Below are 266,620 nucleotides of genomic sequence, written 5' to 3'. Positions count from 1 at the left end.
GAGGGACAGTCCCTTTTTTTTCCTTTTTTTTTTTTTTTTTTAATATTTACTATATTTCTCTCTGTCCCTCCCCGGCACTGCCAGGAAGAGATTTAGTGGATGGGATTTAGTGGAGTCCCTGCCCTTTCTCCCCAAAGCCCTGCTTGTAGCCGTCTCCGCAAGCAGGTAGGGCACCAGCTCAGCCTGTTCGGTGGTCAGGACCTCGCGGCGGCCCCACCACGTCTGGTCCCCTTTCAGTCAGCCACAAAACCTCTCCAAGCATCCCTGGGAAGAGGATGTGAGCTGAGGCCTGCGGGGCTTGACTAAGTGTCCAAACATTGTCTGTGTGGTCTCATCTCCGAGTCCTGCCCATTTTCATCCCCACCACCACTCGCCACTTCAGTGGGCCCTGTGTAATTCTCTCTGTACTTTTTTCTCCCTTCATGCAAACCAGATTCCCAAGGAATATGGAGAGCTGGAGAATCCGGTAGTCGAGACCTCGAAATGTACCCAAGCATATGTTCCCCAAGGGCACGAAGCACTTCTGTACGTTTGAGGCAACCAGCCCTGGGGCTGGTGGAGGCGAGTGCCACAACCCCTGTGCCACCCAGCATCTTGATAGAGCAACCCTGGGAAAAAGCTTTAGCTCGTAACTTCTCACAGCATCGCCCTACCAAGCCCCCGCTGCCAGTATCGCAGGTAACAACCAAGGGCTGAGGAGTTCCCACACACTCGCACGAGCACCTCGGTGCAGTTTCTGGCCCCTCCAAGCAAAACATTTATCCAGAACGTGCAGCCACGGCTGGGCAACGTCAGCAGCAAATGTCAGTGGGTGTCAGGAGGAGAGAAACTCATGAGACAAAACAAGCTGAATTTCTCCCAGGAGGGGCTCCCCTGCAATCGCAGGAAGGATGAACGTGGGCTGATGCTTGAACACATTATTTTATGCTCCCTTGTTGCCTCTGTGCCGGTTTTGCCACTAATTGTGGCCGGAGTCAGCCCACCCAGGGGCTCACCAGGCTGCAGCAATGCATCCAGGCACGGCGGGGCAGGCGCAGAGCCCCCGGCAGCCCACGCTGACAGCTCGGATGAAGTCACCTCTGGTACTAAAGCTGCTGTTCTCCAAACACACCTTGGCAGGCTTCCACTTTTCTTCTCCAAAGCTGTCCGGGCGAAACGCGTGCAGCTGGAGGGATGCCCCCGCCAGCGTGCAGAGGGATAACACCGCAGCTGGGCGAGAGCCAGAGGGACAAGCACAATCGGTCCTGAGCGGGCCGGGCACCGTCTCTGCTGGGGTCAGACGTCCGCAGAGCCCGGCACTAGGCGAAGGTGCATCTGGAAGCGCCGCGGCTGCGGTGAGTCACTGTGCTCGAGGAAGTGGTGTCACCGCCGGCCCTGCTCCACGGCAGCCCCCAGCTCCAGCAGTTTTTGCCTTCTACTACCAGAAGTTTTGGGCCAACCCCCCCCCAGCTGAAGCCAGAGTGAGACTCGGGTCCTGCTCACAGGCCTGTTGGCGTCAAGAGCTGGGCGAGCCCATCCCCACGTCAAGCCTGGGGTGTCACTGGGGTTGCTGCGAGAGTGGAGCATGGGGCAGGCGAGGATGACAGTGCAGTACCTGGGCAGGGAGCTGCCAGCCCGTGTTCCTATTTCTGTTCCCCTGGAGCTCCCAGACAGCAGCACCCTGGCGCATTGAGGTAATTCATTAACCCGCGAGAACAATGAGACCTAAACTTTCCCCCAGTCGCTGCGGTGCAGCTGGCAGCTGGGCCGGTGTGCTGGGGACGGGCTGAGGGAACGGTGCCAGCAGTGTGGGAAATGTGCAAACAGCCCAGGAATGCACCCCAGCAGGGCTCGGGGAAGGACAGGGGGAAGCCACCGAGTCCAGGAGAGCCCAGGGGGCTGCCGCAGGGCATGGCAAGGGAAAGCAAAGCACCGTTCGCCCCGCTAGCACCCGCTGGCTTTCCCCAGCGGGGCCAGTGTCAGCCTGGTAAAACAAGGCACCACCAGCTCGCGGCCTAAAAACCAGCGGAGGTTGTGCGAAGAGCATCGCCCTGGTTGAAATGTATGCGTGAGGCTGGATATTAGCAGGGTAGGATGGGGTTAGCAGAGTCATGGCACCGGGCTTGGGATTCCAGACCAGACATGGCCTCTGGGAAGGAAAATGCTGCTGTGGTGAGAGCAGGGGGGCTGCGTGCGATGGGGATGCTTGAGGCAGGGCTGATCACTGCAGGGTCATCGGCCCTTGTGCAAGGCCAGGGGCAGCAGCAGGGCTGGAGCTGCAAGGAGAGGAGCCCTGAGCTCCACATCGCCCACAGGGCTACACAATCCCCGGGGGGCTGCAGGGAGCCTGGTCCCTCTCCTCTCCTTGCTTTGGCCATCAGAAGGCAGCAGAAATGAATCCCAACCAGGGCTGCGCACAGACGTCGGGATTTCTCCCTCACTCTGAGCGCACAAATGTCACCCAAGGGCCCCAGCGGAGGGGAGCAGGAATTCTCCGTGTCAAGCAGAGATGCTGGGACCACCAAGCAGCGAAGGGCCCCCTTCCCCCGGCTTGGTGAGCGCGCAGGAGGCTGTGCCAGCCCTGCAGGCAGCGGGCAGCCGGTGGCTGCTTTACGCAGAAACCTCCACCCCGCGCAGCAGCCCCCGAGCTGCCGCCTGCCTGGCGCCAGCCCAGAGGGTCGGTGCTGCGAGCACGAGCAAGCAGCTGAGCAAAGGCGGCGCGGCTGGGCTCCCAGCGGGAGCGATAACATCTCGATCTGCCGGCTGGTAGCAGAGAAATCAAGCCCTCGGAGCAGGACATCGTCACGTGCCCGCTTCCTCCCGCATCACAAGCGAACGCTTCGGTCTGGGAGCGCACCTCGTTTTCCATAAACAGAGCAGGTTTTGCATCCTGGATTTGCAGCAGATCGCTGCTGCAGCAGTGCTTTGGGCTCAAGTTATCCGAGCTTATGTCCGAGCTTTACTGACGCCAGCCCCGGGCTACCCAACTTGGTTACATATAAGCGAAAAAATTAGTAGGATTGGTATTCAGGTGTCCCACAATGAGCTAAATTCCTTGTCTGTTACTTCTTCTAATTCCCCTTTTTCTTCTTGGCTTCATTTTGATTTTGATTTATTTTTCTGCTCTCACAGAAGCAGCTCTGAGCGTGATTGTGCCATACCCTGGGTTAATTCAGCAGAAAGCTGCTTTGTGAAGGAAACATTTGCCATCTTGCTCCCAGCTTTGATTTGCCAGTCCCCACTTGCTTGCCAGGGCTTATTCGGAGATGTTAATGGGAAAGTTTCTTTGCACGGAGCCAAAGAGCTATTGTGCCCAAGTGATTTTATTGAAGAAGTAGAAAGCGCACTCACTTTGTGTTCGAGGAGATGACATTTGTTTGATTGGTGTGTTTGAAAGCTCGGTGGGGAATACGGCCGAGAAAACACATTCTTGTGAGGAGCTGTTTCAAAAGAAAAGAAACAAGAATCCAGGAGAGATAAGAAAATTAATGTCTGCAGAATCTGGGAAAGCCTTGTGCAGAGGGACAGAGACAAAGTACGAGAATGCACTTTATTTGTGACAAGCTTTCCATCCTGGGCAGCCAAACAGGACATCCTGCTTCAGTTCTCCTTCCTCTCTTTAATTAGAGCTGCGTTCGGGACACTGCCATTAATGTTGTCTCAGCATTTCCATGACAAAGCCCTGTTTTTGCGGGACTTTAGGAACTTGGCCCTAGAAGGTCTGTTATTAGCGCAGAACTGCTCGGCCCAGGGGTGGCAGTGACATCCCCATCGCACGGAGCCTGGGTGTGTGGACCCCGTCCGGGCAGGGGGAACAGCAGAGGAGATCGAGCCCCCACGCTCTGTGCACTTTATCCCCTGCCCGAGCAAGTGTCTCAGGTTTGGATCCAAAATGTTTCACCCTCTGGAGTCCCTAAATGTCACAGAAAACACAACGCCCCCATTTCCGAGTCTCCAAGTCATTGTGGAACCCGTTGTTTTCAGCTAATTTGGCTTGGGCAGCCTGGAAAGGAAACCTGGTTCCCTAGCAATGCTGTTTTCACTACCTGACGGCAAAGCTTGGCTACGGTCCCTCTGGCCGAACCTGCCACAGAAGTGGAGACCCCCAGAAATCCCCCTCCCAGTGGGCAGAGCAGCTCCCCAGCCCCGGCCACGGGGCTGTGCGGTGCTCCCTGACCTCTGCGGCTGGAGTAATTTCACCCGGAGCTGGTCCGGGAGCCCCAGTGTCAGAAAAAAAAATTGTTTTCCCGCTGGTTTCTTAATTGCTGCTCTTCCCCTCCGTCCAGGTTAGCAGCTCCGCTCTCACAGGGCCGAGGCCGTGGCTTTTTCTCCACCCCACGTGCTGGAGAAGCGGCTGCAGCGTTGCAAACGAATTGTTTGCAACTGCAAGGCAAATGAGGCCAAACGGGTTGTAAAAGTCACCGGGGGGGCTGAAACCCTGCACGGGCCCTGTGGGAACTGGGGGCTAGTGGCAGCGCTGGCAAGGAAAAATGAGCTCCTAAAAACAACCTTGAAAGGTACCAAAAAACAATTTAAACCCCAGGACAGCCTGGGTGAGTGCTGAAAGCTGCCCTAGTGGTAAACCTGATTCCCATCACACATAACCACCTTCCTTCGGGTCTCTGCTGCAGGACCTGGGGTTTGTGCGCTGGCTCTGAGCGCACGGGCAGGAGAAATCCTCGTTCCCATCCCTTTGTGGTACCAAGGGCCCCGTGTGCCCGCTGGGACGCCGTCCTCGCAGGGCAGAGAAGTGCCAGGTCGTTCCTTGCTAACACCTTTGGAGCCGGGCTTGGCCTGAGAAGCGCTAAATATTACTAGGAAAAAATAAAACTTTTTTTTTTTTTTAGGTGGAAAAAAACAGGCCCTCCAACTGAAAATATTATTGCAATTCTTCCACCCCCGAAGAGAGAGAAAACAGATCCCTTTGTTGCTGTTAAAGTCCCAGGTGCATCGCTGGCAGCCGGAGCGGAGCAGGCGCTGGGAGAAGCTGCAAAGCAACATTTCAGCACAGGATACTCCAAAGCAGACAGGGTTAAGCTAAACATCCTTTTACTGCTACCCTTTCACTTCCCATTTCAGGGGGGGATGATACAAAGATCCTGCACCCTGCGCTGACGCTGCGCCAGGGGGACCCCATCCCTGCGCAGCCGATCCCGTGTCTCTCCGAGCTCCGGCCCTGGAGCACTTTGCAGCCACAGGTCCTTGGGGCCAGCTGGGCTGCGGGACGGGGTTTCGTGTCCCAAACACTCTGTCCCTTCAGCACTTTGTGCCCCGTTCCTGGCTAACACGCTGGGGCACCCCGCACACTGCCCTGCGTCTCCATCACCACCCAGGCTTAGGAATGAGAAGCCCACCCTGGCGTCTGGATGCTTCAGCCTCGGAGATTTAGGGACTCAAATCCTGCACGCTCAAAGGGCGGGAGGGGCAGGTTGTCCCCCCGAGGTGCCCACTGCCATGGGGCACGGCCGGGAGAAGCGCCCGGGCTGTGTCCCCTGCCCGGTCCCGGCGAGCCGCAGCGCGGGGCGAGGCAGGGCAGGAAGGGAGCCGGCGGAGATGAGTGTTTCCTGCCTCTCGGGAGCGAAACAGAAAAGGGCTGTCACTCAGCGGCCCCCGCAAGTGCAGCGGCAAGATAACTCCAGACACAGCCGCCATCACTTCCCCCCTTTGTCCCTGGCTTTTTTCAGGCCTTCCTGAGCAGAAACGTCCCATCTCCGAAGGAATGTCGTTGCCGCCGGCTGCCCACAAAACCCCCTCAGCGGCCGCGCTGCCCGCGCCTGGCTGCTGGCTCAGCCGGGGTGTGGGTGCCACGGGCACCCCGGGGTGCAGGGTGGCTGCAGCCCTGTGCTGGGTGCTGGTGTGAGAGCCCGAGGGCGACGTGCAGGGCGGCTCAGCACAATGGAAATGGGCGGCCACATCCCCCAGTTTCCTGGCCAGAGTCACTCCTGAGTGCAGAAAAGGCACCAAGGAGAAAGCACCTCTGGGGAAATCGGGGCAGTCCCAGAGCCCCAGCAAGTGGCCCCGGCACCGAGCACTGCCCTGCACGTGCCTTAGGCTCCTGGGACAGCACCAGACCCTGCCACCCTCTCCAAGGGCTGGAGGGGGCTTGCAGAGCATCTCACGGCTGCGGCTGTCCCCGCTGCTCCCCTGGCCCTGGCCCCGACTGAGCCAGCCCCGGGGACACACATCCCCCACATAAAACCCAGAGGCACCCCAGTGATGTGAAAGAAGGGAACGTTTCCACCCTTTAAGTTAGGCTTTATTTCCCCCCTGGCTCCTTCTCAAAAGCAGGTCCTGTGCTCGGCCCCCTCTGGGCACAGCTCACCCCGTGACCACCTCTTGTTTTTAGTAGGGACCCGAGTCCGTGCCCCGTCCTCTCTGGTGCGGGATGACAACGACCCCGCGGTCACTCAGCCCTGCTCGGGGCTGTCACAGCCTGCAGAGCTGCTGCTGGGTTTGCTGCGAGCCAAGGACCGGGCTGGGGGGGATGACCCGGCCGGGGCCGCTGCCTGGGGGGGGGACAAGGTGGGAGCCCCGGGCCCAAAGCCAGGAGCAGGAGGAGCAGCCGTGCAGAAGGAGCCTCTCCTCCCGCAGCAGCACGGGGCAAGGAGAGGCTGGAAGGGAACAGGGGGGCGATGGGGCACCCTCGGGCCCCCGGAGAGCACGGCGGCAGCGTCCCCAAAGACAAGGCTGGAATGCAGCAAGGCTGCTCTATTATCTCGCTCCCTGGCTTTTCAAGGACACGATAATCTAACGGTCACAGAAACACATTTTTTTCGCCAGGGGATTCTTCATTAGCGCTCGTTTCCTCTCCCAGCCCGTTTCCTGGAAGCGGGTTGTGCTGGCAGAGGTGGGCAGGAGCCGCGGGATGCCCGGCCGCACACGCGGCCCCAGCTCGCGGCAGCGCCGGGGGGAACGAGCTGCGTTGCCGCCTGCCTCCAGCTCTCCACGCCCAGAAACCCCGGGTGATGGATTGGTGCTGGAAAAAGCCCCCTTTAAAATGTTTATCATAAAGTGGAGGCCCAAGCACCTCGCAGAGAGGTCCTGGCGTGCACAGGGCAGAGCCCACCGGCGTGCGCCCGCGCGGTGCAGCCCCTTTACCAACGCCGTCCTCGCTGGCGTTTACAGTGCAGCCATAAATATTTGCTCCCGGCTGCCGTTTTCCCAAGCAAGGTTTTAGCCCGAGAGCAATTGCTCACGGAGCTCGATTCTCCCTGGCTGTTTACCTTTAGTGCTCCCTGGAGTTAAAAGCAGCTTTGTTGCTAAAGCAAACAGAGTGGCAATAGCTGTTATCACCAATTAGTGCAACAAGCCAATCGTCCGTCTTGTGGCAACAAATGCCCCAAAATTACGCGGTAACTGGTGCCACAGATCAGACACCGAGTCAAGAGAGCACAGGTCCTGCCCTCCCCGTTATGGACTGGGGCCATACACTCGCACAAAGGCTTCAGGGAGCATTTAGTGCCATGTGCATCCCTTGTGCACAGTCTGGGTTTTGAGGGTTTGGGCTTTTTGTTCAAGTTTCTGTGTTTTTTCACACATTTGGAAGCAGCAAACACCGTACAGTTTGGCTTTGACCGGCTTTGGGACGTCAGCACAAATGCGTGCAAGCCCAAAGCAGATGCAGGCTGCACAAGACACCGTAAATTAACTTTTTCTCTGAAACGGACCCGTCCTTCCCTGGGCAGCTCCCATCACACGGTTCTGCCCCTCTGGGCTCGGTGGGGGCGTCCCTGACCCCCCACAGGCAGCAACCCTCTGCCCACAGCGGTGGCAGCCAGGCAGCCCCAGGACCGGGCAGCGAGGGGAAAAGGATATGGTGGTGCCGGGAGCCGCGGCCGTTTGAAGGCTGCGAGGGAAACAGGCCAGGGGGTTATCCAATCTCCCCGAGCAGACATTTCCGCCTGGCACGCCCCAGCGGCACAGGCGCTCCTCTTCATTAATAAATCACTAATCCCGCCCGCTGCGGCCGCTGCGGGGAGGAAACCGGAGTCGGTGCGAGCGGGGCTGGAGTGGGGCGCGTGTGCGTGTGCCCGCGCTGGGGCGCACGGGGAGGTGCCCTCGTGGGCAGGCACGGCCCGTCCGTGGCTTGCCCAGGTCCAGCCGCATGCTGGAGGGGTGCTGAGCCGGCACCTCGGTACGGCTGCCCGTGGTCTGGATGAGCCAGGACTGCGAGCACACATGGCACAACCTGGAGACGGGCAGAGACCTTCCCTCTACCAACAGTCGCGAGCTCCTTTCCCCCTTCCCAGCTGCCTCCCGTGTTTGCAGCAAGCCAGAGCTTTCCCAGGGCTCTGAGCCTCTCCAGGACACCATTTTAGCCCTAAGCGATGCGAGCAGCGCTGTTTCCCTGGGAGCACAGACAGGGCTTGTGCAAGGGCACTTGGCAGCCGGGTGATTGTCAGCGTGGATCAGGGGGTGAAGGCAGGGCCCTTGGGACAGTGGCTGTGGGTCCACCCCAGTGAGGCTGCGGCTGCCCCCCCTCAAGCCAGATCCTTCCCCGCACAGGCTCCACTCCCCAGCTGCACCTTGCTGGGAGCCCAGCAGCCACGGGAGATGCTGACGCATCCCCAGGTGGAAATTCGGAGGCGCGAACCAGAAATCCAGCCGGGGCACCTCCCTCTGCTGCAGCCCGGCAGCAGCGGGGATTTCACGCGCCCGCCCGTGCAGGGAGGCATCCCCGAGCAAACCCTGCGCCTGCCGCCGCGCGTCCCTGCAGAGCAAACACCGGTGTAACGGCACGGCGGGGCCGCCCGCAGATGTTTGAGCCCAGATAACCCGAGGCATCCCCCCCCCCCCGGACCGAGCCATGCGCTGCTCCCCGTCGTGGCACCGCAGCCACCAGCCACGGGAATGACCCCTGGCCATTTCTGCAGGGGGCTGCTCTGTGCTGCACGAGGGGCTGAGCTAGCAAAGGTGAATTGCAGCCCCCCCCCATCCCCACGGCAAGCTGGGGCACCCGGGGCCGAGTGCTGCTGTGCACGGCAAGGGGCAAAGGGCATCCTGCACCCACCCCGTGGTACCGGCACCAGCAGGACACATCTGGCCTGGAGCTGCTGGAGCAGCACGTGCAATGTGCACTGCTCCCTGTTCGGATCCATCTCCCTGGGGGCACCCATGGTTCCCCAAGCCCAGCGGAGCAGGATGGGTGCCGGGAGTGACGGCAGAGGCGCCAAGCCCTTCACAGAGCCTCCCTAGCTAGTGAAGGATGGGCTGCGGGGTGCCCGGCGGCTCGTGTCCCAGCCTCCAGCGGCATGATGCGACGCACCTCGGCCCCGGCCCACCTCGGGATGTGAAGTGCTAAACGAAACAAACCCCCGCCACCAGCGCCGCTTCCTGTTTTCCTGTTACAGCGGCTCACGCTTCCCCGCAGTCCTTGACCCCGGGGACCGGCGCTAAGAAAGGATGCGACCCAGCGGCCCCCGGCCAGGCGCGCAGGGCTGGGCTGGGCAGCTGCCCCTGCCCCGAGCCTGCCCCGGTTTCTTTGTCCCTCTGTGCGGACACAAAGCCGCACGGTGCCTCCAGAGCAGGCCTGGCTGCCGGCTTCCTCTGGGGACAGGATCTGGTGGCCGAGGGGGGGAGAGGCAGAGCTGCAGAACAAAGCAAGCTGCAGCGGAGCAAAGCAAAGCTGAGCCTTTGATACGGATCTTTTTTTTTTTTTTTTTTCCCCTCCCTGAGCGAAACAACAGTGTGGGCTTCTCACTTGCACTTCCCCGCAGCTGCAGCTCGATGCCCTGCCCGGCGGGACGTCTGCGACCGGCGACCGAAGCAGCCCTGCCCAGCCTCCTGCCCCGGGACGTGCAGACCTTCGCGAGCACGCGGTGCTCAAGGAAACGTCCCAGCGGGGCAGGTCGCGGCTTTTCACCCCCATCAGGGAGGACCCACCCCCCCGCCTCTGCTAGGAAATGATGCCGGTTTGATTTTTCACGTTTTCAAAGTGTGAAGTAAACGTCGATCAACCCCTGACGATGCTTTTTTTTCACTCTCGTGGGTTGACGTGAAATTTCAGCACGGCTTTCGTTTCATTTTCTGTCCATTAAGGGAGTGTCAAAAGCCAGAAATCCCTTCCAGGCAGCTCCAACCCAGTTCTCCCCAGCCGGCCTGGGAGCAGAAAGCTCGCCCCACACATCACTGCAATGAAGACGAGCCAGAGAGCAAGAGACGCGAGCAGTGCCCTGCGGAGGGGCAATACGAGGGCAGCTGGGATCAGCGTTCAGCCAGGACTAAGCAACCCAGCATTTTTGCAAGGGGAGCTGTGACCAGCTTCACCCCGGGGGCTGAAGGCCAGCTTTGCAAGCTCAGATCTCCTTCTCACCCAGCAGAGCTCGGCCAGAGCACCCGGCAGCACCGTCCTACGGGGCCAGCACAGAAAGCTCTGCAGAAGGGCTCAGCCCCAATGGAGCAGACGCGGGGACATCGCTGCGGGATGCTTTATGACCACCCGCGGCCCAGCTCGCCCCTGCGCCCGCTTTGCAGCGAGATAAAAGCCTCCAGCCCCGCGCCAGGCGCTCGTCTCTGGTTACAACACACTTAATCCTTGAGCCGGGTTGACGTCGCAGCTCGGGGCTGATTGCATGACCCAGTTATGAGACAGCAAGGCCCCAGTGAGCTTGGAAATATTAAATACGTTGTAATTGGACCCCTGGTGCCTCCACTTTCTGCAGAAGAGGAGGCCCAGCTAAGTGAATTTCCCCGTGCCGGGGCCAGCCCCGGCGTGCGGCTGTTTCACAAAGCAGCCCGACAGAAGACGCGTGGGCTCTTCCCCCTCTGCCCATAGTGCCAGCGCTGCCAGGAGCCCTGGTGCCACATCCACTGCAAAGTGAAGGAAACCAAGTCCCACTGCTCCTGGTTTATCCCAGAAGGAAACAGGAGTGGGGCTCGATAAGGAGTGATGTCCCCGGGGAAGGGAGGAGAGAGCTTTCCATTTCCTGCTCCTACTTTTCTTTTTACTTTGCCCAACCTTTAATATCAAATCTCCTACAAAACGCTGCCTGCGTGCAGCCCCCCAAGCAGACGGATGCCACACAGCAGCTCAGGGAGCCTGCATCGATAACTTTACTGCCTTGAAAAGCTTAGAGCGAGCTGCCAGCACACACTGCCCGCCGCTGGATGGCACAGGCAGCCCGTGCCCAGTCACAGGGCACCCAGGGAGGGCAGCGAGGTGGTGACACTGCCTGGCTCTGAAGCTGGCTGCGATGTGCAGGAGATGCAGCCACCTCCAGGGGCGACTCTGGCTCCCAGCGCCGATGCCCTCAGGCCGGGAGCATCCCGTGGCTCGCGGACACGTGCCCAGGCTCTCCAGTTGTGGCCTTGGGACATGCCCCCAGGTGTTGTTTTGATATCAGGAGTAGCACTTCCCTCGCCCTGAAGCTCTCCTGCTCTTTGGCAATGTGGGTCACTGCTCCCCTCGCAGCTGCAGTCCTCTCCGGACGGGCTCTGAAGGCCATCGTAACAAAACCGGCACGCACGGGCAAGCAGGCTCAGCACACAGGCACAGGAAACAGATGCAAGGGGAGCCCACGGCAGCCTTGTTTTCCTACCAGCACTCCAAAACGTTGCAGGACAAACCCAGCAGGACGGCGAAACATCTCCTCAGCCTTCTGGGGGCTTTAAGAAAAGCCAGGCTGTTCTCCTGAAGTTTCCAGCAGGCTGAGCTGGCAGGGGCAGGGCTGGGGGCTCGGGGACAGTGGGCGAGGGGTGCGCGGGGCTCAGGGGCAGCCCTGGCTCTGCAGGGTGAATCTGGCACCGCTTGGCTTTGCCCATCCAAGCCCCACGCTCCTGTCTGTAGGGCACGAAGGAGCTGTTTGAGCTCGGGAGCTGTGGGCTGGAGACCAGGCCTGCCTGCTGGCCTCAGGTCAGGACAGATTTGCTTGCCAGGATCAGGATGATGCCTGGGTTTTCTGCACAAACTCTACTTCAGGCTCTTCTCACTGCCTCCTCCACGGATGGGACGTTTCCTCTGCCTGCCCAGGGCCAAGGCAGCGCTGCAGCACCCTGTCCTGCCCCGTGGTCCCCGTGCATTCCTCCTCCAGCCCCAGCAGAGCCACAAACCTGCCCCGTCCTGCTGGCAGGAGCCACACGTGCCTCCCTGCATCCCGGAGCTTCTGCCTCCAGCACACGGAAAAGAGACGGGATTGCAAAGCAGCTCGTGTGGAAATGACCCTCCAGGTAACTACAGAAGCTGCGGCCTAAAACAGCCGCTGGTGTGAACCTGCACTCTGCACAGTGCTCCAGGAGGGGTCCCCAACGTGCTCTCTAGCAGGACACCATCACGCTGGCGTGCAAGGGGAATCGGAGAAGCTCCAGGCACGTTTCTGGCACGGCTGTTGTGGACCAGAGCTCGGGTTTGGTAGGCACCTGCATAGGAACATTTCCGATGCTCCTGAAAATCCCAGAGCACCCTCCCCGGGCAGGATGGGGCCCGAGGCAGCACCCGCACGCCAACGGGGAGCTTCTGGTGCTCTGCGGCCATTCGGCTCAGGTGGTGTCAGGGAAGGATGTGTCCCGGGCTGGGGTCGGCAGGGACGGGCTGCCCCGCCGTGCTAGGCTGAGGCACTTCAGGGAGGGATGCTCTCCTTGTTTGCCTTCCTTTGAAGTGAAAACCCTTGAAAGGGGAGGAATGCCGGAGCCTTCTCCGACTGCACTTAATTAATTCAGCTTGTCACATTAACGACATCAAAACAGGGCAACTGCAGCTCAGCCTGGGCCTCATCTCACACCCACGGAGCCAAGAGGGCTCCACAGGGCTTCCCCGGGGCTGGGCTGATCGGCTGCAATGCAGAAACATTGGCAGGGTGCACAGGGCACGAGGCACGAGCTCTGCCTCTGTTAGATATGTCCAGCACCATGCACACTGGGGCCAGACCTTGCTGGTGATGCTGGGAGCCCGCTGGCAGCAGGGAGTACACAAAGATTTCTTCGTTTTCTTTGCTGTCCTGCTTCCTCCAGCCAGGGGTTTTGATCTCCCCCTTGGTGTTTACTTATCTGTGAATTTGTGCCCTTCCCCAGGTGGCTGTTGGGCAGCAGAGTGTGTCCCCATCGCCCCAAGGTGTCGCCGTTGTCTCTCCGCACCCCACAGTAGGCAGCAGACAGGTCGGAGGGGTGGCTCCTGCTGAGGTCCCACATCTGACTGGCACGGCCACGCTGGCGCCCTGAGCCCCCCAGCCTCTCGTCGCCTTCCTCCCAGCAGCTGACCCCAGCTGATAACCTCGGGAAGCTCCCTCTGCCCCCGAGGAGCTGGGATGGGGAAAGAAGTTGACTTTTAACCCCCTTCTGCGTTTCTTCCCCCTCCTAAACGTGCTGAATTCTCCCCCGCTGCCTGCCCTGTGCACCAAACTCATCCATCTCCTGCTGCTGGAGGGGCCCCTGAAGCTGGAAGCCCCCGGGCCCTCCCACGAGCCCATCTTACAAGGAGGAAAGAGCTTCTCTTACGACCACAACCTTGCCTGCACCCGCAGCCATCAGTTTCCCCAGGTGCTTGTTGCTCCCCAGCCTGCAGCTCGGACCTGCCCTGTGCCTCAGTCGCTCACGGTGCACTTGGCTTTACATCCCCCAGGAGGCCCTTCCATCCCCAGTTTAATTAGGAAGAGAAAGGGTTTTAATTCTGCCCAGGGCTTCTGGAGCAGAGCGGGGTGTCCCTTCTCACCCTGGCCTGTCGTCACAACCATGGGTCCCTGGTGAGGCTCGGTCACAACAGGGGACGTGGGGGCAGAGCGGTGACAAGAGGGCTGCAGGCAGTGCTCTCAGTGCTTAAACCACCGACCTCAGCCAAGGCACCGGGAGACACAGAACCTGACCCCTTTCCTCCCAGCCTGTCCGAAAGGAGCCATCGAGAAGCCCCGTGCACCCAGCCGGGCCCCCAGAGATAAACACGGGGCTTTGATGTGAAGGGAAAGTGAGCGGTTCCATGCAAGCCCTTATCTGCCTTTTCTTCTGCCCCTGGTGTGAAGGAGTGATGTGGGAGAAGGCGCTCTCCAAAAGCTCCCTGGGCTGTGGGATGAGGGGCAGGGGTCTCAGGACACCCTACGTGGATGCTGCCCGCCTGCCAAACCAGGCCACCACGTCCCCAGGGCCATGCAGGAGGTCGGGCACAACGCGGGGACACACAGGCTGATCAGAGGAGACTCTGAGCGACTCGGTGGGGTGCTGGTCCCCCTGCCTCCTCCTGCCCTCCTCCGGTGGCTGTGGGAGGTTTTCCTTGGATCGTTCTCATCGGCCTAAGGCTGCTTGCTCACCTGGAGGCAGACCTTTAATGAAGCCCCCAGCGTGGCAGGGATAATTATCTTTGTGCTGCAGAAACTGCCCTCGTTACTTGTTATTAACGCTGGCGGGGTGTTCCCAGCCCAAAGAATTACCATAAGTAATCCCAGCCCTGATCCTGCCAGGCGCTCGGCGGGAGTTGTGCAAAATGTTATGCTGTGTCTGGGACTAAATATAGACCGTGATGTGATGGGGAGGAGGAACAAGACCAAGAGCTGGGAAGGGGAGAGACACACGTGCAGCTCCCGGGGAGGGGAAGCTGCCTGTACGTGCTGCCTGTGGCTGCCTGCACCCACACGCTCCCAGCACGCTTAGGAAGGAGAAGCACACCCCACCGCGGCTGCTCGTGCACTCGTTAGGGCTGTTTGCATCAAGGATCTCCCTTATGGAAAGCGCCCACCACAGCAAACCTGCAGTTCCTGGGCTGCAAGAGGCAGCAGGAGAGTGCTGGGCTTTCAGACGCTTTTTTTTTGACGTTGTTCTAAGCCTCAGCAACACTTTTGTCCTAATCACATTTCAGGAAAGCTTAGAGGAAATACACAAAGCGAGGAGGAGCAGCATCACCAGGTGACAGAAAGGTGGAGTGGGAGAGCCACGCTAGTGGGAGCTGCGAGGTTTCAAAGCAGAGCGCTCCTCGGCCTCACAAATAAATCCAGCATTTGAAAACGGCTGAAATTGTCTTTGTATGCAGCTCAAATTGAGGCTTTCACATAGCAAGGGGGAGGATGGATGCAATGCAAATGTTGAAATACTTTGCGCCAGGCTTTGCCAACAAAAAGTTTCATTTTGGATCTGCCAAATGTTTTGTCTCATCATTTTCAGATATGAAGCATGCTTTTTGGAAGTGGCAAGTTCTCTGACAAATTGATCCCAGCCTAAAGAGAAAGAAAAAGAAAAAAAAGAAAAAAAAAAAAGGTTTTAACGGATGTGAAATAACCCCCAATAAATAAAGGAAGGTTTTTAATTTATGTGGAGCGCAACATTAGCAGAATGAACCTGAGAAGGAAACGTGGCAGAGAAGCTGTCTTTGTGCCTGACCCTGTCTGATTTTGTCTGTGTGGTTTTGGTTCAGCTACAGCGTACAAACACCTTTTTCCCCTCCGTTTCTCCCCGAGCCTTGCATGCAGCTCTGCTGCTGACAGTGGCCCAGGACAGCGGTGCCCAATACTGCTGCAGTCAGGGGTGATTAATTCACTGTGGGCACTGCTGTTGGAGAGCTGTCTGCAAACTCCAGCTCCTGGCCTCGAAGCCCAGCTGAAGCTGAGGTTATTGCTCTTCCAGGCTCTGCCATGTGTTACTGTTTACTCGCTCTGTGTGCCAGCGGAGCCCCCGCATCCACATCCACATTGTTTGCATATAAGCTGCAAATTTGAGTTTAATGTGGCTGGTTGGAGCCCTGGGGGCCTCCTGGCTGCGTTTGAAACAGTCGCTGGGTCTGAAAGGTCTCTAATGCACGAGGCTGTCCAGGAGAGGTCAGGGGTCTGTGTGGGATGGGGGGGCGAAGACCAGTAGGAGCAGAGAAAGGAAAAGGAGAGATGAAGCGTGGGGATAGTAAAGGAGAAAATGGATAGCCAGCCTTCTCAGGACAGCACAGCGCACTGTGGAGCCCGTCTCGTGGCAGGGACGTGGGACCCTCCCGAGTGCTTGGTGGCACAGCAACCTTCCTGTCTCGTCTCCCAGCACACTTTGACAGCCGCTTTCGCAGAGCCCAGCAGCCCCCATCCCCGTCCCCCCGCACTCCCCCCGTACCCGCGGGGCAGCCGTGCCCTCGCTTCATCCGGCGCGCACGTCTGAAACACCCAGCAGGAGGCTGGGAACGTTTGGCTGCTCTCCCAAGGAGATTTTCCTTCATAAAACACGAGGCAGGCGGGGGCTTTTCACATGCGGCGGGCACGGCTCAATCCCTTTTCTCGGCAGCCAGCGGGAGGAAGATGGAAGGGGGCCAAGAGACGGGCAGGCCCGCAGCCGGCGCGATGGCCAACGCCTTTGTTCGGCGGAGGCAGAATTAGGATGTTTGGGGGAGTTAAAGCTACACTGATGGCATGGGACAACCACGCAGTCACCATTGATCTCTGAAAACACGAGCAAGAGGGGGGCTGGAGAGATCTCGTCGCAGCCCAGCGGAGCAATGGCCCTGCGGTGGCTTCTGCTGCTGGGACCTTGGAGAGGGCTGGACTGTCCTCGCACGTTCTGTAGAGCCACCGTGTGAGCTTTATTAAAAAATAATAAAAATAATAATAAAGAAGAAGGCGAAGAAGTAGAAGAGGAGTTTTGCATTTTTGCATTTTGCGATCCTTCGCACCACAAGGCACTCGGCGTGGCGAGCACCCAGCTCCCGCTCGCCCATACCCAGCTCTGGGCTTGCCCCCGAAGCCCCCGAGGGGCTGGAAGATGGTGGGGACAGTGACAGGGAAGGGGACACGGCCAGCACCACCCCGGGGACCCGCCAGCAGCGGGCAGCCCGGTGTCGCGTCGCTAGATGGCGGCGCCGCCTCAGAAATGGCCGCCAGGGCGTGGAGGGGCCCATCCTGGGGGACCTTGGCCATCACGGGGCAACTGGGGGACTCCTGTCCCACAGGGCTACTAGGGGGGCCCAGCACAGCCCCCGTGTCTCCCCTGGGTGCCCCCTGTCCCCACAGGCACCAGTGCAGGGCCACCACAGAGCCCGTGCTGCTCTCCCACCATGGGAGAAGCAGCCTGTGGTAAAAGGGATGCCTTGGGGTTGGGACGTGCACCCTGGGGCCTCCCGGAGGAGAATGAGGACGTGTGGGGCCACCCCGGCCATGATTCCTTGGTCAGCTTGGTCACACTGAAGGGCTTCATGCCAGGGCTTCATGGAGGCAGGTGCAGCCCCCAGCATCAGCATGGAGGGGAGCACTTGTCCCCTCCAGCCCCACAGGGGACACAGCAGCTCGGAGAAGTTTCTGTGGGGCCCGGCACCACTCATCCACCCCTGGGACCCCACACTGCCGGGTATTCACCCAGGCACAGGGTGCCACTGCCATCACCCAGGGCAGCAGATGGTACGCAGGGATGGGCAAGGGGAGCCCGTGTTGCAATCGCCTGTGAGTAAATAAAGACATTGCATACTATATACAGTAAATAAAGTAAATAAAGACCTTGCATACTGGAGCGGGAGGCCTTTCTGCCTGCTGCAGCCTCACCTTACCAGGCTGTTCCCCATCACCAAGAGCTCAGCAGCCATTTTATGGCTCCAGCACACTCCTTGCATGTGCACACAGTCCTGCTCCCTCCTGCAAACTTTAGTTTTGTTCTTTTTTTAACCTTGAAGCTGAGTTTCTTACAGCCCGAAGGGCTACTTTGGCTCCCAGGTAAGGAAAAGCACAGTAAACTGTCTCCAGTTGGAGTACCAGAGCAACAGGGGATTTGTCAGACCCCACGTACTGGGAAAGCCCATGCTCACCCGCTGGGCTGCTGAGTTGCCCATGATGTACACTGAAGTTGTGAGCAAAATGCTGTTACATGGAGAGAAACAGAAAGACAGGCTGTGAGTTAGAAGACACACAAAAGATTTTCCTGCAGGAGCCCTAAGGCAGAAAGACTGGGTCTTCTGGGTCAGGAGCACGCTCACACGACAGGATAACACATTCCCTCCCCTTGCCAGACTGAAGTGGAACAATGTCCCACTACTGCCAGGCAGATCCCAGATGAGGCAGGGCTAAACCTGGCCCTCCCTCCAGATCTCACAGTTTTGCTTGTCCCACTCCTCCCCACTTTACCAGCTGGTGAGCCGAGTGCTGTCCTTCGGCTTTCACACCCCCTTAGCCAGGTCACTTTGGCACTTTTCCGACCTCTCCTGCTCTGGGTTCGTGGGTCAAGACGTGCCCTCCTGCATCAGATCCTGATGAGAGCAGGATCTGCATTGCTTAAGCAGGGTTATCTCTCCCAGCTCCTACGCATCTTCCTCTCTACCTCCCGCGTCTTCTCAAAGCCTCTGGGAGCTGCAGTGGAGCAGCAAGCAAGCCTGCCTCCAGCAGGACATTTGGCACTGCCCCCTTCCAAGCCCAGTCATCCTTTCTTCCCCCTGCACAGCTTCTCCCTGTGGGGCTGCTCCTGTCCCCGATGCCACCTGACCGTGGCTGAGAGCAGAAGAGTTCAGAAAGCTGCACACCCCGCAAGGAAACTGAGGTGGAGAAATAGAAAATATCTCATTTCATGCCTAGGCCACTCTGGACTGAAGGGTGGGAACCTCCTGCGGTGCTCTAAAACCCTGCAGCACAACAGGGGAAAGCCCTTCACAGTGCTGAACACCCAAACCTGGGCAGAGGCAGGCAGGGGGTGGGGATGTGCACCCCACTGGAGCAGGGTCTGGGGTTCTCATCCATGCAAAACCATCAGTGATCCCGTCAGCGGTCCACAAGCCCCTGAAATGGAAAGCGAATGCCTCTCTCAGCAGCATACATCCCCAGCACAGCCCCGGAGGACTCCTGTGCTGCCCCAAAGCCAGCCCCATGCCACGGTGCTCACACCCCAGAGCAATCCGTCCCTCCAGGACTGGGGCCCGTTACTGGACAGGGATCTGCAGCTTTAAGGCACAGCCCGGCCGTGGAGCAGGTTGCTCTTCCCAGCCTCCAGTGACCTGCCAGAGTCAACTTAGCTGAGAGTAATTAGTGTGGTTATCAAGGGAAGAGGTGGATTAATGTGGGAAAGTCATTGATGAAGGCAGAGAAGGGCAGATGCTTTCCTGGAGTCCCCAATCAATACAGACCTTGGAGGATGAATGAGGGCTTCAAAGAAAAGCATCAGTGAACAATTGAATGCTTTTAGCTCCCGGATGGCTGCTCTGCCTGAAGCGATGAGTGAAATATGGCACAGGGCACCCCACGCACTCTAACAATTATCCCTTGCTTGTGCCTCGGAAGGAGCCTCTGCCCACCGGGCACCTGGGTGAGGGAGGAAGAGGATGGTGGGGTGGGAGGAAGGTGGGCACCAAGGATGGGGAGGAGGCTGTAAATTTTTGTGCCTGGCCCCTGTCCTGCTCCCTGTGACCTCCTGTGCTCTCTTTGGGCTCTGCCCCACGCTTTCCCTCCCCGGACACTGGCCCCATGAGCAGGGCTGCTGGTGACCACCAGCCTGCAGGGCTCTGTGGCAGCCCCCTGAGCATGTCCTACATAGGGCAGCAGGCAAGGGAAAACCACACAACCCAGGTCCTCTGATCCTGAGCCTCTCCCAGCACCAGCCGCCCTCCCGCCAGCAGCCTTCCCCTGCCCTATGACCGTTCCCTGCCCCGCGCAGCAGCCCTGGATGTGCTGCGCTGCCGATCCCTGCACAACCTGCCAGCGGCCGTGCCAGCCCTGCGGCGTCCCTTCCCCCCGCTCCATTTTGCTTTGCCCTAATTGTGCGATGTAGAAAGTGGGTCAGGAAGAGCCAGGAGGGAACGGGGGAGCTGCAAGGTCGCGGGCTGTGCTGCAGCCCCTCGACAGCACGTGCAGGGGACGTGCTGCCCTGGCTGGTGGTGACACGGAGCTGCTGGCCAGCACGGCTCCCGTGTGCCAGCTCTTCCTGTAGCACACGTGGGATGCACACGGACAAGTCCCCATGCCCAGAGCTGGCCCCTTTTGGGCCTTGTAAATCTCAGAGCTGCAGATATAGGTGGCTTTTCATTGCCCCGATGGAGACGCAGAGACACAGAGCACCCCAGGGCTGCCAGGTGCCCTCCTGCAGCAGGGCAGTGGTGTGCCCAGCCAAAGCTTGCCCTGTCCCCACAGCCGGGGACGCTGCAGCACCCAGCAGCTTTACTCGAAAGCCAAGCGGGGTGTGACAACACTGAGAAAAGGGAACAGAAAAACTCAGAGCAGGTTTTGTTGTTTTTTTTTTTTTTTTTTTTTTTTTCACTCCCAGCCCCTCCTCTGTCATCCCCTCTGGAATGTGCCTCCAAATTCCTCGCTGCCTCGCTGCGTGCTGCTGCCGGCTTTGCCTCTGATTGTTTGCAGCGATTGCATTTTTCCCACACTCCGGATCATGGTGAGGGATCACCCGTGGCTCCGTGCCGGCTCCCTATCACCCCCAGCACAATGTACAAGCACGGGCTTAGGCAAAGCAGCAAGTCGAGAGCCCTGGCGGGATGAAGCGGGTGCTTTGTGACTTGGCCCTGAGTCACGCCGTGCCGGGGCAGCCTCCCTCTGCTCCCAGCCCAACACCTGAGCCAGGCGCATGGCAGGCGGGCGGCTCCTCCTCACCCCCCTGCCCCTGCTTGGGATGTGGCTGCAGGCCCCTGGGCTTGAGCACGTGGGGGAGCGGGGCAGGAGGTGGAGACGGGGCTGCTGCCCTTCAGATATTCCTCATCACTTCAGCCTCCACATCCATTTCGGGTTTCTTCACTTGCTGGAAAATCCTTGGGAACACTCCTCTGTCGGAGCAGCTGGGCTCCTGCTCTCTGCACCCCGCGGAGAGGGAGGTGAGGGGCTGCGGGGATGTTTTTACCTCCCGCACGTTGTTTTTTCTGGCTGGGGCCACGTCCCCCTGCCTGGTGTCACTTCCCTGCTCCATGCACGCAGGGCGGCTGTGATTTCCATCAGTCTGGACACACCGGGGAGATCTCCGTGCCCCAGTGCTGGGACCTGATCTGAAATTTATAAAAGGGTAAACTGCATGGGTTTTAGATCATGCTACAAAGATGCCCAGTTCCAATAAAACATTGTGGCCTTGCTGCCCTCTGCGGTCAGCTCCCCCAAGGGGACCAGGACCCCGACCAGGTCCCTCCAGCCTCCAGCAGCGGGGACTTGCCGGAGGCCACCCGCAGCCCGGAGCATCCTCCTGCCTCCCCGCCCAGCTCTAATCTCAGGGCTCGGAGCACGAATAAACTCACCTGTTATTTGCAAACAATTCACCCACAAGTACTCGACAAACAGAAGTCTGTAATTAAGCAAATAGCGCGAGCCTTCTCCCCCATTACCCGGGCGCTGCAGACTGACTTCTGTTTGAATTGTTTTATTGCGAAGAGTTTTAAATCACTCTTTTTATTTGAAATGAGGCGAAGGCTAAACAGAAATAAAACAAAAATCAGGGAGAGGAGGCCTGGATGGGCGGCTGCCAGGCTCGGCCCTATCTCTGCTGTTCTCATAGGAAACCCCCATAAAAGCGCTGAGAACAGGACACCCGCAGCATCGCCTTCTGTTCTGCTGCTATCGCAAACCAAACATAGTGGAAGGTGAATGTAAACAGTTTCTTCAGCCCGATCAAATCGCCAGATGTCAAATTAGCGCACTCAGTTAAGCCTCGGCCCTAATTGCGCCGTTTGTGGCGCGGGAGCAGGCGGCAGGCACAGCCTGAGCCCCCCCCAGCCCCCGGGGGGGGGGGGACAACAGCTCCTGGACCCCGCTCCCGGCCAGCCCCAATCCTGCCCCCGAGCCAGCAATGAACCCCACGGCTGGGTAAAGGGCAGGGTCCCACCTGAGAGAAGCCCCCAGGGGGTCCTGCCTGGGCACCCCCCCGGTTTGGGGTCGGGGCAGAGCTGCTGCAGACACCCCGGGCAGACAGCCCCTCTCCCCAGCACAGCGTTTCCCTTCTGCTGCCCGGTCCTGCCTCCTCCAGCGAGGTCCTCATGTTTTGGGCACCACGTCTGCTTCCCTCCCGGCAGCAGTGCCACAGGACCCAGCGCTCCGTGCTCCGCTACCGCTGAGCTCGGCCGAGCTGGCTGCGCACGCTCACGAGCTCACTGACACACACACACAAGCTCACCACGTACACGCGCAAGCTCGCGGCGTGCAAACAGCCCGAACCCACGGTCGGTGTCAGCCCGGGCGCCGCTGGCAGTCCTTATCACGTTTTCTCAGCAGCAGTGCTCCCTCCTTCCCCACACAATGAAGGTCAGGGTGCAGAGGGACATTTGGTTTCTCGCCATCGAAACAGCCTGGCGTATTTTCTTTATTTTTTTTTTTTTTTTTATTATTTTTCGCTTTTCCTCCTTCCTGCCCATCGGATTCCAGCTCCCCGTGCGCAGCAGCCCCGGGGAGCGCTCCTCGCCCGGCCCCGCCGGCCGCAGCCCCGCGAGCTGCCCGGCACGGATGTGATGCCTCTCGCGCAGGCTCCCACCCAGGCGAGCCGGGAAATGACCAAAATGGGAACTTATTGGAGTAAACAAGCATTTGCAGCTTTGCTCTATTTTTTTTTTTTTTGCTGCTTAGAGGTTTTTGTTTTTTTTTTTTTAAAGGATTCACTCATTTCTAAGGGCGGGAAGGCCCACCCCGCAGCTAACCCGCCGGGCGGGCATGGCTGGGGGGAGCCGCAGGATCCTGGTGACACTGAAACAAAACTATTTTTTTTTTGTTAGAAAAGCAAGCACTTGGCTGGCCGAAGACAAATATTTTGAGAGTTTGCCTTTAACGCTTTCAACGCCAGCCATCTGTGCCTTTCTGCCTAACAAAGGCTTTTCACTCACCTCGAAGCACTCCTTAAAGGTGGGGCTTGCTTGGTTTTTAAACTAGAAATTGAACTAAAAATTGTTTCCCTTGTCCCAAAAGAACGTGTTTTAATATCCAGGTTTGGGAAGAGAAGCTTTCCTGGCCACGTGGGTTTTGCACAAGCCAAAGAAGCCTCCTGCTCTCCCAGCTTGCCACCGCCAGCCCTCTCTGCCCCTCAAAGTGCCACCATTGCGGCTGCAGCTGCGCCGGAGCCTGGGCGGCTGAACCCTGCCTGCTCTGACCGGGGAGCAACAGCCTCAGAAGTGTTTGCTGCCGGCGACTGTCGTGCGCGTAGGCGGTGGAAGATGAGGTCAGAGAGGCCCCGGTGGTGTCGCTGCTGGTGTCACCTCGGAGAAGCAGGCTGCAAGGGGAGCTCAGCCTCTTATTAGACAGCAGAGCGCCCGCGCAGCAGAAACCCTTTGAGTCATAAGTGCGTAGGAAGCCAGGCTGGTTTCCTGCTCTGGTGCTGCTCTCCCGGTGCTGGTTCGTGCCACGAGCCCCAGCTCAGCCCCTACCAGCTCCATCACAGCGTGGCACGGGGGTCCCGCGGGGCACTGTCACCCCTGCCACGGTGACCAGGGCTGTGCAACCCCGCCAGCAATCACCGCAGCACCAGATAACGTTGTGCTGGACTCTTGGATAAAGTTTTGCTGAACTCTCGCTTCCTCCATTGATAAGAGCGTGCTCCTGGCCAGTGTCCAGGGCCAGGTTCCTGGGGAAAAGGGGGCTCCTTCCAGCAGGCAGCCCCCTGCCCTGAAGCTCTCAGGCCCCACAGGCTTCCCTAGGGGCTGAGGGCTGGGGAACTTCCCTGTCCCGGGGCACAGCGAGAGGTGGGAAGGATCAGGGACACAGTGCTTGTGCTCCTGGTGGCACTGACCACCGTGCTGCGGCCTCCACAAACCTGGCCCAGGCAGGGAACAAGCTCTGGGCCCTAAACTCCTTGGACTGTGATGGAGAAGGGCCCTGCCATGCCAAGCTCCACCACGCCGTGCCATGCCATGCCACACCAAGCTGTGCCGTGCCGTGCCGTGCCATGCTGGCCAAGCACTGGCCGAGCACTGGCAAGGAGCCCAAGGAAACCACAGTCCCGGGCTCTGCAGGCCAGTGCTCGCCGGGGCTCGGAGGCAGCATTTCGGACGTTCGTGTTCAAAGCCAGGAGCAGGAGGAGGGCGCGGAGCCGGCTGGCCGGGTTTTCAAACCCATTGGTTCACGGAGCAGCAGACAAGGGAGGGGCAAGGGAGCAGTCTGCCTCATAATTGCCTTAATTAAGCAGGCTCGCTCCGAGCAGGATCCCACACTGAGCACACCGCACCAGGGGCTGTGCCGTTCATGCCAAGGGCAGGTGCCTCCTCATCCATCTACCGTGCTGCTGTCCCCCGGCAAGGTGACCATCCCATTCTGTCCCTATCTATGCTCTGCTCCAAAGTTTGCCCCCAAGAGGCTTCCCCATCCCCATCAGACAGCAAGGGTCACGTCTGGGGTCACCCTGGTCGTGCACCCCTTGGGCACGAGGGCTTTTGGGGGCACAGTCAGACACTGGCTCCTCGCAGGCTGTCGGGAAGGGGGGGTGAGGGAGGGCTCCCACTGATGCTCAGGGGTGTCATTAGGGTCCCCGTGTCCTGCTCATCAGCGGGGTAGCGCCGGGCTGCCCGGACCTGCTGTGCTTTGCAGGACCAGGCAAGGTGCCGTGTGTGGGATCTGGCCCTGGGGTGCTCGCTCAGCCTGTGTCAAAGTGACGCAATGGAAAGCGGCAAGCAGGAGCGCGCCTTGCCCCTACTTGCAGCCCTTCCAGCTCTAGGGCTCGATGGAGGAGATAAACGGCCTTGATGGGACGGCAGGACAAGTTCCAACACCGCTTCCCAGTGCCTGCTGCCAGCTTCAGAGCGTGAGAAAATACTGGGCAGGGAGGGAAGGATCAGCATCGCACGGATGTTTGGAGATGATTGATATTTTTACGGTGAAGTTGGGATTTTTGGGTTCCTCCATCCCTCCACGTGGCAGGTCTCTCGCCTTGGGCTTGCGTGCACGTGTTGGGCACGGTGCTGCCCGCAGGTGCCCAGTGACCGGGCGGGGGCCGGGCTGTGCCCGCACTCCTCACCCGTGGCCCGCAGCTGGGTGCAGCTCGCCACAGCTCCCACCATAACCGGTGCCCCCGGTAGAGCCACAGGTTAGGGTGGGTGCTCCGGATGAGCTGCTTTGAAAGGAAATCAAAGCAAAGCTCCAGAAGCAGAAGTCGCACGCGGGTCTCCAGCTACCTCCATGGCCACGGACAGCTCAGGGCTGGGTGCCCGCAGGGGGACAGGAGCTGCCACCCCCTGCCCGGGGTACAGCGGACACGATTCATGTGTTGCTTCTTAAACAGGCAGTGAAATAACCTTTAACTCAGCCCGAGGTATCAATTCTGCAGGGATCAGAGGCCCAGGGCACCCCACGCTCGCCTTGGCTGTTGGCATTTCCAGCAGCTCTCGCACTGGGTGAGAAACTGACCCCCAGGGGACGGCAGCACCCGGGGCGCGGGGAGAAGCAGAGCCTCTTGAGATGCTGCAGGGCGTCGTGCTGGGCTCCTTGCAGCAGCACTCAGCTCGTACCGCTACCAGAGAGCAGCCCTCACCTCCCAGCAGGTTGTGGGACATGTCCGGGCACACGCTGCCTCCCTGCTGCAGACGAGCCACCGCGGGCTCTGTGGTGCTGCCTCCGTGCCGGGGATTTGGTGCGGGCAGGAGCTCTGGGACAGGACCCAGGATGGCTCCGTGCCCCTTTGCGCTCCCTCCGGACAGGGAAAAACGCAGAGGGCAAGCTCAGCTCTCTGGGGAAGTGCCCTGCTTGCTATTCGGTGCTGTATCCCCTGAGGTTTTCTAGAGGAACTCGGCCTCATGATCATTCAAATGAAGGCCGAAGCAGCCCAGCTCTCTCCCTGCACTCTCAGCTGCTCTGTTAGTCTCCGCTGTGTGAAATAGCCTGTCCTGCCCGCAGGAGAAGCGCCGTGCTCCTCCTGGCAATCCCGTGTTGGCGCTGCCCGACGAACACATTTTATCAGATCCCAGGCTCTCTGAACCCAGCTGCTGCCCTGCCCTGCCACCAGCCTGCCTGGTCCGCCTGCCACCCACCCGAGAAGAGGAGGGATGCTTTGAGGACCGTGCTCCGGAGGGACACAGGCTTGATCCAAAGCCTGGGCAGCCTGGAGCACCTTGCCAGTCCTCCCACGGGGCATGGATCACGAGCAGATGTAGCTGGCTGGAGGAGCTGTGCTCCTTTCCATGCCCGTATGCCTTTTCTAAGTAAGGCTGCGACTGTAAAAGAGGGAGGTTTTTCCTAAATGAAGCTGAACTACAGACAGCAGGAACTGAACAAAAAAGGCACGACCTGCTTCAAAAGCAATGTCCCTCCAGAGAGCCGTTGGGGGCGAGGGGAGCCTCCAGGCAGCCCAGAAAGAGGGAGGTAAATCGGCCCAGGTAATGGGGTGCCATATCAATTAAGTGGGAGCCTGCGTGTGTTTCCTGTCATTATTTATGTCTGCGTGTGCAAAAGCAAAAGCCACACGTCTTGGAAGCAGAGCACGTGTTTCTGCCTCCAGCGCTCCCAGCGAGCGCGTGTTTCCGCCTGGTCCCGGAGGTTTTGCTCTTGCCTCCGTATCAGGGCCGGGACACGTGTGGCTTTGATTGGGAATTGTGCCCCGGGGCGCTCCACCTGCCCCCTCCGCGCAGGAGGAGCCTCGGCACCGTGGGATTTCTCATCCCGCTGAGCAGCGGCGCGGGGCAGTGGCTGCGCCCAGGCACGTCCCCGCAGCAGGCGGTGCTCGGGGCCGCACACCCCGACACCCGCAACCTCGCCCCGGCTGCTGATCCCCCGGCCAGTGCTTCCCTCCAGCCCTCAAGCCGGGACACCCTGCAGGACGTGGGGCCGTCTGTAAGGCTGGAGGGAGCCCAAACTGGTGGCCACAGCCTGGAGATGAGGGTGGGAGTCAGGGCAGGGCCATCCCTTAAACTCTGCAGAGGCAGACCCACGTCCCCGCCAGCGCCGCACTGCCCCGGGGCGAGGGCGCGCCGAACGCAGGAGCATCGTGGAAAGTCCCGGCCAGCAGTGCCAGCGTCACGGCACGGGGGACATTCGGAGCTGCCCTCGTGTGTTGCGGCACCGAGCTGCCGCCTGCCCCTGCCCCTGCCCCACCGAGGAGGGCTCGGTGCCACCCCGGCCACAACGGGAGCACCGCGGGGCTGGGGCTGACGTACCGCCCGGCTGGGCGATACCTTGGAACAAAAGGTTGGGAGTTTAATACTGCACCAGGAAAACAACCCGCTGGAAACCTGCCACCGTTCGTAAATAAACAGGGGACGAGCCCCAACAAGTGCAGCTCGCAGCTCCGGTGACACAACCACCATCCTTTCCCCGTGCCCTTCCGAATCACCGTGCATGCAGGCGAGCATCCTCCCTCCTGCGCTCTCCGGAGGCAGCAGACCGGCGCTCTACCCGGGAACAGGGGGGAGACCCTTCCATGGGGGGATGCCCCTAGAAAACCCCATGGGCCATAGGTGCCCCCCGTCACCCAGGAGGTGACACAGAGCACAGGGAGCACGCTCAGCCCCTCCGAGCGGTGACTGACAGCTGTCAATCAGCAGACGACACGGAGGGGGCTGGGGATGGCGGTTTCGGGTGCATCTGGCCTCCGGTGGGGTCTGGGCCAAACATCTGCCTGCCAACCCACTGCTGAAAAATGGTGTTTTCATAAAAGTGAGATTTGGGGGGAGGGTGCGTGGGGGGTGACATTTTCAACAAAACTCTTCTCTAGCACCGGAACAGCAATCATTTTTATCACTTTTTGGCAGCCAACCAGATTTAAAACGGCCTTTCAGTGAAGAAACAGAGCTTCTGTTTGTTTTCGGGGCATCCACGTTCCCAGGGTTGGACAGAAATGACTGTTTTCCCCCCTTTTTCTTCCAAATGTTGACACAGGAGTGAAACACTGCCTTTGCTGCCAGGTCTCGGGCCAGGCGGAGGAAGGGAGATGTGAGGAGGGACCGGGACGTGCCCGGCTTTGCCCGTGCCCCGGGGATGCTCCACCCGGCCGGGAGAGCTCGGAGCTGTGGCTCCGGCCCCGCTGCACCAGCACCACGAACCACGGGGGAGCCCGGACACAAAGAGAAGGCAACGCAGCAGGAGCAGCACCGCCGCGTCCTCCTGCACTGCCACATCGGGCAGGGAGCCCAGGGCTGGGAGCTGGGGCTGGTGATGGCTTTGTGGGGACCCCATGGTGTCATCGCTTTGTAGGGATTCCTGTCCCCAGGTGCCACCAGCCTGGCACAGGGCCGGGGTCCCGCTGCTACGGGAGCACGGGGACGAGGAAGGCAGGAGCAGGACCCCAGGGGTGAGGACAGCCCAAGCGCTGGCCGTGCCCAGACCCATTTCCCACCCAGAGCAGGGTGCCAATTTACAGACAACCCACAGGCAAAAGGCTCAGCTCTGGGTTTTTTTTAAGCCCACGCTTCAGACAGAGAACCCCAGTTTCTCCCCCAGCTGCATTCACCCCTCCACCTCCGCAGCATGGAGCCTTGGGGGCTGCTCCTTGCCCCGACACACGTCCCCATCCCCTCCTACCCCCCGGCCCCTGCAGCAGCAACACCCACCTCCCCTTTCCATGCCCGCGGGCGACGGCCAGGCCAGGCGAGAGCCAGCGCATCCCCGGCTGGCAGCAGCCCAGCGGCGGGGCCGCGCCGGGCGGTGGGAACGCGGAGGTGCGTGCACCTGCCCGTGGCCCCGGGCAGGAACGCGGCGCTGCGGTGGGGGGGAGACGGGGGCTGGATGGGGGAGCAGCGTCCTCCGTCTGCAGGGGAGGAGGCTGGAGCACGGCCAAGCCAGGGGAAGAGGCTGGTTGGAGTCGTCTGTGGGACCTTGGTGTGGGGTGCGAGGGTGCGGGGTGCCAGCCGGCACCCACCCGGTGCCGTCCTCGCGCCGAGGCTGCAGGGACAGGTGCTGGCAGGAGCTGCCCCTCGTGTTCCCGTGTACCTGTCTGCATCGGTGCCTCCTGCGAGGAAGGGGAGGCTCATGGCACCGGGATCTTCCGGGCCTCCTGCTCCCTGCCGCTTGCAGTCCCCAGGGATGAGCAATGAAGGCATCCTGCTGCCCGCCGGCTGCCCAAAGGCAGCGCTTTGCTCTGCTCCGGTGCTCGTGCAAGGACACATTTGCGGCCTGGGGTGCACGAGGCCGCCGTGCAGCCCCGCTGAGGCTGTGGGGCTGCAGCTCGGGGCTCGGGGGCTGCTCCCAGCAGGTGCAGCAGGGCCAGGCCGGAGCATTGGGGGGCTCCCAGCTCGCTTCCCCCTGTGGCGAAGCCCCGGTGCTTGGGAAGCTGGAAGCACCCTTCCTCCGGGTAACGCCAGTGCCAGATTCTCAGGGAACTTGAAACAAAGCAAATCCAGTCCAAGACACGCATCTTGAAGGTCTATAGCTGGAGGGCACAGAGGGGAGTTAGGGGGGGAGAAAAGACGAGGGAAATCAAACCCTTTTTTTCAGCCAAGCGCACATTTTCCCAAATCCTTTGCAGCTCTTGCATCAGAGGCTGTAATTACCGGGACTTGCCCTCTCCGTCTGCACGTGGCTGCCGTGCTGGATGCTGCCCCGACACTTTGAAGTCGCTCCTTGCAGCAAGGCAGAAGTTTCTTAACTCTTCGGGGCTGAGCAGGGCGACCCCCATCGTTTCCTGGCTCATAGGCGCGTGCAGCCCCGCGGTCAGACCTCCACCTCCACAGCCTGGAGGTGTGCCACGTCTGGGTGCTGATCCCCTCGCCCTCCCACAGCCATGTCATGCCGGGGCCGTACTGCCACACTGCTGCCCTGCTGGTGGCCGAGGGGACACGCTGAGGGAGGCCACCAGCACCCCCTGCAAAAGGTGACCGGTGGCGTGGCGGGGTCCAGCGCGGAGCCGCGCTGCGCACCCGGATGTGACAGCAGATGGCAATGTTTCTGTGCTCTGCCTATCTCTGCAGATCTGCTGAGACCACAGCCCACTACAGAACCCAGCAGCAGCAGCAGGACCCCTCGGCCACCGGCCAACCCAGAGAGTGCGGAGCACCGGAGCGCGATGAGGAGAACGTGGCCAGACATCTCCAGCGCCCCCGTCTGCGCCCAGGACACGGGCTGCCTCATCCTCTCCGGTGTGCCATCAGTGTTTCTGGTCCCGGCCCAGGCCAGGAAGGGCAGAGGCAATGACAAAAATAGCCAACAAACCGTTCATTGAAGCCTTTTCAGATACTTGGGCGTGGTGCGACTTTTGGGCAAGGGTTGCTTTTTCCACCCGGCGCTGCTCCTCTGTGCCGGCACGGCGCGGCCCCACCGGGGAGCTGGAGAGCCCTGGGCAGGCAGGGAGCTGGGAGCGGCCTGTCCCGGCGGCTGTTTTAGGAAAATGTCAGCCAAAACACGGCAGCAGGGACCCAGAGATGCCAGGTCACGGCACGGCTCCTTCCCTCCCTCCCTCTCACCCTCCTCCGCGGGAGCGGTCCCAGCACGAGGCGCTGGTGGTGTCTGGCCGCAGCTCCTGCCGGCCTCGCTTGCAGCAGGTTTCTGTTCCCAGACTTCCTCATTCTGGCGAGATTTATGAAGGTCTGATCCTGACAATTAGGAACTGGGAGCGACCCAGCCAGCCAGCCCGCGGGGCAGAAATAGCCCTGGGTGGTGACTCAATGGCTTGTGGTGCGCAGAGCCCCGGCACACGCCGCCGGCTGGTACCGCCGTCACCTGTGCCACTCCTGCTGGGAGCCAGGTGGGACACTGGGAACATTTAGGGATTACGTTTTGCCTCCGAGCCTAAAAGCAAAGCAGCGGGCAGCAAAGCACTTGGGTGCACAGGCTCACCTGGCGTGCGGGCAGCGGCCACATCCCCTCAGCCCCATCGCTCCCTTCCTGCAGCCTGGGGCTGGAGGGGGCCGGACCCTTGGTGCCTGCGCAGCGCTGCAGCGCGTCCCTGCCACATCCCTGTGCTGATCCCTTTCTCCATCTAATCCCGTCAGGTAACAACCCTCGCTGATGCGAAGCCCCAAGCTGTCCGGCACACTGGGCTGAGTCGTGTGTCAGCACCGCGGAGCAGAAATTCTGCTGAGGCGGGCGGTTACCGCAGGGCACCGCGTGCTTCCTCTGCGCACGCTAAAAATAGGCGGCAGAGCGCAGCGAGGCAAGGTGCTGGGTGCATCTCCGCAGGCGCAAGGCACGGGGGAAGGAAGATCTCGATGCAGCTTACGGGTGGATGTCGCAAGAGCAGCTCGATTCAACGCGACGTGCTCCAGTTTTTGGGACTCCTTTTTGTTTTCACGGGAGATTTGCACTTGAAAAGCCGCTGTCAAGTCTGCATGCGCGAACACGCACGTAGTCAGTCCAGAAGCAGAAATGATGCCCTCTGGTTTCCAGAGCGACCCTGGCTTCCTTCTGCACACCTAGCACACCAACCCCCAGAGCAGCCACAAGCAGCTCTCGGACCCGGCCCAGACCCCTGGGCGAAGACAGGATGGCAAATCCATGAGCCCCTGCCGAGGTTTCCCCGAAGGAGAAAGGTGTCTTTCCAAGGAAAGCGGCTCATTCCTAATGACACAGCACCGCCAGCTCACACCATCCATCCAAAAGACGCTTTGACCATGAACTCCCACTCCCGGGGTGGATTTTGCATTCCTGATGTAGGAAAAGCAGCGGTGCCCCCGCCGGCACCCGGGGCCGGTTCCTGCAGCTCCCGCCCTGCCCTGGGGCCGCTGCTGCAAGAGGAGCCTGGCCGCAGCCAGGTCCGGCCACAGACGGGGCAGTTTTGCCTCTCTGCAATACAACCGGTGCCAGGCTGTACTGCAAAGCCGAATCTGTGTTGGTTTAAGGGACCTGCGTGCTCTGAGCATCACTGCAGCCTGTCCTACATGGGCTTGCTCGCAGCACTCGTGGCTGAGCCGTGCCGTGCCGGGAGGCAGGGATGTGCCGGAGCCCGCGGGGAGCCTGCCTGGTGGGGCTGGGGGCTGGAAGGCATCGATGGATTGGCTTTAGGGACCTTTAGGGTCTCCCCCAAAATGCCCTGGGAAACGTGGTGTGCACCCCGGCAGCACGGAGCTGTTTTTGCAGAGCTCCCCCCAGCTCCGTGGCCCAGCGTTTCCTCCGTCCGGTGCGAGCACAGCGAGCTCGGCACAGCCGGGAGGAGCCGTGCCAGGAGCTGGTCCTGTCCCTCTCACCACTGGAAGCGTTATCGGGACAGGAGTGAAATCTGGAGCCGGGCCGAGGTGGGAGAGGTGTGGGAACGCAGACAAGGCAGGGTTATTTCCCCTGCCCCTGGAGAAGCGAGGCAGGAAAGACATACAAATAGACATAATTGAGGCTAAATGTCTCAGGTTTTTGAATCAACATGCATCACCGAGAGCACAATCAAAGGCTCTTTAGTAATTTATTGACTTACCCTGAAGTAAAATTATCTGTGTGCAGTTATCACACCCACGCCCACCCCCACCCCTTCCTATTAGGTAACCGTAACCCTTCCAGCCCGCTCGAGCTGCCCGCGGGAGGAGGAGGACGGGACCGGGTGCGAGCCCCGTGCGTGGGTAGCCCGGCTGGCAGAGCCCTGCTGGGCCATGGGACACGTTGCAGAGAGAGCCAAACGCTGCTCCGGAGACACCCCCGGGGCTTTTGGTGGCTCTGCAAGAGCTGTGGCCACAGGGGATGGGGAGATGCCCGGCTCTGAGCTCCGCTGCGCCCTGCACACCCTCCCTGCCCAGCCCAGGGGCGCACAAAGGCTCCAGCACGGCGAAGGGAGATGCTACCAAGCCCTGGGGTTTCGCGTTTGCTCCCAGGTGGGTGCATTCCCCTTCCTGCCCCCGACGTGCCACAGCTGAGCACGGGCAAGCTGGAGGCAGGGGTGGCCCCCCCGGCCCCTCCGCGGGGCTCCGCGGCCCCGGCTTTGCGGGCAGAAAGGGGAAGGCAGCGGCGAGAGGCGCAGTGGCTGTGCCCTGGGGTCAGCCTTGTTTTCAAAAGGCATGTGCGGGTCTCCTGTGCTTGCAAAACTTCCCCCCCTCCCTCCTCTTACGAAAGGCCCCTCGGCTTGCAAAACAGTGGGATTCCTGGAACATGCAAAAAGCCTAAATTTGTAAAAGAAGGGAAATTAAAAAAAAAAAAAACAAAAAAACCAGTCCCTACTTAAGGTATGGGGCTTGCAGCAGGGCTGAGCACCCGGCTCTGTTTTCCCCAGGGGCAGGCAGCGGGGGCCACCCGTGCCTCAGTGTCTCCACCGAGGAGCGGGGCAGGCGCCGGGGGAGCCGTCGGTGCTGCAGGGCCCCCCCAAGCTGCTCCCCGCCGCGCTCCCGCTGGTGCCCAGCCCTGCCCCGGGGGGGCAGGAAAAACCCTCCCAACCCGCCCCGCGCTGCAGATTCAAAATGCTGAGTTTTATTGCTGACAAATGAGGCCGCGGGTCGGAGGAGGCCAATCCTCGCCCAGCATCCTTGGAAAGCACCAATTTCGGCAGCACACGGCTGCTCGCCCCCCCGCCTGAAGGGCACCTGCTCCTAAGCGGACCCAAATTTGGGAACGGGGATGGGAGGCAGCTGGGAGCATCCCCGGCTCCCTCGGGTTGTGCGTGAGCCCATCGCCCCGGCTCAGCTCGGTGGGGCCCTCCCTGCCTGCTGCAGGTGGGCAAACACCGTTTCCACAGCCCCGCTGCCTGGGCGTCCCATAAAATATAGGAAAAGCCTCGTGGTAGCCCCCTGGGAGCTCGGGTGGCCACGGCAGGGTCGGTGAGAGCTGCAGCCAGCCTGCCCCGGGCTGGAGAAGCGTGGTTGCGATCAGCCGGCGGTGAAAGCCCGGAGGGGGAAAGCGCTCGTTTGTGCAATCCCATGCGCAGCAGACAGGGGAAAACAGCTCCTACGCGCAGCCGTGCCCACGCTTCCTGGAAGACACAGCACGGCTCGGCCGGGGTGGCACGCACGGCTCACATCTGTCCCCGCTCAGTCACCTTCCCACACACCGGGGACAGCCCTGGCGGCCCGAACCGAGAGCCGAAAATGAGCCTGGCTCCTCCGTTCACACTACTGTCGGTTTGTCCCCGCGGGGAGAAGTGCTGTAAGAAATAACCGGGGCTTTGGAGGCAGCGGCGGGGTTCTCTCGAGCCCTCCTCCAGCCCTTATCCCGAAACAAACATCCTCCCACCAGCCCCCAGAAGGGAGCTTCTGCCCCTGCAGCAGACACACACGAAGCGAAGCGAACCCGCAAGCAAACAGCAACATCTCTTAGGGGAATGGGCTTGGGATCCCACGCGAGGGGATGAACCACGGGGCAGAGCTCCTCGGGTGGGAGAACCCCAGGGCTCGGCACGGGCTCCGCGGGGCACCCGGCACTCCGGGGTGCTTGCGGGGACCCCGAGCAGGTGTGGGATCAGAGCGGGTTGTACAGCGTGGGGACTCGTCTCTGGGCACCAAGGGCAAAATCCGGGGCAGAGCTGAGCCAGAGGGATGCTCCGAAGGGAGCCCCAGGGCCGTGCAGCACCGGGGTGCCTCCAAATACAGGGAGAGGAGCAGGGCCTGGGCCGGCACCCGCGAGCAGGGGGAGCACACCCACCAAAGCCCCCGGGCTTGGGAGACGGGATATTTTTCCTCCTGGTCACCCCAGCCCTATCGTGCCGAGCCAGCTGCTCTGCACAAGGGAAACTGGGCAAGAGAGAAAGATAGCGGCCGAGGGGAGATATCGCCCCCGCTTCCTCCAGCAGCACGTGGCCCACCGCCCATACCGGCGAGGGGAGCCCCTCCTAGCAGATTTTGGGGCGTTTTCTTTCAGCCTGAAACCCCCCAGACACGGGGCACCCGTCAGCCAGGGGTCAGGGCAGCCTCTGGGTTTCCCCAAAACCCACGCTGAGCTGAGCCCTTGCCCACACGTCTCGAGTGTGCTGCAAAGCCGTGCGATTTTGGAGCCAAACAATCACTGCAAAAACCACCTGGAGTCCCCCCGGGGCTGAGGTTCCCATGTAGGAGCCGCACCCCCGATACCTGACCAGCCCGGGGCAGGTGCCCTGCATCCCATTGACCCCAGAGGCACAAAACCTCTGGTGGTGCTGAGCAGAGCGATGCCTGGGTCCCCCCTGCTGCTGCCCCAGCCACGAGGAGAGGGAACAGCAGTGATACGGGTGCGGGAGGTCAGCGTAAGGGTTTTTAGGGTATCCCACCCTGCCCGGTGCGGGCTGCGAAGCCGGGGTCCGGGCAGGAGCAGGGGACGGACGCCGGCCTCGTCCCCGGTGACAAACCCTGGGAACAATCAGCAGCAGCTCGCCTTCGGCTGCCGTGAATTATGGACACCTCCTCGCGGCCAACGCCGCCGGTCCCACCGGCAGAAGGCACTGCTTGGGTTCAGCCCCCGCATCTGCCTCGCCGGGGCTCCCCGGGGACCGCCGGCCATGGGAACCGGCGGCTCGCCCCGCTGCCACCGCGCGCCCCCCCCTCCCCGGGCACCCAGCCCCACGGGCAGCCCTCGCAGCCCCCAAATTGTGCTTTACAGAGAAATGCAACGGCCCCGGAGCTGCTCGCGCTCCCACCGGAGCCTGCGGGAGCCCTGCAGCTGGGAAAGGGCAGTCTGCGGCATAAATCCATCAGCATTTCCCTTTTTTTTTTTTCTTTTTTTTTTAACAGGGGACATGTCTGGGAAGGGGATGCCGTTATTAAAGTCACCCGAGCGCTCGGGCAGCTGGGGGAGGCGCGGGGCTCAGGCGGGGCAGGATTGAAGCAGAGCTGTGGGAGCTGTCAGCAGAGGCACAGCCCCGTCCCTGTGGGCAGGATCCGTCCCTATCACGCAGGATCCAGCCCAGAAGGACCTGGCGGAGTTTTGCCCACCCGGTCCCGCGGCTCCCCCAGCAAAACGGGGCCACGCAGCCGCCCTCCCCTGGGAGCGCTCCGGGCTTCGGTGCGTAACGGGGTTTGCCATGGCCAGGGCTCTGCTCTGCCGCCTCCCTGCCACCGCCAGATTTTTTTGGTCCCACGGGCCGGACAGAAACGCTTTCTGCAAGCAGTGTGCGTGGAGCTGAGAACGGGCAGACTCGTTCCTGCTGGCGTCCGCCCTGCTCTGCACCGTGCTCGGCATTCCTGCTGCACCGCGCTCATGCCAAGCAAGCGTCAGTGCCTCCTGGCTTACGGCAGGATAAATCCCAGCCGGCCCTGAGGAACGGCCTGGAGCGGTGGAGAGCCCCGCGCGAGCCAGCTGGGGACAATCCCTGAGCGAGGAAGATGTGTGGGGGCAGGAAAACACAAGGCAGGGAAACGCGGCAGCACTGGGAAAAGTCTGCTCGTTTTTTTTTTTTCTTCTATTATTGTTGGGGGTTTTGTTCTTTTTTTTTTTTTTTTTTTTTTTTGGAAGGTGCCTGGGAAAGGAAGCGATTGTTTGGAGCAGATCTTGATGGCTCCAGGCCCCTTGTTGGGGAGATAACCAGGCGCAGCCCCTCTGTGAGCCCCAGCCCGGCCCCGGTGGGAAAGGTCCCGGCGCAGGCAGGCAGCTGGGGGGGGGGGGGGCAGGACCCAAATCCCCACCCCGCAGCCCTTGGGGCTGGTGGGACGTGGGGAAGGGGTGCACGGGGACTGCAGGGCCCCCACGAACGTCACCGCGAGGCCCCGCAGCAATGCCACCGCAGGGTCTCCCAGCGATGTCACCGCGGGGTCTCCGCTGCCGCCCCGGGGCGGCTCCGGGCCACTTTCCCAGTTAAGTCATGTCTGCTCGGAGTTATTTCGGGGGTAAGCAGGAATTAGGCGTCCTTAGCTCCTTTCTGTGCCGTTGCCAAATACTGGCTGAGCTCGTGTAGTCAGGGACTGGGCCGCCCTCGGGGCTCTTATCCCCCCTAATCTGCGCTGACGTGCCGTAAGCTCCTCGTAGGGACCAGAGCTGCAGATTGGGCAACAACAAGGGGGTTTTGGGCCTCGTTGTCAGTCGGGAGATACGGCTGGGCTTGCTCTAAGGAGGGAATTATTCTGGGTATGAATTATGTCATTTTCCTCTCCGGAAACGGCGAACGCTCCCGGCACGGCTGCGCTTCCAGAGCGGGACTCACAGCTGGCGGGGCGCGGGGAGAGGCTCTGTGCCCGCCTGGGCACGTCGCGGGTCCTCGGCGCGTCCCAGGTCCCCAAACAGCCCGCAGAGCAACGGGAACTGGAGAGGGCGAGGGGAAACAGCCAGCGGCTCCTCTTCCTTCTCCCCTCTCTCCCCAGCCAAGCTGCTCGCCGGCCACACTTGTGCCGAGCAACTGAGGGAGAAGTGGGGTGGATCAAAGGCTCCTCTCCAGCCCCCCCCTGGTTCCCCCCCAGGATCACCCGCCGGGGTCGGGGCTCTGCGACACGCAGAGCATCCCAAGAATTGGAGCAAATGGCGGGGGGAGAGCCGGGGCCGCGTCCCCGTGCCCTTGGCGGGGTGGCCAAAGATAGCAGGCAGGCGCAGGAGCTCCGCGGGGGACTGGAGCCACCGTGCCCAGCTCAGAGGGCTGCTGGCAGCAAATGGCCGAGCAGTGCTGGGGTGCAACACCCCGAGCTGTGCTACGGGGTGGGGGGGGGGGTGCAAAGCATCAAAATGCTTTCCAAACCTTCCACTTTGAGCCGGAGATTTTCATTAACAACGGGCCTAAGGAGGGGGAAAAAAAAAAAAAAATGATGGTGCCGGGGTACCAAGCAGGGGCCGCGTCCCCTCCCTGCACCCCGAACTCTTCGTGCATCCACGAGGAGCCGAGGGCTGGGGGCAGCACCAGCACGGCCCCCGTGCCACCGCTCCCAACGCCGCCGGGAGCCGTCGTGCCACCCGCAGCAGTGCGGGTGCCCTCAAAGGGAGCATTGAGCGCCGTGCTGCAGCCCTTGGCAGGCGCCGGCGCGGGCGGCCGGGCCAGCTGCTGCCGCTGGCGCCGGAGCCGCAGCGCGGGCTGCGGGCAGGTGGACGGCTGGCTCGGCCGCTCGCTCCCCCACAAAGGCGGCCCTTTCTCTGGGGCAGAGCTGGAGCTGAATGAATCTGCCTGATTTATCTGGCGCCGTTTCCTCAGATGGCTTTTTCTGCGAGCGCGTCTCCGCGCCGCCTCTCCCCCCCCCCCCCTCCGGGCACCGGCCTCGCGGCACAGGCTGCACGAGCGGGGTGCGCGGGGCGGTGGGGAGCACGGGTGGCCGAGGATCGTGGCGCACCCTGCTCGGCTCTCGCTGCAGCATTTCCCCTGTGGATATTTGCGGAAGGGGAGGCCTGGGGGTATTTCTGGGAAGAGGCCAAGCGCAAGGGTGAGCAATTCGCCCCTGCGAAGATGCTGGGCACGACGTGCGCGCGAGGACGGAGCGGCAGCTGGGACCTGCTCCGGAGGCTCGGGTTTACCCCGAAACACGTCGGCAATGCGCTGCACAAACCTCCCCAGACCTTGCGCTGCACAAACCTCCCCCCTTGCACGAGGCCGGACTCAGGGCATGCAGAGCGAGAAGTGCTCCCAGCCCCGCTCCGTCCCCGCAGGCAGCACCGGGCTGGGCCTGCCCGGCCCCGCGGCAGCAGCATCGCGCCCTGCCCGCCCCGCTGCCCGGGGCCCCCCGTGCACACCCCAGCGCCGGGCTCCCCGGGGACCCGGGGCTCTGCAGGGGAGCCGAGGCCCAGACATGAAAAGGCCGCTTTGGTTTTCCCTATTTCAGCACAATATCAATTAAAAACGCTCTATTTAAAAATGCAAATGAAGCCTGGCGTGCCGATGCAGACAGAGGGAGTCTCTGTAGGTGAGGGCCCAGATCTGCTCATTTCACTATCTCGCTCCGTCGGAAATCTTAATTAAATTCCCCCTTTGATTTGGGCATGCTCCTGCACCCCGCACAGCTCCTGCCAGGGCATGCAAGCCTCCGCCAGAGCCCTTCGCCCTCCTGCCGCACGGGGAGCACCCTGCGCCCACGGCGTGGGGGCGGCCGTGGGAGAAGCCCTGCAGAGCCCTGGGTCCCCCCATGCTCGTGCCAAGCCCCGAGACATCACAGTGCATGGAGCAGCTGCTTGTCCTTGTGCTCACGCATAGCAAAGCAGGGCCCCGTGCTGCAGGGACCATACACTGGGCGCTACACCCGTGCCTCTCCTTAAAGGAAAAAAAAAATAAAATAAAGAAATAGAAACATCAGCCTCGAGAAGATCCCTTGGCTCACTGCAGGCTGGGTTTGGCCAATGCAGGGCATTCGCACACCCTTACGGCAGCCCAAAGCCGCCCGTGGTAACTGGAGGCGTTTTCCCCCAGCACCCTGCAGCCTGGCTGTGTTTTTTGGGGGGGTCCCTCAGCGCAGCAGCCCCCCCCCTGCAGCACGCTGCCTACGCGGGGTGCCAGCAGCCGGGGCGATGCCTGGCGGCTCACAGATGGGGCAGAGCAGCAAAGTAGGGCAGCGTGGGGAGGCAGCGCAGCCCCTCCGGCCCCATTGTCCCCTTTGCTTCCCCGTGCCCCAGCGCGGGGAGGACGCGCGGCGCTCAGCATCACGCCGGGGAGGTTACCATGGCACTTCCCTGCAAAACCCCGGCCGTGCCCGCGCCGGGGGCTGCCTCCCTCCCCTCCTGCCTTTCTTCTGAGCCCGTGGACCAGCAGCCGTTGGGGAAGGAAGCGGCGGGGAGGAATACATTGACCTCGTGGCAGCTGCGCGGGCACGGCTGGAGCCGCTCCAAGGATGCATTTCACCTTGCAGGGAGCCCGGTGCGACGTTAGCGCGGGACTTTCCTACCCGGGTTAACTTGGACCAGGCGCGGGATCACCTTGTTTGCTGCTAATTTGCTATTTTGTTCCTGCTGCTATGGCAAATATTTGTGTGCGGTATGTGTGGAGAGGTTCTTCCTTTGTTACGCAGCCTCTCCCCTTGCCAGTCCCTGCAGCAAAAAGCCGTCTGTACGGACTGTTGATGCAAAGTGGTTTGGCAAGGAAGATGTTCTCTCTCCTGAAAAATCTCCATCAGCGATGGGCTTGGGACAGCTCAGCCTCCTACCTCTCCCCATCTGCACGGGCCAAGGGAAGAAGGAAAGAAGAGGGAACAAAAAAGTCTGTTTTGTAGGGATTCGGAGCCAAGTCTGCAAAGATTTCCGGGATGCGTTTTTGCAGACTCGGCTGTGGCAGAGCCAGGAGAGCTCCTGCCTCCCAAGGCACTGGAGTAAATGGTTCAAAGGCGCCGTGCTGGGAGCCACAATGGGCTGCGAAGCTCCTGAGCTCAGGTCATGGCACATGAACTCGCCCAAAGCGCTGCCCTGGCCTGGAGACAGCACGCAGGGAGCACAGAGCCTGCGAGAGATCAGGAGCGTTCGTGGGTGCTGAGCCCACCCCAACCCCTGCCCGTCCCACCGGGGCTCACCGGCAGGGAGGGACGGCGGGGTGTCCTGGGAGGGTTTGCACACCCTGGTTCGCCCTGTGCTCCCTGCAGCACCCCGACAAAGCCAAATCCAAGCCTGAAGACAGAAACTGAAATTCATTTGCTTTGTTAATTACCTAATTACACAGGAGATAAACAACAGAGCAAGGCTCCTGGGCCCTTTCAGCCTGTTGGCATCCGGCTGCTTCCAGCCTTGGAGCCCAGGTGTGCCTCAGGTCGATTTTGGGGTGCAAGCACGACCTCCTGCTTGCAGGGGCTCCCACCGAACCGGGCAGTACTCCCACTCACCTCCCACCCCAGCTCCCCCCGCCAGAGCAAGGAGAGGAATTTGGCCTCCAGGGCTGCATTAATTATGATCGCTTCTCGCCGCGCTGCAGCCAGTGGATTCAGCTCCCCTCGCAGAGGAGCAGCCCCGGTCTGCAGACACCCACCTCCAGCACAGGACCAGGGGCTGGGCAGCTGCTCCCCCCTCTCACCTGCACCCCGAACCATCCCACCACGAGCAGCATCGGGTGGTTGGGAAGGGAGCTTCTGGTGCGCTCCCCTCGCTGCGGGGATGTGCCCGGGCACATTCCCCTGCAGCCACCCAAAGCTCGCCCGCGTGGAGCTCAAATGTGCGGAGGTGTCTTGGGGCACGTGGAGAGGGGACCGGAGAGATGCCACCTGCACCAAGATGTCACCCACCTGTGGGGTCCTCGCACCGTGCTCGGGAGCAGTGGAAAACCTCGTGCGCTGGGAGGACGGGGCCCAAAGGGCTGCTCGACGGGCACGGGTGGCTTCAGGGGGCAGGCAGGTTTCCAGCTGGGGCCAGGCCAAAACCAACCCGTTCATTATCCTCCGGATCTCAGGCTGGGCTGTGCGATGACCGCGATCCCAGGGCAGAGAAGTGCCCGAGCCCAGCCAGCCGCAGCCCCTGTCCCTGCAGTGCCAGCCACCTCCGGAGCTGCGTTTGCCAGCGATCTGATGGGACAGCTGGCACGGTTGGGACCCAGCCCTGCAAAATATCTGTTCCAAGGTTTTGGGGTGAGTGACCCTGCTCGTCACGCAGCACCCCCTCCTCGCCCCATGGGACCGTGACGTCTCCGTCCCGATGCTGCCGGGTGCCCCGGGTGTTCCTGCTCCCGCTGGAAGCCTGAAAGGCCAAACCACAGCAAGGCACAGCGGCTGCGGGGAGAAATCAGAAAAAGCTCAGGCTGGGGACGAGGGAGGTAATTAGCAGTTGGGAAAGAGGACTCAAACCCTCCCTCCACTGGGATCCTATGGTTAAAAATGAGCATCTTCGGCGGAGACGTGCCTGTTGCTCAAGCACCTCCTCGGTGGTGGGAAGGCCTGAGGGGGAGCAGCGAGCAGCGGAGGTGCAGGAAGGTACAAAGGGTTAAACTGCCCCTTCTTCATGGAGAGTTTGGGAAGCCTCCCCAGAGCCAAGGGTTCCCTACAGGCTTGACCATGAATTTTTGAGCAAAGACTCAAAAGGGTTCCCGGGCGCCGCAGAAGCACCGCCGCACCCAGGGGAGGACGTGGGCGCAGCGATGGGGACGGCAGCACCGGGGGGGCCGTGCTGGCACGAGCTCGGTGTGAGCGTGAGCGCGCGGGCAGCCGGCCCCGGGCACCGAGCTGCACCCAGCGCGGCTCATGGGGACATGGATGGAGCCGCCAGCACCACGGCCACCCTCGCACAGCCTGGCCGGGGAGCGTGGCCACAGGCACAGCCCGGCTCCCCACTGCTCCTCCCCGCGATTTGGGGCATCGAAAGGAACGAAGAGGCCCCCAAAAGTTTAATTTCCTCCTCCTCCTCCCGCTCGCAGCGGCGCGAGTTGAATTTAATGATGTTAGTCAGCCAGTAACTGGCTGGCTGTGCCGCTCTGAAAGCTGATGGGGAAACCAATTGAGGGCAAAATTGCTGCAAACAATTGTCCTTTTGTCCCATTCCCTGGGGTCTGTCTGCCAAGGTTAGCGGAGCTGAATAAAACTCACTTGAGCTGCAACTCACACAGCATCCCCAGGACTCCTCCTGGGGCTCTGCGGGCTGGAGGAGGGGAGCGGGAGGAAGGGAGGAGGGCGCAGGAGGGGACGGCGAGGGGAGGACGCCCGGCGGGGATGGGCGCAGGACTGGAGAGCATCTCCTGCCTCCTGCTCCCCGATCGCACCCCACGACCAGCAGTCGCCAGGAACGGGCTCCGCTCGCCCCCTCGGCACCCCAAAAGCAGCACCCCGATCCCACCCACCCAGGTGTGAACCCGATTTGGCCGCATCCTGGTGCAAAGCAGCCTCGGCAGGCAGCAGGGCTCGGCCCCGATCCCCACCGAGCCGCGCGCTGCCGCCGGGGCCGAGCCCGGCGCCCAGGCACAGCCTTGTAAAGCACACGGAAACCGATGCCTACTCCGAATAAATAATAGCACACTTGTTTGATTTCCTGAGCACAATAATTAAAAACCCCGGGGGCAGGAGGCATTGTCTGAAGGCTCCTGGGACCCAGCTCCCTCAGCTGACTCTTTACATTCCCCCAGTTATTCTTTGCATCCTTTTTTTAGCTTCGCCATTGGCGAATGAAAAATAAAAGCACTTTTTTTTTTTTTTTCCATCAATCTGGCTTTGTTACTGGAAGCTGATGCCTGAAAAGGACTTCTGTGTTTTTCGTGAGTAATGAGCACTTCTGTTCTCGCTGCCCGAACATGTATGTGCTTTCCCATGGGGATCCCCCTCACTTCCTCTCCCCCTCTCCCCAAAGTTTCTCCTGGGAGATTTCTTTCCTTATCCGAGGTACGTGTTAAGGCACAGCTGGAGCTACTTTTCCCTTTTCCCCGCCACGTTGCTTCTCTTTACGCGTTTCAGCACCTGGCACCGCTTCCCGCTTTCGGGGTCCGTCCATTTTCGGGAGCAGGGCCGTGGTGGGAAGGGGGCTGCGGGCTGGAGGCCCCGGCCGATGGGCTGCAGGTCCCCCGGGATGCAGATCTGCCCCGGCCCTGCAGGACGCAGCCTCCCCAGGAGGCAGGAGCGGAGGCTCAGCCTCACCAGCTTCCAAAGCATCACTTCATTTTTTCTGTGCAGGAGGAGCCGCGAGCTGGGTCCTTTCCCGACGCTCCCAGCACGGCCGTGGGTCGGAGAGCCGTGGGTGACGCAGCCCCCCCCAGCCACCTCCGGCTGCAGAGTGCAAGAAAAATAAACCGCAAGGACACCAAAGCGACGCTGGCCACTTCGGTATTATCATTCCCAGATTTGTTTGCAAAGCTGCACTGGGCAAAATCCGCTTTCTGGGAGGTGGTTGTCTAGGAACCCAGAGAGCCGTGGGACGGGCGAGGGAGGCACAGGCTGGCGGTGCCTCTGCCCCCCTACGGGTTGTGTCCCCGTGGGCTCGCGGGGGGATTTTCAGCTCCTCCCGGGGACTGGTGCTCGGAGCAGAGCAGGGTTGGTGGCCCGGGGGATGGCACTTTCCCACCAAAGCCTGGCCGTGCCGGGGCAGCTGTTCCTGGAGGCATCACCCCGGGATTTTTTTTAGTGCTGCCCCCCCCCAAGAGGCCCCACTTGGCCGCTAGGTGTGAGATGTCTCAGCTGCCTGCGAGGAGCAGCCGGGATGGCCGTCCCCTCCTCGTCCCCCCCAGGAACACTCCTGGCTCCTTTGTAATGAAATATGGGAGAGCAAAGCCTCACGGTGGGAGCGTGCTTGGGGCTGTCACCCCCAAAACCTTGTGGCACCCCCAGGACAAGGCTCTGAGGAGGAGCAGCAGCCAGGGGTAGCAGGAGGTGTGGGAGCAGAGCGAGGAGTGCCCGGAGGAGCCGCCTGTCCCATTGCTGGCCACCACGTAGGAAATGCTTTTGCCTTTTGATTTTTAACCTTGCTGACAGGGAAAACCAACAAACAACCCCAAGGATGCTGCAGGGAGGGGAAAATGCCCCGAAGCGAGTCAACTCAAGGGAGAAACAGCTCTCCACATCCTAACGCACCGGTGAGACCAAGGAGTTATTGCACTATCGGCTCCAACAGGACAATTAGGTGCGAAGCACAGCCTTCCCGAAATGCTGGCTGAGCACTGGCTACCTGTGTCCTGGCTTTGGCCACTTGGCTCAGTGAGCTGGAGCCCAAGGGGCCCGTCACAGCCTGCTGCTGGCGCTGCCCAGCTCGGCCACGGAGCTGTGCTCCCACCAGCCGGGGCGCTGAGCCGACCCAGAGAGGTTTTAGCTTACAGTTGTCAAAGACCAAAAGAAAAAAAAAATCCTATGTTTTTTTTTTTATCCCTGTTTTGGCAAGTTTTGCCCTGGAAAACCTCCGAGTGTTGTAGCATTGTTGCCTTTTTCCAAGCCGGAGGCTGCCTGGTGATTGGAGCCATCAATGAAAGCTGCTGCCCCGGCCGCAGCAGAGCGAGGCGCTTTCAGCAGCCCGAACGTGTGGCTGGGAGGTTGCCATCAAGCGCTGCTTAAAAAAAACACGGCCGAAAAAAAAAAAAAAACAAAGGCAAGAGTACAAACAGGCTTGGGATCAGCCCGAGGAAAAAAAAAAAAAGTTATGAACTATATTTACGCTGCCTGAGACACTTCACTGCCCTCGCGTCGGCTGTCGGTGCGCCGAGCCCCAGCCGGCGTGGGGCCGCAGCGCTCCTTCCCTGTCCTGTGGGAGCTCCCCCAGCACCAGGTTGTGGTTTTGATGCCGATTTAAGACCCCGACACAAGACCAGGAGGAGCAGCAGCAGGTCTGGTCCGGTCCAGCCGCCAGCAGTGCCCCGTCGCCGCAGAGCGGACGGGGTTTTTGCTCAGCAGCCACGCGGAGCCTCAGCCCCGCAGCGCGGTGACCCCAAACCTCGTGTGCCAGTCCCGTGGCACCCCAATAGCTCTGGCATAAAAGTGGGGCAAGCTCATAGAGTAGGTTTGCTTTCTCAGCATGAGCAAAGGGTGATGCCAGCGACTTGCACCAGCTGTGCAAGGACAGACGTGGCCAGGAGCCCTCGGGGACGTCCCTGTGCCAGGGAGCGTCCTTCGTGCGGCCCCAAATCGCACCCTGCACCCGTTACTGGCTCTCCTCCAGCCCACTTCACTTGTATGAGCCGGGCTCAGGGGAGGCCGGACCAAGGGCCGGCCGGCGCCTGCAGGTTTCCCCTCAGCTCAGGCTTTCCAGGAGCTCAGCACCCGCGAGGGGTCTGCGCCAGCCAGGAGCCGCGCGGCTCTCAGGGCTCGGGACTCTCAACGAGCCCCCACGCCGGGTTGTTTTCCTAGCCTTTATTTTCTTTCCACTCATCCGGTACGGTTGCTGTGACACTGCGGTCATCAAATACCGTGCAACAGTGGGAAACGTGAGGTTTTACTGCTGCAGTGAGATTCAGCTGATAAAAAAGGGAAGGAAGAAACGTGCTTCGGAGGGAGCCGCCCCTGGTCGCCCTGTCCCCATGGGTGCAGCCCCGCTCAGGTGGGGAAGTGACCCACAGGTGTCGTGGGGCGCAGGGCAGGATACGACCCCCTCGCTGCCTTTGGATCTCTGGTTCAAACCCATGGGCAGCCCCACCTTGCTCTCGCCATGGCCAGGGAGCCGTTTCCAGCCCCTTTATCAGAGGGGACGTTGGGGAACAATGTCCCCAAAAGGCACAGAGCCGGGGCGAACAATGGGTGCGGGGCGGCGGGCAGCTCGGCGGCCGGGCTGCGGGACCCCGGGGCTCTCCGGGCCCGGAGGAAATCCTTTTATTTTTCACTTGTGAACTGAAACAAACACAAGCTCCTGTTTATTTCCTGGTCGATTGTATTTTGGAGGATGGAGGTGGCTTCCCCACGCCAGGCAGCTTTAACTCCTCCCGCCCCGGGCTCGCACGTCCCAGCCCCTGCAGTCAGCGGTGCCTGAGCACGCGGCAGGACCCCGCTCGCCCCCGGCCTCCCATAATTTATGTTTAATTTGAAAACCTGAGGGTCATAAATAACACGTGCTGGCATGGGAAGTCTGGGAAGCAGGAAGCCAGCCCGTCCCCTCCCGCGGCCGGCGCTGGGGAGCACGCCGCAGTTTTGCCGGAGGAGCGGCGCGGCGTCCCCAAAGCCGCGGCCCCGCGAGATGCTCCCCGGGAGGGGAACGGGGCCGGCTGCAGCGCTTGCTCAGCACGGAGCCGGTGGTCAGGATCCGTCCCTTCTCCACCCCTTCTCCCTCCGTCCCCCTGCCCCTCTCCCCGCTGTCCCCCAGCCCTGATCGCCGCCGTCCCGCAGGCTGGGGGCTGCCGTCGCCCCGCGCCTGCGGGTGCCGAGCCCTCTCCCGCGAGGCAGAGCGGATCCCACGGCGAGGCCGAAGGTTTGCCGACCTCAGGCTTTTCTCACAGCTTCCCCGTCACATCCTCCCTGGCTCCCACGTCTGCCGTTCACAGGCGCTGCGCTCTTGGCTCCCGGCCCCGGGGCCTGTGCCTGGGTGGAAACAGCATCCAGATGGAGCTATTTTATTTCTTTTTTTTTTTTTTTTTGCACATTTTCTTGGGGGAGGGGAGGAAGGGTTGGAAAAATCTGACGGGACCGGGAAAGGAGCGAGAAGGAGCGGATCTGCAAGGGGGGGTGCTCAGCACAGCCCCGTTCCTGCAGGGTGCTCCCGGTGGTGGAGCTCGGTGGGGAAACTGAGGCACGGGGCAGCCCCGCAGAGCCCGGCGCAGGCACCATCCCGGCTGATGGCGCAGTCTGTAGCTCCTGTCCCTCGCCCTGTGGGTGCCAACGGGGAAGTGGCACCGTCAGATCCCATCCCCATCAGCTGGGAGCTGCTGCAGGCAGAGCCCGAGCTCAGCTCCTGCTCGTCCAAGGGCTGGAGGTGGGGGGGGGGAAACCGCCCCCGCCGTGCCTGCAACCTTAAAACCTATACATAGAAAACTTTCGAAACCCCACCATTGTGCTGGAGCGTAAACATTTATTGAATATTTCCTGTTTGGCACAAACGCTCTTTTACTTCTCTATGGTCTTTTTCTCCTCGTGTTTTTAAAGGAGAGTTATTGGAGCTGAATGTAAAGGAAAAGGATCCCCGGAGAGCGCGGCCCCTGGGAGCGCGGAGCGCAGGAAACCCACGTGTGTGCCATGCCTGCTTGCTGTTAGCTATTAATTTCTGTCTCCCGAGGTCTGACATGAGCAATGCATTATGCAAAGGTTGTGGGAATATTTCAGATGTTGCATCCCGGGAGGACTACGATCTCGGTTTTACAGGGTTTCGGGTATTTTTTTTTTCCCCGTTTCTTTCGGATGAGTTATTTCGCTGAGACGTAACGGCGGTTACGACTTCAGCAGCAGCGGGAGGGACGAGCTGGGGCTGGCTGGGGCTGTCGCAGGGCTCCCAGCCCCCGGCTCCACGGGCACCCAGCAAGGGGAGCAGCAGCAGCATTCGGACCAGCGTGGGCATGGGCAAAACCCTCGGGGCAGGACCCTGGGGGCCAAAACCAGGGCTGTGAGCTTCTGGGCATCTGGAGCTGCGGCAGCAGTGCCCTGGGCTAGGGAAAGCCACGGAAAATGTGAGCTCTTCCAACAAACAAGTCTCACAACAGGGACTGGTCACACGCGCCCTTCTCCCCCTCCCCACTGCAATTTGGGGCTGGGAATGGTGCGAGGGGTGCGGGGCCAGCCCGTCCCGGCGTGGCTGGGAGCACAAAGAGAGGGCTCCGTGTGGGACGGAGCCGAACGAGGGCTCGGTCCAGCAGCAATCTAATTCTGGAGCAGGCACAATTGAAAGGGATTTATTTTTAGGCTCCGGGCTATCACTGCTTTAGGGATCTGAATGGAAAATATATATTTAGCCTCTTTGGCTGTTTGCTTAGAAAAATAAACTCCTGTCACCGCTGTGGGAGGCGATTTGTGCCAGCCCTGCCCTCGCCAGCACCGCGCAGCTCGTGGGCAGTGGAGCGGAGCTGCCGGGCATCACCCGGCCGCAGGGACGGCCACCGCGGCCCCGGGGGGCTCAGGGAGCACCGAGCCAGGATCCGGCCTGGGGGTGCCGGCTTTGATCCTGGCGAGGTCCTTGCTCGTCTCTGTCCTGGAGAATTTGCTCTGGCTGCATCCGTGCGGGCACACCTCCCACCACGCTGCGCTGTCGGGGTGCCTGTGTCGGGGACCGGCACCGTCCCCGTGCCCTGCGGCCGCGCAGGGGGACGCGGTCACGTAGGGCTCACCGCCGGGACCTCACTGACTCAGAGCCCGTGGGAAGTCCGAGGCCTCACCAGTGTGACAGACGTGAGCTGAGCGCACGGGAGGGTGGCGATATTTCCTCCCCAAAACCCAGGTGAGAGCCAGAAGGGCAGAGCGTTACGGGGCCATTCACGCTATAAATACACCAGATACACAGGAACCCGGGGCCGCAGCACAGGGCTTCCTACGCTGCTATTTTTGCCCGCAGGAAGCTGGGGATGAGGAGAGCATCCCTCCCTCCCAGCACTTTGCTGGCAGCAGGACGTGCCCAGGGCCAGCGCCTCGAGGCCGGGCACGTCCTGCCCCACGCTGGCTCCGAGCTCTTTGCTTGCACGCTGCTGCTGCAAGAAAATGCAAGCAGGAGAGCGGAGCCTTCTCCCTCCCAGGGCAAAGAGGAGTTGCAGGGCAGCTGCTGTCCCTCGACTGGGCACAAGCAGCTCTGAAAGGGGGTGCACAGTCTGGCGCAAGCACCTCATGGCGGTGGGAAGGGCCATGGATAGGCGCCTGCATTGGTGCACAGGGGACATGCCTCAAGCATGGCGTTATCTAAAGCAAGGCATGAAGGTGTGAAGTCGTCCCCAAAAAAAAAATTGTCCTCATCTGTGCTCAGAGTCTACAGCAGAGCCAGGGACAAGCCCAGAGCCCCCAGAATACGCAGCAGCTCGTGTTCTCCAGCACTCGCTGACCACGCTGCTTAAGCAAAACCGCGTCGCCTTCCCCGGGACTGATATCAGCTCTGCATCCTGCGGAGATCTCTGCTGACGGATGACCTGTTCCCTGCGCACGTGGGAAACAGCATCGGGTTTGCTGCCTCTGGATCAGGCCCCTGAAGTGCGCACATCCGCTGTGCAAGGCAGCACACTGGACTGAAGAATCAGAATCCATGACTGGATTCAGTCCATGGGGCCACGTCTCTCGGGCAGCTCTCTCCATCCCTGCTCCCTTGCTTGGCCATCTCGCCGCCGGTGTCTCAGCTTCGGAGGAAGCCAGAGGTGATGGTTGCGCAAAACCAGCTATGGCAAATCATTAGCAGCGGTGGCACGAGTTGCACAGATGTTATCTCACCTCCAGTGATGCCTGTCTGTGTTTTCACCCTCCCACTTCCAGGGAAAGGAACCCAGCAGCAGTTCCTGGCCCCAGAGGCTCAAGGCAGAGCCCCGGCTCTGCCTCCGGGGACACCGCTGGGCTCTGGGCTCCGGGTCCAGGAGCAGCGAGAGCCCTGGGATGGGGCTGGGACCCAGAGCCCCCCCTGCACCCACCGCAGGATCCCCCCGGGCACGGCTCTCCCCCGAGTCCCGGCGTGACCTGCTGGGGCACGCTCCATCGCCGGCATCCGCTGAAAGAAAAGAACCAGGCAGAAAAAAAGCTCCTCATGATGCAGCCTCGTAATTACCTGTTATTCTCATATCGAGGTAATTAACAATTAGGCAGCTGTCTGAATCACATGCAGAAGAACAATTATTTCGTTATTAATGGATTCTATTTAACAGGTCCTATTTTCCCAGATGTTTTTCTTTTTTTTTTCCCCCTTGTGCTCTTTTGAATTACCCTAGCAATTAAACCTGCACCAGAAAGAGGGAGGAGTAGTCCTAATATTTACTGAACCTTGCAGGGCATCGCATTTCTCAGCTTATGAACCTGTCACAAGCCATCAGGGGGCTCCGGCGGTGATGGGGAGCCGGTAACCCAACACCTCCGCTGTCACCTGCGCCGCTCTGCTCCGTCTGCCCCGCCGCTGCCTGGGTGCTTATTCATTTCACGGGTACCTCCGAAGATAAAAGCCATTATTTACAGTCAGTTACATATTTCCGTTGGCAAACCTCCTCCCTTAAGTGCAGATTTGAAAACATCCCGCTCAGCAAACCGAAGCCGCGCAAGCTCGAGCCAAGCCGTTGTGGTTCGGGTGCCGTTCCCCCCGCGCCTGCCCCCGCAGGGCAGCGGCACCCGGCCCCCCAGGAGGGGCTGCGGTGGCAGCGAGGGGCGCAATCCTGCTGCTCCCCCATGGTCCCGTTCCTCCACGTTCGTGTTGCTGAAACCCATTTCTCAGGAGGCGCCCCCGGGCTCTCCCAGTGCTGGCTGCCTGCGAGCGCTGTGCGGGGGGATGCGCGCCCCTTCCCCAGGCACCAGGCTTTGCTCCTGCACCGTGCCCATGCAAAAAGACGTGTTCAGAACCCCCAGGTGCCTAAAACCCAGCTGCAGGGGCAGCCCGGAGCCATCCAGCCCTCTGGGTGGCCTCCCCTGGGTGCAGAGGCGATCTGGGAGCACTGTAATTTTTGGGGATGGGGTCGGCGCGGTGTGCCGGCTGCTGGGACCCCGGGGAGGCGCAGGAGCCGGGGCGATGGGCAGCTTCTGGGGGGGGCAGCGAGCACACGGGGGATAATCCCTGCCCAGGGAAAGTTGCGTTTTAATTTTCCCAGCTTTTGTGTTTGGCTCGTGCTCTAAGGCAGGAGGTTTTGACTCCCTCCCAACCCCTTAATTTTAGTTTTTGCTTTGTTTTCTTTTGCTTTGTTTTAGGGGGGGGAGTTTTTGGAGCTTTTGTCGGTTTGTGAATACGGACTGGCCCAGCTCCGGCGTTCGTGTTTTCAACAGAAAACCAGGGCCAAGCCCTCGCAGCCACCCTGCACAGGGCCAGGCACCTGCTCCACTCTCGCTTGTTTTTCTTCCAGGCACGGAGTTGGAGATTTCACTGAAAAACAGGAACTTTGCTGGACAGCAGCTGCTCCGAGGCGGTGAATCGGCTCGTCCCGCTGACGCCCAGCGGAGCCGTGCCAGCGACTCGCGCCCGTGCCCAGCGTCCTGCAGGCTGGGGGCCCCAATGCCGCAGCACACGCGGGGACCCGGCGGTGGCTGTGACCACCCGCGTGGCGGCAGCGAGGGTCTGCGGCCACTGCCCCGTCCCTGCCGCCTGCGCAGGGGTCAGCGGGCCACGGCCAGACACGGATGGCTGATGCCTTTTGTCCCAGCCTGACTTTTCCCCTCCCAGCAGGATTAGGATGGGATGACCAGGAGAGGAGGCCCCTAATCCTATTAACCAGACCCTGGCGCACCCCTGCCCTGGGAATTGGCCTCCTGCGAGGCACCGGGGTAGAGGCAGGCGAGGGCACGGCCGTGATGTGCTCCGCTGCTGCAGCAAAACCGAGCGCAGCCTCCATCCTGCTTGGCCCTGTCTCCTCCAGCTATCCTAAAACCACTTTGCTGGGCACAGTGTGCCAGAACATCTGAGCAGCGGGACTCACACCAGCATCCCTGACCCCCCCCAGCCCTGGTGGTGGGGCTCAGCCTCCCCGCAGCAACATTTGGAGCAGGCATTCCCCAGCCCTTTTGGCTCATTTGGCTCGTTTGGCCCATTTGCCACGTTTCTCCCTGGGGTTGCGGCAAACCTTCTCCCACCCGGAGAGCGAGTTGTTTTTCTCCCCCAACAGTTGCAAGTCGCCGTGTTTGTCTTTCTCTCCCTTCCTGTTTACTCGTTGCCATCAGACAGGCTTTGATGTATTTTTGCTGCTGGACGTTCATGGGAGAGGAGGCATTTTCCCGGAGCAGGAAGGCAGGGACACTTTCCCCCGTGCTCCCAACCAACCAAGCCACCCACGGCGTGTCCCTTTGTGTCAGGGAGCTCGGGGGGGGGGACCACGGTGCGCAGCCCCTGCGCCACGCCGTGCTGCTGCCAGCCGGGCACGCGTGCACGCAGCGGGCGGCAGCTTGGCACAACTCGGGAGCCAGCACCCCGCTCCCCTGGGCGGCACGTGGGCACGGCTCGCACGCTCCAAAGTCCAGGCGCAGTGAGGAGCCCGGCCTGGCTTTGTGCTGCCGAGGACACCGCAGCCGCGGGGCAGCGGGGAGCCGGCGGTGGCAGCCGGCAGCATCGCCCCGCCAAGGTCCCCGTCCCCGTGCGGCGGCCCCGCAGGGCAGGCGTTTCCTCCCGGCCGTGAGTCACTGCCCCGGGAAGAGCGGCTGCATCTGAAAGGTCACCCGGGCTTTGAAGTGGCAGCTCAGCAGCGCAGGGGAGGTTTCACACCTCCGTGCCAGCGGTTCCCAGCCGCTGCCTGTGCCGGCCCGTGCCAGGAGCGTGGTGCTGGGGACCTGCATCAGCCAGGGCTGCGGCGCACGGCGGGGCCCGTGCCACCTGCCCCGCACCCAACGCCCTGGGGACCGTCCCTGGCTGTGGGGACATGAGCCCCTGGTGCCCAGAGGGCACGGGGCGATGGCGGCGGGCAGCAGGGAGGTGCAGGCAGGAGGAGCACAAGGAAGCAGCGAGGGCAAACGGCGGTGTCTGTGGCGCTTTCCTCTGTGGGCATGAGAAGGCGATGACTCCATCCAGCCCCACAGCCGCAGTCACTCCTGGGCTGCTGAGCAAGCAAAACGGCCCCCAAAAAGCTTGGGGGAGGGGGGGTTGGCAGTGGGAGGCACTGGGATGCTGCCCCCACCCAGTCAGGGCCACGCGAGGATCCATCCCAGAGAGGGGTCCCCCCTCAAAGGGTTGAGGCATCCCATTTTTTTTTCTGGTTTATTTATTTTTCGGCCTAATTCTATAGCAAACCCACAATGATTTTCCAGGAAATAAATCGCTTATCTACCGCTGCCCGTGGACAGAGGTCAGGGAATGGGCTCTGGGACTGCTCCAAACCCTTTGGCTCCGGCCGCAGCACCACAAAGCCTTATAGAACGGCAAAGTCTCTGGGCGCAGGGAGCCGGGAGCTGCCGAGGATCCGGGAAGGTGGAACAGGGGCCTGGGGGGCACAGGGGGCACCGGGCTCGAGTGCGATGGGCACGAGGGGGTTTTCCTGGGGCTCCCGGGTGCACCCAAGCGGGATTTGGGGGTCTCTCCCTCCCTGCTGGGCATGGGGCCCCCCGTGATGGGCACCCTGCGATAAAGCAGGCAGCTCCCCAGAGCCCCCCCCCCCCCCCGCCCCCCAGTGCCACTCGGCCCCTTTGAGAGGAAACAGCATCTTTGGGCCGATTCCTCGCGGTTCCCATCCCCGTGTGCCTGGCTTTGATTCGCGGCCGAGCCCTGTGATAATGTGGCTGCCTGGGAAGGAAGGGAGTAGAAGGAACCGGCTATTGTGCTTGGCCCCTCTCCAGGAGGTGTTTTTGCTCGGAGGCACCAAGGTCAGAGCTGGGTGGGAAGCGTTGTGCGACGGCAGCCCAGCACATGCGCCCCGCCGGGTGCCCGTAGCGGGAGGCAGCCTCGCCGATCCCCGGCAGCGCAGGAGATGCGCAGTCATTTCCAGGTGTGTTTTTTTGGGGGGTGAAAATCTGCGTTACAGCCGCTCTGCCGAATGAAACATCTCAAAACGTTCCTTTTCCACGTGGAAGGACAGAGGGGGTGGTGGGAGCGCTAGGTAATGGAGCGAGCGGGAAGGGCTGCGGTGCGCATAACACTTTTTTTACCCTCTTTTTTTTAATTACTTAAGAATTTTCACTGGCTTCAGCACATTGCACAAGCTCTCGATTCTCAAATCCCATTGCTGTGAGAACAGAGCTGGCACCGAGCCTCCCCTGAAACTACCTGCGACACCGGTGCCGTCTCAGGACCCCAGGAGCCACCCCCACGCCTGGGTCTCCGGGAGCAATGTCTCCCAAAAAATACACTCAAAAACCTGCAGGGAGCAAGTGTCCACGCGGCATGACATCTTCCTCGAGCCCTCGCCCCAGGAGAGGAGGCGTGCGAGTCGCAGCCGCGCGGAGCCGAGCGAAACTGCGGCGATGCCAGCGTAACTCAGAGGTGCCTGGCACCGCTCGGCGGTCCAGAAACACAGCGTGGGGTTCGTGCCTGGGCTTGCACGGAGAATCACGCTCGGGTTTTCACTGCTGCGAGCAATGGTTTTCAATTATTAAATGTAAATATCGCAGGAGGCCCGATCCTGGCCCCTTCATGCACACAAGCAAGTTATTTGCTGAGGTGAAAAGCAAAAGTCGGAGGGATGGAGGAGCGCCCGCACCGCAGCACCCGCACGGCTGCGCCGGGCACACTCCGTCACCCGCAGCTCCATAAACCCTCTCCCGATCCAGCTCTGTTTACACAACAGAGAATGTTTCAGTTGTTTTATGGAGGCGGATAAGAGCAGCGCAGGGGACAGAGAGGCCAGGTATGGGCTGAGAGGCGCCTGCATAACACCTGCTCTCCCCTCCTGGCCCATAAAGGCATTTCATTTTAAACGTGACACAGATTTTATAGCGCAACAGCGCAGCGGCACCTTTCACCCAGGTACAAGCCGTGCAGGGAAATCTGCTCCCCTGGGACGCCCCGCCGCCCGTCGCTAATCCCGCGGGTAATTGTTCCTAAGCTCACTTTACACACCGAGAAATAATGGCCAGAAGCAACCCTGCAATTCAAACCAGTTTCAGCAGCCCGCGAGGAGGAAAACCCCGCGGGGACCAAGCCCGGGTGCACCCGCTGTGCCGGGGCAGGGCCGGAGCAGTAAGAGCTCGCCGTCCCCGCTGTCCCCTCCCGTCCCCAGCCGCCCCGTGTGCCACGTGCCACCGCGGGGCTCTGGGGCCGGCGGGACCGATAGCCCTGAACGTTGTCCTCGGCGGGCACGTGCTGCCGCGGGCTGTGCCGTCACCGCCGCCAGCGGCGCAGGCTGTCGGAACGCTGCCCATTCAAAGTCCTCCGCTCGGCTATTTAAGGAGAAAAAAAAAAAAAAGAATCGGGACTTATCCCATTCTTGCAAATCCATCCTCATTTCTCTGGAGCCCCTGGGAATTGCAGCGTAATCCCATTACGGGGCAGCTTTGGCTCCGTTTTACATCACAGGCTCCACCACCGGTGGTATTTTTATCTGCTTAGGCTTTCCAGGATGATCTACCCGCTTTGATTCATGCTTAATTACTAAAATTGCCTTTTTTTTTTTTTTTTTTTTGAGAGCGTGAGCAAGTGTGCGTGTGCGTGTATCATCACGAGGAGGGCTAGCCCTCCGTGCTGCCTGCCGTTCCCCAGATCAGCTGGCAGAGGAGCGCCAAGCTAAGCACGACGGGGAGAGCAGGCAAGATCCAGTTTGTTGTCTGCCTTATCGGTCTTATTTTTATTGCACTGCGTGTATAAGAGCAAAATATTGATTGCGATGATAAAGAGATGAAAGTGTCGTGAAGGAATAGGCACACCAGTTACTCAGGCGATTGGAAGCGTGTTGGTTGTATTTAACAGGCATTTGCCATTAAAAAACGCCTGTTTTTATTTAAATAGCCTAGGGCAAATTTCTCACTAAACCAACTTTCCCACGCCAGCCCAGTGCTCTAACTCTGGTTTTTGGCAAATTTTTTCCTGAGCTGTCAAGGCAAAATATATATAAGAATGCTGGTCTCACTTAGGTTTTTTTCCAGCCCCTGGAGACATGAAAATAATTTACAGATGTGCATTACCTGTTTATATTTGTATTAAGTTTTGCTTAACGGACATAATTTTCTTAGCTTGCAGTAACAAAAAAATATTCCCAGAGTTTCACTCATTTAATTTTGACTTATTAAAACTTTTAAACATGTGTGGAGGTTTTATGTTTTTAAATCACTAATCGTATGGCCATTTGCCAAGGTTTCTTTTCAAGCCCTTTATGAACACTATTTTTAAAAGTACCTAAAATCCCACTGCATTTAACCCCTGAAGACCACTCAAAGTAAAAACTTTCTTTGGATTTATGTCGCATTCACCTCTTATTGCAAAAAGATTTATGCATGCGCTGGCTTTCGCCTTCCTCCCTGGTTCTCCTTTTGCTGGTAGGAGCCCGTGGAAGATGCGTGTGGAAGGAGGGAGCTCGAGGAGGTTCCCTGAGAAGGCGGCAGCGACCGGGCCGTGCAGCGGGGTTGTGTTGGATGGCAGCGGGGCACCTGGAGGTGCCAGCACTCGTGTCCACGTCCACGGAGACGCCGCAGAGGAATCTCTGCCTCCTCCGGGGCAAAGCCTGCCCCGGCACTCGGGGTGAAGGCAGTAAATATAGATATTTGACCTTTTGCATTCAGGGAGCCAACCAGCCTGGCCGTGTGGCTGCGCGCACGGGGCTGTTTGCATTTCCCCGCAGCCTGGTCCCCGGCAGAGCCTCCCCACCGCAGAGGGAAGCGGGGGACAGGGCTTGGCCACAAGCTTGTGGTTGTCCGGGCCAAATCCTGCCCTGCTCCTGAGCTGGTTGGTGCCTGGTTATCCGCAGTCCCTGCCTGGATGGGTGTCCCCACCGCCTCGCCCTGCCACCACCGCATCCCTCCACGCAGCCAGTGTCACCACCCCGCTCTCCCAGAGGTGGCATGGGACACGGCGGGGACCTCGGTGGCCCCGTGCTCCCAGACACGGCCACGATGGCCCAGCAGGGCCTGGGGGTGGGGGTGTGTGTGAGGGGGGTCGCTCGAGTTTCGGGAAGGAAGCACCCGAGCGCAGCCAAGCCGAGCGCGTGGTGCTTCGTGCACGCGGGGAACAAGCCCGGGCAAGGTGCCGCCGCGATTTCCAGGCAGGTAGAGCGGAGATGCTCCCGGATCCCGAGCGGGGAGGGAGAAAGGGGTGAGATGGAGGGGAACAGGACAGAGATACCCGTGGCCAAAGAAGCCTGGGTGGTGGGAACCTCAAGCTGCCTTTCAGCTGTGCGGGGCCGGAGGCGGTGGCACGCTCCTGGTGGCACGGGGACATCGCTTGGTCAGGGCACGGGCTGCATCCCGCTGCCCAGCCGCTGCCGCCCTGCTCGTGCCTGCAGGGAGGGTGAGACGGGGGGGACACCCACTGCCCTACCAGGGGTAGAGAAGGACCGTAAAGACGGGCACAGAACCAAACTTCTCGCATCGTTTCGCCGTTTGCTCTTGGGACGCCGCAACGGCCCAGCCTTGCCCGTGTTGCTGCAGCAGTGGAATAAAGCCCGGGGCACGGTCCTGCTGGGATGCTTTAACATTTCACACGGTGGCTCGAGCTCCCGGTGTCACCCAGCCCCCAGGTGGCCCCGTGCTCCCCCTGCCCGGAGCGGGGCACCGCAGAGCCCAGCCCGATCTCGAGCAAAAGGCGGCAGCAGGGAAACAAGGGGAAAGAGCAGCTCAGGAACGCTGCAGGGCTCGCGGCTTTGATCTAATGAGCAGACTCTGCCCTTCGGTTTGTTTAATTGTTTCACACTTGCTCTGGAAATAATTTACAACAGGAAGCGGTGGGATAACACCAGGCATGGGACGGGATGAGCCCGGGGGCTGGCGGAGCAGTGCCCTGCGAGGGGAGGCACAGCTGACGGTGTCACCCCCTCATTAACCCGCTGCCGACCCTCGCGCCTCTTCCTCTTTCCCATGCTTGGAGCCTCCGGGCAGCCAGCCCCGCACGTCCCGCAGCTTTCACAGCTGTAAAAGGGCCACCCGATGGCCTCGCACAGCCACGGCTCGGATATGAGGCCAAGGAGACCAGGACCAGACCAGGATTTAGGCACCCGGGCCCCTGTGGGATTCAATACTCCCAAATTATTTGTGCTCCCAGTGTTTGCCCCTGTATTCTCCACCTCCGTACGCACCCAGCGCGGGCCACAGCGTGGGGACCGGTGTCACGGTGAGGGGGACCCCAAATCCCACGAGGACACGGCACACGGTGGCACCCCCCCACAGGCCGTTCCCAGCGGGTGCAGGCGCTGAGCCCCCCCCCCCCCAGCCTCCCCCGCAGGGCGACGCATGCGAATGGGAGATTTAAGTGCTCGAGCCTGCGTCTTGGTTGCTGAGCTCGCGGCCTGGTTTCAATTTGCTGGAAGCACCGGGACGCGGTGGGAACCGCGTGCGCTGCGTGGGGTGACCCTGCAGGGGGAAGCAGGCCCTGCAGCCCCCCTGTGGCGGTGGCGGCACCCGGTGCTGTCCCCAGGCCCAGGAACTTGGCCAGGTTTTGGTTGGGACATCCCCGTGCTCCCATCCCACAGGCTCCAGGGCAGCTCCGCATGCAGGGCTCGAGCCCGGTGGAGCCAACAGGGGGGACACGGGGGGATTTGCGGGGCCGTCTCCCAGGTTTGGCTTCTCTGCCGCCCCTAATTTATTTGTGTGTTGCTGCGGCGCATCGGGCTGGCCAGGGCTGCGAGTTCATGAGTTCACGGCCCAACACAGCAACGTCCTGCCCCGCTCCACGGGTAGCTGCGTGCAGGTCGGGGGGGGTGCGGGTAGGAAACGTCCCGTTGGACCTGCACCCACCTGCACAGGGTGGGAGCAGGAAGCCCACCCTCACCCCGCTCTCCTGGGCCTGCGACCCCCTGGGGATGCTCAGCCCCGTGCAGCCGGGTGGGCACTGCCCTGTCCGGCCGTGCTGCGGCTGGGGCTGGGGGCTTGGGTCCTCCTGTGGGCTCTGAGTGGGGGCTGCGAGCCCTGGGGGCTGGGGGGCTGCAACTGGGGGCTGCATGGGGGCCTCTGGAGGTTGTTTAAGGGCCTGTTGGGGGGGGCCGCACTAGTGCTGGGAGGGGGCTGCATGGAAGGGGCTGCATGGATGTGAGGGGCTGCATAGGGGTGAGGGGCTGCATTGGGACGGGGGGGCTGCATAGGGGTGTCCGGAGGTTGACAGGGCCCATGGGGGGGCTGCACTAGTGCTGGAAGGGGGCTGCATGGGGGGGGGGGGGCTGCATGGGGGGGGCTGCATGGGGGCGAGGGGCTGCTCTGGGATGGGGGGGGCTGCACAGGGGTGTCCGGAGGTTGTTTAAAGGCCTGGGAGGGGGTTGCATGGGGACCGAGGGGGGCTGCACGGGGGGGGGGGGGGGCTGCATATGGGGTGCTGCACGGGGGTGAGGGGCTGCATTGGGGGGTGAGGGGCTGCATTGGGGGGTGAGGGGCTGCGTTAGGGGGTGAGGGGCTGCACTGGGGGGTGCGGGGCTGCACTGGGAGGCGGGGGCTGCACAGGGGTGCCCGACTCAACCCCGGACCCCCCCCCCCCCACCACTCCCACCCCACTCTGGGACCCCCCCTCTCCGTTCAGGGTGCTCCCAGCGGCCTTCCCCCCCGCTCCCCCGAGGGCCGGGCAGGGAGGGGCGTCCCGTGCCGTGCCGAGCCGAGCCGTGCCGAGCCGTCCCGCCCCGCACCGTCCCGCCCCCCCCTCCGCCCTCCGCCCGGCCCGGCCCGGCCCGCCGGGGCTGAGCAGCCGCGGGAGGCGCCGGCGCTCGGAGTGGCTGCGCTGGGCGCTGGGGCGCGCTGTGACTGCGGCTCCCGGAGCACCGGCTCGGCTCGGTTCGCCTCGGTTCGGCCCGGCCAGGCTCGGCCGGGGGCCTTCCCCCCCTCCCGTCCCCGTCCCCGTCCCCCCCCCCCTCGGATCTATGCGGCTGTGAGCGGTGGGAGCAGAGCGGGATGAAGCGGCTCCTGGCCACCGGGCTCCTGCTGGCCCTGCTGCCCGCCCCGACGCGAGGTGAGGGCCGCGGGCAGGAAGTTCGCCCCGAGAGCCCCGGGGAGCCCGGCGGGGCGGCCCCGGGGGTGAGGGCACCGGGTTGGGCTCCGAGGGGGGGCACCGAGGCTCGGGGCCGTCGAGGGAAGCGGGGGCCGGATCCCCGGGGCAGACGGAACCGTGCCGGGGGGCGGGGGTGGGGGGGGGCCCGGGGCTCGGTGTCCCGGAGGAGAGAGAGGGAGGGGAGCGGAGCTCGGGGCCGTCGGGGGGGAGCGGAGCTCGGGGCCGGGGGCACCGCCAGGAGCGGGGCCGTCGGGGGGAGCCGGAGCTCGGCGGCGCGGGGGGGGGACGGAGCCCGGGGCCGGGGGGAGCCGGAGCTCGGGGCCGTCGGGGAGAGCCGGAGCTCGGTGGCGGGGGGCAGCGGGGCTCGGGGCCGTCGGGGGGGGGGAGCCGGAGCTCGGTGCTGCGGGCTGCCGGGGGGGCCGGAGCTCGGGACGGGGCTGGGCTCCGCAGAGGTGCGCGCAGCAGCCGCGCTCCTGCCCGTTGTTCCGCGAGAGTTTTTGACCGTTTTGCAAATCTTTTTTTTTTTTTTTTTTCTCGGTTTCCTGTTTCTTGAAAGTCAGCCGGGTGCCCCTCGGGTCCCCCCACCCCCCCCCGGCGCCGGCTCCGGGTGTTTGGCCGCAAAAAGTGCAGAGCGACCGTCGGGGGGCGGCGGCTGGCCCCGCGGGGTGGCAGCGGGGCGGGCCGGGGGGGGAGGGATGGGGGGCAAGGCCCGTCCTGTCCCGTCCCAACCCGGCTGGGGGAGCCGGGGCCCTGCAGAGCCCCCGGGGAGCAGCAGCAGAAAACCCCCACCGGAGCTGGGGGGGGTGAGGGGAGCCCTTGGGGGACGCAATCAGTGGGGACACCCCGACGGGGGTCCCGCAGGAGACCCCATCCCGGAGCTTGCCCCCTCGGGGGTGAAGTTTGTAGGGGCGCGGGGCGCACCCCCAGCTCCCTGCTGTGTCCCTAAAGCAGGGCCCGGGGGGGGGGGGGGGGGGCTGGGGAGGGAGCCCCCCAGGCTGCGGGGTGGCCCCGGGATGGCAGCGCCTCGGGCTCGGGGCCCCTCGGGGAGAAGTTGGGTTCGGGCCGCGGCGGCGCGAGGCTGCGTTCGCTCGGTGCGAAACCGCGAGGGCTGCACACGAGCGTGGCGGAGCCGGTTACCCTGAGGAGCTGGCGGGGACAGAGAAAGGGGGAAGAGCGAGCCCGGGGTGGAAATCGGAAGCGATTCTGGTACTTTTCAGCGAGTTGCTGTGGTAACTGCGCAGAACTCGGCTCCGAGGGCCAGACAATGAAACCTTTACTCAGAGCGAGTTGCGAGGAGCCACTCATTTCGCGACCGAGCTGATGGTAACTCACGGGCCCTCGGGCAGGATGGTTTTTCCCAAATGGCGTTTGTCACTCAGGGCCCGGCCCGCTGCTTCTCTCCCAGCCCTACTGAAGGCGAGGGCAGCGCCTACCCGCCAGCCCACCCCGAGGATATTTTTAGGCCGGCCTTCCCGTACCAGGACCCACGTAGGCCCTCCGTCACCCCCCCCCCGGTGTGGACACAAGCCCTGTGAGCCCGTCCCTGTGCCGGGGGGTGCCGGGGCCTGCAGCCCCCCGGGCCCTGCGCTGTGGCTGACGCTCTGCTTCTGTTCGCAGGTTTGCGATGCACGCAGCCGGCCGAGTCCTGCCTCAACGGGGGCAAGTGCGAAACTTTTCTCAATGGGACGGAGGTGTGCCAGTAAGTATGGAGGAGCCGGAGGATTTTCATCTCCCTCGACCGAAGCATTGCCACGCGTGTTGACTTTGCTTTGAAGGCTCTGGATTTAATAGGGGCAGCGTGCGTTTTCTTTCCTTGAGTGGCAAGAATAACCTGCTTGTGTAGGAGTCGCCGCGAGTTTGGCAGGATCGGTCTTTGTTCCTAGCTGGGTGGAAAAACATGGGCAAAGGGCCATGTTTTGCTGGTGTTAACCTATGCAGGCTGCCCTGCTGATGGAGCAGGAGGTAGGGCCAGCCCGCGGCGCTCGCGGGCCTGTCAGGAGGGCAGGGAGGCTGTCTGCCTTCCAGCTACTCGCCCCGGTCCCCAAAACGTTGCCCTTCAGTCCCTGGCACCCTGGCAGCTGTGGTTTCCGGTACATCTCCAATAAATGTTCAAGAGAAGTTGCGTTGCGTGGCTCTGGCTGCCGGAGCTGCCCCACGGACGTCCGTGTGTCCACGGGGCAGGTGGCAGAGCGGGGCCGCGCTCTCCTGCGGCCCCACGGTGCCGGTGCCATGGCACGGTCCGGCCCGGCACTACCCGCGGGTCCTGGCACGCGGGCAGGATCCTTCTCCAAGCTGATTGTGGGGAAACGGATGTGAGAAGCGTTGGGACTCTTTGAAGGACCAACCGACCCACCGCAGCGATGGCCGATTCACTCCAGGCTCCCAGGGAACAATAACCAAGAGAAATGAATAAGGCTGCAGCTCCCTTTTTAAAACTATTCCATAAAAGAAATCTGAATGGGCAAGGCTCTGTTTTCCGGCCAGATTTCCCCTCTGCCTGTTAAAGACGGCCTGAGCTGAGAGCAGGCAGGGAGACGTTCCCACCCACCCCAAATTTCCCAATAGGAAGCTCTCGGTGGAGGAACCCGAAGGCATTTCCAATCCCGACCTGTTGAATGGCAGTGTTCCTTGACAATGTGTGTTGCTTTTTTGCAAATCTGCCTGGGTGCCGTTACTCTGCCCAGTAGCCGGGCACCTCCCGCCCCCTTCTCCAAGCTGAGCCCCCCAACCCTTTGGTGAAAATAAATCAGCAAATCAATCAGGCACATGAGCAATTTAATGGACAAAGGCTGGGTCCTTTTGTGAGCCACTAATGAATGCACGCCACTTTTTTTTGCACAGAAGCCCTTACCAACGCTTGACGCTCTAAATCTTGTTTTCTTTCATTCAAAGAGCGACAGCTGGGATTCGGTCGAAATTCGGCAGCTATTGTTAAGGGAGGCAGATTAATGCTGTGTGACTAATCATGTATGGCTTCCCAGAATGCCCAACCCTCCACCCCCTCCCCAACCTTACACCCCTCCTTTTCCTTGTGGTCATTCTTTCCTTTTTTTCTTAAGTCTCTGCAACTCCTGATTTACATTTCATGTGCAGATGGTGATGGAATCTAATTAGATCTGATGTGTGCAAGCTCTATTTGGACGAGAAGCCTCCAAAGTAGGCTTGGGTTGCTGGTGTGGCTTTTTTTTTTTTTTTTTTTGGTTTCTTTTTAAGAGAAAAAGTTAAGTTTGCAGAACTACAGAACTTCTTCATTGCTAGCTGTGAACAACCGCCTCTCCCTTGGCTGCAGACACCAGGATGGCTTCGCAAGTACGTGCGAGTTATTCCTGCAGGAAGCTGCTCACGGCGTGGTACAGCAGTTGTGCCATGCCGTGGCATCTCGTGGGCGATGGAGGCAGATTTAGAGGTGCTGGCAGACCGGACGAGATGCAACTTTCCAAGGTGTCTGATAGCAGCTTGCAAAATCCCGCTTTTCACTTGTTTGAATATCTCTTTACGAGGAGTTCTGCTTCCAAGCTTCTTAAACAAAGCAGAGCCAAGAGCACAGATACCAGACGCAGAAAAGCTGGCACTGCCCTTTGGCGCCTGCGTGAAATGCACCATTTTGGCTGCTGGCCACATCTCCGCTCGGCCTGGCACTTAACAAAGTTTGGCCATAAAGCCCCATTGTGCTGTCCCCACAAATCCAATTAGAAAAGTGGAGTGAAATAAATAGCGTACGAGGGAGACGCTCCTCGAGTGGACGAGCGTCCCGGCGCTTGTCGCAGCGGAGAGCTAGCAGGGTTACTTGAAGACGCCTCTGATAACTCCAAACCCCAGTTATCAGTTCTGTGGCGGAAAGGAAGTCACCGGTGCGAAACGAGGAGCTTTCTCAGCCTTTATTATTTTACAGTGGTAGTTTGTAAAGCCCCAGGTGCCTTATCTTGCTTGTCCCTTTGCCAGGCAGTCGGGGGCACACAGAGCTTTAATTGAACGCGGAGGACTGAGCATTTGATCGGCTGGAGGGCTTGCGGCAGCAGCGGTCTAATTAAGCCGCCTTTGGAGTTGCTTTGCACCTTGGCAGGGACAGCAGGCTCCGCCAGGGCTGTAAGAGCAGTGGCAAAGCTTCGTGTCCCACGCGTGGCACTGGCACAGACCTGTAGCTCTTCAAGGTCTGCCTTAGGGACGGCCGGGACCGGGGGCGGTGGCTGGCGGCTGCGGTGTTTGAAGTGTGGTTTCGCGGTGCTGGTGAGCTGTGGCTTTCCAAAAAGGCGCTCGCCTTTGACTGAGGCGTTTTCCCAGACGAAATGAGAAGGTTTTCCAAAAAATCGTTCCGACTTCCAGTGGTAGCTCCTAATTAGACTGCTGGATAACTGTGTTTTTGACTGGCAGCCCTGCAGATGAGCAGGGCTCGTTTTAGATTGCTGTGCCATGTGACTTTTATTCCCAGGACCTCCCTTGCTCCACTAGTTAAAAGCAGATGGCACGAAAGGGGGCTGAACTTCAAACCCTGCTCCACCAGCATTGCCCTGTTGAAGTCGGAGGAGCTGTGTCTGGGTTGTCGTACTCTTGCCCGGAGAAGCAAAATAGTCTGCAACGGAAAAGAATAAGTTAAATTAATCGCTAGGTTTGCCCTGAAAAGGGGGAAAAGTCAGTTTGCTAAAGTACTTCCTCTGTTTATGAATCAGCGTAGTGCTGTAGTGCAGTCGGGGAGGTGGGTCCTGAGCCGGGCCCACTGCACCCCCAGCTTCCAGGGCCGGTGGACCAGGGCTGGTTGCGCCTGGAAGAAGCATTCAGAGAGGGACCACAGCAGCAAGAGGTGATTATTTCAGCTCAAAACTCTTTCTGGAGACAACCAGGAAGGCAGAGGAGCGATCTGAGTCCTGCAGCTCTCCGTGCCCTTCAAGTTATTCAACTGCTCAGTCATTGTTATCTCGTTGTAAAGGGCGGAAGTTTCCTTCTGGTTTGATTTTTTTTTTTTCTCATGTGCTTTAACTCAACGTTATTTCCATGAAATAATAACAAAGAAAAAATGCAGTCTCCGCGCTGGAGAGGAAGAGGGTGGAGTGTTGAACAATCGAGCAGAGGAAGCTCTTAAAGAAGTAGCCGAGCGGTGATTCAGCCATGTTGAGAACTCTCGATGGCTGTTTCAAGTCTGATCTCATTCTCGGGAAAGAACAAGGTGGAAATGGGTAAGAGGGGAGAGATTAAAAAACACAAAAGCGTCACCTGTTGCGAATTCCAGTGGAAGAGAAACTGAGCCGAGGAGCTCAGCTGGTGAGGTCACTGGGACAGCGGGGACATTGTGTGGCTCTTTTCGAGAAGAATCTGTTTACGTCCCTCCTCGTCCCTCCTCGCCGCAGTGGTTATCAGTTGACTCAGGTGGTCTCGCTGCCTGCTGATAACTCGCCTTGGGACTTTACCGTTTGGACTGTTTTTTTTTTCTTTTTTTTTTTTCTCACGGCTTGGATACCTGTGACGGATTTCTCTGGGCCGGAGGCGTTGCCCTGCGTTTGGGCAGGGGTCGGCTCTGGTCGTGCACCAGAGGAGATGTCTTGGTAGGGCCCCCAGCGGTGCCCGAGGTGAAGATGCTCGGGGGCTCCCCAGGATCCAGAGGGGATGAGGTCTTCACACCGGTGCGGTCTCCTGCAGTCACAAATGCCCATTTGTTCCAGCTGGTGCTGCACACGCTGGTCTCACCTCCAGGGCCGTTATGGTTTATTGTATGTAGCGTGCAGGTGACACGTATAAGTGATTGCAAGACCAAGCTATTCACCAATTAGGAGCTTGGATAACATAATCAGTAGGCAGTTAGCAAGTTTTAAAATAACATTGTTTGGAAATTAACTTGCTCTTTCCAGGCCCGGAGGCGTGGTGACCCTCGTTTTTCTCATGTTTGTTGGTGTCCTGAGTGGTAACTGCGTGTGTACATGAGTGGAATGTGAAATTTATAGAGCACCGGCGTTTTTAACGAGGGAGTAGCCTCGGGGTGCAGTTACCACCAGCTGGTAAGCTCTGGATCTGGATGGAGAGTTCCCCGTGGTTAATGTAAGCTCTGGATCTGGATGGAGAGTTCTCCGCGGTTAACGTATCTCCAAACACCAAGGTTTCAGACCACGTGGGTACGGAGTGGAAGAGTCTCTGGGATGTCCCTTAGAAGCCCCAGGAGACCTGCAGAGGGGTCTCGCTTGCGTCCTGCCTCTGACAGGGGCCAACCGGCCACCTCTCTGCCTTTGGTGGGGTCTGGCTGCTCCTCTTGGTGCCTCTGTGCGGTTTGGGGTGCGTTGGGGCAGGAGCGTGGCTCTGCATCCAGCCAGCCCCGGGGGCTGCCCAGCTCCTGCTGCCTCCAGGGTGGAGCGGTGCTGTGGGGCTGGCCTCCTGCCTCCTGTTGTTTTGGGACCAGGGTTAGACCACCAGGCCAGAACGGGGCAATTCCAGATGTTTCCCAAATGGGGTTTCCGTTTCGATGCATGCCCTTGGGACGCGGCTGTGCTGAAACCCCAAAGGTGCCTAATGCTCCCAGCTGCCTGGTGCCTTCTTGATCCAGTTGTGCCGTGGGGAGACGGTGTCCTGGCTGTCCCTGTCCGTCTGTCTGTCCCTGCTGGGGGATGACTGCGGTTTTACCATCCTTCATGCAATTCCTGTCCTGCAGCCAGGTTACGAACACAAAGTGGTGATAAGAGAGGATAAACACGAACCTTGTTTGTCCGCAATGGGGTGGCAAGTAGCTCCTTGGGGTGCTCCATCCTGCAGCACCAGGCTCCTCGGGGCTGTCCTCAGTGGGTTTTGGCAGCAGCAGATCCTTGTTGCCCCCATCCCAAGGACCCCCAGCCGTGGGCGCTGTGTTGGGTCCTCACCAGGCCAGGGCTGAGCTCATCTTTGGTCTGGGGCAGGACTGCTGCTGTTTGCCTCAGCCAAAACTGCTGGTAAGCAGCATGTGGTGTAGGTGGCAGAAGTGCTACTCGTGCGCTGGGGCTTGCAGGAGCAGAGGCTCTGTGCGCATCTGTAGGGCGCGATGTTGGGAAGTCTTCGCAGCACCCCAGCAGGTCTCAGAGGCACCGGATGAAGGCAGTGAGAGATGGCCGCCTGGTGACGCCTGGCTCTTTGCTTGGGCGCCTGCGAGGCTCGCTGGTGGAGCTGCTGGGTGCTGCTCCAGCTGGCGGGGGCGCTGAGCTGCGGTGGTGCCCGTTTATATGGGCACACCTCGCCTGGGGTCTGCTCTCCTTTAGAGGTGCACGGCAGCAGCTGGACCCGTGGCGGGGTCTCCGTGGACAGCTCCAGCGCATGTCCAGCAGGTGGGCTCACCCCGGAGGGTTTCCTATGCTGGGTGCTGCTGCGTGCCTCAGTTTCCCCCGTTTGCTCTCGCCTATCTGAGCGTCAGGGCCCGTCTCTGTGCACGACGCACCCCCCCAGCACACGAACGCGGCTAGCAGAGGCGAACTGGGCACCCGAGGTGCTCAGCGGGAGCGGTGCAGGATCGTGACCACGACCGAAGCCCCTGCGTGGGGCTCAGGGGGGGCTCCCCGTGACCGAGCAGCATCCTGCACGGGTTCGTGCAGTGCTCGCAGCTCCCCCCGGCACGCTCGTGTGTCTGGGCACTGCTGCTGGGAGCATCGCGGTGGCGAGGTGCGAGCAGCGCGTGCTCAGGGCTGGGTCGCACAGCATCAACACCTGCTTCAAGCTCTCACCCGTCACGTCCTCCCCTTCCCCCACGGCAGCCTGGAGTTAATATTGGAAAAGTCGGTTAAACAGTTAATGTTTAGGCCGTGGTTATTAGGCTTTTGCACATTTCGAGCGAAGGGAGCGGAGTTGCATGTTAATGGGAAACTTTCACGCTCAGTCAAGTTGCAAAAATTTATTTGCGCCTAAGTCGTTTTCTTTTAACAAGTTTTCATCCTAATTCCCTTCCCCAAAATCTGAATTTAATGGTATTTATATGGGAAATGGATTTATTAAGTTTTAATGACGCTATAACGTCGCCCTTACTTAATAGACGGGGCTCGCTGCGGGCGAGCGGCCAGGTGGCGGTGGGCTGGGAGCCGGGAGGAGCGCGGGGCTGCGGAGCCTCGGGCTTTGGGCTCGGGTGAAAGTCGGCGTGGCCACGGGCAGCGGTGCCAGGCTTTGCTTGGGCCACCGGGGCTGTGCAGGATCAGGCCCGGGCTGTTGCGTGGGCTGGGGCCGCAGGGCTGAGCCTTGCCGGCTGCTCGGCGCCTGGCGCGCCGTGGTGCTCCGTGTCCACCTACGGCTGTTCCCGGGGGAGAAGCAGGAGAGCGGGGGGGCTCCGTGCTTCCCTGACCGCTCTGTCCCTTGCCAGGAGATGCCGGCAGGGCGATGGGGACCTCCTGGAATTTATACTCCCCGCTGGCATCGCTGCGCGCGAGTTGGGTGTTCCCGGAGGTGATCGATGTCAAGGTGGGAATTAGCAACTGGCGGCTGTGCGAGTCCCCTCTGCTGCCTGGCTGGAGCGTCCTTCACGGAGGAACCCCCAAAAAGCCCCTCCTGAAGATATTTGCGGGCAGCTAAAGCACTGAACGACCGCTCCTGGGCCGGTGGAGGAGCGTGGCTGCCGACAGAGGCATGCCCAGCGCCGCCAGCTCGCGCCCCTCGGCGCGGAGAGCCCCGCGCACCCGTGCGGGCTGGGAGAGTGACCCCGCGGGGGGACGGCCCGCGAGCAGGGGGGCCTTTCCCCAGCCCCCGGCCCCTATTAAAATGTTAGACACAGGCCTCGGAGTCAAAAGGCAGGGCGACAGACGGCCCTTTCACAGGGCCCGCTGCTCCTGGTGAAAGGGGGTTTCTAGGGGACGCCGGGCAGGAATGCGGGCGCCGGCCGGAGGGCAGCGCCGCCCCTATTGTCCCCCGGGGCTCAATGGGGCTTCATGTTGACACAGGGATTTCTGCCGGCAAAAGGTGTCGGAGGCAGCGCCTTCCCTCCCTCCTTGCTGTTTCCTTGGTTAAACCCGGCGGCGGCAGCAACGCCGGGCTCGGGGAATGCCCGTCTGCTCGGGCGGGCTTCGAGCCCCTGCGGCGTTGCTTCGAGGGGCGAGGGGTTTGCTGCTGCTGGCTGTTTTTGGGGAGCTTTGCTTGCGGAGAGAAAGCAAAGTGTGAGTTTGGTGGTGGGCTGCACCCGTCACTGTCCGGCCGTCCTCCTCTTTGCCTCCCGTCTGTCTGTCTGCCTGCTGCACCTCCCCAAAACAGCCCCAGCCCGGTGGCTTTGGCTTTCAGCGGGTTTTCGCGCTGTAGGGGCACTGCTGGGCTCTGTAAAACCCCCTCCTCTCCTCCTATTTATAAATATCGGAGCTAAATATAGGTTGTTTAAACTCTCGGTAGCTGTTCAGATCCTAATCGCAGGTTTTATTTCCAGGAGCGGAGGAGCGGGACGGAGGGCTCGCGTGTGTTCCTGGGGGAGTTCTCCATATACGGGGAGATCGGGCGGCTCAGTGTTTAGCCGAAACTTGGCTGGGGAGGGGGGAAAAAAAAAAGTAACAGAGTTCGTTCGTCATCGCTGAGCACGGCGGTGACACCGGCACTGCCACGAGCGCCAGGGCTTTCATCTCCCCAAGGGACAGGGGATGCAGGGTGGCCTCGGGCTCGGGGTTGCCCCGGGGATGTGGGGATGCCCGGGTCCCCCTAGTTCAGACTTTCCTCTGTGCTGGGTTAAAGAAGAAAGTGTTTTGTATAGGGAAAGAAATTGAGGAACCGGCGCAGGCAGGGGGAGCGTTTCCTCCCAGATGCTGAAGGAGCTCTGCGGCCCGAGACGAGCGGCTGGACGCGGCGGAGACCCGAGCTCTTAGGGCAGCGCAGCCCCGCAAACAATCGGGTTGTGCGGATTTACACCGGCAGAGGATATAAAAAGCGTCAGCTGGGGGGAAAAAAAAAACAAAACAAGTTCCTAGTACCCATTGTTGAGGGTGGGAATGAAGCGAGTTGTGTCTTGGTCTCTTCCTCAGCCATCTTTCATGTGTATTGTGAATGAAGCTCCATTGAAAAGCAGCTCCTTCCCAGGTAGCTGCTCGCCACTCGGGGTGAATAGCCTGGCCACTGCGCTTAGTAATGGGATTATATTGTTTTTCATTACAATGGGAACGTTGATTCCCAAACTGTCCTGACTAATGTCTGCTGAAGAAACAAAGCCGTATAATTTTTTTTTTTTTCCTTCTCTCTGCTCCGTGCTGGTAGGAGGAACAGCGGCTCTGGCACGTCTCTCCCCGCTCCTGTCCGTGAGCGTATCCAGCTTTGGGAATTCCTTGAGTTTCTCTCCAGATGAAAGTCTGGGTCTTAAAATCCCAATTAGATGGCTTGGGCTAGGTCAAAAATGAACTGGAACAAAAAAAAAAAAAAAACACATCAAAGACTTTGGATTGCAGCGTGCTTTTTTTTAATTAAACAAGACCGTAGATCGGCTCTTGCTTTATTAACCTGATGTCACTCGAAGGAACCCGCTGCTTTGCCAACCACCCTCCCTAGGTGAAACTCTGTTTTTTTTTTTTTTTTTTTCCCAGACTGGTGTCCCGGCACATTTAATAAAGCAAGACCTGGATGGGACTTTGTAAAGAAACCGCCGGTTCAGCCCAGCGCCGCTTTTCGGTGCCGCGGCACGTCGCGTCCCACGCGGGCGAGGAGGAGCCGGGCGGCTCTGCCTGGGCTCTCCTGGGAGCGCGGCGCAGCCTTTTCTTTCCTCCCGGCTGCGTGTGCCAGGAACCGCGGGGCGAGCGGCAGGAGAGGCGCCGTCAGCCCGGCCGTGCCCGCTTGCTGGCAGGGGGTGGACGCCGAGGGGTCGCGTGGGCGAAGGGAGCCATCCCCTGCCTCCTCCGTGCTGCTGAGAGCTCAGCTCGGCATCCCCGACGTTCCCGATCTCCCTGCGCCTACCTTCTGCCCGCCGCGTGGTGCTGCGGGGCCCCGAGCCATGCGGCGGTGCCGGGGCAGCAGCTGAGGGTGAGGTGGGAGCTGACGCGGGACGTGGGGCTCCGCTTTGCCGGCGGGAGAGGTTTTCCTTCCCCTCGCCCTGCGGGGAGCTCGGCGGGGCGTTCCCGAGGGTGAGGCTGCTGGGGAGCTGTCCCGTGGCCGGCCCTGCGCCCACACGGCTCCCGGTGATGCTCCGTGCCGGAGGGGCCGGTGGGGAGGCAGGAGGATTTCCTCCTTTAGCCAGTAGCGTGCAAATAAAACCAGGAGAAAGGTGGAAACACGTCCCCTCCCTCTGCGGCACGGTGACGTATCCCCCCGGGGGGGAGCTGTCGGGGGACGAGGGTCCCCGGTGGTGGCAGCGGATCTCGGGGCGAGGGCCGGAACCTGGGGAGCAGTCGGGGAGCTGCTGCCGGGCTGCGCCGGGCGAGAAGGCGCTGGCACGACTGGGAGAGTGACTCCTCCGCGCAGGTGCCTGGTGGGGCAGGAGGGGCTTAGCACGCAGGGCCTGCACCTGCTGGGCTTGCCCTGTTTGCATACGGGAACGTGCAGCGGCAGGCGGCCGTGCTTCCCGTTCAGCTCCGCAGGTCCCTCGGTGGGGACCCTCTGCACCGCGCGAGGTCCTGCCGGTGCTTTCTGGCCCCCCTTCCCACACGAGGCCACCCCTGGGTGCTCGCTGAAGCACTCCTGGGCTCCGCTGTCCCTGTCCTCGAGGTATTTCCATCCTGGCAGCGTTCGCTCAGCCCCAGCGGGGGGCTCACCCGGCCCCGTGAGCCCGATCGCCCCGAAACGGGGCTCGAGTAAAGACCCGAGCCGTCCCTCCTCGGCTTTCCCACGGTGCTTGTACCTTGGGGAGAACAACCGCGGCCGGTTATGCTTCCAGCAGATGAGGGCGAGGAAGAGGTTACGCGATGGCAGCGCAGATAAGGGGCTGCCTGGACGCGGGGCCCCACAGCCTCCGTCCCCTCCCTGCTGGGGCTGCCCGCGGGACGGGGACACGGGGACAGCCCCCGCGTGCGTCTGGGGGGCCGTGCTCCAGTTTGTTTTGTGCGTTTTAAGCCCCGGGGTGGGTTTTACCTCCAGCCTGGTCCCAGTCCTTGGGGGTGATGAGCACCCGGACCCTTAGGGCCCCGCCAAGGCTCAGGGCAGCACCGTGCGGGGCCGGCGCGTCCCGAATTGGAACAAAGCCGCGGGGAGCGAGCGTGCCTGGGGCGGGGAAGGGCCGCGGCAGCGCCCGGGTGTCATCTGCGCCGGGGGGGGTGGCAGATGGCAGCTTAGCGCGGAAAGGAAAACAGCAAAACCCCTTGAATTAGGCGGGGGTTAAAGGTCGCAGGAACATCTGCCTCGGGATGCTTTCAGTGCCCGCATTGCTGCGGAGGGAGCGCGCCGGGGATGGAACCTGTTGCTGGCGGGCTGGGGAAAAAGCCCGCGCGCTGCGGACAAAGGGGCGGCAGCGGGCTGAGATGCACGGGGGGGGGGCAGGAGGGGCGTCCCCCCCTTATCCCTCCTTCCCCCCCGCCCCCAGCCCTGCTCTGGGAGCCCGGCGTGCGGCTCGCACCGCAGGGAGCGGCGTGGCGTGGCTTTTTTTTTTTGGAGCCCTGCTGGAGCGCTGCTGGTCCATGGCTCACGGAGGACGTCCAGCAGACACAACAAACGCACGTGCCCGCGCTGAGCAGATCCAGATTTGGCCTGGGCTCGGCGCTGGGAGCGGGTTGGGAGTTTGGGGCCGCTGTTCCCATTCCCGGGCCGTCCCAGGGGATTTGCTGTCTGCCCTCAGCCGAGGCCCTTCTGCATCGCCCTTTGCGCCGCCTGCGAATCGTGCTGGAGATGGCTGGGTCGGGAGCCTGGTGTGTTATAACCGAGCCTCCTCCACGCAGCAACCTGTGCTCGGGGACAGCATGGAGCAGCCCGACGTGGTGGCAATCCCCCCCCCCCGCAGCCTCTGCCTCGGCCCCAAAACACAAAGTCCCGGGGACAGGCAGGAGCTGCAGGCACTCGGGCGGGGTAAATCAGCGTGCTCGTGCCTGCAAGGAAAGCACTCAGCATCCCCGTCCGCGGGGATGGGGACTGGATCACCGTCCCCTGTCCTGCCTGGCACGTAGGTGACAGCCCTGGTCCCTTGGGGATGGGGATGGAGGGAGCTGTGAGGCCGTCAGCCCACCTCGCTCCTTGTGCCGGGAAGCTCGTGGTGCATCGCCGCCACCTTCCAAAAGCCCGGGGTGGGTCGTGGCGGGGGTGTTGGATGCTCCCCCAGCGGGTTAGCGGTGAACAGAAACATTTCTCAGCTGCTGCTCAGGGCGGAGAAGCGCTGGTGTTTGTAGGGTTGGGAGCGGGGACATCCAGGAGGCTCCTGAGCAGCCACGGAGCTCGGCCAGGTTGAAGCCAGTTTCTAATGGCCCTTCGGAGATGTTTTGATGCTGAAGCACCCGCCCCGTCCTCTGCCAACACTGAAATCTCTAATTAAAGCCTAGCTTTAATGTCTCTTATGCTAATTTCCAGAAGCTGCTTCGGGTTTGGACTGGGTAGCCCTTGCTTGGGAAATGCCAAAGGAAAAACCACGGGGTGATCTTCCCTGGGCTGAGCGCTCAGCCCGCGGCGACGTCGGCACCCAGCGCCCGAGCGTGCACCAGCAGCACCACCAGCCAGGCGTTTTTTTTTTTTTTTGCAGAAAGCGAAGCTTTGCTCCCTGGGCTGGACTTCGGGAGAGGTTTTTAGCCCCTGAAGTAGGTGGAGGTGTGACGAGGTTTGCAACCAGGCTGCGTGCCCGAGCGAGGCTGGGAGCTGGACCCGGCGCTGCTGACTCCGGGCTTCCCAGACCTGGGAGAGCTGAAAACCGGCCACTGGCTGCTCGCTGCCTTCATCTCCTGGGTTTTGATCTCTTGCTTTGCATGCACCGCCTGGATCCAGGCTTCTCGCTGCAGCCAGGACTCTTTAATGTGCTGTGGGCGCCGGGCTTTTAAATGCAGCTCAGGAGCCTCCGCTTGTGAGCGGGGAGAAACCACCGCTGGTGGAAGGGCTGGGGGCACCGAAATCCGTCCCCAGCAGTGCTCTGCCCTGCCTGGTGCCAGACCTCGTCCCAGACCTGCTGTCACAGCCGGGGGCAGGAGCAGCACGACGTCGGTGTGGCAGGGACAGAGGTGGCTTTCGATGGTGCCTGTGTTGTATCGCTTATGTTCCGCTGTACCAGTGCTTCCCAGCGTCTGGAAATACTTCCCTTGCGTGGAAGGGAAATCTGATGCTCAGCATCCCCCAGTCTGCCCGTCCTGGCGTCTTGTGCCCGGCTGGGCCGGCCGGGGGGCAGCAGCACGTGCGTGCCGGCGGCGCTGCGGGGGAAGTTTTGACGCCTCTGGCTTGGGGGGAGCTGGTGCTGGTGTCGGGAGGGAGCCCAGTGGGGCCCTAAAAAAGTCATACAAGCGTGTGTATGCAGCGAGGCAGCGCTGCAAAAGGCCCCAGAGCTCCCTTCTGCCTCCAGGCAGGGGGCGGCCGCCTCCCCAGGTGAGTTCCTGCGATCGCTCATTAACCTTCCTGCTAATAACCGTCCTGCAGCTCGGCCTGGGGTCTGCCCTACTCCGGCTTCCCGGCCGCGAGCTCCCGACGCCTCTTGCCGGCGTTCGGAATTGGAAACGCTCCAAAACCTAATGGGGTGGGAGGGGAGGGCTCCCCCCTCCGCCCCGCGCCGCGCCGCGCACCCAGCCTCAGGGCAGCCCCGCGGCGCCCGGTCCCGTGGGCGCAGCGTCGCCCGCGCGGTCCCCGGGCTCTTTGCCCGGCATCACTCTTATTTTCCCTCTTTTATTTTTTTATTTTTTTATTTTTTATATTTTTTTACCCCCTCTCCCGTCGGAGAACCTCGTGACGCTGCTGCCCCGTCCGCCAGCCGGCCGCGAGAGCGCCCGGGGGATTGTTTTAAGAAAAAAAGCGTGTGTGGTGCGGGCAGGCGGGGGCCCGCGGGGGGGGGTGGGTTTAACAGATGACTGCACACTCGAGCGCTTTGCCGGCGGCGTGCCTTCGCCTGGCCCCGCACAATGGCCCCTCTCAGGCGGCCGCAGCCCCCGGCCCTCGCGTCCCCCCCGCGCGGGGCCGCGGCGCAGCCACCCAGAAGCGCCGGCGTCGCCCCACGGCCGCGGCGCCCCGGGTTCGGAGCCGCCGGCGAGCCGGGCATCGTCCGTCCGTCCATCCGTCCGTCCGTCCGTCCGCGGGCGCCGGCAGCTGCTCTCCCTCATTAAGATGCACACCTGCTCCCCGCCGCCCTTTGTGTGCCGAGCAGATGCCCTGATTTATTATTGGACGCGTTTTCTTTTTCATTTGGCCGGGATAATGCCGTCTCATTAACTCAAAATGTCTCCGAATCCTGACAAATTCTCACACAATCCCCAACAATGAAATCAGAATTGGGTTAAAAAAAAAAAAAAAAAGAAAGAAAAAAGAAAAAAAGTAGGAGAGGAGAGGGGGAGCGGGGCAGGGACGGGGTCCTGCCTGCGGCACGGCTCCGGGGCTGGGGCCGGCTGGCGGGCGAGGGTTTTGCTGCCTGTAGGGTCCCCGCGTCCTGGCTTTGGGGTCCTCAGGCTGCGGCGTTGCAGACGGGCGCTCTGTGGCGTGGGCACGGGGCTGTGGCTTTGTCCAGGATGGTCCCCGGGGCCGTCTGTCCCCGGTGCGCCCCTGGGTGCGTTGCGCCTTGGGGACACGAGGTGCCGCCAGCTCTGTGGCTACGGGTGCAAGCACGCAGCAGGTGCCCCAGCCCCGTCCTGCCAGAGCAGCGCCTTCCCCGGGCATCAGCTGCCTTACTGTTTATTAGCCTGCATTTATTTCTGCTCTCAAGGCCTCTGATGGCAGCCAGGCGTGGGGCTGAGCGTGGCGTGGTGGCATTGCCACCCTGCTGCGGGACAGGGCTGCAGCATCGCCCGGCTCCTGCCGTGCCCTCCCCGCACCAGCGCTCAGCACCGAAACTGCCCCTCGGGGCGCGGTGTGCCACCAGCAGAGCCGCGCAGGGGAGAAATGAAACGAGCGGCAGCTCGTGTTGCAAACACAAGAGGGTTTGTGCCAGGGAGGTGCTCGTCCCCAGGCTCTCCGTTCGATATTCGGGTGCCCTCGGTCTCTCCACGCGCAGCTCGGCTCCGTCCTCCCCTTCCCAGAGCCAGGTCCCCCCCCCCCCGCAGCCCCGCGTCCTGCCCAGCCTCTCCAGGCGGCGTGGAGCCACCGCCGCAGGGTTTGCCCTCGTGCGCCGCGTCCCCGTCCCTGCCTCGTGGCTGCTGGTGACAGATGGCTGAGCCGGTGGCCATCGCTCGGGGCCTTTTCTCAGGGCCCCCATGCGGGGACACGGGGCCGCCGGGAGCTTGGCGAGGGTTTATCTTGGGGGGAAGACCTCAGCTGTGCCGAGCTGGGACCTGCCCCACCTGTTACCAGCCAACGGCAAGCCCGCGGTTGTTCGCGTTTGGCCGATTTCTCGGGATGCAGGGAGGGCAAAAGCTGCAGGGACCCCGCTGCAGGGACAGCAGGCGATGCAGCGCGGGCATCCTGCACGGCTCAGCCCCGGGGCTGCTGCAGGGCTTCCCCCCCTGCGCCGGGTCCGGGGGTGTCTGCATGGGGGGGGACAGGGATGGGTTCGGTGCTCCCGGCTCTGCCGTGCTCCTGCCGCAGGCGTGGGGTGAGCCACGGCCGCGTCCCCCCCTTGGGCCCTGGTTTCCTCTTCAGCGAGGGGTGGGGGGAGCGAAAAAAGTACTTAGCGCCGAAAAGCAGGATGTCGGCCCTGGAGACTGTGGTTTTGCAAGTCTGTGCAGGCCCCTTGATGGGGGAAGCCTTTGTTCCAGGCGCCTCTTTCATCTTCCTCTTCTCTCAAGGTGCAGCTCGGCCCGGAGCCGTCAGGGTAGAGCCTTCAAACTGCCAAAGCAGCCGTGCTGCGGGGCCGGGCACGGGCAGCGTGCCCGCGCGGCTCCACGCACGTGCTCCCGGAACCGGTGCCGGTACCCGACCGGGGTACCCCGATCCCCCCCCCCGGGGTTTGGGTCACGCTAATGACATCTCTCTCTTCTTTTTTCCCCCCGTCCCCAGGTGCAGCAGCGCCCACGTGGGCGAGCGGTGCCAGCTGCCCAACCCCTGCCTGAGCTCCCCCTGCAAAAACGCCGGCACCTGCACCCCGGTGGTGCGCGGCAGCACCGCGGACTACACCTGCGCCTGCCGCCTGGGCTTCACCGACGAGCTCTGCCTGACGCCCCGCGAGAACGCCTGCCTCAACAACCCCTGCCGCAACGGGGGCACCTGTGAGCTGGTGACGCTCAGCGAGTACAAGTGCCGCTGCCCGCCGGGATGGTCAGGTGAGGCCGGTGGCGCTGCCGCCGCAGGGACCGGGGGACGGGCGGCCCTCGCTGGGGGGTTTGCTCCTGGAAAGCTCTCCCCCCCCCACCCCCAGGCGCCGGTTGCTGCTTCCTCCCGTGGTGCTGCTGGGGGGAGCGGAGAGGGTTGGCAGCGCCGAGCGTGGAGGTGCCCATTTAGCTGCAGAAATCCTGCACCGATGGGGGTTTTAAAAGGGTGGAGGTCGGGGGGATTAACCGCAACCCCCTGTGAGCACAGCGTGGTTGTGCGCCAGGACTCCCAGCGCTAAGAGCTGCGGTTTGCATCCTCGCCCTCCTCCTCCCTCCCCAGGTAAAACCTGCCAGCAGGCCGACCCCTGCGCCTCCAACCCCTGTGCCAACGGGGGCCAGTGCGTCCCCTTCGAAGCCCACTACATCTGCCGCTGCACGGCCGGCTTCCACGGGGCCAACTGCAAGCAGGACGTGAACGAGTGCAACATCTCGCCGCCCGTCTGCAAGAACGGCGGGAGCTGCACCAACGAGGTGGGCACCTACCAGTGCTCCTGCAAGCCGGCCTACACCGGCCAGAACTGCGAGCACCTCTACGTGCCCTGCAACCCCTCGCCCTGCCAGAACGGGGGGACGTGCCGCCAGACCGGGGACACCACCTACGACTGCACGTGTCTGCCAGGTAGGTGCCCGCCGGGTGCTCCCTGCAAAGAGGTGCTGGGGAACCGGGAACCAGGCTACTGGGGGCCCTTTTGTCACTTTTTTTTCCCCCAGTTTGCTTCCTCAAGCACGTAGTGCCCGGCCTTTGCTCGCGTCACAGCTCTAGGGAGCGACAAAACCGAGTGGCCGGAGCAGGGCCGTCCCGGGTGTGTTTGGGGAGATGCTGGGCAGCCGTGCCTTTAGCAGAGAGGTCATCTGGGGGCTTTTTATACTTGGTGATTCACTAAAATAGCTCTTCCAAAACAACTGCTTCAGCAGAGGCCCCTCTGCGGATGCTCATATTCCAGAATAAGAGTGCCTTTTTCCGTTTTAGCTTAATCCACTTCCAGAATGGAATAATTGTCCCGGAATAGCTATTTTGGAAAGTTTCTGAGTGCAGGCAGGCTTGGGGAAGGGAGACCCTGCCCGTGCTCGCTGCTGCTCCCTCCGGCGAGCACGGGAGCAGCCCAGCCGCTCGCCGCACGCAGGGCAGCGCCGTGCAGGCTGAGCTCAGCCCAGGCTTTGCTTGCCGGGAGGACAGCGCCATTTGTCACCCGAGCCAGCCCCACCAGCTGTGTCCTCTCCCGGGGAGAGATGCCGTGAGCAGTGGCGAGCTGCCTGGGAAGTTTCTCGTGGGGTTGTTTTATCTCCTCTTGTCACCCATATAAGCCCGGCTGGGGCTGGGGCAGGGTGAGGGGTGAGCGGCTCTTCTGCTCTGCACCCCGGGTGGTGCGCAGCGTTCCCGCGGGAGCCCCATCCGCCCTCCTGCCCCATCTGCGTGGAGCATCCCTCTGCACGAGGTGGGGACGGGGTGTCCCAGCTGGCAGAGATGTACCTGCATCCCGGTACCATCATCCCGGTACCTGCCTCCTGCCAGCAGGGTGGGCTGGCGCCGGGGAGAGATGCAAGATGGCAAGGTAGCATGGGGGAACCTCATCTTGGTCTTCGACAGACTCAGAAACCAGAGGCTCAATGCCCATCCCAAGCTTCTGGCTGTACTGATAGCCATCGAAGATACCCAGGGCCCTGCAGGATCTTCTGCTTCCCCTCCACGCCTGCTTGCCCAGGCTGGAGCAACGCTCCCGTCCTCGCAGGCAGCGAGGTGCCGGGGCTGACCCGGGGAAGGAAGCCTTTCCTTCCAGGACGAGCCACGAGCCGGCAGCTCCCACGGGAGCAGCTCCCAGCGCGGGCAGGGCGGCGCGGCGCTGCCGCAGGGCCGGGCAGGTGCCGGGTGGCAGCAGGAGCGGCGCTGGCCTGCCCCGCCGTACCGCTGACGAGGCACTTTTACCCCCAGCAGCCTGGGCGTCGGGCACGGCGGGGTGAGGAATCGCCCCGGGGAGCATCCCTGCTGGGAGGTTGGGGGGGGAACGGGGACCGGCGCGTTCACACCCAGCCGCGGCTTCGCGGGCGGCTGCAGGGAGATTTGCATGCTGCACGAGCCGGTTCGCCTCCCGCGGGGTGGCACGGCCCCTCGGGAAGGCAGGGTGGCTCCAACGGGGGGAGACTTTGAGGTCCCTCGGCACCTCGTGGCTCGCTGCGAGAGCTGCCTCGGCTTTTGGCAGAGGCACGAGGAACCGGGGGCCGCTTCTCATGATAAGAGGGTGATTGATACGCTGGTATGCAGCGCGCCCGATCCGAAACAATGTCCCCTTTTCATTTCCAGAGAGGCCTGGCTGTACCGGGTTTCTTCAAGTTAAACTAATCTCGTCTGGTTTATCATGCCATCGCTGCAGAATGTAACCCGGAGTTTAAAGTAATTGCAGTACTAATTACTCATTCAGGTGGTTCGAAATGAGTTAATCCTGGTAGCTAGGACGTTGCCGGTTGTTGCTGCTCGGTCTCAGACCAGCTGCTTGAAAACAGGGCGCAGAGCAGTGCTGTCTGCTTTGGGCTCCTATCGGCGACCGTATATCACTGCTACTGCTGCTCGTGTAGCGGGGCTGATGTAGCGGGTCCCCAGAGCAAGGGCCTGCGTTTGTTCTAACCCTGGAGCAAGGACGAGCGACAGTCCAAGGGGGGACAGGGTGGCTCGACAGATCTCCTGATAAGGACCCGGCCGTTTCGTTTCTGCTGCACGTGGGGAGAGGTCAGGGGCCGCGCGGCTTCAGTGCGTGCCGCGCCGTCAGATGGAGGCGATAAAACAAACCTGAGCAGCCGGGCTGCAGCAAGGAGAGCTGGGACCAGCGCAGCGCGCGGGGCCGTGATTCATGCTGCCAGAGACTGGGGAGCGAAGAATTCCCCTCTGGGGGAAGCACTGCTTATTAGGCTCTTTAAATGTGAAATTAAAACATGGTGATTCAGTGCTGGCTGCCGCGAGCGGTGGTGGGAGCAGCCCCGGTTCATCCCAGCTCGCCGTGGAGGCGGCGGGGCTGGCGTCCCCAGCGGAGCCTCCGCTGCTCGGGGAGAGCATCCTCGGAGCCGGGGGCCTTGGCAGGCGCGCCCCGCGCCGGGGACGCCCGTCTGCCCCGCGCAGGGGATGCAGCCCCTTGCCAGGCCCGGGCGATTGCTCCCTTCCAGGGTAATGTGCGTGTCGGAAAGCAGCCCCGGAGGAGGCGGGACGGGGCTGGAGATGAAACCGGGCGGCTGGCTTCAAAGGCGGCAGGGTGGAGAGCGCCTGGCGGGCTGTCTGCGTGCTAATGAGCAACCGGCTGCAGCGGGGAGGGCGGCGGGAGGGCAGCTCCCGAGCCCCAGCCTTGGTGCAGGGAGCCCTGCGGGGGCTTCGGGGCTGTCCCCCTTGGGACAGTGGCACTGGACGAGGGCAGGGGCACGGCTGGAGGTTGGTGTCACCTCGGCTGTCTCTTCCGTGCAGGATTCGCGGGCCAGAACTGCGAGGAGAACATCGACGACTGTCCAGGGAACAACTGCAGGAATGGGGGCACCTGCGTGGACGGCGTCAACACCTACAACTGCCAGTGCCCCCCTGAGTGGACAGGTAGCACCGAGGGTGGCAGGGCTGTCCTGGGGGCTGGGGAGGTGGCTGGGGAGAGCCGTCCTGCTCCGCTGAGCACGGCAGCACGCATCTCTGCAAGGAGCGTGGCTCACCAAGCCGGTGGGAGTGGGTCCATGCCAGCCTCACACCCGTGTCCCTGTCTCTTGCAGGCCAGTACTGCACCGAGGACGTGGACGAGTGCCAGCTGATGCCCAACGCCTGCCAGAACGGGGGCACCTGCCACAACAACCACGGCGGCTACAACTGCGTCTGCGTCAACGGCTGGACGGGCGAGGACTGCAGCGAGAACATCGACGACTGCGCCATGGCCGCCTGCTTCCAGGGGGCCACCTGCCACGACCGGGTGGCCTCCTTCTACTGCGAGTGTCCCCATGGCCGCACAGGTGAGGTCCCCAGTGCTCAGGGTGCGGGGTGGCAGCTCCCCGAGCGTCCCCTGGCCGATGATGGCAGAGGTCTCGGTGCACGGAGACTTGCGTGCCCAGCACCTTGACGTGCGCGTGCCGTTCGCTCCCCAGGTTTGCTGTGCCACCTCGATGACGCCTGCATCAGCAACCCCTGCAACGAGGGCTCCAACTGCGACACCAACCCCGTCAACGGCAAAGCCATCTGCACGTGTCCTTCGGGGTACATGGGGCCAGCCTGCAACCAGGACGTGGACGAGTGCTCGCTGGGTGAGTGCCTTGTGCCAGCCCCGGGGCTGGGCGGCTCGTGCAGCAGAGGAGGGAGCTCACTGCAGCTGGGAGCACGTCCCGTAAGCAACTCTTGTGTTTTGCAGGAGCCAACCCATGCGAGCACGCAGGGAAATGCATCAACACCCAGGGGTCCTTCCAGTGCCAGTGTCTGCAGGGCTACTCAGGCCCTCGCTGCGAGATAGATGTCAACGAGTGCCTCTCCAACCCCTGCCAGAACGACGCCACCTGCCTGGATCAGATCGGGGAGTTCCAGTGCATCTGCATGCCCGGTAGGTGGGCGGGCGGCCCCATGGCCCCCTCGTGTGTACCCCCTGCCCTGGTGCCGCGTGCAGGCAGGGGAAGGCTCCAGGTGCCTGTGAGCATCAGCTCACCGTCAATTTGCACTCAGAGCTGTGAGAGGCCGGTGTGCCCGCGGGGAGCACTGAAAAGAAGCGCGCTTTGCTCGGCGCAGCATCCCATGGCAGTGGGGGCAGGGGAGCGGGGAGCAGGGCATCACCAGCCCTCCACACCCTTCCCCTTGCCAACCCTGCTGGCTTAGGTAGGGAAATCCCCAGTGGACAGCCACCCAGAAACGTGTGCATAAGGCCGGATGGGCTCCCACCAGCTGGAGCACGGCTCCTGGGCTGTCTGTACAAAATCCCAGTGCCTCCTGGTGTAACCTGCACGTGGAGGGGGCACCCGTCCTGCTGCGCCCCGTGCCGCCGAGCTGACGGGGCGGTGGGTGGGTCTGTCCGCAGGGTACGAGGGCGTTTACTGCGAGATCAACACGGACGAGTGCGCCAGCAGCCCCTGCCTGCACAACGGCAACTGCCTGGATAAGATCAACGAGTTCCACTGCGAGTGCCCCACCGGTACGTGGCATCCAGCGCGGCGGGAACCGAGCCGTCATGTGTCCTGCACCTCCCGGTGCCGGCTGCTCGGGGTCCTCAGCAGCTCGGGAAAAAGGGGCTGCGTTCCCCGCGGAGCCGCCCCGGCTCTGCAGCGACGCGGGATGCTGGCGGTGAAACCTCTCCGCGAGCCGCGTCTCCCCGCGCGCGGGAAGCGTGGTGCAGAGCCGGCGGGAGCTTTCGGGGAGGTTTATCCCATTCTGGCGAGGGGCTGAGCGCCATGCAGGCGATGCTCCACCAAGCCATGGGAGAGGGGAAGGAGGATTAAACCCCTCGGCTTTGCACTTGAAAAGGCCCCTCTTTGGGAAGGAGGGCCGGGGGCCGGGGCGGGGAGGGGGGGCCTTGCCAGCCGCTTTGAATGCGGTGTCAAAGTCACGGGGTGGAGCAGAGAATGGGGAGACGGTTAATCTGTGAAAGGAGGTTTTGAAGTTCAGAGACTTTGCTCCTCTAGAGATGTAAATAAGATGCTCTCAATGGCGGGTCGCAGCCCCGCATTCAGGGCCCCGCGCAGCCGTCCCCATGGAAACCCGGCGCCCCGGCTGGGATGTGGGGGGCCCGCACGGGACTTGCCCGGCACAGGGAGGGGGCAGCGGGCGGCCCCCCGGCAGGTCTGGCCATCCACGCCGCAGGGACACAACTTCTGCCTCCCGTTTCAGGCTTCAACGGGCACCTGTGCCAGTTCGACATCGACGAGTGCGCCAGCACCCCCTGCAAGAACGGGGCCAAGTGCGTGGACGGTCCCAACACCTACAGCTGCGAGTGCACCGAAGGTGAGGGGTCCCCACGTCCCCCCCCCCTCCGAGGAACAACCCCCCTTCTGCCCCATAAAGTGCCGTAAAACCGCAATATTGAGTTATTAACGAGGAAAGTGCCCAAATCCCTGCTTCCAGCCAGCCCCGTACCGGGTGTAACGAGCGCGGCGCTAATGAGGTGTGGCCCCGCAGCACCCGTCCCGCTGCGCTCCCCGCCGCTGCGGCAGGCGGCGGCGAGGGGGAAGGAAGGAAGGAAGGAATAAAGCTGCCTCTATGGGGACGCAAGGTGCAGGGCTCCGGGGGCTCGCGGACCGAAACCCAAGGAGCGATTGCACAGAACGATGACTCGAGCCCTGGTGGCAAACAGTGGCTCTTTTGTGGAGCAGCTCCCGCCAGAAATCTTCCAGCTGAATGGCCTCTAATTAGTGTCTTGCTAATGCCAAGCCCCGATGAAAAGCTGCTATGTGGGCTTGGCGGGGTCTAGTCAAAGCTGTACTTTGTCCTCGGCTCTCCACCCCCAGCCCGTCGGGGAGGGAGCCGGCCAGGAGAATAGGATCTGCCGGGGGGGTGATTATTCGGGGGTGCATGCGGCCGGCCCCCCCGCACGCTCCGGGACGAGACGCGGGCGAGCGCGGGGCCCCGCTCCTGAGCCGAGCCGGCTTAATGCAGGTCATTGTGCGCCCCGGGACAAAGCCCGCGAGCCGGGCTCTGAAAGGCCCCACAGCCAGGGGGGATCCAACCCCTTGCACCCCATCCCCAGGGGGTTCCTGCTGCACTGGTGGAGCGGGTGGGTGCTGCCCAGCACCCGCCTCGGGTGGGCAGGAGCATCCCCCGTCCTGATCCCGCATCCTCCATCCCTCCATGCTCACCCTGCATCCTCTCCATCCTCCTCCTGCATCCTCCATCCTCGCCCCACAACCTCTCCGTCCTCACCCCACAACCTCTCCATCCTCACCCCACGTCCCCCTGTCTGCCCCCAGGTTTCTCGGGCGCTCACTGCGAGATCGACATCGACGAGTGCGACCCTGACCCGTGCCACTACGGGACCTGCAAGGACAGCATTGCCGCCTTCACCTGCCTCTGCCAGCCTGGCTACACGGGCCACCGCTGCGACATCAACATCAACGAGTGCCAGAGCCAGCCCTGCAAAAACGGGGGGACCTGCCAGGACAGGAACAACGCCTACAACTGCCTGTGCCTCAAGGGGACCACAGGTGAGCAAGGGGAGCGGCCGGGGCAGCCGTGCCAGCGAGGTGCCTGGTCCCACCCCTGGACAGGTTCGCCGTGATGCTTGGGGAGGCCCTGGGCCACCGCCAGCAGCCACCCTGATTTTGGGGACGGCCTGGGGCAGGGGTGTCCTCGGCCAGGACAAGTTTTCCCGGTTTAGCGCCCTCGCCCCAGCCGGGAGCCTGGAAGCTGCCTGCGGGGGAGGCTCTTTGTTGTGGAGCGGGGAGCAGCGCGGCGGGACCTGCCCGCGGGTTTTGTTTTGCCTCGTCAGCAGGGCCGGGGCCCCACAAGCGCCTAACGCCCCTGCTTTCCTCCTCAAGGGCCCAACTGCGAGATCAACCTGGACGACTGCGCCAGCAACCCCTGCGACTATGGCAAGTGCATCGACAAGATCAACGGCTACGAGTGCACCTGCGAGCCGGGCTACACAGGTGAGAGAAGGCACGGCGGTGGCCGCTTGCAGCCTGGCCCAAATCGGGACGCTCTGGGTGACACGGGGATGGGGCGAGGAGGGATGGCGCTGCTGTCCTCCAGTGGGGGACTTCTGTGGCAGGGAGCAGCCGGGGTGACCGAGGTCCCAGGGAGGCCCTGCCCCAGCCTCCTGCAGCCGGCGGTGCTGCCAGGAGCCCCGCGCACTCCCACCCCAGCCCGGACCCCCTGCGTGTCCAAATGGGGCGATTCCAGCTCAGGCCAAAATCAAAGGGGTTCCAGTGCCGCGAATTCGACTCCCGGTGCATCCACTCCCATGGGTATCGGGTTGCTGCCTTGTCTAACTGGTTTGTTTGATCACCGCTGGAAAAAGCCAGCGGCTTTGATAGCAGCAGACCCCGCTGGCTCCCCGCTCGCGGCAGCGAGGGCCGCACGGCTCTTTGTGCTCCTGCTCGCCAGGAGCTTTCAATAAAGCCTTCCTTTGTCAGCCACGGCAGGTAGGGTTACGGGCTGAAACTGGCTCCCTTTGCCATTCCCTCCTGGACCAAAAGGGCCCGTGGCACGGCCCCCTCCCAGCTGCATTTCATTAAGCCAGGAGGGCGATGCAGCGGTGTGAAGTCACCGTACCCCAAGGGCAGGCCTGCTTGTACGTGGCTGGCACACGTGCGCCTGGAGATCCGAGCTCTGATGGCACCCTCAGCACGGCTGGAGGGGAGCCACGTGCTCTGTGCCCCGAGGAGGCTCCTCGCACGAGGTAACGCTTCGCTGCCCCTTCCCAGGGCGCATGTGCAACATCAACATCGACGAGTGCGCCAGCAACCCCTGCCACAACGGGGGCACCTGCAAGGACGGCATCAACGGCTTCACTTGCCTCTGCCCCGAGGGTTTCCACGACCCCAAGTGCCTGTCCGAAGTGAACGAGTGCAACAGCAACCCCTGCATCCACGGGAGATGCCACGATGGGCTGAACGGGTAGGCTGGGGGCACGGGGGCTGCTGGGACCAAAGGGCGACCCAGCAACGTTGGGTCACACCAGATCCTCTCCTTTACGCTCTTAATTCTTCCCCAAAGGTACCGGTGCGATTGCGACCCAGGCTGGAGCGGGACAAACTGCGACATCAACAATAATGAGTGTGAATCCAACCCCTGCATGAACGGTGGCACCTGCAAGGACATGACCAGCGGCTACATCTGCACCTGCAGGGAAGGGTTCAGCGGTAAGGACGTGGCCGGGGCGTGGGTGGGAGCCCTGGGAGATGTCACTGTGGGGAGATGCCTGGTCTGAGTGGAAGACGTGGCAGTGCCATCAGCCCAGGGACCTTCAGCTGTGTCTGGGCTCCCAGGGCTTGAACTTACAGCAGGAGGCTCCCCTCCCATGAGCACGCCTCCGTCACGGCCAGTTTTGCACCTGCATTTCTGTTTCCTTTCCTAGGACCCAACTGCCAGACCAATATCAACGAGTGTGCTTCCAACCCCTGCCTGAATCAGGGCACCTGCATCGATGACGTGGCCGGCTACACCTGCAACTGCCTCCTGCCCTACACAGGTGAGGGGGCAGCACCCCACGCCCCCAGCCCTCCCGTGGGGCTGCCAGTGGCAAAGCCGTCCCGGTGTGCGTGCACCGCACGCGGGGGCTTCCCTAACACTGCCCCGTGGGGCTGCCCACGGCTCCACCTCCCCGTGCCACAGCACAGCTGGAGGAAACACCGAGGAGCTTTGGGAAGCAGCCGGGCAGAGCTTCCTCCTTCCTCCTCCTCCTCCTCCTCCTCCTCTGGGGCACCGAGGTGGTGGCAGGGCCTCGGCCACAGCCCGCGCCCTGGGCATCAGCACCGGGAACCCTCCTCGCTGCCAGGGGGGGCCCCGTTTGCTCGCCCGCCCTGGTGCCCCCGCTGGAAAAAGCGAGCCGAGGCCGGGGGCCGGGGGGTTCTGCTGAGCCGATTCCTGTTTGCCGTCCTCCCGCTTCCGCTCGCGCAGAGCGGCCGCCGGAGCACAATTGCAGGAAGCTCTGAGCTGTTTCCTGCCTTCGGCAGTGGCCATAGAAACCCCTGGGGGGGGGGGGGGACGGGACGGGGCAGGCGGGGAGTGGAAGGCTCTGGAAAATAGCAAAGGCCAGTTTGGGAGATACTGGCTGACAGGGAAGATAAGGGTTCGGAGGGAACGTGTCCCTTGGCTGGACGTAAACAGGAAAAGCAGCTGAGAGGGGGGGGGGAGCATAAGGGGGAAAGCCACCCCAAGCAGTGCTTCCCCTTCCAAAGGAAACGAGCGGCCCTTTAACGAAGCCCAGATTTTAAGTGTTTAAAGGGTTCCTGGGGGACCGGGGGTCACAAAGGGCTCAGGGATGGAGGAAGCAGCCCAGGGGAGGCTGCCCAAGGGTGGGATGGGGGGGCCCAGGGCTGGCAGCAGCCCCAGGGGTGTGAATGGGGACCGTGGGGACTTGGGCTACCCGTTATTTGGGGGAGGGCATCAGCGGCCACTTGTGCCTGCACAGGAGCCACCTGCGAGGACGTGCTGGCCCCCTGCGCCGGCGGCCCCTGCAAGAACGGCGGCGAGTGCCGGGAGTCGGAGGACTACGAGAGCTTCTCCTGCGTTTGCCCGCCCGGCTGGCAAGGTGGGCGCTGCTGCGGGGGGCGCTGCCCTGCTGCGGGCTGCGGCGGGCGCTCGGGGCAAGGCGTCCGTCCCCAGGGACGTCCGCCAGCGCCTCCAGCTCACGGTGCCCGACCCGCTGTGTCCGCAGGTCAGACGTGCGAGATCGACATCAACGAGTGCGTGAAGAGCCCCTGCCGCAACGGGGCCACGTGCCAGAACACCAACGGCAGCTACCGCTGCCTCTGCAGGGCGGGCTTCGCCGGCCGCAACTGCGACACCGACATCGACGACTGCCAGCCCAGTAAGAGCAATATGCCCCCCGTGCTTTTAGCCCAGCGCCGAGCCCCCGGCTTCCCTGTGCTCCTGGGGTTGGGGTCAGCCTCCCCGTGCACAGGGAGCCCTCCGTGTGGGTCTGGGTCGGCCCCGTTCCTTTGGGAACGTCTCCATCCCGTCCCGATGGAGCTGCGTCAATCCGGGCCAGGTGGTAGGTGGCAGGAAGGAGGCTGGGGGGGGGACAGTGACGTGCAGGCAGTGAGCAAGCGTGTCCCACGTGCCCTCCGCGTTCCTAGTCCCCAGCTGGGGCTGGGCTGGCCTCTGTCCCATCCCTTTGCGTGGCTGGGGGACGTGTGTGTGGGCAACACCAGGGCTGGACCCGCTGCATCGTAACGTGCACGTCCTCTCCCATCCAGATCCGTGCCACAACGGCGGCTCCTGCTCGGACAGCGTGGGCACATTCTTCTGCGAGTGCCTGGCCGGCTTCCGCGGCCCCAAGTGCGAGGAGGACATCAACGAGTGCGCCAGCAACCCCTGCAAGAATGGGGCCAACTGCACCGACTGCGTCAACAGCTACACCTGCACCTGCCCCTCCGGCTTCAGTGGCATCCACTGCGAGAACAACACTCCCGACTGCACCGAGAGGTACTGCCCTGTGCGACAGGGTCCCCGTGCTGCCCTATGGCCCCACACGAGCCCTGTGGGTCTGCGGGGGCTTTGGGGCTGGGGTCTGGCACGGAGCACGTCAGCCAGCGGCACTGGCTCACACGGATGCGGCGTTTGTGTTCCCAGCTCCTGCTTCAACGGTGGGACCTGCGTGGATGGCATCAACACGTTCACCTGCCTCTGTCCGGCCGGCTTCACGGGCAGCTACTGCGAGCACAACATCAACGAGTGCGACTCCAAGCCGTGCCTCAACGGGGGCACCTGTCAGGACAGCTACGGGACGTACAAGTGCACGTGTCCCCAGGGATACACCGGGCTCAACTGCCAGGTAGAGGAGGCTTGGGCGGTCATGGGCACTGCCCCCGGTCCTGTCAATGCATGCCAACCGGGGGGATTTCGGGGGTCTCTGTGGTCTCTGCCCTGGGTGCAGGGCTGGGTCTGTGTCCTGTAGAAGCCCCCCTGGGTCCTGACTCCATCCCCTGCTGTCCCCTCCCAGAACCTGGTGCGTTGGTGCGACTCCTCGCCCTGCAAGAACGGGGGGAAGTGCTGGCAGACCAACAACCTGTACCGCTGCGAGTGCAACAGCGGCTGGACCGGGCTCTACTGCGACGTCCCCAGCGTCTCCTGCGAGGTGGCTGCAAAGCAGCAAGGTGCGTCCCTGCCGTCGTTCCCTGCAGCCGTCTGTGGTCTCACAGGGCTGGGGGGTCCCCAAGGCCTCCCGTGCTGGGCTCCAAGCGGGGTCTCTCAGTGGGGACCACACTCAGGTCTCTTGGTGGGGACCTTTGCACAGTGCAGAGCGATCTCAGGGTTTGCTGTCATGTGCACCCACCGCCCTGGGGCTGTATTTCCTGGTGGGGGACACAGTGCAAAGGGTGGCCAGGATTTGGCCCTGCAGTGTCTGGGTGTCGCTGAGGTCCCCGCGTCTCTCGGTGCTCTCCCCGGCAGGTATCGACGTCGCACACCTCTGCAGGAACTCGGGGCTCTGCGTGGACACCGGCAACACTCACTTCTGCCGCTGCCAGGCCGGCTACACCGGCAGCTACTGCGAGGAGCAGGTAGACGAGTGCTCCCCAAACCCCTGCCAGAACGGAGCCACCTGCACGGATTACCTGGGAGGCTACTCCTGCGAGGTGGGTGCTGTCCTCATGCGGTGCCGTGGGGCAGGGCGAGGGCAGCGAGGGCTGTGTTGGGCCCTTTCTGGGGGTTGTGGTAGCGCCAGGGGCAGGAACAGAGCAGCCGTTCGTATGTCCCAGGCACCGTGTGGCAACTGGGTGAACATCTCTGACAGCTCCCCTCTTCCCTCCTTGTAGTGCGTGGCTGGTTATCATGGAGTTAACTGCTCGGAGGAGATCAATGAGTGCTTGTCCCACCCGTGCCAGAATGGAGGAACCTGCATCGATCTCATCAATACCTACAAATGCTCCTGCCCCAGAGGAACCCAAGGTAAATTAATTCCCCAGGCTGGGGCATTAGCGGGTTGAATGCAGATATCCTCGGTATCTGCTCATTAGCTGCTCAGGCTAGCAGAAGCAAACGCAACGATAGAGGATTGTGTTTGCTCGCGAGCTTAGCCATCAAGGCCACGCAACCTTGGACACGAGCTGCACGGTGCTGCGTGCTTCCTGCCAGAGCGGTGGCTCAGACTGCCATTGAGTTGGTCAGGCTCAGCCCCTTTGCAGGGAAGGTTCGCACGAGGGACCACCGGGCACCCCGATACTGTTTGATGAGCTGTGTGGGTTGTTCCCCCATTTCTCTAGGGGTGCACTGTGAAATCAATGTGGATGACTGCAGCCCTTTCTTTGATCCTGTCACCCTGGGGCCCAAGTGCTTTAACAATGGCAAGTGCACGGATCGGGTAGGTGGCTACAGCTGCATCTGCCCCCCTGGCTTTGTAGGGGAGCGCTGCGAGGGAGACGTCAACGAGTGCCTGTCCAACCCCTGCGACGCGCGCGGCACCCAGAACTGCGTGCAGCGGGTCAATGACTACAAATGCGAGTGCCGGCCTGGCTACGCAGGTGAGCGCCGCGTCCTTCCCGCTCCCTGCGGCGCCTGGCCACCCCGAGCACCTCGCACGCCTCCCTCCGCCCCTTACACCCTCCTCTCTCCCTCTGCAGGGCGTCGCTGCGACACCGTGGTGGACGGCTGCAAGGGCAAGCCCTGCAGGAATGGGGGAACGTGCGCTGTGGCCAGCAACACCGGCCGCGGCTTCATCTGCAAGTGCCCCCCGGTAGGTACCTGCTGCTCTCCAGCTCCCAGCACGGGGCGTTGCACGGGCCCTGCAGGTCGCAGAGAGGAGGAATATCCGTGCATTTGTACCTTCCTTACCCCCACGGGGATATGGTGCCTGTCAGGGAGGAGGAGGAGGAGGCTCACCCTGTGACACCCAGCTCTGTAGGACAGGCTCCTTGCCATCTTGTTGGTGGACGATGAATTTTCCGTGTTGCACCACATAAAGGTGGAGCAGGCAGCTGTGGAGAAGAGCTCTCTGTTTTCAGGGGGATGCTCTAACGGGGTTCACATCCTAGATTATCCCTGCCCGTCACTAGTTTCAGGGGAAGCGCCAGCGCCGTGCCCTGGCCAGGTCTATCTGATCACCCCTGCGTTTGCGCTCAGTTTCCCAGAACACGCACGTGGTTTAGGACACAGGGCAGCGTCGCTTTATTCTGACTCCCTCTGTGCTGTCACCTGCCCAGGGCTTCGTGGGTGCCACCTGTGAGAACGACTCCCGCACCTGCGGGAACTTGCACTGCCTGAACGGCGGCACCTGCATCTCCATCCACAAGAGCTCCAAGTGCATGTGCGCCCCGGCCTTCACGGGGCCCGAGTGCCAGTACCCGGCCAGCAGCCCCTGCACCTCCAACCCCTGCTACAACGGGGGCACCTGCGAGTTCCTCAGCGACGCTCCCCCCTATTACCACTGCAACTGCCCTGCCAACTTCAACGGCCTCAACTGCCACATCCTCGACTTCGATTTCCAAGGCGGGTTCGGGCAGGACATCATCCCACCCAAAATTGAGGAGAAGTGCGAGATCGCGGTTTGCGCCGGGTATGCCGGCAACAAGATCTGCGACGGCAAGTGCAACAACCACGCCTGCGGCTGGGACGGGGGCGACTGCTCCCTCAACTTCAACGACCCCTGGAAGAACTGCTCGCAGTCGCTGCAGTGCTGGAAGTACTTCAACGACGGCAAGTGCGACTCTCAGTGCAATAACGCGGGCTGCCTGTACGATGGGTTCGACTGCCAGAAGTACGAAGGGCAGTGCAAGTAAGTGACACTCTTGCTCATTGACCCTCTTGCTTTAAAGCCCCGATCTCTCAGATCTTCTGGTGGTATCTGCTAAAGTTCCTCAGTGCAGACCTGTTGTTGGCTCTCTTCGTTCTCTTCTCCTGCACATGGGGCTGTATCTCAAGCGACCACGCTTCCCCATGGTCTTACAGAGTTTTATGTATGCTTTGAAGCTTTCTGTGCTTGGCTTCCCTGCCCTGGCCTGTATCATGCCACAAAAGTGAATTTTGCAGCTTGCAGTAGTGTCACAGTCAGTTTCAGTGTAGTAAGAGCTCAGATGGAAGACCAACCACAAAACACGGTATGAACATCCAGGCATTTACCAAACGTTGTCTTTGGCAACAGCAGGAACTTGATCCCAGATTTCTGGACAAATGCTGGTCTGAGCAACTATTCCATGTCCCCATGTCTTTTCTGAGTCACTGTAATTTGTCCTCGTTTTCTGGCATCTAAATTGTGACTTACAATTTCACAGCTGCTGTCTTTCACCCCAGATGTGGATGCTTTGCAGTCTTGCGTAGAACAGATCCCTTCTTTGTAAATTGCTTTCATGTTCATTAGGATAAAAAGTGTTGACCCAAAAGAGAGGTCTTTGTGAAGCACGAGTTATTTTCTTAGCAGACAGGTAATATGCACGATACTTAGCCTAATTTATTCTTCTGCCTCTCTTTTTCTTCTGCCCAGCCCTCTGTATGATCAGTACTGCAAGGACCACTTCTCAGATGGTCACTGTGACCAGGGCTGCAATAATTTTGAGTGCGAATGGGATGGTCTGGACTGTGCAAACAATATGCCGGAGAAGCTTGCAGACGGCACCCTGGTGGTGGTGGTGCTGATCACCCCCGAGAACCTGAAGAACAACTCCTTCAATTTCCTGCGGGAGCTGAGCCGCGTGCTGCACACCAACGTCGTCTTCAAGAAGAACTCCAAGGGAGAGTATATGATCTTCCCCTACTATGGCAACGAGGAGGAGCTGAAAAAGCATTACATCAAGAGGTCAACAGAGGACTGGTCGGATATGTCCAGTGCTGTCATCAACAAAGTAAAGACCAGCCTCTACTCCCGGGCTGGCAGGAGGCAAAAGAGAGAGCTCGATCAGATGGACATCAGAGGGTAAGGGGGACCAGTGGGTTCCTTTTCGCCGAGCAGCGTTTGTTTTGTGTGTTGATAATAGTAACACGCTATAAAGAAGAGGATGTAGGCCAGATAATTGTATTTAGATGTTGCTTTCTGTGTGAATAGAAACCGGATTTTGCTCTCATGTGGGAAAAGCGAGCGATCGCTCAGGAATCGCTGATACAATGCTGCGCCGACTCTCACGGTTGAGGGAGCCTTGTGCATTGTTGGGAGCCGGGCTGGGCTGGGTGGGACCTGGAAGCCGAGGCTGGCCTGACCGTCTGTCTGACTGCAGGAAGTCATTAAGCTAAGCCTCAGTTTCTCCCTGGGAAATGCTTCCTAGAGCTTTGTTGTAAAGCTCAATCGCTGCAAACTGTGTTTGGAGATCTCTGGTATAAACATATAGATCTAACCCTCTCCCTCTCTGCGGGCTCAATCAAAAGTCACCAAAACCAAAGGAGTTCGAGCAGCGAAACTGATGTGAAAGGTTTTAAGGCTCCCAAGCAGCATGATTTAAGACACTCTGGTGTCTGGGTAGTCTTAAAGCATTGTGAAGCAGAGACTCCCCTGCATTCCCGTGGATAAGGAGTCAGGCTTTGTCGTGTTCATTGAGATAAATCCAATAGACCACCGGTGTGAGCCACAGAGAAGCGGGGAAATGGGTTCCCACCTTCTAATTCCCACTGATGGGGGGTTAAGGAGGGGAGGGAGACTGATCTTGCCTGCCTTTGCAGCGTGATCATCGCACCTCATTTCTCATTGACTCTTCTCGCAGATCCATCGTCTACTTGGAAATTGATAACCGTCAGTGCATCCAGTCGTCTTCCCAGTGCTTCCAGAGTGCAACCGACGTGGCGGCGTTCCTGGGTGCCTTGGCCTCCCTTGGCAACCTGAACATACCCTACAAAATAGAAGCCGTTAAAAGTAAGCAGGGCTGGTCGGCTGGGGGAGAGAGCACTGAAACCTCCCAGTCTCATCCGTGTTTCGTTCTCTGTCGGCTGACTCAGATGCCGCAGTTGAGCACAGCCTGGTTTTGAAACCTTGCACCTTGTTTTTAAGTCTGTTTTTAAAAATGATACAAAAAACTGTTTATTTTTGCTTATTCCTGGTTTATTTCAAAATCATTATCACTATAAAAGTTTAAAAAAAACACAGCCCAACCAGCTCCAATCAATCAGTGACATGCAAGGAGTTGAAGTTTGTATCTTGAAAATCCCCCCTAAATCCTTTTGTCTTAACAGCTCAATGCGAGCGCAATGATTTGAAGTTTGCTAATCCTTTTCCTTAAAGGAGAAAAAAGTAAAGCTGTCTCCTGATGCAGGCTGGCTTGTGCAGCGGAGAATTTGCCGATAGTTTGCAATTCTGATTAATAGCGTATAAAATGACCTTATTTTGGGGGGGCTGATTTAGATCAGCCTTAGGTACCTTTATTAACTAATTTTGCTTCATTTCCACTCTGTCACTGGTTTGCTATGCAGCTTAATGTCTCAGCGTCTCCTTGTGCCCCACTGTTTTTCAGGTGAAACGGCTGAACCCACGAGGAACTCCCAGCTGTATCCTATGTACGTGGTGGTAGCTGTGCTGGTCCTGCTTGCTTTCATCGGAGTGGGAGTACTGGTATCTCGTAAGCGGCGCAGGGAGCATGGGCAGCTTTGGTTCCCAGAGGGCTTCAAAGTGACAGAGTCAAGCAAGAAGAAGCGACGAGAGCCGCTTGGGGAGGATTCTGTTGGACTGAAGTGAGTAATTTGCGTGTTAGCCTGTTAAACACAGCGGAGTGGGGCTGTCTGGGGGCTCTTCTGGAGAATCCCATCAGAGTTTTGTCCTCTAGTGCATCCTAGCAGAGTAGTTGGGAGGAGAAAAATTGGGTTTCGTATTGTTCTGCGTGGGGAAAATCACGTTCTAGTTTGGAGGAGGTTTTTAAACGATTCTTGATCCATTTGCACTTGGTAAAATATGAAAGGCACCTTGAGGGGAACTTCCTGAAAATCTTCTTTTGATTCTTCTTCTGTGCATGTGTATAAATAAGCACAGCCCATCCCGTACCAGTTCCTGCGGAGGAGCTAATTTTTTGCATGGTTTTGTTTTTAAAGACCCCTCAAAAACGCTTCAGATGGCACACTGATGGATGACAACCAAAATGAGTGGGGTGATGAGGAGACCTTGGACACCAAGAAGTTCAGGGTAAGCTACCTGCAGGATTTCCTTTCTGTGCTGCAAGTAGTCACTCGCTCGGCTGTGGCACGGAAGGGCAGAGCACTGGGAAAGCAGCAGGACGGATTCCCCTTCGGGGCCCGGTCTGTGCTGCTCACCATGTCTGAAGGCTGCTTTCCAAACCTGCGTGTATGGCGAACGCGCCGTTGGGGCTTGCAGAATTTTCTGTGTTGCAGCTCAGCTCCCCCCTCCCACACCTGCCTCGTGTGTTTTTCGTGGTGCTCATCCCCTTTTGTCCTCCCGCAGTTTGAGGAGCAGGCGATGCTGCCCGATTCAGATGATCAGACGGACCACAGGCAGTGGACCCAACAGCACCTGGATGCCGCCGACCTCCGCATATCCTCCATGGCACCTACTCCACCGCAGGGTGAAATCGATGCAGACTGCATGGATGTCAACGTGAGAGGTCCCGGTAAGGCGGATTCCTTGCCTTTGCTGCGCTGCTCCTCGGCTAATCCGAAATCCTCGCTGGCTGCCTGCAGATGGGCAGTCCCAGACAGACCTGCCCAGCTCTGTTCCTAATGCTACTGTCCCTGCCCTCTCAGCCCCATGTCACAGTCACTGCTCACCACTCTGCATCACGCGATTGCTGTTCTGCATGAGAGAGGGACCCTGACAAATTTTGCTTTCCATAAGATCTCTTTATTTGATCAGAGAGGGAAACTAGAGAATACAGGAAAAGTGCCTATTAAATCCTCCAGCTTCCCTCCCTGCCACTCCAAGATTCCTCTCCTCCCACCAAACTGCACATTTAATGGTTTTCCTTTCAGGTTTTTAACTATGTTAATAGTTACTAGACTTTTAAATTATTTCAAACATTTGGTCTTCCTCACCTCTGTGAAATTGTCCTCTCAAATACCGAAAATATTTAAGGCTGCACTGTAGTGCGCTAAAGTTTGCTTTGAGCAACCTCCCGTAGAAATTGCACCTTGCACGTTGCAGTGTGCAGGCTAGCAGATGAAACAGGAAAACCAGCGAGCGGTGAGATAACCACTAAGGAATTTCACATCCATATCAGAGGAAGGATATTCATGTTTGATGTGCAGAGCCAGTCAGGAACTCGGTCTTTATGCACCCATGAGAATAAGCATCTCTTGCAGGCAGAACATCTCGCTGAGCCGCCTGCATTACAGAAAGGTACAAAAAAAGCCTTTTTTTTTCCCCCCTGTGCTTTCCAGATGGCTTCACCCCCCTCATGATCGCCTCGTGCAGCGGAGGTGGGCTGGAGACTGGCAACAGCGAAGAGGAGGACGATGCCCCCGCCGTCATCTCGGACTTCATTTACCAAGGCGCCAGCCTGCACAACCAGACTGACCGCACGGGCGAGACCGCGCTGCACCTGGCCGCCCGCTACTCCCGCTCCGACGCTGCCAAGCGCCTGCTGGAAGCCAGCGCCGACGCGAACATCCAGGATAACATGGGCAGGACTCCTCTCCACGCGGCCGTCTCCGCCGACGCCCAAGGAGTCTTCCAGGTAACCGATCCCTTCTCCTTCGCCGCCGGTTTTCTGCAGAAGGTACTCGTGCTGCACGTCGGGTCGGTCACAAGGCCGATCTTATCCCGGTGTCGCCAGTTTGTCCCAGCAGGGTGTGTGGTGGAAGTCTGGATAACCAGAGCCACCCGAATCCCACGAGGCAGCAATCCTGGGCTGCCCTCCTGATGTGCGCCCAGGGCAGGGAAGGGACGGGAGGGACCAGCCCATGGGAAGGGGCTTTTGGGTTCTGAGCTGTGGGTGTCTCTGCTGTCTGTCCTGCCTGACGTTTGTGCTTCCCGTGCTTCGATCCTGGTCCCGGCAGATCCTTATCAGGAACAGGGCAACCGATCTGGACGCCCGCATGCACGACGGGACCACCCCTCTGATCCTGGCTGCTCGCCTGGCTGTGGAGGGCATGCTGGAGGATCTCATCAACTGCCACGCAGACGTCAACGCCGTGGATGATCTAGGTACTGCAGGCGACTGAAACACGGGCTCGAAGAAAAGGGCTGTTTTCTGGTCCTCTAACCTCTCGCTAATGCTCGGTGTGTTTCCTGGCCTTCCTCTGTAGGCAAGTCAGCACTGCACTGGGCAGCGGCCGTGAATAACATTGAAGCTGCAGTCGTCCTTCTGAAGAACGGTGCCAACAAGGACATGCAGAACAATAAGGTAGGGGGCTTATTGTGTTGTTCTGCTGTGACTCGAGGAGTGGTATTCAGCTCGAGGAAGCAATGTGGGGTTTGGTGTTACGGGTGATGCCGATGGCCTGTGCAGCGCTTGGTAAGGGGTTTGATACGGTGTTAGTGCGGCCATCTCCCTGCGTGTTCTGGGGCACTCATGGGGCTCCTGGTTTGGTACCAGTACAAGGCCGTGGCTCAGCAGCATAAAAACAGGCAGCGGCAAAGCCTCACCAGAGGAGGGGCAGTTACAGCCTCTGCACCCAGCTGCGTGGTGCTGGGCGAGGAGCTCAGGGAAGCGTTAGCCAGGAAAATCTGAACACGAACCTAATCATCTCTGCTGGGTTTCTAGGAGGAGACCCCGCTGTTCCTCGCGGCCAGAGAGGGGAGCTACGAAACGGCCAAAGTCCTCCTGGACCATTTTGCGAACCGCGACATCACGGACCACATGGACCGGCTCCCGCGGGACATCGCGCAGGAGCGCATGCACCACGACATCGTGAGGCTGCTGGACGAGTACAACCTGGTGCGGAGCCCGCCGCTGCACAACGGCCCTCTGGGGGCACCCACGCTGTCCCCGCCGCTCTGCTCCCCCAACAGCTACATCGGCAACCTGAAACCCGCCGTCCAGGGCAAGAAGGCCAGGAAGCCGAGTACCAAGGGCCTGAGCTGCAACGGCAAGGATGCCAAAGACCTGAAAGCCCGGAGGAAAAAGTCACAAGATGGAAAAGGCTGTCTGCTTGACAACTCCAGCGTGCTGTCCCCAGTGGACTCCCTGGAGTCGCCCCACGGGTACCTGTCAGATGTCGCCTCTCCTCCGCTGATGACCTCTCCGTTTCAGCAGTCCCCTTCCATGCCTCTGAATCACCTGCCGGGCATGCCCGATGCCCACATGAGCATCAACCACCTCAACATGGCGGGGAAGCAGGATATGGCCATGGGAAACTCCAGCAGGATGGCCTTCGATTCGGTGCCGCCACGTCTCTCGCACCTCCCCGTCTCCAGCCCCAGCACAGCCATGAGCAACGCCCCGATGAATTTCTCCGTCGGCGGAGCCGCCGGCCTGAACGGGCAGTGCGACTGGCTGAGCAGGCTGCAGACGGGCATGGTGCAGAATCAGTACAACCCCCTGAGGGGCAACATGCAGCCGGGGGCGCACCAGCAGACGCAGAACCTGCAGCACGGCATGATGACCTCCCTGCACAACGGCTTGCCCACCACCAGCTTGTCGCAGATGATGAGCTACCAGGCCATGCCCAACACCCGGCTGGCCTCCCAGCCTCACCTGATGCAGAGCCAGCAGCTGCAGCAGCTCCAGCAGCAGCAGCTGCAGCAGCCCGGCATGCAGCCGCAGCAGCCCCCGCAGCAACCCGCGCAGCCGCCGCCGCAGCAGCCGCAGCAGCACCACAGCGCCGGCTCCAACGCCAGCGGCCACATCGGCCAAAATTTCCTCGGTACCGAGCTGAGCCAGCCCGACCTGCAGCCGGTGAGCGGCAGCACCATGGCGGTGCACACCATCCTGCCGCAAGATTCGCAGCTGCTGCCCACGTCCCTGCCGTCCTCCCTCGCGCAGCCCATGACCACCACGCAGTTTCTAACGCCGCCCTCCCAGCACAGTTATTCCTCCCCCTTGGACAACACCCCCAGCCACCAGCTCCAGGTGCCCGACCACCCCTTCCTAACGCCGTCTCCGGAGTCGCCGGACCAGTGGTCGAGCTCGTCTCCTCACTCCAACGTGTCCGACTGGTCCGAGGGCATCTCCAGCCCCCCGACCAGCATGCAGTCGCAGATGGGACACATCCCCGAAGCCTTCAAGTGAGACGCCGGCTTTCAGAGACGCTGCCGCGCGGGGGGAGCTGGAGGGAGATCTTTTTTTCACAGGACGTTGGATGCTTTTATTAAAGGATCCTTTTTAAATATGTTTTTATACGAGAATAAAAAGACAAATTAATTCTTTTTTTTTTTTTTAGTATTTATTTATGTACTTTTTATTTTACATGAAAACACTGCCTTCTTATTTATATGTTCTATTGTTAAGAACTCAATGTGAGACACCAGTTGTGTTTCAAGAAATCAAGAAACTAGGTGTTTATAGGACATTCTCTTTTGATTGGGGGGTTCGTTGTGCTGTTTTGAGAGAAAATGTTTATGTAAAGCTATAAGCAACCATTTGGGATTCTGAAATGCCATTAATTTATTTTTTTGCTCTTTCAAGTCAGAAAGAGATGTAAAAAAGAAAAGAATTGACTAAAAATACCACTCCTTTTGGGGAAAAAAAAATTAAGCATGGACAGATTTTTGAAATGTACTTTAAAATGTTTCCTTTGCTGTTCTATCTGAGAGGACATTTTATGGTACCAGTCATGAATCTTTGTTTAAATTTCAGTATTATATAGTTGTATATTTGCCTTGGTAATAGAAATTTTTGTTCTCTCTCTTTTTATATATATATATAAAAATATATTTAAATGATTTTTATGATCTAAAAAATAAATAAATCAGGATTATGGACCTGTAAGAACAGGATCTAAGCTTAAAAAAAAAAACAAAACAACAACAACCTTACATAACACGAACACTGTTCCCCACCAAAAAGAAGAGTATCTGCCAAACTTTCTAAGACAGCAAACCCATAACTATGGAGTATATACCAAACCCATAGCTGTGGAGTTTATACACAAAGGAGACTTAATTTTACTTTGAATATCTTTATTGTGTTTTTTTTTCTTGTTGATGTTTTTGTGTTTGCATTTGAGGAACTGTTTAAGAAATAAATGCCAATATAAACTTGTAAACCGCATCCTTATTTTAAGGATGGCCTGCCTGTTTTAAAGAAGGCGTGTCGATTAATGCAGACAACCTGAGCGAGACTGCGAAGCATTACAACGCTGCCACCACCGCGTGCTCGCCCGTGCCCCCGGCTCCCTGGCTGGGTGTTGGGCGAGGGGCACGGCCGGGTTTCGTGGGATGCCGGGCTGTCGAAGCAGGGGGCGAGGACAGCACAGCTGAGCCTGTGCTTTGAAACGTTAACATTTTGTTCTTGTTAGTCTGGAGTGATGCATCTTTTTTTATATTGATGTGCACTCGTTCTGTGTATCATGTAAAATATAGTATAAGCCTGTGGCAGATTTAATGTTTGTAAATATGTTTTTTTTTAAGAAAAGGTGGATTTTGTTTCAAAAATCTAAATGAGCAAGTCTTAAATATATCATAAATATATCACCTTATAGAGGTGTTGGAATATCACTCGCTCGGGTGCGAAGGCAAGCAAACACCCTCCGACTAGACATGTATGGGACAGGCAAATAGAGTGCAGTTAATCCAGAAAACCTAAGAAAAAGGTTCCTTTTCCTCATTCCTTTTTATTAGAACGCCAAATAAAATGGATATTTCTCAAGGCACAAAGCTTTGTTGAGCACTCATCTTAGCAACATTTCAGACCACAGTTATTGTGACATCCCTAAAATGAGTGATAAAAACATCACGTGGTGTTGAATCTTCCTATGTTTTATAAACTAGAGTGTAGTTTAAGAAAAGATATCTTCTGTAATAAAGTTATCTACATGCAAAGTTGTAGTTTGCAAAAATGATGTATTTTTTTTGGTTAACTGATTTGCAATAAATGGTGCTTCTCAGCATCTAGATTTTACTAAAACTGGAACTTAGTGTTTTTGTTACCAATCGACTGAAACCTGGGCTTGACACCCGCTGTCCTTCAGTACTGCAGGGCTGCCTCGGCACAAAGAACTGGCGCTTTCCTAATGTCGTTCTCCTAGACACAGCTCAGAGAGGGCCTTTGGTCAACGAAGCTTTCTCCTTACCTTGTGCCAAACTCTCACAGACGCTGGATGTGCGGTGTGAGCAGGGCAGGAGGGGCTCTGCAAGGCGTTCGGCCTCCAGGTCCTTTGCGGTGCTGTGCGTGCCTCGATGTCCGCTGCTGCCTCTGCCGTGAGGTCGGGATCCCAATGGGCTAACACTGAAAATGTTTTTCATGTGTCTTTCACATCCATGCCAAGCACTCCTCTGTTGCTTAAAAACATTGTCTCCTGATCGCTAGCAGCAGATTGTTAGGATAACTCCCCAGCTGATGGGAGAAGGGTAAAGCACGGCCACATGCCTTTAATTATTTGGGGTCTCTAGAAACACAGCCCTCTTGGAGTGGTGATAAGAATTATGTATCGTGCTTCCTACTTCACACACAGCTGAGCATGTGGCAGAGCTCTCAAATGTGGTTGCTTGCACAGACACAGACTGGAGGCGTCTGAGGGGAAGCAGCACCAGAGCGCGAGTCCCACTCCTGTGCACAAAGCCCGTCACGCAGCAGCACTGAGCTTGCTGCACTCGGATCTTCAAGGCAATTTATTTCAATCCTTTCTCTTTCCCACAGGGAGTCTGTATTCCAAATGCAACTGCAAAGTCCCCAAATACCCGGACATAAATAGCCGAGCCGCGGACCTCCTCCCAGGCCAGATAAGCCCGGTACCCCTGGAATGCTGCTGGTATTTTCCACTCGGCGGCCGGGGAGGAAGCGGGCATGTGTGTACACGTACCGAATGCCCAGCCCCAGTTGGATTCGGGGCCTTCAGACAGTTGCTGTACAACAGCTCAGAAGCCCCAGCAGAGCACTTTTTGCCCTGGTGTCCCCTGCCAGACTGCAGAAGCTACAGCAGCTGCTGCAGCAAATGCTCGTGGCCCCCAGCACCTATCCGTATCACTCAATGCAGGCTTCAGTGAGCTTGGGTTTCTTTGCCAGTCCCAGGCACCCCACAGCATTTTTGCACACCATCCAGCACCAGTGAATTTTGGATTTAAGGGGGGCGATTTGTCAGCCTGCACTCCGTGCAAACGTTGTGGAAAGGAGTATTTTTACTGAGAATCCCTTTTCCCCCAGTTTACCAGCAAGGGCTTTGTTACCACTAGGGATACCCTGGCGATGGTTTTTGTGAGACATGCTCTTTCCGCCAGCTGTGTCTCGTTGCCTCCCATCTGGGAAATGCTAGAAGGGTGCTGTCGGCCTTCACCACAGTTTTAACATGTGGTGTCCATGAAACCTGGCTGCATGCTCGCATGCAGCCCGTCCTGCCAGGCTTCTCCCCCACGTACACGTCCCAGAGCTCGTGCCCACCGCCATCAGCAAGCGTGGCAGGCCTCGGGGTTGGCAGCAAGACCGGGGCACATGAGGCATTAGTAAGGCTTTCTCCTGCCCTCGCTCCTGTCTGCATGTAACACTCCGGTCACTCGTGGTCAAGGCGGGAATTTGGCCCGGAACAGGTACGAAAAGGGGCTATGAGGATATGCAAAAGGTGGCATTGCGAGAGGCAGCTGAACACATGGCTCATTTAAAGAAGCGAGGTGGCTGCACAGCCTGTGAAATCTGTGAGGGTCAGTCGGGGGGATGGCACGAGGAAAGAGAAGGCTGACTGCTGCAAATTTTGCTGAAAGGGACAAAAGGAAAAGGTCTGCATTGGCACGTGAATATATACGAATAAATTGGCCACAAAATAAAACTAGAAGTCAGAGAAGGCTTCCACAGAGAACGTTTTTCTCCCCCCACACTTAGGGCTTTCCCACAAAATCTCTTTCCAGGAGGCTTTGCATTTCTCCAGCCCCCTCCAACAATTGTCTGACCACAATCTCAAGCCCTTGTGTCGGTAAGGATGCCAGGAGCTGAATCTCAAGCCCTCATGTCAACAGAAGATGCCGAGAGATGAGTGGGTCGTGGCAGGCACTGTTGTTTTAGGATTCCAGGTGAAAAAGGCTGAGAAGCACTGAAATTATATCCCACGCCAAGGAAAGAGTTCAGAAGTGTTTGCATAAAACAAGATTAGAACCGAGCTATTCCAATGGTACGCATGTTGTTGCTACGAGGGTGCATCTGAACTATTTATTTACATGCTGGAGGGCTTTTTTTTTTAAAAAAAAAAATCTTTGTTTTCATTATTCCTGCTCAATTAGATGGGACATTTAGAAATTGCTACTCTGTATTGCTTTTACCTCCAGGCTATTGGTGTTTGCTCAGCCAGTTGCTAACAGCTGCTTGAACCCTGATTGCTGAATTGTTACTGCAGCTCAAATCACCCCCTGAAGAATGTACAAAAGGAGCCAAATTCATCTAAGGTGTAGCCTCTCGAATTACACGTCGGTTAGTGTGGTTGGGGTAGCCTGAATAAGCACAGCAACTAAACCAGTAAATAAATAAAACTCAGCTTGTCCGAGTTGGCTAACCTGATACAGATTACCAATACTCATAACAGAAACTCTCCTTTAGACATTGTTCCTGTTTCTAAACTCGGAAGAATCATTTTAATAGGAAGCTCTCTGGGGTGGTGCTGTGTTTACGGTTGCCTGCAACCCGAAGGCCGAGTTATCAGAACGTCACGGCAAAAGGTCAGTCTCGCTTGTGCTGGACCCCAGAAATGCCGATGAAGGGGGACAGAAAGGTGTGTACTGTCCTCTTCCCTTCAACATGCCTTTTTATTTGCAGCCTGTCATTCAAGTCCAGAGCTGGCTGCGTTTGCATAAGTACAGCAAATAAGTTAGGAAGCTTCATGGTAAAAAGGGATTAAATGCCTTAATGTGACAATTCTTTACAGTCACATATTTAACAGGAGAACAGAAAAGGTGAGATCCCATCATTAGTATTGAATTGTGTGTGTAAAAAAGGGTTAGATATATAATGTAATTATCTAGCTATAGATACAGGTGTAGCTGATGATGGTGTTTACAGAATATGTATATATTTTAAAAGTCAATCAGGCTAATTAAAATCGTGGTTCCTCAGATGACACCTGTTGGGGAAAATATCAAGGGGACACCAGGGCTTTATCTGCAATTCATGCCTGTGTAGGGAAATTGTATTTGACAAGCTGGTTTATAAGAATGTTCCTACAAAAGAGGGAGATGAAAGGCACTTTAAAAATCACAGCACTGCCTCTGGTTCCCACACCAGCATCAAAGTGCTGCTTCCCCTGCTTGGACTGGGCTTTGAGGATATTACCCTGCTTTAATGATCAAGCGTGCAGAAACAGCTCTTGCACTGATAATGACCCTTGATTAAGATGTTTGTTTAGGTCATTTGGATTTTCCCCTTCAGGGCCTGTTGTTCGGTGTGGAGTGCGACAATATAGGCACAGTGACCACTGCTTGTGTACAAACTCTGCTAAATGAGACCATTCTCACACGTGAACAATGCCACCCCCCCAAAAAAAGCTTTGTGTTCACGTGAAATAGGCCCTCAGAGCAGCACTGGAACACAAAGAAGAGTCGAGTAAAATCTTTAGACTTGCACATAGCTGTTTGATATTATGCTCCCATCTTATCTGAAATAAAAGAACACTGAACGTGCTTTTTTTTTTGGAGAAGTGCTTTTTAAAGTCTTTTATTTAATGCAGCACAGAGGTGGCTACGTGCAGAAGGGCTGAGCCATGGCATCTGCGACACCACAGACTTCGGACACTTGTCCGCCCGTCCTCCACGCCCCCACACAATTAACATCCCTCCGCATAATTAAGCAACTTCACAAATTAAGCCCACGTTATCCGTGAGGCCGGGGACCTCGAGGAGGTGAAGGACAGAGGCGTTTTCTTGAATTGCCTCTTTCTCCCCCAAAACAGCTTCGGGTGCTTCAGCAGGCCCCAGGCCGGGGGGGGCAGCGTGAGGAAACCCTGGGCAGAGAAGGAGCTGTGTGGGGAAGGAAGGAGGGAAGGAGGAGGGCCAGGAGGAAGGGAAAGAGGGAAGCCAGGAGGGAGGGAGGCCAGGAGGAAGGGCCCGACCGCAGCCCTCTGTCCCGCCCTGGCGGCCGTCTTCAGCACCGCAGCCTCCTGAGAGGGATCACAGCGGGGCCCTGTCCACAGGGGCCGGGCTCGGCTCGGGCTTCACGGAGGAGAAGGAGGAGACCTCCGCGGTCGAGGCCGGGCGGAGCGGGGCCCGAGGGCGGCGAGAAACCGCTGTACTGCCCCAGCCGCGCTGCGAGCCGCCCCAGCCGGGATTCGAACCCGCGACCTCCCGGCCCGCAGCCGCGCTGCGCCTGCGCCGAGCCACAGCGTCGCGGGGCGGAGCCCTCGCGGAGCCGCTTCCGCCCTCATAAACAAGCGCGTGCGCGCGCGCGCGCGCCACCCTGTACACACCGGCGACGTCATCGCGCGTGCGCGGCGCGACACGTCAGCAGCGGCGGCGGCGGCGGAAGCGGGGGCCGGATGTGCCAAGATGGCGGCCGGGGGGGCCGCGGCAGCGCTGAGGGGGGGCGGCGGCGGCGGCGCCCGGCGCTGAGGGGGCTCCGGCGGCGGCTGGCGGCAGGTACCGCGGGGCGGCCGCGGGGGGGGATGTGGGGCCGGGGCGTCGGGAATGGGGGGTTCGGGGGGGGAGCTGGGGGGCCGGGAGGGGGGTTCTCTGCCCGCCGGGGTCCTGCTCGAGGCGGTCGTTACCGGGTATTGCTGGGAGCGAGGCGCTTAAAGCCCGTCTCGTCAGGTGGAGGGCGGTTTTTATTTTCCCTACACCCCGATTACGGAGGTCTGCGTGCTCCGGGGGCAGCGGCTGGCGCTGACTCAGGGGCACGGCCCCCGAAACGCTGGGGTTGGAGCGAGGGGCTCGCGGCGGCCGGCGGAGCCTGGGGAAGGTGCTGGCTGCTTTTATTTCTGCCAGCTGCGAGTCGTATTTTTTGTGGCTTTGGCACTGGGAGGGCTCTCCTCCCAGCACAGCGTTCTCACCTGTAGGTCCCACGTATAAGAAAGCTGGCAGGGAGCGGTGAGCGCTGCTGAAGGCGCAAAATGCCCTCAGCCCCAGGGCCGTCCGCCTGCAGCTCTCTGCAGCGGGAAGATAAAAACAAGTGGCCCAAATGCTGATTTTATACGAGCTGCATATCCCAGCTATTCGTGTCTTTGGCACAGCGGTGCTTTGTTCTATATATTCCTTTCTTTTAGTTAGGAATATCTGAGTACATCTGTTGTTTGGTATAGGCACATGCATGCACAATTGTGTGTACGTACATACAGACACGGGTATAAGCACACTTGAGAATTAATATTAGTGCTCTGTAACCTGTTTTGTGGGCATACTTATTGTTGTTTAAGACTAATTTATTTAGCATAAATACATGGAGATGGTATTAAACAAATTTCCCCCAGTTGTTCCTTCATATAGGTAAGTTCTCACAGGGGAGTTAAAACCCATCATGACCATAGAGCCTGTCAGGTGGGACTTATTGGTGGCCCTGTCTCGAGGGTAGTTCTCGTTGTTTTTCTCCTCTTTGGTAATATTTTCTTGACGTGGTTGGAAGTACCTTCTGCAGTTGTTGTTTCTAGCGACTAATGTTTGGCAGGCTGCTCTGTATTATCCGTTAAACCTTCGGAAAGTTAAGAATTTCCAAAGCAGATAAGGCAGAGAGTTGGATTGTTCTTAGGTTATGTAATTATTACTCATTTACACAAATTAGCGTTTCTGTTAATACTGGAGGCAGGGAGGGTCAGTGTCTAGGAGCTGATACCTCCTGTTTAAACTCCTGCCATGGGCACGTTCGTTTTATTTGCACTTAATTCTTCAAATTCTGCATGCTTTTACTACTGTGTGGTATCTGTTAATATTAACTTCTGCAAGGAGTCTGGTGCCCTCGTATTGAACCTCTGAAACGTGATGTTAGAGGTCTTGTTGTAGGAATGGCAAGGCAGCGCTTAAGCGTAGGACTTTACGCTGACTCTAATTAGCTGATTACTAGCCCAGGCTATTGCAAGAGTGGGGCCAACATTAGCGCTGTGTGTGTGTACATCTGATGGGACGCTGGAAGCAGTGAAGCCCCCATGAGAAATGTGGAAGTGGGCATTTAAGTTACAAAACAGCTGGCTTCTGCGCTCAACGGCTTCACATAATCTTTCTATTAATAACCGAACTGTTCGGTAAATATTGACCTTTTGTTCAGTGAAGTTAGTGCTTTCCAGGAGGGAGCTGTCTCTGCAGGTGGTTTTATTACCTTTTTTTTTTTTCCTTCCCACTTTTCGATGTGTTGCATAAAAGCACTAGGTTATTTAAAGGGAGGGGAGAGGAGTTTTTGCAGTTAAACTAATACACAGAACATGACAGACAATAAGTTGGGATGTCCAGTACAGTTTTAGAGATGTCCCTGGGGTTTCTTAAGCATGTGGAAACTGAGGGAGGTGACCAGGCAGGGTTTTGTTGGTGTCATCTTGGTTGGCAGTAATCGTGCACAGCTGGAAAAACTTCGCCTTGGTGTCAGTGTAGGAGAAATGATTGCACAGCACCAAAACCCTTCTGTAAGTATTCCTTGAGACGAATTCAACAGGCAGCTGTGGTTTTTAAAAAAAAACGAATACAACTGCAAGTAATGCGTGAAACAAACGAAGCTTTCTGTTCAGTGCTTTTCTGTTGAAATCTGCTTCTGGTCCCATTTTAACAAAAGAAAAGTTTTAACGAGTTTGTGAGGTCTAAGCTTAAGAATTGAGGCAGTCAATCAAGGCTACGAAATGTACGAATATGGAGGAGAAATTGAGAGACGCAGTCCCTGCTGACTGATGTTTCTGGTCCCCTGGAAGAGGGGCCTCGATAACACACCAGACTGCTGGGTTCTCAGTGATGAGCAGAAGAGGTTAAGCTGTATGGATTCTGAAAAAGGCTACACAGATTGTGCTGCGCGTGCTGGCCAATGTGCTTTTTACAGGAGTTTTTTCTTTGGAAATCTTCACGGAATGCACACAGTTATGCGACGTTTACTCAATGCGTCTTTTTCTTAAACCCCAAACCAGATTTTTTTTGTTTAAACTTTTCTATAGCGATGAAAATTTTGGCTTGACTAGGAACAAGTGATTTATTACTGTTACTGACAAGATGCTGAATCTTTAAAATGAGAAAATAAAAACAAGACTTGCACAGCTTTTGTCTGTCTTCTGTAAACAGAATTGCATCTGGTATGACAGAACTGGTGGCAGCCTGTATGATACAGACCACGTTCGTTGCATACAATTAGAAAAACAAGAGTATCGCATGTTACGAAAGCCTTGCTGAGCTGGACAAGTAGTGAAGAACTCATTTTGTCAGCTGCCCTCCTCCCCAGGTTGGTAAGGGATGGTAAAATTGAAAAATACACGTTCCTAATTACCGAACTTCATGTGCACTGAATTCCTGGCCGGCGTTGTTTGGAGTTCTTGTTGGCAGAGCTGGGATACTTCTGTCCCTGCGCTGTCCAGCCGGCAGCGCGGCTTTAACTCTGCGGCACTGTGCCAGAGTCTTGCTAAGGTTAAAGCGAGAGTATCGATTGATTAATAGGTGGGGAGTAGATTGTATTTTATGTTCCTAAATGCTGTTTTACTGCTACGCAGCACTCATCTCAAAGAGAATATTTGGGATGAAAACACAGTTGCCAGTCTCAAAATAAATAACACTACTGCCCTGAATGATACCTTTTTTACCAAAGTGCATTCTGCTCAGGAGAATAACATCCGATGAGTACTTTGAGAGCTTCTCACTTTACCTGTAAAACGGTCTGTTCGCATTAAGCAACAAAGCTGAAGAAATGTTGTCTCTAACAACATTTTCTCAATGTTCCTTAGCTAAATTGAGCTTGCCAAAGCGATCGCAGATGCTGTTGGAGACCAGCTGTTGCTGTGTCTTTCCTTTATGATGTGTGCTTCTGCTTCAAACAGATTTGGGGGAATGTAACGGTATAATCCCACTGGTGCTATTATGAGACTGAGACTTTAAATTTTGTACAGGACCAAACTGTGTTTCTGTCACTCTTACTTGGAGCTATTTGTTAACACAGTTGTTAAATTATGTGCACTGTTACCACTCAGCGTTAAGCTTCATTAACACTGTACTTGCATTCAGAAATACAATGTTAAGTGTGAATTTCTGGTAGGTTCTGGAGAACAGAGACATCTCTTATTCCAAGTTTTTTTGAGTAATTTTGTTTCTAAAATAAAAGTTGCTGAAGTGCTCGCTACATGTGTTGCAAGAAAGCAAACTGACTCGTCATCTTTTTGCCTTAACAGGGTGGAAGAAGGAATCTGTTTACGGCATCCAGTGCTAGCTTTCATCTGGCATCTGACCCTGCTGGAAGGCCATCATGCAGCAGCCTCCACAGACTGTTCCAGCGGGAGCAGCAGCTCCACCTCCTGCGGGCCTTGCCCGGAACATTTACTGGAGAAACACCTCGCTCAGTAAACGAGCAAATGCAGCAGCTGCCCCGGTGCAGCCTGTGACAGACCCTTTTGCCTTTGGCAGACAGACTCCCCAGGGTTCCCCTTTAGATAACCCATCCAAGGGCAATGCCTTGGTTATGCCAAGTTCTTCCCCGGCGGCGTTTCCCCAGCCGGCTGTTGTGCATCCTTCACCATCACACGCAGGGGACAATCCTCACGGACTGCATGCGTCTTTGTCAGCTCCTGTATCTCAACCAGGAATAAATACCAGTACCTTTTCTAACGTTCCAGTTCCTTCACCGTCCCCAGGATACGTTACAAATAGCGCTACAGAAGTGCATCCCAACGCAGATCTGGGACTCCATGGGTCTGCGGTACCGTTGCATTATAATACAGGAACAGCACTTGAAAATTCTTTCAGTGTGCATCCTGGAATGGTGTCTCTGTCAAACAAACCCGGAGGTAGGCAAGATGCTCACAGAGATCCAAGCGACGTTCCTTCGGGACCCGCTGCAGCAGCAGTCTTCCCTCCACCTCCTCAGCAGCCCGTGTCTCAGTGGAGACCTGGTCAAGGTAACCTGCAGTCTCCGGTTCGAAATTTTGTGCCCCATCCTGAGCCGTCTTCTCAGCCTGACATTCATAACATTTCTCAGTCTTCGGTCAGCCCTCCTCATCCTCCCCCGCAGACAAATTTGCAGCATGGTCCTGTACATCAAGGTATTCCACAAAATCCCGTGCAAGCGCCTTTGTCCGTTGGTTGTGAAAAGACTGGGAAAAATGTCTCTGCAAACAATGGTCATCACATGAACAGCATCCAGCCTGGAAATGTGTTTAGGCAGAACGCAGAAATGAGTAATGCTTGGTTAAATCAAACTTACCAGGACCAGTTTTACCCACAGCCACCCTTGCAAGACTCCAATTTTGTCATTCCCACAGCTCAGGAAAACAACCCCAAAAAACAGTCTCCAGGTGTGTCTGAAACATCAAACAGACCCATTCCCGCAGACCGAGATTCAGGAACAGTCTCGATGTTTTTCAAAGGGGATGAGGCAGAAAATGAAGAAATACTTTCGTCTGAAAAAAACTACGTGGTTGAGAAAACCGAGTTTGCTTGTCAGCCAAATTCGTCGCCCTTGTATCACCAGCCTATGCAGCCTCAGTGGGTTGCAACGAATGTTCTGTCTCAGGCGCACATCGGTACAGGTTCAGCCAACGAGGTGGTACAAAAAGGAATGGATGTCCAGTATTTCCCTAAAATTGTAGGTCAGCAGGAGGCACAGGCTGCCAAGCACGCTGTGTTTATCGGTGATGACAAAGCGCGTGCGGGTGATGCATCCGGTAACGGCGGGTCACAGTACGAAAACGTTGAGAACCTGGAGTGCATTCAGAATCAGGAAGTGCTGCCAAGCGAGCCACACAACGTGACTGCTTCATCCCCTTCTGCTCACCCTGATCCGTACAGATACGGACCCCTACCGGGTCAGATGCTTCCAAAGAACGCTGTTGTGAGCCATGCTGAAGGAGGACCAAATTTGGAGGCACCTGATTCTTTACCTCATCCTGTCCGGCCCGATAGCGTATCTTCAAACTATAGCAACATTAGCCATAGGAGCGCTTCGAGCTCAGCGAGACCTCCGGAGCAAGTCGGTACGTTTATTCAGCAAGAAAGCGGGAAACCCGATGAAGAATCTTCTGCTCGCTTCTTTAAACAGATCGACTCCTCTCCTCTGGGAGGTGATTCGAGTGAGGTAAACCTGAGCAAGAGCTACCATAGTAACCTCTCCCAGCCTCCAACTCCAAGTCCTCCTAAGCCTACAGGAGTGTTTCAGACGAGCGCGAACAGTTCTTTTGAACCTGTGAGGTCCCACGGAGTTGGTATAAAACCTGCAGAAATTGACCAAGCGAAGATGGTGGTTGAGTTAAGAGAGAACCACCCAAACCAAAAGAATAACAAGAAGAACACAGCTGTGCCAGCTGCGTCACCAGGCAATCTCGAACAGCCACCAGATAATCTGGAAACTATTTTTATGCCTCAGGTATACCCACTGCCTCTCGCAGTTACTGGTGAAGCTGGAAACATGTTGCACTCCGGATCTGTTACAGAAAACATGCAGTCATTGTCTGAGCGAAGGTCTTCAACAAGAGCTCAGGGAGCAATTAAGAAGTGTGACAGCCCAGCAACGACTCTGTGGGCTCATAATGAGTTACCTAATTTTGGGGGAAATGTTCTTCTAGCTCCTGCTGCTCCTGCAGTGTATGTACCTGCCAAACAAACTGTGGAAGTCATTCAGCCACCGGAAGAAGGCCTGCCTAATCAGCAGCCAAATAAACCAGGGAATATTGCTGTGCAGCCTTCCCAAGATGGAAATATATCTTCTGAAAATCTTGAGAATCCTCCCAAAATGGGAGAAGAGGAGGCACTTCAGTCTCAGGCAAGTTCTGGTTATGCAAGTTTGTTGTCTTCTCCACCTACAGAGTCTTTGCAAAATCAGCCTATCCTGATTGCTCAGCCTAATCAAAGCTATAACTTGGCTCAGCCAATTAATTTTTCTATTTCTCTATCTAATCAGCTAAGCAGCAATGAAAATCAGCCAATGAAGGATGCCGGGGCTGGGGACAAGCCTTCGATGGGCCCCCAGACTTCACATACTGGTGGGATCATCTCGGGGGAAAATGCACCGCTGCCTGTGATGCAAGTTGGATCTCTATTAGTTAATGCACCTCCAAATACTAATCTGTTAAAACATAATTTATTGCAAAGCCCCGTTAATTCCTCTGACACTGCCTCTAATCAGCCTGCAAACTTGCTCATGAAAACACCGCTTAATTTAGCTCCTGAAGGGCAAAAGAATGTTAATTTTGAAGGTTTTGTTCCTGAATTTGCTAGCAAACCAGGAGCTAATTCATCCGTCTCTCCTGGGATTAATCTTCCCAGTGGAAGTGCGCTGCTCCCACCTGTTAATTCTGTAGTACAGGCTAATAACTCTGCAAATCGCTCAAATAGCAAAGAAGAAGCTGCTGGAGTGCTTGACTTTACAGCGCCACGGACGTTGGAGAAAAGCAGTGCGAGTAACTCTGTGCAGGTGCACAATCAGTCGCTTTCTGGTGGTCCCGCGTATCCTCCGCAGGCAGTTGGTGCTGGCCAGGTGGGTCCTGAGATGCATGACAAACAACATTTCTATCAACAGGTTACAAAAGATGTACAGCATCAGGCTGTGCCAGACAGAGCTGTGCAGGGAGCGTTGCCATCTCAGCCCCAAATGCAGGCAGCTCAGATGCAGCAACCGGCATCTTCTGGGCAGTCCTCAGCTCCCTCAAACTACCCGGCTGCTGCAGGGACTAGCGCCATGCAGGCATCGCAGCAGCGCGAGAACCAGGAGCTGGGGAACCAAGAGGCCAGTTCAGCGCAGCTGGCGAGGTACGACCAGACGAGCCCTGATAAGCAACCCGCTTCTGGACAGCCACCGAGTGCACAGACTTCCACAGCTCCTCCTACCAGCACCGGCCAGCCGGTCATGGCAAGCGCACAACAAGACCCGCAGCGTCCGCCCCTGCCTCAGACTCCTCAGGATGCCTTTGGTCCACCACAGAACCCCTACTACTACTATAGACATCCTTATGATGCTTACCAGCCTCCATATCCCCCACCTTACCCTCCTGCGGATCCCAGGGCAGCGTCTCATCTTTATTACATGGTAGGATACGTTTTTATTTTCCCCTTCCTTCCCCACTCAGCGTGTATCAATAGTTTTCATTTTTGAATTACAACTTTTAATAGTTGTGTTACGATCAGCATTCAGTATGGCATTCATATTAAGGATTTAATATGGAAAATCTAAATTGCAGTAATAAAATTTAAGTAATGGAGATTTAAAAAAATTAAAATAGTTGTTAATACTAATTCCAGTTGGTACAGATGTCAACTGATAACTGCTTATTTCTCTGGGAAAAGTTGGCAGTTCTGTCTTAGCTGCACAATTGTTCAGATTTGGTTCCCACTTGCTGCCTGACTTATTGGCAGTTTAGCAGGATGACCACCGTTGTGGTTGAAGTAGTCTAGAAGTAATGTTTCCAGAAGTAATATTAATAGACCTTGCCACAAGGTATACCAAAAGCTGTCCTGTAGACTGTTGATCTTCATCTCTTCAGGTATCACAGTGTGGTGTTTGTGACAATTTGTTTTTAAAGGTTTATTCTTGGACTTGGGCAGCCTCTTACCTTACACGTCAATCTCTTTTCTAGGAGGACAGCTACGGACAGTACGACCCACGGTACAGACACTACGATAGCAGCAGCGCTGCTTATATGGAGCCTGGGAGCTATCGTTATCCTGAGCCCGAACGTCCCAGTTCCAGAGCCAGCCACTGCTCCGACAGACCTTCTTCCAGGTATGCAGTTCCTAAACTGAAGATCTGGTAAAACCCAACACAGCGAGTGCAATTATACCTGTTCAAGTTTTACAGCATAAGCTGCAGTGAGGAAGTTCAAAAACTCATTGTGTGCTGCCATAGGAACGTACGGTATCGAATGCCGTGCCTGAAAAGGACACTGATACGATTCCAGCAGTCTGTTCTGCTGCTACAGCTCGGTGCCCCTTTCATTCAGTTCTGCAGGTGGTTGTCAGCTTCTCTGCCAGGCTGAAAGTCACTGCAACAGACTCGATGCTCTTTTGCATGCGTGCTGTGGAAGTGCAATGTAGGCCATGGGTTGGTTAACCAGTTCTAGTTTATTTTCTTGATAGCACTTAACACAGCGGCCCCCTAGTTCTGTTAATAAATGGCGCTTTTGCACATTGGTGTGGGGATGTGCTTTGCAAGCATAGCAGTCCGCGTGGCTCACTGACATACAGTATTTCGTTTTTTTGGAAAAGAGCAGATGAATCCAGTGAAAACAGCTGGTGTTGTGTCAGGTTAATTTGTCTGACAGGTCGAACCAGGACACGTGTTTCACTCATGGAGTAGTCTTCAACTTAAAAACGAAATTCTCTTTACCGCCTTCATAAGATTATAGGAAGCTTGGCATTGAGGAGTACAAAATGATAAGCATATCCGTTTGTGATAACTTGTGTCATTGTCTTAAGTGACTTTAATTGCCCTGTGAGATCTCCTAAGGAGATAACCTCTAGTAGCACCAAGAAAGCACTCCTTCTGATGCGTGCTCTTTTTACATAGTGTTTTGAAGAGGTTAAAATTCCTAGGAGGGCTTTGGGCAGATCAAAGCCTGTTGTGGGTTGCTCTGTCAGTGTTGATGTGTGATGTGACTGCAGTTGGATGCAGGCTGTCGTGTGGCACCGCAGGGCAGCACAGACTAAGAGTGGCAAGGCACCCAAAGCTAGTGTTTCTGAAACTTTCCCACAGTGTATCAATGATGTATTGATTTCCGTAAATAACCGATGAAGAAGATTCTTAAATTCTGTTTGGGGAGGGGAAGGGAATAACATCTTTCTGAGGGGGACTGAGGAGGTTGGTTAGGTGGCTAAACTTGATCTGATAAGATCAGAACTCCTCCTGCAGAGCTAAGTGCTGTGTTAGCAAGGCTCCCACCCGTTTTTCCAGTGCTGAGTATCACCTGACTGGCTTGGCCACTGCAGGGTTTGCACTATCACTTCTATGAATAGTGCTTTGGAGAGGAGCATGGAGTTCCCGTCACTCCACGCTGTTGTTAAATCACTTTCCCTCTTGTGCATATGTGTATGTATACATAGGAGTGTTTGTGAGTGCATGCACACGAGTGTTTATATCCACACGGAAGTTTTTATTTATGGACATATAGCTACACATGGATGTGTAGATATGTATGCATATAAGTGTACATGCATATATGTACACACACTACTACTTTACGTTCTTATCTAACGTTCGTTTAGCTTTGTTTCATCAGTTTTGGATAGTGTCCCCAAAATGGCATATAACAGAGCTCCAAGTAGAACAAGAAAATGATATCACTGAGTTCTTTGATGTCCAGGTAGCCAAAGAATAGCGTAGTGCATTTCGGTTTTGTTTCTCTTCTGACTTGCATGGTATGCTGGTGACAGATGCTGCGATGGCATCCCCAGAGACTTCAGTTTGGAAGCCTTCTGTTTGGAATTACCTACAAGAGCACTAGTGCATGTCCTGACTTGTTTTCATGACCTTGTCTCCAGACTGCAGTCCTCTTTTCATCTCCATAAAATGTATAAGAAAACGCTTCTAAAGTTGAGGGAGCAATTATTTCATTATTTAGGTTGCTGATCTCTCTGTTGAGACAGTTCATTCTAATTATAGCAGTAGTTTTTGTGATTAATTGCCCATAAGTAACCGATCTCATGACCAAAGCAGCTCACAAAAGCCACTAAGGTATTGTACTGTCAGTTTGTTATGGCACAGAACAGCTTAGTGATATAAAACTTTGTAAACATCTGATTTTACAATTATGATTATTTGGTTTCCTGTAAATGCATTAGTTTAAATATGAAACTACCTAACCAATCATGGCATGTAGTTCTTCATATCTCTTGCTAACTTTTGGAGAGATTGAAGGAGGGATAATAACTTCTTATGCCTGTGTACTTTCAGGCAGGGATATCCTGAAGATTATTATGCAAAAACTGGATGGACTGATTATTATCCAGGCTATTACCCAAATGCATATGACTATGGAGGTAAGGTGTCAAAGTATTCTCTGAATTTTTCTATAGCAAATTGCAGATCTCCTTTGCCCCATAAATTTTTCTCCAATTTTAAAATCGGAGAATTACTGTGTTTTTTTCTGTAATTATATATATATATATATATATATATAATCTCCTTCCTACAACCAGCGAGAATAAAGTTACACTTGCTAGAAATTGATCTTTGGTCCTACTTTAGTAGTTCTTAATACCTTGCTGTCCTTCCTATATTTCTTTTATTCAGCAGAAGTAGTAAATAGAAAATAAATAAAGGTCTTTCATCACTCCCAGACTTATCTTTGCCATTTCATTTATAAAAATGTACCATGATAAGTCCACAGAATGGTTTTCTTTGGTGTTTTGCAAACCTGTCACTTGCTGGCTTGTATCTTTGGTGTGTAACCTGCAGGCGGAGTTCTAAAGTAAAATTTAGGTGGGGTGTAAACAGAAATTGACTCATGACTAGAATTTGTTTTTGTCTGTAGTTATCTGAATGCTCACAGAGACATAGTGGTGTTAGTAGTCTAAAGGCAATTGCTTAGATAGTGCCTGGGAAGATTTTAAGCAAAATCTGTCTGTATCCTGAAGCACATGGCATGGCGCTCTGAAAACTGATAGCAAAGATTCTGCTAATATTTGTTGAATTATTTTCATGCTATGATTAAGTTTGAAAGTTGTTAGAAAGGATCTATCTGATGGTTAACACTGTCTTCTCAAGAGTATCTAGCTAACTATAGTCATGTTTTCATTTTTCTGGGGTGCTGACCAAATTGGCAGGTAATTAAAGAGAAAGGAGAGAAAAGTTATAGGTAATAACTTCCAGTATCTAACCCATTTATTTTTATCTTCCCAAGATCCAAGTCGCTGGGAACGTTACTCGTCAGCATATGACCCCAGATACAGAGATCCTAGAAGTTACGATCAGAGGTATTGGTATGATGCTGAACACAACCCGTACCAGAAGAGAGAAGCGTATCCATATGGCAACAGGTTTGTCCATTCGGTCCGTGCTCTTTCCACATCTAGGGCAGGGTGGGACCTAGGTGCTGACTGCGTCCAGAGAACCACTGTGAATGAAGGCAGACAGTCTGGCATTGCTTTCTTCTGGACTAAGTCCCTCATATTCAAATGTGTCATCAGGAAACTAGATAATGGCAGTAAGTGTTAAGGCAAGGACTGAAGCGTCACCTGTGCACCAACAGAAATACTGCTTTATTTGTTACAGATCTACCGCAAAGCCTTAGAAAATTGTGTGCTGTTGTGGTAATTGTATGGGCATCAGAATTGTGAGATATCATGCAGCTTCATAAACAAAATCCTCTCAGTACTGTACTCCAGGAACACAGTTGCATCCTGTGACAGACTATTAAAATGCAGTATTATGCTTTTAATAGCTACTTTTGCTAGTTTGTTCTTTTGCTTGAACACAGGTAATTGAGGAACAACAGATGAGTTGTCATCTCACTCTTAAAAGGATTTAAGGCAAATATGACGTTTTCAGATAAGATAAATGTTGTTTGGGTTTTATTTTTTTATTCTAAACAGCCTCGGAGCATGACGTTAATCTTCATCTTGAATATTCTGGATGAAGTTCTTGAAGTACCAGTTTGTTTACTGTAATAAAAACCTAAATCTAGGTAATAATCTAGAAGCCCTTCTGAAGCTAGGTACAGTTCCCTTCTGAAGAGGCAGGCAGTGGAGTCACTTTCCTTTAGATACAGTTGGCTATGTTTATTTTTGTTTGGTATGTTTTTGTTCTTCAGACATGACCGATACGAAGATCACTGGAGATACGATCCTCGTTTTACTGGAAGCTTTGATGATGAAGCAGAGCCTCACAGAGATCCTTACGGTGATGAATTTGATAGACGCAGCGTTCACAGTGAGCATTCTGCTCATAGTCTCCGTAGCTCCCACAGTGTTCACAGTCACCGGAGCAGTTTTAGCTCTCGCTCTCAGCAAGTAAGCTTCAAATGGTCACATCAAGTATTCTCAGACAGTTAAGCTGGGTCTTTCTCTTAGGTGTGGGTGGAAAGTTAGAAGTATTTAAATATTTCAGTTTTTAGCTTGGGAAAAAATGTATTTTGAAAACCTGTATTCTGTAGGTTAAGGCTGTTTTGTAATATAGTTCTGAATTTAGCATTTGTCACAGTTGTCAAGAGAACTTTAACCAAAATCAGCACTCAGCTGTGTCAGTTGCCACACATACAGAAATGAAAAAAATACTGAACCCATATGGTTGTGAGAACTTTGCCTTTACTGTGCTTGGCTGGAGTTGATATTGCCTGGCTTTCAGTGTTGTGTCATTTTTCTGATCACAAGCATGGGATCTGTTAAAAGACTAACTCAATGTTTGTATGATGGTATCTTGACTTTACAAGCAAAACTTAAACCTAGCTGATTACTTATCTATTTATGCCATGAATACAAATACCTGAAAAACACAAGTAATATTCAGGTGATTGTTGTGGTGATGAGAGAGCTGAACATGGATGGCGAACAGATCAAATGGTAGTAAAAACATTGAGGGGAGAACACTAAGAGATTATCTTCTGCAGGTTGTTGACCAGGTGATTTGCAGGGCAGTGTTTTCAAGTGTAGCAAACCTGGTTTAAGAATCATCCGAAGAAGTGAAGATGGTGGGGTGGAATGCTTACCGTCTTGTCACGCTTGCAGTATTGCTTGCTTTGTGTAACTTCACGCTCTCTGCTGACAACTACTAATATGATCTATTTAGAGCCAGCTGTATAGAAGTAACCATGATCTAACGGCTAATGCGTATGAAACTGCTGCACAGGCAGTGTCGCTGCATGCAGATTATACGTATGGTGGATATGCTCCTAACTTTGGTGGACAACAGCCTTTTACAGATTATGGCTACCCGGCTGAAACTGGATGGTCAACTGTAGAACAAGGTATTGGCACCATTGGGGAAGGAGGAGGGAAGGGACTGTGCTTGTGAGGTTGTTCATTGGTAGTAGTTTGTGCTTCTGTTAACGTTTGTAGTGTGTGAGATCACTTTTGTGCATTTGTTAAGCCTGTTAACAGGAAAGCACTCCTGTTTACAGTATGTATACGTGAACAAAGTTCTTCCCTGTTCAGCAAAAGGATAGCTTCTTGCTTGCTGAAGCATGGGTATTTCACAGAATGGCAGTAGCTAGATGGTGATTGCGATTAAATATTGCATACTTGCATTTGTAAACACTTATTAGATACATTTTTGAATTGTATTGTGCGTGCTTCTGGGGGAATGATTAAAATTTAACTTAAACTTCAGATTTATCCACATTTTTTACCCTTTTCCATGAGAAACAAAACACTGTTCATCTGGAAAATGTTTTCTAGAGTTTCTTGAAGTCATTAGCTCTTTGAAGATGTCATATGTTTATATTGAGATGTCTAAGACAAACAAGTAAAGCCCCTGCATTAAAGCAATAAGTGGATTTTAGAGTTCTTTAGTCTAGTTTTGTTCTTTATGGCAAATCTTCAGAAGATCTGAAAATTTAATGGAACTGATTAATTGTTGCTTATGAAATTTAGCCAAATTGTATTTCTTTTTTTTCCCACTAGTACTGCGGGATTACTGAATTAAATAAATACATCAGCATGTCTATTTTGTTGCAAGTCAGGTCACTTTATCTTATTTTCTTTTCTCCCTGCTTCAGCACCTTTAAGGCCCTCAACGCCTGAGAAATTTTCAGTGCCTCATCTGTGTGCTAGGTTTGGTCCTGGCGGATTCTTAATAAAAGTGCTGCCAAACCTGCCTTCAGAAGGCCAGCCAGCTCTGGTTGAAATACACAGCATGGAGGTAAAGTTTATAAGCAAAAAGGAGGGTGGTGGAGTTACAGGCCTTTCTTTTGGAAGGGGAGTAGGGAAGTTAGGTCTGTAGCTTCCTGTATTACTTTAGTATGTCAGTGCATGTAATCCTTCTGTATTTACCTGTTGTGGTTTGCTCTGTAGCTGTAAGTAAAGTGGTAACTTAACAATTCCTTTTCAATGAGAGATGACATAGGCATGATTAGATCATCCAGCTCCTTATAATTTTGTTTGGGTAAAATCCTTACTTTCTAGAAGTGCTGGAGTTTTTTGTTTGTTTGTTACTAATGTAATACTGTTCCTAGAGATATCATAGCCCTGCAGAGAATGTACAAGGACAAAGGACAGCTTGTTATCTTGATTGACTGGGGATTAAATACTGTGTGCATGTTTTTATTCTTCCTATGCCTCTACAAAGAACAGCAGCACTCTAGTGATGTAAAATGTGTGTAAGGACTGGTTTACGTGATGAGAGTAGGGATTCACTGGTAGAATATCGGTAGAAGGAAGTGGAATTGCACACAAGTACTAGAACGGCAGCAGGAAAATTATTGAGGAGGTAAGAGGAATATTTTTGTATTTTGCTACAGAATGTTTCCCCCGTCAAGAAGTAGATCTTGTCATTTATTATCCTTATGCAGGTTGCAAGCCACCATAAATAATTTAAGATCAATAGCCATGATTATAATATAGATATGTTCAGGTCTGTTTTTTATTCTTAAAATACAAAAAGCATAGTTATAAAAATTTCTTACGGTTTATATTTGTGTCTTTAGACTATGTTGCAACATTCTCCAGAGCAAGAAGAGATGAGAGCGTTTCCTGGTCCTCTTGCTAAGTATGTCCTAACAGATTTTTAAGAAATTTCACATTTCAAGATTTCATTTCTTCATCAAACTTTTTATTGTCCTGCAATTGTAGATTACAGGATTTAAACTAACTCTAAATATTTGTTGTTTTTCACTTGTATAAATGGTAGGTGAGCTTTAAATTTGTTCCTCATACTAGTCACAATAATGATCTGAATGTTTTGCATTTGTCTCATTAAATGCTTTTTTTCTTCTTCCAGGGATGACACCCATAAAGTGGATGTTATTAATTTTGCACAAAATAAATCTACACAGTGCTTTAAGAATGAAAATTTAATCGACAAAGAATCTGCAAGTCTGCTTTGGGACTTCATTGTTCTGTTGTGCAGGCAGAATGGGGTATGTTTCACTGCTTGAACTTTTGTCCTTCCTGAAATCTTTTATACAGAAACTGGCATTTATGTAGAAGTAATACGTGTACAGTGACTTACCTGTAACAAACAGTTCATACGTTGATGGAACAGGTAATCTGGTCACTTGTGCTCGGAGGTGTTGATAGTCAAGTCTTGTTGAAAATAACATGAAGGCAATGTTGAAATAACAGCTTTTTTTTTTTTTTTCCCCTACCATACATTATAGACTGTTGTGGGAACAGACTTGGCTGAACTTTTGCTCCGAGATCATAAAACAGTATGGCTTCCTGGAAAGTCCCCTAATGAAGCAAATTTGATCGATTTCACTAATGAGGCTTTGGAACAAGTAGAAGAGGAATCTGGTGAAGCCCAGCTCTCATTTCTCACTGATAGTCTTATAACCACAATTGACAGTCTTGAAAAAGAGACAGAGAGATTCAGAGAGTTGCTGCTTTATGGCCGTAAGAAGGTGAGTGCTTATATTCAAATCCTATGTCTTATTTACTTATTTTTCGGATATCTGAAAGCTCTAAGCATCAGTGAAAATCATTTTGCTACTTGCAGTGTGTATATTTCATAACGCTGCGCTGCACTGATGAAAAAATGTTGTCCTACGGTTCATAAAATAAAACAATTATATTTCGTGTGTTAGCATATGACCGAAGCAAACACCTTTTCATTCAGTCAAAATACTACTGTAAAAAAATCACTCTTACTGAGTAGTATGTTAAGCTAACCCGGGAAACTAATTTCTGTATTAACTTTAGGATGCTTTGGAATCAGCCATGAAGCATGGCTTATGGGGTCATGCTCTGCTACTTGCCAGCAAGATGGACAGCAGAACACATGCAAGAGTTATGACCAGGTACAGTTTTGCTTGTTATTGATTAATACGATGTGGTCTACCTATTCTGCTAATGAGTGATCTGGTGCTTCAGACATCTTAATGTCAAAATCATGAGTTATCTTTAATAGCTCATGCAAGAATTACGCTTTAATTTTACCTCTGTGTTCAGTTGATTCATGTAAGCTGTTGCTTTTTATTCTGAGGTCTTCAGGCCATAAACTTAAACTTGAGAAGTTATTCTATGCACTCTTTCCATTTAAAGGACATTTTAACCACAGTAATCCATGGGCTAGCTTGACAGGTGCTGTTAGTCAGGCTTTGTGTGGGGGGAGAAAAGGGGGTGGCACAAAAAACCAACTGTCAACTTCTGTTGATGTGTTCATGCATGCTTTGTCTATAGACAGATAAACTTTCTGCCTCCTGAGCTTGTGAAATCAGGTACTAAGTCTAGTCATCTGCCATGGGGAGAATCATGAGGTTTTTCCTAGCTTGGATTGATATATGTCAAAGTGGCAGATCCAGGTAATTAATAATACTTTGCTTTTGGATATTATCCACTGGGGGCAATTGCTTATTAGATATAATATTTTCAAGCAGTGCTTCCTTGTCTTAAACTAAGCAAGATAAACTGTGACTGAGTGTTCAAATACATTTTAACTGCTTACCCAATGTTTGTTGTTTGGTTTTCTGTATAATGTCTCTGTAGATTTGCCAACAGTCTCCCGATTAATGACCCTCTGCAGACTGTTTACCAGCTCATGTCTGGAAGGATGCCAGCTGCATCCACGGTAAGATTCGAGTGTGAGCTGCAGTTGAGTCTTAACAGGGTACTGCAGTGAGTAGTGTAGTTCATAACAGTAATCTTTCCATGTGCTTTTCCTAGACAGTCAAATAAGCTTTGTCCTTTTTTAGGTTTAAACACGTAACCATGCAGAGCTTCAGTCACTGATTTGACTAATTAATTCTTCTCATTTTAGTGCTGTGGAGACGAGAAATGGGGAGACTGGAGGCCTCATCTAGCAATGGTGTTATCCAACTTGACAAACAATGTGGACTTGGAATCCCGGACCATTGCAACCATGGGAGACACTCTTGGTAAATCCTGGGGGATGAACTGGTGATGATTGAAGGAAAAGCTTTCTGAAAAATTTTAATTACTCAGCACTTACACAGCAATTGCTATGTAAAATGTAAAGTGGAACAGTTCTATGCAGGCTTGTCTGTGCTGTGAAGGTGTTTAAGTACAAAGCCAAAACAGTGTGGGCCACTGAATTATGATGTGTCATCAAGACGAAATATTCTGAGTTCTGTCACTTATTTTCCTACAGCTTCTAAAGGATTGCTTGATGCTGCTCATTTTTGTTACCTTATGGCCCAAGTTGGTTTTGGAGTTTACACAAGGAAGACGACAAAACTTGTCCTAATTGGATCAAATCATAGGTTTGGCTTTCCTTTTTTTTAATATCCCCTTTTTGATGCAAAAAAATGAAAACTTAATAGCTGGCAAGACTGAGTTGCACTGCTCCCCTCATCATAACTAGCTACAGCGGTCTTTGAGAACTGTCTGATGCGCTGTCCTTTTTCGAGGAGTTAGTTTCCCATACTGTATGTTTAATAGCTACCTTTCTGACTTTATTTCTAATCGACAGATCTGTATTGATTATATATGATCTGAATGTCAAGTATTATTTTTCTTCTCCTATTCCCCAATAGCTTGCCATTTTTTAAGTTTGCCACCAATGAAGCCATTCAAAGAACAGAAGCCTATGAATACGCACAGTCACTAGGAACTCAGCCTGGCTGCTTGCCCAATTTCCAGGTGAAGAGATATTTCATATATTTTTGCAGCTTTTATGCGAGGTGTTCATCTCTCATGTGCTTTATTCAGCGTAGAAGACACTCTATCTATGGTAGCTGGAAAGATTTATAGGTAGCATAGCGCAAGATAGCTTTTTCCCTGTTTTATCACTTAATCCGTCTTTTTACATTTTTCATCCATGCATTCTGAACTTTGGAATTTTAAATTCTGTTGTTACCATAACTCTATATTCCAAAAGAAAAATCTAGCAGGATTTGTTGATGCTACCTGTTGACAAATAATTACTTCCATTGGATACAGTTAGTAGAAGAGGAGTATTGAATGCTTTTTTTCAGACTTTTTTTTACCTGCTTAGTGTAAACATCATAATGGAACATCTGAACTTTTGGCTGAAATTACAAATTACCGTTCATTTGGTGCTCCCAAGAATGTTCTGACTGCTTGATTTATTTCACCTGCTTGCGTTCCGTAGGTTTTCAAATTCATCTATGCTTGCCGACTTGCTGAAATGGGACTTGCTGCTCAGGCCTTCCATTATTGTGAAGTGATTTCCAGAACTGTCCTCAAAGATCCACACTACTATTCACCTGTACTTATCGGCCAGCTAATCCAGGTAACATACGGAAGAATTAAGTATTTGTAGCTTCATGCTGTAGGTGATATGCTGTGGCTAAAGTTGCCTTTTGGTTGCTGGTTAACTGAAATTTTACAATGATTTCTTTTTCTAGATGTCATCGCAACTGCGCCTGTTTGATCCACAGATAAAGGAGAAACCAGAACAGGAATCTCTAGTTGAACCTTCCTGGTTGGTAAGGCTTCGCCATGTGGATGGACAGATTAAGGTAAAGAATGTACTTTCCAACATGAACTATTCCCTTTTAAGGATTAGTGTAAATCCAATTTTTGAATGGTTTTATTTATATTGCTAATTACAGAAATGTATAAAGTGATTACCTCATGATATATTCATGTCATAAAATACAGGCATCATAATTCAAGATAAGTGGATTTATCACACTTTAGTGCCTTAAGATACAGTACTGAGTAGTTTAAAGGGTAGTGTATGTTACATAACATATTTTTCTTAGTACTGTAATGCAAGGAGAATTGCAAGGCTCATTAAGGAACTAATGCAGCAACTCCTGTTATAAGCAGATGATCTGCTTGCCAGTAAAAAGGGGGGGAGTGAGAAAAAGCAAAAATGCTGTGTGAATTAGTATAGCTAAATTGTAACAGAATGGAAAGGGAGAAATATTTATTGAAGGAGATCCATTAGAGATATGAAAACTGACCTAACAGTTCAATAAAACAGCAGGAACAAAAATTATGGTGTAATCACCCTAAGATTTAATTTTCTATATATTTCTTTAGTTATGAACTTAATATCTGGTAGAGTTAATATCTTTTTTTTTTTGTGCAGGAGGGTGCAATAGCTTATAACACAGACAGATCCACACCACAACAATATCCATGTAGCACACCAAGCTCTGAATTAGACCATACCAGTCAATATGATGGAGGAGGAGTTGGCCATGACATGGGCCCAGGCACTGAAAATGCATTGTTAGCATCCTTATTACCCAATATGTCTCAACAGATGCAAAGTGTGCAGCTGATGCCGTCAGGTTAGTGTCTCATATCCTTCTTTATGATGTTTCATATGTTACTTCATGACAAAGAGAGAAAGTAAACGTTTTGGGTTTCTAGTATAAGAAATCATTTACGAGGGTGGTAGAAACAGTGAAATTTAATTTCTGCATTATTTCATCTTATTCACAGGATGAAAGGTTCTGTTTAGTTACAGCTCTTAACTTTATTTTGTGCCTTAGCACCTCAGGCTATACTTGATGGGTCAGCTGCTGTGATTCCTCCTGGTGACCAGGAAGCCGTCCGAAGTGTCCCCTTCTACCCAGTGGCTTCTCAGCCCATTGGTCCAGGCCCTGGCTTTGCACCTCCAGGATTTTCAAATCAGTATGGAGCTGAGCCATCACCGCTGTATTTAGGGTCAACGCTACCACCAGGAGGGCCACCACAAGAAACTGAGTCACGGGAAGAAGAGCAGACAAACCTGGAAACAGGTCTGGAATCTTAGGGGAATGAAGTATTTTGGGGGTTAATACAAAACATCTCAAAACATATAAAATAGTGAGACAAGTCTTGGGTAATTAAGTTTAATAAGACAATGGAAGGTTACAGAAACATCTGTGGAAAGCTTTAGTATTCACTTAGTATTGGCTTAGTTTAAGAGAGAGGTCAGAATCAGGAAATTATGATTTAGACATAAACCAGGCAATTTTTCTGTACCATGGAATTGGTGAATGCACTGCAATTGCCACTTGGCTCTGTCTTGAAGGTCTGTGATTGGAGCATCAGGGATTTCTGTCTCTGGGCATTAGCACCTTATTAATTTTTAATCCTGTGACAGCAGAACGTGATGTGTGAAGGCAAGGATGGATGCATTGCCAGTTGTGTTAGAGATGTGAAGAACCCTGTATTGCCTCCATTCTGATGGTTGCATTGCTCACCCTGCTCTAACCTGTATATAGATCAAACAATACCCATGCAGGAGAAACAAAAAAATCACAGCAGCTAAATTTCTTGTTCTGTAAAAGATCAGGTTCTTAATAGCACAAAACTCAGAACTAGTGAAAAACTTTACTTTAAAAACATTTAGTTGTGTGTTTTTTTCCCTACTAACATAGTCTAATTTTGCTTTTTAAGGAATGCAGAGAATTCCTCCAGAGTCTCCTTCACGAAACTCTTTCCCCGAACAGAGAGAGGAGGATTTCTATAACAGAATGGCTAGCATGGTATCTTTATTTTATACAGCTCTTCAGCGTGTCAGCTATGTTGCATGTCTGTGCAATCACAAAGTGTATTGGGGGTCTGTCTTGCTCTTCATCTAGATTTGAAGCTTAATTTTTCTTCCCCATCTCCTTCTCTTCGCTGGAATAAATAATGAACTAGTATAGAACTTTTGGCCATTTTTAATCCCCCTTTTTTTTTAATTGAGCAGGGGAAACCAGGCTGTTGTCTGAAGAATTTATTTTTTCTTTCACTGGCCTGTCTTCCTTTCCCATCTTCCAAAACAATTCTTCCTACCCAGAAGAACTTGTAGCATACATGTGAGACAGCCAGGCCATAAAGAACAGTTCTGTGACTGAGTTTTAAAAGCACAGCATTGCCTAGCACTTGGTCATGACTGGAAATATGCATGGTGTTTATTGAAATCCAGATAGCCTTTTTAAAAATGTATAGTATTTTTCCCTGTTTAAGTATTGCTGGAGTTGGTATTTCCTTGGAAGTTATTTCAGTCTCTTGTTTGAAGGAATTAAAACATAAACATTTTTAATAGGGATACATCTGGCTACTGATAAAGGATGGGGAGAATTCTTAACTATGCTAACAAAAGAAACAGTGATTAATTTTTTTAATGTTAGAGTTGCTATATGACCATTAGAAAAACAACCGGCCTAATATAGAGGGGGAGGGTGGAATTGCAGCAACTGCTGTCTGGTGCAGCATTTTTATCTCTTTCCCCTTGTGGGCTGATTGGTCTGCACAGCAGTGACCTGATTTAACTTTGTATTGGATTAGTTATATGACCATGTAATTACTTGGCCAGACATCAGCTCTTTTTCTGTCCCTCCTATACATGTCAGAGGACATAGAAGTACCCAAATAACCAGCTTTAATGTCTTGAATGGTATGGGAATTTGTAATAGTGAATGTTGTGTTGGATATTTAGCTGCTTGCTTATTAAGCATGTCCTGGCTTTATATCTAACCAGGCACCAGGACGAAGATCCAGATCTGCATCTCAGTCTTCAGCATATATGGTATGCCATGAGCAGGCTCCTTCTTCCACTAAGTCTTTGCTCTTATTTACATTTACGTCTTACTGTTGTATTTGGATTTCTTCCTATTACTAACTTTTCAAAGAAAGAATTTGCTTAGCAAGATGGAGTGTAATCAGTTCACTCCAGCAGTGACAGCTTTGTGCTTTCCCATGTATTTGTGATGCAGGGCTATGGGCGAAGGTCACGGACAACTTCAGAGTCCTCTGCACATTCTGTGGGACGAGAAAGATCCAACTCTGCAGCAAAACAGCCTTCTCCTTCTCCACCTGTTCCTGTAGGGAAAGAGACTAAAAAAGAAGTAAAAAAAGAGACAGCATCTAGAAAGGTAAACTTGATAAGTGAGGTAGTCATAGGTAGAGGAGATTTGCGGGATATGTGGTAACATTGCCTTGGCTTTTACAACATCTAGACGTTTTTATACACCCATATCAAAGTTTGTGCTACCGCTAGCTGCCCCTACGTGCACTGAAGCATTGCTGTACTAGCCACTTGTTTTCACTGGGAATGAATTCAGAGCAATTTCCCTTCACGTTAAAAACAAACACACACCCTCTCTTTCATCCAACTCCTGTTCTCCACAGTGGGTTTACCCCTAGTTGTTTATTTACCTCTACTTACACCACTTCTGTGTGTTGGCCCTGTTCCCCTGTTTTCTCAGGCTGCCATTTATAAGGACTAGTTTTCATTTGTGGCATTACCTCTGAATTCTTTCTTCCGTCTGTCAGAAAGATACAATTTAGTTTAGCTGAGGGCATCTTTCCTGATGTTTTTTATATTACAGTTGAAGTCTCTAACAGAAAACTAATTATTGCATGAAATTCTTTTGATTTGCCTGTAAAGACGGCGTTGAGAAAATTAACTAAATAGATGTATTTATATTTTAGACCGGTGCAAACTGGTTTCGCTGGCTGATGGGGAAAGGAAAGAATGAAGCTCACCTTCCAGATGACAAAAACAAATCCGTAAGTCCACTAAATCACAAAAACCTTTGTACATTTTAATTGGTTCAAAGAGGCATCCTGTATAACAGATGAACCTTGTTTTAACAAGTACACCGATGTGTGTAAAATTTAAAAATTGTGTTTATTCCAGCTTTGTTTGAACTGCTAATTTTTGACTCTGGTTTCCATGTAGATTGTTTGGGATGAACAGAAACAGCGCTGGGTTAATTTGGATGAACCAGAAGAAGAGGTAAAAAACTGAGGACCTTTTTCTTCTTCAAACTAAAATCTGTACTGGCTTACAATTTTACTAACTTTACTGAATTTGGCTTAAAGTGTGCAACATTTTGAAGCTAATCCACAAGTTACATATTTGTATAGTCCACGTATTTATGAAACCATTTATGTCTTCACGTGCTGGTGTAGATCCAGTTGCTGTGACTGAGTTTTTACAAAGGAATTTATTCTAAACTTAGTTCAATTATCTCTTGATACAAGTTGATACCACCTGGAAAATAGCTTGTTAACTGATTTGCTGAAAACAAACTAGGGGGGTGAGTGGGAGAGGGGAAGTAAAGAAGAGTCCTTAGTTCTGAAAACGTAACGCATTGTAAAGCAAGGAAAATCACCCACCCTGTCTATCCTTATTGGTAAGGAGCTATTTCAAAACATAAGAAAATGATGAGAACCATGGTTGTGAATGCTTCCTTTTAGAGTGAGTGTAGATGGCCTGTAGAAATATCTTGACATTAGATAAGGAGTTATCGTATGGAGTGAGATAAGGAATACTGATCCACACAGCAAGATGCATGTCAGTATACCCAGCATTGTGTGTTCTGTAATAGGTAAGGAAGAGGAGAAGTCAGACAGACGCTTGCCTTTTAATACTCTTAGTCAATGATGTGTTTTTTTACTTTTATGTTCTCCTGGCAGAGTAAACCTCCACCGCCACCTCCAACAGGATTTCCTAAAGTTCCCCAGACTGCTCCGTCTGGGCCTGGAGGCCCACCTAGTGCCCCTGTCAACATCTTCTCTAGAAGAGCAGGTAACAGACATGGAAGACTTCAAATTTTCTATTGCATAGAATATGAAGACAAAACTCGTGGCTTTTCTGGGGGCATTTGGGAACAGTTGGCATCTCAGTGATGTCATGGAACTGTGGCTATTTCTGGCTTTGTGCCTAACTTCTGCATTGTGATTGCTGTCACAATGACATTTTGACTTGGATATTATTGTTTGTATCCCTGCAGCATTATTTTCTGATTCTGAAAGGCAGTTTAACCAGCAGACTGTTGAAAATAGACATGGAGATGAATAACACAAGACTTATCTCTGTTATTTCTGGATTTCTCTGTTTTAGCAGGAAGCAGAGCCCGTTATGTCGATGTTCTGAATCCAGGTGGAACCAAGTCAAGTGGTGCTGTTCCTGCACCAGCAGACCTATTTGCCCCGCTGGCACCGATGCCAGTTCCTGCAAATGTCTTTGTTCCAAATTCAGGTGTGTTGTGCGTGGTTAAACTTGTAAGGAGGTTCTGTGGTTACCTTAAAGTCACTTTTGCCAGTGTGTGTATTATGTAGCCTTTAATGAATGTTTCACAGCATTCGGTCTCACTAACTCCAATCCCTTTTAAAGAGGAATCTGTCTGGGAACCGCAGTAAAATAAATTAATAAAGCCCAGCTTTTCACTCTGCAAACAAAAGAGATTGGGTTTTTGCTTGTTTTGATTGCGTTTATTTTGTCTTTTTTTTTTATTTTGGGGGGTTGATTTTTTTTAAAAAAATCGATACAGAGCACCTAGGCCATCATAATAGCAGAATTTGAATTATATAGTATTCCTGTGTTGCTAAATACCTAGTGCTCATTTCTGACACCTGTTTTTAGTTCCAGTATCCCTATCTGAGGAAAGAATGGGGGAGGTCTTACTTGCTTACAATGTTTTTTTTGGCTTTCACTACATGCTGCCTTGCACCAAGTTGATCTGTATAAACTGTTTATCTGTGTGTAAACTGTATGCATCTCCTGCTTGCAAACTTGTAACAATACTGAGACATCTGTAGATACTAATACTGCACTCTTTAAATTGCCTATTTTTTTTTCCCCCTGGGAGAAGACTGGTATTGTACAAATTCAGTTCTGCTTATGACCCTGCTTCTTATTTTGTGAAGTCAAACCCCCTGATCTGGTGTCTGACTAAATCCCATTTCCTTTGTAGTTCCAGGGGAACCCCAGCCGATGGAAGGGAGTGGTGCAGCAGAGCACGCACCAGTTGCAAACCAAACCAACACAGAACCTGCTGCAGCTGCTGATCCAGAGGTGTGTTAAAAAGAATGTCTTGTATATATTGTTCAAACTTCTCATAAAAATAACTTAAGATTCTCAACAGTAGCTTCATAGTTGCAGAATGTACAAAGCATTACTGTTGTTGTACACAAACATAATCCCTATGTTTTAGTTTATGAACTTGAGAATGGAAAGACAAGTGAAAATGGAAGTAGGAAGCCCATGAAGAGTTGTATTTCCCAACTTGGCAGGACTGCACATCTTGCATTTGCAGTATGTGTTAGGAAATGGACCAAGAACATTGGAAGTAGCCATATGCGGCATGTTTTCATCTGACTTCATGTATTGCAATGTTGTTTTGCTACAATGGGATTAATATAGCAGAAAGGTGAAATAACATTGTAATGAGTTGCAGTAATTAAGATTAAAAAAAGAGTGCATTGTTTTTCTTTAGTATTTAAACCCTACAATCCTTCCACCTGGATCCGGGCTACCTGTTTCCAACCCTGATGGCTTCCAATCAGGAGAGGTAAGACTTCTAAGACTTGGTTCAAAGTGGTTAGCTAATGACTCGTGCAGCATATTTTTAACCATTATTTTGTAGTGCTCTTAACATGGGCCATCTAAATGGCAAGTAATTGATTCAAGATGCAATTGGACAGGATGCTAGGTAATCTCATCTGGTCTCGCTTTTCCCACCAAAGGTGGGACTAGATGATTTTTTAAGGTCTCTTCCAACCTGCGTTGTTCTATAATTCTGTGATGGATGCAGTTGCTCGTGACCAGGCAAGATGGTGTCATATGACTGCCTCCAAAATTGCACAGAAGAGACCTCTAAGTCCATATGAGAAGTTCAGCCTCAGAGTCCTACCTTCTGTGGTGTGATCTGCTTGTTCGATATATGTAAACTTATAAAAGCCTTTTCAGAGTAAAATGTCAATAGTACTTTAAGGATCTCTTCTTGCCTCTGTGCATGCATATAATTTCACTAATATTAAATGTGAGACACAAAGAGGAGAATAGATTGCTGTGTGCCAGGCAGAGTAACATTACCTTTATTCCTACTAAATGTTTTCTGTATCTACATAATTTTGTGCTTTAAGAAGTCCTTTTGATTTAAACTAACTTCTGGCTTTATGTTTTTTTTTAACTTGAAGTTGGTTTAACCTTTGGCAGAGTGAGACTTTTGTAATTAAATAAAACAACTGAAAGCTTGGGGCAGTGACATGCATGACGACTTTTTTATTTGTGTTTTTTTGTATTTGTGTGTTCTTGCTGTTTTGTAGCTTTCGCGCTCTAGTTCAATGAGTTCATTATCACGTGAAGTAAGCCAGCATTTTAATCAGGTACATGTGGCTGGCCATTCTCATTTATGTTAACGTGTTTCCTTTTCCACCCTTTATTTTGCATTTGCTCAAATACTAATGCTACTTTTAGTCATTTTCCCCTCTTCTCATTTCACAGAAATAACATTCAAAGTGACTAATGATGCAGTGTTCCTTTTAACACTCAAACAGGGTCTTCAGACTTTTGTGTTTATGATAATGCATGTAATCCAGGCATGCTTTTTGTTTATGTTCATGTTCCTAAGAGATTTACCTAGTAATTTTGATTAGCTCTTTCCTGGGTTACCAAACTTGTCAATTGATGTAAAAAAACAACAACAAACAAAAAACCTCCAAACAAAGACAAATCAACCTAACACTTCCCCAAATGACCCATGCAAACTAAACCTTGTCATTCTGCTGCTGCCAATCTCAAGTTGGTAATAATACCATTGCCTGTTTCATCTGCGAAAGCCCCTGTAGGAATTAAAGGAATGCTTCATCTCTGCTGTTCTGGGAGTACTCTGGGGTCACTGTAAAGGAGTGACACAAACTCTTTCTGATACTTTTTAGTAAAGCAAAACTTGACATAGAATGTTTATTTTGGGGCAAGTCCTGAGGTCTACTAACAAAAACAGAAGGTACTAATGCAGTGAAGTCGCACCAACGTCTTGTTTTGGTTTTGCATGCCTTGGATTTTCAGAGCTATTTACAGTTTATGCATGTGACATTGTTTTGCCAATTCCTACATTAAGCAAATAATATTAAAGAAATGGATGCAAACTGTACCAGCACTCTTTGCAGTTGTTATAATATGCTGCTCTGTCCATATTGTTGGCATTATTACTGTGAATATTTTCTCTGTATGACTAAGCAAACCAAGTCTGAGAGGCAGTGAAGCTCTGCAGTTCCGTAACTTTAGTGTAATCTACTTTCTAGCCTGCTGCTGTACCACCTTCGGGCGGACCTTCAGCAGGAACAGTACAGTTCTACAATCCTTCTCAATTTGCACAAGTGAGTAAAGGCCTCGTTGTTACTTTGAACTGAACTATTGAACAAAATGATAGAGATTTGTTAGTTCTGAGAGTTCAAACAAGTAATTAAATGTTGCTTGAGTAAATCAGTCATGCTGAACCGTCTTGTTTTAAGTGAGCTGAGTCCACGTCTACCTTTTAATAAGTAACTCGGTGTGGCCTTAAATATCAGTACAAATTTTGCCTTTTTTTTCCTCCCAGATATTTTTACCATGTAGTTGTGTTTCTTCCCCCACTCCCATTCCCAGGTGATCCTTATGGTGAGATAATCCAGTCTGTCACGGAGTTTCCTTCTGCGCTTTCTCTGCCTTTGTAGCACTTAAGAATTTTGCAAGATAAAATAATGGAATGAGCAGCTGCCCATTCTGGAATGTCTGAAATGGCACTGTATTTTTTCGTCTGTTTTCTGTATGAAGGATTAAAGGGTTAAAAAGTACTGTAACAAAAGAGAGAGTCTCTCTGTAGCCTAGGCACCTTTATGGAAAGGTGTGTGTACGTAGAACCAGGCTCTCAGTACTGCAGGATGAGTTTCTCCTGCCTTGTTGAAACCATACAGATGAGAACTATATAAAAGCATATTATTGTGAGAATTTGGTGCTTCAGCAGACCTCTGATACGTGATATAGCTTTGATATTCAAACCTGTCTGATGGGAATGTCAACCCTGTTCATTTTTTATACGGTTTGATTTTGGTTTACTAGCTTAATCTGGACTATCGCATGCAGGGTGTTAAACGTGCACATGGACCAATCTAGCTCCTTTAAGCTAACAATGTTGGGATCAAAACTTTACTGACAACTTCTTGTATTTTGTCTCCAGTATGACACTTGTACAGAACATTTTTTTGTTTATTCTTGTTACTCTTTTTCAGTCTCCTGCAGTCACTGGAAGTTCAAGGCCAGGAAGAATTGGACAGAGGAAGTATCCAACGCTGAAGTAGAATACAGTGGCTCTGCTTGGAATTCTCATTCATCTTCTGAATATATGAAGAACTATTCAATCTTATGGCACATGGTATCAGAACTAGCTGCAGTTGACAGGACAGTAATTTAATGATGGGTGATTTTTTTCATGGGTCTCCCTACTTGCACCTCATCTACATAAATCATTACCAAACATGAAATATATGTAACTCTTCCTTCTAAAGAACTGGCTAGAAATAGCTTTGCTGTGATAAAGAATAGACACAAGGGAGGAAATAGTTGCTGTCTGTTACAAAAATTATTCATAAATTGCATAGGCAATTTATTCCTAAAAAAAAATTTTAAACCTACTAGTGTGACTTTAAGGCATAGTTTCAGGGATTCCTTAATTTCTGAAGGATGCTCCCCTCCCATTGTGGGGGAAAAACATGTCCACATTGTAACATAACACTCTGTGGCCTTAAGAGGACCATGCGCAATTGTAATGCTTATAAAACAGGACTTGGTTTGTCAATGTGTGAAATTCAAGATGTTCATCTGGGAAATGCCTCGTGCTAGTTTGTTTTTTGAAGGGGGGAGGGGGCCACAGCTCATCCAAATAAATTGACCCATATCGAATGAAAACTGTGACTGTAATCTAATACTAATTTGATTTGGATCTTATCTAGTATGTATGTAGTTTGTGGTTTAGACTACTTGTAAAGCAAATTGTATAGTCTGAAAGCTCTCTGTATAATAGCTGACGCTGTACTATTTGATGAGTGAGTGTTCTTTTAAGTGCAATACGGTTACTTGCTTTCTCTCAAACTGCTGGCACTGTGTAATTAAGGTGGTAACAGCTTGAAAGTTGTCTTTTCCTCTTGAGTGCCAGAATCAGCATAATACTGTTCTTGAATTTCCATTACTAAAATAACCAAGGTCTTAAATAGCTAACAGCTGAGTTTCAAACATACTAAACGTAGATGGGTTAGACCTCTACCGCTGGACGTTAAAATCTATAGGATTAATATAGGAAATCTTGAAAACCATGATATGCAATGTTCATATTGACTGAAGAATCTGAATCATCTGCAAAGAGGGAAATAAACTTTAAATATTTATTAAATTGTTAGGCCATATTTTATTTAGAATTTGCCACCACACTATTTGATTTTACTTGAATTTCTGCTCATGAGTAGAAATAATGTGAATGTGAAATTGCTGGTGTTGGTCCCTGATAGTTTTTCTTTTCCTGAAGAATGCCACCTTTCTGAGATCTTGATAGCCTTACATTTATTCTAAAGGGGGTTATGCGTAGTTGAAGCGTAATGCTGTTTGGGGGAATCGGAAACCTTGGCATAGTGGTCCGTACTCAATTCCAGGCATGGTGAGCAGCACCGTGGGTTACTCTTCTGTGACTGAAACCCAGTCAGACACTTGGCTTCCTCTAGTTCAGCCAGGCCGCTGATTATTTTCTCCTTTCAGTAGAGACTGCCAAACATCTTAATTCAAGAAGGCTTCCTCTGAGCTGGGAGCGGCTATCTTTCCTAAGTGTAAGATTTGACACTGTAAATTCTTAAATAAAATATTTTGCGCTCTGGAGCACTTTCACATTTTACTACTTCTTGTGGTTATTGCTGTGGCAAGTCGAGTGAAGGTCCATCCATCTCCTGAGTGTTCGGAAAAGGCTTAAAGCCCTGCTTAAAGCGACTTGGAGAACGCTGGGTGTTGAGCACTGGAAGCAGTTTGCGCTTTATAAACGTTGAAATGTTAAAAATAGAAGCCGTAGACTAATAGAAGGAGCTTTTAGTTTTTATTTTTAAGTGGAAAATGCTTTGCTTTAAAGGTAACTTGAATGCCTGCTTAACCGAAAGCACCCGGGGTGTCTCTGACTACGGCCACCTCAGGGCCGGGGCCTGTCGGGGCGCTCCTCCGGCCGCCAAGGGGCGCTCACGGAGCCGCCGCCGTTGCTCCGGCCGGGCCGCGGGGCCTTGCCGGGGCGGAGCTGGCGGGGCCCGGGCCGGCGGCAGGCGGGGAGAGGCCGGCGGCGGGGGGCGGCCGGCCCCGTGAGGCGGCGGCGGCGGCGGCCCCTCGGCGGTGAGCGCGGGGCGGTGGCGGCGCCGAGCCGGGCCCCCTCTGCCCGGTGCCGGGGCTCGGGGCTCTGCTACCGGGGGCGGCGGGCGGTGGGAGGGCAGCGGAGAGGAGCCGGCGGAGCCCCCCGCGGTCCCTGCAGGGGGCTGGGAGCCTGACGTTACGCGTGAGATCGCGTGCTGGTGTGCTTCAGTGGGTTCGCGTGTTGTTACGGAGCTGTGCGGGCGTGAAGTTCGGTGCGCGTAACGGCGGGATGCAGCCCTTCCCACCGAGGAGCCTGCCTCCCACCCGCCTCCTGCATCCCTAAAGCTTCCAGGCAGACGCCTTCTGGGTTTCAGCAGCAGGGCTTGGGGCAAAACCAGAGGAGGTGGCAGCGGTCTCCCTGCCGTGGGGTCGTGGTGGAGGCCGAGATCGCTGGAAATTTCCTGGCCTCTGGCAGCGAGTGCTGCGGGCAGCCTGGAGGCGGCTTGTCCCCTGACTCACCGCACCGCAGGGCTGTCCTACGGCGATAAAACAGCATCCCGGGATTCGGGGGCAGTTCTAAGTCGCTTTCAGGCTAACGCTTTGCATAACCTTAAAGAAATACATTTGTGCCCGTGATGCCTACATCACCTGGGAGGTTAGTTCGTTGTTCTGCTCTTGTAAAAATGAAAATAACGTTGGTTTTCTAACGAGGTTGTCGTAAGGTTTGAAACGTTCTAGAATGAAGTCCTGTCAGGAGCTTGCTCTCTGATTATGGACCACCGTTCGCAGCTCAGTAAATTTTTATTTTTACGTGTTTCTCTTGGGAAAATTCAGGTATTCCACCTCTTGAAATTTTGCAGACAATGCATCTGCCTGCACGTACGCCTTCCCTTCGCTCTCAACTAAAGACCGAACTGTCTTCAAACCCCATGCCTTTCTGGCTTGGTTAAAGCTCTGTGAACCTGCAGATTAAGCAAGGGAAAGACAGGTATGCTGTGAGGAACACTACGTATGGAGCAGTGTCCGTAGCTGGCACGCAGGAGGAGGATGAGTACTCTAAATGGATTTTCCCAGCACTCAGGGGCATGTGTTACTCAGAGCACCGGAGGTGGAGCAGTGCAGGACCTGCAGGCTAAAAAAGCTGGCAAAGCAGCGAAGAAGGAGGCCAGTGGCAACGGCGTGCTTACCTTTGAAGATCCTCTACGTGCAGACACCTCTTTAAACGAAACCTTAAAGCTTCTACCGGATGAACTCAAAGCTAATATGAAAATCAAATCAGTCACCCCAAGGCCTCCTAGGAAACCCCGACTGGAGCGTGCTGCGTCTCTGGATGAGAAAAACTGGAGGAGGTGGAGGCGGTTTAGAACTAGTCAGGAAAGTCTGACAGATCCCAATGAGACGAGTTCCTCAAATGGTTCTCTGCAAGAAGCGTCCCTCAGCCCTCCCGTCAGGGGTAGAGCAACCCCCTGCAGTCAGTGTTGCGAGCCGAATTCCTTGCACAGTTCACCAGATGCCTCAGAAGCAAGTCCCATGGGGAAAAGCAGAGGAAGCACTTCTGACCTGGGGAAACGAGCCTCCGAGATCTCCAGTGCCTTTGGTGGGCTTCTGCGTGGGAAAGCGTTTGCAGGCAGCAAACCCCGGCTGTCCCAGATAATGCCAGCTCGACCTCTGCCACCCATGGAGCTCAATGTGGCCTCTCACACGCTGAGGACAGCTAATAGGATTGACTCAGATTTTATGGATTATCGCCATTATTCTCAGCACAAGTTTGGGAGGGTGAGCAGCAGCTTGAGCGATACCAGGCTACACGGCAATGGGATGGTCTACGATAATTGCTCCACAGACTCCATGAAATCCACGTTCAGCCTGCTCACCCCCATTCGTTCCAAGGATGTCCGGAGCAGGTATGTCGCCCAGCTTCTCGTGGCAAAGTCTGCTGTTTGTGGGCAGGTGCCAGCTGCCACGCAGAATCCTGCTGCTCAGGGGCAGAGAACTGATCGGTAAATCACTGGAGTTGTTCGGTGGTGTTTAACTTGCTGTGGCAAGTGGCAGCAGTTTGAAGATGAAAAGATTAGTACAGATACTGTATTTTTTCTCCTTGGGGCTGTGTATTGTTTTTCATAAGCAAAAGTAAGATTTGCTGTCAACTTTCTTGTAGTATTTAAGCAGGCTGATTTGAAAGCTAGGGAACAGTAGCTGTGCACGCCAACACTCGGGAATATATATATATATATATATAAACCTACAAAAAATACCTTGGGTTTGAACTGAAAATTAATTAACTTTTAATTAAGGCAGGAGAAAAATCCCCCCCCCCAAATATTTTAGTTTGAAACTATCACACGATAGTTGCCCACACGTGCCTGCCACAGTCCTGTAAGGTGACTGTCCTCTGCAGGTGTTGAGAGTTGTTTGGCTTCTGGCAAGAACAAATCATCTGCTGTAAACTGCTTCAGTGTATCGCAGGAGCTCCTCTGCCCCAGGTTTTCCAGGAATCGCTTGAGGAAAAATGTGATTCCACTCAGATTGTTACGTGTTTGTCTGGGGTTTTCTTGCACTTCCTTCTGAAAAGCTGTCGGAGTCAGGTGAGGAGCTGCGTAGGCCAGCGCGTTGCGCAGCATTCCCTAACACCGTGCTGTCATCGTTACTTGTGGAGCTTAAGGATGATTAAAAATGCTTATTTAACCTGCTCTCCTTTTGCCAATGGCCCTTGCTTTTGTGAGCAGCGTGGCGCCTGGAGAGGCAGGCAGTGTGGGGCAGGGCTGTCTGTGTGGAACATGGCCTCAAACACAATAAATCACAGAATTTGGCAAGGAAGAATGTGAGTTTGAATCCTTGATTAGGAGCAACTTGGTGCCAGAACATTGGGCATGGTGGTGCTAGTTCCGTGTTTAGATAAACTGAGCTGCTTCAAGACACTCAGACCAGTCTCTCACTGTGTCTGCAATAGGTATGAAGGGGACTGAAGACTTGGGAAGGATAAGTCTTTGATCACAAAACCCATGCAGCGTCAGTCTCACCATCGTGCTCGTGTCCCGGCTGGTTTATGACAATAGTTTTGTTCTCTTGTGCATGATCCACGAGCTCTCTGTAAGGGTTGTCTCTGGTTGATGAGTACTGACGTGTGCAGAGCGTAAGGTTTGGCACGTGGCTGAAGTGCCCTCTGCACTGGTGACCTGGAGGCATGTTGCATCTGCTTTTGGTCTTACGCCATGCCAAGGGAATAACCAGGGCTTGGGCTGTCTTGCGTTTCCCTGCAAAGTCAATTGCACTTAACTACAAGTTTCTGAAAACTGCAAATGTTCTAATGAACTTTAAGCAAGTATATAAAGACTAAACTCTGTTTTCTTGAGCTAAATGTATGTGCTTGAGATTCAAGCGTTACAAATCATTATTCCAGCTGTCATGCCATTTTCTGAGATGCTTTTTAATGGGTCTTCTGTTTACAGGAGCTATTTGGAAGGCAGCCTTCTGGCAAACGGTGCCTTACTGGGAGCAGAAGAGCTTAGCAGATATTTCCCTGATCGGAATATTGGAATTTTTGTGGCTACCTGGAACATGCAAGGTCAGAAGGTATGTGCACGTAAGTCCTCTCGAGTTCTTCTGGCAGTGGTAGAGTTGCCCCGTATTTATTACAAGGACTGGTGTGATTTTTTTTTCTGTTCATGATTGTGTTCCTGATCAACCTGAGTTCAGTGTCTTTACCAGACTTCAGGGCTCTCTCATGCATGTTCAGCTTAGTGAGCTGTTGTAATAGGGTTCCTCAGATATTGGGTATGAAAACAGCGAGCTTACTAGTGCTCCTCTGGCATTTTTTGGCAGCTCCGTTATGTTCTGTTGCAATTAGGGTCGTGTGAAAATGGCTGATTATTAAGTACTTATAGAGAACATCTCTGAATAAGAGCATGGCCTCCTGCTTACATCTTTATGTAGCACAGGGAATCAGGATTGATTCAGCCACCTGATTGAGATGCTGTGCTTGGAAGAACACAAGCAATCCTTTGCGGTGTTCAGTAAATAGCCTGTGAACTTGGTAAAAAAAAATGCATTACAGGAAATTAAAAATGTCACAGTTTCAGACCACGTGGCTGAACTGTGGAGTGTTGGTTTCTGCTGGACTGACAGCAGTTGAAGTCTGCCTTTGCGAAAGAATATTCTCAGTATTAGCACTTAACCTGTTTTTGAAGCCCGAGTTGTTTGCGTATACTGTGGAATTTGTAGCTTTGCCTGGGCTTTCCTTCTACTTTTGTAGTAAGTCTTTGCATAATTTATTTTTTTTAATAACAGGAACTTCCACTGAATCTGGATGACTTCTTGTTACCGACAGATCCTGACTATGCCCAGGACATGTATGTCATCGGAGTTCAGGAAGGCTGTCCAGACAGGTAGCAAAAACAATGTAATGAACCGTCCCTTTTTCTTGTTAACAAGTAACTTTGTTTTTCACTATTCTGGAAATATCTCGATCATATTCTCCATAAACCTCCCATTTAATCTGTGAACTTTATTGCATGAGTACCAGGGAAAATGGGTTTTAGAAGAAAATGGCACGAAAATCTGTAAATATAGAACTTGGCCCTGTTTCCAGGGCAGCAAATAGAAAAACTCCTGTTCAGTGGGCTTCTTACCGTAGATCTGAGCCAGCTGTAACCTAGCTCACTGGCTGACTGTAAGCGTTAGCAACCCTGTGCTAATTACTAGTACATTGCTCCAAATTTTCTAGACCGTCTGAGATTGACAAGCCCTACAAAAGCAGGTTGAAGCCTCGTGTCAGACCCTGCTTTTTTAGGATGTCTTTCCAGTGGGACTTGGTTTTCCTCAGATTCGGAAGCGCCAGCTCACCAGCATGCAGACCCTGCCACATGGCATACGTGGTTACAAATTAGGCTGACCAGCAGCATTGCTTTGGCAGGGGAGGTTTTGCTTATGCTTGCTTGCCTTTCTTCGTGAGAGGGATTACACTGTTCTCAAAATGCTGATTTTCTTTCCTGGTTATTGTCTCTTGTACTGTCCTTGTGATCCAGCTGTTCTTCTTTCCTGCAGAAGAGAGTGGGAGATCCGCCTCCAAGAGACACTAGGCCCCCACTATGTCATGCTCTACTCCGCTGCGCATGGAGTGCTCTACATGTCGGTCTTCATTCGAAGGGACCTGATCTGGTTCTGCTCAGGTGTGTGGCCCAGTATGAGCTGGAGAATAGGGAGGTGAAAGGACCGCTGCCATCAGGTGTCTTGGCCTTTTCTCCAGGGCTGTCCCTCTCCTGACTTGCCTGCTCACTGTCTTTGGAGGCTTCTCTCTAACAGCAGCTTCTCTTTCTCCTTCCAGAAGTGGAATATGCCACGGTGACAACTCGAATCGTATCTCAGATCAAAACCAAGGGAGCTCTGGGAATCTGCTTCACGTTTTTTGGGACCTCCTTTCTCTTCATTACCTCGCACTTCACATGTGAGATACTTACGGTCTTGGTAGAAGTGTCCTGACTGAGGGCGGAGGGGGGTTGATATACAGAAGTAAAAAAGCTGCAGGGGGATACAGGAACCAGATAGATGAAGTTAAAGCTTGGGACGGCTGAACTGAAAACAGTCAGGGACAGGGGATTTTTCGGTAGCAAACTTGAAAAGGAACTGTTTAGAAAAACTAAAATGAATTCTGTGAGTTTGTATTCATTTTTCCACACTTCCTGCTGTTATTTTTTAAGTCTGTATGCTCCCTGGGTCAGTGTTCCATTTTATGTGTGGAACATTTCTGATCTCCATTGGAAGCTGCTGCTCTTGTAATCAGATGTGGTAATTAAATGAAAACGATGCATCGTTGCCAGTAGTGGGCTTTTGGTTTTTCAGCTGGAGACAGTAAGGTGAATGAAAGGAAGCTGGACTACAATAAAACCATTCAAGCACTTACACTTCCCAAGAACGTTCCGGACACAAATCCGTATCGATCCAGTTCTAGTAAGTGTGAAAACGTTCTGGTGTATGAGCCCAAATGAGCAGAGTTAGTGTAGAGTGAAAGTGCACAAAGGCAGAGAGAATGGGACTGCTTATTTGAGACAGTAGATAAAACAAAAGACCACATCTTTCTGTGTCAGGATGGTTATTGTTCCCATGATTTTTATTTTTTTTTTAATTTGAGCTGGGGCATAATCTTTTGGGATATTTGAGAGAAAAAGTTGGAGGGGAGGAGAACATTCAAAAGGCATTTTAATGCGATGTATTTTTTCTCAGAAAAGCAGTAACGTAATGTTGCTGTTATCTTTATAAATCTGTGATTCACTTTTCTAGCGTTTTCTGGAACTAGTAGAAAATGACTTTATTTCAAGACTTAGAGAAAGAACATTATTTCAGTTTGCATATATACAGGTCGATATATCGTTGGCCATATTCCATTATTGTTTCTTAATACTGTGTTGTTAATTTGATGGTCGCAGGCAGAGAACATGCTCAAGTATTGTATCTCTCGTTAATAAAAAAGAAATAATTTATGTCTGTTCCTTGAACATACCCAGCAGTACTCGGTTAACTATGCATCATGCAGTTCCCATTTCTAAAGAATTAAGAGAGTTTAATTTCAATGAGCATGTAGCTTTATCAGATACCATAATTTCCTTAAAAACTCAAAGTGAGATTCAGGGATTTTGGAGGGGATTTTCTTCTGGTTTTGGAACTTTCTTAGAGTGTTCACCTTTATACTGACGCTTCTGCCTTGAATTTGCAGGTGATGTCACAACTCGGTTTGATGAAGTGTTCTGGTTTGGTGACTTCAATTTCCGACTAAATAAGGATCGTGAAACTGTGGATTCCATCTTGAGCCAGAACCCAGAAACAGGCGTGTCCAAACTACTGGCATATGACCAGCTTACTAGTGAAATGAGTAGAGGTGAGCAACAACTATTTTTCTCCCCACTCTCCAGGAACAAAGATTTCTACACACAGAAATAATTACAGCCAACTTCCAATTTCCTAAAGACCTTCGCTGCTTTTTGTTGTTAAGATCTCTAAAAAGAGAATGCAAATGCTGTCAAATCCAGTGGCAGTCTATTAAAGGGAATTCTGCATTTTGCTATGTACCTTGTGTAATTTCCCAGGCTATTTATTGCTTTGTTTCATCCTGATGCCCTTGTAAGCTGGACATCATTCTCTCACAGCACCTAGGGCATCTAGGTTTGAAAAGGCAGCATATGCAAAGCATTGGGAGCTTTCAGGGGAAGGGGAAGTGCATACACCAAGTGTTGTTTGTTTAATAGCAACAGACTAGCTCTTTATCCTCACTGTGTAAGGACTTGAACTTCCTACCTTTCCAGAGCCCAGGCCCAGGTTTCTATAGTCACAAATGTACATGCCTGCAGTTGCCAGCCAGCATTAGTTCAACAGTGTCAAATAAGCGTAGAAATCGTGCCAGGTTGTTGGAAGGAGTTTGTTGTTCATGCTGTTCTCCCCCTCCCATACAGGGTCTATTTTCAAAGGATTCCAAGAGGCTGACATTCGTTTCCGTCCTTCCTACAAGTTTGACATAGGAAAAGACAGCTATGACACCACCTCCAAACAAAGGACTCCTTCCTACACAGTAAGAGAGGATTTCGGAGCAGCATGCTTGGAGGGGCTGCTCAGGCTCTTACCTGCCTCCAGAGGGGATTCTCATATTCAGTAAAAAGCTGCCTTTTTGGATATGCTCCCTGCAACAGGGATGAATTTCTGCATGAAATGTGGCCATGCTGTCATTCCTTTCAAGGGAAACAGGGCATATGGGAGTGGTTTGGAGGAAAGGATTGTTGAATGCATGAGAGTTTGGCACAGGTTGCTAATGTTACTTATTCCTGCCTCACGTCCTGATACAGCGCGTTCTCCCCTGTGCTCAGAACTGGACACGAGTGCTGTTGGGATCAGGCATACATTCTTCATGACTGTATCCCTGTCCAAGACACAAATTTCACTAAGTGGAGCATGATAAAGGAATGCGTTTGTCTCTTTTGAACCGGTGCTTCTCTTCTGCGTAGATGTGCGAAGGGAGTTGCCATCAGTTTCCTCTCTCTCTCTCCCCCAGGATCGAGTAGTGTTCCGCAGCCGGTACAGAGATGACATCCATGCTGTCAAGTACTCATCGTGTCCTGTGATCAAAACTTCGGACCATCGGCCTGTGTTTGCGTTGTTCCGTGTGAAAGTGAGGCCTGGCAGAGACAAGTAAGTGCCTGCTTATGCTGTTCTGTGTAACTGCACGTGACTGCAGTGACCCGAGGATGTGCCGCTTTTCAGAGTTTGTCCCCTCAGGGACTTTCAGGGACTTGGGATTGTTCCTGAAATAGAGTTAATCCCCTGTAGCACGTTTGGGTTTTTTACCCAATACAGACTGTCAGTGGTCAGAGCAGTAACAGTGCTTAAGCCTTGCCCTGACATCAGAAATCCTTGCTGCCAGGTCCCTTAATTCTCCTGAGGGAGATAATTGGAATCCATTGCCATTGACTGTGAGTCTGCGTTTTATCCGAGATGCAGCTCTCTGCTTTCCCTGTTAGCACGGATAACTTTCATCTTCTATTCCTCTTTCCCTTTTTGGGGTCAGTGCTGTTTGCAGTCCCCAGTGGTGGTTGCATTTCAACATAGCTATGTGCCAGTGGAGAATTTTGAGACCCTCCGTTTTTCTTCATGTTCCACTGTTGGCTGCTGTGCTAGTAGAAATCCTTATAAAATTTAGTGAAGTCACTGAAATTTAGTTTGCCACTTTTCTGTGAATAGCATGCTCAAGAATTTCAAAAGCCAAGTATCTAGAAAATGGTGACTTCTCAGAGCACTTCATCAGCAGTGCAATTAGAATTGGAGTTTTTGTTTGTTTGTTTATGGATATTAAATATCCATTAAATATAAGTATTGCAGAGGGTGGGCTGCTAGGATATCCTTCTGGCCTGTGCAGAACAGAACTGTTGTTGTGCAGGAACCATACTAGTGAGGAAACAGGTTAACAGTAAGCTAGTTTAGCTTTTTGACCGAGTATTGTTTTTGTTTTAGAGACATACATAAAAAAACCAATGCCCTACATCTTATATCCCTTGTGAACGCAGGCATTTTCATGCTTAAGTTGAAAGTACATTTGCCTTCTGTGACCAATATGTTCTTTGTTTAAATTTATTGTGAAGAACACTAACTTGTTGCTGTGGAAGAACTCTGTTTCGCTTATTTTCTCCCACAGCAGCAATATCTGAATGCCTCAAAAAAAGTAAGAAAAAATAAAAAAATTCTGGACTTTTTTGTATGAACTAGTTGAGTAGTGTTGGGAAAACAAGAGTATATTTATGCCCTGATCTAATTGCTTGTGTTTATATTCTGGAATACTGTAGTATTCCACTTGCTGCAGGGCAGTTTGACAGAGAACTCTACTTAATCGGAATAAAGAGGCGGATTACAAGGGACCTTCAGAATCGACGAGTGCAAAAGGACCAAAAATCCAGCAGCATATGTAGCATTTCCTGAGCTGAAAACTCTGCGACGCTTGTGTTAGAGGTACCCGGAAAGAAGATTTCAGGCCACGGCAAAATCTGCAGGGAATTGTCTGCCTAAGCACCTCTGGCAGTTGCTGTGGCTTGTGAAGAAAGTCTTAAACCTCATCCTGGATTCATTTGCATGAGCTAATCCATGTAGCTCAAGTGCTTTCGCTGAAGAAAATGGAGTCAGTTATTTAGGACATCCATTCCAACAGATGCAACTGATTTATTTTTAACCATACTGTCTTTGGAAGCAATCAGATGCAGTCTCTTGGTTCTAAGATAACTCCACGCAGGATTTACAGCTCTTGGAAGTGGCATGACTTGGGGCAGGGGACCTAAGAAAAACCCACAGAAAGGTGAACATTTTGTTTTGTCTGTTTGATTTGATCTGGTAAGCCCATACAGGTTGTGGGGTTGTTCTTTTTTTCCCTTATCTGTAGCCAAACGTGCAGTATTCTGTCAAATACTTAACAGGGACCAGTCAGGGGACTTGGGCAGTTTTGTGTAAGGATGGCGCTCCTGTGCTGGGCTTTTTTGGTCCTCTCCAGCAAGATTTGTGTGAGTGTACTACTGTACATTCAAGGTGTGTAAACATTTGCCTTTTAATAATTATTCCATAGGCCTTCTGTTGGGGGGGGGTAAATATCAATCTCTTGCACCCTGTATTTGGCTGGCGAGATTGCTTGAGGCAGTCTCTTTAAATAGCTTCCCCTCCACAGGGGTGATAAAACACTACCTGCCTTCAGCAGCAGGATGCTTGTTGAGGTGAAAACAAGGGTTTAAATACAGCTACTGCGTAACGCTCCACCAAAACAATTTAAGATGTTAAGTGAGTACCAAGGATCTATGCAGAGAAACTGCAGCAAGTCAGATCAGTGCAATTTGTTACCTCTGATGACAGTTACATTTCCTTTGTTTTTATTTTTCCCAATTCAGTGAACTGTGAATAACTTGCTCTTTTTCAAGTAGTGTTGTCTTAAGGCTATAAACATACTATGTGGACCACTATGGCACTGGTAAAATGTAAGTACAACTAATTCTTAAAAAGTCGTTATAGGTACAGATTGGCTGGATCATAATCACCTCAGTACATAACACCATGCAAACAATTTGGAGGAAGTGCTGCTAACTATGCAACCTGTCCAAGACAGAGCTTCTGTTCTGCGGTACAAACATTTATGGCACTGACCTGTCTGTAGCCATCAGAGATTGGGATTTCCTTTCTTTTTTAAAGGAATATAAATAAATTACTATGGTACCTTCAATGAGAGCCAGGTCTTATTGCAGGGCATTGTGACTGTGCTGCATGCTGACCCTTGGGCTGACCTTAGCCATTTTCCTTCAGCTGGAAGAGACAGGGTGCTTTTGCTCAATGTCAGTACTTGCAGAGGGCATTTTATCTGCCAGTTCAAGAAACCTCGCCGTTCACTGCTGAATTTCAGAACTCCTGCTACTTACTCCAGTGACTTCAAGGGCTCTTTATTTTCTTTAAAAACATACACAACAACTGCATAAGACTTTCATAGTTTGGGTTCTATAAGAAGCAACACCTTTTCTTCCAATTGCATAAAGAAAGGTACGGTGATAAAGCAGATCATAGCTGCCTCATAGTGTTCTGCTCCCCAGTTCATTGTTCCTTACAACGCACACCAAGCTCGTGAAAGGCTGCAATGCAGCTGCCTACATTTTTAAGCCCCTATATTAAGGGATTACATAAATCAAAATGTTTTATCGTCTCTCTTCTGGGGCTCCATTTCTTCAGTTTGAAATTAAGTGGCAAATATTTGCCATCTCTTTCTGTAACGTGATGGCGGTCCCATGGCAGTCACTTTCAGTATCACAAGCTTTCTAGACGTTGTTGATCTTAACTGCTAGCTAGCTGAGCTCCATCGCTGCTGTTAAAACTGAAAGATCTGTCTTTTTGCAAGGCCTTAAGTTAATCGTATGACAATTTGAAGAAAAGTAGGGTACAAGTTTAAGGTGCAGCAGCAGCGACTCCTTTGAATAACAACTCAGGCATAAAAAAACCTTCTATTCTTTTGCATAATTCACTTTCAAGTAAAAAAAAAATTGCTTTCAGTCTAGAGTGAATGTCCATGTAGCATTATGTATAGTATCTCCCTCTATGGACTCCCCAGGAAGTTATGCTATAGGTCTACTTTCCTCTGAGTTCTAGCAAAGTTAAGTTATTCCCAGACATACAATGTCTTAGAGTATTGCAGAGGGTAAATTACACTGACCTGATCCATGATGCTTGTAACAGAACCTGGACTGCAGGAACTTGTTGCCTGATTTCAGATGGGTAACAACAACTATTTGCCTAAGTCACTCTGACCAAATACTTGTTCACCTTGGTAACAGCTGTGAATTGTCTCTGAATTCAGGTATGTGAGCCAAGCCTTTTAACAGCAGTCTTCCTCTGGCCATACATGGCTGACAACTCAGTGCGTTGCACCGGAGTACAACCTGCCAAACCGAACTGTGATGTAAAGCAAGTTCTTTACTAACACGTGTGTAGTGATCAGCCTCCAGAAGGCAAGTGAATGTGAACACCCACCCCTCCTCTCTAACCCTAACAGAGCGGTTTAGCCTGAAGCCTCCTGCCATTTCATCCCACCTGGCCTGCTGCCAACCAGCACGGCCCAGCGTCTGCCCTGCCAGCCTGCAGCAAGGGCAGGCGCTGCGCTCCTCGAGAACGGCACACGCTGGGGCCTCTAACGTGACAGTCCCACTTCTGCTGCTGAAAAGGCTGCTCCTATGCTACACTTAATAGTAACGTGCAGCAGTGACTTACTTCTTCTCAGATACATGCTTTCAGTTGCACTGACAAATATTCTGGCTTGCTATGTTCTCCCCAGTGCCAAGAGAAGGCTATACACGCTTGTCTTCTGTTGATGGTCAAAGTACTCATCCAGAGCCAGGACGGGCTGAGAAGCCCAACGTAACGAGCCCTTCACAGACCAATGTTCTGAAGCGGCTCTGCTCAGCTGTAGCATAGCTCCATGTTTGCACAGTATGCCTGGAAAGATTTGGGAAGGAGTGGAGTCACAGCAGTATTATAAACCAAAAAAAAAGTTAAAAAAAAAAAAAAAGCAAGTCTCTCAGATACATGCAGGATGCGCTGCTTTATCGGAAGAGCCGGTACACCCGAGGAAGTCGCCCATCCTTACTGGAAAGTGCTGCTTGGATGTGTTCATACGTGGGCAGATCTGTTAAGTCACCCAGTGCAGCCACAGCTGGTTTTTTATGAAGCATCTTAGTGACCACTCTTTTGATGTCAGCAGATTTCACCTGACCTGCAGAAAAAAAGAAAGCCGGAGCTGTGACAACTACATTTTAAATAGCACGAAGCAGCTTTATTATGCTGCTGGGTCAGCCCCCCAGCTCAGAAGACCAAATCACTAGCTCTAGACCTTCTCTGCTACACTTAGCTTTTTCTTTTTTTGCTGTTGTCAGAAGAAAGAAGTACTGCACTAGCTTGCAAGCAATAGAAAAGATCAGTTTGAAATACGTATCTAGTCTTTATGCCCCCATGTTTTCTCAGGTGATTCACCACTGCTAGAGGAATATATTTGAAGGTGCCACCCCCAGATTGTACCTACAATTCAATGCAGGCAAGGAAAAACAGTTTACTCACTGATCAGGGCACAGAGCTCATGAGGTAGTTTCCTTGTGTTTGTAGCCAACACTTGCCGTCCCACATCTTCAAAGATAACTGGCCTAGATTCAAGGTTCATCATGAGCATGGACTTCAGCTGCGTCTTTGCTCGCTCAAGTTCTACCTGCAAATACGCAGCAAATACAAACATGTTCAAAGAAGACTGTCCACTGTTCTCTAATACAAGCTACCATCACTTGCTGAAAAATAGGGGGATGGCTCTATTAGTGCCACATTCTGGTCCACGAAGGAGCTGGGCTCTCTCTTAGACATACTGCCTCAGAAAAGGGAAAACAGAAGGCAGCTGACTAGTTAAATAGGCAGACTCTTGACATTAAGAATGGACAAAAGGCCTTTCTCTTGCCCAAAAAAAAAAAAATTGCTGTGAAGAGCTACAGAGCATCTAAGAGGAAGGCGGTTGCAGAATTCTTTGTGAACGTTCTGCTAAAATTTCTACGTTCTTTTAAAGTAATACATGAAATAGCCGATCTACAAAAATATCACCCCAGCAAGGCCAACACAATGCACTATTTCAGCTCAAAGACCACCTGCGTAGTCTGCAAGTTAGGCTGCTGACCTCTCCGACTGCTCCTGCCATTAGAATGAATTCTCTCGTGATGATTTCCACCATCTCTCGAACCTAGGAAGAACAGGTTACAACAATTATTAATTATTCTATTAAAATAGCATAACGTGCTCAACATCTAGCTGAATTTCACAAGAATATTATGTCACATTCCAGTAGTTTTGCAATGTTTATAGAAATCTACCACAACATTATCTTTAAGTACAAAAGTTCTCATATCACTGTTTGGTAATAAGCGATGCAATCACTTTTTAAGGATACCTCGTTTTGTATACAGGGCTGTATACCTGTTTTGGATCTGCGCTGGCATGTATACACAGGAGACCTGTATCCTCGTAACTGTGGTGGTAAGAAGTTGCATTATACATCCAGTGGTGCCTACAAGTATGCAAACAAAATTTTAAGAATTTAAATGTCAAAGTTATACAAACATGGACAGTGAGTCCCCTCCTAGCTCATTTTCAAAATTCTCAGCAGTGCTAGTAGAAATAGTCAGTTCCTGCCTCTGACAATTTCTGTGTGCTATCTACTTCCTTCTTGCCACCAGCATCCTTGAGACCAAAAAGTGAAGGATACATAGCAGTATTACTGGTACCTAGAGCCAATTCTTTTAATATTCCCCAGTTGAAAGGATGGGTTGGGCTAATGGAAGAAAACAGGACTCCTAGTCACTTCTGCCCTTTAATTTCACCCTGTCAGAATACCCGCTAATAAATCAGCCCTGCATGTTTCAAGCGGAGTAAGATGATGGAAGGCCTCATCTTGAGAAAGACAGTTTTATGTGTTAATGTGCTAGAGAAGACAGTTTCTGCTATCCATTAAACAAGAAGACAAACCAACCTGTTGAGCACATTGAGATACAGTCTAGTGAACATGCCTTTGCCAGGCCCGCCAGCTGAAAAGGAGCCACCGCCTCCCATCATCATATTTAATACTGCAAAGGGAATGAAGTCTTCCTCCTGAATTGCAACAAGAAATTCAGTCACCCAATAGCAGAGACCAAGCAGGGCTCAAGGGCTAGGGATGAGTAAAGAGGGAAAGAGTCAAAGAGAAACATGGCACGAGAGGAATGTAAAGGTCAGTGCCTTTATCAACTGACAGTGAAAAAGCTGCCTGTACACACACCACCAGCAGCAAGAGTGCCAACGTCTATGTAATGAGAGATAGTAGCCTGGGAGTCTGCAAGTAGAGCAACCAAAACAGAGCATTTCAGGCTGGTACTTACTAAAAACGAGCAGCTTTCTAACCCAATCATAATGTGGGTAAGCTCTGGGATTGGAGTAGGGCCGAGACTCACATCTGACATGTCTTTTTCAACCTGTGTGAAAAGCAAACAAATTATTAAGACATTTTCACGTCTGTTTTATTCAGCATGATGAATTCATGTTAATTAACCTGTCACCCAGATAATGGCTACCATGGCCGGTTTGGACTGCATATTCACAGACTACTTCTACATGAACTGTACGTACTTTTAGAAAAGCAAATCCTATAAAAAGTCAATTCGAATCCAAATCTGAACCTCTAACAGAAAGGAAAAGGCTATCTCCATCTTCCATTACCTTGACAATGCCTCCCGTGTACTGCGCCACAGATCTGTCCACATCCTTGGCCTGCGCGCTGCCCCACACCGGCTCCACGCCAAGCAGATATTTCTTGGCGCACTCCACCAGCTGCTCGTGCTCAATTCCCACCCCGGCCAGCACCATCCTGTCGGGCGTGTAGTAGTTGCGCAGGTACGAGTGCAGGACTTGCCGGTCGATTTTGTTAGTGTTTTCCACTGGGCAGAACCTGTTCAGCCCAACTGTATTTTCTCTGTAGGCTGCCTAAAAGGAAACGTAAATTGAAGCAGCAAGTATTGCTTCACCCTCTCAACCTAAACCTTCCCTTTGTTTTAGAATTTTGCCTGTTTGAGACGTATAAGAAAGGAAGGGCTGAGCACTATTTCACTAATGTCAGCATAAATTAACATGTTAACAACGGTAAGGCATGGTTAGCTTTAATTTATGTTAAAATCTTACACATATAAGTGTGATTTCAAATTGGAGGGAAAGCAAAAGTTCTCCCTCTGTGAAATCTAAGTAACAGAAAATCAGTGTTCAAAACAGTCTAAAATAAACCCTACAGTGAAGGAAAAGCTGAGAAAGAGAGCTCAGCATGTCTCACGCAGGACACTAAACACAACAACACAGACTTTTCAGTGTTTTACCGCGTGGATCATTTCCGTGAGGAGAGGCTCTGGATCAGGTCTCATATTCAAGTCCTCAAGCTCGAATCGTATAGCCATTCGAGTCATCTCGATTTCTTCATCTATAATAAGAGAGAAAGCAAGAGATCACCACCACCACACAAAGTACTCACTTGGTACAGGAGAACTCTGAAGCTTCTTGACAAGCACGACCTAATGTACTCTCAAGTCTGCTCAGAGTCATGCTTTGGGACTCCGTTTTGAGGCAGATGTTGTGTTCGCAGACCTGATAACCGGGGCTGCAGCGCCACATCGGCCAGCAAGTTGACCACGGTGTCCAGGCCTTTGGCATCAGCAGAAACAGCGTACATGATGGTGTCCCTGCAAGGCAAGCAGAGGGGTTCTGCACTGGGGAGTCACATCTCTGAGCATTCAGTAAACGTGGTTCAGGGCATAAAGAGGCCATGACGCATCAAGTGCTTTGAAAATGCAACAGCACTGACTTCCATTACCCTGCCAGGTTCACTTTTGGGACTTCTTAGCAGTTGTCAGAAACAGACTTCTGATGCTGAGAACCAAAAAGCAACTTCTACACTCACGCACCAGGAAAAGCAAGGGTTCAGCCACCCCAAACCACCGCGTTACAACCATTAGGGTAACGGAGGACGTAGGAAAAGCATCGTACCTTGAAGCCTGACAGTCACAAATGCCCCCATGCTTTTCTAAGGTGAGGAGAATTTCATCTTTGCTGCCAAACTGAGCTGTGGACTAAGAAAGAAGACACCAGAGTTACAGATTAGTAGACTGACAACTACTTAAAATTCTTCGGTATAGCTCAGAACAAACAGCTCCTGCTCTAGCATAGATGCCCCCTATGTTCTTTAAGTCACTAAACAGTCATTAACGTTAGAGATCAGAGCATGACAGACTTTCAGCACCTATTTAAACAAATTAAACCTGTGCTGCCACTGTGAGGACGAGGGCCCTGCCCTCAGCTGTTCATTCTCACCTCGCCCTGTCTCTCACAGAACATTAGGGATTGGAAGGGACCTTGAGTGATCATTTATCTACTCCAATCCTCACACTACTATGCAGCTTTCAGTACCTCGCGCAGGGACTCGGGGACCCACGCACGCCAGGCGCGGTACTCACAGAGAAGGCCAGCTTTTCCAAGAAGTGCGAGATGCCGCTGAGGTACTTCGCTTCGTGCCTGGATCCCGAGTTTATGAGCACTGGCGGCGAGAAGGCGAGGGGTTAGCGGGGCTCTTACCTCGGCAGCCGTTCCGGTAACACCACACGGTCACCCCAGGGCCTCAGTACAGAACAGGACGACATCCTCCTCCTCCTCCTCCTTCATCTCCTCCTCCTCCTCCCACCGGTCCCGGGGGCAAAGCGCGCCCCCCCCCCCCACGCCCCCCACTCACGCCCCACGGTGCAGAACTGCCCGAACTTCCTCTGCGAGGCCACCCGCAGCCCGTTCTCCAGCGCCGTCACCCGCGTCTCGAAGCGCTCCCGGCCCTCGGCGGCGGCGAACACCGCCTTGGGCACGCCGGGCAGCGGGCAGCTCAGCGGCACGCCGGGGGGGGCGCCGCCCGCGCTGTAGCTCCGGCCGCACCTGCGGGGACAGCGGCAGCCGCCGTCAGCGGACGGCCGAGGCCCCTCAGCACCCTCCCCTCAGCCATTTTCCCCCACCCCCCGCGGCCGCGCTCACCGCCGGGCCGGGCCCCACGCGCCGCGCCTCAGCCACGCCATGGCGGCCGCCATCTTGCCGTCCCCGCCGAGCTTCCCTTCCGCCCGGCGCCGCGCCCCCTTCCCCGCGGGGAGCCGGCGGGCGGGCTGCGATTGGAGGAGAGGTTCAGGCGGCGGCTGCTAATTGGCTCGGTCTGAGAGGTGGGCGGGGCGTGCGCTGAGGCGAAGCCCCGCCCCGGGGGCGCCGCCTGAGGGGGGCTGAGGCGATGGCGGCGGAGCCCGGCCCCGACCCCAGCCCCAACCCCTTCTCCTTCCGCGAGTTCGTGCGCAGCCAGGCCCGCGGTGCCCAGGGGGGGCCCGGCCCCCTGCTGCTCCCGGATCCCGGCGAGGAAGAGGAGCAGGAGGAAGATGAGGAGGAGGAGTGGGGCGGCAGCTACCAGCCCTCCGCCGTGGAGCGGGCCCACGTCGCCGCCGGCTCCTTCTGCGAGGCCCCCCTCGGGGCCCCCCCGCGGCCCGGCTACGAGGAGGTGAGCGCCGCCGGGGCCCCCGACCGCCTGCGGGCTGCGGCTCCCCTCAGGCGAGGTGCGAAGCCGTGCATCGGGGCGGTGGAGGAACTCCGCCTCAGCCCCCAGCGCTCCTGAAGGGCGCTGTCGGTACGGGCGGTGTAACGGCGGCAGCGCCTCCCAGCACCTGGGGGAAGAGCTCTGAGAAGCCGCTTCGCAGCCCGAGTCAGGCTCAGCGCCGTGGCTTTTGGCTGCGTGACCCAGGCGACCTCCTCAAGCCCTTGCCCTCTGAGGTCGTGCTAATTTCATATTAACAGCGGTTGGCTAATTGCGTAATTGCGCTGATTGTTGCCTCGTTTCTGTGCCCTACAGAGTTAGGTAAAGTTAAGTGGGATTGAGAGGGAAAAACTAGGCGTGAAAGTAAGCTTGAATGCCATAGAAAGTGCAAGATTTTTCAGCACTAAAGATAAGAAAGTTGAATGACTTCATCTGGTACTGTTCTTGCAATGTTAGTAGTGTACTAACCCTATTTATGAGTATTCTCATTTCTAATAATTTTTATTTTTTTAGCTAAAAGAAGAGAATGCCAATTTGAGAAGCAAGATCAATAAGCTTCAGATTCTCTCTGAAACTCAAGCAGACAAGTGCGTAAGCCACACTTACATCCCACGGTGATGGGGTAGCAGTTTGTTGGGGAATTGCCGTTACCTAGACTGCCTGTGAATGGACGTACTTTCTGTATGGCCATTGTGTGTGTGTTCAGCTGGATAGTTTGCACTGATGCTGGTGGATGGTGAGTGCAGAAATCCCCTGAGCAACAGGCTAAAATTGTAGTCCTGTGGGAAGACTTAATTCATTCTTTCACATTATAAGTTTCTTGGTCCTTCCCTAGAATTTTCTTACTAGGCTGTTTGATGTTCCAGCTGCTTACTGAGCATTCCCTTTATTTTAAGGATGAGGAAGCTTGAAAGAAAGCTTGAGGAAAACAAAATTAAAGAAGAGAAAGAAGCGCAGGACTTAGAAGCAATGGTGCAGCATGTGGAACAAAATCTCCAGCTAATGACTGTAAGTGGTGGCGTTTTATGTAGTAGCAGAACCTTGTTCATAGTTGGAAATTTGTAGTTCCATTTCTCTTCCTTCCTCTCCCAGGAGAGCAAGGGAAGCTGAAGTGATTGCTTCACCCATGTGAGCACTAAACAGCTCTAATATGGGGCCGCATTTTTCTCTTATACCAAGCCTGGGTCCCAGTCTACAACTCCTTTCGTTGCCTGGGATAAGGGAGATCTCTGCAGAAATACCATTTTTTTGTGTTCATAAGCACCGTTAGCTGCTTTTTTTTTTTTTGCTGCGTTCTGCAAACACCTTCTTTATGAAAAAAGAGCAGTTTTTCCTGCCTTCTTATTCTGAGTAGATTTTCCTCTAGTCCAAGAAAAAAAAAGTAGTGGTTGGATGTAACGGACTGCACCTGATGATCAGAAAGGAGAAACAGGGAGGAGAGGAGGGATGTGACCAGGTGCACCGTCCCCACCTCATAAAGCATTTAGAGCAAGAGGTGCTGCAACACAAAGCACATCACTTCAAGTTCCGTGCTGGAATCGTGAATTCTGACATTCCTCAGGCTGCCTGCTGTGGTCCAAGTCATCTTTATTCTCTTTCAGAAACGGGCTCTTAAAGCAGAAAACAGTGCTGCAAAACTGAAACAGGAAAATGCCTTACTTCAGGTACGAAGCGGTGTTGTTAAGGCCTTGCTGAACGTGCTGGGACTTGGGAACAGCTTGACATTGAGGCTGTAAAAGGGATACTGAGAATTCCTAACTGCGCCTCGCTTTTCGTGGCAAATGCTGGAGAAAACGTGCTGGGTTAGAATGCTTAAGCTCTGTGCTGACTGTTAACGTCATCTCTGTGACACGTGGTGCTTGTTTTGTGGTGCGATCTTGGAAATTAAAGCTTTTCTTAAGTTTCACATGATGTTCAAACATGATTTGGCACTTGGGGTCAGTGAAAGCCTGTAATACTACGAGGCAAATAGATGCCTACCTGTAGGAAATCGCCTTATGGAGAAGGGAAGGAGATTTGAGAGAGGTCACAGCCCCGTGTAGAGGCTCTCAGAGCTGGGAGGACTTTCTCTCTAGGCAGTCTGGTTAACAATCTGCTCAATAGTTGCTTCACCCTGCTCAACCCTGAGTTTTGGGGTTATTTGCATAACAAGTATTTTTTATTTTTTTCCTCCCAAGGTTCAGCTGAAGAACTACAAGAAGGAGAACGAAGCGTTGAGGTCGGGCCAGTCAGCGAGCCTGGCCGTGGTGAAGCAGAACGCTGAGGCGGCCTTGCAGAACCTCCTCACGGTCATTACAAACTCTCGGTCTGCGGTGAGGTAAGCGTGAAGAGCCGCTCCTAACGCCGCCCGCGGCGCCTCCCCGAACTCCCACCAGGAGCACAGCAAAACATCCTGGGATTGGGTTGGTTTTTAGGATTGAAGCCTGGGGTCTTGTGTTACGCGTGCCTGATGAGATAGTCCCTGTTCTTTTTGCCTACCTGTGATTTATTTTATTTTATTTTTTATTTTATTTTATTTTATTTTTTATTTTATTTTATTTTATTTTATTTTATTTTATTTTATTTTATTTTTTATTTTATTTTACTTTCTGAAAGAAGCTATAAAAGCACCGCCTGGGTGCGTTATCCTCTCCCCTCTCACGCGGTGTTCTCCCGCGCTGCAGGCAGCTGGTGTCGGGAGCGGAATCGCTGCAGCTGGTGGCCGATCTCCTCAAGTCCATAGACAGCATCTCCGAAGTGCCCGAGGACGGACAGTGAAACTTCCGGAGGAGAACTGGGCCTCGGTCCGGGACCGGGACCGGGACCGGCTCCTGCCCTCCGCCCTCGCCCCCCTCCCGCAGCGGGCGGGCAGCAGGACCCAGCGCGGCTCCCGGCTGCTCCGCCTCGCGCCCCATTGGCTGCCCGCTGCCACGTGCGCGGGGCTCAGCTGACCGCGGCGCTGACGCCGATTGGCCGGCGGGCGAGGGGTGGGCCCGGTTCGGGCCTGGCCTGGCCTGGCCGCGGAGCCCGAGGCGCTGCCGCCGCCGCCGCCATGTCCGGGCGCCCCGCGCCGCCCCCCGACGCCACGGAGCTGGAGGCGGAGCGGGAGAGGATCCGGCGGGAGATCGAGGAGCTGGAGCGCAGCCTGCAGCCCGCCGGGGCCGGCGCCGGGCTGGACGTGTCGGACTGCAGCCTCGGCTCCGGTACGGGCCTCCGGGCTCTCTGGGCCCGCCGTGCCCGCTGGCGTCCGTGCGAGGTGCCGCCTGCCCGGGCTCCTCAGCCGGTCCCAGCGGAGGGGAGCCCGCTGGCACCGCCGCTCCGCTCGTTTCTGTAACGAAACCCGGGGAAAAAAAAAGCACGAGGGAGGCTCGGAGAACTGCCCCGACCCCTCCCGGAGGCGTTTGGGCATCACAGGCGGGGGACGAGCTGCCCTGGGAAATGGAACCTCCCACCAGACACTGGCACGATTATATCGGCCGTTTCCATACTCTCTGAACGGACCATGTGAACTCCACTGCATCATTCCATTGCTCAGCCTGGCTGTGCTTCCTAAAATCGTTCTTTCAAAGCAATAAAGGGGGTGAATTAAAAGCTCTGGTATCAGTACCTCTGGTGGCTGTCACTAATCCTTCACCTCAGTTTTGATCGTGCCACTCCAAAGATTACATGTCGGAACTACATAGCCACACTGAAGGCAAAACCAGTACTGTTGAAGGCTGGCGGAAGGTTGCTAGGTGGTTACAGAATATGGGGTTTGTTGGGTGGGAACATTCATTGTCTGCACATTCTGAGGCCTTTATTTTACCATGATGCACAGGACCAAGATGCAGCTTGATTGCTGCTGTAGCCAGCAGAAGCTGCTATTTTGCCTACTCTAGAACCACAAAAAAAGTACACGTGTGGTGTATAACTAAACATTTTTACTTGAGGATGTTGGCAATACCTGAAAACCCTAATGTTCATGTATGAGGCGCTATGTAGTACTTTATTCTGTGTGCTTTAATTGAAAAGTCTTTGGTTTTGAAGCTGTGTGTTTTTCACTGCAGTCGGCGTTTTTGTATTTTTGTTGTCCAACAGATGCTGAAGATGACGACTCAGATTCTCAGGAAGAAATGGTAACCGTTTTCTCTTTAAGCATGTCTTTCCATCTGTCTGCTGAAGGGGACAGGAAGAAAGGGGAAATTTTGCACTGTTCTGGGTAAAGAACAGTTCTTGGCAAGGTTCAGAGTCAAACTTTGGACCAGATAGTGTGATGAAGTAACGGACAGAAAGAAAGGGAGCTAGGCAAGGCAGGTAACTCTTCCTCTGGGACCATTCAAAGCAGCTATCAGGGAGAGACGGGTGCTTCCAGTTCTTTTGGGAATCAGTTTTGTAACACGATAGAAGTACTGAGTTACATAATTATGCTGCATACCTGCATCTGCTCTTAAGAGCAAGCATTTCCCTCATTTTTCTTTTAACCCTCTAAAATGCCTCAAGGAAGTGGAAAAAGAAGAGGACAGTAGTGATGATGATACTGAAAATAGCCTGCCAGAAGACCCAGAAACGTGTCTGCAGATGAACCACGTGTACCAGGAAGTTATCCAGGAAAAGATTGAAGAAGTGGAGCTTCTGATTGCACAAAACAAAGAACAGCAGGTGAGCAAACAGGAGTAAAATGTGCTTTTTGGGTTGCCATCTGTCATCTTCCTCTGCCCCTCATTCCCAGTAAAACTTTCCACTGCATTCTTAATGTACCGTAGGTACCAATGGAATCAGCAGTCATAGTCCTTACTGATGTGCAGGTGTAGTTACCAGCCTGCCTGGACAGGGACAAGGAGACTTGGGTTTATTTTCTTCATGGCAATTCAAACCAGCGTCACCTCAATGGTGACCTTTGGAATGGCTTATGCTACTGAAGTTTCCATTCTTTCTTACCACCAGAAATGCTAACACTGGAGAATGTTTTAGCTAGCAAATCGGTATATTCATATGTTTCTTTTTATCTCCGTTGTACTATGCAAACTTGCGAAGTTCCAAATCCCATTGTTAACACACGCACTAATTTGCAGACTGGTGCTACAAATTATTTGAATCCTTCCTGAGAAGTTTGTGATGGCTCAGCCAGTGTTCTCTGAAATTAGGGAATTTAAAGGTACTGACGTGGTTTAATTCTTTTATTGCAGAAAGAAATCATGTGCGAACTTGATGGCACAAAAACAGCAAAAGCAGGAGATGGTAGAAATTTACCAGCAAATATATTTTTGGGCCATTTTATGAAGCCGTACTTTAAGGATAAAACAACAGGAATTGTAAGTAAATATAGACTAGGTTACATATTGATAGTTTTTTTTTGCAGTGATAGATTTAAATTGTAACTGTTGTAACAGTGTTCCATTGTAACTTGTAACTACCAGTGTCAGTCCTGAGTTTGCAATCTCTTTTTCCCTCCCTTGTTGCTTATGGTCTTTTGGAAACGTGTGTCCAATTCACGGCTGGTTATGACACGTGGGAGTTCAGAACGGTGCCATTCCAGCCGTGGGGTAATCGAGCGCTGTGTTTTTCAATTTAACTTTGATTGTTTGACTTCATCGCCACGATCCAGTTCCACTCTGTTTAACGTGAAATCTGGCTGTCTTTAAGTTTTCTGAGGCAAGTGTCACTACTTCTTACAAGTGTTCTTAAAGGGTTGCTAGCAAAAGGTAATCCTGACTAAACTGTCAACTGTCACCGTACACACATTACCATAATCCTCAAGTAATGACTGGGAATTTTACTATACATCTGTACCTAAATTGGTAGTGTAGATTAAGTAGGTACAAACATACGTATTGTGTCTAACCGCATTCGGAATGCTTCTTCAACCAACGGTCAGCTGATGTGAGCAGGCCTGGCTTTGAGCTGAGAATGTGCTGTGTAGCTGTGGGCAAACTTGCTTAAGTATCTGCTTATATTTTGTTATGTTTTCTGATGTATCTGCAAGCTAGTACTGGTAAAGGTGACTGAGCAGTTCTAATGTGACAGCCTGTGCAAGCCTGAGTTAGCATTCTTTTTTGTAGTGGCTCATGCTAGAGTTCTAAGGAGAATGGGCAAATTTTCTGTGTACCTGACTCTTCTAATGTATCTTAACCCTTTTAATGTTTATTAGGGCCCTCCTTCCAACGAAGATGCCAAGGAAAAGGCAGCTCAGGGCATAAAATCCTTTGAACAACTGCTTTCAACAAAATGTAAGAAACCGTATGTGCTGCTCAGTGTTCTGCTGTACCAAATGTCTATATTCATAGCATTGCTCCCCCCACATCTGCAGTTAAACACCAACACTTCTGATATTTCATACTTGAATTCACAGAAAGAGTACTTAAAAGTAAATGGGATGCTCTGTGAATTGATTTGCTGAATTATTTATGACTTACTTCCTTTCACTTGCATTTGTTTTGATGTGTCATTCCATCTCTCCCATGAACACTCCAAAAGCAAATGAGATCATGCAGGGGTAGTGCTGAGATGAGAGAATTCAAGAGACACTTAAAGCTCTAGGTGGTTACATCCACCTTGGTGGTGATCTTCATTGATGCCTCCTTGGAAGTAAAACTGAGTAAGAGGCTGCAATTTGCCGAGGTCAGACATGACATTAGTGGTTTAGGCGGGGAATATAATTAATTTACCTAGCTTCCGATAGTTCCTTTGCTGAACAAAATGAAAGATGAACTCTTATCGAAGACCTGAGGCATACTTTTAACAGTGATGCTGAAAGCAACGCGTCTCTCTTTTACTTGGCAATGGTTTTCTACTGATCACTGAATGCTTGATTATTTTATTTTGTCAAGGGAAAAGCAGAGAGAAGATACTATTGCAGAAATCAGTCGTAAGTGACCGCTTGCAGCGCCTGCTTCAGCCAAAGCTACTGAAGTAAGTACAGTGCAAAAATCCTTTCTCATGACAACGTTACATCTGAAGTAAGGAGAGAAAATATGTGGACGTGCTGCCTTCTTCAGCAAGTTCTGTGTTAGCTGTTTGCAATTTCAGTAAGGTTACAAAGCACAGAGGGGATTCTTTATCACTTTGGGGCCTGGGAGAGCCACTCTGAATTGCAGCAGGGATATCCAAACTCCGTGTCCTGAGGGCACCAGTGCAGAGGATGATGCTGTTGTAGATGGCAGCATCTTTCATTCTCTGTTGACATCTGTGTTATCTGTGTACGTACCTGGCATTGATGGGTCTTGGACTGTAAAGTTCTGACCATAAGCAAGAGGTTACAGCATTCAGCTTGGACTGTAAACAGATGACGACTTTTGCAGGTATCTGGCAGGTGGGATGGGTTTGTTCTGAAGATACTGTAGCATTTTATAGCCATCTGTTTCTTCTGTTGACACAGCAGTATAACTTAAAATAATCTACAGGGCTTGAAGCTGAACTTGATATGTTGCAAGTGAGCCATAACAGTGTGTCCAGTGAGAGATTTATGTGCCTAGAGCTGGTACAGTCTTGTTTGTTGCTGTTGCAGCCATCAGTGATTATCTCTGTAAATACCAAAATGATTGATCTGAGACCTGTTCTTGGTCAACTGTTTGCATTGAAGCAGTAAAAATAGGATGAGTTTGCCGTGTGGGAAAACCTAGAAGAACAGTTTTGTTTACTGCGGAAATAAATTGAAGGAAAGAACGATACTCATGGGGAAACCACCTTTGCTATGTATCTTCTGATGCCATTGACCTGCTTCCCATCTAGTCTTAAGTAATGTTGAAAATGTCTTTGAACAGGTTGAGTTACTGGAATCAGAAACTGGAAAAGGTCAAGACTGAAATGGAGAAACAAATCTTGGAAAAGCAAATCAAAGAAGTGGAACGAGAAATAGAGGCAATTAAGTGAGAAGTTACCTTTTTATGTTCATGGTGAAAATGCAAGTATGTTCTTGGAGGCTAATTCGTAAAGTTCCCTCCTTCCTTGAGCACTTCTGATTATGACATTTGGAGAAAACTTTTCACAAGCCAACACAAATAAAACTATCAAGTGCCGTTCAAACCCTGCAGAGCTCTCATCTCCACAGCTTTTCACTAAGAATCATGTTCTGGGTTTTGATCTACAAATGTAATATGTATAGCCAGTATAGAGGCACAGTTTGAAATAGTTTGTTTTAGCAACAAGGAGACAGAACTCTGCAAATTCTAATAGTTCTGAGCTTTTGCTTGCTAAAGCATCTGGAGCAATGTAGCTTGACATTGCATTAAACTGTTTCTCCTGCTAAACCAACATCATCTTGTAGGGGGCTGTTTTTCAACGGTGCATTCCTTATACTCAAGTAAAATTACTTTAGTAAACCCAGTAAGAAAGAAACCATGTTTGGGGAAAAGTTATGGATGTTAAAGAGCCTGATGCTTTGAGGTAGTAAGTTTTTGTGGAAGTTGATAGCAGGTGAGAGGAATAAGATGAAGCAAGGTCAGGCAGAGAAACTGACTGTTCAGTTAACTTTTTTAATGTGGTTCTTCCTTTCTCTTTGTATCTTCTGCTTTAGCCAACTTCCAGAAAGTGACTTGTTAGGAGACAGATTTGATGAGCACGACTGGGAGAAAATTTCAAACATCCATGTAAGTTGGGAGATCAGCTATTTTAGTACTTCTGACATGCATCCCTTCTCTTGAGAGAAACTACACCTGAACTGGTGTTGTTTCCACCCACTGTTTCCCTTGTGTACTTCTAGAAGTTGACTATTGTGTGATCTCAACATGGCAAGCACAGAAGCATTGGACATTTGTTGTTACTGGTTAAATTTAATAATTTAATTCTGAAAAAAATTAGCAATAAAATATATACGGAATACAAAATATATCCCTTGTATCAGTGTTCACGTCTGTCCAGTTGTTTCAGTCCCAGCTACAAGACAAAAGAGATTTTTGCTATCTCATTTAGTTTGATGGAAAACGTAGTTCAGAAGAACTGAGGAAGTTTTGGCAGAACTATGAACATCCAAGCATCAACAAAAAGGAATGGACAGAGGAGGAAACAGAGAGGCTGAAGAAGATAGCTGCTGACCATGGTTATTTGGACTGGCAGACCATAGCCCAGGAGTTGGGGGTAAGGTGTTCTGAGGCCAGAAACGAGGTGAAAAATCAGTTAGTTCTGACTTGACTGTATCTCATGTCAATTTTCAGAAATCCACGTTAATTCATTGTTAATTAATGCTTTTTTGAGAAGTGTTAAAGAACCCTTAGCCTTGCCTTCTTGCTTTTTGTCCTCATAAGTATCCATTTTTCTAAGTAGCTTTGTTTTTATTGCATTAAGACAAACAGGACAGCTTTCCAGTGCTTGCAGAAGTATCAAGCCTATAACAAAGATTTGAAAAGGAAAGAATGGACCAAAGATGAAGATCTGATGCTTTTAGAGCTTGTTCAAGAGATGAGAGTAGGAAGTCATATCCCATACAAGAAAAGTAAGTGACATACAAATAAAACGTTTTCCATTCATGTGTGAGGGTTAGTTGTTGTTTTTGTTTTCCCAGGCTTATGTGTATTAGTATTTCTGCATGCTAGAGCACCCAGACTGCTCTGATTGAAAGAATTAGTAAAGTTTTATTTCCTATGAGTGCTTACATTTCCACAATAGTCACAGTTCTATGTTTTTATCCAACCTTTGTAGCCTGTTACCTAGAGAGTGCCCAAAGAAGGGCAACGAAGCTGGTGAAGGATCTAGAGAACAAATTTGATGAGGAGTGGCTAAGAGAGCTGGAGTTGTTTAGCTTTTCTTTGCATTTCTAGTTGCTTATTACATGGAGGGAAGAGATTCTGCCCAGCTGATTTACCGATGGACCAAGAGTGTGGACCCCAGTTTGAAGAAAGGACCTTGGACGCCAGAGGAAGATTCTGTAAGCTCTGTTCTCTGATTCCCTAGAATTGCAGGGTGCAAAAGTGGAAAGATTAGAACATTAGAAAGTTTTATACACCTGAGCTTTAATAGTGGCACGGAGGAATTTGAAATGGATTGAGATGGGCAGTTTACAAGTCAAGAAGGCTTAGGAGCTCCCAAACACTTTTGTTCTGAGACTTGCAATACAGTGGAAAGAAACAGAGCTATTTTTGTCTCAGGCCTACTAGGACTATTACTCTGTGTGTGTGTGTGTGTGTATATATATATATATGTGTGTGTGTGTGTATATATATATATATATAAAAAATGAGTTTCAACTCATTCTTTGTGTGATTAACATAGATGCTGTTGGCTGCAGTTAAGAAGTATGGAGAGCGTGACTGGTACAAAATTCGGACAGAAGTACCAGGCAGGAGCGATGCTCAGTGCAGGGATCGGTAAGTACACTAAAGGAAACAACAGTTCTTTCAAGCTTATTATCCAGAGCTAAGGTGCAACTTATTTTACAAATGATGCTTCGCTTAAACCAGTGTCATCTTAAGGACCATTGTTGTGAGAAGTGGTTATGGTCTAAGTACAGTCTGCACTGGTCTTTAAAGGTAGCCTCTAAATGTGGTCTCCATTGCCTCTGCCTAACTTTGGATTTGTAGTTAGAGAAGTTAAAAAGTTGACATTTGAGTCTTAGCAGGGAGAGCAGTGCGCTGTTGCCTTGCAGCATGCTGCTCCCTCTGTAAAGTGGCTGGTGGGTTAGAAGTTGGGAATGTTTTTGTCCCAAACAATGCAAAGTTATCCTGAAACTTGAGTGAGCTCACGTAGGGAGGCAAGGTTGTCATTCATGTATTGTCTGTGTACCCGTGAACGTTATCTAGTCAGTCACTTCCTGTAACTGACACCAATATTGTGAGAGGTGCTGAGCAGTCTTCAGCATTGGACCCAACTTCAGGAGGCTTAGAGTGCAGCACGTCATAATTTCAGTGATGTTTTACACCTGCTCATTTTAATTCTTAATCGTGTGGTCTGATGTTTAGAGAACAAAGAGATTGTAGCCATGCTGTATTAAGGGAGTAGGAATGGGACCCCTTAGAAAATCTCATAACGATGCTGGTTTTTTTAGCCTCAGATTATGCAGTAATGATCAGAACTGTACAAACAAGATTGAGTGTTCCTTTAATGTTTTTATTTTGAAGGTACTTAAAAGCATTGCACTGTGATGTAAAGAAAGGCAGGTGGAGTTTAGAGGAAGAGGAACAGCTAATTGATCTGGTGCAAAAGCATGGCCTGGGTAAGTGTTGCTGTGGATTAATCTTCAAAAGCTTAGAGAAGCAAGCATTATTTAATAATTTACCATTTGAATTTCTTCTTTTATTTTAAGTGGCTGACAGAAGCAGGCTCTGCTTCCTACTGGTGATTGCAAGCTTCCATATGCTCTGCTCTTCATCCTTTTTAGGTCACTGGAGTAAAATCGCTTCTGAGTTGCCTCACCGGACTGGCTCCCAGTGCCTAAGCAAGTGGAAACTCATGATTGGGTCTAAGGTACTGTACAAAATCCTGTTATGTCACAGTCCCGTTTATCTTTTTAATTAAGATTCTCTAAACTAAAAGTGAAAGTATGTGAAATCAATACCAAAATTGACCTTGATTTCCTACAATCAATTTTATCAATCATTAATTAATTTTATTGTCCTGAAATGCCCGTAAGGATGGCATAAACTTATATTTTCTTATAGGTACATCATGAGTTGCCAGGTTTGGCACAAAGCACTCTTAAAAATATTCTGGTTGCTTAAGACCATGTTAAAAATACTGTCATGTTTCCATTGTCAAAGCACCAGCAGGTGCTGCTGCACTGTCCATTTGGAAGCCACACATTTCTGATAGGATACTGCCGCACAAAACTTTTTAATTTACTAATTCGAGAGATTTGCAAGTCAGGGGTGAACACTGGCTAAAACTTGTCTGTGCTCTTTTTGGCTAAGAAGAAAAAATCAAGGCCAGCGAAACGGCGACATGCAGAAGGGAGTACCAGCGGTTCGGAGAGTAGCAGCGAAGACATAGAACTGGACTTAGCGGACAGCTCAGAAGAGGAGATGACGAGTAAGGAGGAGTGTGCATTTCCCAGCATCGATTTGTGGATTCCAACACAGACAAGTACACAGGAGTCAAACAAAGGAAGATACCAAACTTCGTCCCTTTTCTCTTCTGTGAGTGCTAATGCAAAGACCAGTAGCAGTGAAATTCCACGTGCACCCTGTGACGGAGGCAAGGACGGAGTTGCTGATAAATCTGCAGAACTGAACACCATCCTGAGGGGCATTGCGCGCCCGCATTCAACAGACATCACTGTGAAGAATCCAGTAGAAGTAATTAACAAGGTAAATCCTGGGATTCTCAGTTTGGTTTTGATGGAATTTCAGCTTAGATCAGGAATTACCAGGAAGTATATTTGCTGCAGTAAAGAGAGCAAGTGATGAGTGATAAGTGGATGACAAAATCTTTCTTGCACCTCTGTTAGTTGCTTTCTCGTTTTACCATTGGGGGGTGCTATTGGAAACTGAGCTATGTGATTAAACAGAAATTTCTAGCAGTGCTTCCTCCCCCCGCCCTGTATTATCTAGAAAATAGCTGTGCTCTTTCCTACCCATAATGTCAGAGAAACAAAACTTTTCCCATAATTTCATAAAGCAGAATTGGCTGGTGAATTGTGGTTACTCTCTCTACCCTGATGACTAGAGTGCATAGACTTAGTTTGTAAGAACTGTTACCTGTGCGTCTGTCTCATTCTGAGCTGGGTTTTCATCCCAGGTCAGACACTAAAACAGTACAAACCCTCCTTGCACATTTTTGCAGAAAAATACTCCGTAGTAAAATACTAAATGTCAAAACTGCAATTCTTAACACAAGAGAAAATATTTTTGCTCAAGTGAACTTAAGTAGCATGTGCATCCCTCAGCTGCAGGGACAATTGCGCTGATGACAAGTTTGTTGGTTACAGAAGTGGTTATGGTATGCATGGTTTGTAAATGCTTGTCTGATGTAATCAGTCTTTTGATTTTGATTACAGATAAGGCTTGATTTTTTTTTTTTTTTTTTCTACCAGTAGAAGTTTAGGGAAGAGTCGCTGACTTTTTTGAACTTCTCCCTATTTCTTCCCTTGTACTGTTAAGCCAAAAGTTGGAAAGAGAATCATCCAATAGATTTTGGGTGGGTTTTTGTGGACACTTCATGCTAAGGCTTTAACGAAATAGGCATTTGGTACTGTGGTAACACACAAGAACTAAAAGATAAGGTAAACATCTGCGCTTTGGGGCTGATCTAATATACTAAGATTCTTTCAGTAGCAGGAACGTTGAAAACTTTTGTACGTTTTGTCTATAATGTCAGCACAAGTAATTTTCTGTGGGATACTTTCCCTTATACCTTTTCTTGTGTACTCTTTTTAAGGCTTCCAGATGTGGAAAGCAAGTGCTACGGGTTACCCTGGAAGATGTGAGACGAGTATTAAGAAATAACACGTGCTTTCAAAGGAAACTCGTAAGTGCCTCTTCTGTCTTATCTGCTCTTGCAATGTGTGCGCTGCCAGGCTGTGTTTAGTGGAAAATAAGCATAGAATCACAGATCTTATTTCACTGTAGTCCCAAGAGGGAAAAGGTTGTTTTCTTTTTTTTTTTTCGTGACTGCCTTGTGAATAGTTTGTTATGGGACTACCTTTGCTAGAACCTACCAAATTGGGATTCTAATTCTGTATTTATTCATGCACAGCAATCAAAGATGGTAAGACCTATTTCCGCTGGTTTAACAAAAATGTCTGGAGCTGCTACATCTGCCGATCAGAAGCTTCAGGGGCTGCAGAACGCCATGGAGAAAAGTTATCGTCAAAAGAGAGAGCGTTTGAGAAGAATAAACCTTGACAGAAAGCTTCTGATGGCAGTGACTCCTTGGGTGGGCAATGTGCTGCTGCCTTGCACCTTGCAGACTGGGAAGATGGCTTTTCATCAGACAAAAGGTAGTGGTAACCCATCAGGGATAGTACTCTCCTACTTTGTGTCCCCAGTTTCTGCTACCTTCTAACTGAACGCCCAGCTGATTTTGATCTTGGACTCTTTTTCTAGCTTATGCTATTCAGGAGAAGATGAAGTCAATCAGTCTCTCGAGCACTCCCCTGTTCACGCTTTTCATTCAGGTAGGTTTTACTGTCTTCATAGCATCTACTTTTAAACAGTGGTGATCTTTTCCTGTGTTTGATACCTAAATAAAAGGTTTATCTTTGCTCCTTAAATTAGTCATCTAATTACTGGATTAATCTACTCTCACGGCTTGCATATGATGTTTACTACATTCTTCATCAATTCTAATAATGACAGGATTTTTTTCTGTAAGTGTGAAAATGTGCCCAGAATCTTTCACGTAAAGCCTCTCCTGTCTAATATTAGCACCGGCTCTACCTGAATATTTTTGTTCTGAATCAAATTTTTATGAATTTCTTACCTTGCAGCTCTTTCAGATTGATACCAATGGTTGCATGAAAGTTATTCGGGAGGGAAGACTAAAGCAGTCAGAGCTTAAGGCTAACGCATTAAGGCCTCAGCAGGTATCGTACATCACATTTCAAAGCTTTCCCTACTGGAGTCTTGACTAAAGTAGACATTTTTCAATGGGTGTGGCAAGTGCTACTGTATCTCAAGTATAATTTAATATATTTTTTTTGGCAGGCTTCCCAAAATGTGGAGACTTCTTCAGGTACGTACCAGAACATTTATTTTTATGATGTGCAAGAACTTTCACTTAATTCTTCACTGCTGTATTAATGGCTAATGTAACTGAAGGAGAACTTCTGGAACGAAATGACATTGTCTTATTCATTTTTGGTAGCTCTTGGATATTTCGGTTATTGGCTAAATGCATTGCTTTTGGTAAGGACTGGCAAAAATACTGAAGGGCCAGGGGATCATTGGCTTTGTGCCTGTCTGGTAGTCTGTAGATTATCGCTGTTAAACTTTTCTCAAGCAAGGTGCTGGCTGTGGGCTGGAGTGAACGTGCTGGCACCGACCAAAAGCCCAGTTTGTTGTTGTCACCCTGGCTGATGTGCAGTGCCTGTGTTGCGCTGACCAGCACGGTTCCTCCTGTGCCGTGTTAAGGTACATTTCTAACCCACCTGCTGGTTAAATAAATGCTGTAGTGTTGTAGGAACTCTCACAAGCAGAAACTTTGCTACTTCCTGTGCTGGGTACTCGATGTTTAATAGCTACGGAATGGTTTATAAAGGAAAATCCTTTTTGAAGACACTGAAACATCCCTCCCCCCCCCCCCTTACTCCTCTACAGGCAATTCGTCACAACCTTGCACTCAGAGGAACTCCCAAAGGGGCATACCAAGGAATGCTGTCAGAAGACCTGCTGCCTTAAAATCAACGGAGACTTCTGTTGCTGGCCTTGAGAGCAGCACTCCTGCTCTCGCCATGCAGGCGGCTCTTCCGGCCCACGCACAAAGGCAGAAGCCTAAAACAGTCTCAGAACTGCTGAAAGAGAAGCGGCTAAGGGAATCCCAGGCCAAGAAAGCTGTGCAGAGAACAGTATTTATTGCCCCACAGATGTTGGTTCCAGGGCCTTTGATAATCCAGCACCCACCACAGCAAATCGTTCCTTCTGCACAGGCAGGGAGCAAACCTGGAGTAGTTGGTTGTACAAACAGCAACGTGCGGTGTGCACCAGCCCCACTGCCAGCTTTTACTTCTGTTGCAGGTTCAACTTCTACCACCACTGTGGTTGAAAACCATTCCTCGTCAGTGCCCAGAACTGGGGAGAGCTCTGGTTCCTCAGCAGGACCAAAAGTACAATCCAGTAAGGAACTAAACGAGCAAGCTCCTCGAAGTAGCTCTGAAGGAGGTGGTTTTCCAGGCCTGAATCCAACTGGAGCAGAGCAGGCCTCAAATCAAGGAGGGTGCAATGGTCAGGTCCTAGCTGGTAGCTCGGTTCCAGTAGTGCTGCAAAATCAAGCTTTTGTGCCTCGTCAAATTGCAGTGGTGCCTGTTGGCATAGAGTCTGGCACCAACAAACTGTCTCTTTCCACACCACTTACCTGTGACCCGAACAGTAGCGGACCACAGCAGAGGCCGGTCAATTTATTGCCAGCTCTTGTAGCTCCACAAGCCGGCTCCCATTTGGTTCCCAGCAGCGTACTGCCTTTCACCTGGGTTGTAACACCACAGGCGTTGCTCCCCACCTCTGTGCAAGCTGTGGTGGGTGTTCCCCAAGGACTGCCAGCTGCTGCAGTGAAAAGTCAAAGCCGGGCAAGCGTGACATCTGATGGCAGTGGTTTAGGAGTGGCTCCTGTACCAGCTGGAGCAAATACGCCTCACGCTACTAGCGCAGAGACGAAAGCACCAAGTTCCCAGTTAGCCGAAGGGGTACCACTGGGAAAGACAACCCTTGTAAGCCATTCTGCAAGTCTCTTACCTGTGACCTCAGCCAGTCCTGGATGCAACACGCCCGCTGTTTCTTCTGCTGATGTTCCCTCCGAGACTTCTGACTCCTCTGCAGCTCAGCGTTCTCTTCCAGCCGATGCACCAACCCTGCATGCTGTGCCGCTGCCCCAAACACAGCTACCTGCAAGTACTCCAGGGTCTGATTCCCGCTGTGCAGCAAGTCCCGTTAGCTCGGGGAAGAACCAGGACTCCGCTACAACAAACGCATCATCTTCCAACCCAGCTGTCGTTACAGAAGGGGTTGTGCTCCAGCCGAGAGACCCAGTTCCTCCTAACAACATCCCAAAGAACTCTGAGGGCTCTGCTGCCCAGGTGTTGAAAACCAGACCTATCGCCTCCAAACCACCCGCTACACAGCCTGCTGGGGGTCCGCCCCAGCCAACCACTTCTAGTGCAGGAAAGACTCTGCTTGACTTCAGCCTGATTTCCCTGGAGGATGAGGAGCTAGTGAAAGAGTGGCTGAGCGGGGAGCAAGGTGTCCAGGTACCGCCACTGCAAACCAGGTTGCCCTATTTCCCACCTTTCTTGTGCAACTTAAAAACCCTCTCGAGGCTGCTTCTGCAGAAGGCGGCTCTGGAAAAGCAAGCAGCGTGTCTTCTGCCTTCTGATGCCAGTCGGGGCGAGGGCGCTGGGGTTGATCTGCGTGCCATCACAGAACTGGTGCATCAGAAACTGGGCGATGACCCTGCTTTTCTCCTCCTGAAAGCCAGATTTCTGGCAGCCTTTACGCTCCCTGCTGTGCTCGCAACTCTGTCTCCTCCAAAAGTGGCAACAACTCTGTCAGCCAGCAGGAAGCAGTACGACGAGAGTGATGAAGAGGAGTGGCAGAGTGAGAATGAAGTGTCTGAGGAAGAGAGTTCTGGGAGTGAATTAACGGGCGCACAGTCGGATGGGACAGTCGGTGAGGAGCCGGGAGATGAAGATGCTGATTTTCCAAATGAGGTAAAACAGAGGTGCCAGGTACTGAAAGTGGAAAGTTACTGCCAGCCAAGTATTGCTCCCACTGGAATCTAGGGTGAAACTCCCACTGATCTTAAGCGTAGCAGAAATTTGGTCGTCTCAAGTAAGCATAGTTTTGCATCTAATAGCAGAAGCTCTCATGTTCGGCTGTGAGCCTTTAGTCTCCACAAAGGTAAAGGCCTGGTTCCTGTACTTCTTAAATCAGGCCCTTGATTTTCACTGCGTACGTTCTTCAAGCCCCTGTAATGTAAGGGGACTTACATGTCTGTTCCTGTTGCTCTTTAATGTTTTCTTCCTGAATTATTTTATGCGACTAAAGGTTATTAGAGTATATGGATTGATCTAAGCCATGATACCGACCAAAAATCACTCTGATTTTTTTTATTTTTTAAATTAAATCTCTTACTGCCCAGCACTGTTTCTTACAGAACATGCCAGGAAGCTGTGTAGTTCAGACTTGCATTTCAATAAATTGTGGCTCCAAACCAGACAAAAGAAATGCTAGTGAAGACGAATAAACAAGGTCACTAGCTGTTTCTACACAAAGATGACAAAGGTGCAAAAAAACCAGCAGTTATCTTTCTGAAAAATTTATGCATTTGGATGTTTTCTGCTACCTGTGGTCATGGTAATATAACATCGTGTTCCATGCTTAATTTTGAATGTAAATGGAATATTCTGGAAATCTTGCTGAGCTCCTTAGAATAAAAAGATGGGTGAAGGGGTTTTGCTGCAAATTGTGTGTTAGTGTGCAAATAGTCTGCTCTGCTTACCTTGCAGGGTATGGGCACTGAAGAGATTGCTGCACAATCCGTCTCGGGCTCCTACACGGATGTGACTGACGCCAGCGTGCCTCAAATCAGGAGAAGTTCCCGCCTCAGGAAAAGGAGAAGGACGTGAGAAGGAAACGGGTTAGTAATCGTTCTGTGAATCTTGCCTTTCTTCGAAGGGAGAACCTGAAATACCTTTGTCTGTGGCACAGCTCAGACAGTGAATCATGACCCTAGGAGAGGATGGTTTTGACTTCCCTTCCCTTAGCACACAGAGTTCTGCAATCACCCATTAATCATATATTATACTGTGACTTTCACAGCGGGGGAAAGGTGATGTCTGCATGATAAAACTACATATAAAAGCCATGAGGTTCAAGCATTTGGCAGCCCTTTAGACCTTGCTGCTGCCTATTAGTATTACACCTGCTTAGTAGGTACAGACGAGGCTACAGACTTGGCTGCTAAGGTGAGGCCAACGTAAGAATAGAGAGAGGGTCACTGCTTGTGGGACAGGAAAGCCTGGGCAGCTGCTGCTGCTGGCACGGGTTTGTGTGTGGGAGTGCTAAACACTTGCAGCAGAAGCCAAAGTAAATCCTTGCTGCGGGTTCCAGCAGGCTGGTAGCAGGACGTCCTTGCTCTGTGTTGTGAGGCTGTCCCGTAGGTCCTGCGCAGGCAGCGTCAGCTTTTTGCACAGTTTGATGCTCTCTGTTGCCTGGCTCATGAGCCTGTAAGAGGAGGCAAGGAATAGGATTAAAAGATGGCGGGAAGCCAGGGCTTAAACTGGTGGGTACTTCATTGCAGTTCATCTTTGAAGCTTCATCTCTGAAAAACTTTTTTTTCCTCCCATATGGTTCCATTTGCTCTGTGAACACCGGAGCAGCTTCTGTAGGGTACAAGTGTGTGATGTTTTAATGTGTGTTGAGGTCTTTGGTGAAATGGACCAAATGAGCATGAACGGTGTTTGATTTGCTTGCTTGTTGGCTGAGATTGTTTTTTGTTTCTCCCTTTTTCCTTCTGAACTAGTTTTAGAAACTCCAAAATGTTATCTTCCCTATTTAAAAAAAGAAAAAAAAAAGTCCTGTGACTAACTGGAGTTGTTTGTGCTCTGTTACAGGAGTCACTTGACTGAGGTCTGCCTTGCTCTATGGCAGTAGGAGATACTCTTTGCACTGTTCACTTTTAATGCTTCCAACAAACTGACCGGACAGGCCTGGGGAAGAGAGGAAAATGGCTGGAGTGGTTTCCTCATCGCCTAACCAAGTCTGCTCATTTAGACAAGTTGCAAATAACGAAGGCAAATTGCTGGAGGGAAGGCTTTGAGGCACGGAGCGATTCTGTTCTCTTCCAAACTAGCACCTGCCATAAATGCGGGGGGGGGGGGGGGATTGTTGGAGACCTGGGGAAGCCAGCAAGGATGGTTATTTATTTCCTTTTTGTGTTAGCCCCTATTTATGTGAATGTTTATCTGTATTCAGAGTATGTGATTCATTAGGTGTTTATTTTAGTGCTGTGACAGTGTTGTTTGACAGCTGACTGAATACTGCTGAATAAGCAGCAGATTAATTTTGTATCAAATGAGCCTCGAGTATTTGTTGAAATACAGATGTTTTATTTTTCTCACTTAAACTATTGATGTCGTCTGTGTTTTTTACAGTAAATAATATTTTAAATGATGTGTGTATGAGTGTGATTGCTAATGAGAAAAATGAAGTCTGTAAGCCACATGAAAGAAAGCCAAGGAGTGTGTGGGAAATGAATATGCATGTAGCTAAAAATGCAAGATTGAATTACGCTTGGATTCTTTCCTGATTCTTCCACAGCCTGCCCCATACAGCCACCAGCAAATCACTTAACGAAAGCTTGTTTCCTCATTCATAAAACAGTAATTTCTGTCGTACAGAGAGGTTTAAGGCTAGCTGAGTCAAAGCTGGTAAAAATCTAGTGGGAAGCTGCTACAGAAAGCTTCCTTGCACTGTGCCTGGCAACGTTTCCCAAGAGCTCAGTGGTGAGTTCAGTGTGCTGTGAGGTACAACCGTTCTGTGAGGGCCCTTGTGGCAGAGCTGGGGATGGACAGGCGGTGGGGGTACTGAGGTTGCTGCATCCTGATTGCGTGTCAAGACACTGCGGAGCAGGAGAAAGTATTTTGAAATAGCTTTCCTCTTGCAGTGTGCTCTATCTTCCCCATGCCCATATAGGTAACATTTTTTTCCAGTAAATTGATGTGGCAGAAGTTCTGCCATGGAGTTCTGTGCGCCATTCACCACAGGGCTGTTACCACCAGGCATTGGCGGTGAACGTGATCTGTGCTCTAAATGACTGCTGTTCTTGGCAAGTGCCAAGGGAGGTGCCCTTATAATCTTACTGCTTGTGGAAAAAGTTGTATAGCTGTCAGAAGCAGCTGTCTGTTTTCACTCTTTCTGAGTATTAAGCTAATCTGTTGCTAAAGAACAAACCCTCTTGAGCAGAGACTGATCAATTAGCAGACATTCTGATTACTTCTACTTAGCAAGGGCATAGATAATAGATGTACTGCATCTTTGTTAGTGTAAAGCTAATTTAATGTCTAACGAGAAGCACAGGGTTATAGAATCTCTGAGCATCTTTGCCCCGTTCTGAAGGAAATCATTGAGAGACTCTCCAGGAATTTAGCAGAACGAGCGGAGGGGGAAGCTAATGAGAAAATGTGTCATGCTGCCATGGTATCAGAGCGTGTACGTTCTCGAGGCTCTTTTAAAATGAGCTGTTAGTGAGTTTTTGTTGCAGCTACAGTTCTAGGATTGTGGGAAGGGGGAGGGATGCAGTCAAAGGTTTATTGGTGTTTAACATCACCACATTGCTGCTTGCTGGGCTGCTCCTTTAATTACTGGTAGAGCCTCAGCCTGTAATTCGGGAGTCAGGGGCCACGCTTAGCCAGTTCTTGACTCCCTTTCTTTCAAAATACTCAGTTGTCATAATTGTGCTTGAAGCTTAAGGGCATCCGAAATTAGAGGCATTGCTTTAGAAATCATCACTCTCAGCTGAACTCTCAACCACGAATGTGTTCTTGCTGCCTGCGTTTGTATTCAAAGATGTTACACGGGCGGTTAGAAGGCCGTCTTGAAGAGCTCTTGTCTTCTACCTCAGTAGCTTGTTTTGTCCCCTGAAATAAGTTGGACAGACCCGTGCCTGTGACCTTCACTCTTTTTAATCTTTCTGCACAAAGAAACTTTCTTGGCTATAACTGGTACTTCAGCGGTACAGATTGGAAACGCAAGTCTGAGCGAGTTTAAGGTCACTGCGTATGTAGTGCTGGTGACTTGCTATGTCATCAGCTTTCGTTCTCCTCCCCCATCATGTCTTCAGGCTTCCCTTTTTTAGGGGGGCCCCTTGTTATTCTCTCCCTTTTCTGTCTCAGAGTGTAGCTGAGTAGTTCCCCCTTTTCTTGAATCGGTTTTATTTCTGGAATTATTTTTGCTCTAGCCAGACTATAAAGGGAGGCTGCAGCCCGGACACGTTTCCTCAGGGACAGGACGCAGATGAGTTTTCCCAGACCATCACAAGGGACAAGAAGAATCTTGACTGCATAGGCCCAGGTTGGTTCGTGTAATGCTGATTGGTTTATATTGACAGGGGTAATTTTAATTTTACAGCTCTGAGGGGTGTGTGTGGTATTTATCAACAGGGGAATGCTCGAAGAGATGCGGTAAGATGTGAGTGAAATCTCAGCCCCTGTATAGTCAGAACTCTTTCCTCTCCGCCTCAAATCAAACGAAACAACTGAAAACTTGAATGCTAAGGTTGCTGGCATGTGATATAAGCATAGTAATTAACGGCTGGGATTTCAGAAATACTCCTTATGGAACAGGCTGGCTACGAAGGGGAAAAGAATTGAAAAGATTGCCTCATTTCTTACTTGAATTGATAAAACCGATTTCAGACAAAAGCCTGGGTACAGAAGCGTTGGATTTTCTGCTTTTGCTTAGCTGCGCGGTTCCTGGCTGAAGAGTTGTAGCGTTGGACTGTGATGAATAGCAGGCTGTAATGGGAAGGCAGGTAACTAATAACCTCCCGGTCCAGCTGCTGTGGGGGAGCCCTGAAGTAAGCTCCCACCAGGCACACAGAGGCACCCTTTGCACATGTTATTTGAGAGTATAAATTCCAGAAAAACCAGGTTCTTATACAGCTGAATGCAGTTCGGGCTATCGCCACTGGGGGTTTTGACGGAGCCTTCTGTGGGAGTTATATTTAGGATTGTGTAGCCAGGCAATAATACAGGGCTCTCAAATGCTGTGAGATGGAGGAGGAAGAGTGTGAACTGTTTAAAAAGTAGAGCTACTAGCTAATTAGGAGGCCTTCAAAGATGCTTTCACTTCAGAAGACGCTCACTTTCAAAGTGGAAAATTGCTGTTTGCCATCAGCTCATCTCGTGTTGTGTTCCAACCTTTTTGAGTTGTTGGGATAAATTCAAGATTTAATTGTGAGCATAGCTGAGCATCTGGAGAACTCATGATAAAGTCAATGAGATCTGACAGCACCTCCTCGGGGTACGCTGTTGGGAATCTGGAGTTTGTTGGATTTTCCTCTCTACGGGGCTCTCCATGACTTTCCTGTCACCAGTGGGCCTGTGGCTAAGCGGTTTCACTTTTGTCTTGCAGTGCTCTGGGAGAAGTTCAGCTGGTTGGAGGGAAAGCATCAAGCTCTGGTGACTTTTTTTGGTTTCTCATAATTTCACACTGGTCCTCCTTCACGTGCATGTCAGTAGCATTGGCGCTGGCCTCACAGCTGCTGCTGTCTCCAGCCTGGCACTGCACTGTTCCTGCAGGTACAGCTGCAGTATTTCGTCCTGTTCTGAAAGTAATTCACAAGTGCTGAGTTAAAGGCCACACGAGAGACGTGTTCCTGTATGTAAAAGGCACTTTTCCATTCTCAGTCAGCGAACATGGTTTCCCCACCACCACCCACGCTTTTCCAGGAGGCTTAGAGTCTGCTTTTTTGTTTTCTGTTTTTAAGGAAGGGTAAGACAGCTTGCGAATACTTCTCACTCGCCGTCATGTTGGAAGAAGATAACGATGAGACATGCTGGAATAACCTGGAGAACTTCCGGGTGAAGCTGATCTCTGTGATAGATCCTTCCCGTATTATGCCCTACCTTCGCCAGTGCCAGGTGATAAACCACGATGATGAAGAACAAGTTCTCAACGACCCCAGCCTGGTCATGCGCAAGCGGAAAGCAGGTGGGTGAAGTGCAGCTTTTGGCTCTGAAGATAAGCTCATGCTCTCGTGCTCTGCAGATTGCAATGGCGTGCTACCCTTCCAGTACCTAACGGTTACATTCCATGTTTTTTTTAAATTTACATTCCATGTTTTCCAGTTTGGGAAACTGCAAACACAGACAAGAAGCACCCTGGGCTTGATTTGGTGCAGAGTTATTTCTAGGCAAAGTAGGCAACTGAGCTCAAAGTCTTAAGTCCAGGCTTACTGAGGCTTGTCTCTGCTACCTTTTTCCCAGTGGCACTTTTTTCTTTTCCCTGTATTTGCCTCTGATATTTGGGAGTGGAGCCTCAAGCTGCAGAAACCATCATTGTGTGTCCTTTTAGCTTACCTCTTCTGTAGCTGTCAGCAGGATAACGTAAAGTGCCCTTCTGAGATTTGTGTACCTACTGTAGTAGGAGCTAGAGAGAAGGGTTAAGTTTTATTTGTTCCTCCACTTGGCTTAATATTGGCCAGGAGATTTGATCCCAAGGACTTTAACCTGCATAGGGGGAAATTGGAGGAATTCTTTGTTCTATTAGAAATAAGAAAAGAGAAAAATAGATTAACAGAACTATTGCTGTTTTTTCAGGTGTTCTCCTGGACATTCTTCAGCGAACGGGGCGCAAGGGCTTTGAGGCATTTATGGAAAGTCTTGAGCTTTACTATCCACAGCTGTATAAGAAGATAACCGGCAAGGACCCAAGCAGGGTTTTCTCTATGATTCTAGGTAAAGTTTGAGTTCTGAGAAGCAGCTCGTCACTTAATGTTGCTGTGTAACTTAAGGGGGAATTCACCTCTGATTTTGACTCTCCAGAGCTGAGGTGAGCAGAGTCAGGAGTGTTCCCTGGCTTCCTGCTTTGCAAAGGGGTTTGGCAGGAGCGGCCCTGCTGTCCTGCATCGCTGGACCTGGGAGGGTGGAGGGGGAAGCAGGAGGAGTTGTTCCTGCCTGTTCTGTCAGTGACCCTGTGATGGAGAGAGGGGAAGGGCAGCCGGGAAGCAACGTGTATGGCTTGGTCACGCGTGTCTCCAGGGTTTGCACGTGCCGATAGGTGGGTGGGCTCAGTGCTGCGTGCGTGGCTGGGGAGCAGAGAGGACAGCAGCGGCTGATGCCTGCCCACCCAACAGACACGGCTGGAGAATCCGGCCTGAGCCAGCTCCTGATGAGTGAGATCATGAAGCTGCAGAGGACTGTGCAGGAGGAGCGGCAGAAGGCCCAGGAGCTCACCGTGTGGCTGCACACCAAAGAGAACACGATCAGAGAGATGTGGGTGAGGGACAGCCTGCTCCGCAAGCACCAAGAGCGGGCGCAGAAGATGAAGGAGGAGCGGGACAGTCTGAGCAAGGAGCTGCGGAAGTGCAAGGACGAGAACTACAACCTGGCAATGAGCTATGCCAAGCAGAGCGAGGAGAAGAGCGCTGCCCTCATGAAGAATCGGGACCTACTCCTAGAGGTCAGTCGCCCTTTTCTTCACTTCTTACTTGATCCCTGAAGAGCTGTGCTGTGCCCCAGACGGGTCTTTGCTTAGGATGGACCAGACCAGTCTATTATGAGGTACTGTGCATACTCCTTAGCAGATGGCATGTCTTAGTGGTCCCTAGCCCATATCTTACAGGCTGTGCTGATAGGATTAACTCTCTTGCCCTCACTCAAGACCAGCCCTTCTCACAAGGGCGGCACAGAACCAGCACATTTTACCAATTTAGCACACAGGCAAGACTCTGATCCTCAGAGCACCAAACTTTTTGAGGAAAACAGAGCTGGGCAAAAGCATGCCCCATGTTAGTCTGGGGAGTGAGAACTCTGCCACAAGAGAGCTGCTTTTGGAGGTCAGACTTTTCTTCCTGTTACTGATACCTTCTGAACCTCCTTGTAGATTGATCACTTGAAGCACAGCCTCATGAAGGCTGAGGATGACTGCAAGCTGGAGCGTAAGCACACAATGAAATTGAAGCATGCCATAGAGCAGCGTCCAAGCCATGAGGTGATGTGGGAGATACAGCAGGAGAAGGAGTTGCTTTTGGCCAAGAATCAGGAGCTGGAGAACACTCTCCAGGTTGGTGGGGGTGATTGGGTATGGAATCCTAAGAAGTGATTGTTTGTTTCAGCCCGGGCAGTGATGGGGCTGTACCGAAGGTTGTGTGGCTCAGCTGTGGCCTTGTTCTCCGAAGTCAAACAGAGCACGTGGGACTGCGGAGAGAGATGACAGAGTTAGATGGTTGCTGTATCTCACTTTCTTCTTTGTCCAGCAGGTTGCCAGGGAACAAAATTCAGAGAAGAGCCTCTCCAACGAAACTCTGGAGAATGACTGCAGCCAGATACTGGAACGCCGCAAGCTGATGAACACCGTTTACAACCTTCGCAGGGAGCTGCGACGAGCCGAGGTGCTCCAAGACAAAGTAAGTGGTGCAGTGCAAATCCCTGCTGGGGGTCAGTGGGTAATACAGGCAGATGAAGCACCTGCCATGTTCTGCCTGTGGAGCAGAGGAGCTGCTCAGCAGTGATCCCTGCTGCTCCTATTCTAGGGTCCGTGTTACAGTTCGAGGAAAAAAGGCACATTAATATTTTAGCATTCTGTGTCTGTGACAGTAACTATGTCATCTGTTGATGCCTGTGTCTGTTAATTAACAGTCCATGCCTCAGCCTGGAGGGTGATGAGAGCTTTTGTAATGATTGACAGCTCTGGTGCTTGTAAATCCGTCATGTCAGCAGTCCTCAGTCATGTTGACCGGTCTTCTGGTTGGCTTTGCCTCCAGCCGGACAGTCTGGCTGAACTTCGATGTTGCAGGGAGGTCGGGCTGTGGCATGGAGCTGAAGGGGTGAGATCCTAGCTCAGACTCACCCCACCTGCAGGGTGCTTTTGACCATGTCTCAACAGTATGCAGAAGAAAAGGAGATGCTCGAACTACAGTGCACGTCTCTGCGGAAGGACACCCAGATGTATAAAAAACGGATCGAAGCTGTCCTGCAGCAGCTGGAGGAAGTGGCTTCAGAAAGAGACCAGGTGATAAAACATTCCTCCTGGGGTTGCTGCCGCTAATTCCTGGTTTGCTGCTTGAAGCAGGCAGATATTGAGATATTTTAACCCTGAATGTACTGCTCTGTGACATGCCATGCGTGACACATTGCCTCTTACACCAGGCGCTGCTGACCAGAGAACAGTTCTACACACAGTACTCCAAGAACCTGGTCGAGAGGGACACCTACCGGAAACAGATTCGGGAGCTGGGGGAGCGATGTGACGAAATGCAGCTGCAGCTCTTCCAAAAGGAGAGTCAGTTACTGGCTACTGAAGCCAAGCTGAAAAGGTTGCAACTGGAGCTACCTGCACAGGTATGCCTGTGGGGTTGTGTACGAGGGGTTGGAAAGCTCAGTTTAGGCAGAGTATGTGACTGTTATGAACTCTAGAGACCACGTATGAGCCATTTAGATCAAATGGAAGCAGAGTAAATGGGTTTCTGGAACCAAAGAAAACATCATGGGGCTTTTAATTAGTGCGGCATCCTGTGTACTTTCTCCAAGTGGTCAGACAAGATTGTGGGAGGGAGGAAGTCCACAATTCTCTGTTTTCTGAAGCTTTCAGTCTCCTATACATTCCATTACTGCAACTTCATTGCTCATGAGGAATGATTAACTTACTGGTTTTATTTCAGACTTCTGACCTGGATGACACCTCGTCCAGAGATTCCCAGGAAGTGAGTAGGGTGCCTTGTTTACATTTTACTTTCTGGTGGGATAGTTTCAGACTGTTGAGGCTAAGCAGGCAAGTAGAATCAAATTATTTTGGGTCGCTTCTGATTGTCTCTTGTGGAAGAACAGGCAAAAGTATTACCCTGGGGTCATCTGTAGTAAAGAGTTTTTACTTAGTTCATAATTTCATTGTGGAAGAGATCGTCACATTGTCTGGAGACAAAACGCATAAATGAGGCCAAAAGAACTGGATATAGTCATGGAGGATAAATTTATGAGTAGATCGATAACTTTTGGCTCAGGATGTCTCCTATTTTGCTGACAGCAAGACACAATAGGGAAAGGTCAGTTTTATGCATGTGCTGTGTCTTATGTTTCTCCATCTGTTCCTAGCTATTGTCTGAGAAGGAATAAGGGGCTGTTCTCATTTCTTGCTTTGTTTCTGTCCCATAGCTTACTCTTCATGGTCATCTAGATGAAGATGCACAGCTGACTAAAAGTAAGGCTTTTGTTGGGCAAAACATAGAGTAGAATTCTTAAAGGGATTATTCAGTGTTCCAAAGGGATGGGGAAAGACAATCCCTGCTTTTTATTTTTAGTGGAGAAGAGGTAGCGTGACTGGAGACTCAGTTTGGGAGAGATGTTTCTCAGTGGGGGCACGCTTGGCACTCTGAGTAAGGCTTCCTTGAGAGTACTCAGAATAGACACCCATAAATCAAGGCTTCTAGAATGCCGAGGCATTCTGCCATACCACCATCCTTCTCACCTATAAAAAGAACTTGTCCCCAGATGCTGGGAACAGTGAGTACAGCTTTTTGGAGAGAAAAAACTCCACATGCTGTTTACTACGTGGTCTTTGAAATAGTCTTTCATACAACAGAATGATGTGGCAAAGTTGTGTCATTAGACCATCCTAGGTCCTTGAGTCTTTTTTTCAGTAATCTGTCTTCTGAATTTGTCCAGGAAAAATCACCTAGTACATGGTGCCTCTGAGAAACAGTTCCTGGGTGCCCTTTTTTCCCCAAGTCCTCTTGCATTTGTGGCTTAGCTGAGAACAGAACAAGCGTCCTTGCAGTTCAGAAGGACCATGTGGCTTTCTTCAGGGATTTTTCCTTCCCCTCCTCCCTTTTATGTTGCAGGCTGTTTTCACAAAAGCAGAACCATGTAATTAATGCTGTCACTGGTTCTGTTTTTGTGGCATCCCCAGTGGAAATGATTCAGCAGTGTGGAGAGGAATTAACAGGCTCCTCTAAGAGCTTGAGATTCTCCTTCAAAACATGTTGAGAAAGGAGGAAAACTAGCGCAGAAGAAACCTTCTGTTCTGATCTCTTTTTTTATTTATTGAGATGGGAGATTTTTCACAAAAGCTAAACAACACTGATCCAAAAAGACTTGTATTATTCTATCTCACTCAGTTCACAATCAGGCAGCACAGTACCTGATCACTACGTGAGGAGTTTCACTAAAATATCACCTGATGTTAAGCATCTTGATATGCAAGACTTAGTTGTTGGGGAACAGGGACAAATTGTGATTAAAATCATGTTTAGAATGATTTCTCATGGTCATCTTCACAATTGCTTTTTTTTTTTTAAGGATATTAAGCAGAGGTGCTGCTTTGCAAAGGTTCATTTTGCTCCCTCATATGCAGAAACTAGATAGATGGTCTCTCTTTCTGAGTCTGTTGGGGAAGTCCATCATCCTAAGCAAGATTCAGGGGGTCAAATAAAATGAACAGTGACTTGCACATTGATTAGAAGACTAAATCCCAAATGTTTTAAGGCTTGGTTTCAGTTCTGCTGTTGACTCTGTGCACTGTTGGGCAGCTTTTATGTTACAACTATTGCTATTTGCTGAACTAGTGGAAGGAGAAGTTACTTATCAGTGGCAACTATGACTAATGCTGTGATTTTTCCATCTTTTAGATGACTGCCCTGAAGGACAAACCCAGCAATTTAGCACCCGAGAGAGCAATCTGCCTCTAGAGTCACCCACTGTAAGAGAATCTTTGTGAGCTTTTCCTTATGCTGACTGGAGTTTGTGATCTTTAATGTTCTTCTTAATGATAGATTTACTAGGTTTGAGAAGCAAACTCTGCTGGAAAAGCTACTGCTTTTCCAGAAAGCACTCTGTGCAAAATGCCCCCTCCAAAAAGGGTGAGCTCTGAACAGTAGAAGAGTAGAATGCATCTGCTGGTTATTTCTCCATCTTTGCTTAGGAACTTCTAATTATTTTCTGGCCTTTATCTCTGGTTATGGTTGTTTTTCAGTTTAACTGTCTGCAGTATCACTGATGAAATAGAATTTCAAATTTGCAGCTGAGAGAGAATAAACATGGTAAAATTGTGTGAAACCAGGATGTATTACCGTCCTGGACACACAGTAGTGGACAGTGCAGGAGTAAACACACTGTACTTCATTCTGTAGGCCCAGGCAGATGCAGGAAGCTAGCTCTACACACTGGTGTACTTCCCTAGGTGAGGGTTTGGGCAGTGAACAGCTATACTTTGTCATTTTAATGCATAGGTTTCCATTTTTCCCCCTTTATTTACACGTGAAATGATTCAGGGCACAAACAAGTCTCAGAGGAGATCATCATGCTTCTTTGGGTGGTTTGCAGCCTTACCTTACCTTGCAGAGGCCAAATACAGTACATCAGCCTCAAAACCAGCCATCTTTACAGAACAGTTCTGCCCTACTGGATAATAACATTGATCTGATCTTCAGAGGAATGCAGTTCATACCTGTTTGCATTTTCTCCAGTTCAAGGAGTGTGGCTTGGCCAATGAGGAACTGGCAGAAAAGGAGCGGAGGAGGATGAAGGACTGCTTTGAGCGTTACCGAAGGTCTGGCCTTTAGTAAGCAGGACTAATTTAGACATAACCTTGCGACTTAATTGATTAGCTTGTTGTGTGTATTTCTTCTATTCAGTCTGTTCCCTGTCCTCAACCTTACAGAACTTACCTTCAGAGGCTCAACATCTTCTAAAACTGAAATGTCTACTCTTGTTTTCAGAAAAAGGGCAATGCGAAGAGTACCAAAGGGCCAACACCACGAAGCAGACTGGGAAAACACCACTGGCAGCGACAACACTGACACCGAGGGCTCTTAAGGGCAGGAGCCGACACGCGAGGCAAACAGCAGAGAGGCCACGGTGCGATCTGTATGTCTCTTCAAATAGACTACATGGATTTTAAAACCATCTAAACCAACATGTATGAGAAGTTAGTTTGTAACTGGACTATAACCAACACTATGAGAAGTTAAAGTTTGTAACTGGACTGTGTGTTTAGCATTGTCTGTCCTCGTCCATCTCTGTCATTGAGAACTTTGTAATTTAGATCCGCAGTAACGTGAGAGGTGTGCAGTGCATCAATAAACAGGGTTGAGGCTCGGAGACCCACGGTCTGCGTGTGTGTGGTACCAGCTCTGCCAGAGAGCGTGGGTGGGAGCTTCTGCTTCACTCAGAGCCTGCTCTGTGCTCCAGGCTCGCGTGAAAGGAAACAGAGAAAAGCGGGGGCGGGTGCTGCTAACGCACAACACGGGACGAGCCTCCCTTCGTGCCAGGAAGGGGCTCACGGGTCCTTTCGGGGGGGTTGTGGCCGCACCCCGCTGGGGGCTGACCGGGGCCCGAGGGCGCCGCCCGGCTCGGGGCCCTTCCCCACAGCGGCTCCCGGCACCGCCCCAAAATGGCCGCCGCCGCCTCAGCGCCCGCCCCCTCCGCGCGCCTGCGCCAGCGCCATGTTGCGGCGGGCGGCGGGGGCGGCGGCCCGGGCCCTGCTGAGGGTCCCCTCGGCACGGCGGCCCCGGCGCGCACCGATACCGGTACCGACACCGATACCGGCACCGGCCCCGGTCTGCACCGCCGCGCCGGGCCCCGTGGGGCAGCTTCGGGCCTCGCACTACCGCCTGGTGTACACCTGCAAGGTGGGCCGGGGCGGTGAGGGGCGAGGAGGAGCCGGCGCCTTCCCCCCCCCCCAGCAGCCCTCTGGTGACGGGCAGGGCTGGCGGGCGCTGAAATCGCTTCCCCTCTCCTTCCCTTAAACGCGTTAAAAAGACAAAAACAAACGCGTTTCGTCGAGGCCAGGCCCCTGGTTGCCTTTGCAGGCAGCAGGCTTTGGTAGCTGGGTCTCTTATTTTTTTTTAATTAAACATAACGGTAGTATTTTATCAGTGCAATAAACTAATGCTCTTAAAATACACTCCAAACAGGTGAAGATCCCAGTGAAATTTCCAAAGTTCCCAACATACAGATACGCAGTACCAGAACTGCCTAAATCATCGGTGTTTTATTTTCGGTTTTGCTCTGTAGTTCTGCACGTTCCCCCACTATGAAAACCATTTGCCATTTACCACTTCTACAAAGAAGCGAGGGACAGACCGGAGGGCCTGGGAAGAGCGGGCTGTGGGGCTGTGTTTTCTGCAGACCAGACCTGCAAAGTGCCCGTGGAGCTGCACAGCATCGTTCCGTGACTGAGCAGCCCTGCCATAGCTAGAGATGAGGGAGGGCAAAATAAATATTCCACTCAGGAAAATATTTCCCTTTTTGAAAGGTCCAGAAGCTGCAGTTATCATCTGTTGTTGCTGTCTGTTTGCTTTGTAGGTCTGCCAGACACGCTCAGCAAAAACGATTTCCAAGTTAGCCTACCATAAAGGGGTGGTCATTGTGAAGTGCCCCGGCTGCAAGAATCACCACGTCATAGCAGATAACTTGGGATGGTTCTCAGATCTGGAAGGAAAAAGGTAGGTGTGCCAGCAACACTCTCATTTAGCAAGGGAAAAAGACTGTTGAGCTATAACCAGATCCTCCTGAGCTGATGTATTGTTTCTTTGATGCTTTTAAAACGTGACTTAAATCAAACCAGAGGTTTTATTTGGTATAATTCTATATTTCATCCAGTTTCTTAAAGCACGTGAATGGAGGTTTATAATCACCTATAATCTGAACCTCACTACCTAGGATCCAAATAAATGGTGTAAAGCAGCAGCAGAAGCTGCATGAGACACAGACATTCTTGTTGGTGCCAGCAGGTGAATTATTGTGTGTGGCGTTCTTCTGTTCTCTCTCAGGCTTTATTAAATTGCTGCTAGGTTCACCTGGCTAAGTGTTTCAAATGTGGGGACCCATGTGCTGTTGAATTTCGGTGATTTCTAACTCCCTTAGATGCCTTTAAAATTTCTGTTCTGCCGTAATTGCTAGATTATTGATCCTAATGGATAAAAATGGTCCTAGGAGGTTTGGATAGTTTCATCTGCTTCCCAAACTTATGGAAAGGTGCTGTGGTAAAGTGCACATGCTGATTTGCTGTGTGGTGTTAATATTGCGAGCAAAGTGGAAAGGAGAGAGCACGCAGTAGACTCTTCTGTGCAGCCGTTGCTGTAGTGTCACTGTTGGTTTTCAAATTGCTGTTCAGGAATATCGAGGAAATCCTGGCAGCCAAAGGGGAGAAGGTGAGACGTGTGGTTGGTGAGGAAGCCTTGGAGCTGCTTCTGGAAAGCACGGCAGATACCGGCTCTCAAAGCCATCCTACAGAGGGAGAAGGTGGGGAAGGCCCCCCAGAGACTGGCGGCAAGGGACAGACGTGACAAGTGGGGTTTGTGTCATTCTGCTGATGGCAAGAGAGACTGTTAACGTTTCTTCCCTAATTTCAGTGGTCTATGTTTAAAATAAACTCAGGCGTCGGTCTTCTCTCTGTTGTGTCATTGTCATATGTAGTTTTACCTTTGACCAAGCCAATATTTTTAGAGGTGGAGTGTGGATATTTTTCCTGGTACTTGTTTTGCTGACATTAAAGCAATTTTGAGTGCTTCAGCAGTGTCAGGAAGCCTGCTTTGTTCTCAGGTGAGAAGGGAGCTAATTCTTTGACCATGTGTTTTGGCCTAGCTCTAACTGCAGGTTTTAGCTCTGTCCTCTGATGCTGTCTAGGTGTTGCACGTCAGCAGCTGATCGCAGTGCTCCTGGAGGAGCATCACAGGGCACAGTAGCTGAGCAGCAGAGGCAATTGATACCACCCGAGGAGGAGGCCTGACCATGTGTGAGTTTGCAAAGCCAAAATGTCCCTGCAGGAGGGTCAGGTAACCAGCTCTCACTGCAGTCACCGAAGTGCTGCTTTTTCATTTCCCCTGGTATCATCCAGAGGGAAGGTTCTGTGCCCCTTCTGTCTATCACAAGGCTGAAAATCCCTGTCTGTGGGTTACGCCGTGAGGCAGGCTGTGCTGCCCCGTGGGAGTGCCAGCCCCTGCTCGGAAATTCCACTTGGGGCCGTGACGCAGCAAGCGGCTCCGGGGTGCTGGGGTTATGCAACTTCCTCACTGGTGAGGGGGAGGACGGGCGTGAAGGCAAAATTGATATTTGTGAAGCACGTTGGAGATAAGTGGAGCACCTAGGAATTTGTCTTATTTGACAGACATTGAGGTGCTTATTAATGCTACTGCTGCACGTTAAGATCAGCTAGAACAAAAAATAATAACTTCATAAAAGCGAAATGTAGGTGTTTACCAGCACCTAACGTTGGGTAGCGATGAATCAGGCAGCAAGGTGATCATACTGCCTTTTCTTAGCCCTTCCTCCCTCTGCCTGGATAAAGGTTTAGCTTATCTTAAGGTCCAGTAGCGTGAAGCACAGGGAAGCATCCTCTTTGTCATGTTTTTAAACTTGATATCAAAGAGTAATTTAGGTTGGAGGAGGCCTCTGGAGGTTTCTAGTCCAACCACCGTACTCAAAGGAGGTTCAGTTAAATAAAGACACTTAGGGCCTAGGCTTGAGTATCTGAGGATGGTGGAGATCCCACAGCCTCTCCGGAGCCCTGGTCTGGTATTTGACCAATCCCTTAGTAAAAGATTGACATAAATCCTCGTACCTAACTGAAATGTCCCGGGTTTCAGCCTGTGCCCGTTACCTTCTTTCAAAACACTGCACTGCTGTGTCTCCAAGCTGAATGAACGCAGTTCTTTCAGCCAAACTCGTCCAGGTGTCCATGGCCTTTAATCGTTCAAGTATTCAGTGAGGGCATTGCATGTATTAATGAGTGTTAATGAGTTTTCTTTGTTCATCTGAAGGGTTCGTAGTAATTTTATACACGTTGTGTTGTGAGCATGGTTCAGAGCAACAGGAAAATAATCATGTTTTCCTGTCGGTACGTAAGCTCAGAGTGGTGAAACAGCTCTGAAGGGCAGGAGCTCTGTCCCTCAGCTAGGTTTGTGTGTGTTCCTAGCCTAATCTCCTAAATCCTAAAGAAACACAGCTGTCTGATACAATTAGATGCTGGAGCGATCCACGTGTTAATTAAGAAACAGGCGTCCTGGATCACTGCTGTGTGCTCACCCTGTTGCGAGCTGCTGGCCCTGCTGGACGGGGGGTTATTGTGTTACCGCTACGTGACACAGCGCTCTGCCTCCGTGGCTCTGGTGCCTTTGGTGGGGTGGAACCCAGCTGCTGGGAAGGATCTGCGTTGTCTTGGAAACAGTCAGTACTAAAAAAGCCAGGTTATAGCCATTTTCCTTAACTTTCTTATCAGTTACCGTGCCCCTAGCTACAGTTATACAGAAAGGTTACGCTAGTTTTCGCTCCGTTACAGTAAAAAACTGCAGCAAAGTCTGTCCCCGGCTGTCAGACGGGTCGGTATTTCCTGGCACTGGTGCTGAGGCAGGGCAGCACGCTGGGCCTGGTGCTGCCGGGCAGGCAGCCGGCTGCTTGTGGAGCAGGAGGGCCTGCTGGCGCCCGGCGCCACGGTCTGGGGATGGAGCAGGGCCTGGTTTTGCTGCTGCTGCTGCGGGCCAGGACGAGGAGAGAGCAGGCGGCAGCAGATCGCACGGAGCGGGCAGATCTTCAGGGCGTGGGTGCGGGGAGCGCGCTGCCCGCAGCTGCTGGGAGGCAGCTGCAGAGGCAGGGTGGGTCCAGAGGGCAGCCCCCAGGGGCTCCTTGGAGCCAGGCAGAGGCTGCGCCCTGCCGCAGCGCAGGAAATGGGTGAGTTTTGTGACAAACCATCCCGGGGCTTTCAGCTGGAAGGGAAAGGGTTGCACTTCTCTCAGGGACTTTGTGTGTAAAACAGAAGGGTTTGTTGCTAATAGACTGTATTTAAAAAAACGTGCGCCGTTTTGAAGTTGTTGGTTGTTTTTTTTTTTCCCCTGAAAAAAAGGAAACCTGTCGGTTTGTTAAAGAGGCCACCAGTGAGCAGGCTTTGTCTGGGAAGAGCCCAGCAGACCGTCCTTCAGCCAAAGGAGTGGGAGAGAGAAGAAGAGGAAAAAAGGCTTCCTCCTGAGCTGGAGGTGTGTCAAGGTGGGGGAAAAGTGCCGTGGAGGCCTGGTGCAGCAGGGCACGGTGAGTGCCGGTGCTGTGGCAGGGGTGGTGGATGCACAGAGGAGGGCCGGTGCTCTGAGCTGGGGCAAAGCAGCATTCCCAGCCTGCGCTGCAAACCTTTGGCACAGGCCTCAAAGCATTTCACTGGGGCTGCTAAGGGCTGGATTCTGTTCCCGAATCCTATCCCGTGAGGGCTTTTCTGCAAAATGGGACATTTTGTGCCTCTTGCTTTCTGCCTCTTTGCACAACCCCTTTCCCTCCCCACCTTTTTTATTGCACTCAAATTCCCGAGTTCCTCCAGCTGCTGCGGGCTTCTGATGTGCTGCGCCTGCTGGCTGCAGCTGGGGCCCTGCAGGGCCCGGACATGAGCGTGTGCGTGCGGGGCTGCGCCTCCTGCTGCGCGTGCAGCGGTGGCATTACAGCCCCTGCCACCCCTGGGTGTGCTGTGCGGGGCTCAGCGGCACCGCGCCGCCTTCCTGACGGGCTCGGGCAGGTAAATGTCTCCTGTAAGCAGCGGCGCAGGCGGCGAGGAGGGGAGCGGGGGGGGCTGTGAAGTGACTCAGCCTTGTGCTGCTTGCCCCGGGCCTGATGCGGGGCGGTTCTGGGCCTCCAGGGCCTGCTGCAGTGCGGGCAGAGGCGCAGCGGGGTGAGAGCAGCCCTCTGCTCCGACGCCACGGGCACGTGGCTGGGACCTAGGCCCACCTCCCTGGTGTGGGCTACTCAGCGCCACTGCCTGCTGAGCTCCTTGCTGCGAGGCCACGCAGGAGTTAACGGCCCACGACTGCGTCCTGGGCGATGGCTGTGGAGAGCCTCGGGCCGCTGTCCAGCTCCAGACTGAAATTTACGGCGCCTGGGCGCTCCAGGCCAGCAGAGCCCTTCCTGCAGGCTGCGCGCCTTCCCAGCCGGACGCAGACGGACGGCCGGACCCGCACCAGCACGAGGCTCCGGGGAGGGCTGAGGTAAGTGCTGCGCCTCGGCCCTGACGTGACTTGGCAGCTGAGCACCGCAGAACAAACCCTGCGCGACAGCAGCACCGGCTCGCGAGTGCTTCTCAGGGCATTTTGTACAGCTGAGTAGGAGAGCGCGGCACGGTGTGGGGCTGCTGTGCTTTCAGCTTTCCTCTCCCCTCCCTGCCCTGCCCTGGGGCCAGCACCCCGCGCTGTGCTGCAGCAGGCCTCCATGCGGAGCGAGCCAGCCCAGGCCTCGGCAGTGCCGCGCCTGCCCGGCGGGTGTCAGCAGCAGCGAGCTGTTCCCTACCAAGCTCTGCTGGCCTGGGCTTGGCAGAGCAGGAGAGGAAGGGCTGTGCTCTGCGCGCTGTGACAGCCATTGGACAGCGATAACGCTGTCCTCGCTGTTAATTCAGGCTCCAGCAGAGCAGCGACCGGCGCAGGCTCCTGCTCACAGCGGGGATCTGGCTGTTCCGTAGGTGCGCTGCGAGAGGCCTTTACTGGAGAACATACGATGCCCTTCCCCAGCTGCTAAGGACAGAGAGACAGCAGGTGAGCCTCCCCCTTGCTTTTAAGAATTTCACCTGTTCCGAATCCCGGGAATCGCCAGCCTTTGCCTAGCTGGGGGCACGGTTCTGTCCTCAAGTCCCACACCTTGCCTGCTTGTGGCCAGGCACTGAGGAACTTGAGCGTGCCTGATGAGAACGAGCTGGTGGCTCTTCATTAATCTGTGATCAGGACTGGCAGTAGCCTGCACAAGTTAGCCAGGCGTGGAAGGACCAGCTGTGACTTGGCTTTATCCTCACAGGGCTCAGGATCCAAAAATCTGCTGCTCCCAGGCCCCCTTTCAAGCGAAGTCTAATGGCCTGCACCTGCCTGCTGCGCTGGAATGAGCTTGTGCTGCTGCCCGCTGCTGTGTGAGTATCTTCACCGAGCGCTTATGCCAGCCACTGGCTGCCCGTTTTCTCTGGCAGCTCCCACCAGGGAAACAAGACAGCTTTTGGGGGCAGGTGCCGGGAATGCACCGAGACAGGGCAGGAGGGCTCAGGGCTTTGTATCCTACAGTGCCCCCGCAGCGAGGTCAGGCAGGGCCAGGGGTGGTGGCTGCTCCCTAAGAGGCCTGTGTGCTCTGACCGTAAAGGGACACGCAGGTGGTGCACACACCCTTTTCTTAACACTTTTATGTGGCGATGTCTGCCACAAGAACCCACCACGCACCCCCAGTCCCATCCCAAAGGACCACCATTAGCTCTGCTGGCCAAAAAATAGCGGAAATTAATTTTTGTCACTGAAGCTTAGACACAAATATTTATTAAGCACAACCCTCCCTTTCCCTCGCGCTGTATTCGTTTCTAATATATTAATTCATCTGGCAGATTATTTTTTAGAAAAAAAGTACCTGTGGGTTGGAAATTCCCCATTAAAATGACATTAGCAAATGCACATGTAAAAAATAAATAAGCTCATACATTCAAGTGTATGGCAAATAATTAACACCTCTGAAAGCTTAATGGTCAGATTCCAGTTCGCCACCTGGCTGAGCTGCACAGGCCTGGGCCCGCAGCTGCTCAAGTCATCGGCATCCTCAGCGTTGTCTTCCTCTGGACAAATTCAAGCTAGGTGGGTACGTAGGTGGCTGGCAGGTCCTCCTGGCTTGTCTCCAGAGCTCCGACCTGCCCCAGGCAGGAGGCCGAGCCTCGGCCCGGCCATCCCTGCAGCAGGTGAGTGCTCCGTGGTTCAGTGCAGGCAGGTTAAATGCCCGATGAGCAGCATCACTGGTCTAAAAATCTCAACTGCTGGTTGGAAATGTTTCCGTCAAATGCGTTTCAGTTAGAAAGTGCTGATTTGTTCTCCGTAGGAACATACCTGCTTTGGCAGACCTCATTACTGGAGGTGCTGAAGTCCAAGATAGCCTCTCAGGTCAAGCAAAGAAAAAACCGTTCCACCTCCTCAGATGAGAAGTCTTCTGGCCTCCTCTCCGGGCTCTTGCTTTTCCGACGTTACCAGAAGGAAATGTAAGTAAATGTAGGTCCTTGCACTCGCGTGCGGTGCGGGGCTGCCGGCCCAGCAAACGCCCCCGGCTGGAGCGGGCGCAAGGCTCCGTTTCCTGCGGGGACGGCGCCAGGCAGCTGGGCAGAGCAGGACGGCGGCGCTGAGGGCAGCTCTGCAGGGCAGGCAGCAGCACAGCCCTGCTTTCAGGAGGAACAAGGCGGAGGGAAGGGCCGTTGTCCCCCACTGCTGCTGGGCACAAGGGAGCAGGGCATCGTTCTGCTCACTCTCATTGCGAGCCGTGACCAGAAGGCTTTGTAGCTCTCGAAGCAGGTCAGTGCCAAGCGCAGGTTTCTGCCTCGGGCACACGATTCGATCCTGTACGAGGCTTCTGGCCCAGCTGCAGCAGAAGCAACGCGTTGCCTAAGTTTGTGTTCTGTGCTGAGCAGACGGGCAGAGACTGTCTTCCTCCCTTCCCGGGCACAGATTCCTGTCTTGGGGCTGCAGCTGGGGCTGCACAGCTGGCAGTTACCTTTCAGGCTTTGTCCCAGGCTGGGGTTTTGCTGGGGGTCTCCAAATTCCACTGAAGCTACAGGTGGGAGAGCCTTGGATCCTGCGCAGGAGGTTCCAGTACAGCTCTGCACACGGGTGGCTGGGGAAGCGGAGGGGAGGAACAGCACAGGGTGCTCACAGCAACCCCAGAACAAACTGAAGTGGGGGGACCATGGCTGCAGCCAGGGCAGGGGTCAGGTTTAAAAGGACCTGCGTTGCCGCTGACTTGAGCTCATTTCCTCCTTTAGCAAGAACAAAGTTGAGCAAGATATTCCAGGAAAGGATCCAGAGCAATCTGTCACCTCGTGATGCAAACAAGACAGGAGGACTTGAAAATGAAAAAGGTGCTCTTCCCTTCCCCCATTAAATTAAAAGTGTTTTGGAAATAAAGGACATCAAGGCTGGATTTAACTACCTGCTCCGGGCTCCTCCTTCGGCTGACAGCACAAGTTCCTGGGTTTTTAGGTGACAAGCAAAGGGACTGCCAAAGTCTTCTTCCCTGGTGCTGGGCCCAGTGTTACACTGGCTGCACGTCCTAAAAAACCCCCTTGTTTAAAAACCGTTCCCCATCTGGTGGGCCTTTTTGTGGCACTGCCTCCGCAGAGCAGCCACGTGCAGTGCACTGAGCTCCAGCTCCCCGCGGCTCGGGTCGCTCCTGGGAGAAGTCTGTGGTAGCGCAGGAGCACTCAGCTTTGAAACCACCTACACTTAGTTCTCTTCAAAAAAAAAAACCAAAATGAAACCAAACCCCCCGACCTGAACCCCAGTTCTTAGCTGGAACCAGGCCTCTGCTGCTCCTCTGCTGCCTCCTCCTGGGCTGAGGCCAAATCTACCCTCTGCTCATCCATGCGCTTGGCCTGGACGCGCTGGATAAGGCTGAAGAAGTCTTCGTCTGGCATGGTGGGGCCACGGGGGATGGAGTCGGGTGGGGCGCAGCGCTGGTCATCTATTCTGGAGGACTGCGGGGGGGGGAGAACAGGCGTTAGGACTGGTACAGGAGCTGCGGGTGGGCAGCTGCTGCCCACAGCCCCTCGCAGGTGGGATCGGGGGGCAGCGTGTTGTGCCGGGGGGGGGGAGAATCGAGTCCTGCCCGTACCTGACATTTCATGAGCATGTTGAAGAACTCGTCGCCGGGCTCCTGAGCGTCCCCCTCCACGCGCAGGTGCCCCAGGTTGTTGTGGGTTATCCGGAGGCCGGGCAGGTTGCCCACGTTGGCGCGCTGGTCGTCCAGCCGTCTGCTCTGGGAGCTGGCGATGAGATCAAAGAACTCCTCCGTCTGCGGGGACGCCATCAGGGAGGACTGCGCTGCAGGCGGGGAGAGGAGCACACGCTGGGGTCACAGCTCTGCCAGCTCACACGCGAGCCGCAGCCCTGCTCGCCTCAGAGCCTGAGTCCTCGCCCCCAAAAATCCCGTTCACCCGGCGGAGCCTTACACCCCCACGGAGGGGCAGGGGCTGGCCGTGCAGCTGGGCCCCCTGGGGCTGAGCTGGGTAGGACGTCGGCTTCTGTGACCATCGGCCAGCCCCCGCCTCGCTCGGGGCATGGGGCTGCGCAGTTACCGTCAGCTGCAGGCGAACGCGGAGTTCTGCAAGCGGCTGTGGTTCCGTAATGGGCACCCCACACGCTCCCAAGGGCTGGGTGTAATTACAGGCAGCTAATCAGCACAGCCAAGGCCCAGCTAAGCCGCTCACCAGGCGGCACAGCCTTCCCCCTGTTGGGTTCCCAGTCCAGAACCCGTCCATACGGCCTACGCTCTGCTCATTCTCGCAGGGCGCATCCTGCCCAGGCACCAAACACGCCTGGCTCTAACCCTTGGGGTGCAACACCAGGGGCTGCAGGGCCCCGTCTGGGGGGGGCAGAGCAGCAACGGGACAACGGGAGGGTTTTCCAACAGCACCCGAGCAATGCTGGGACTGCTGCGAAGCAAGCGCGTCAGCCCCCAGCCAGGAAAACGCCTCCCGGGCAGCGCCCCAGGGAAGAGCCCGATGGCTCCTGGCAGCTGCCGGGCAGCGAAACGCTCCCAAACAACCGGCAGCGCACGGGGGATGGCGACAAGCAAAACCAAAGCGTAAGAAACCCAAACGCCCCAGCGAGCACAAAGCACTGAGGGTGCCCCAGGTCTCCTGCCACCGCGTGCTATTCCTGGAGCCCCGGCTTGCGGAGGGGCAGGAACACAGAATAATCTCAGCGCTGACGCCAAGACGCGTCTCTTCCCCTTCAGCTGACAAAGAAACCTTGAAAAATAATATGTCCAAAAAGCTCAGAGTCCAACTGACAGCTGAACAGAACATGTGCCTACTTGTACAGGCTTTATAAAGCTTCGTATTTTAAACTCGCCTAAATTACACAGCTGTTAAAGCCGAATGCACTTCTGTATCAGAAACACGTATCTCGAAGAAGTGATGCTCATTTCCAGCCTATTTTTAGCACCGAAAGAACCGCTCACCTCCCAGCCAACCTGCCTGCCTTCTGCGCCACAGCCTGACCTCGGCGCCGCCTCGCTCCGGCTGCTGCTTCAGCCCCTGCCGCTGGCACCGGCACCCCGAGCAGCTTCGTGCTGCGCTCCTGGCCGCACGCGGAGGTCGGGGTCTGCTCCTCCCCTGCTGGGGCTTCGTGTTGGTTAGGGAGCTGCTAAACAAACCCGTCGGTTCGAATGAAGGGCTTTGAGCCCTCTGTGATGGTGTTTAAGCACACCAGTGGGACCCGCACGTTTCAGTGCTTCTCTCCAGCTTGCTTTAAACAAAGGCCCTCAACACAACGTCGTAAAAAAGGACACAAAGCCAAAGTGCAGACGCAGACCCGATCTGCCTCTCCTATCCAAGCTACTTGTCAGGCGGCTTCCTCAATTTATCCACGCTCTTCCTACGAGCGAGCTAGCTCTCTGCGTGCTGGGAGCTTCCTATTACTTTCCGTCCTCCCGGCTTCTCTGCTCTGTGACACCTCTCACCACAGCATCCAACAACTGGACAAAACCCAGCAGTTCTTCCTCCAGGGTAACACTGAGAAAACCTGCCGGTACTTCGCCCTGCCTATGAAGCCCCCTCCGGGCCCGTACTGCCCCAGCTCTGCAGCTCTCACAAGGCTCCCTCAGCAACGACCACCAGCATCTCCCACTTTGGCAGAGGCCGAAGTCCTCCTGCCAACCTCGGTGTGTCAGACAAGACCTCCAAAAGACTGAAAAAAAAATCCGGGTATATTTTGCATTTCTCTTGCCAGGCTGTTCTCCAAGCCTCAGTTCACATCCTCCAGCTTTTGCTTCAGCAACCATTAACACGGGAAGGTTTCTTTATGCCTTGCACAGTGATGGAGATTGCAAACATAAAAAAAAAAATAATTGCTAGGTTCAGGGAGCTGAGGCTTGGGGAAAACATCACAAGATGCACAATAAAACCACGACAGCCGGCCACGCCATGGGAGCAGCATCACCCCCTCGTACGAGTGACTTATAAACGCATCAGTGCTTACAGATCCGTTCTCCCAGGGCAGGGACTGGTGTGGCAGCTGCCTCTGCAGCCTCCGATGGGCATTCCTCCAGCGGGCAGCGCTGATCATCCATCCGGTTGCTCTGGAACTTGCTCAGCAGGTCAAAGAAGCATTCCTCGTCCGAAGGGGTCCGGTTGATCTTCTGGAAAGGCGACAAAACACAGCAGGGAGTCAGAACGCCCCAAGCACTGCCCTGCGTCTGACGGCTCAGCCTGCCGTGGCCGTGGCCGTGCCTTGCCCTGTCCTGCTCTGCTCAGAGCCGGCTCCTGGCCGTGCCCGCAGCTTGCCAGGCACCGCCGCCTGCCGGGGTCACTGCTACTCGGTCCCGCCGTGCCCTTGGCTCTGAAGCAGCCTCTCTCTTTTCCTCTTTTCTCACCACCCTACGGTTTGGGCAATCCAAAACCACCCTCCAAGAAGAGGCCACTCCGTGAAGGGCCCCTCTCCTGCAGGGACCCAGACCGGGAGCAGAGCTGCCCTGCGACCTGCGCGTGGCGAGAGGGGCGTCCGTGGGGAGCCGCAGCCCCCCGAGCCGCCGGCACTGCCACAGCCAGACCCGCGCTGGGCTCCTGCAGCAGGCAGATGAGCCTCGTGCCGCGGCAGCCCACGTTGCTGTGGAGCATCCTGAGCGCTCGGAACAAACCAGAGGCTGAAGGGGAAAGAGGAGCCGGGGAGGGAAAGGGACGGCACTCACCCCAAGCTCTGGCGCAGCTCGGCAGGACAGGGAACAGAGTCAGGAGCACAGGGGGTGGGGGAACCACACAGACGCCCTCCCCGAAGTGCTGCCGTGTGCCCGGCGGAGGCTCAGCTCCAGCCCAGGCCCGCCAGCCTCCAGCCTTCCTCCCTAACCCGCTAAATTTAACCTTTGCAGGCCACTGCCCTTTGCGCTGCCGGCGCTTCCTTCCGATGCGCCACTCACAGCACCCCACGTGCAGCCACCACCGGGCTGCAGAGGCCACAAAATTACAGCCCTTCGGGAAACAGCCCTTGCGTGAGGTCCCCAAATGAGCACCTCGCACCAGACGGGGATATATTTAAGTCGCGCTGCACAAGGCTCAGCACCCAAGGCAGCCTCCCCGAGGTGCCGTGTTGCTTCCAGCCCCGGACGGGCTGCGTGCTGGGCAGCGGGGTGAACCCCGAGCCCGGCTGGCAGCAGGCAGGGAACAGGAAGAGCAGAGCCTTCTGAAGAGCCTCCCACAATGGGATATAAAATTAGACAGCAATGAGAAAGGCGTCTGCCAGGAAGGGTCCGGGTCCTGCCAGATGCTGGCAGAAGAACCCCAACAGAAACCAACCCCAAGCTCCTCAGACAGGGTCTGCCTGTGCTGAGCAGCTTCCCGGCACTGAAGGCAGATGTGGGGCTGGGGAAGCGGCGCAGGGTCCCTTGGGTCCTTGGCCGTCCCGGGCAGCCCAGAAGCCCCCCCCAGCCCGAGGTGTGCGGTGCCGTTCCCAGCAAAGGGCCCCCCCCGGGGGCTCGGGGACGCGAAGCTGTTCGAGGGAGCTCTGCGCTGGGGAGGGCCGCGTGCCGACAGGGTTAAAGCCGCAGCTCGGATCCTGTAAACGAAGGCAAACAATTCTCCCGCATGCTAAGCGGAGCAGATGAGATGCACTCAGCTTCTATTTAGGGCAGCATCAAAATTAGCAGCAGGCCAGAGAGGAACATTGGCAATGCGGGAGCGGATCGGGGAGGGGCAAAGCCCCTCTCACCTCTGCAAACCTCTGACCAAAGGGCGCCTCAGCCAGCCCCTCGGAGCCAGCGCCCTCCGAAACCAAAACTTGCTGGGGCTGAAAGCAAGGCTGAACCACCTCAGTCGCAGCTCTGCTGTGCTGGCTTGCGTGACCCAAATTTCAGGGTAGAGGCGGCAGCCTGCTCATTCACACCGAGCTCCCTCCAGCTTCCCCGCGCTCAGGGCGGTGCGATGGGCAGAGCGCGGTGCTGAGCCCCAGGGAGAGCCGGGATCCCCCCTGGGTGCTCCCTGGCAGGGACCTGTGTTTTGCCGTGTCAGGATCTCTGCTCAGAACATGCCCGGGGGAGGAAAGGACGCTCTGAATCAGTACAAGAGCGGCCGGCGCGTGCGAAGTGCGGGACGGGGCCGGCCACGTGCGGGGGTACCTCCTGTGCCAGCCTGGTTCAGGGGGTGCCGCAGGCTCCCCTGGTGCCACCCCAGCCACAGAGCCCCCATCCCCATCCCGCACCTATTTAAAACGCCCAAACAGACATCGCACGGAGCGCCTGGCTCCCTGCTTGGCTGCTCCTGGCCCCGAGGCCGGAGCTGTGCGGGCAGATGGACGCGCGTCACGGCCCCGGGGCCACCGTCTGCTGCCGAGCTGTGCCCGGGGCTCGGCACGGCCAGGAGGGGCAGGAGGCTTCCCGAGAGCCAGGGCATCCCCTAACGGGGCTGAAAAGCAGTCCCACAGCAGCACAAACAACAACCGCGGGGCTCCCCAGACCCAGAGCCCCGAAGGGTTCCTGGGCAGGGACTTTGCTCCAGCCCCGGGACCGCTTCTCACCCACGGCTGGTGTCTGCACCTGGCCTCGCCCCCCATCCTCTACCTCCAGCACTCGAGTCCTGCCACGTGCCGTTTCCCTCCGGCCGGCCGGCCTCCCTCAGAGCTGAAACACCTCTTCTGTGCTGCGCAGCACGGCCTGGGCTGCACCGGCTCTGCCTGCAAAGGGCAGCAGAGATCGACCCCGGGCTGCTCGCCCGTGGCACAGAAACGGGGACGCGCGCAGCTCCCCCCGTGCCCCGTGTGAAGCCTCCGCTCCTGCTCCTGCCCCTGCTCCCCGGCCACGGGCAGAGGCCACGTACACAGGGGTGGGAGCTTTGTTCGCATCACCTGTGAGTGGCATTTCCACCCAGACGCCGCCTGCTGATCAGGGAACCGAGCGGGCTGGCTAATGACAGCCCGGGAGCAGGACTCGCTTACCTGAGACAGGCCTCCCCTAACGGGAGGGCATCCAGGCTTTCGCACGCAGCGGTGCGAGGAGCAGGCCGGTCAACCCGCCAGGTCGGAGCCGGGCTGTGTAAAACACAGCTGAGGTGTGGGGAAGGCAGCCAACAGCAGCTGTGGGGCTGGCGGGGGGGGGCCTGCGCCTCGCTGCGGCGACGCCACCCCACGGGGCCCTGGCGTGGGGCTGCCCCGAGCCTCCCCACACTGCCGGTTGCTGCCCTGCGGAGCACAAGCACACCTCCCCAGTAAACTCCCACAGGTGCTGAACAAAACCTCCCGCAGTCACTGGCTCAGACGGTGCTGGGCTGCCTGGCTCTGTCGCCTGGGCACGGAGCAGCGTTTCAGGGGGAAATCCCCCACGTTGGCTGCTCCGGATGGGCAGGCGAGGTCAAGGCTGAAACAATCCCAGGCAAAGCAAAACGGAGTCAGAAGAGGCTCCGATGCCTAAACCCCCTTGGCCATTTTCACTCTGATTCAGGAAAGCCGTCAAACAATCGCAGGAGGCCCGACTGCAACAGCTAAAACGCTTCCCCCCTGCCAGCACCCGAACGGAGATGCCGCGAGCCGCAGCCCGCGGGCGCCTGGCCGGGCTTCGGCCCCTGGCCACCGCCGCCCAGCGCTCTGCGGAGAGGGGACTTTGTCTGGCACGTTCCCGAGCCCCACCCCGGGATCGGCAGAGGCCGTGTTCATCATTTCCTTGCTGGTTTCACACAACGTGGGGCTCCTTGGCAGGCAGGAGGGGGGCTCCTCGCGCCTGGCCCCGCACACGTGCCTGAAGCAGGAGGCAGCTCGGGCTTCCTGCCCCGTGGTGCTGCTCCGGCAGCAAACCGATACAGAAATCCCCCGAAAGACAACCTGGCACAAAACCCCAGGACGAGAGCAGCCCGTACCCACCGTGTTGGGAATGCCCTCAGCCGAACACTCCGGCAGCTTCGCCCCGAGCTCCCCGCAGACAGCAGCAGCAGCCAGGACAGGACAGAGCTCTCCCCTTCTCCGCTGCTAAGCCCCGCAGAAACGCCGTCTGATCGCCGGCTGTGCCACAACGCGCTGCCAGGGCGCCCCGGGACAGGGCTCTGGAGCTCCCCAAGGACCGTGGCAGCTGATTTCTGTGCTGACAGCCAAAAGCACCTCCCCTGCCGTGCACGGGATGAAACGTCCCCTCCAAAGGGAGCTTCACCACCCAAGCAAAACGCAGGTGCCCTCACGAGCCGCCCACAGCTCGCTCCTCCGATCGGCCTCTCCCCTCGGGGCTGGTGTCCCCACGGGGCGCTGGCCTGCCCCCGATCCCCCTCCTCCCGTCCAGGCTCAATTTCCTGCAAACCTGCCCCAGCACAAGGAGCCCTCGAGGGCTGTGTCCACCCCTACTCCTACAGCAGCCCCTCAGACAGCGCCTCCTTGGCTCCTTGTCCACCACCGATCCCCCCTCCGCGTTGCGTCTCGGTGAGGAGATGACCTGGAGCCAAAGGGACTTGCCCAAGTCTCGCAGTGACAGAGCTGGGACCCAGCTCCCTGTCCCCAGGACCAAGCCCTCAGCACCAGACAGTTCCTGGAAAACTCCTGCCCGTTGTTACAGCAGCGCCTATCTGCCCCGGGCCTGGCAGATATTCACCCCGGCACATCCGCAGCCGCATGCCGTGCCTGTCTGTCTCTCCCCCTATAAACCAGATGCACCCCAACCACTTACCTGCTCCCAGTTCAGGCAGCTGACCCCGAATCACCAGGCAGGAGCTGCCCCACCGCCTGCCGATGCCCTGCACGTGGCGTCGCTGCCTCCTGGCATCACCCAAGGCCCCGCTGGAGGAGCTGCCGCCGGGGCCAGCAGCACCGTCACCGCCGTCCCGCACCCCAAATCCCGGCCCCTCGCCGCTGCAGCAGGCGCTGAGCTGGCTCTGCCACCTCGCCGAGCAGCTGCTGGAGGCAGGCACCGGGGGAAGGTTTGGGGGGGAGCCTCCCAGAAGGCTGAGGAGGGGCTGGAGGCACAGAAGGAACCCCCCGGCCGAACGCCTCCGCCTGTTTCAGCAGGAGGTGAAGCGTCTGGAGCATCTGCTCCGAGCGCAGGAGCGGGGCTCTCCCTGTCCCCAGCCACCGGCAGCGGGCTGCTGCCTGGGGTCTCCTCTCCTCGGTGACATCTTCGGATTCAGAGAAGCTGCTAAACTCACGCAGGCTGTGCCGAGGGCAGCGGTTCCCTGTCACTGCCCCTCCCGAGGCACGGCTCCCTCGGCAGCCCCCCCTTCCCCTCCCAGCCCGCTCGAGAACCGCGGGCGGGCGCGGGACAGCACGCAGCTCTGGGCGCCGCTTCAGCCCGTCCCGGAAAGTCGCAAAAAATCTTAATAAGAAGAAGTGCGAAACGAAGCTATTTGCAAACTTTACGAAGCAGCCGATTGTAAAAGCGCACGCAGGTGACAGCCAAGCCCTGGCCGAAGTAAATCTCCTTTCTCTCTGGATATTCCTCCTCCTCCTCCTCACCCTGAGCCAGCCACTCTCGTTTCGGAAGCCGGGAGGGAAGCGCAAATCAAAGCCGAGTTTTACTCACTGACCTCCGCAGCCAGCTCTCCCCCGGGCTCCAGCTTTCACATGTCCAGGAGCAGGAACCCCCTCCCCTCGCAGGGGGCTGGCTCCTCGCCGCTCCTCAGCTCCCGCCGGCAGCCGCGAGCTCTCCCCCAGCCGCCGCCGGAGCCGAGATTTATGCCGAGCGCGCAGCCATGTGCACGCCGCGGCCAGCGCCAACGTCCGGCTCGGTGCGAGAGGCAGCTGAAGGCATCACGGCCACGCTCCTCCCGCAGCCGCTCGGGTGCCCCGGCACAGGGGGTGGGCTCAGCCGAGCTCGAATCGCCCTCACCTCGCCGCCACGAGCCGGGCGTTATGAGACGATGCTCTAAACCACCGGAGCGGAGCTCTGTGAATATTTAGCTTTCCTTCCACCTCCTCGCCTCCTACCCGCCACACACACTTTGCCTTAAAAATAGACCGGGATCGATTCTGCCCAACTACATCTGCAAAGGCGCGCAGCTCCGCGGGCACACGCCGCACGGCGTGAGCGTACCGTGCACGCTCAGACACAACGCGAGCGCTCGGATTTAAAGCACTGAAATACCGAAGGGCCATTTTTAGCTCCCGATAGTCCTCCCGCTCCACGTATTATTAGATACATGATTTATTTTTTTTTTTGTCTTATTGCAGAAGCCGAAGATACTCAGCCACGAGCAGCTCGTCGTTTAAATGTATCCCTGCTCAGCAGGGGGAATTTTCTGATCGTAAAAAGATTTTTAAACACAGAAAGGACGGAAACGCTTTGCAGCAGCCAAAGAGCTCTTCTTATCTCTCATTTATGAAATGGGAAAATCAGAAATGCGAATTTGTGGCTGCGAGGCAGGTCACTGGGCAGAGAAGCAGCTGCCCAAAGGCCACCCGGCGGGGCAGCAGCAGAACGGGGGCAGCCCCGTCAGCTCTCCGTCCGTCCCACCGCCCCCTTACACTTCATTCTCCTCTTTCATCGCCAGCACAGGGAATTTCCTTACCCTGAACAAATGCAGCTTCTGGGGACTGCCCCTGCCTTGCCGCACCAGCACACTTTTTCCCAGGAGTCACGCAGCGGTCTGAAGCCTGGAAAGCTTCTGGGGCCTGAAATGAGGGCTCCTGGCGCCGTGCCCCCAGCCCGCTGCCAGACCACGGGGGGCACCGCGGGGCTCAGCCTCCAAGGGGGGGCTGCTGCAGACACACGAGCCAGGCCCCCGTGAGCAGCAGGGAGCAGGACCCGTGATGCGGGGCAGCCGGGGGACGAGGCCAGCTCTCCGTTGCCCTGGACCTTACAAAATCCAGCATCAGCGCGTGCAGAAAGCACTCACTCCGCATCTGTTCTGGTGCCACAGGCCACGGGAGGCAAGAGGCGATTGGGAACCTGCCTCTAAAGCTGAGCTGCTGCCTGGAGAGCTCACGCACTAAACTACAATCTAGCTGTGATTTAATTTAAAAAAAAAAGAAACAAAACGCTGCAGCAAACGAAGAGGGAAAGGAGGGGCAGGGACGGGGCAGGGCACGGCCGACCCGTCCCCGACACGCTCGGCGCAGGGGCCGTGCGCGCCCGACGCAGGCCAGCGGTGCCGCAGCTCGCGTGAGCCGCGCGTCTGCGCGCACATCTGGGCTGCAGCTTTGGCGGAGAGAGGAGGGGGGGAAACGAGTCCCAGCCGAGCCTCCGGCCCCTATCTGAAGACCCAGGAGAGCTGAGGGGCGTCGGGCCGGCGGTGAGGGCGACACACAGAAGACGGGGATAACGCAGCTGCAGAGCCAGCACAGAACAGATCGGGCGCTTGGAGCGGTGAGAGAGAACGGCATTTTTGCACCCGGGCTTCGGATGCAGCGAAGGAGACCGAGGGGAAGAGCCGCGGTCTGCGGAGACACCACCTGCAGCTCCCGAGGGTGGGAGCTCCTCCAAAGCGCCCGGGCCCAGCTCCCGGCCAGGCCCGTCCGCACGCACTCCCCAAACACAGGACGTGCCCAACGCTCTTCCCTTGTAGGATGAAATTATCGCCCTGCCTTGGACTGTTTTCAAAGATATGTTTTTTTTTTTTCCTTCAAACAACTCGCCCACTCATCCCCATAAACGCTGGTGCTAAAAGCTGGTTCTGTTGTTAAGATTTCAAATAACTCGGCTTTTATTGTTTCAAACAAAATCAAAATAACTCACCCACAACTCCCTCCTTCCCTGATACACTGACTGACGACCTGCTGGGAGCGTGCCCTGCTGCCACGCGTGGCTCAAATCCACGCCTTCGGATCGCTGGCGGGGTCACAACTCCGTTTTTTGCTTTTATTTCGAGACGGAGCGTGGAGCGTCTGCGTGGGCGCCTGGCTGAAGTGTTACCGACACCTCTGCTACGTGCTGCGCTGATCCGACTGCCGATGTGCTCGGGTTTGGCGACTTTGTGCAACAGCCCCGTTAATTCTGGTTTGATGCTTTCTCCCCAGCTACACTGTAACCTGCCCTGAAATCACAGCCCAGGCAGGCAACCCCTGCCGCTGAGACCAGCGCATCCACGGCGTGGAAATCATTTCTGGTTTCTCTTTGGGAGGCAATACGCTAGCTGGTGCGCTCAAACGCTCCTCCGATAGCTGCACCAATGTTCCGAAGTTAACGCAGCAACTTTTCCACATCGGTTTTGACAGCGCTTACCAGGTCAGGCTGGGCTCCCCCGTCACCATTTAATAAAAATACCCAAGCCTTGATTTAGCCCTCAAAGCTTAAACTATCAACCAAGGACACAAACTGGAAGCATCACCGTTCCAGGTCAGCCTCTCTAGTCTAGGTAGGCAGACGGGCAGCTCCAGAGGCCAACTTAGCCCCGCAAAAGCCCGGAGGAGCGCTTCGACACCAGCAGCGGGAGCAAACCTGACCGGCTTGCTCAAACCCACCCGGGCCATCGGCAGCTGCCGGCAAGCAGCGAGTTCCTGGAGCGTAACCGATGCCCACGCGCACCCAGGGCCGCAGTCCCTCCCCGCGCACGCCGTAACACAGCCAGGCAGCAGAGCAGAACGGCTCGGCCGAAGCCAGTCGCAGCAATTTCCTTTGCAGTTGGCGAGGGTGGACCTAGGACCGCGCTCGGCTGTCGGGTCTCAGCTGAGCAGCGGTAATTTGCTAAACCGAAATAACTCCGCTGCTTTAGACGCTATAACCCATTTTCTCCATCAATTAGCGCAGACGCCAAGGTTAATAAGTGGCGCTCAACCCCTGGCCCCGTCCACCAGACCTCGCTACCTCCCCAGGTCCAGGCCGGCCGAGGAGCAGGCGGTAGCAGAGCAGAGAGGTGCCCGTGAGCACGCCGCCCCCCAAGGACACGCTCCTCTGAAGCGCCGAAATTATCCAGCGCTCCCCAGATCTGCCCTCCTCCCCACTACACACCGTGCTCGGTGCGTCTCAGATGGGAAAGCACTGACAGTGTGCTTTGGAAAACGCTTTGCAGAAAAGCCTGCCTGTCTCTGGATTGCCAGAATTGTGCTGCTGGCTTGAAACGTACTTTTATTTAGACGCCTACCTGCTCTTGCGCAGCGCTGTTTTACAAAGCAGCTGAGCAGACGCAGCGCCTCGCCAGCGGTGATGCCGATCGGGCGAAGTTGGTCGGTGTGCCTGCACACACCCAACGCACATCTACCCTTCGCATAAACACCCCCCGCTCCAGCAAACGCCCAAATCTTAATTATTATTTACTCCTATCCCAGCAACGCCCGAAGGCCTCGCCCGAGATCAAGGCCGTGCTCGGCAAGGCACCCACAAAACACGAAACCCTGGCCCTGCTGGGGGCAGGGAGAATCCTGGGGCAGGTCCCTGTGGGTTTGCGATTTCAGCGATGGTCAGGCGCAGCCCCTCTCGGCAGGGCTTAAGCTGGTGAGACAAAACTCATGCAAACACGTGAACAGCTTCTCCTATCAGCAAAAGGCAAGACTGTCTCTAACAGATGCTGTTTAACAGGGGCAAAATGAAACTGTGCCTCATTTGGGGAAAGCAAAGACAAGGAGGCTGATCTGCTCCTCATGACAGTACCCTGGATGTGACCGGCTTTAGATTCAGGCAAAACGTCCTCCAGGGACTTTTCTGTACATCCCACGGGCCTTGCACCTCCTGCACCCCAAATACGCCTAATTCAGCGGTCTTGCTCTTTGCTGACCGTGGAGAGAGGCTGCACCGACCTGCAGGGGCTGGTTCCCCTTCCCAGGAACTGCAGCGCTCTCTGCGGCACAGATACCACGACCCAGGATGGAAAAGTCAGACCCATGGGACCATTTGGGGCCCTCTCTCAGTACACACCTCCCCAGGAAGCGCATGAAGCACTCAGCTGGGCTCAGCTCTCTGACAGGTTCAGGCTGCAGCCTTCTGGGGCCGCACGTGGAACAGAAGGAAGCCAGGGACTCTAAAAAAAACAACGGTATTTAGGTTCTTTTAGATTAATTGGTGTTAATTGCTTTGGGGAGGCTTGAAAATAGCCCTGCTAATGGGAAACGTGGATGGAGGCTGAAGGTGAGGCGTGAGCAGAGCCTCGTGATTGCCACGTTAACCCCAGACTCAGGCTGTGCCCTGCCTGGCCGGCAGCAACAGCCAAGAGCAGGGATCTGCCTGCCTGCTCCTCTGCCCTCACACCCCCGGGATGCTCACGGGGGGCAGAGTGCTGTCCCGACACTCTTATATCACGAGAGCACCAAGAAACAGCACTTGGACCTTCCTCACCTCAAGCTCCTTTGATTCCTGGTTCACGTCCGTACCCCTGCAGCCTCGCAGGACGCTCAGCCAGCTCCCAGGGAAGTTTCGGGCCACACATCTAGTCCGAGCACAGACGCATGGGTAGCCCAGAGAGACCACGAAACCGCTCACCCCAAGGGTATCCTAAATCCGGCAGAAGGGACTGGCACTGGATGGGACCGTGTCTACCCACAGGCAGTGGGCTGGACAAGAACCCACTAACGGAGCGGCTTTGGGGAACGAAAGCAGCAGGGTGGCCTCTCGGCAGGATGCCCCGGTGACCGCACAGGACAAGCTGCTCACCTGAGGGGTCCTGGCTCCGACTCGCTGCCATCTGGCCTTCCCAAAGCTGGGCAACAACAGATTAAAGCAAACCTTTCCCGAGGTTGTGCTGGGTTTCTGTCTTGTGGGACAGGCTCCAGCTGCAGCCCTGTCTAGCAGCTGGTAACAGCCATTATCCCAAAAGTGCAGACAAAACTGTTGGGGTATGCAGACCCCTGCCTGTAAGGTCTGCCCTTAAGGGTAACCCCTGCCTGTAAGGTCTGTCCTTAAATGTAACCCAGAAAACGCATTATTAGTGTGCACTTCCCTGTGATTTAACCAAAGTTACGCTGATTTACATCCAAAGAGAACTTGGACTATGATTTTTTTTTAAAGCTTTTCAGGCATGTGCAGTTTATTAAATGTGAGAAGCCGGAACTGCGAATGTACAAAGTGCCCCAAGCACGGCAGAGAACCTAGAAATGAATGAAGAGTTCCAGATTTTGAGAGAAGTCAAACATTTGGAGTTTTATGGCTCCGGGTCTGGATTCAATTCATCCCTCTTTTTAGTATTGTTCTCTTTAAAGTGACAGTTTCTAGGAAATGGTGAGTGTAACATCTCTTTTACTGTCTCATACCACTTGAGGGCTGACAATTTGCCGGGAGAAAAGGCTGCGCGAGGAGGAGATCAGACCTCAATTACGGCTTCAAAGCGCCAATAACCGAAAACCCGGTTACAGTGAGTCAGGGGAAAAAGAATGTGTTTCAGTAGCTGGGTTAGGCAGCTCCGGACCGCTGGGCCAGCCGGGCTGCGGGCCTCCTGTCCTAACCTCCAGCAAAGGCCTGCTGGGGGACCTTGGACAGACAGCTCAGATCAGATTCTTCAGGTAAAACATCTTTCCTGCAGTTTCCAGCTCCAAAACTATGCCCTGCACTTAGCTGGTTATGGCTGGAATATGGGGTCTCAGATGTGTTTTCATGCAGTCCCCCAGTCCCCAGCCCAGAGACCTGAGAAGCACCAGACCAGGAGTCCTTGGTGTAACTTCTGCAGCGCTGAGGGCTGGGACAGCCATTCTGCACCTGGGTACGTTCTTCTCTTCTGCTTGTGGTCGATGCACAAGCAGAGGCTTGCTTTAAATCCTGCCTTCTATCTCCTTTCCACAGCACAGCTTTGATTCACAACCTGACCTCGGTCTGGGAGGACGAAAAACAAGACAGGCGTAGCGGGAAGCAGCAGAAAGAGGGTGTTCCAACAACAAGAATACCCCAGAGAAAGGAAGATAAGGAATTCTGCTTTACCTCTGGGACCTTCAGTACTGGAGCATCTCACTGAGGACAAAGCCTAGGGACTGATATCAAGGCACAGGGGCAGCAAAACCTCTGCTTTGCTCCTGTTCAGCACAGAATGCGGAGAGGGCACTGCAGGGCAGCTCTGAGCAAGCAGTCTCCAACCCGTCCCCTCCCCAGACGGAGGACACTGACCACCGGGGCCCGTGCAGCTGCCCTGCCGACAGCAGTCCTGTCCCAGACAGTGCACAGGAGTTAGGTGCCTCTTTTAAGTGGGGGCAGGTTCTCTTCTCTGCTTTTGTCCTCCTTATTGTCTGCAGGACAAAGAGGATGGAATAGTTAACACTTGTCCTGTGCTCTGCACCTTGTAGGAGATGTTTCTCTGGCTTCTCTACCCAAAAGATTCAAATATTCGCAGAAGACCCAGAGGTGATAGTCCTGCCTTTTCCTGGCTTAAATTAAGAAATGTCAAAACAATTCACAGCACCTTCAGGGGCTCCGTAACAGAGCGGTCACTTTCCCAAAACTAAAACAGCATCAGCTGAGTCTCGCTGGATCTGAAGAGCCCCTCGCTCCGAGCAGAGACACCCTGAGACCCCGGGGTGGGTAAAGCAGCGCTGCCCCCAGACACGGCACTCGCAGCAGCAGAGCCTGCGAGGCCCAGCTCTGCCCTACCTCCCTCGCACTCACACGCTCTCATTGGATAATTACAGAGAAAACCAAGGCAAATCCCAATTTTAGTGCCATTATAAAACAGAGAGGGGGAATTCATTACCTGGCAGCTGTTAATATTTAAGGGAGAAACCGATAATTTACCTTTGAGGCGGCGAATGCAGCAGAGGCAGCGCATGCCAGAAAACGCTACTGCCTCCCCTCCCCACCTCTGTGCAGTTACTTTGCAGAGATTTTCTATCTACCTGCTCGTTTCCCTGCCTCCCATGCTACCTGAAAGTCCCAGTGAGGACTCTGCATTGCAAAACTCACCAGAGTCATGGCTCTGGCTCTGCTGCACCTCTGGATTTGGGGGAGTGTTTTTGAAGTCTGTCCTGGCTCACGCACCAACCAACCCACCTGGTCAGAAAACAGGAGCTAAAGAAAAGAAGAGCCCCAGTGCTTAACAAAAAGACTCACACAGGCGTATGGGCAGGAAGGGCAGACAGCTTAAGATGATGCTGGGGAGGCAACCAGATCACTGGCTGCTTCTCTGAGCCGCCTGCATCTCTGGAAGAGTCTCCTTACCTCTGTCAGACTCGAGCCTTCCAGAAAGTTCTCCTGCGCATCCTGCCCCCAGCTGGGAAATGTCTCGAGCAGCCTCTCTCCCAGGTCCGCGCCCGCACGAAGCCCTACAGACGGTCCCACAAACTGAACACGAAGACGCAGCATGCCAAGAGTGACCCCACAGCTCTGCCTTCACCTGCTTGGTTGCAGCAGGACTGACACCAGCACAGCAGCTCCGAGGCGTCTTAGGAACAGTCTTAAATTTCGCAGCAGCCGCCTTCCCTCTCCCTGGCTCTGGCTTCTCTCTTCCTCTCCATCCCCCTTGCTCTCAGTTTCTCAGAGCACGTTTACACCAGAAAGTCTGACCAACAATAATGGCATAATTATAGCCATGCAGTTAAACAAACAATAAAGCCCGGAGATAAAGGAGGGTGTGCGTTTGCACTGCCCTCGCGTTGAGTTAATTTACACATCAATGCGAGACAAAGAGGTTACCTCATCTTAAAAGAGAGAAGATGGAAAGGAGAGGGAAGATGCACAGACAGCCACCACAGAGCAGCAAAGGCTCGTGGTGCAGCCACGTTCAAGCTCTTAATGGACTGCAGGGTAGTACCAGTTTAATCTTCTCTCAAATTATCCAAGACAAAAGGGAGAAAGATGCTCTGGGGCCAGCATGCAAGTGTGTGGGAGGAAGCCCCCCAGACTGCGTTTGTCCTTGCAGCCCAGCATCCACCTGGCCAATTCTGCAGTCCAGCACGAAGTCACGGGGATGGACAGGGGCACCAGACATTGGAGCTCTGTGTGGACAGCACATGAGCCTGCAGAGACAGGCAGGACCTCTGCCACGCTGCTCCCTGCCCCGTGACACCGGGAACCGAGCTCTGGCACTTGTCGACCAGGCAGAGGGTGAGCCAAGAGCATCTGACCCGTGCATTGCTCCTGCCATCTAACAATGCGCCGGTAAATCACGAGAGATAAAAACATCAAAAGAACGCTGGCAACCTGCCTTTGGGGGTATAATCTAGAACGTTTTCCCTTCTTTTATGGTTGCTTCTCCCTGGAAGCATAAAACAGGTCTTATAAAAACATTTGTCCTGGGGAATGTTTGGAGCTACAGCACGCTCGCAGATTGTTCGGTGTCTAAATACATCAGCAACCCATCCCTGCAAGTCTTCACTGCAAACATAGCTCTTCTTTCTCTTGACTATAAATGGCCTTTGCAGAGGACAGGGCGGAGGACAGGTTCAAGGAGCGAGGAAGAACTCCCTCAAGCTGATGCACTTCACTGGAAGAGGAGTGGCCACACGAACGGGGCCGTTTCTAGAGCTGATCCCCAACTGGGGGAGAGGATTGAGTTTGATCCTTACCTCTCTCTGTGCTTTATTCCAGCTGTCAGGCCTTGATCCCTTAAAGCGCTTTAGCCCTCGAACCCTGCCACACGCACAGTCCCACTGATCTCGGAGACTTTAGCTCAGTGCTGACCGTGAAAGCAAGGCCCAGAAGCGGGGCAGGTCCCCAGGGTCCCAGGCAGCTTTTTCAGGAATACACAGCCCCTTTCTTCCATGTGCCCTCTCCCTCCTTTTTCCATAGCGGTTGCTCTCAGGTGGGGGGCTGAGGGACATGGCCTCACTGACTCGTGGTCCTCTGATGCTTCTGAAGTGTCAGAAAAATCCCATCCTCCCAGTAACCCTCTAAAATACAGCTGTTACCGAGTCATTCAAGAGCCGGAGAGTTATGACCTTCTCCACAGAAAAGCAAAGGGTTAAATTTATGACCAAGCCTTTGATGTCTGCAAGCTTCATGTGGTACACAACCTCCTGCTTTGATGTTGCTTTAGAAAGAGAGAGAAGCCAGCAGCTGCGAGGCGCACGCGTCCCAGGGAGGACCGGGCTCCGGCCGCCCGGCACCGGCACCGAGCCCTAGCATGGGGACTTCTGCTCGTGGCTCTGCTGTGGACAGGGGAAAATCTGGCCACGTGTGGCTCACCCCCACCAGCTTCTCCCAGACCAAAGCTGCCTGGGGAGAACCAGACGTTCACAGCCTTGCGTTTTCCCCCTGGGAGCTCACACAGGCCTGATCTGGAAGCGTGAAGAGGGCCCTGCCCTTGCCCGGCCCCCACCAGCCCCTCTCCTCGCTGTGGCCACCAGTCAGGCATCTCCCCGCTTCCCATGGGGTGACGAAGCCCGTCTGTGCCCCACCAGCACCACAACCCTCCCGCACGGGCTCCATCTTGTGCAGCACCAGTGGGAGGCTCAGCACCCACGGAGGGGCCCTGCCCGCCGGCCTGGCGCAGTCTCCTACCTTACGCAGCACCTGGGCCATGGCTTCTCCTATCCATCCCAGCATCCCCACGGCTTTGCCGACAGGCCGAGCCCTTCTCCCAGGGCCTGACAGAGCTGCCAGCAGGGCCAGGCTCCTCTCCATCCCCGAGTGCACTTCGCCTCCCTTCACTTTCCCCTGCCTCCCCTCCCTTCTCCCGCCTCCTCCCATGGGGAGTTTCCCAGCAGCTCAGTAATTAGCAGCAGCATCGCCAATGCTAATAACACCACCACAGCTCCTGCCATCCCAAGCTCAAACAACTTTACAGCCATCATCACGCCTCTGTAAGCTCCCCAGGGGAGCGGCATTACCCCATCGCACAGATGGGGAGGACGGAGGTAAACAAGAGGCGGTGGTGGCAGCGGTGGGCAGGGAACACGAGGCTCTGAATCAGGCCCTGCACCTACCTGTGGGACCACGTCCTGGTGAGAAAGACCTTTTGGAAGGAGGTCAGTGCCTGCACTGACAGCAGGACTTATCCAGAGACCGCATCACTCAGTGTGGGGCCCGGGAGGTTTGTTCCTGGGCACCGTCCAGCGGGCAGGGCTGCGCACAGCCTGAGCTGGTGCCTTCTGACGGGACGGCAGGTACGGTGACAGCCCACACGAGCACCTCAGACCAGCCATCAGAGCTCACCTCTAATTAAGGACTTGCTGTTTACTGATGGATAAAAGATTTTTGTTTTGAGCATTCACAAAATGAGGAACGCCGGGGGATTCTCATCTGAACTGCCTGACCAGAGCCAGCTCTGCGGGAAGGAGAAAAAGGGTCTGTGCTGCAGAGCTCGGAGCCAGCATCCACCCGTCTTGGGTGCAGTTCGCCACATTTCATTTAAAAAGGCTCACATGGATGGGAATTAGAGCTTTTCAAAAAAAGCCCACCCACACTCCCACACAACAGGCTGACACAGCTCTGTAGCCCTCTGATAGACAGGGACAAAAGCCATATGCAAGGCAAAGGTTCACCGCTTTTGGCAAGTACTCGCGAGAAGACGTTGACTTTAAACGCTCTGAGGTCTGGCCTGCAGAGTCAGGCTGGGGTCCCTGTCAGGTGGGAGCACAGAAACAGAGCGAGATTCACCCAAAGTGACCCAGCCTCGCTGCCCAGAACACGCTGCAGACGCCCTCCTGGCAGAAGAGCCCTTTCTGGAGGGTATTTCGTGTGTGGTGGGGCACGGTCTGAAGACACCAGCTGGCATTAGCCACGGCCCAGCAGGGCTCTGCACACTGATCCTTTGTGGGGCTGAAACGGGAAGGGCTGTGGGGCGCTGCTGCCGGCGGGGCGATGGACCACCTCCGTGCCTGGGCAGGCGGCACACGCGGCACCGCCGGGCTCTGCAGGGAGCAGGGCAGAAGCTCAGATGCCCACGCAGGGACCCCTGCAAGCAGCAGGCTCCTGCCCCTCTCCAGCCCTGGCCTCTGGGGCTGTGCAAACACATGGACACAGCGCCTCACCATCCCTTACCCCTCTGTGGGTCTGTGTCCTGTGAGTTCCCTCTCCGCTGTTTGACCCTCAGGTGCACCAGGAATGCTTGGGAATTGAACTAAAATTGGACGGTCGGGGTTTAGCTCACAAATCTAGAGCAAGTAGAGAGCTAATAAACTCTGCAAAACCTGGGCACAGAGGGAAGAGGCCTCAGGAGAACAGCCGGTGGAAGAGTCAGGTCGCAGCACCCAGGCAGAGCCTGCACCACCCCCCTGCAAGAGCAAACCCCGGGTGTCTGCAAGGCACCTCCCGTGACTGGGGTGTGCGTGTTGCTGCCTTCACTTGCTCTTGCCTGGACATTCCCCAAATCCTTGCGTACATGGTCACAAGCTCACTAGTGGCTGGTGATGTCCCACGGGGCCTCGTCTACAGACATAACCTGCGTGTTCACAACTACACTCCTAAGAAATGCTTTTTGCCTTACTCTTGCTGGAGCATGGCTTTTGTTCGGTTTCTGGCTGAATGTCTGAGTTAAAAATACAAAGCTATTTCTGGCAGAAGTGTGGTTTTTTTCTTCTGCCTTTATATTCCCTCGGATGCCCCAGTACTGCTGTCTCCTTTCTGGCTCAGATGAGCTTTGTTTTCCTTCTCAATGATCATGTTTGCACCGGTGAGCAGCAGGAAATGCTTTTCCTATTAGACCATTTCCACTAACACTGTTGGGAATGAAGAATCAGCTCAGAGAAGTCTAAAAAAAACAGTTGGTGTAAAAATCCTGTCTCCAGCGGTCAGACAACCGAACTGAAAATCAGAAGTGCCTGTGGTCAAAAGGGGATGTGTACGTACGCACACCCAGAGCAGGACATGTTCCACCTGTGACCCACAGACCAGGAACAAGGAAACACTTTCAAGCATCCCCCCTCTACAGACAGGCTTCCTCCCAAGCTCTGCAGCTCAGACCCTTTCGTACCCAGCACAAAAATATTTTTTCATTTTTCTTTTCTTAAATATCAAGAAAAAACAGGCCTGTCTTTCCTGGCTTGGACTTAATCCACCTGGATTCAAGTGCATGATCACAGCAGTGTGACAGTGAATTACAGCCTCAGCATAAAGCAAGCAAGCCATAAAGCAAGCACCCGTGCAATCATCACAGCTTTGCTGTTACAATCCATCTCCTGGAAAAAAGCAAGCTGAGGACTTGGGGCTTCTCATTTGAGATCACCAAGTTCAAATACCTCCAAACCCGCTCCCCCAGTCCAGAAACATGCATCGTCTGTCGGTGTGACTCTTGCCTCCAGAACTGAGAACAAAACCAGCACAGCTGCAGGAAACCTCCCCAGCACATTGTATTTGCCAGTGTCACAACATAAACAGCAATACAACCAGAAGATAATAGCCTCAAACAACTCAATTGTTTGGGTTAAAGATGTCAAAAATGCACAACGAGAGCTTTCCAGGACACAGATGTCCACCACCTTCCGGGGAGCCAAGGACAGACTAAGTCAGAGCTGTTCAACCCCAAACAGGGCCTTGCTGCATGCCAGTAACCTGTAAATGGCAAAGGCATCAGCATTTTTGGTTGATAAGCTATCAAAAACATGAAAAGGGCTCTGTTTCCTGAAGGCAACAAGCACGTTCCTGGTTAGCTCGGGAGGCTGTTCAAATCAGGCTCTACAAAGCAAGGCCTCCAAATGCTGTGTTCTTCTAGAAGTCAGGGCATCACACCCAGACAGTCCCAAACTCAGGAAAGTTCAGGTCTAAACCCCCCTCCACAGAAGGTTACAAACACCACTAACCACCAAGCTCTCACAAACCAGTTCAAGGAGGTTGGTACCGCAGTTCTGCGTAACAGACAGCGAAACTGAGGCTCAGAAAGGAAAAATAATCTGCCTACAGTTGCCTGAGCAGTCGACAGCAGAGCTAGATCCAGGCTCTGCTTTCCAGCCAACAGACCACACTGCCACCCCCCCACCAGGTTAGAAACAAAGCTCCAAAATGAGTACCAGAGGAGAAAAAACATCTTCCTACCGACTGTGACACCTGGACTCGGACTTCACTGGCATCCAGCGGCGATGTACTTGACCCCTGGGGCCTTCTCTCTGAAGTGGGTTGGTGCTCCCGGTATTTCTTCGACCTTGCAGGTAAAGACAAGAACTCTTTGCCTGAGATCTTCAGGTCTCCCACGTGATGGCTGTCCCCATTCTGGTCCTTGGGAAAGCAAGAAATAGTCATTGCACAAATTGCTTGTCCCCGGTTTAACGTGGAGATCTGTTGGCAAACATCCCCAGAACAGGGGATGAACAGAAACGAGAAGTTAACGTGGCATTTAGATGGTGTGAGCTGCCACTCACAGTGTGCAGGGCTGAATAAGGACATTTTGTGTGTATCTGCAGCAGAGGATTTTAATGCGTGGAGAAGCAGCATCACCCGAACAGCACACAACAGTCAACCCCTCCATAGGGAGAAGTAGCATCCTCTTAAAAAACCAGGTATAAAGGTAGAGGCATGAATTAGCACGAGGGGTTGGAGTCTCCCACTCAGCTCTCCCACCAACCCTCCTGCCACCAGCGCGTGGGGACTGCTGTCCTCCTGGGCCGTCTCAAACACTTGTTTGCAGTGCTCCCGTGGCCATACAAAACACAGGACTGTCACTTCTGTGTAATGCATGCGGAAACGAGGTGACAGATAACACGTCTCTTAAATCCTAGGTTTTGTCTCCTCTCACTGCAGCTCCCTGCTTGGTTTTTCAGGCCCTGCCATTCACCTGGCGTCTCCTTCCTTACTCCCTTCCCGTGAGATGCACACAACTCCATCCCTTCTCTGCCAAAAGCCTCGTGTTAATGGCCCTGCCTGTATTATCCTAACAACCTCATTACTGCTCTCACGCAGATGAGGCCCTGATACAGAAACACCAGCAGGAGCATTCAGCATTTAGCTCCAAAGGCCCTTATTAAAGGCACCAGGCACGTAACCAGTAGGATCTGAGTGCCTAAACCTGCTTGATGCTTTGGTGTTTCCACGCTGCAAACCACCTTATGATGGCTCACAGAGCACCGAGAGAACTCCCCAGTGTCCTTACTCCTCCTTCCAGCAGCTGTGTGCGGGCGAAAGAAGCTGGAGCCCAGCTCAGGAGCACAGCTCACCCAAGGACCCACGGGGCTGGGATTTTAAGAGGTGAGCACTGAGAAGGCAAAAACACTGAACAGGACCCGAAGTCACAGCACACCAGCAGCCCAACGCAGTAGGATGCTGGAGCCAAAATGCCCTCTCCACTCCTTGAAACACAAACAGGAATAGTGAGAACAAGGAAGGGGAGTTTCATTTCCTTAGATGCTATCAACGCGACCAACTGCAGCCGGGCCGGTGTCCACATCTTGGAAAGCAGGCCTAAAAGTGGGTTTCAGAAGTGGAAAGAAGCTGCCTCACAATGCCTCGCTGCCTCAGAAGCCTCGAACAGCTTCCTTCACGCCAAAAGAATAGATGGCTCAATTACAGCATGTAAGCACCTCCAGGGTAAAACCAGCATGTGACAAAGAGATTTTTACTCTGGTGGAGAGAGGAATGAACGAGAGCCAACGGCTGGGAGCTAAAACCAGGGAAGCTCAAACCAAGGAACAGGGCACAGGTCGGTGAGAACAGGACGATCAGGGAGGCAGCGCTCCTGCTGCCTGGTGGGGCACAACTCTGTGCAGGGGCACTGCACACAAGTTCCTGGCCTGTTCGGTAACAGGGGGCCCTGCTGACTTTGAAGGCTATCTCTGGCAGAGCTAAGGGCAGAGAGGGTGAGAAAATAATGAGAGGGTGCTGGAGAGGTCACATTTCACGCCGCTGATTTATTCTTTGCAGTCTTAGCACTCTCCCCATAGCAAGCTGGAAGCAAACAGCCCCCTCCCCAGGCTGGAGTCACCTCTCCCCGGGAGCTGCAGCAGGAGAGGAAGGGGAATTGCATCCGCAAGGAGAGGGGAGCTCACACATGCCCACAGGACCACTTCGGGGGGAACAACTCGTTTCTGACTCCCAGGTTACGGACTGCCCACAGCTCCCCCCCGAGTCCCTGAAATCCACCACCCTGCCTGAACCACTGAGCGAGGCTCAGCTTGTAGAGCAAAGAGCAGGGAACCAGCGGCATTAGCAACAAATCACACGTAGCACAACTCACCCCGCCAGAGCCCCCGGGCCATGCTGCGATGAGTAGGACACACAACTGATCGATCAGGACACACAACCGATCGATCAGGACACACAACCGATTGTCTCCCTGACATTGGGCACTGCGATCACACAGAACCCACGCGGTCGGTCCTCCAGCTCAGGTCCAACCCGTACCCGGAGGCAGGGGTTCTGGACTAATGAATGCTAGTCCAGGGGCATGGGGAATGTCAGGGGGGTTTAAGGCAGCAGCCACCCGGCCCAGAACGTGTGGTTGTGGTTGGAGAAGAGATGGACCCACAGTGGTTACAGCAGGTAGGAGACAAATGGCCTCTGCGCAGGCGGGTGAATTAACAAAAAGAGTGCTTGGAATTCAACTCCCTAAGAGTAAATTCAGGAAAGACCTTCCGTCAGTCCCTCCAGGTGCCTACCAGGCTGCTTAGGCACTCAAACGTTTCTGCAAGCCTGAGTTTATTTCCCATTGACCCCCTGCACCTACCCACAACTTGGGGGATTATTTTTTTTTGTGACACTTCTGCAAGAGTGGAAATGCTCCCTGGGGCACTCGGGAGAGCTGTGCCTGGAAAGCACCGCATGAATATAAATGACTCCTGCCAACGCCTCTCCCAAAAAGCAGAGCTGGGCTGCCTGCCCCTGGGATCGGGCATGGCTGAACCACACGGCAGCACCGACACCTGCCACGGGGCAGACCCAGTGATCCTGTGCAGGATTTTGTCAGAAATTTAAATGATCCCTGTAGGTGGAAAGGCTCAGTGCCTCCCAGCTGACTGCAGAAACAGCCTTTGCCCTGGGGAGGCAATGAAAACACTGATCTGCTTGGATCTGACATTTCCAGCAGTGAACCAGAGCAGAGGCAATCCTCAGAGCCCCTTGGGACAAGATCCTCTGCCTCCTGCAACGCTCCAGCTCCCGCTCCTGACCTCTCCTTCCCTGTCTGCACGGGAGGGAGCACTCTGCTGGGTTAACAAGGCACCGAGCTGTGCCACCAGCCACTGAAGGGGCTAAACTGCTCGTGCTTATCCTCTTTAATAAAGGGCTGTTTTTTTTTCAAAAAAAGCACAGAAGTGGCTTTTTCAGCTTTCAGCTAAGTGCCTTTTTAGCTAGACCAGCTGTTCCTTTCCTCCGAGCTCTCTAGAAACACTCTTTGGTTAATCCCATTGACTCCCGTGCTATCTGCTAATTGCATACTTCCCTGCACATGCAGGCAGCCAACAAGCCATTCCAGATTCCTACCGACATTTCATCTTCGAGGCAAGCCAGCCATCTTTGCTTACCTTTTCAGAAGGGAACTTCAGGAGGTCTAAGCTGTCCATGCTGTTTCTTTGGAGTCTCTTTGGCCTGGCTCCTGCAAAACAACGCACTCTCGCATCAGGAGGGTGTCACTCACCGGCAGCACCGATGTCACGCAGACCAAATTCGCAGCGTGGCAGGACCCTCAGCTACTGTTAGCTGCAAAGCCAAGCGGACGGGATGTTGCAGCTGTGCTGTCCTTGAGATTCAGATCTGTTTTTTCTCTATTGTTTTGGGTCTTTTTCAAAGCACTGTCACAGCACAGCCAGTAACAGCGAGGGCTGCACAAAGCTTTTGATTTCGAACCAGTAGCGGGGGCACACCATGACCCCGGATCTCAGCTGAGGTCTCCAAAATTCCAGAGCTACGAGCCCGACCCTAAACAAGGAAGGTCAGGGGACTGGCACTGAGAAAAATCATAACAAAAATACAGTTTAATACATCTGTGGGTTTGTTGCTTTATCTCCATGTTTTCAACTTAAAGAATGCGTCTGGGACGTATCTTAAAGCTTTGCTCTGCAGTCACGAGGGCTGGAAAACTAAGTGAAAGACCAAATATTTTCAAGTTATCACAGGCCCAGCCTCAAGGAGAGAGAAACCTTGCCCTGAAGCTGACAGACAAAACATAAAATTTGGCAACCATTAAGATATTTGAGATTTAATAAAATTAATTTAAATACTGTATTATAACAATAACAGAGAAGGTGAAAAACAGTTCAGCTTCTGACTTCTGTTTTGCACACTCTCTCTACCTGCACGTCTCCCTCCAACCTTCTCCCAGCTGCTCTCGCCTTGCTCACCGGCACACGCAGTTTTTACCAAATGGCCCTGGGGTGCCTCTAACACATCCAGGAAAACTTCTGCCCTTTCCCCTTCCTGCTCCCTTTTCCTGCCCTTTCCTGAAGTTTTTTTTTGAAAACCATCCTCGTGCAAAGCCCTGAGAACGGAAACCACTAAACTCTGTGTGGTTCCTGCAGCAGCAAGCTCACCAAGCCGAAAGATTCCCCAGCTTCCCACCAACATCCACCAGCTCCGATATCCTACGGCAGCCCCCACAGACCCTGTTCCAGCCCAGGGTGCCACCGAGCTGCTCACCAGACAAACTTAACGAGAGAAGGCCCAAAACTGACAAACCAATTCAGGACTGACCGCGAACAGAAGGCAGTGATTAAATGGAGAAGCCGCCAGGTAGCAGATTCCTGCATTAACACGCACCCAGCTCTGCTGTAACTCCAGGTGCAACCACGGGCGTTTCTCAGCTGCAGCACCTCCAAAGACAAAATTCCCCCCTCGCTCAGCATCGTGAGATACGAGGACAAGCTCAGATCATCTGGGGCTTCGCATCCATACCACAGCTTAGTTACAAATGACCTAAAGGCAACTCCACTGCCCCTCACGACTTCCTTACTACCCCAACGTGATTTACTTCTTGCAGCCACGACAGCCAAAGCAGCAAAACGTTTATGCGCATTTTCTGTCTCTCCGAAAAGCACGTGAGCATCAGCTTCATTTGAAGGTGACTTCAGCAGCAGGCTTTGAGTTAAGAAGGTAGTGGAGGAGGTGGTGAATAGGTGGAGGATGGATATTGAACACACAGCAAAGTCAGAGAGCAAGGAGAACACGCAGTGACACGCCGCTGCCGTCTGCACCAAGCTTTACCCTCTTGCACCCTGCAGAGCCATCGCTGCCTTGGCAGCAGCTCGGTAAAACCCGGATTCGATCCCGGAAGCTCGGCGATTGCTGCTGACATTGGCTCGGGCTCAGACCTGGGGCTGTTCTCCCGTTGGTTCGGGCAGGAAGAAAGGACTTTGCTGCCCTCGATACAGCAGGCAGAACTCCTGACGTTACCGTTTTCATTTGTCCTTGCTTATTTTTACTAAGAAGTCTTAACTACGCTATTTTGTCTTTGCTAAGGTATCATAAGGAGCGACTCTGAGGAGGATGGGAAAGACCCATGCCGCTGGATACCGGTGACACGACGCGGTTCTTTGCTATCTGAACACGTTATCACAGGCTGGATGTGCACCACAAAGACAGCTGAAACGATGGAGCCCAAGCCCTCTCCGCCACAGCATGGAGACGGCCGCACAGCTCTCAGTGGGTCGGCGCAGCCTGCCCTGGCTCCCTCTGGGAGGACCCAGAGCTCCTAAAGAAAGCCGAGGTCCTCAAAGACACCTCACACCCGGCTCCCGTCGCTCCACCGTGCTCCCACCAGCCCCTGGGGGCACCAGCAAGAAGGAGGCAGCTCTGCGGGGTCTCCCCCCACGCTGCCACAAGAGCAAAGACCAAGCAGAGCCCTCCCGGAGCTGCCACGTCGGCCGGCAGGAGCTCGGCAAGCGGAGAAGCAAGGAGAGCCCGCGACAAAAGACACCCACAAACACTTAACCAGATCACGCGTTTGGGTTTCAAAGCGATGCCCGAGAGGTGAGAGCGGCATCTGGAAGCGAGCGTGCGTCACGGCAGCTTTTAAGGGCCACTTCCAGGAAAGCGAGGAAGAAGCAAAGTGCGTCTGATTAGATAAACACACAGCGTTTCCAACAGGCTAAAGAGTCGCTAATTACACACCTCCATCCTCAGGTGCTTTTGTACATTTGCAGTAGCATTAAACCCCTGGCCAGAAACCATTAATCTCTGCTCTGCGAAAGCCTGCCTTCCTCTCTGTTAATTTAATAAACGTCGTCAGCCGAGACGACCCCAGCAATTAGGGCACGCGGAACCGTTTGTCTTTTTCCGTTGTTTTGGTGCTGGTGTTCCTCTGTTACCGCGCAGACTTCGCATTCGGTTGAGCTAAGAGAGGAAGAAGTTAGGAATTACACGTTCAACTTCCCAACAGGCCAGCTCGGCTGTTTTCCTCCTGAAGAAAACACGACCAGCACCGGGGCCAGACGCCGGCCTCGAAGCGCCCGGTTCTGCCCTCGCTCGCACCGAGCTGTCCCACAGGCAGCGCCAGCAGCTAGAAGAATTGAGATGCTACCTACAGCCAGGGTTATCATAAGCTGGATGGAAGCAGGCAGCAGCTCCCACCACGCTCGCAGAAAAGTTTCTCCCCTTTTTTCCCCTGGCAGACCCGCTCAGGAGCCCGCACGCGCTCATCCTGCCGCAGAGCGGAGAGGTTCCCATACTCACAGGCACGCCGCGACGCGACGAGTCCCGCTAGCTTGCTGCCTTCCAGCGGGACATTCCCTCCGACAGCTCCGAACGTAACTTCCAGGTGTGCTCAGATCCTCCTCAGAAGCGATTCTCCCAGCAATTCCTGCAGCCCCAGCGCTCGGATCCACGCTGCCCCTTTCTCCCCGGCGCCGACCGACAGCAGCCGCCGTGGAGGCAGAAGATTGAGCGGCTGAAAACCGGTGTCTGTTCCTCTGTAAGGGCTTTTCTTCTCTCTCCGGTATTTATTGGCATGTTTACCAAGCCTACTGCAGAGCAACGGAAAACCTCAGGGGCATTTCTAAATGCTCTCTCTGTCTTCAAGGTTTGCTGAGGTCTCTAACACAGCAAGTCGAAACCTTCTTGTGAACATCAGCTGAGCGCCGCTGCTGACTGCCCGCATTCATGGCTTGTTTTCCTGGAGCTCCTCGGATGTTGTTCTTCTCAGTGCTCAGGCTCAGGGTTGTTGTTTCTGTTTAAATTTTTTTTTTTTTTTCCAAAATCTCCCCCCACCCACCCCCCAGTGCTCTCAACACCCCCACGAACCAAGGAGGGGTTTCTGTTTGTTTTTTTTTTACTTTTTGCTTTTGCAGCTTGGTTCCTGGGGCGTTTAACGGTTTTCACATTCCCGTGTTTTAAAACTTGAAAATCCGTCACCTCCCTACCTGGAAGGAAGCAACGAACTCTCGTGGTGCGTGTGGGATTTTACTGGGGCAGAGCAGGGGAGATGCTCGTGTGCTCGCCTGCATGTAGCTGTGACATCCTTCCTTCTCCTAGCCCCCTCGTATCCCCCCCCGTCACAAATACTCTCCAGTCTTCTGTCCTTGAGACACTCACCCAATACATCCCCGCCATACACCCATCCAGATGCTGCTTTTTTCCTCCATCTCCCTGCAGAGATGGGGACAGTCCCTCCCCACGGCTGTATGCTACCTGTGATGACACAGATACGAGAAACTTTATCTACAATCTTTTCTTCACAGCCAGAAGTTTGACAGCGCACGCTCCTGCTGTCCTTGGGCTCCTCAAGCTGATTAAGTGTAGGGCAACACTCTGCTTTTCAGGGCTTCTGTTTTTTTTTTCAGCATATTTAGGGGAAAGACCACACCAGGCCTCTGCTCAAAAAGCCACGCGCCCCTGGCAGTGCCTGCTCAGCACAAAGCTCCCCCTGCTTCCAGCCAGGTGGGGCAATGAGACACGGGGGGACCGCTACGCTTCCTCCCACTGCTCCATGCTCCTACAGGACAGCGATGGGTGACCCCGCGTAACTCTGCAGTAGGGTAAAGCTGGGCAGACAGCGTGGGCAGCTTTGTTCCTGCATGGACAGTCTCCAGCTCCAGCTAGCACTCCCGAGAGCTCAGAGCTGACGAGATCGAGCACAACATGTGTAGCAGCGACTCAGGGAGCCCTGCCAGCAGCTCTCATCAACTTGACGTGTGCTTTGATGACTCCTAGGCTCTCCCCCATCTCCAGCTTGGAGAGCTGCCTGCCGCGTCCCTGGCTGAGATGGAGCAAGCTCCCCGATGCAGATCGAGGGGCGGTTCTACGTGGGGGCCCGGATGGCACCATGTCCCTCTGGGGTGGCTGCACCACAAGGAGCAGAATTAAACCTGACAGTGAACTCCACAGAAACCACAGGGAAAGGTTACACGGCCAGTGTCATCCCCAATCGCCCTGCAGCTCTCCCGGCCGAGCAGCGCATGTCGTAGGTCGGTGATGTGCCCCCAGGGCAGCTGGGGGGGGTAGGAGATACCCCGCAGAGCCCAGGCTTTGCACAATAAAGAACACAACAAATCTTGGCAGAGGCAGTTGCTGTATTTTCTTGGAAAGGTCATTTCCTTCCACACCTGTATCAACTGAGATATCGGCTTCTCCTTGGGGCAGATTTCACCAGCCCAGGACGTTGCCTTCCTCCCTTTGTACGCACCCCGGCATTTCAGAACCTCGACTGTGGCAGACCGCTCTAAATGTTAAATAGGATTAAATTAGACCAGCCAGGCAGTTGTTTGGGGAGGAAGACAGGTCTGTAAACCCTACCAGGCTCCGAACTAACAGTGGAGATATGGTCCAGCGATCTCAACGCACGCAGAGCATTTCAAATCTTTCACTGCTGACATCTAATCAGGAAATCTCTGTTTAGCTGGTGCTCCATTATTACAGCAAGCGCTCTTCAAAAAGAAAAGGAAAAAAAAACAGCAGCAAGGAAAGGAAAAAAAAATAAAAAAAGCCTCCAGTAGGACAAGCAGCTCATTTAGGGCTTTAATTAGTCTTCAAACATGTAATGGGTTCTGGCACTATAAATCCACTTGACCTCTATTATTGCCAGCACTCGCATGATAAATGCCGGCATTTGTTTTCCCAGTTGATGTTACTGGGACAGAACAATACTTTTCTCTAAATAGAGAAAGCAAATAATATCAGTTATTTACAACGACTGAGCCATAAAACGCTGGCACCAAGCTGCTGTGCATCGATCTAGGGGATGGGCCATCTGTTTGCCCACCCATCCCTTAGAGCGGAAAGGACCAGGGGAACCCTGACATGGCTGAGACAACTTTTTCCTCCCTAGCAGTTAAATGAGGGCTCTTTGGGCTCTATGGTCCAGACAAAAGCCATGAACATGTACAGCTTGCAACAGAAAGGACAGCACACATGGAAAGGACAAAAATCAACCCATAGCTAAGGGTCAGGGTGGCAGGGAAAGCTGGAGGAAGGTTGCTTCCAGCACACTGTCACGTCAGACTTCCTCAGAAATGCTTTGGTCCCACGCAAGGTCCTGCATTCTCGGCCCCCCATATCAAAGCTGGAAGCCAAGAGGACAGGAATGAAACCTCTTCTGCTGGGAAGACTGGGCTCCTGCGTGTTTGCTCTGACTAGCTCCAAAGTGCTGTATTCGTTGGCACACAGACCAGCACACAGCTGAGCAAATATCAGCCTTCCAGACAGATCCTGAGCACTACAAAAACCTTCTCCAGAATAACAAAAGTGTTGTAGCTTTTTTTTTTCCATAGTGAAAGTGTTCCTTTAAATATATACATGCACGTACAATATGCAGTGACAAAAACAAGTTACTTCTGAACTGAGATGCTCATCTGCTTGATTTGGCAGAAGACGCTTTACGTGTGTCACCCAAGTTCCACGTCCTCCTGAATCCAGTTTGACAGCTGAACAACTGGCTGGAAGTACCAGCAATATCACAGCAATATTGCACGTCAGCAGCACCCAGGAGCCCCGGGACATCGGGCTGACTGCATCCAGGGTGGGCGGCTGGCACAGAGGCTTCTCAGGGGGGAGAAAGGAGACACTCTGGACCACATCCCAGGAGAGCCTTCATTCATGTGGCCGAGGTGGGACTTGGAGCAGAAGTCCTCCTTGGAGAGAGATGACACAAAGGAGTTTCCTTCCCCCAGTAGGAGCAAAACCAATGCAGCTCAGAAAAGCTAGGCTCTTTGAGCATAAGGTTATCCTACATCTTGAAGCCTTACAAACCATTACTGATTGCTGTGATTTTGGGCACGTCTCTGATTCCAGTCCCCCTCCCCACCTTTCCCCATCCGCAACAGGCATCATTTTCTCTCTGAGTAATGCTGGAATATGGCTTTTTGCAAATAAAGTGTTGGCAATTCAGGCCAAAGAATGAAGCATCTCGGTTTGGACTTGCAGGATACAGAACATACAGCGCACCCAACGATGCACCACCTGACAAAGTCAAATACAAGCCTTGTGGGAAGCTTGGAGCCATGTCAGGGGAGGCCTTGCAGAACCATGACCTCCCCTAGGCAATGCTTACCAGATTAATAGTTCTGGGGACAGAAGGATTTTCGGGGAGATAAACTGAACTGGGTGGAGCAGGCTGGGAGGAGGCACATAACCTCGGGCTAATTCAAGAACAGCCATGGTAGGATTGGCAGGAACACCTGGTTTTCTTCTAAAACAGCGAGATTTTCTCTGCCAGTATATAGCAGAGCTTCGTGACCTCTGATCTCCCGTTACAAGCTTGTGTTGAACAAGCAGAGATCAAAAAGACACTCAGTTTGAGCTAGGAAGTGACACGCAGTAATTAACACGGGCACCATCAAGCAGCTAAACAAGCCCAGTCAGAGCAGCTGTGTCCTCCAGGCTGACTCAGGGAGGGCAAGAACAACACGTGCCAGAGCCGTGCGGGGATCAAACACCCACAGCAAAATCCTATAGAGAGGGGGCAACATACTCGATCCCTCCTCCTGGAGGCTGCTGTGAATCTGTCACCAGCTTGCAGCAGGCAGGCACCTTCCAGCTACTGGCACGTGGCTGGCCACGCTGGCCTTTGAATTCACGAGCTCCGATTGTCCCTACAAGCCCCAGGTCTCTTTGCTTCCCTACAAGCCCCAGGTCTCTTTGCTAAGCAAAGCTCTGTTGTCTGAGTGCCCGGCTCCGTCAGGCAAGGGGCCAGCCCTGCTGCCAAGTGGAGCGGTGTGTCCAGTGAAGTGCCAAAGCAGACCAAGTCCCCTGCACAAAAACCTTTAAGGATAAAAAGTAATTCTAGCTGGGATGGCTGCAGGAGCCTGGAACAGCAGCCAAAGGGGATTTCAGGCTTCCCAGCTCTGAGCAGGGGTTTGTGTAAGGAACTGACCCTTTCCATGAAGTTAGCTCTCCCCACAACAAGAGGTTCCTTGATTTAACGGATGGCTTTGCCAAAGGCCACGTTGTATCTTCTCTGCCAAAGGATTTGCGAACAAGCCTCTTCCTCATTCCTCCTTTCCAGCACTTGCAATCTCCCCTGGCACCGAGATAAAACAGGCACCTGAATTTCATCAGCACAATATCCTCTCCTCCAGGCCCGAAGCATTTCGTCTGCTGTGAGCTGGAAGTCTTGCTGCACTTCACATTGACACCGGGAAGGTAGCTCGTGTACAGGGCGAAGCGAGAGGAGAGAATTAAATACTGCTAAAACTTTGGGAAGAATATTTTTAAAACTTCATAAAGCTAATGCTGGGGCAGTCTGAGCTGAGTGCTAAATAACTCAATTTAAATCCAAATGACTCAGAGGTTCATCTCCCCTCATCAGTGCTACTGAAGTGATTTAACAGCTGTAACAGCAGAGGTTACTCAGAGGTTTAGAGAAGACTCAGAGATAACAAAGAGCCATCCTTTAGATATCCTAAATCTTCCCACAAGCCCCTGTCCCATTCAAGCAGCATTCCTCTCATCCTTCCAGCCCTGCTCCATCACGGCAAGGACCACCACAGCTCTCAGGTCATTTTGGAGACCTTCCTGCAGGTGCCTTAGTGGGAGGCAACGCTCATCGCCCAGGAGCATACCAAGCACAAATCTGAACCCACAGCTGGGGCTCTGCTGAGCATCTGTTTGAGCAAAAAAAAACCCCCTTCCAGGCCACCTTGTATTCTGCCTTCCACTCGGCCAAGAGCTACTCTGTTGAGTGAACTTCTCATCCATCAGAGCTGCACACGCAGGGTGCAGTTAACCAGCACGGCCCTGGGCTTTCATCCCTTTATTTGGGATGGACAAAGGCTGAGCTGCAGCCCATCAGCTCTTAGGAAAATCAAATACAGTTGAAGATACTTAACATTAAACAATTCCTGTGGCTACGCTTACTTGATCTGAACGGTGAGAAGCAGGGCAGGTTACGTGCTGAAGCCTCCAGCAAGGTGACCCCGTACTCGGCTGCAGAGCACAGGCTGCCCACGCGCTGCATTTTGTGCTCCCCAGCCCTGCCGCCTCTCAGCGTGGCCACGGCAGCTCAGTGCAGGCCTGCAGGGTCGGGGGTCCCTGCACCCAGGGGCTGCTGCTCAGGCCTGACCCTCGGCTCCCATCAGCCGAGCCTGGGTAGCTCCGAGCAGCCCTGCCAGAAATCCCTTCTGCTGCCCCAGCCGGGGGCCATCCCATCCTTCCCTCTCCTTCCCCCGGAGGTCGGCTGGGGAAGCTACCGTAACCTCAAAATCCTTCCTCCCCACACGCCCCAAAGCTTCTACACTCTTCAGGCTTTCTCAGGAGCCGCACCATGTCGAGGATGTCTCTGGCTGTCCCCCCACGGCCTTTCTGCACCTCTCAGCTAAGCCTTGTCTGCGGACACTGAAGTCGCAGCCTCGCGCTGTCCCCCTGTCGGAAGGTCTCAGAGGGCCACGTCCCTCGGCTGTCACCCACCACAGCCCCTCGCAGCACGGTCGAGAAAGCCACAGAGAAGGACCATCCCTGCACAGCACCCCAGCCCGAGGCTCAGGCTGGTACGGGTTGGCAGCACTGCCTCCTCCTCGCTTTGCGTCAATAGGGGCTGGTCAACCGAGCATATTTCAGCAGCCCTAAACACTTCTCAGATACTTCAAAGATATTTAAAGCAAGCAAGCAAGCAAGCAAACAGGCTGGGAAACATAAAAGCAGATTTCTTCTACCCCTAATTTATCCCAGGGTTCAAAGATTCTTGTGAAGAAAGCAAGCTCAGAATTGCACCGAGGATGCAAAGACCCACACCGAAAGCCACGCGGAGCTGATCGCCGCCCAGGAGGAGACGGGTTTCGTGCCTACCCGGACTGCCCACCTCCTCACCCCACTACCACCACCTGAAGCACGGCTGCCTCTCACACAGGTTCCTGAAAGCCAAGCGCAGACGAGCAGAGCAGCCTCGTAACCCCACTTTTTCAGCAGAGGCTGTGCAGAGTGGGGGAAGTCTACGATTCTGGGGGGATATTCTACGATTCTAAGTCAGGCTCGCAGCCGAGTCCTTTCCTGCCCTCCGAGCTCGCTGAGCACAGCTGGGCAGCGGTGGCTGTGTACTGCAAACAGCATGGAAACCGTGCCAGGAACCAGCACGCAACGCTCTGAAAGCATCTACATGTGTGCCAACGCGTTCCAGAACACCTGCATCCCTCCCCACCTACACCCAGCTGCCAGGAGAGGTGCTGCTCAGCACCTCCTAACACTACTGCTGCCATCAGGGGTGACAGCTGAGGCTGACACGCTGCTGAGTGTAAAAGAAAAGCAGCCCAGAATCGGTTTTTCTTTTAGAGAAGCACTGAAAATCCAGCTGAGCTGGCCGGCCAGGGCTGCTCTCTGCCTTGTGCCCGACACCTCCATCCCTTTGGCAGCGGGTGAGCCCCTTCCCTGTGCTCCCTGCGGCTGGCAGGCAGCCCCCGGCCGGTGCCAGCCTCCAGAGGGGAGAGCTGACAAGGAGGAATTGAAGAGAGGAACGCTGCAGGGCAGCGCTGTGCACACAGAACCTCAGCTCACCCACCTCGGTGCCGCTGCCACAGGCTGCTTCGAGGCCAGGTCGAGCGCTCCCGATCCACCACTGCTCGTGGAGCACCAGGCACGGCTCGCGCCCTGCTGAGCAGGGGCTGGAGCCTCAGCCCAGACAGCCCGACCCAGAGCAGGGCGGCGCAGGGCAGCACCCTCAGCCCTGGGCTAGCAGAGCTGGCCACGTGCACCCGGGGCACCCCCAGCACCAGGCAGCGTTTCTCGCTGCTCACGGTTGCTTTGACCACTGCAACACAAATCCCTCACGAGCGCGGCGAGTTCCCTTCCCTCCAACAGCAAGAGCCTACCCGTACCCAGTTCTTAACTCGCAGCGTGTGAAAGAGGGCAAGACCACTTTGCAGGGCCGTGTATTCGTGTGTTCAGAGAAGCAGACGCAACCTCTGTTTATTTGCTTTGTGTTTTAGCTCCTCTCCAGCTTCTTCTGGTTTGTTGCTTTAAGCTCTCCCTGTTTGCATTTCTTCACAAGGTCGTTGCTTTCACAAGACTTCTGTAGCGCTGCCCCACTTCCCTGGCCTCCAGCTTTGTCTTCTGACTTCCAACTGCTCTCAGAATATTAATTAAATCACAAAGAGCTCAGCAAGAGGAAGCCGAAGCAGCAGAGGAAAACACCAGACACTCCTTCCTCCCCCAGGCTCCGGGTGGAGGACAATGCCCAAGACTTGGAAACAAGCGACCTGCGAAGGACATCCCGGTCTGAGGGCTCGGGGTTTCTCAGCCAGCTGGACGGATTTTCCCAGAACCGAAATTTGCTGTGAAGCTTCATTCTACCTGCTTGGTGACATTCGTGTGTCTGATAGCACGCCTGCTCTATCCGACGCTTTTAGCATCCTTATGAATATGCAGCCATTTTACAACCTTAAGCACGGAAAACAATCTGAAGGGGAAAAAATCTGAAAGCTCTTCTCCCCATGACATCAAAAGGCACGCCTGGTTCAGAAGTCAACTTGAATCTCAACTGTCTCACCTGCTTCCTATTACAGAAGCAGATGTTCCTCCTGCTGTAAATTGCTGCTATTAATAATATAAATAATCACGCTTTTCTAATCATTTAATAAGTGCACAGCAGGGTACCAAAGTGCCTGGCAGCCATAAAATAGATCTCCCTTCTGAAGGGCTCGGAGACACGTCAGTGGCCTCTTTTATCCTCCACTGGGGTTCAGAAAGACAGAGATGAAGTCAGAATGAGAATTAGGGAGAAACCAAGGGAGCCAGGCTCCCCTCCCGCAGGCTGCCCCGCAGAGCCACCTTCTCTCCAGGTCTGTGACAGGGACAGCGCCTTTCCCCCCGGGATGCACACACCAGAGCAAGCTGTGTGCAACGTGCCGCGACGCTCTGTGCCCCTGTCCCGCTCTGTGCCCCTGTCCTGGGCCCCGCTCTGCATCCCTCTCCCACACAGCAAGCCCCGGTTATTTGTTGGTTTTCCTTCAGAGAACATTTTGTGCTGCTGCCGACAACGGCCCCGACCTCGGGAACGCGAGCAAGGGCACCACGGATTCACGAGGCCACTGCGACCTCCAGCCAGCTCAGCCCTCGCCTGCTCTCCGTGACCACACACGGAATAACGTGGCTCTCTCAGGAGAGAGGAAACTCACTCCTGGCTCCAGACGTTAACAGCACAGGCACATCTGGATCGCCGGGGGGGTGCGAGCAGCCCGCGGGCCACAGGCAGGCAGGCTCTGCCTCACCAAGTCTCACCTGCAGAGTTCAGCTCGGGGACCAAAAGTCTGTTTTCCTCCTGCGCGCCCCATTCCCCAGCCGGTGGGACCTGGCACCCACATCGGCTCCTTTCCTCCACGCTTCTGTCTGGCCTAGGAGCAGCAGCAGCACCAAGGTTAATTTCCTGACCCCCTTTCAGAGCAAAATAATTTGCCAGAGGGAAACCTCAGACAAGGTGCCAGGACTCAGCAGAAGGCGCTAGCTAATAAATTCCCCAGCAGTTACAGAGATGGAGCTGACGTGCAGAAGGAGGTTGGTTCAGCTGTCGTGGCCCGCATGGCCTTCGAGGAGACTGAACTCAGCTCTGCTCCCCTGCAGCTCCTGATGGGGCACGGCAGGGCACGCTGGCTCCTCATCCACAGCTCGATTTCTCAGGAAAAGCTTTAGCACTGACGTAGCAGGCTACACCTTCAGGATCAATACACAGAGCAAACCCTCGCAGGCAGCCTTTCTCCCTCCTAAAACACCGTGCCTCAACCAGAGCATCATCTCTGAGCGAGCCCTACCAGCAGGGGAAGAACACACCGCCTCAGAAGATGCGTCTGCACTAACAAGGTCATATTTAATCAGCCCACACCTCCTGGGATGCAATTTCATCTGTGTAAATTAATAAGGCTGTCCACAGCTACGGGACAGCCGGCTGGAAGCGCCCCATGCCAGGCACCCACAAACATCCGTGGTGGCAGCCCCAGGACAGGCAGACGGTCCCCGAGCAGGGGACGCATCGGGCTGGCAGCGTGGCTTCTCCCTGGGGAGCAGAGGCAGAACAACCCCAGGCCCAGTGTGGTAAAATAAAGCCATTTCGTCTGCCGTGACCGAGCCTTGTAACATCTTTGTTTCCAACCTCAGCACCACTGCATGTGTTCTGGGTATGAGACAGCACCCAGCGTACTGATGCTCACAGCCTGCCTTCAGCTCGTGTTGGAGGCTCGTTCCTTGGGTGCTAATCAGAATGACAGCAGCCAAAAATCCCTGCCAGTCACCTTTTGAAAGCTCCCTCTATCAGTCAAATCAGTTAAAAAGGCCCTGCAGAGCTTCAGAAGAGACAAAAGCTGGTTCGCTACTTGGAACGTGGGATTTCATTCCTAATGCAGATTAACTCCATTAACTCACTCCGTGCCCTCCTTGGGGTAGATCCTTCCCCGTCCTTGAAACTTAGGGAAAGCACAGAGCAGGAGTGGAGAATAAGATGCTGTTCGTGGGCCTTTGTCAGAGCAAGCTTTTCACACCAGGTGTATGCAATAACGAAGGGTTCTGCTGTGAAACAGGGGAGATCTGGGTCACAGGGATTCACTACAAGGGCGTGCCAAAAACCCCTTGTCCTCACATTCTTTTCCCTGCAAACGTACTGCAGCCTCCTTTCTGGTGAAGGCACTTGATAGCCTCATCTCCCTCCAGCATTCAGATTTCCTCCCACTTGCCAACACCTCCCACTCCCTGTGCACCATCCTGCGTCTTTCACAGCACCAGCAAGAGCCCAGACACTCACCCTGTGCTTCGTAGCCGGAATAATGCTGCGCCGTGCCCACGTCCTCGTCCCCGGGGCCCAAGCCGAGGGCTGACCTGAGCTGGGCCATGTTCACCTGGGCCGTCAGCTCCCCGCTCCGGTCCCCGATCTGCAGGTGAAAGCCAACAGGCAGCTGGTTAAAAGGGAACACGCTCCAAGGAAACAGTCCCTAGCTAAGGGCCTGCCAGTCCCATACCAAAGCAAACACATAGAGAAGAGAGCTTGGAGACACCCCGAGACACAAACCCAGCTTTTCAACACCACCACAACTCTCCAAAACTACTCTGGTGATGATCTCAGGGAGGGTCCACGCACGGTGTGCCGTGTGCTGGCTGCACCTCGAAAAGCATTTCTGCAGAGCTCACTACAGTGACCTGAAGGGGCACAGCTCACCCGCAGCTACAGAACTGGGATAGAAGTATATGCACAGATAATAAATTAATACTAAAATTGAGACAGTCCAAATTCCTGTGTATGCTTTATTTTTTTCTTCTTCAAAAGTCCCATCTCTCACCAGCCTGAAGGAGCTGAGGGCAGATATTCAGGAATCTTTCCAGTGGCTCCTGCTACTTAAAATGGGGATTTGTAGGACGTGCTGCTGGGTGCCCCTCAAAGGTTAACACCAAGCATGAAAATGACTGCGCTGCATATCACCAGCAAACGCAGAGAGGTCACTCAGAAGCAGCCTCCAATCTTTAGAGGAACAGCAGCCTCTGCTACAGAGAGAGACCTTGGCTGTTCCCTGACTCCCTGTTAAACGCCTTGCAACAGCTCTTTTGTGGTCCTCCGAGATAGACTGCAGCGCGAGCCATCCCAGAACAAAATCATAAATCCCCACATTATTTATGACAAAGCCCCAAGCACCAGTAAAGGGAGGCAGATCAAACAAGCTTATCATCAGGCATAAATCCCCTGCCAATTACAAGAGATTTGCTGTTGACATCATCTCCAGTGAAATTACCGCGTCCTGGTTCGGTTTCACAGCCCTTGATGTTAAATGCTTCCCTGATTTCCACTCATTCGAGGTTCTCTCCAAGGCCTTATTACCCTCCGAGGAACACTGGCAGGACAATCAGAGCACCTACATGCACACCACAGCAGGGCCCTGCTTTCTGCCCTCAGTTCGGGTGCCCCGGTTTCCCCAGAAGCCCCCCACCACATGAAGACACGAGAGGTCCTGCAGGGCAGTGTCTGAGAGCCGGGGCAGCCTCCGAGTCTTCCAGGCATCTAGCTTTTACTCGGGCTGTTTCAGCAGAAATTTTGCAGCAACCTCTGATCACCCTGCAGCAGCTTCCCATGCGGTTACTCTGAGCAGATTTCACTCGGATTCAGATGTCACTGTCAGGTTTATGTCGGGGGAGAAGGGGAAAAGGGTGTTGGGAAATGAGTTAGAAACGTCAGTGTGCGAAGGTTTAACTGCAGCAGGCTTTTCTTGGGCAGAGCGATGGTGCTGCTCACAACAGCACAGGCGACTAACTTCAGTCCCGAGCCCACAATAAAACAGTTTTCTAAGAGAATCACTAGCTGCTAGAAGCTGACACAAGCCCTCCCCACAAACGGACACGGTCTCTGCACCACTCCGTAATTAAGGATGTGGGGGAGTTTATCAGCCACCTGCCATGAGTAACCTGCTCCTGACATGCTCGGCAATCACAGCCATCACCTCGGGACGGGAACAGCGCTGTGAGCCCCCCTGCCCGCCCCGGCTCTCCCCTCCGCCCCCAGCAGTCCCCAGGCGCTGCTCCATCCCTCCCATCACCAACGCACACAGCCCTCTGGCTCCCAGTAACCAGCCCCACACCGCCACAGTCCTGGCAGACTAAAAGCTGGAAAAGTTAATTTGTCCTAAGATGTTCAGGGCCAAAGAAAAGCATTTCTCCTGCATGTCTGATAAGTATAATTAAGCGCATCATTAGGCCGGTGTGTCAGCCCTGCTCCAGGATTCAGCCAGCCTAAAGACAGGCAGGAGAACACACAACGCCTGCATGCAGGGATTTCAATTAGTGCTTCAAAAGGGCAATTTCTTCATCCGGGGAACTTTAAAGAGGCCACAACCAACTTCCTCATAGCACGCTGGAAAGAGCAAACAACGGCCTTCCTGCTTTCTGAACATCTGAGCCATCCGAAAGTGCCTCGTGTTTTTGTACCTGGAAAGCTGCAGCTAGCTGGGCAAGCACACTCGTGAAAACCAGAGCAGCTGCACACGTGGAACCCCAAATGGTGACGCTGGTACAGGGCTCGCTGGAGGCTGTGCCCACCCCGAATCAGCAGTAAATCGTGTCTGCACAGTGCTCCAGTTCACCACCTCCCAGCTGGGACCCCCTGCCAGCTCCACTGAGAGAGGACAACTTGTCACACATACACTGCAGCAGCGCAAAACGCAGCGGTTTTCTGGAAGTCACCAGCCACTGGACAGAAGCTGGCATTTTTTCTCCACATAGTAACGTGCTAGGACGTCAGGCCAGACCAGAGCTGGAATCACAAGGTCCATCTCCTCAGGATCTCATAGCCTGGTGCTCAGGAGAGGGGGGCCTTACTAACAGACTGGGTGCCAGGAGGTACCTGAGCTTCTTCACACCAGCTGGGTGCACAGCACCTTGACCAGCAGGTGAGAACTGGTCCCTGGGCCCTTCCTCACCCAGGAATTATCAGTTACTAGCAACGTACAGCAAATACATTAGCCTTAAGTAAGCGGAGGCCTGGGAGCACCTCATGAAATGAACACTTCCCAGCAGTTCCTAAAGACAACATTGAAACAGCACACAGGCAGGCACTTTCCAGAGCACTCCTAGCTAGAAGAACTATATCAAATTAACTTATTGGGATAAAAAACACGTCTTCCTCAACAGGGAGGACTGATTCTCTCTGACCTGAACCAGCTTCTCATACCTCTTGGGAGATTTCAAGATGCTTCCTTGCAAAGTGCAGAGCTTGTTCATGGCTCCCCAAGGAGACATAGGCATTTCCGAGACTCCAGCAGGCTCTTCCTTCTCCCACCCTGCAAAACAGGAAGCTGTCAACCACAGAAATTCTGGGCAAAACCCAGCACAGCAACCCTTTCATGGCCTCCTTCTCAAGAGCACCAAGTGCCAGACCTCCTAGCTAAATTTACATTTACAGAATATTCTGCAAAGGAAAATGAAACACACTGTATACCTTAAACGACTCTTACGCTGAAGTCAGTAAGATCAGAGGACAAGCAATAGCCTCAGAAACGGGCCTGTACCCACAGCAGCAGGCAGCTAAGCCGTGTAGCACAGACCCAGAAGGGTCTGACTTTATTTGTGAGCGCCAGACTGAGAGCAGAAGTGAGAGCTCCCATCTAGCTTCCACCTCACACAGCAAGGATTCTCCTCCAGATATACACAGTGCATCACGAGGGCAAGTAACATCCAGCCCTTCTACTCCATAACAGCCCAGAGCTAAATGAGCAGGAACGTGGCACGGAGAAAACATTCCGGGGATGCAATATTTTCCTGCTGTATACCAGCAGGTCACCCAGGATGCACGCACAGACTGCATGCAGCAGCCAAGCAAACGTTGACCTATTTCCACCAGACCTCCGGGGCACAGCTTCTTGTTTTCAGATGCCAGAGAACGCCGGCAAATGTGAAACCTGCCCCAGGCAGCTCAGCCCCTGAGCACAGCCAGTCCGCACCAGCCCCACAGGTGTCTCTGGAGCAGATTTCAGCACCTGCTTGCACGAGCAGGCAGAGACCCAGTGCTCAGAGCCTGCTTAGCTCTGCAAACGTGCAGATGTGGGGGGTGAGGGGATAAAAAAAGCACATGGGGGCGCAGGGGGAGGTTCAGCGTGACTGCAACTCCCTTTTCAGAGGTTTGGGCGGGTTGATCAGCATTTAAACATTTTTCTTGTCACCCAGTTCAATACCTTCTGCTCATGGGGTGTGTTCCCAGAAATGCAGGAGCCCACAGGCCTGCACCCCCACAGCATGATTCACCCTTGGGTGGGATTATACCTTCCCAGAGCAGCTAATGCCCTGACAGTGCCACGGAGCTCGCATTTTAATGCCTCTGCTCCATCTAGTGGAGGACACCCGGCTTCCCAAGAGCCAGCAGCAGCAACACTGAACAAGTGGGCTGCAAAGTCACTTAATGAGCTGCAGGAAGGCTCCAGCAGTATCCAGAGAGGAAAGAGGAGAAAGGAACTAATGTCAAAAAAAAAAAAAGGAAGAAATAAAAGAGAGAAGGGAGACTAAACTTCAAAGAATAACGAGGCCAAGAAGCAAAATATATCATCTCCCCATGCTGCATGCTATCATTTATTTCTTCATGGAAGTTCCCAGCCCCATCTCAGAGCATCAGGACAGGGTGACACGTATGTCCTATCTGCACGGTTTCCAAAGAAGAGGCAGTTTTTGTGATGTGAGAGAGCTTTAGGGAGGCCCCACTAGGATAAACCAGCAGTAGCTGCACGGCAAAGCACTGGATACAATGCATTTTCCTGAAGTACATCTGACTAGAAATCTCTCACCCCAGACAGGCTGAGCTTAAAGGCATGATCCCCAGGTTTCAACGACACGATAAAGGTCTCACTCATATTACTTTTCTGAACCATGGCTGGACTAAGGCCCGGGCCCTGAAAGATTTCTGAAGGCCTTCAAGAACACATCTTGCTGCTCTTTAGTGCTGGAGGTGGAGAACAACAAACCCACAGGGAAGGACCGGTGCTCTGAGCCCACCAGAGCAAAGATGCCACCCCCTGAGGCACTCCCTTACCTGTCTCCGAGCTCCTGTGCTATCACCAGGTGTTTTAGATGGTACTCGATTGCTCTTTCATAGTCTTGAAGCAGCGTGTACGTGTTTCCAAGACTGTAGCAAGCCTGGGCTTCTACTGCTTGGTCTTTGAGTTGTCTGGAGAGCTGGAGTGTTTTCCTGCACGGAAAGGCAGAGATGAACAGACCTGATCATTGTAGGGCACCTCCACGGGGCAACAGGGAAGTCCCAGCTTTGGTGGGCACTGTGCTGGGGTTTATGCCTGTTACACTCTGCAGGCTGGCTGGCAGGTGGCAGCATCACTTGCCACCGCTGAGCGCCACACAGGCAATTTGCCACCAGGCCCCTTGTCACATTCCCCCGAGCCTATGAATTCACTGCCATAGGTGGGAATTTCCAGGGAACGTCTGCCCCGAGTCTGCTTTAACCCCAGCACTTACTTGTAGTATTCAGCAGAGATGTCGAACCTCCCGAGGAAGATGTGTGCGTTGCCCAGGTTGCTGTATGCTCTCCGCTCGGCTGCCTTGTCCCCAAACTCCTTGGCAATAGCGAGGCGCTGCAGCAGACACAGACAGTGAGTACAGGCTGGCTACTGCCAGGTTTCTGTTACACAACAACTTTTCTGGGAGTTTAACTTCTTGTTTTGCAAAGCTCACATCCAGCAAAGTAGGGGCGCCCATGCCTATCGGGGCTAGGTGCAGCAGGAAAGCTCTCCATCTTTTGCACTTCAGCATCAGGAAGGACCTTTGGAAAAGCGGGAGCAGAGATGCATCCTCTCAACTCCTACTCCAGCCCGGTCAGTACGCAACTGTTCAGCTGAAGTGCAAAAGGAGCTATGTGTACTTCAGCTGAATCAATAGGAGAACGGAGAGCTCGAGGTCAGGGGACGGGATGCAGTTATCTACAGACTGTAACGACCAGGAGCACGATCATGTCTATCACACCGTGCGGTGCTCCAGCACAGAATGAACACACACATGAACTGCATCTCACCTTCTGTGCTGCAGCTGCTCCCCAGGCCCCCGTCCCTGCCTGTACCTCCATCCTGCCCCTCCCCATGGTTCCCCACCTCTCACTTTGCAGCACCTGCTCCCAGCAGGTATTGCATAATTTTCCTGCCCCTTTCAAGTGCCTTCTCCCGACGTACTGCTGGCTGCTGCCCCCAAGCCTTCTCACACAAACAGAAGAGCTCTGGCAGTGCCTGATGTCCCAAGGTGCTCAGCACCCTCTGCTCTGAGGAAACCAGAGCAGACTCCAAACTAGAAACCAAATTGCATTTGAACTGGGGCAGGGACTGTGTCATCTCGCCCCTCTGTAAAGCTTTACAGAAAGTAGCTATGTTCTACAAACAACAATTATTCCTGATCAGCAGCTCTTTCAGCAGCTTAATTAAATTCATGGCTTGCATTTATTAAAATTTAGACTGACACAAATTAAGCACAGAAAAGCCTTGCTAGGCCCAGCTGCAATTTGCCCTGAGAAATCTCCTTTGGTTTCCAAGCCAACAGCACCCTTCCCTCAAGTCGCTCATTAAGCGCTGATGAGGAACGCAGGAAGGTGCTGCTCGGCAGGAGCTAGCACAGCACAGCACGGGCAGGATCTGAAGCACACACAGGAGGGAGTAAAACAGTCGTGGGGGGGTTAAAACACCTCCCAGTATTTCCTGGGAGGTGGTGAGAAGAAAGGAAGGCTGCTCCCTACCAGGTACCCAGCCCCAGAAGAAGCTGAAGCAGTTCCCTACCTCCTTGTGGAAGGCGATGGCTTCAGTGAAGTTGCCCAGTAAGTACTGGGTGTTGCCAAGGTTGCCGTAAGCACGGCCCTGTGCAGCTCTGTCCCCCAGCTCCTTCACCAGGGACAGGTTCCTCCTGAAAGAAATCCGTGATAGATCTTTACACGAGGCACAGCAAAGGGACTCGCACCACAAAGAACGGGGAACACACACTGGAGAAGGCACTTCCCCTTCCCAGACATGTCCTGCACGCTGCCATCCCACGCAGGTCACAGCCTGGTGATCCACGCTGGCCGCAGAGCTCTGGCAGCCTGGGGGATAAATCGTTGCTGCTCTCCTGACCTCGGGCAAGCTGCAGCTCTGTACAGTACCTGCACGAGTGCTCACACACCCAAGAGCCTGATAGGAACCCACATTAAATAAGAAATGGTCATGCCGCCATACAGGGTGAACTAGGAGCAAAGGAGAGAGATTATCCCCAAGTTTTTCCTTGCCCTGCTAGAGGTAGGGACAAGATCCACATTTCCATGCCAGGGCTCTTCCCAGCACCTCTCTACACATTTCCCCCCCCTTTTCATGTACAGCACACAGGGGGAAGCACAGAGCTCCCAGCTGGCACAAAGGTAATCACCGGCTATGCAATATTCATCATTCTTTGGGAAAAGGCTGGTGGGCTATAGATAGGCACAATCACATCCTCAGAAATGAGGAAACCAATGTAAGATCTTGACACCCTCTCCACATAATAAAAAGGCTACTTTAAAAAGCTTCATTATTGGAATGAAACTCCAAGATAAGAGGAGAAAAACATTAGCCCGAAAGCAAGTCTGGGAACAGCCTTCCTGTGTGGAACAACAGTGGGAACTTTGCGACTGTTTAAGAAAGGGAAGGATGTTAGAGCAGGATGAGCTACAGACCCATCAAAAGGACAACCAGCACTTCAGGGAAAAGCCTCTTCCCCCGGGGGAAGGAGAAGCTCTGTTGTGGCTCCAGCAACGCAGATACACAGGAACACATTTTCATCAAGGCCAGCAGAGAGCAGCAGGGGCTACAGGAGCTAATAGCTCACCTTCCAAATATAGCTCTGAGAAGGAACAGACTATTGAACTTAGGTGCGTGATCATACTTCAAAATATAATGACTTTTATTAAGGCAATACCAGGATGAATTTTAGCTCTAATTTTATAAAAGCGTGCAGTCCCTCTCTTGCCTTCCTTGAGACAAATTTGTTACCATACCTTGGCCTCCCAGGGGTGGGGCAATATTCCCAGTTGATAACATCTTCCCAAGAATGATTTTTTGCATGCTAAGAGGGGAACAGACAGCTGCACGCAGCTTTGGCCTGAGAGAGGCAATTCAGGCGCAGCTTTGCCCCTGTAAATGATATAATTTCCACATCTCTGCTTGTTCGCATGCAGCAGCTCCTGCCAGAGTACCAAATTGCACTGTGCCCATTGCTGTTGGAGCTAATATGGCTTATGGATGAACATGCTGAAAGTAACCGCGGCTTGCACGCTTTCATAAGTTTCACCTGGTCAGATGAATAACAGAGTGTGCAGGCTCCTAACCTTCCTGGGTTGCAAAATCAAATGCACTGCCTCATACTGCCAAAATAACGTGGTCCAGAGCATGGGATTTATACCTCTCCTGCCCATTTTCTACAAATACCCAGATCCCCAGCATTATCCTATTTTACACATTCACTGTGCATGGTGAAGGAGTAAAGAAGCGGGAATTAAAGAAATGCAGAGTCTTAAGGGAAAACTGAACTGCTTCATTACAGGAAGCAAAGGGGTTTTCCAATTTCAGGTCATTCAAAAATACAAAGTAACAGCATGCAATTAATTTTTTGGAGATGCAGAAAGCCTTTTGCTGAAGGCTCCACAAGTGAACCGCACAAGAGCTCTTAGCTCTAATAAAGGTGCACCTGTGTGCATTTTATCAGTCACTGATGACTGTTCCCTGCAGGACAAAGGGGTGGCTGAGCTTCAATACTTACTCATAATATTCTGAAGCTTTCTGTAGAGTCTCCTTGACGTCTTGCGGCAGGTAGCCTGGGTCTTGGGCCATGTTCCAAGATAAATGCTTTCCCTTTGCATGGTAAACGTTTCCTATATTATAGAGTGCTCTGGCTTCACCCACCTGAAAGGAGCAAGAACAGTAAGGGCATTACACTTCCCATCCCAGTACAGAGACAGTCAGCCAGAGCCAGGAAGCCCACATTTTCCTTCCCCACCATCGCTGCCATACAGCTGTTACTGTCAGTGGCACCTGAGCTGTGATGCAGCCACAAGGGAGAGCTTGACACTTCACCTCCTTCCAGAGCCTGCCTCTACCCTTTCACATTTGCTGGCTTGCAGATGGATTAATTTTAAAGGTAGGAAATATTTCCTGTTGGATGCCATGAAGCAATTACCTTGTCTCCCTGCTCCTGGGAAATGTCCAAATGTCTCTGGCAACAAACAACAGCTTCATCAAACTGCCCGAGTATTTTCAGTGTATTCCCGAGGTTGCCACTTGCCTTGGCTTCTCCAATGCGGTCCCCAATGGTTCTACAGGATGACCAAAGGAAGGGAAATAGGTATTAAAAAGCTCACAGACTTCGATTCCTCAACTGTTGGAGGCGAGATTCAAGTTACAGTGAGTCAAGCTGTAGCAAGCACTGCACAGTACAGACACCCCATCTGGCTGTTCCCAGCCCACATGAATGGCTGGAGGGCTTCATACAAGTTCTCTGAATTTTGAGGACAGCTCACTGTTTTGCTTTCTCAGTTCTTCGTTCTAATGACATCAGCGGTGCTTACAGCGAGTACCTGGGGAGGGGAGAATCAGACAGGGCCCTCCTCTTGCTCCAAGAGCCCTCCTACAATCCATATCCCCCCTCTCTACCTCCATGCCCTGAAGGTGGCTGGCCCATTCTCGTTTCCTTCCAAGTTCTCCACAGCACGGTCGCCCCAAGCCCCAGAGCTGCTTTTGGATGCTCGTTTCTAGAGCAGGGTCCTTAAGTCTGTTGGGCTCAGACCCCACAGAACTTCCCTTTGCTCAGACTCTGATTAGGATGAAGCAGTGCCAACACGCTTACCTGGCCAGCGTAAGGTCGTGCTTATGGTACTCCAGGGCCTTGGAGTACTCCTTTAGGTAGAAATAAGCATTGCCCAGCTGGCTGTAGATGGCACTGAGAGTCTTCAGGTCCTCCGTCCCCACCTGCACCGCTGCTTCGAAGAAGGCTGCCCCAGCTTTGAAGTCCCCTGCCTTGCACAAGCGCTCTCCTTCCAGGGCCAGCTCCAGGCAGGACGCCTCCATTCTGCAAAAGCAAGACGGCCAATTTTAGAGGCGTCAGACTGCAGCCACACAATGGTTAAAGAGATCCTTCGGCATGTATCTAAAATTACTCACTGCACCTGGAAAAGCTATCAGTGCAGTGCATGTCTGCGCCTCCAGAGGCACAGCGAACAGCCTGAGCCCAAAGCCCAGCCAGACTTTAGAGTCTACCATCAACATTTGCAGGAACTATTATGGCATTTAGGAATACGCCTCATTTTCTGAGTGGTGCCCACAGGTAAGAGGCAGTCTGACAGGAGGTCAAATTGTACATGGCTCCAGCAGACCACTTCTAAATCACCAGGCTGACTTCATCCATTTTAACTCTACCTTTTGGGCAGCGAGAAGGGAAATGTTAGAGAGCAGACGACCCTCTATGGACAAGGCCTACAACCACAGGGACCAGACAGTCCCTTTCGGACAACTACCGAGCACTTGCCCGCTTCCCTGGCAGCTGCTCCCCCTCTAGAAGGGGCCAAGGCCACGAGCACCCAGGCTGGGGCCCTGCCTGCCCTGCCCAAGCCTTCCTTGGGGCATCTGCTGCCTCCCCTGGGCTCCAAGGGGCACGAGACAGGAGCACCCAGATTTCCAGACGGCAGCCTCTGGGTTCCCGGTAGGACCTGGACAAGAAACTCGTGCCTCCCTGCTCTCACCTCACGCGCCTGCACCCTAAGCGTGGCACGGCATCTGTTTTTCTTCAAGGTGGCGCGCAGCGCAGAAGCCACAGACCCGAGCTGTTCGTGCCTGTGCCATTTCCCTGGGGTAACGGAGAGGGTAGCCAAGTTGTAGCACATTTTTATTGGATACCAGAGAAAACCCTGGGCTGTGCAGAATTTCTTGGCTGAGCAGCTTCCAGCGCTCCGTGTCTGCTTTCCATTAACTCCCCGTCTGTCACTTTTTCCACCGGCGCTCTGCACGTTGGCCTGCAGGCGAGCCGTTCCCCCTCGCATTTCCCAACGCCTTCGGCGGTGGCACACGCCGTGCTGCTGGCAGAAGAGCTCTGCGAGCCAGGGGAGAGCAGCGATGCCGCCAACGCTGCCTCAAGGGAAAAGTGCTCCACCAAGCCCTAAGTCACAGCCGGCCCCGTTAGATTACAGAGCCATGCGTCCATCAGCTCTCAGAAGGGACAGAGCAGGCGTTTGAAAGCTTGCGTTTGGGAACGTCTCGCCTGTTGCAAAGTCAGCCCCTCCACGAGGTGGATGGACACAGCATGTTCCCGCTCCTCCACGCAGAGCGTTCCCTTTGCTCTTTTCTGCTTAATGCATTTTAAAAAGTCAAACCCGCGGAGGTCAGAGGCAGACAGCTGCTCACAAAAATTACAGCTCACTTGTCCAGAGTCAGAAAGCAAGGGTCAGAGAGAAGATGACAAACATCCAAAGGAGGTTTTTATCCTGCTCTCCTCGCAGTGAAAGAGCACTGCAGGAAGCTCGATCGTGGTATGCAGCCCAAGGGAACGACATGCCCACCCTCGCTGCGATGGCAGCAGCCCCGATGCCTCCTGCAGCAGTTTCCCGCTGAGCCCTTGAAGACGCCTCCCCCAGAGCCACCCTTGCAGCCACCCCGGCTCTCGCCCCGAGGACACAGCCTGCCGTCACACACCCCTCACACACACGGGCTTCGGGGCAGAGCTTCTTCTGCCCAAGTCAGCAGCACCTTTACTCACGTGAGAAGGCTGCTGGCAGTGCCAGTGCAGCATCAGGCCCTGCCTGACTCCCCTTTGATACAGGAAAAAGAAAAGTGTCGACTGTTGAAACCAAAAATGTTCAGCTCCTCTCCACTGATCCTCTTGCCAGGCCACATGAAAACGAACAAGAACAAGCTTCTGCTACAGTGAGTTGAATTAGAGGGGCCCGTTTGGGGATCGCACCAAACTCCCATCGGTTTAAGGCACTTCTGTGGCCTGCAGATCATCAGAGCAGACACCTGGTGTCACCGCCAGCTATTGACAGGTACCTGCCGGTATTTCCCAAACGGCTGAAAGAAGGTTTGGGCCTGGAGAAAGGCAGAGAACACCTTATACTCAAATCAGCAGAACTAAATTCAAGAAACTGAGCAGAGATGAATCTTGAAACGACTTGAAATGGGGGAATGAGCTGCTATCATGGGATCTAACGTTGGGGTCCAGTTAAAAGAATACAGACAGAGAAGCACATTTCATATAATTCCACATTTCAACAAACAAAGATCTTCCCAATAACCAGGTTCTCCTTGAGAGACTGAGTTCACCAGCTGTAAACAGCCTAAAAACCGAGCTGGAGCTCAGTTTGCCTGATTCATAGCATCGCAGCCACGTACAGACCTAATTTTTAATGCGCTCTGGATAGCAATGGCTACACAAAAAGCCCCACGGCAATACAGCCCGGCCACGTGCTCCAGGATCAGCATCCTGTTCTGACTACCTTTTACCAGTGGAAATGTCACCAGAAGTGAAGCTCGTGCACTGACACACGCACACACACGCGTGTGCACTCCCTGGGTGCCTCCCCGGGGCTCCCACCGTCACCGCTCCGGCACAGCGCGGGGACACGGCCCCCAGCGCACGCAGCCTGGAACCGAAATCCGTTTGTCCTTGGCCAGGCTGCTCTGCAGAGCATCTGACCTACCCGATTAACATCACGGCTCAGCCTGGGACCTGAGCAAGCGAGGGGAGGGGAGAGGCGGCTTTTTCCCTGCGTCACCCTCAGCCAAGCCTCCGCTGCCACGCGAAGGGACAAGAGCTGAGGACAGCAGTTAGAACTGGAAACACAACCCACTCGTAAAACCCACCTGCCCTTCCCACATCCTCAGGGCCAGCTCCAGGAAGCACCTTTACGTGCAATTCAGTCACCGCAGGCTTAGCAGTGCTCAGAAACACAACACGAAGGGCAGAGGAGGCAGCTAAGGGTTCAGCAACAAACTCAAGCACACCAAATCGCTCCACACGCAACAGCTTCTGGTGGCCACGGCTCAGCTGTCTCTAGGAAGAGACAAGAAGGGCAATTTGGGCAGAAGACAGGAATCCGCTGAGCAAGTGAGCCAAACTGAACCGATCTTGCCAGACCCTGGCAAAAGAAAGCCGTGAGCAGAGCCAGCCTCGAGTCAGAGCCCCACTTCCTCCCACAGGAAGCGCCTGAGCCCTCTCCTACCTCTTCTTCTGCAGGTTGCGCATTTTCTGAACGTACACCCACAGCTCCAAGCCCACTGGCAGGAGGAAGCAGCGGGGCTGAGGTCTGCTAGGCACAATTTTGCAGACAGCTCTTGCTGTTAAGTTCCCAGGTGAGACCTGGGGTTTTGAAGATGCTGATGGCATCTTCATGCTCGTATGACGCGCGCTGCTCTCCAGTTTTCACTCCATCCACTTAGGCAACGTTATCAGTGAGCTGCTGGAATCTTGAACTGCGTTTATATGGGACACTTCTTTTTCTCCCCTGTATGCTGCCCATGAAAGGGAAGGGGAAAAGGAGCGCTGCTTTTATTTCAGAAGACCTGCAGAAAGCACTGTCCTCTTCCCTCTGAGAAATACAATATCCTTTGCCATCTGTTGGCTTCAGGTACCAGAGAGGTGAGTCCACAGCTGAAACTCCAGAACAAATGTCTTGGCTTATTCACGTATTTTCAGCATTTCCCAAAGAAGAAACAGGGCTCTGGATGAGTCCATGAGATGGCCGGGGTCAAAAGCATGCATCTCCCTCCTTTCTGAATCGCCCTCTTCCCAAAGCTCTTTGCCTCTGTGGTTGCAGCGGCTGCTCCTGCTGGTGCCTCCTTGCTCTGGCTGCAGCAGAAGGGCTGCTGCCACGAGACGCCTCTCCTCACCAGGAGAGCTCAGGGCTGCTCCAGAGCAGGGTCACCCTTGGGCAGAAGCACACGTTAGCTTGGCAGGCCCCAAAGCAGCTCCGCAAAGTCCACAAACGATCCAAGCAGTTCCCGCTTGTCCCCAGTCTGCGAGAGGCAGATGCACGGAGCACGCGCCTGCCCATTGAACCGGGCTCCAAAGCCTCCCCACCTGGGCAGGCACAGCCTCCTGTCCCCCCCGCCCCACCCAAGGTATTAAGTTTCTCTTCTGCTGACACACAGGCAACACGCCTGGGCCTGCACCGCCTCAGCAAGCACTTCTACTCACGCCTTAATACCAGGAAAGAAGATTCACTCCCTCCTGAGCCAGCAAATCACTGCCGACAAGCTGAAGGTGCTGGGCTCGGCCATATGGCGTGGCTCAGAAGAGACACTGCAGAACTCGAGCTGCTTTTCTTACTTCCACAGCCACGATGCCGAAGCTTGAAAACGCAATTCCCCCACCACACACAACCTTGCAGCTAATGGCGCAGCGTGTCCCCAGCTGCGGCTTTGGACAAAGATATGGGAGAGAAAAATTGAAGGAAAATAAAGCCTGCTCACAGGCCTTGCCCTCAGTCGTCGCAAACCACCCGTGCAGATCTGTGCGGGACTTCCAGGCACTGGCGGGACTCCCAGCTGGACTCCAGGCCCACCACAGGCAGCCAGGAGGCTCCGACGTCCCCCCCAGGTGCACAGGTCCCAGACCACAACAGGAGCACACCAAGCAGAGCAAAAGGCTTGTCTGAATGCACGGAGCGGACAGACCACGTCAAGCCTGGCCAGGTAAGAATAAAGCATTAAGGATACCAGTTGTAACGTCAGAAAAGCAGTGGGAGGCGAAATATAAGCCTAATGTTTGGCCACAAACGAGTTAGGCAATCTGCACAGCATTCTGCCAGGGGAACGAGTGAATGGCATAACGCTGGCAGAGGACTCGGCCCCCATCAAGGCGACGGCTGCGAACTTCACAGACGGGAGCGGGCGCTGCTGCGACACGCACGAGGCAGGGAAGGGTGGCCCTGCGCCGTGCGGTGACAATGCAGCACACGCAGGGCCACCCTCCCTCCTCCTTCCCTTCTTCTTTAAAGGGTAACCGTGATCTGAAGGCAGAAGGAGCCGAGACGACCAGGAAGGGCTGGTATTGCCTTAACGACGAGATTTCCCAGGGTCATTCATCACCGTCAGATAGCAGCTAATGACGGCGCGTAGCACCGATTGCCTTGTGGCTGCCTTGGAAGCTACTGAAAGAATTAGAGAGCAAAAAAAACCGTTCCTTTACAAAAGGTGCGCAGCCAAGACACAAGGACTTTTATGCAGCAAATATTTTCAAGCGACGCAGCAATACAGAGAAGGCAGCGAGGGTCCCAGGAGTGCTGGGGATGCTGAGAACACTGCCAAGTTAGAAACAAAGCAAATGGCACGAGGTGTTATCAGTGCTATTAACAACAATCACCGTGACTGCTGTCAAAACAGCACTATATATAGGACTTCTGTGATGATACAGGTCCCCAGAGGGGAAACACTGCTCACAGCACGCGTTTAAAGGCTTGGAGTTACAGTTTGACCTCCCAATACCCTGCTCTCCCCAAATCTTTGCATCTCCCTTGCCAAGCATTCCAAGAAAACAACACTGCACGGACGTCACGCTCGCCCTCTAGCTTAGACAACACCCCTGCACGTTTCTTTTAGCCACGAGCCATTCTGCAGGGTCACCGGCTGCTGCAGACCCGAGGCTCAGGGCTGCTGCTGCAGCCACGTCCCAGCTCTCGGGGCTGCGCCGCGGCCCCACGTCCGCCCCAGGCAGCACACGGGCGGAAAAAGGGGAAACCACAGAGTGATCGGCAACTCAACCCTTCTCGCTCAAACCTCCCCGTCACCCGCTCGGGGCCGCCTTGCTTGGACCGTCTTGCTCACAGCACTTACCCTGCCGACAGGGAATCCATCATGTACGTGGAAAATAGCCCGAGACGGGGCTAGGAGAGTGTCCTCTGCTGCCTTCAGTACTGGAGCAGATCGTCCAGGAGGCAGAAAACTTGTGTAATGAAAGCGCTGCCTAGCTCATGGGGCAGGAAGACCTTTTCCCACAAGGTGAAACTGCCTCGTTAAAGAAAATAGAGATGTTTATACATATTTGATTCATATTAGTGGGGGCAACTGCAGAACTCATTCCCAACCAGAGCTGCTGTAGTTAAGTCAAGAGGGAAAAAAAGAAGAAAAGAGGAAACCCTTAAGACAGGAGGTAAGGAGTAAAAAGAAAACTCAAGAAAAAAGCACAAAAAAAGCAGTAAAAACCTCCTCAGTCAGAACTTACTTCTATTGGTACAAAGTAGCGATCCAACAGATTTTAGCATCTTACTTGCAATCTGATTGAATTTTACACGAAAATAGATGTAATTCCAAAGCCCTGATGACAGGGGAAATTAAACATTTTTTGCAATCAGAAAGGAACCGTGTTTATCAGGTGCTCAGTGCAAGTGTGCATTCACTGGCTTAACGAATGAAACATGCATTTCAATAATTAACTGGCAGCACACCCCTAAAGAAAGTAATCAAGCTGGGAATCGCTCCCCTTCAGTAGTTTCCTTCCCCAGTGGTCTCACAGCTCCAGCAGATGACTGCACGGCCAGGTGAGCTGCTCAGCTCCCCAGGGGACACACTCCCTGCACCAGGACATGCTGCAGGCCGCTCGCATCCCCCATGGGCCAGCTCCTGCCTGTCCCACGCACTGCGCTCACCAGAGGCTCTGACTCCTCTTCGTGGACTTCCTTACGCAGGAAAGCTATTTCAGAGCCTCCCGATGCACTGCCTGAATTTATTCGGGGTGAGTTTGTACCTGTTTAGCCTCGGCCAGCACCGTAAGCCAGACCAGGCACTCACAGCCCCTTGCTTCCCCCACAGCCCCAGCACCAATCCCCCCCCAACAAGCAGTTTCCCCACCAGGCAGCATATCAAACACAGGATGACAAGAAAGGGTGACAAACAAACCAAGACACGTGAAATGAGCCTGACTTGAAGTGCCTTTGTTAGAAGCACGGTGTCCAAAAGCACACGCAGATGCTGGTTTCCCAACCAGCAGTAGCACAGCAGCGGGTCCTTCCAGTGACCCCCAAACTGAAATATGCAGACATCCATATACTTACTGCTGCCTGAAAAACATTTGTTCGAGCTGGAGCTCCTGGGAGTGCCAGGATGAAGTGATTTTCACTGCAGTCTTGATAAAGGCATGAAACAAGAGAATCCAGAGGGGAAAACTACGGGGTGTTCTGGAAGCTGCTGGGCCTGCGTGCTGGCTCCACATCTCCTCTTCCACTCGCTGATGGTAGCGTCAGCGCTCAACAGTACTCATTTCAGTTAATTGCTATCTACCATTAGCTGCAGAGTACTTACAAGGGATTCAATTCCACTGCATATTTGCTAATAAATACCAAATGACAGCGAGGAAGACAGCTGTATTTAGTTGCATTTACCCTCTTATTAGCAGAGCTGAATACATCCCCATTTCAAGTCATAATGGCTCCGACAAGCTGTGTCATTGTCAGAAATTCAAATTCAAACTTCTGCCGCCTGCTTAAAAGCAGAAGTCAGCCAGCGCTCCCCTGCTCACACAGCTCCCCAGGGGGTCACGTGTAGGGTCTTGTGCAGCCAGGGCCATGCGGAATGATTTCCTCTGGGGCTTTGGTTCATAGGGACGGTGAGACCTGAAGGCACGTGGGATTTATTTGCTGTTTTAGTAGCGTTTTGTGAAGCACTTATGATGCTGAACTTGTACACGTAGAGACTTTTTGACCAAAGGACTGCAAAATAGTTACCACTGTGCCTTCATAAAATGTTATCCGTTTCGTGCAAAAGGAAGCCAAAATCCAACAAGGAACTTGTCCGCAGTAAGTCAGCTGTAGAGGATGGACAGGAACCCATAAATTAAGGTTACCATTAAGATGTAAGTGTGAATTTCAGCTCATCCTGGTAAACAGTTTCACTTGATACCCAGATTCAAAGCACTTATACAAGATGTAAAAACTTCCCACGATCTAGGGAAATGAAGATTAAGGAGATACCAGTTTGGAAAATAATTCATTAAAGCATGTTCTGACTCCCAGACCGAACAAATCCAGGAAAACATATGAACTGATCAAGATGCCTCAGAAGAGGGACTGTGCAAGAGAATTCGCTTTCAAGAAGTGAGAACGAATCCTTCTCATCCTTCTAAATCCTTCAGATGAACTCACTGATTTCAGCACAAGGAAAACTTCCCAAGTTCTGCAAGAGCATTCTGCTTGCTTGTGCGCTGCTAGGGCCCTCAATGAAATTAATCCATCACGCAGCAGTGAAACAACACTCCTGGGATGATTTCACCAGAAGTGAAGTGCTATTTCCCTCAGTCACTTCCAGAAACCAGAGGGCAACAGAGGACGCGCAGCCTGAATGGCTTTTCATTACAGCGTTACTTTGGCAGCTAGGTCACACACACACATCCTCTCGCTGAAGTATGTGCTCTGATTTAAATCCGCACTGCTCCTGCTACAACACACCCGGAGTTACAATTACGATGCGTGTCAGGAAAACAAATATGTTTACAAGCAGTTGACTCACCAGCAGCCATACACCGAAGGCAGCTGACCAACTCGACACTGTTTTTCTGGTGCCGTTCACCTCCTTTCACCCACCAGCACACAGGGCACATTCACACCAGATTTGTTACTGAAAACGGCTGGATTCTGGTTCAGGGGGGCTATTTTTCCAGATTCTGAAGCAGTGCCCAGCCCTGCACCTAATTCCTGCCCCCCCCCCACCAGCTCGAGCCCCCAGGGCTCCACCTCACAGAGCCGCCCCAGCAGCATGGCGCAGCCACACAGGCCGAGGGGCCTTTGGAGACTTCCTATCCTCCACACCCCAGACTTTTCTGAAGCTTTCTGAAGCCCAGAAAATCAGCCTGGTTTCCCCAGAAACACGGAGGCCACAGGCCCAAGCCCTTTCTCAGCCTGAGCTGCCTGGAAGCCCCCTCGGCTGCAGCCCCCCTTCTCCTTCCTCCCTCCAGCTGCCAATTTCTCCTGCCTCGGAGCACCGACCGTGGCAGGAAAACAACTGCACATTGACGAGACGCTGCCAAGTCCCAGCAAGGGCAGGGACGCGGCATGGTTAACCCCTGCCTGTCAAAGGAAGCCCCCTCTGCCTGGTGCCCCGTCCCCCTCCATGCAGAAGGCCTCATCCTGAGCCTGCCCCGCATCCACCCAGCGCCAGCACCCAGGGGCTACACGCCCTTACTGCCTCGCTCCTGCCCACAGACCCAGGGCAGGGCAAACCGATCATCGTGGTGTGGGGCACAAGGCAACGGTAACAAAGTTCAGGCCACAGTTTTCCCACTGGCTCCTCAGCACCCTACAGCCGAGCTGGTGCTGTTCCCTTGCTGGCTCGTCTGCTTCCCTTAGCCCCCAGCCAAGCATTTCACGCCTTCGGGACCCTTCGCAAGGCACACGCCACCGGGGCCATGTTCCTGGGCCACCCGGGCATCAAACCTGGGAGGTGCTGAGCGATCGCAGCTCACCGAGAGGCCTCGGAGCACCGCTCACACTTGAAAGGGGCCTGGATGTGCTCTCAGCAGCAGGAACAGCAGGAGCCTGGCCCTCCTTTAGTCTGCAGAGCTCGCTGAGAAGCCATCAGCGGGAACAGAGGGATCACGTCCAGTGAACTCAAACAGGCGACAGTTCCTTTTTTCAGACTTCCCCAGGTAAAGGCAACGAAGAGGGTAACACCAGGCCAGAGAACCCCAGCAGGACAGATCTTCCTTGGCCAGGCTGCAGCAGCGCAGGTTGTACCAATTCTACGCTGCTCTTCTGCAGCTGTCTCGTGCTCCGAGGGCTGTTGAAAGCACTGTCAAGATCCCCCTGAAAACTTCTGGGGTGCTGAATATTCAAAGTTAACCCAGACACGTGTACACTTAGAGAGCTGCCTTGTAAACTCAATGCTCAGGCATGGGTTGCTGCTGCTCCCCCTGGCAGTTTCAGAGCCCCAGGGCACCCCTCTGGATTTCCTAAACACAATGTTCCACACGTCTGAAAAACCAGGAAACAGAGGTCCCCTGAGAGCTCAGATATCAGCTGCACAGCCCTTGCCGGCATCTCAAGTCAGTTTGTGCAGCTCCTCTGTGCAAACCCAGACTCCGCACAACAGCAGCAAAAGTGCTTCTGGGTTCTTCGTGACATTATAGAGAATCTGCGTGCGCCATCAGATTAATCTGCAAGCCCATAAATCAGAGTGTGGCAGGATTCCCAGGCGGCCACGCAGTTCACATGCAAGGTGAGAATTATGCTCTGCTCTGCTAATCTGAGAACAGACCCACTGTCTAGCACCATGCAGCACAGCGTGTCGGGCGTCTGCTGGCTCTGTGGGAAACCCTGGAGCTCCAGCATCCTGCAAGCTGGTTTTCCTCCTTCCAGAGGATCATATGGCTTAGTCCTCTGCTGCATTTTCCAGAATTCTCAGCACTTCTGTCCTGGTGCGACTTCACAGATAACACCTACCCTGGGAACGCTTGGGTCCACCACAACAAACAACTGCATGGACCAAGCATATGGAGACAAGTCCTCCCTCATCCCCAGACATGGCACCGCGTGAGGTTTTGCTCCGACATGGTGATATCGGTGTGTAAAGCCCGTGTGAACAGCAGGCAAGCATGCCTTGTTGCATGAGTCGGCCTCATAGAGCAAAGCATGGTACGTCTCTGCAGCTGTGAAATAGACTCTGGTACTGTTCCTCCATAGCAGGAATTTGTATAAAGGGTTTGTTTCTTGGAAAGTCTCCCAGGATATGGCAAGAACATTATTACTTTCCCTAGTAATTTCCCCATTGCTAGCACAAAATCATGTGTTAGTCCATACAATGATTTGGTTTTTAAGCAAACTGCAAAAATTATGAATACAAAAAGATGATGTCCTTTTTATGTTCCTTGGAATCAAGCCTTGGGTAAGAAGAAGAAAAGGATGAAGCATCATATTTAAAATAAATAGTTATATTTTTAAGGTTTTATTTCTATGCCAAAAAGCCTTCTCTGTTTTCCTCACAGACTAAAAGACTGCAGCACATCCAACTCCAGCAAAGTGCCCAAGACTCCTCCAAAACTCAGCACCTCTCTCCCATCCTGACACAACGACTCCTGTTACGCCACAGCAGCTGCTCTCCCACCCCTAGGGTGCCAGGGGTGGGTTCTAGAGCACAGACACCAAATAACCCAAGCCCTCTAACAAGGATGGCTCTCAGACTACACCGGGCCCAGTACAAGCAGCATTGCCAGGCAATCGCGCATCCTGCCCAGGGCAGCCCTGATGGGATGCCTGATTTTGGGCGCAGCACGGCCAGCACCCCAGCCAGGAGCTCGCAGCAAGACTACCAAGGGTCTGCGTGCTGCCCTGGCAGCAGCTCTGGCTGCTCCATCACTGAAGAAATCTAAGTGAGAGAAGGTTTTCTGAAGGGTAAACCACTGGTCGTGTTCTTCAGAAAACCAGCTCAGAGCAGGAGCAGCTCCGCAGCTTACCGGGATGCTCTGTCACTGCTGCATCCAGCCACAGAGCTGTACCTTGCCTACAGCCATGCCTGCTGGGGGGAGGCAGAACACAATTCCCATGGGAAAGTGCCCCCCTTCCAAACCAAGCTTCCTAAGGCCATGCTCTTCATTGTTTTAACTTCCAGTTCCTTTTTCTCTCTCCCTTATATTTCTTTCACACCCTCACCTTCCCCGCCGCAGCACAGTATGCCCTGCACAGCATTTGTTACCATGCACGTAGAAAGGATGAAGCCATAGGTTTAATGTTCTGCCATTATTACCTGCTGACAGAAGCCCTCAGCTGAGGCAGAATGAGGAACGGGCTGTGGAAACCTCTCCACGGACCTGTTTTAGGTTTAGGATGGCTCCTTGTTGCAACCTGACAGGTGCTGTAAGGGCTGTGCAGTGCGCAGGCTGTGCTGTGGCACTGAAAGAATTCGCTGCTCCCTCTCCCCACCACTGCTAAAGGAGGAAAGAAGATAGCACCAGGGTTACACACATCCAAAGCTAGGGAGCTCATTTTATACTGACTCTTGAATAATGCACGTCTTCAGAAAAATCTCTGCTCCTGCACGGAGACATCTTCATCTTCCAGGGAAATGCAGACAGGGCACGCCAGCAGGCTGTGCTGAGACACACTTCAGGAGCGCAGGCAGCAGTGACAGGGAGGGCGAGACAGGTGACGAGACAGCTCCTTACCTTAACCTGAGACAGCTCCTCACCTTAACCCGCCAGGCCCTGGAGGCTGCTGACACACGGGAACACCACCGCTTCCCCCAGGGTTCGCGTGCTGGAGAAGCCTGCCTGTTTTAACGCAGGGCACCACGGAACGGCTGCATTCGTGCTGTACAACCAGCCTCCAAGAGCCTTTCAGGAGCAGTTACATCCTCCAGCACACACGGCTTTAATTGGTAATTCGTTTTTTTTTTTTAAATTCCAATCACATGTTTTGAGCCGTTACTTTTCTCTCCCATGTGTGTGTATATATATATATTTACATCTCCTGTCTCTGTGCCACGTTAGCCTCAGGCAACCAGCTCTGGGAGGGAGCTGACAGCCTCGACAGATGACTCAGTTCTCGTTTGGAGCCAGGACTGCACAGCTTCTCCTTCCTCCCCTTCCCAAGGCTGCTGGCAGCGCAGCCACCCCGGCCCTCAGCAGGTGAGCTCTGCCCTCTGCACACAGGCACGGAGCTTCTCCAGGCACAGCTGGGGCCTGATCCTGCTTCAGCGGACCTGAAAGGACTCCCTGATGTCCCACGGATCAGGTCCCTCAGAAACAGGTTTCTGCCCCAGCAGAACATCCAGTGGTCAGTGCGGGGGAGCCAGGGACGGGTCATGCAACAGCTTTCTCTGCTCCTCATCCTTGCGACACCACCTTTGGCTTCACATTTGGGTGCTGGGGCCAGCCCCGGTCACAGACAGCAGGGACACAGAGCCCGAAGCAGAGGACGCCAGCAGCACGTGGCCCTGATGCCGCTTCCTGCAGGCAGCAGCCCCACCAGCACAACAGGAGCCCTCCACGCCAGGCCGCTCCCTGACACCCACACAGGTTTCCCGGGCTTGCTTTTCCCAGCACCCACCGTTCACCCAGCCCTGCAAAGCGCTGCGAGCCGGGGGCATGGCTGATGACAAGTTTCTGCCAGAAACACCAACACCAAAAAATAGATTATTGAAGGAAACACATTCTGCTGAGTGAGTTTTCATTTTCCTCCACAACAGCAGAGGAAAAACTGGGTACTTTCAACCATTTCACTCTTTAGATGCTCGAGTATCACACAATCGAAGCTCCCTGTCGAACACAACCTTGGAGCCAGGGGCATTTGATGGCACGCTCTCGCTGTTTACACTCCCAGGGGTGCACTTGAAAGGGATGGATGCAGATAACGTGACAGCCTCCCTTTCTCCGGTGCCCTTACCCAGCAAAGCATCAAACCACATGCTTCAATCACCTCTCTCCTGCTGGCAGCTCCCTGGATTACAGCCCCAATGGAAGCCGTCGATACAGGAGCTGGCCAAGGGCTGCAGCCTTAAAATTCTGGCTGCAGTGAACTCGTCTGTTTTATTAGTTAGATGGGGCAGGGGCTCAGACACTCAGTGAGACAAACAGGCCAGGAAACGCCTCGAGGCACACACGGGACTCTCACAATTCCAGGACATTCATCTGCATTTAACATGGAAGCCCCTTTTCACCCGCCTCGGCTGGCCCTGAGCTTCCTAAGCAAGCTGCTCCTCCCTGAAATCGGAGGGGATTTTTTGTCAGAAAGGGAAGAGAACCAACACTTTGCTTACGGTGCCTGAGATTTTCATTCATTTAGTCACTGGTGGTTTGTATTTCTGCTTTCATGCTGCAGAGAGCTTGGCCAGTGAACAAGGCGGATCCGATGGCCTCTGTGTTTTGCAGCAGGATACGCTCCCCGCTGCCCTTCTCCCGGCACAGATCTCTGCAGCAGGGAGCTGCCTAGAAAGGGGTTGGTTTCTGGCACAGCGTGAGCTGTGATAACTTTACAGGAGCCCAGCGAGAGCACAGCAGGGAAGGGACCCTTCCCAGAGCACCAGCAGCCGGTGCCCATCCCAGAAGCTTCCTCCCAGCTGCAGGAACAGGGCTGTGTAGTTTTCTCTTTCCACCTTTCACAACATCCCAAAGACAAGCCCCACGCAGCCAGGACACCCAGGAACTCCACTGGGTTCCCGGGTGATTTAACCCGCAGGTGATTTTCTTACAGGAAACGTTTTTCTCTGACTGCTTCTCTTTTAAAATTAACTGCTCTCTTCTTGGAGCTGGTGAGACAGCTAACTACACAGAAGCACGAGTCCCTGAGCACTCCAACAGCTCGGGAATGTTTGCCTGCCTTCTCCCAGCTGATGCCTGGTTGCCCTGAGAGCCCAAATCCAGACCCCCCGGCCACCCAGGCTGCTCCTTTCCTCTCCCCGGCCCGTGGGTTGCAGCAGCCCCACCACATCTGTGGGGCGCACCTCGCAAACAGGCAGAGCCTGGGCTTTAATTGCCCAGCTGCTGAATTTCTGAACATCTCGCTCCCTCCCGCATTAAGCAGAACAGCAGCACCATTGTAATGTCGTGCATTAAGAGTGCTGTGCCTGCACAGCTCACCAAAACGAACCCAAGGTCTCCAGTTCCCAGTTAACCTCGTTGACGTGGGTAAGGAAGCACCAAAGGGAAGGAGTGGGAGTCAGGACACTCAGTTCCCAGCTCTGCCACCTATATTTGCTTTCACCCCGAAGGATGTACAACTTCTCACCCTTGAAAACAGGAACAGCATTTCCCAGCAAGGCTGCAATAAAATACTAATGTTCACTAAGCACTCTGAGAGCCTGGAACGGATGTAACCCTTCGAGGATCCGCTCAGTCGGGTACAGCAGCGTGGGACGTTCGGCAGCACCGTAATACAAACCATGAACAACAGTAATTAACAAATAGCCACAGAGAGATGAATATTAATTGACGTTTTCCAGCTCTCCTCAGGCATGAATGGAGGCTCCACAGATGAGGTTGTTCTTTGGGTACTCCATCCTGGCAGCGCAGATCACAGGACAGCAGCCGGGATACTCGAAGAGCAGACAGAGCCCAGCGGTCAGCAAAAACCTCAGAGGTGTCGAGGACACTAAGGGAACGTATTCTGACAGAATAACGAAGCAAACCCCTCAATTCCACCTGTAAACACGCACAGCAAACCCCTCCGCTCTACCTGGAATTGGCACAGGTTTATTTTTTAATCAATGCATGGGGAAACTCCACTGCACGCACGCGCAGGCCACTCGCCTGTCCCAGCTGTGCACAAGCACCAGGCAGGCAGCAAATCAAGGGATGGCCCCAGGTCTCATCACGGACCAGCAGCGGGAGTCATGTCCGCAGCGAGCTCGGCACAGCACCCAGGGAGGGGGCTCGGGGGCGACGCTTTGCCCAGGCACCAGCCCTCTGCGTCTGCCCCTCGGCAGCCAGAGCAGGGGAGGGGAGCGGAGCTGGGTCCCCAGGGCAGGCGAGGAGCCCGGCACGGCGCATGTTCAGAGCTGCTTCCCAGGGGCATAACGCAGCCAGCATTTTCTGCAGCTCAGGGAGCAAACTGCATAGATCAACTGACGGCACGAAGTTTCATCCATACATTTTTCAAAGCAGCTTCCAAGACAGAACAGCTGCTTTCGGGTGGAGCCAGGGCTCAACATGAAATGGCTCCTACACCGAGGTATGTCAGTAGTATGAGCACAGATTAAGAAAACAGCCTTAAAATGGGGGAATACGTTTCTCCTGCAGCATCTGGAGCAGAGGTGCATTTACAACAACCTCCCAGAGAAGAGCCACGCAATGAACCTGGCTGCTCCAGAGGAACGCAAAGAGCAATAGGAGAGCACAAAGGGAGACAAGACAATCAGATGGCTGAAACCCCTGCAGGCATAGCAGCTGCACAGACCTCCTGGCTCACAGAAGCAGATGAAGCTTCTTGAGATTATGAATGATGTAGCTGAGAGTCAGAAAGCAAAGGCCTGTGGTTCCAGTGCCTATCTTCCTCGGACAAAATCCTGAAAGAAAACTGGGAATAGAAGACTTGAGCTATTTATTTCTACCCTGACAGTAGCAACTAGATAGTAGCACTGCCAAGTAATTCATTCAGGTTTTGTGCTATTGCTCCAGTGTCTATGGCTTTGCTCTCTGACAGGGTCTTTTTATTTCAGTGAAAACAATAAGGAAAAACAATTGGGTATTAATGAGACACCTCAGCATGTGCTTGCTCCTCCATTTCCATGCTTGCATGGGACAGGAATCAGCCAGGCACATGCAGGATCAGGCCGTGACACCAGTTTGGAGTTTGACTCCCCACGTGGAGGGCTCAGTGCAGCGCCTCAAACCCTCAGCTCTAGGAAGAGCCTGCCTTGGCCCCACTCCTGGAGTTGAATGAGGTGCCCTCACTAGCCCTGGCCTTCCACCCCAGCAGACGTCAGTTAAGCAGCGTTGCAGCGCAACCCGCTCATTTAATATCACCCTTGAAACTGCATTGTAATGATAAATTTTCACTTCCTTCCCTAGGTAGTTGCACAACGCCGCCAGGCATTGCTCAGCCAGCAGCTGCGCCTCCCTCCCACCTCCTCGGCGGGGTGTCCCCTGCCTTACGCTGCCAGCTCGCCGCGCTGGACGACAGATGTGGCCTCTGCAGGTAGCCTGCCAACAAGATTCCTCCTACTTCCTTCAGCTTCCAGCAGGAGAAGGAAAAAAAAAAATCCCGCTTACACCACTTAAATTCTCAGCCAGTTAGAAAAATTGGCTCCCTCAAGTAATGTTTAATTAAAAGTATCCTAAAGGAGAGAGCAGCTCGGTGAATGGAAAGCTCTCCCACTGATGATATATAAATAGCCCAGGCCCAGAATTCAGCAGCCCCGCTCTGTGGTCGGGCTCCGCAGCCTGCGTGCCCAGGCGGTGTTTGTGTTGCACGGCTTCGGTCGGCGTGTTTGGGAACAGGGAAGTGGCTTCGGGTTCTGGGAGCTGGGCTGGCCCATCAGTGACACGCAGCTGGCCTGGGAGGGGGGAGACAAAGTACACTCGAGCAGCAGTTTGGAGACAAAGCTGTTCTTACAGCAGAAGAGCATCAGGAGATAAATAAGGCAGCCCCCAAATTGAAGAAATGCGCTGCTGGTGGCTCCTCGCAGAGTAAGGCCTGACAGCTCAGACTCGCTCTTCAGGCAAGGCTGAATGCAAGCCTGGACATCACCAGAAGTGCAAAAATACAAAACGGCAAAAAAGCAGCCACACCAACACAAAAAGATGCAGTTTATGTTCTCCGATCAGCCAGATCTGCTGGAGTGGAGGCAAGGCTAGAAAATGAGAGTACAGGCGACGAGGCTTCAGACATGCCCATGTTTGCTCTAGGGAGAGCACAAACTGCACGTAGCTACGGTGCACTAACAAAGCTGTTTTATGTAAGATCAGGAATAAATCCAGTGTCTGGGACATTCTCATCACTGACCTGGAGAAGGGGAATGCAAACCAAGCTGCGCAGCCAGCTCCCGTCTCCTTCGCCCAGATATTTCTGGTCTCCCATCACAGCCAAGTCTCTGCTGTCGTGGTTCAGAGGAAAACCCACAAAGGATTTTTTAAATCACTCTAACAACAAATAGTTCTCCCAGCCTTCATAAAGGGTTCTCATCCTTTGGTGCAGTAGGCACTGCTTCGCTCAGTTACTTCACAAATAATAGGGAACAGATCCCCAGGTAGTTACGCCCACCAGGAAAACAGAAACTACTTACACCCGAGAAGATTTTTATAAGCAGGCAGTGGTGCAGACGCCACCCAAAGCTCCGACCAGCCCCGGATCCAGCAGGAGCCAAAGCAGGACTCCCTCATTAGACAAGCAAATTGCAGCACCTGGGCACTGCAATCCACCTGCAACCTGATGGCAAGGGGCTGTTAGCACCACGGACCCCAAAGACCTTCGCCACCCTTACCACTCCCCCAGCCTCCTGCTTACAGCCACGGGCAGTGCCGCTCGCTCTCGCTGCGGCATCCCAGGGTGGAAGGGTCAAAAGCTGCCTCCCTTCAAACCCACGCCCAGGCCCTGGGGTGGCCAAATACAGTGTAAATGTTCCTCTGACGGCGGAACGGGCTTCACGGGGTGTCAAGACAAGAAGCACAGGGTCTGGCGTGCAAGTCAGCAAGCACAGCATGGGGAAGAGCAGCACAGCATCGTGGCTTGTATGTGCACACACATCAAATTAACTCCCCTGAGACAATCGGTTGTATTGCAGCAGCACCTAGAGGTCAGAAGACAAAGACCACACCATGCTAGGCACTGTACAGATATCGGGTACCTCCCCTTCCCAAAACATATACAGGTAAGGAGCTCTCCTTCCCTATGTCCCACAAAGTTGGGACATGGGAGAATCGAATGGGATGGCCAAGGCCCCGGGGCAACCTGCGTGACACCCAGACACCAACTCCCAGCCCGAGGCCGGAACAGCAGCGGGTCGACAAACGTTCTGCTGGGCTTCGCTCTGGGATGAGCACACCGCTCACAAACACTGGAACTACGAGAAGGTTGTTCAAAACTGTCCCAAACAGATGCCAAGATAACCACTACTGCACACTAAGCTACCAGGGAATTTTTGTCCATGTCACCTGTTATGCAGCACAGCTATTTTAGAAGTGTTTGTCCTGTTTTTGTTTGTTTCTGTTTAAGAACATCTCTCTGCCTAAATCAGACCAACTGCATAGGCCTACAGAAGAAAAATTGCTGTTTTAGACACAAAAAGAAATACTTTCTCAAATGTAATAAGCAGTTTCAAGACGGATCTACATACTCAAGGGACAAGAAAGGGCCATTCCCAGCTTCCTGGTGGTGCAAAGCAGCACGTTTTCACTGATGCGCCGACTCGTCCCCACCCCACAGAACCCCGTCTTCTAAAGTTGGGGAAGTTAACAAGTACTAGCAACCCAGAAAGTGACCGGAGGATGCCAGGGTGTTGTGATTCCTTGGACACCTATGCAAAACGAACAGGAACTGTTCCAGAGCAGAGTCCACGCTGGCGGTGGAGTTTTTCCCACAATTTGCCTTGTAAACACAGGTTTATCCTGTCTTAACCCCGTGCCGAGTTATGCCCTCTCTCGCTGCCTTCAGCAGCAGAAAGCCGACAACTCCTCCACCTCAGTTTCCCAGCAGAACAGGAGAAAGTCACCTTCTCCAGAAAGATCCCCGGTGCTCTGAGAGCACTCTAATTGCCCGGCGCACATTCAGGTCAGGTACCCACTGAAGTGACTTTAATGAGCGAGATGGAGACTGTTTACAGCACAATCAAGAGAAGTTCGTAAACATTACAGCAGCCAGCAGCTCCCCTGAACGCACGGCGCCGCAAGAGAACGGAGCGAGGGAAGAGAAGGGGAGGCCTGGGGGGGGGACACCAAGGAAGGAGGAATGAACGAGGCATGTTTTTATCTGAGTTTTTGTGCTGGATTTATACATTTCACTCCCAGACTCAGATACCTCCAGGGGGACTTTAAAAAGCAAATGGCCAAACCCAGCAGAGCTCCCTGGCCAGCAGCAGGCTCGCCCTGCCTTGACATACACAACTCTCAGGAACCGCGGTCCTAGGGAATCATTTGATGGGCTTGGTGCTGGCCACTTCCCACCCGTTTGAAGCCAGCCAGCACAAAAAGACAAGCAAGATCTTCTGCAGCTGTGGAGAAGAGGAGGACACCTGCTGCAAGCAGGCATTTCATGGGCCTCTCAGTCCACATTCTGTCCAACCGAAGTCCTCAGAGGTCACACACAGCTGAACGGGACACACGTAGATTAGCACCAGCCTGAAACACCACGGAAAGTAAAGCACCAGCCCAGGCTTATGTCCATGCTTGCTCAACTCAGGTTTGTGGGGTGTGACCAGAGATGTCATGTTGCCAGCAGGCCCCAAACGCTCCCATTTCACTGCACGCTTCTTCCCAGCCCAGCCCTCTTCCTCTCCCTGGCCGAGGGGTCCGGCACCCCCTGCCCACACAGGGGCCCACTGCAGGTCTTACACCGGAGTTACTGCCCCGAGGGAAAATAAACGCACATGGAGAGAGACTTTGATACTATTTGATAGTAGTCATTATAGCTTTACTACCTGAGGAGTCACCCGAGCTTCTGTCACCCCAGACGTGCCTACTGCCGGACAGAGCTTAGAGTCATTTATTCCAAGCTAGATGTTTCTACAGGGCAATGCAAGTGAAGCTACAGAGAAACTTACAGAGTTACAACCCCAGCTAGCAGCACAGGCTCCACTGGCACACATTTCCAAGGCCTGCAGAGCGCTGCAGGAGCTGCCCAGACTAAGTCACCAAGTCACATTCCCCACCGCTCCTCTGCGCAGCTGGCAGCGCTGCCTACGGTGCAGGACAGGCCCACGGGGGGGGTACACAGCCCCCCACCAGGATTTCCATCCCAAAAATGACAAGTCAATTCCCCAAAAAGTTTTCAAGAAGAAACAAACAAACAAACAAACAAAAGAGATCAAGCCTGATGAAAAGCCAGTGCATTTCTCTGCAGCTCCTGCGCTGCCAGACCAACAGCTTTATCCACATTGACTTTTCATTTTCCCCAGGAGTTGACACACCAGAAAACACCTGCTTCCCTAACGAACTCATACTTGGAACTAGACACCCTACTAGCTGCTTTTCTAATAATTGCAAAGCAGAGGAAGTGAATTGATGGAAAACTACTATCTTGCATGCAGTACGAGTATCCCCCTCCCATCCAAGCACTGCATTACCCCCACTTGTGACTACTAGAGGGGAAATAAAACACAACGAGGCTATAACAGAATAAGCAACAATACTCCGAGCAACACCGCTGGGCCTCAAATCGCCTCCTGCTCAGACTTTTTGATTTTTTGACCTGGACGAAAAGGAGAGCCAAGCCCTGGTATTTGCATAAACCCCGGATAGCCTGAAGCTATTTTCTCCAGCCTTGCGCAAATCTGGGTAGCGCCCAATTTTAAAGCCGAGCCTTAAAGTCTCTGCAGTGCGACTGAGAGCCTCCCATACAAAAACGCCCAGCACAGGCGAGGTCTCAGCATCCTCAGCACACGGTGCCGACGGCTCCGGGCTGGTGCCGAAGCAAACCCCGGCTCCCCCCCGGTAACCTCAGCCCCCGCCCGTCCTGGGAACTGGGCAGGAGCCCCCCCACGGGGGGAGCGCCACGTCCCGGCGTCTTTCACCCCGCTCCTGCTGGGCGCAGCAGCCCTCTCCCTCCCCGGGAGGAGGCTCCTGCCCTTCCCCTCCCCTCCGCTCCGCTCCTCCCGGCGGGGGGCTGCTGGGTCCCGGGGCCGCCCGGGAGGCTCCGGGGGCGGCGGGCAGGGACCGATCCCGCCGGGGCCCCGCTCCCCAGCCCCCGGCCCGGCCCCGCTCACCTCGAGTAGAGCCGGCGGGCGGCGGAGCCCGGGCTGTCGGCGGCGGCGGGCGGGCACGCCATGGGCACCGGCCCCGGCCCCAGCACCGGCCCCGGCCCCGCCGCAGCCCGGGACCGGGCACCGGAGTATGGCAGCGGCGGGAAGTGATGCGCCGAGCAAAGAAACTCGCGGGCAGGCCCCTCCTCCGGCTGATGTCAGCCCCGGGCGGGCAGCGGCCCTTCCTCCTCCTCCTCCTCCTCCTCCGGCCCGGCCGCGGGGCTCCAGGCTGCCGCCGCCCCGGGAGCCGCCGCTGGCCCCGGAGCGAAGCAGCTCCCGTGGGGTGCCCTCACCCTGGGGTGCCCTCACCCTGGGGTGCCCGCCTGCCCCCGGTGCCCACGTCGAGGCGCAGAGCAGGGCTCCCGCACAAAGGGCTCGGTGCAGCAGCAAACCACCCTGCCCCCAGCCGCTCGGCTCCGCTGTAAAACCTCTCCCGGCTCGCTCAGCTGAGGCTCTGCTCCCAGCACCAAGTGCCCGCACCTGGAGGAGCACCGGGACCTGGCCCAGCTGCAGCCACGCCAGCAGCAGGGGTGCGCCAGCAGCCCCCCGGCAGCCTGACACCAGCACCCGCCGCCAGGAGCCACCGAGCAAGCAGCCAGGACCTGTGGCGGCGAGGAACGCGCTCGGAAATGGGATGTTTCCCTCCAGCCCACGGCAGCTGTCCCGTTGGACGCTGGCACCTCTTTTATTTATTGTCCCTCAGGTGTCCAGAGCTGGATGCAGGGCACTTCAAATGCTGCATGCGTCTCCCGCTGTTTTCCACAGCCTGCAACGCTCCCGTAGGTTTGTGAGCTGATCGCTCGGCAGGAGCCTGCCTGTAAATGAGTGCTGCTTATCCAGCAACACCAAATTAAACATCATTATCGTCGCAGACTCCCCAAAGAAGTGCAGGCACAAATTGTGGCTTTCGGCGGGTTCCAGCAGCTCGCCCTGCAGTCCCGTCAGCCGTGCGGTCATGTGGGACCCTGTGGTCGTGGGGAATCCAGAGCCACGTCCCACTTTCTGGCGCGTTTCACCCTAGGGACCTGCGCAAAAGCCCCTCTCAAGAGCAAGCAGAGATCCTGCTCAGGGAAAAACACCATCAATAACACCCTACTAGCAAACCACAGAAGCCTCTCTCCCAAGAATTAATTGATTGGGCATTTAAATCCAAAAGAAGGCTCATAAACAAAGTTGTATCTGTGTCTTAGCTTTGGAGTGGTCTCAGTTGTGCAGATAAACCACAGCAGCAGAAGCAGAAGCCATCCTGCTGAGAGCCCAGGGAGGAGCAGGGGGGTCCTGGTGAGCGCCGTCCCACGCAGCAGAAAGGGAGCCCCTCAGCACCCCGAGCAGGCAGCCAGGAGGACCCCAGGCAGCCCCACAGGCCAGGCTGGGGTGCCATGCCTCACACCAGCCAGCGTTTCACCCAGGTTTGTGGTTTCTCAGAGAGCAGCGAGCATCCTGGCACAAGCAGCCGTTCGTGAGTGCATGGGAAGGAGCAACCATTCAGCCCGATGAGATTCTGCATTTCCCGAAGAGGGGGTTGTCCGTGCCTCCCCACAAGCCCCTCTTCAAGTGAAAAAAGAAAAGTGAAAAAGATGAAAAGCAGCTGCTCTTGCCTCTGGCTACAGAGCTTCCTCAACCGCAGGAGACAGAGGGTGCTTTGCTGCCTGGGGCCCACAGCGCTGGGTCGGCATTTAATGAACGTGGGCAGATGGAGTAATTGCCCTTTAGAGAAACAATGCTGGAAAGGGGAGCAAGAGAAAGGCGGGTGGAGGCCAGCTTCCAGTTTGGGCTCCCGCCAGATCTATGGTATTCCACAGAGCTCTGAGCAAACGAGTCACCCACACGCTAATGACACGGGAATCGCCGGGTCGAATTCCCCAGCCTGGGTTATGCGGGAGGTCAGGCTAAGATGAGCGTAATGGTCCCCTTTGGCCCTAAAATTCATGAATTTGCTATGGATAATTTATCATCTGACAAACTCAGTTTCTTTCTCTTGTACAAGTGGCAAACGGGTCACAATAGATTTGAATTCATTAGATGAAATAATTCAATTACTTTGCTGTGGGTTGGGTTTGGTTAACCCTACATATTCATGCCAAGAGCTCCCTGCAAGTAGTTGGACCTAAGCCACAGCTCAGATCTCTTGCTCAGCTGCAATGAACCAGGCAGATTACATGTGTGCAGAGAGAAAGAAACCCCAATGCTTTTAAAAAAATACCACTAATTCATCTGGTGGATTGTGTCCACATTGCATCACACGTTGGGAAAGAGATGGAGAATTAGAACGACTCCAGATGAACGTGTTCAAGAGTGACCTATGAGAAAAAGGTAAAAGAAATGGATTTGTTCAGTTTGGGTAAGACCAAGAGGAAGTGGAGTAATAATCTTTAAATATGAATAGGGCTGCTGCAAAAAACAACAATGGATCACAAGAAAGGGGGTAGCGTACAGAATAGGATAGAATCCATCACAGGACATGAAGGGTTTGTGTTGGATAGACATTACTTACCTCTGCTGACAAATACCACTGCCAACAGCTTTTTATTCATTGTAAGACACCGCTGATTGCTAGTAAAGAGCAAGACCCATGAAATTACCTGAGTTCTTCTTCCTCCTGGTTCCTGAACGCCTCTGTGTCTGAGCACAGGCTGGATACAACTTCACTTCATGCACAAACCCAGGCAGAATCACAACGCTAAGCGACAGGATTGCGGGATTCTTAACTCCTTGAGGCGTTCTAGTATTTCTTTAAGGCACCGATATCCAAAGCTATCACAACACAGCACAGAGGAGCTCTAACTATCGCCACGTTTCCTACCATTTAGAAGAGACAACCGTGAAAGCAACAAGGCACAGAAAGCCGAGGGAAAGGCGGTGACAGTAATACAGAACAGCGACGCAGTAGCCAGCCAGCAGATTTTGCAAAGCATATATGGATCATGAGGATTTAGGACCGTTCCCCCACCGCCTTGATGTCTTCACCATCCAGGCACACCAAGGAGTCAGGCACTTCCTCCAAGACATTAAGATCTCCCTTAATTAGCATTGTAGCTTTCCTGTGGCTCCTGAAATGGATAGCTGGTGGCCTCTGCTGGGGTTTATGTGCAAGAAAAGCATTGTAATTCAGGCTCCCAACACCGACAGACCCAAGCTGGAATTGCTGCTGAACTGGCACTATAATCGTCAGCTCTTACTAGCAACAGCTGGAATTATACACCATCACCTTGAACTGTCTTTTTTTTTTTTCCAAACTGGCAGCACATTGTTCTTACACTGCAATCTGAAAAAAAGGCTGACATTTTCTAAATTCCTTTAAAGGTAGCCTGCAAGGAAAAGCAGGCTGTGGTCTCAGTTTCTGTGGATATAGAACAGAATATTTTTTCTTGCACTCATTTTGTTGTGGCTGCCTGTGAAAGAACACAGGTGATCCTGGTATACAGCTGATCCCAGTGTATGGACAGGTGCATCCAGTTCCTGCCTCTTCCCCACGGACAATCATTTCACTCCTAGCTCACTTCCAACATGTTTGACAGAAAAGCAATAGTCGTGAAGATGCAGGGTCCCTATCAATTCCCAAAAACATTAGGATAAAGAGACCTATTATCTTCCCAGCCAAGAGAAAAAGGCAACAGTTACTCAAATGTTAATAAGTGGCTGAAGAGGATGTGAGCTTGAGCCCCAGAGAGGGTCTCTCTGCCCTGCAGTTGTGCCTGTTTCAGGCATGCATGCACACAGGTAAATTATTCAGAGAAGCTCGTTACTCAGAGATAGATGCTATAAATGATCTGCTAGCAGGCAGACAAAGTGGTTTGTCAACACTTGTCCAGCACAAATGTTCACACAGCCACACACTGAACTGGATCAGAGAACAGATCCAAGGAAAAGATAACCCAGCAAACCCCCTCTCCGCACACCTGCGGGGGGATGTTCCAGCGAGATCCGTTTCCTTCCCAGATGAAGAACACGGGGCTAGAAGGGAGGGGATGATGGGACTGCTTTCCTGTGAAACATCCCCC

At 53.7% G+C, this 266,620-nt stretch overlaps 9 protein-coding genes across 48 annotated transcripts; 7 read left to right on the top strand and 2 right to left on the bottom strand.

Annotated features, from left to right (window-relative positions):
- Positions 1-59,108: 59,108 nt before the first annotated feature.
- NOTCH1 (notch receptor 1) lies at positions 59,109-100,183 on the top strand. 2 transcript variants are annotated; one of them, XM_080561441.1, is made up of 34 exons: positions 59,109-59,393; positions 61,050-61,131; positions 76,356-76,618; positions 76,947-77,285; positions 80,112-80,234; positions 80,402-80,635; positions 80,768-80,923; positions 81,028-81,213; positions 81,682-81,795; positions 82,488-82,601; positions 83,564-83,797; positions 84,131-84,241; positions 85,019-85,211; positions 85,311-85,456; positions 85,672-85,785; positions 86,728-86,847; positions 86,974-87,126; positions 87,515-87,743; positions 87,891-88,092; positions 88,261-88,414; positions 88,710-88,894; positions 89,075-89,207; positions 89,660-89,779; positions 89,879-89,991; positions 90,458-91,029; positions 91,735-92,163; positions 92,942-93,090; positions 93,686-93,902; positions 94,257-94,347; positions 94,624-94,789; positions 95,556-95,851; positions 96,174-96,321; positions 96,423-96,520; positions 96,881-100,183. In XM_080561441.1, exons 1-34 carry the CDS (start codon positions 59,336-59,338, stop codon positions 98,345-98,347), a joined length of 7,509 nt encoding a protein of 2,502 aa, XP_080417567.1. In that variant the 5' UTR covers positions 59,109-59,335; the 3' UTR covers positions 98,348-100,183. The 2 variants fall into 2 exon arrangements, with proteins under 2 accessions (XP_080417567.1, XP_080417566.1); XM_080561440.1 differs by having other exon boundaries at positions 89,522-89,779.
- A 4,457-nt stretch (positions 100,184-104,640) lies between these two features.
- Positions 104,641-134,968, top strand: SEC16A (SEC16 homolog A, endoplasmic reticulum export factor). 17 transcript variants are annotated; one of them, XM_080561458.1, is made up of 34 exons: positions 104,643-104,823; positions 107,431-107,587; positions 108,525-111,106; positions 111,245-112,369; positions 112,917-113,062; positions 115,229-115,314; positions 116,178-116,313; positions 117,087-117,285; positions 118,061-118,238; positions 118,989-119,131; positions 119,916-119,977; positions 120,209-120,347; positions 120,588-120,830; positions 121,129-121,226; positions 121,915-121,996; positions 122,186-122,303; positions 122,537-122,648; positions 122,922-123,027; positions 123,500-123,640; positions 123,756-123,869; positions 124,448-124,652; positions 124,857-125,105; positions 125,749-125,837; positions 126,818-126,865; positions 127,053-127,211; positions 127,771-127,848; positions 128,021-128,077; positions 128,761-128,872; positions 129,188-129,325; positions 130,041-130,141; positions 130,563-130,637; positions 131,395-131,454; positions 132,373-132,447; positions 133,339-134,968. In XM_080561458.1, the coding sequence occupies exons 3-34, from the start codon at positions 108,599-108,601 to the stop codon at positions 133,405-133,407; spliced, it is 7,251 nt and encodes a 2,416-aa protein (XP_080417584.1). In that variant the 5' UTR covers positions 104,643-104,823; positions 107,431-107,587; positions 108,525-108,598; the 3' UTR covers positions 133,408-134,968. The 17 variants fall into 17 exon arrangements, with proteins under 17 accessions (XP_080417570.1, XP_080417583.1, XP_080417578.1 ...); XM_080561445.1 differs by having other exon boundaries at positions 104,646-104,823; positions 111,863-112,369; XM_080561457.1 differs by having other exon boundaries at positions 104,642-104,823; positions 108,525-112,369; positions 118,184-118,238.
- A 356-nt stretch (positions 134,969-135,324) lies between these two features.
- INPP5E (inositol polyphosphate-5-phosphatase E) lies at positions 135,325-146,156 on the top strand. 2 transcript variants are annotated; one of them, XM_080561472.1, is made up of 11 exons: positions 135,325-135,466; positions 136,259-137,328; positions 138,874-138,997; positions 139,712-139,809; positions 140,468-140,592; positions 140,748-140,867; positions 141,263-141,370; positions 142,134-142,295; positions 142,867-142,982; positions 143,460-143,596; positions 144,745-146,156. In XM_080561472.1, exons 2-11 carry the CDS (start codon positions 136,472-136,474, stop codon positions 144,875-144,877), a joined length of 1,980 nt encoding a protein of 659 aa, XP_080417598.1. In that variant the 5' UTR covers positions 135,325-135,466; positions 136,259-136,471; the 3' UTR covers positions 144,878-146,156. The 2 variants fall into 2 exon arrangements, with proteins under 2 accessions (XP_080417598.1, XP_080417599.1); XM_080561473.1 differs by having other exon boundaries at positions 135,353-135,466; positions 136,285-137,328.
- Positions 146,157-146,354: 198 nt separating this feature from the next.
- PMPCA (peptidase, mitochondrial processing subunit alpha) lies at positions 146,355-153,185 on the bottom strand. The gene is made up of 13 exons (XM_080561478.1): positions 153,035-153,185; positions 152,748-152,938; positions 152,476-152,555; positions 152,009-152,091; positions 151,610-151,704; positions 151,345-151,445; positions 150,698-150,961; positions 150,361-150,453; positions 149,976-150,094; positions 149,423-149,513; positions 149,127-149,189; positions 148,529-148,673; positions 146,355-148,187 (listed from the first exon to the last, which is right to left on the bottom strand). Exons 1-13 carry the CDS (start codon positions 153,085-153,087, stop codon positions 148,018-148,020), a joined length of 1,548 nt encoding a protein of 515 aa, XP_080417604.1. The 5' UTR covers positions 153,088-153,185; the 3' UTR covers positions 146,355-148,017.
- Positions 153,178-157,142, top strand: ENTR1 (endosome associated trafficking regulator 1). The gene is made up of 6 exons (XM_080561488.1): positions 153,178-153,539; positions 154,086-154,159; positions 154,469-154,580; positions 155,174-155,236; positions 155,750-155,889; positions 156,236-157,142. The coding sequence occupies exons 1-6, from the start codon at positions 153,279-153,281 to the stop codon at positions 156,327-156,329; spliced, it is 744 nt and encodes a 247-aa protein (XP_080417614.1). The 5' UTR covers positions 153,178-153,278; the 3' UTR covers positions 156,330-157,142.
- On the top strand, positions 156,604-173,231 carry SNAPC4 (small nuclear RNA activating complex polypeptide 4; the record flags this gene model as incomplete). 3 transcript variants are annotated; one of them, XM_080561460.1, is made up of 23 exons in its annotated part: positions 156,604-156,754; positions 157,629-157,666; positions 158,031-158,189; positions 158,717-158,842; positions 159,679-159,757; positions 160,358-160,439; positions 161,291-161,395; positions 162,043-162,115; positions 162,438-162,602; positions 162,810-162,957; positions 163,283-163,389; positions 163,734-163,828; positions 164,579-164,673; positions 164,839-164,924; positions 165,371-165,763; positions 166,833-166,922; positions 167,151-167,394; positions 167,501-167,571; positions 167,884-167,979; positions 168,101-168,128; positions 168,713-170,814; positions 171,613-171,743; positions 172,720-173,231. In XM_080561460.1, 22 exons carry the CDS (start codon positions 156,604-156,606, stop codon positions 171,730-171,732), a joined length of 4,653 nt encoding a protein of 1,550 aa, XP_080417586.1. In that variant the 3' UTR covers positions 171,733-171,743; positions 172,720-173,231. The 3 variants fall into 3 exon arrangements, with proteins under 3 accessions (XP_080417586.1, XP_080417585.1, XP_080417587.1); XM_080561459.1 differs by having other exon boundaries at positions 165,368-165,763; XM_080561461.1 differs by lacking the exon at positions 156,604-156,754 and adding an exon at positions 157,156-157,285 and having other exon boundaries at positions 165,368-165,763.
- Positions 173,232-173,353: 122 nt separating this feature from the next.
- On the top strand, positions 173,354-183,921 carry CARD9 (caspase recruitment domain family member 9). 4 transcript variants are annotated; one of them, XM_080561476.1, is made up of 13 exons: positions 174,362-175,177; positions 176,595-176,818; positions 177,427-177,564; positions 177,963-178,288; positions 178,712-178,891; positions 179,085-179,234; positions 179,714-179,839; positions 179,977-180,168; positions 180,489-180,530; positions 180,979-181,024; positions 182,451-182,521; positions 183,288-183,382; positions 183,540-183,921. In XM_080561476.1, coding segments are annotated over exons 2-13 (1,551 nt in total). In that variant the 5' UTR covers positions 174,362-175,177; positions 176,595-176,634; the 3' UTR covers positions 183,541-183,921. The 4 variants fall into 4 exon arrangements, with proteins under 4 accessions (XP_080417603.1, XP_080417602.1, XP_080417600.1 ...); XM_080561474.1 differs by having other exon boundaries at positions 174,368-175,177; positions 183,288-183,370; XM_080561475.1 differs by having other exon boundaries at positions 174,370-175,177; positions 179,088-179,234; positions 183,288-183,370.
- A 296-nt stretch (positions 183,922-184,217) lies between these two features.
- On the top strand, positions 184,218-192,722 carry DNLZ (DNL-type zinc finger). Of its 12 annotated transcripts, none has more exons than XR_013940840.1 (8): positions 184,219-184,451; positions 185,128-185,267; positions 188,663-188,792; positions 189,709-189,782; positions 190,187-190,322; positions 190,579-190,687; positions 191,629-191,785; positions 192,560-192,722. XR_013940840.1 is itself a non-coding variant. In XM_080561483.1 (7 exons), the coding sequence occupies exons 1-7, from the start codon at positions 184,266-184,268 to the stop codon at positions 192,618-192,620; spliced, it is 843 nt and encodes a 280-aa protein (XP_080417609.1). In that variant the 5' UTR covers positions 184,218-184,265; the 3' UTR covers positions 192,621-192,722. The 12 variants fall into 12 exon arrangements, 8 of the variants coding, with proteins under 8 accessions (XP_080417609.1, XP_080417613.1, XP_080417610.1 ...); XR_013940841.1 differs by having other exon boundaries at positions 188,663-188,844; positions 190,250-190,322; XM_080561483.1 differs by lacking the exon at positions 190,579-190,687 and having other exon boundaries at positions 184,218-184,451; positions 189,687-189,782; positions 190,250-190,322.
- Positions 191,069-263,218, bottom strand: GPSM1 (G protein signaling modulator 1). 6 transcript variants are annotated; one of them, XM_080561470.1, is made up of 14 exons: positions 263,100-263,218; positions 241,108-241,329; positions 240,442-240,577; positions 240,025-240,167; positions 238,038-238,161; positions 236,737-236,852; positions 236,300-236,455; positions 234,452-234,560; positions 231,545-231,671; positions 217,926-217,996; positions 214,510-214,689; positions 195,777-195,936; positions 193,408-193,616; positions 191,069-193,270 (listed from the first exon to the last, which is right to left on the bottom strand). In XM_080561470.1, the coding sequence occupies exons 2-14, from the start codon at positions 241,326-241,328 to the stop codon at positions 193,082-193,084; spliced, it is 1,941 nt and encodes a 646-aa protein (XP_080417596.1). In that variant the 5' UTR covers position 241,329; positions 263,100-263,218; the 3' UTR covers positions 191,069-193,081. The 6 variants fall into 6 exon arrangements, with proteins under 6 accessions (XP_080417596.1, XP_080417595.1, XP_080417594.1 ...); XM_080561469.1 differs by lacking the exon at positions 263,100-263,218 and adding an exon at positions 262,929-263,092; XM_080561468.1 differs by lacking the exon at positions 263,100-263,218 and adding an exon at positions 262,584-262,896.
- Positions 263,219-266,620: the final 3,402 nt, after the last annotated feature.

This window comes from Anser brachyrhynchus, assembly GCF_964034855.1.
Source record: "Anser brachyrhynchus genome assembly, chromosome: 19".
Taxonomy (NCBI): domain Eukaryota; kingdom Metazoa; phylum Chordata; class Aves; order Anseriformes; family Anatidae; genus Anser; species Anser brachyrhynchus.
This window is presented reverse-complemented; position numbering and strand designations above follow the sequence as displayed.

Bases quoted from the DNA above. Each gene is read 5' to 3' on its own strand.
- PMPCA (XM_080561478.1), bottom strand. From the start codon at position 153,087: ATGGCGGCCGCCATGGCGTGGCTGAGGCGCGGCGCGTGGGGCCCGGCC. The intron at 152,556-152,747 runs GTGAGTGGGGGG...TCTCGCCGCCAG, and splicing joins GCAGTTCTGCACCGTGGGGC to TGCTCATAAACTCGGGATCC. The intron at 148,674-149,126 runs GTCAGCAGCCTA...GCGTATTTGCAG, and splicing joins TGGCAGGAGCAGTCGGAGAG to GTAGAACTTGAGCGAGCAAA.
- NOTCH1 (XM_080561440.1), top strand. From the start codon at position 59,336: ATGAAGCGGCTCCTGGCCACCGGGCTCCTGCTGGCCCTGCTGCCCGCC. The intron at 85,212-85,310 runs GTAGGCTGGGGG...TCTTCCCCAAAG, and splicing joins TGCCACGATGGGCTGAACGG to GTACCGGTGCGATTGCGACC. The intron at 85,457-85,671 runs GTAAGGACGTGG...TTCCTTTCCTAG, and splicing joins CTGCAGGGAAGGGTTCAGCG to GACCCAACTGCCAGACCAAT.
- INPP5E (XM_080561472.1), top strand. From the start codon at position 136,472: ATGAGTACTCTAAATGGATTTTCCCAGCACTCAGGGGCATGTGTTACT. The intron at 137,329-138,873 runs GTATGTCGCCCA...TTCTGTTTACAG, and splicing joins TCCAAGGATGTCCGGAGCAG to GAGCTATTTGGAAGGCAGCC. The intron at 139,810-140,467 runs GTAGCAAAAACA...TCTTTCCTGCAG, and splicing joins CAGGAAGGCTGTCCAGACAG to AAGAGAGTGGGAGATCCGCC.
- ENTR1 (XM_080561488.1), top strand. From the start codon at position 153,279: ATGGCGGCGGAGCCCGGCCCCGACCCCAGCCCCAACCCCTTCTCCTTC. The intron at 153,540-154,085 runs GTGAGCGCCGCC...TTATTTTTTTAG, and splicing joins CGCGGCCCGGCTACGAGGAG to CTAAAAGAAGAGAATGCCAA. The intron at 154,160-154,468 runs GTGCGTAAGCCA...CTTTATTTTAAG, and splicing joins TCTGAAACTCAAGCAGACAA to GATGAGGAAGCTTGAAAGAA.
- SEC16A (XM_080561451.1), top strand. From the start codon at position 108,599: ATGCAGCAGCCTCCACAGACTGTTCCAGCGGGAGCAGCAGCTCCACCT. The intron at 121,997-122,185 runs GTAAGATTCGAG...TTCTCATTTTAG, and splicing joins GGATGCCAGCTGCATCCACG to TGCTGTGGAGACGAGAAATG. The intron at 127,849-128,020 runs GTAAGTCCACTA...GTTTCCATGTAG, and splicing joins CAGATGACAAAAACAAATCC to ATTGTTTGGGATGAACAGAA.
- CARD9 (XM_080561474.1), top strand. From the start codon at position 176,635: ATGTTGGAAGAAGATAACGATGAGACATGCTGGAATAACCTGGAGAAC. The intron at 180,531-180,978 runs GTGAGTAGGGTG...TCTGTCCCATAG, and splicing joins CGTCCAGAGATTCCCAGGAA to CTTACTCTTCATGGTCATCT. The intron at 182,522-183,287 runs GTAAGAGAATCT...CATTTTCTCCAG, and splicing joins TGCCTCTAGAGTCACCCACT to TTCAAGGAGTGTGGCTTGGC.
- DNLZ (XM_080561480.1), top strand. From the start codon at position 184,266: ATGTTGCGGCGGGCGGCGGGGGCGGCGGCCCGGGCCCTGCTGAGGGTC. The intron at 184,452-185,127 runs GTGGGCCGGGGC...TTTGCTTTGTAG, and splicing joins GCCTGGTGTACACCTGCAAG to GTCTGCCAGACACGCTCAGC. The intron at 189,783-190,249 runs GTAAGTGCTGCG...GCTGTTCCGTAG, and splicing joins AGGCTCCGGGGAGGGCTGAG to GTGCGCTGCGAGAGGCCTTT.
- GPSM1 (XM_080561466.1), bottom strand. From the start codon at position 244,641: ATGAAGATGCCATCAGCATCTTCAAAACCCCAGGTCTCACCTGGGAAC. The intron at 241,330-244,471 runs GTAGGAGAGGGC...TTGCTTTTGCAG, and splicing joins CGCAACCTGCAGAAGAAGAG to AATGGAGGCGTCCTGCCTGG. The intron at 236,456-236,736 runs GTAAGTGCTGGG...CTTTCCGTGCAG, and splicing joins ATCTCTGCTGAATACTACAA to GAAAACACTCCAGCTCTCCA.